The following is a 254,871-nucleotide window of genomic DNA, read 5'->3' as shown; positions in this document are numbered from 1 at the left end:
ACACAAAATGGTACAAGTAGACATATATAATATATTTTACAAACATTGTTTTGAACAAACTTCTAGGTCACCAAAAGTACAAAATCTTGAAACTCTTAAATGAGATATTATATTTATTCTTTAAAGTCAGTTTGTTTTTTTATACCATGTGCACATAAAGTTCCTAGGGGGTAATAATCCTCTTATAATAGGGTATGAAGGACCTAATATCAGTCCTCATTTAAACCATCAGGGGGGTGAGGTGTTGATGGGTGAAGATTCAACAAATCTCCTGTTGCAAGAGCTTCTTTTTGTGTAGATAGTCTATCAACTTCTTCGGTGTTCAGGTGTCTCAAAGATCTAATATTGTTAGCCTGAAATAATCATGTCACCTATTCTAATATAAGCTTCCCCCTGTGCGCACTAGTATTGTTGCTGCAGTTCTTTGAGTGTCCACAAAGTGACAGTGTTGCTCTCTCTCCTGTTAGAGATGCACCTTTAGGACGGAGGTGGATTCAGATCAGAGGGTGGCAGTTTCAAAACTGACGACTAAAAATTACATTTTAACCAAATAACTCATCTTTATTGCTTCCGTATACCCATGTTCATAAAATGCTGTCAAAGCCCCAATGAGCAATGCACGTAAACTGCTAACTGCTCCATATGACCACTAGCCAGCAATAAATGAATGATGTTGTACTGAGCAATCCTCAGTTGTGTGTGTTTTGGAGGAAGTGAATGCTCAGCAACACTGGGTCCTCTCTGGGAATAGCAAAAGGGTAATGAGAGAGAAAAATGCATTGATATAAAAATGGAGAGTAATACTTTCATCTGGTTTTGGTAATGACAGAAATCAAATTAATAAGCCGAATGTGACTTTAAAACCATCTGCTGTTAATGTAGTCTAATAGAAAGCAGCACATCCCGTTGTACAAACAGATTATTCATCATTGTTCGGTCATTAAACATTCATGAAAAAATATATCAGATCTCATGCGTACCCTGCGATCATCTTGTCAACTAAAATCTGTGGTATCAATCAAGATGTCAAAGAAGGCATCAGTGTTCCAGATGGTGGATATCTCACTGTGCAGCAGAACTGTTGTGCAGACAGATGTGAAGCAGACTTGGTCCATGGCCTTCAGATCAGCACCCCTCCTACGAGGCAGTGGATAATAAATGCAGACAGACCTAGCCTGTCCTTGCACCCTGCGGCTGAGTAGCTGAATCAGCTCGGTTAGTAGCACAATTATGAGCGTCCATGTGACGTTTGACAAACGTTAACCTTCTCTCCAACTACAAGGGTACTGTCAGCCTGGCCAAAGTTGTTATCATGGCAGTACCTCTGTGACAAAACCCAGTGAGTCACATCGACCCCCCTGCTGTGGTGACGAATCCCTACATGACACATAGGGGTGACTTGGCTTCTCCGCCTATAGGCCCTATTTTAGCTCTGGCACTAAGTTCATTTTACTATTACTACTGATGTCAAAAACTTTGAATATTAGAAGCCCTGTGCTGTGCAGCTCGGCCATTTTGTCCTCAAAAGACAACATTTTTTGTGTGTTAAAATAAAATAAATAAGTTAGACTTATCGTATCGTTAGCGTACCACAGTCTATGTGATAGATGACATTATGCTATTGGCAAGATTAAATAATATAACAGTAGAATTTTGGCCACTTAAGGGCAGTGAAGCAACACATAAACACAACATTGCCATATTATAACCTGGTAAAGTTGATTTTATGATCATATTAGCAAAGAGGTGCAGCCGAATTGGTGAACATTAGCATTACAACTCAAAGTCTAATACTCTACTTTTAGCTCTGTTTTTGGTCTTCACCAACTCCTGAGGGAAATAGCCTATCTGGTTCTTTATTTGTTAAATGCTTGACCAAGTTCACCAGCTAGTCTGCTGTTTGGTGCAGTATTGGTAGGGTAGTTGGTTTAAAGAGACATTAGCATTACAATTTCAATTCCAAGTCAAATATTCACTCTCCCTTTAGCACTGTTTTTGGTCTCCACCAACTTCTGAGGAAAACAACAGGCTCTTAAGCTTCTTAATGCGCCACTAAGTTCACCAGCTAGTCGCTAACTGTGTCTGTTAGCGACTAGCTGTTAGCGACGTCGTCTGTGTGGTGCAGAGATGGTAGTGTAGTTGGTTTATCACAGCTTTTTCGTTGAAATTGCAAGCAGTTTAATGCTACTTTGAGCATGCAAAGATGCTAATAGTGACAAGGTTAACATGCTGATGTTTAACATGTTTAGCAGTTTGTAAACATGCAAACATTTTTTTTGCCAATTAGCACTAAATACACATATTACATATTGAGATGTAAAGTTAAGTAATCACCAAACAAGCCTAACATTGGCTGATTTAATTTACATTTTGAAAATCACAAAGTAGTGTTCATCTGTGAAGATTATCTTACTGAACAAACGTGTATCATAAACTTGTGTTCGCCACAGAGCTTATTTTGGGGATAATCCAATATCCAATTAAAAAATCCCTTATAAATTTCTGGCTAGCCCACCAAAATACGACATCTCTACACCAGTCTTTGCAAAGGTGGTGCTAAAGTCGGGGAATTCATCTTCTGGGCACCATGAATGTCGTTAATACATTTTCTTCCAATTTTTCCCGCAGCCTAAATGTTGATGGACTGCATGTTACAGTTGTCAAAATATAACTTAGGCTACTTAAATCAACCTTCTTACAAATTGGACCTTTAAAGAAGCTTTAAGTTGTCTTATATTGTATATGATAAAAATAGTAACCAGCCTGGGAAAATAGCGTGAGTCAGTGGTCGGGAGGTTAACCACACAAACTTAATGGATCGTGATATTGCAAATTAATGGGGAAATTGAAATCACAGCAGCTCCAGTTCCATCAAGAGGCCCTGGTTCCTGTTTCTCCATATGCTACATAACAGTGTCCTCATAGTGTCTCTCTCTCTCTCTCTCTCTCTGTGTGTGTGTGTGTGTGTGTGTGTGTGTGTGTGTGTGTGTGTGTGTGTGTGTGTGTGTGTGTGTGTGCGCGTGTGTGTGTGGATGTGAGAGAAGGTGAGAGACAGAGAAAAGAGGGATGCTTTTAACAGGTAAGTGTTTAAAAGCTGCGTTTTTGTGAGCTCTCCTGAAGGTTTTGCCGGGAGAAGTACATCCCCAACGGCTTAATGTTTCATTTAGCACTGATATGCATAATTAAGGGATTCGTGTACCATTTTTGAAGGTTACCCTGCCTGTTCCCAGCAAGGAATAATTAATGTTTGCACTGCACAGTAGCACAGTGTCAGGATCTTAGTTTTGGGATACTGAAAATCTACAATTTGTCACACTTTTGCTGTATCTGGTGTTTCTGCAGGAAGACATCCCCCTAATCTCATTTACGAATCTGCACGCTCGAAAAACACTATGCAGCGCAAAAGCTCCTAAATGGCAAAGCCTTGATCTTCAAATCTCTTTTGACGCTTAGGCAAACCAAACAAACTATCTCTATCTCAGCTGAACCAGAATAAAAAATCCAACGCTGAACCAGATTTTCTGTGCACTCTTCGCCAAGACAGTAGAATAGCTGCTGTAATAATCCGTTAAAATATGCATTGCTCCCAATCACAGATACTTTCTTGTGTTGTCACGACACTCGTCTCCACATTTGATTGAGTTTTGTCTCACAGGAGTCCAGATAAATGTTGTAAACCACATCAGTAAGTGTGATGATTATTCTTGTCCAGTCATGCTTGCTCAGACATGGTTTCATCTCTGCTGTAGGTGTCAGTTTGAATGACTGTCAGTTTCATCGCAGCAGCCTCTTTTAGCATGTACGAAAAAAAAGAAATCCTTCCTCGCTCCTCTTCCCCCAACGTCCTTATCCTCTTCTACCTCATCTTATCTGTCATGTGTTCAGTATCTTTTTTCCTCACTCTGCCTTTTTCTATTCCTTCATTTCTCACCTGTTTGACCCCCCTTTCTTTCCTTTTCAACCCTCCCTCCTGATTTGTTCTTCCTCCAAAATCCTTAATTACCCAGCAAGTTTTTGCTTGGCTGCGCCTCCTCCGCTTCGCAGGCCTCCTCTCATTTGTCTCCACGCCTCCTCCTCCAGCTCTCCTGACCTCCTGTTCTTTGACCTCTATCATTCTCCATCACCCATCTTGCTATCTTGTCGTAATGGGCTCAGACTTTGCTGCTATTACAAAGTACTCCATTGAGTTTTTTAGGATAAGTTTCATAAAATGCACTCAAGCGAAGTCAGAGCGTATAAACAATCAGAGTTTCCACACTTCGCTGGGTTTTTGTCTGTCATGTTCTTTTGTTTTGTCGCTTGGTCAAATGCACACAAACACACTCACAGCCAGAAAATTAATTCCGGAGTTGCTTCCATTCTGTTTTCATCTCATGCAGCGGCAGATTACTTTGTGGTGTTACATTAAGGCTTACAGCACATTTAAAAGAACATTGTGGCATGAAGTTGCAGACCAACGCAAGATGACAAGGGTGTGACATCCTCTTTGTTCCATACTGTACATCTATCTGTTCCCTCAGACCACCTCTATCTCCTTCCTGTATCCCCCGTCTCCAACTTCTCAGCTCCCTCCACAGGCAACCAGCTGGGGACGGGTCCAACCAGCTGGCCAGGTCACTGTTTTGGAATCGCTCGGGTTCAACAGCTGCCGTGTGCTCCTTGTCTGTGTCAAGCCAAGGCCAGGATAACTGCCATGCCCTTGCATAAATACATAGATGCATAAATATATATATATATATATAGAGAGAGACATGTGAGCTGTCCCCGAGACCTTCTGCCGCATCAGTCACCAATTGCAGCCGTTTCCTGGAAATGCCCTTGGGCTGTCCCATCTGGACAATGTGTGTGTGCTGGTGAGTCCATGTATGTCTGCCTGCACGTGTGTGTGTATGCAAATTTTTGCTGTGCCTGTGTGCCTGTTTTATTTTGAACTTTAAGTGACCTTGACTTTTAATCGTCCTAAGATCACTTAAAGGAATAGTCTAAGATTTTGGGAAATGTGCTTGGGAATGTCCTCATCAGAAAAATGAGCATATAGGTTGACTAAACCTATTATGCGTTTTAATTTTTTTGCCCTTTCCTTCTGTGTGTTATATAGGTGCACGTAAAATACCTTGAAAGTTAAAAAGGTCAAAGTCCGCACCAACAGAAGCTCCTCTCTCTCACAGAAAACACTGCTCCTGAAATGCCTCGATAGTTGTCCTGCCTTTAATTCTGTGACTTCACGACATCACAATATGTCAAGGAGTCATACATTTGCATAATTAATGCCTAGTTTAGCACGTAAGAATTGACTTAGCACAGTTGCTCTGTTGTTATTAGCGGTGCTAATCAGGGAGGCACTTTTCCTGGCCACGAAATAGTCAGGCAGGTCCTCCATAACACTGCAACATGTTATCCTTACACATCAGTTCTTGTATTGATTAAACAAACAATATATAGCGCTAAATTATGCTAATTCATACTAAATTAAGCTAACCATCGTCTAGCGCTAGTTTAATGTTAAACACCATGATAGTAGTCTGGTATCAATCTTCCTGTCTAACTCTTGGCAAGAAAGGGAATAAGGTAACTCACTTAAATGTCAAATAATTCATCAACTATCTCTCTTGAGAATCAAACACAGCCATAAATAAACATTTGAGGTATTCAACTCAATCTTTTTTTAATCCAGTTTGTTGTTCTCAACTGAATAACATTTTCTTGCTGTGTGAAGTTGTTGAGCAAGATATATCAATTAGTGGTCAGCCATGTTGTTTCAATGTGAATCACGGAATGTGATTTTGAATGTAAACATTTAGAAACAAAGGAAAAGAAGAAATGGAACTGTACAGATCAAAGGCAAAAGATCAAAAGCAAAAGATTAAAAGCAAAAGATCAAAACCAAATGGAATGGAACCTTCAATCATCCATGATGCATATAGTTATATCAGCAGGCCGACAGATTCAGTCATTACAAACTTTCAACTGTCTCAACAAGTGACCCTACCGAGACAATGGAAAAGAAAAGCAAAGATCCAACAGGCAGACCACTGATACAGACGACATCCGTCCATCAGGTGAGATTTGTCCATCAGAAGACATCTGTCCATCAGAATCAAACTGAGGATCACCCAGCGAAAATGCGGTCTGTGAGGAACTTGAGAGGTATCCAGCAGCCCTCTAAACAGTGGCTCAGAGACAGTTCTCCGGAGAGGCTGTCCGACAGGTTTCATGCACTTCATCAAGAAAATAAAGAGCTGAGTAGCAAGCTGGTTGAAGAGAAGACCAAATCTGCCAGTCTGAAGAAACTGACAGAGCAACTTCGCAAAGAGTTGGCTGAGACAAGAGCCCAGTTGGAACAACACAAAAGCAGTGATCCAGTAACCCTGAGCAACACAAAGATTGCCACGCAGGTGAGAAATAATGCAAAGACAAAGAAGAAGACAGACCTTCAAGATGATTACATGGAAGTCCAAGTGCCCGAAATAACGAACAAAGGCAAGTCCACAGCTGAGCTCCAGGTGGACAAGGACAGGAACCAGCTCCTCCAAGACGAACTGGAGAGGATCAAAGCTTCACACAGCGAGGCCACCTTAAGGTACGAAACCAATGTCACCGAAGCCAGACACCAGGTTGACAACCTTCTGCGTGAGCTTGAAAATGGAGTCCAGCAGCACAAATGCCTTCAAAAAGATTACGAGGAGCTGCGTGTTGCACATATGTTCAGCCAGGGGAATTTCCCAGCTGAGCTCCATGCAGAGAGAGAAAAGAACCGGCTTCTCCGAGAAGAACTACAGAAGACATGTGTGTCACACCATGAGATCAGCCAAAGGTATGAAAATGACGTCACCACTGTCAGACAGCAGGCTTACACCGCTCAGCTCGAACTTGAGAAGATCAGCATTTCACACCATGAGATCAGCCAAAGATACGAAACTGATGTCATCGCTGTCAGATACCAGGTTGACAACCTTCTGCGTGAGTTTAAATATGAAGTCCAGCAGCACCAACGCCTTCAAAAAGATTACGAGGAGCTGCGTGTTGCTCATATGTTCAGCCAGGAGAATTTCTCAGCTGGGCTCCATGCAGAGATACAAAAGAACAGGCTTCTCCAAGAAGAACTACAGAAGACATGTGTGTCATACCATGAGATCAGCCAAAGGTATGTAAACGACGTCATCACTGTCAGACAGCAGGCTTACACCACTCAGCTCGAACTTGAGAAGATCAGTATTTCACACCATGAGATCAGTAAAAGATACGAAACTGATGTCATCGCTGTCAGACAGCAGGCCGACACTCTTCAGCGTGCGCTTGAAAACGAAGTCAAGTCTCATGCAGACACAGTGTCCGCAGGCTGGCATGTGATCAACAACTTGAGGGCTGAGCAGAACACCCTTCGTCAAAAGATGGCAGAGGATGTGCCAATGGAGTGCGAGGATGAGCCAATGAAGCAGCAAGAATAGCTCCCTTAAGTCCCCTCAAGTCCATGAGACGAATCTCCCAGAAACATCAGTAGTGACCCCTTCGATCTGGAAAAAAAACCTGTCACTTTCTGGGATCGAGAAAACCAAAGAAGTGGAAGGAGTAGGCTTCAAACAGCTCCAGCTTTTTGTCATCATCAACAACAACGCATAGCGACATTCACAACACAAATGTTAATATGCATTGTTGGCAGGCATGGTGGTACATGTCACACTGTATATGTGCTAACTAGTTGGTATCCTTCTGTGTGGAGTGTGTACGTACCGCCATGCCTGTGTGGGTTTCCCCCAGGTGCTCCAGTTTGTCCCACAATGACAATTAAAATTAAAATAAAACAGAAAATAATTAAAATAATTAGAATTACAACAATAATAACTGTTGTTGGGACTGTCCACATGGTTCTGACATTGAATTGGCCTGCGTGCAGCTCAGTGCTTAAACACGGCTTTCCTTGCACTATAAAAGGCTGGTAAACAAAGGAAAGTGCAACGACCCTTATGTCCTGTAGATATATGGATGTGTTGAAGTTGTGTTAACAGTTGCTTAGCAGTATTAAGGCATAATTCGTAGCTAGCGGCATTCGCTAATGTTAGCTGACTGTTAGCTAACACTAGCGACGCTCGCTAATGTTAGCTGACTGTTAGCTAACTGCTGCTGTCTTGCTGCTGCTGGGACATGGAAGTGGTTCTCCCTCATGGATGAGGCGATAAGAGCCAGGCCATCTATTCAGCCTCTATGTCTCATTGCCTCAGCATGGGGAGAGAACCCTTCTGTGTCTGATTCAGTGTCCCCTGATTCAGACACACCAGAGCCAGCAGAGCCACCAGAGTCTTTGTTAATCTCATCAGGGATCTTTGTTAAAAAAATGTTCTTTAAAAAACTGATTAACACTGACTGTGAACTCAGATCTATCATAACATATCAACATACCAACAATACCCTAACTCAATGGATTATCAATAACAAAAAACGATGTTTTGTATTTTAACATCAACATTTCCTTAACTAACATAAACAAATCAAAGATTATATTATTACACTTTTACCACGTTATAATATCATTTGAAACTTAAGAAGTACTACTAAGATGTATAACCTAACCAAAAAACTTGACTTTGTACTTCTTTTTTTAAATTTTTTTTTATAGTTTTTAACAATAATCATGTTCTTGAAGAGCTCGAGGAGTGTTGTCCGGTGCAGACAGAGCAGCAGCGATGAGCCCATGCAGCTGTTCCCCACAATGCTGGTCCTGCTGAAGCTGCTCACCTCCATCTTCTAGAACCTCTTCCACAGGCTCTAATATGTCCCCATCCCTGATGCAGAGGTTGTGCAAGATGGGACAACAGGCAATCACCTTCACGGCAAATGCAGGGTGCACCTCCAGAGCCTTGAAGAAGAATGATCTCCATCTGGTCTTCATGATGCCAAAGGCCCGTTCTATGACTGAACGGGCATGGTGCTGGTTAAAGCTCCCAGAGCCTGTGAGAGCTCTCTACAGAAAGCTCTCACAGGCTCTCTGTAGGGGCTTACAAGGGCAACTGGGTGGGACATGCAGGGGGTATCCACCATCCCCAAGAATGCAGAGCCCTCAGGTGGATAAAGAGGGCTATTTTCCAGGACTCTAGAGTCATGCACTGAGCCTGGATACCCAACAAATGTGTCCAAAAAAAAAAAAAAAATGTAAAAAAATAAAAATACAACTTCATAAAATGAAATGTGCAGTAATAATTATTTTTAATTTATTCATTTGTGTGTTTTTACAAGCTGTTGTTAACTTATTTATTCGTGTGTGCTTTTATGAGCTACTGGACACCTGAATTTCCCCTAAGGGATGAATAAAGTATATCTATTTATCCATCCATCTAATCTGATTTATGAACAAAGCTGTCTGTTTCCACAGGACGGGGTGTAGTCTGACAATACCAGTGAATTATTGACACTAACAATACATTAATGATTTAGATGTCTTGTATTAATGTAAAATACTTCATCTTTATACTTACAATCTGACGAAGATGGTGAGTATTTTGGGGAGCTCTGAGACTCCTATGTAATTGCGAAGTAAATGGGGTCTAATTATAGCTCTTTGATCGCACGGTACAAGATAAAAGACAAAGGATGTGGCGTGATTACATATACACATACATGTATATAGATTATATTTATATATATATATATATATATAAATATAAGTAATCGGGATGTACATTAAAATGCTTTTGACTCAATATTAACGGTATACTTTTTAAATACGGATAGTCCACAACCGGCGTTGATGTGTGACGTTTCAACTGTGCGACAGCAGTGACGTAATTAACGGCGCCTGAGTAGTGTCCGAAAGTGCTTTTTTCTTTCTGCTGATGAGCTCACTATATAGTCCACTATGTTGGACTCCCTATGTAGTGAGTAGGGAGTAGGGAATGAGTGAGGGATTTCAGACACAGCCTCCGTGACGTCACCCTCCAAGGGAGCGTGTCCACCATTTTGGCTCTCAGCCATTTTGTTTCTTTGACTACAACCGCCATTTTGGCTCCTCTTTCTTTGTCTCTGACACACACACACACACACACACACACACACACACCCATGCTTGTTTGTTATTTGTGCTTGAGTTTGTCTTAGTTTAGTTTCATAGTTTAGCTGCTTTGGTTGAGTGATTGATTTGTGTTTATTGAAAGTATTATTGATTTAATCAATTTGCTAACAATAATAAAGTCTACTATATTGTACATAGCAGTTTTCTGTGATTATTTTGTGCATATGTTTTGCAGCGTTTATTGGTTGTGATGGTCAGTGCTCGGATTCATTTCCTTCACTGTTCCTTTTAATTGTAAATATTTTACAAATATTTACATTTAAAGTGAACCCTTCTTTGAGACTAATTTTGGTCTAATTATTTTCAATAATTATTAATTCCTAATAACCACACCTGCCCTACCATCCATTCCCAACACTGTTCTGCATTAATAGCTGTATTTTGTAGCATGTAGTATTTTTACATTCACATTTTTAAAGGGGTTGTCTTTCTTGAGATGGGGACACATTTTGTCCCTCAAGTAGCAGTTCATAGGTCTGTTGAATATCCTGACCAACAGGAACATGACTACATTCACTAATAGAAACATATTGGCAAGATCTGAGTGCGATGCTAGCGGCTCTGTGAAGCTGTACTTAACAGCTGTATACTAAAGCTCTGGTCTATGATCTGAGAAAGATTTGAAAAAAAATCTTGTTTATGACAGATAAGACACGCACACATCGTAATGCCTATATGATAATCCATCATATTGATTTAGCAAAGGCTTCGTTGACAACAAATGGACAAGACTGGGAGGAGGGTTACCAAAACAGTTGAGTAGTGACCGGGCGAGAGGTTGTTATGGAGAAATAAATCTGGACAAATAAAATAAAAATCCAGAAATAAATCTGAAACCCCTTGGCTTCGCGTTGGGATTTCATTCATCCATTCATTCATCTTACTTGCATTACTTGCTGCTTCATTTAGCTGCCACGAGCAAATAGGCTGATGTGGTGTAAACATGATAGCAATGTTAGCTTGTTGTTAGCTTACAATGCTAGCATAGAGGCTCCGTCGAACAAATAAACAAGTGTTGACAATACTGCAGAGACAGAAATTGTCTGGACACTGTCTAATAACACAGAAACAAACTAACGGCAGCTTTCAGTCATGAGCCAACATCGGCATGAAAGTTATCTGTGTCACAACATCCACAATAAAGACGAAGATTACCTGCTCAACAGAAACTCCGCTGTATCAGCATCGGGTCCATATCTTCACGGACCTTTCGCCACCGTTCAAATGATGATGTTTACTCTGGTTTGAGACCTCTTTATTTCACATCTCCGGTTTTGTGTCTTTTCAGTGACAGACTTTCTGTCTTTGACTCTTTGTCGGTGGGGCAAGCAGAGGCAGCTGAACTGCTCAGGGCAAAACAAACCTCTTGTCCGCTTGTAGTTTCAAATGCGAAAGTGGGTCGGGACCAGACGTGACCAGAAGCAGGAGAGTGAGCGAAGGGATTGGATCGGAAAATTGATCCAATGGGAGCCATCTGGATCGGATGACTCCTATTGGTCAATTTCTTTCAGTTTTGCAGGCGCTAGAGAGAATGGATTTATTGGGTTACTTTTACTCTTCACATTGTGTAGGTCGTACTATTGGACCATAACCACCATCTAAATTATGTTAATAATAATGATAAATCTTTCAAATCGTAGACCATAGCTTTAAAGTAAATATCAGTGTCAGTGCACTAACTCACTCTTAATAAGAAGGCTAATATGCTGAAGGTTTTCATCAGTAATCATTATTGCCAAGGTAACGTAACCTGAGCTGTAGAGACAAGACTGTAACACACCTTCAAATCAATGTTACTTTTCAAATAAACAAGCATGCAGACATAGGAACACACACACACACACACACACACACACACACTAGAGCCCGGCTGATAGGGCCCTGAAATGGGCCCTATCAAAATACTGAACCACAGTAGCGATACAAAAATCAAAGAGAAATTCTAAGTAAACACAATCTGAGCAAGTCAACAAAATCAGGAAGGCCTGACACTCCATTTCTGAAATGCTCTCAGTCGTATATGAAGCTGCGCGGACGACGGTACAAAACAGTGTCGCACACGCCAGGTAACAGAGTCGGCTCAGTGGAATCAATGAGTTAGCGAGGTTGTGGGTCAGCTAGAGTTTGTCAGTATAGAACTAACATAGCAGATTGAAAGATGAGCTATGAGCATCAGAGCCTCTCTCTGCAGTTGCAGAAGATGGTGCGGTTGTGTTTCGAGTCTGTTGAGTGTTAATTTCAGGCTATGTGGTTACCTAATATTAATTTGGAAAGTGAATAAACAATGTCCCCATCTTTTACTCCCTGCCACAACCAACTTATCAGAGTCGGTAGACAGACAAGAGTCTTCCAAATTTTACCCAACAAAACCAAAAGCCATTCATCACTTCATCACATCACTTTGAAAATATCCTGTATAGGTCAAGCAATCCATGCAGTCCCTGTACAGGAAATTGCCCTTATGTATCTATCTACCCACCCAGAGACATACACACACGCTCTTTCACAACTAAATCGATCTACAGGCCTATCCACCGTAGAGCCAGTGGTGCAGTTGAATCGGGACTGCAAACCCTCATTAGGAGAAGTGTGTACTCGCAGAGCTGTGGTGTCTGAGTCTACAGGGACCTGATCTGGTGCCTGCGGACCTGTAAGGCGTAGATGGGGGGGCGGAAGACAGACAGAGAGAGAGTGGTGAGCAATGGAGAAAAGGAGGTTAAGAAAGAGAAAGAGCAGAAGGTAAGAGAGGGTAACACTAATTACCTGATCGCTGAGGGTTGAATGACGGTAAATGGACACATTGGCTGTTGAAATGTCTTGCTACGCTGTGGGCCACCCTCTGACGAAATACTATGTGCACATTTTCAAGAAGGAACTCCTAGACGTCATATCAAGACAGTTTCAGTCATGTTGGCATAGTAGTGCCTGTTTTGATTCAGACTGTGATATAACTTACCGAAATTAGAACAAGCCTTGAAGCTTTAAATTCCTCAGCGGCAGCAGTGCTGCTGTATAATTTTGCATTACTCACATTTTCCACTTGATGGCACCAGCTCAGAACACATCTTACACAAGATTAATATACAGCTGTTATGCTGGGAATTTCAGTCAAACACGATTGTATATTTCTGGAGAGTACAATATGATCCAAGGATTAAAAAAAATGCTTGGGTTTTCTGAATACGAAGCCCATTTTAAACTGTCACAGTCATGCTTATGAGACAAGACACCAACACTGCAAGATTTAGTTAATGCAGAGTTTTCTTAATATGCTATTTTCTCCTTGAGCGTATGCATCAAGCATTTGATTCTGGCCCTCTGCTGTTTGAATTCTCTGTCTCGGATCTGAAGTGTTTGTATTCATTCCTCCAGGCTAGCAGTTCCAGGCCCCTTGTTTCCACTCTTTATGCAAAGCTAAGTTAAGAGGCTGCTGGCTGTATAGATTCATATTTACCGTACAGGCATGAGAGTGGTGTCAATCTCATCATATAACTTTAAGCAAGAATAAGATTAATGCCCAGAATGTCAAACTATTCCTTAAGAAAAGATAATAAGAAATGCAGCTGGAGGCATTCAGCAGTCGCACCACTCTCTTAACTGGGTGCATTAGACAGGGAAGAGTCACGCAGCATTTTCATACACTATATCCTTATTACACTTTGATTTGGAAAAGGGGAAGGCTGCTCTGTTGTTCAAATCTTAAGAGGAAAACTGCACAAGTTTACTCAATACAGCTTACACACCATGTACTCACTGATGCGTAGGCTGTGAGAGAAACCTGTAGGGGTGTCACTACTCGTTTCGACCATGTGAAAAGATGTGACGCTGGAGCTTCCACTTCAGTGCATCAGATAAGTGCACACTGGAGTGTAAGCTGTGAAGATGCTTTATTTGTTGGGAGTAGAGGCACCCCGATGGTGGAAAGAATCTCGTGCTAAATGACGTGTGATGTGCAGAGGACCACTGAGTAATATTAGACCAAATCCAGTGAAAAAACGAGCTATTAAGATAATGTTGTTGCTACTAACGAATCACATTTGTATCATTATTATTCACACTATGTTTAGTATTGTAAGTCACACTTTTACAAACTAATGTAGTTGAATACAACAGCCTTGGTATTGATCCTGCCTCTGTGAAGCACAGTGTTTTTGTTTAAACTCAATGATTGTATTGAGGCAACTTAATGGTGTTGTATTCCTCTATGAAAGTGTCACATATGAATTGAATATTTGACATGTGAAATAAAATGTTGACATGTGGAAAGAAAATAGTGTCTCCCATGAACTTCTTTTATCACATATGAGTGAAATTTTCACATGTGAAATTTGCATAATTTATGTCTAGCGGCTAGTTTGGCATGTGAGAATTGATTTAGCACAGCTGCTCTGTTGTTGTTAGTGGTTCTGGCTCAGGTGTGTGTGAGCTGACCAATCAGAGGAGACTGGGTTTTTGGGAGGGGGGCCTTAAAGAGACAGGAGTGTTTTCAGATAAAGGAGGAATACAGTGCTGCAACACTGGACAGCAGGAGAAAAAAAAAATCAGTGTTTTCTGTGCACTAAAGCATTCAAATCTATTCTAGGAACCCACAGTTATCTTTGTGCATGACAACATTCAAAATAATGCAACTATTCTGGTGCAATAATATACATTCAAACACATAGTACATTGTATTTATTTATTTATGTATGTTTGTATTCTAGATTATGAGATTTATTCTACTGTTTTCTACCTGTTTTTTTGGCTCTAGATTTTTGTTTACTGAGACTGTTTTTGTTCCTGGGATTTGTTATATTTGTGTCTTCTTTTACTGCACTGATCAGGAGTATAGTGCTCCTAATTTCCTCATTTTCTGTTCAATGAAAATAAAGCCTTTCTATTCTATTCTACTTAAATGTTTTTGATTATATCATGTTATCTCACAGTCCTCAATGGTGCCAGCTGCATTGTAATGTTTTGAAAAATGTTCAAATGTGTTTATAAATGCAAAGTGTTCAAGGATGTTTCCTTGACGCAGACAGGCTGAGAGAAGCAGCTACCAGATCGCTGACAGGCAGGAGATACCAGAGGAAGAGAGAGTGGACCAATTCTGGGGCATGCGAGAGAAAGATGAGTGGTTCGGCCAACTGGCAGCCCTCATGAAAGCACTTCTCTGCATCCCCCAAATGTCTCCTCAGAGAAAACCCTCAGAATGATTAAAAAATTGTCAGTGAAAATGGAAAGAGTGTGGACAATGGCAGCCTCTATTCGGTTTCGTCCTGCAAAAGCCACTGTAGAAACAGTGGCTACGAATACGCTCCAACTCAGAGAGCTGCCAAGTCTGCTACCTGTAATTACAACTGTGTGAGTGAAAGGCACCTGCATGAGAAAATGTTGCAAACAACCTTTCAGATCCCCGTTTTTAAGGAATTAATTCTGTTTGTATTCTGATGGCCCAGTTGCCGATGCACCCATTTTGGTAAAAATGTTCAAAAAATAGTTTCCTGCCTTTGTAAAGATGTCTGTAGTAGCTATATAGGTCTAAGTCAAAATCAGGTCAGAATATCATGGATCTCAGAATACACAGTCAAACAAAGAGAGAGGCAGCACCTCTGAGAGCATTTACACCGTTTACTTTCAGATCTTTCTTTCACAGCCATTTCTCTGTGCACACATGCACTGAAGCTTCACATAAAAGCTGTGTATTACAGTAACTGTCCTTGTCATGAACAGCAGAAAGCGGGAAAGCAGCAAATAAAAACATTTCACGGTGACTGTCTTTCATATCCTGCTGTTGTTGAGTCATTATTACCAGCTCTTCGTTCCTCTGCAGAGGTAGTTTGAGTAGGAGTTTGAGCTGCTGCCTCGATAACAATAAATATTTCTGCCGAACTGTCAAAACTGTTGAACAATCACAGAAATGAACCTCCAGTTTTATATGGACACTTTTACAGATACTTACTGAATTGTTGTTACGCAGTGAAAACCGTCTTAGACCGTCTAGAAACTAGTTCATTTCACCAATATTTTGTCATGATACGGGGTCAAACTAGCAGTAGCAGCTACAGGTAAACAAGCCGGCTGTCGCGGGTGCGCGCGCAGCTCAGAGATGACATCTTCCAGGTCAGAGGTAGTAGGTCAACCTACAGACCCCGGATGTTGATAACAGACAAGCCCGGACTCAGAGGGGAATAGCACTAGCGTATCATAACAAAATATTGGTGAAATGAACTAGTTTCGTGGCAGATAATGCTCATAGAGGCTGCACTTCGGTGCCCGGATCACTCGCATTATATGGATATACGCGGCGCTCCACTGGATCTAATTTCGTCCGAACTACGCCAAATGACACCAAAGTTATCTGGGTGAGTAAATGATCGTATTTTATGCTAGAAATAAGGTCCAGGTTGTAAAAAACGGTAGTTATCCTTTAAATACAAAACTAATAATGTTTTAAGAAGAAATATGATGATTGCTATGATCACTATTTTCTGATTGTCTCCAGGGACTTTATAACTTAAATATGTTGGTAGGATAAGGGTAAATCAGTATAGGTTGTGTTATGTAATGTTATGATACGTCATGTTATGTTATGTACTGTAACGTTATGTCATGTTAGAGTAACGGCATGTCATTTTATGATACGCCATGTTATGTTATGTACTGTAACGTTATGTAATGTAATGTTATGTTATGTTATGTTAGAGTTACGGCATGTTATATTATGATACGTCCTGTTATGTTATGTACAGTAACGTAATGTTATGTTATGTTATGTAATGTTATGTTAGAGTAACGATATGTTATATTATGATACATCCTGTTATGTTATGGTCTGTAACGTTATGTAATGTTATGTAAGGGTAACAACATGTTATGACACATCATGTTATGTCATGTTGTGTACTGTTATGTGTTGTTATGTTATGTTATGTTATGTTATGTTAGAGAAACGGCATGTTATATTATGATACGTCATGTTATGTTATGGACTGTAACGTTATGTAATCTTATGTAATGTTATGTTAGAGTAACGGCATGTTATATTATGACACATCATGTTATGTCATGTTGTGTACTGTTATGTACTGTTATGTGTTGTTATGTTGTCATGTTATGTTCTGTAGAGTACGTTATGTTATATTATGGAAGGTCATGTTATGTTTCATGATGGTATGTTTTGTTGTACTGTGAATATGGAAAAAGAAATAAACAGAATAATAATTGCTGCCAATACCATTCGATACCACTGATACCTGACAATTTGGACTGGTGCATCCCTAAATAACTCATCTTAACCCACTTATACGTAGCTTTACTACTAAAGCTCGTATCCTCCATGCCTTCAGTCCAAAGATGTATAAATCCATACATTTAAATGCTTTGAAACAATAACATCATATGGGCCTGCATGACTCAAATATTTACAGAGGTCATACATTCTGCAACAGAAAAGTCACGAACACACAGACATAATGCAATCCCCAATCCCCAACCTTAACATCACAAATAAATTTCTATTATTAGGTACTTTGGAGGTGCTGGTAGCCAGATTTCGTTACTGTGGACAGGGTCAGGCTAGCTGTTTCTCTGTTTCCAGTCTTTATGCTAAGCTGAGTTAACTGGCTGCTGGTTGTTGCTTCATAATCACTGTAAACACACAACAGTAGCATTGATCTCTCTCAGCTCCATTTCCAAAAATGTTGAATAATTCCTTTAAACCTGAATCAAGCCCTTGAAGGTCCAGCTTAAGGTGAGTACTGGCCAAAAATATTCTCACTCCTTAGCTGTAAAATACACACCCACACACATAAACACACAGATTCAGGCAGGTTGAGCTGGGAGCAAAGGTAATGATTTGCATGGGCAGGTGGGCAGTGGAGCGTTCTGGAGTCCGTCCATCGGAGAGACGAGGGCACAACACGCAGCAACATCCCGACAGACGGCTTCACCAGGTCAGCAGAGAAGTAAAAGAAAGACTGCTGTAAACCCGGCTCAGACCGGAGTCAAGGTGAGACGCTGGTAAGTTGCTGATGACTTACAGCAGGTGTAGAGAAAGTTAGGGAAGCAGTATTTCACTGCCCCAGCATGTTGTGTTTTTCAACCTTTGAGAAGTGATTACAGGAGTTACTTTGGACGTCAAGCTGAGAAGGTGAGAGACTGTAGAGCAAAACCTGAAGTGATACCTGAGAGAGAGCAAAAAAGGAGAGAAGGCAGATTTTGAGGAAGACTGGATGCTGACTATGACAGTTCCCCCAAAAAGAAGCTGAAAGTGAGTCGAAGTCCATGAAGAAAAAACAAAGTTTAAAAATTTAAATGCATTCATATATTGGCAGATTTGTTAAAAGAGTGTTCCCAGATGACAGGAAACGAGGAAAAAGGGAGAAGCTCTAGCTGTTTGAGGCACAAGGAATAGTGAACAGACAAGTTGTAATGTTGAACAACTTTTCTGTCCCCTATGGATTTTCCACATTCTTTTGAGCTCTGAATTCCTTTAATGTAATCTAAGGACATTTTCCCCTCCAAAAGTATGGTTACATTGCAAAAGTTACACAAGTTGTTTTGAGTCTTTACCGTTGCCAAAAATATTTTCCTCCCGAGCAAGCAACAATCCTCCTGCCACAGTAAACCACACCATCATTTATCCAAAAAATATCTTTTGAAAAAGACTTCCAGCGATCATGAATGAGTGATGATCTCTCAGCCATTTTGACACTGACAAAAAAAATCACATGCCTGATCTTTTGGGAGATATTTTTCTTCACTTATGAAGGATATTTTTCCACACTCCCAAAGTTATAATGCCCTTTTAAAAAGACAACACCATTAAAAACTTTTTGTGATGCAGCCAAAACATATTCGCACTTCAATGTGCAATCAGGGAATTGACACCATACTAAGCCCTGCCCACTGCATTCTGCACTATACATGCAGTTTGCAATGGAGCCTGTTTTCATCAAATACAGACCATACAGGTAAAAAGAATCAAGCAGCTCATTAAGACGTACAGTATATTTACATTTGTTGTTGTGTGGTGACCTGTAGTGGCTATTATAGGTATTACAGCTGTAGGGAGGATGTGAGGAGAAGTAGTATTAGTAGGGAGGTTGATGGTCGTGTAGGATGGAAAAAAGGAGACTTTCATTCAGCAGAAGCTAATGGTGAGTTCTTTTAACTTACTAACGTAGTGAAGTATCTAATTAAACTAATGCTAGCTCCATGAGTTAGTTGAAGACAGTTTCTGGATTGGCTGGAGTCGTTCATGGTCAGTGGTTTAACCCCCAAGCCACGGCCTGAAAATTGTAAAAGGCTTTCAGGGTGAAAACTGAATTTGGCAAACAAAATGCTATCTGGAATAAATATGGCTGTGGTTGCTGGAGTGATAATGTGCTCAAAGACAGAGCCGCTAACGTTAGCCTAGGTTACAGCCTGATGTAGCATCCAGGACTGACTACCATGCAGTAAAACTACAACAGATGGGCTATTGTAACCTTACATAATGAAGTTAGCTAATTGTCCTTGACCAAAGAAGTAACGCTAGGTTAGGTAGTTAGCTATCCACCATATTCCTAGCCCCCCGATACCTTTTTGTGCTTCAGACTTCTGGTGTATCCTGTCACTTAACCAGATATATTTTCCAATATACTAGCATTTAGAGGAATCCAAAGCTTGCTGTCCCTAGTTGCGCTTGCGAAGATATGACTGAACAATTGCTGTTCAGGGAAGAGTTTTTCAGTTTAGTCCCATAAAGATGAAAAAAAAAAAAAAAAGTACGTTAAATCGGTCGAACTGTGGTTTGAGTCGATTGAATTAGCTGCTGGGTCCATAGAAACTTTGGATGTATTCTCAGATGCGAGCAAAGTCCCGGAGCCCTACAGGGAGCCGAGCCCTGCACTGTATAGTTGACTTTAGTGATGAGCTGAAACAAGGAGCCCTGAGCAACAAAGTGACAGCACAACGAGCAAAAGATATGAAGGCGCACAGAAAAATAACAGAGAGCTGGGTCAAGAGAATGAGAGGGGGAGGACACAAACAGAATTAGATAAGGACACACAAAGAAACAGACCTGAGGGGATGGATACATACATAAATAAACAAAGTCAGTATTGTACAGATTCTATGCTTTCCACGTGCTTTTCCATTATTCTGCACTTTTTCACTCTGGCAATTGCAGCATCTCCTGTTGCTGTGTGTCACACCGTTTTCATACATTTCTGATTATCACTGTTGTAATTTATGATTGTTCACATTACCCAAATTTGCTCCATTCTTATTTACACAACCTCTTTCTTTGCTCTGGCCTTTTGCTATTTGCTGCTGCAATCGTGTCATTCCCGCCTCACCAACCTAGATCATGAAAGATTGATCTTATCACAGAGAGACAGAGGGGAAGAAAACACAGAGAGAGAATCGGAGAGCCGGGAGTATACAGGGCACTGAGCTGCAGTATCTCTGACTGTGTTCTGCTGCTGTCAAGTGTTGTTGTTTTAATTGGAGCCAAACTCAGCTCAACGCGGCAGTCAGATCCTCTCAACCTGACCCCAAAACAACAGATACTCACCCACCCAGCCCACGCACACACACACACACACAGGGAGACAGAGGCACCCAGTGATAGACCAGGACAGCAGGGAAGTTTAGAAAGACAGAGAAATGCGATGCAAAATGAAGGACTGACTGGGAATTAAGGATAAAATCTTCTCTGGTAGATAGCTAGTATAATAATATGTTGACAATGTAAAGTTTATTTTGTTGACACTCCAGTCCCAATAAACCATATTCACACCATTTTCTTCCGACATCACAATCAGGGTGGGAACCTTAAATGTCCTACTGCTGTTTTCCAGGTTGCAAGTCCAATAAAAGTAGATTATCTGAGAAACTGTGATCATTTTACAGCTTCCTGATTGATCAGCGACCGAAGAGACAATGGAAAGTGAAAATCCAGAGAGACATTGGGCCGTACAACATATTTGATAATGTATTAGCCTAACATTAACATCAGCATTCAGCCACTTCCTAGCTAACATTACTGTTTGACAGTGTTGAGCGATAAGATAGGATGAGTGTAAATTAATCTTAAAATATCATCGTGCACCCTGGAAACATTTAAGCCTGGAAGTGAAATGCACAGGATGTTATCAAACACCAATGTTGGGTAAATGCTAACATTAGGGAATGGGTTATCCACGAAATGTGGCCGTTCCTCCAACTTTTTAGTTGTTAAACAATCAGGAAGCTGTAAAATAACAATTTGTACCTATAATATGATTCCCTGTGTTTATGCACTGCAGGAACACAGCAGCACCCTGAGCCTGACTTTAGAGGAAAATGGCCGCCGTGTGATTACGGTCTATTACTCTAAATGTCCAACAGCACTGACAATGAAAATCTAAAATTAACTTCACCATGTGATTTACGAGTCTTAAAGACTGGAGTGCGAAAGTGTCCGAATATTCAGCATGATTATGATCTTTAATCTCCAATCCTCCACTGGGAGAGGCAATGGGACTCATTTAGCCTCTAAAACAATGTTGATTATGTGCTTGAATGCCTTGGCATTATTGTTCCTCATTCAGCAATTACAAAAGACAGTCGGACTGAAGTGATTTAAACCCCAGCGAATAGGATCGAATTGTGCATTGTGGCACCGAAGGAGAGGCAGGCCAACTAACTGCAAAGCTCAGTGTTATAAATTAATTCGGCTGCTCACAGGTGCCAGATGTATTGCCAAGTGTGGCTGATTAAAAGGTGGGACCTGCATAGGGAATCAGGACAATGGCGCTTTGTAAATCTAAATGTAAATCTAATCCGACGTAGCGTTAAATAAAAGAGACCGCTTTGAATGGAAAAAATGTGTGGAAGAAATGTGGAAGGTGGTTTATTATGGGCAGGCGTGTCTACAGTTATCAAACTTACTTAATCTTACAGGAAAAGTTCCCCTTGATATGATGTTTAACTGTAGTTTTGGGTATTTTTGAGATGTGCAATGCTCCAAATTATTTTTTTGATGCAGGATTGATTTTGACATTTTCCCACTTATGTATTCAGCTGATGCTACAGTGTATTTCACTTTAAGATCCCGGTTCCTGACATTTCTCACAATAATGTTTGACATGCCTTACGCAAACTCAGTGGAACGAGCAGAAGTGAAAGCGACTGTACCTTCTTCCTGGCGATGAAAAAAAAGAAAATAAAGAAAACAATGTGCTTTCCCCCCCCCAGTTCTGAAGCTGAAGACAAATCTGGTAAGCAGTTTCTTTGAAGCTGCTGTTAGCGGACACATTAGTTTCTCTACCTCCTCTTGAGTACGTCTCTTCCAATATGAATATGTCGAAGGTTCAAAAAGTGAGTCTACAAAGATGCCCTTTTTCTTTGATTGTGACAGGCAGGCACCAAAGGCAGGTGTGTTTACAGTACAGTTAATGTTAATGATAGCAGAACTGTCTTCCAAAAAAGGAAAACAATCACAACAATCACCACAAATGCAGGCTGCATTGTATCAATTAGCACTCATTCCCTCACACAACCTTCCAGACGTCTTAGGGGGTTAAAAGATATATGGCAAAAATAAACATTTTGCCGGCATTATGTCACAATTCTGACAAGTTTGTGAAGAAATGTCTTGCAAGAATTTCCCCAATGCTTATGTTGACATCAGGGTTAAGCACAAAAACAGTATTTAAGCATTCCTGTGCAAAACATCAGTTCTGATAAACTGTTAATGTAAAATAATAAATTATCACAAAGTAATTTTTATATTTTAGTATATTATTATATATCATAGTACTCATGCGACTACTATAGACTCAAAAGGATGATGCATAGAAAGCCCAACATTCTGCATTCATGGTGTGCTGCAACACTTCAGTCTTGAATGCTGCAGTGTTCCTGTGATTAAAGTCATTATCTGTCATTAAAGCTGCATATGAACTCATAAAAATGATATTATATTCCCCGTTAAAAAGTAATTTAACGATAAATGTGTAAAGAAGCCTTTGTCGTGTGCTGTCATGTGTTGTTTGTGCTGCTGGAGTCGAGATGAGAGCCTGAGTTGAGCCTAAGAGGCTGCATTCTCTACAAAAGATGCAAACATGCACAGAAGGCTGAAATAAATTCTTGCTGGATTTAAAGCCTTTTCACACCAAGCACAGATTTTTGACCAAGTAATCTGCATGTACATTTTTAAAAACTGATTTTACGGCTTCTTATTAATGTATGCACACCGCTACGGGACGGTCATTCAGACGGACTTCCATGTCAGTGGATTTCAACTTTTAGTTTAGGATTTTGTATTGACAATCATTCTTCTTCTTCATGCTTAAAAGACAAAGACAACTGCCAGGGTGCATAACTATAAAAGTAAATATAATCTGCCTGTTCAACTGAAGACATTCAGAAGTTGAAAGTCTTTCAGAAATCGATGCAGGTTTGGAAAATGTTGGGCATGCAGAGCAGACTGAAATACGTACTGGGACGGACAATCACTTATGCTAGCATAACTTTTATGTTGCATATAAAAATTGTCTCCAACACTGGTGGGTTATCAATTTATAGGAGTTTATGGCCACCTGATGGGAAAAAAAGCCAACAGTCAGTCCACTTACTGTCTCTTTAGCTGCTAAATGCTCCAATTTATTCACCAAATAGTTGCTAACTTCGTTTGTTTGCTGTTGTTCAGGTCAGGGAATAATTCTCTGTCGGCCTCTATAATTTTGTGGCTGCATCCTACACAGTGTTTAGGTCTGGGCACTAAACTACAAAAAGAACACAATCAAGAACTTGACATTTTTTAAAAATCTATTTTTCAAATGCAAATTGAAATCTTTTAGTATAATTCAGCGACAGAAATCTGTTAAGCCAAACGATGCATTTACTGAATACATTCTGCACAGCAAAAGAAAGGGAAGGCAGAAGTGTTTTATTCTTTATGTTAATGGGAGTCGGCTGCTGGAAAAATAAATAATGTGTTCTCATTTTTCAGTCTGAAGCCAATTTATTTTCACCTTGAGTACAACTTAAATATGAAGAGTTGGGCGACCTCGCCGAGCTCCCATTGTAGCTCAACCCAGCAGTCAGCCTGAAAAAGACATCTAATCAGCAAGAGTAATAGATCTGTGGATGTGTGCGACCGTGAGCGTTTTCCCAATAATATGCGTCTTCACTTGATATGTTATGGATTTGACTTGTGACTTGTAAGAAACAAAATCATTCTGTACGTACCCCCGTTTGGCTTTTCTCGACACCGTGTGTTTGTTCTGTCGATTGTTTGGCTCTTTAAAATAAAAGAGCTGCTTGACTGATTTGCCGTGGGAGACAGGTTAGTTATTGTGGAGAGGGAACATAAAAGCTTCAGATGACGCAGATTAATGGTGGTAATTGAGTGGAAAAATTGCAGCTCCTGCAACGGTGAGAGATCTAGTGGTGCAGAGGTAGATTAGTTCAGAGCGACGCTGAGAGAGCAGTGATGGAGAGTGACGGGATCCAATCATAATCACTGACTGATTGTTCTCTAATGATTTACGTTGTATCTGTGGGTTGGACCAACATGAGAGCATCGTGTGTTTGCTCAAATTAAAAAAGAGAGAATGTGGGAAGAGTGTTTTCTTCGCAGAGGGATATACATTTAATATTTAACACACACTAGGTTTACCAGAAGAAAATGTGCAATTAAGTCTTTTCATATTTTTCTGTGTGTGTACTGACTCATATAAAAATCTGAATTGTTAAACCATTTTCGCAGAAGCAATTTAATATGAGCATCAAATTGAATTTGAGTCAATTTCAGCTAATGTTTCCATTACCAGCCCTCTGTTTGTGTCAGCATTAATCACAATAACCGTCGCAGTCAAGCAGTGGTGCGATTACATTCACATCACCCTGAACTTATTTAGCCTATTTCTTATTCTTTTCATTATTGTGAGGTTGTCTATCCGGCTAAATACACAAATGCAAGATGTTTAATTTCAACCCGGTGCCTCTGAGGCTGCAAGATTGACTTTTTCCTTGAGACAGCTGTTGTTTTTGAGAATTCAATCTGAACAATGTAATATTCTTCAACAAGGGCGACAATTCAGGCAAAAGATTTCCTTGTTCAGTTCATAAACAACTGTATACACATCCAAGCTACGAACTCTGTGAGGCTGTATTTAGAGACACCACAATGTGATCTCATGAGTGTGTATACTTATTACGCCACTTTTACATTTTGCTTGTATTCTAAGCTTTTCGTGTCATTTAATGCGATAGAAATTGGCATTTTGTGTAATTTGGCACCCCCTACAGTTTCTGAGTTGTATATACAAATCCTAGGTCTGTCACAATTTGCCAGACTTAATGTAGGTGCTAACTACAAACAAAACTCATTACGTCATAACAATGTTATGTGTTGAAAACTTGTAACGCTGTGATCCTACCCTCTCACTGAAGTTACAGTGCAGAAACAAGTGATGAGGGGATGGAGTGACTGAGACAGAGACACCATTCACCCTATTACAAGACACTGTACCATCAAAACACAGTTATTTTAAAGTAGATGTATGTAAAAAAAGTTACATAATGTAGTTTTAACTTCTGGATTAGCCATTTCCTTCCAGTGTGATGTGAAAATGCAGGATGGAAATCTGGAAATTCCCCCTGTGATTTTTTTGCGTTTCACCTTTACACACCAGGTCCGGTAGAAATGATCCACTGTGCCATGTTCCATTTTTGTTCCCATCCCTCCTGAAAACATTAATAAGTACACTTCAAGATCAGATTTGGTCATTAATGTTATGAATGAGGCCCAATAAGATCCCCCCTGACCAGCATATAAGGTAATCAATATCAGCTACCATCTTCATTGTATCCCAGCTGATGGGCAATCTCAAGGCATACTTTGCCCTTGACTTGGTTGTAGAGGTAGTCGTCGTGGTGTTTGTCATACAGTCCTGGATGCTGTGAGAACAAATTGATAAGATTTGATCCCATTTTGACCTGGACATCAGCTGAAACAAAGGATTCCATTGGTCGTATATTTATCTGTATATATTATGTATATTTCCGCAGGTGGACATCCACTGACATAAAATTTTGTGCAAATCTTTATGACGAAAATCCACGCTTGGTGTGAAAAGCCTTTTAGTCTCGGACCAGACTAGTGGGCCGACCAATAAGCCATTACTGAAGCTAAACTGCTAGCATTGCTAAAATGGAGGTCAAATGGAACTCATTCACTCAGGTCAACCACTCCAATCATCATGGAGGCTGGAAGGCCATGTCCTTCCATCTCTCAAAAAATTACGTCTATTGTTTCCTTAAGCAAAGCACAAAACCCCCGGCTGGACAGCGGGCAGCAGCAGGTAGCGGCACAATAAGAATGTGCTGCAGGAGTCTACTCAGCAAAGCTTTAATGGAGAAATAAAAGTTAACATATGGGGAGCGACGTTCCCAGCTGACACTCCCTGATTAATTGTGGCTGATTTCAGGTCAGGTCAGAGACAGAGTGAGCGGCCTGTTGTACCTGATGACTGACTGGTTTACTGACTGGGAATGAGGTACTTTACTTCCAAGGAGTTAATTTAAAAGAGCGCACACAAACATGCACTACATTTAATTTTCAGCTACACACAACCCCCCTCCGCTCTGCCTCCGTGATAAGACCTGCATTATTACACACACACACACACACACACACACACACCACACAATCAAGCCGGAGTAATTATGGATGTGTCCAATCACCATGAATTTTCTTAAGTTTAATTAATTTTGTGCAGTAGGTCCTGGCTCTATCTATCCATCAGGTTTTATGTGCTGTCTGCCTCCAGCCCACCTCTCCATCTACTATCATTTCCCCTTTAAAGCAGATATATTGATTGGGGCTTGTCGTGGTTTTATGAAGTAGTCTGGAGTGCTTGTCTCTATTTTTCTTTCTTTTATACCCCTGTTGTTCTGGCGCTGAAAGTAAGTGGTATTTGACTTGTCGCTGCGGTGATAAAAACAGATGCCCCTCGATATTATCTTTAAAATTTGGCCTTTAATGGCATTTCTTTTTTTGACAGAGAGCAAGCAAAGGCATTATTTAAGTATGAGATAAGTGCAGCAAGATCTGAATTGGTTTCTACGTCAAGTCATGATAAATGAGGTCCTGAAAAGGTGCTGAGTAGATGCTCTACAGACAGTAGTTATATTTTTAATTTCCTTTGTTATATTGCCCCTGACAGTAGAGGCAGGGTGTGCTGTTGAAGTGGGAACGAGCAGAGAATTAGTGGCACAAACCAGTAGATTTCCCGCCAGATTGGAGGGGGAGGGATGGAGAGTTAGACAGACAGATAGATAGATAGAGAGAGAGAGATCTTCCTCAGGAGGCCTCCAGTTTAATTGAGTTTATGAAGCAGTGGATGGAGCAGATTGATGGAGGACATCCATCTAATAGCACCATGATGTCTGTGGAACTCTTCCTTCTCGCTCTGCATCTTTCACCTGGTCTTTTTCTCCCTTTTCCCCCTTTATTCTTTCCCTATTCATCTCACTAACTGTCCTGCGTGCCTCTAAATTTTACCTACTCTACACTCTCCCACACTCTTTACAGTTATACTGTATGGCCATATTCATCACATCCATCCCCACTTTACAGACTCCACCATCTAAATCTATTCCTCATTTCCTCCTTCCCTCATGATTCTCTGTCATCTCTTTATATTCATCATCACCCCTCTCTTCTTTTGACACACCTATATCTGTGCTGTTGCCAGTATTAAATGTGTGTGTGTTTTTTACGGCCAGAAAAAGTTGTCGCTTTACATATCCATTGAAATAGTTGTATATTCTTCTACAAGGGACTTTTCTAACGAGACATTTTCCAGCCAGTTTTGTGGCAACAAATCTATTTATTTTAAGCCAAAACGTGATCTTTGAGATTTGAGGTACTTTACTTGAAAATGTCCAAAATGGCCCCTTGACATGTTTCAAATTAGTTTCATTTAAATAAGTGTTTAGAGGCTCAGAGAGGTCTAACTATTCAACATTTTACACAGCATAAATTTGAGAAAAATGTTCCAAAATTGCTCAGGTTTTGTGGTAGAATGCTGATTTTTCATCTGTCCTTTCCCATTCATCATCTCAAGATCTCCCAGATTTATCACGCGTCAGTGTAGGGCACTCTGATTAGGGAGCTCATCATCTTCTTCATCATCATTTGTCATTTGTCATTTTCATCACAGGGGCTCAGAGCTGCTAACCCTCTTTAGCTCACCGTTACAAATTAAGGATGAGAGTAGTTTAAAGCAGATCAAACTAAATCCACCTCAAGAAGCTCTAACACTAAAATACTACTTGATACATCTGTATTAATAATCTAATTCAAAATGCCAGTCAAGGCCCACTTTTCTGTAAAACCAGTACTTTTACTTTTGCTACTTTAAATACATTTTATTGATGATAATTTTGTACATTTACTTAAATGGAACTTCTAACTTGTGAAAAAGTCTCAATGAAACACACTCACATACCTCTAAATAACCTATAATCAAACAGGACTTTCAGAGAGAAGTTTGGCTGTAGCTGTATGATTATTATAGTTTTTGTTAATGCCTGTCACAGGGTTAGATTACAATTGATTCAGGTTGGATAAGTCATCAAATTAAAACTATTTTTTATGGTGCTGAGGATGAATTGAAGGGTCTCACAGCCTGGGGTAAGAAGCTGCTTTATAGTCTGCACTAAAACAAAGTTTACTTTGTCTCACCATCGTTATTTTATAGTTATTCCTCTTACAGCCAAAAATAGATACATTAGGACATCGCCCTGCATCCTGCAAACAGCTGTGTTCAAAAAAGAAAAACAGAATTCAAAGAACGTTGCGTCTTTCTTTCACTCTCTTCAAAAACAAATGCATGGGCGGGCCAGATCAAGACAATTACGACAAGCCGCGGTGGTTTCTTTTATCCACAGGGGCCGCCAGACTCAACATGAAAGAAAATTACTTGTAGCTTCTTTAACTAAGATTTTAAATGAATTACTTGTAATAGAGGATTTTTTCACATTGTGTTATAAGTACTTTTACCCAAGTCAATTATCACAATACTTTAAAGAGGAAGCCAAACTACAGTATGTGGGACTTTCACTGTTACATAAAAAATACAAATAACTGTTATACTGTTATAATATATAACTGTTTATACTTTGAAATCAGTTTCAATATTGATATGGATATATTTTGTTTTATGTTTCATATTGCACTGTGTAAATATAGGCTACCTGTGTAAATAATGCTACTTATTACACCCTGCCTACCAAATACTTCTGTATTAGATTAAAACATGTGAGAACATGGGACTGCTTTATTATACAGCCCGCACACCGAGGACTGAAATATGGAAGCTTTCGAACACATGTCGATGCCTTGTGATAGAAAAAAATCATGTCCATTACCTCAGCTGGAATGTCTTGTAGTTTGCTGAATTGAGCTGTATCAGCATTACCCAGTAATAACAATGAGTAGTAATACGAGTGTAATTTGCCACAGTGCCTCAAAGTTTTATACCCCTGAGTCAGTATATGTACCCACTACCCAGTATTTTACTGATAAACAGTGCACACTAAAGTGTAATTTGCAGGCTGTAATAAAAATTGTTACCCGATATTTATGTTCATACCCATGCACCAACAACTTAAACCCATTTTGTCAGCCGGTTACACTCCCGACTGTGTGTTGACAGCTGGTTGCAGACAGAGAGCTGACCAGATTGATGAAGCTGTCGCTGGCCAGGCCTGCAGAGTTGCAGATTTGCACGTGTGTGTGTGTGGCTGGCTGGGCTGTGTGTGTGTGTGTGTGCCTGCATGAGGGAGAATTTATTGATTGAAGATTAGAGAGGAAGAAAAGAAAGAGAGCGATGTCTTTGGGATGCAGAGCGATGCGAAAGAGGGAAAATGATATGCTAATGAATGCATATTGTATGAATAAAAGAGCAGAGAGTGAATATGTGTGTGAATATAGTGAAAATCCAGTTTCAGTGTGCACCAGTGTGCGTCTTTCCTTCCATGTGCACATGAGTGACAGTCTCCTTCTTTTCCCGATGATGTTCAGTGTCACTGTTACCCCTGTGATTATAATTCACAGACCGTAATGCCTCAGTACTTCTTATTGATTCTTATTTAACCATTCCAGTTCTATAGAGCTTCTTTTCAATGTTCAGCAGCTCATTAACTAATTAAGGCTGCTCATGCAGAGATGAACAGAGAACTCACAATCTTACAAAACACTGAAGACCAGGATTCAAACCCATTTATAAACATAATCACAGACAAAATAAAAGGGAAAAAGGGGTGAAACAAGGAAGAAACCAATCCTCATAATGAGGATACAAAATTATGTAAATGTGATATTACTAGGAGAAAAGAAGAACAAGAAGATGTTCTTATCTAGGTTGTTAGAGTTATCTAACCACAGAATTAGAAACAGTATCAAATGGCCTGATAGAAAATGAAAATTTGGCTCTGCTTTTAAGTTGCACACTACTGCCTGTACAATTTGTTGGAAGATAGAAATAGACATTGAGATAAAAACAACGACAGCAAAGCTTTAGAAAGGTCAAACTAAACATAGATCCAATAAGTAAGTGGAAAAGTAAGTGTATAGGAAAGTGGGGGCAAAAAAGAAAAGAGAGAACGGGAGTCTCTGGTGAGTGCCGACTTCAGTGAGAGGCTCAACTCAACTCAAACACAGCTAACAACTTTGTTGTACATTAGCTGTAAGCTAGCAAGCAAGAGCATGCCCCAAGTATGTGTCTGAATTGAGTTGAGCCTCTCACTGACTTCAGCACTCTCTCCGGTCCTCGCTCTTCTTTTTCCCCTCTCCTCTCTGTAATGTTACATTCATGAAGTAAAGTGCATTTCCCCTCCAGCTCCAGTCGGCTGTCAGCATTAAAGTACATTAACACACACAATGGAGGTCATCTCCTGGGATTGCTGCCGCAGTCAGGTTGATAAACAGGAGTGAAGATAAATCCGCCTTTAATTCCAAAGGTTAAAAAGTAATCTCTGAGCTCTCTTAGCGTCTGTAAATAGCTCTAGATCAGAGCCGAACCCAATGTGACTCGAGGTGTTGATAGAGGGATCCATTACTGTACATACAGGGCATTTTAATGCAAGATACAGCTGAAGCTTGGAATGTCATTAGTGCAAAGGTATTTGATCATAAATCCAAGTATATCCAAGAAATGTCATGGGATCACCGAGTCAGTATAGGAATTGTCCTCTGAGGACCATGAATGTCAACCAAATTCCTCAGTATTCCATCCAATATTTGTTGAGATATTTCAGTCCAAGGACCAAGCTGCTAGCATGACTGAAATATAAAAAGTAAGGCTTTGAGTGTGTATTAGAGCAGCTCAGTCGACTGGCCACTGGTTTGAAATGATAGCCTTTGAAACCTGCATGCTTTTGGCCCTCCGTGTCACTTAGCCCATCAAACCACCAGGCTCAGCACTTCTTTAGCTCTCCATGGCCCCGTTTCCAGCTGCTAACTCCCCAGTCAACCAGCGTATTAGCTGGATTAACCTCTATGCTCACTTTGGTTGTCTGTCTCTCTCCTGCAGCACCAGACTCAAAGCTGTCCTTTGGTTCTTCCTGCCTCTGCCAGTCTAGCTCTCTTTCTCTTTCCACAGCTTATGTTACATTCTGTTAGTTCTGCGGCAAACGAACGCTTCTCGCCTTCCTTCTGTCTGTGCTGCTGGAAATGTCATCTCCCTTTCTCTCAGATTTCTTTTGTCCTTGCTTTCTTCTCCTGGTATTATCTAGCTCAGTCTCATTCTTGCGATCATTCCCTTTTTGACAATATTTCTTCAGAGAGGGGATATTTCCTCCCTTTTTCCCTCCCTCTCCCATCCTCCTCTGCCTTTTTGGACTTTTCTTTCTTTTTTTCATTCATTTGGTTCTCTGTCCTGTCATTATCGACTGCAGTGAGTGGCTTTGTGTGGCAGCTCCTGTCTTATCTGGTTCTGTCAGGTGCCGGTTAAAATCCATTCATTGCTAGGATGCACAAAGGTGGGCTGGTAAAATGCCAGGGCTGCCTCCACACCGAAATGGGAGGAATATATATTTTTTTATCTGGACACGCTGTGTGGTTCAAAATGTGTCTTGATTCTCTCTTCTTCTCTCTCAGTTTATCTTAATTTTACTATCTACCTGCCTATCAACAGTGAAAGAAATTAATTGGGTTTGTTACTGTCGGCTACTCCTCATCAAGATTGCCTTTTCCTATGAAGTGGAACGACCTATGAACACAATATTGACATATTTTCATCTCAGAGAGTTACAGTTTTATGTTAAACTTGTTAGCAAACAGTTTAATTTATGCATTTCGCAGATATGAAGAAACATCATTCGTTTTGGAGGCGACAAGATAATTGCAAGTCCAATATTTACGCTCTTCTTTTTTGTTCTGTTTTGGTCTCCACCAACTCCTGAGAGAAGTATCTGACAAATTGGACCATAAATAAATTCGGAGCAGTGGTGGTCTCAGGATGTTTGAGGGGCAGGGGGCGAAAAAATAAAGAGGGCACCAGCTGTATGCGGTGGGGCACCAGCGTGCAGAAAGTCATGATACATATATAGTGAAATAGTTACAAACCCTGGTTATGATTAAAATTTGTTACTATGTAAACATTAACCAGTGATTCATAGCGCTGTTGGAATAAACGGTTTGGTTATTCAAATCCTTTCAGTCAGTCACATTGCCATCCTCCTCATGTCAACAAGCTCTTGCACAAGAGGCAATTCATAGAGTGTCAGCTTGGATTTACGAGCGCACCCTATTCGTCTGGTGTAAGTATGAGCTGATAGTAAAGTAACGGGTCATAACACCAAAACATGAGCTAAAAGGTGCTAAAATGCTCAATTGAACTGACAGGAACTGCAGAGCTAAGTGCTAATTTGGTTGGTTTGTGAATCCAAAAGACACCACACAGTCATTTGATGCTTTGCTAATATAGAAATATTAATTAGTGCAGCTTTAAAACCAATTAACTTTTAACAACTGCTCCACTGTGTTCTTGATAGTATCTAAAAAGCCATTTACCCAGCTAATTAATTTTAATAACCTTCTGTCATACCTTTTGAAGTAGCTAGTGTAGGATCAGTTTTGAGTTGGTGAGAAAGAAGAGATTCTTTAAACCACAGATGAAATGACTGTGATGGCTGGATCCCATTTAGCTGCTTCAGATTTAAGATCCTGGTATTGTTGTTCGTTTTGGGGAAGTTTTAATCAGAAGAGAAAGATCTTCATTGACTGATTTTTTTTTATGCCTAAACAAACTAAATAAACAAACTCTTTGTTTTCATGACTGAATACACTGAATAAACAACCTGAGCTTAAAGGACAACATACCATTTTACTTATATTTGGTGGACCCTGCCACCTTTCTGGCTTCAAACAGTGTTCTGGGGACCTTATTTTCTGCTTGTGTATTCAGTTATGGAAAAAGTGAGTTTGTATTATTACCTTATTAACATTATAAATATTAAAATTCTGAGTTAGAATTTCTTCTGTCCCTTTAATAGAAAGGAGAATTTGTTAATAGTATTAGTACCACCTGTGCTACTATTACTAAAATGAGTCATAGTGACTCATAACTCAAAACGTGTGCTCTAGATTCAGATACAGAATCTTGCTTTTTTGCATAATCATTTCCTAAATAATAATTGTACCGCTGTAATTCTTCCTTTTGTGAACTTTAAGGTCGCTGAAATGTTTCGTTTTGCTGCTTGAATGCGGAGTTCCTGCTTTAGTATTAGCGGGGCGTCTGAATAAGTAATGGTAATGCATTATTCCAGTATCCTCTGACCTGAATAAGAACATTTATACACTGGTACTGAGCCTCGGGATGGCCGCCATGGGCGAGAGAGAGAGAGAGAGAGAAAGAGAGAGAGAGAGAGAGAGAGAGAGAGAGAGAGAGAGAGAGAGAGAAAATTATTGCGGACATGGTTTGTGGCATTTGGCTTTTTGCTCTCTGTGATGGATTTGGTCCAAACCCTTGAGACACACAAATGAACTGTGACATCTATGACAGCTGGAAATGATGCCCACTGCCATACACACACACACACACACACACACACACATGGCCACATACACACCCACATGGCCACACATAGCCCAGTGCGTTGCATCCTTGGACAGCTGTTTTCAGTTTCTAAGACTAACTTTTGATGGATTATATATTAATTTGGTATCTGATACAGCTGTTATGTGTGTTATTGTCACTATTATGTTACAATTTCCCTGCAATAATAAATAAATGTGGACAGCAATTATGATTGGTTTAAATCATTGCATGACCATCAGTGTGGGGCAAGGATTTTAGCATAATGTGTGGAGGCTAAACCAGAGGTTTATTCAGTGCCACTTGCATCTTTTTGTGATTTTGGTGAGCACTTTGGATTAAAATATGCAGAAACGCTGTGAATTTGTCTTTCAAGCCTCTGGGAGTAACAGCAGGGAAGCAGTGTGAACATGAAGAGTGCTATGATAAAAAAAGAGTCTTTGCATTCTGTCTTTCTTTAAGGCTCATGTGCCTCCAGTGACATATATCCTGCTTCACCTCTCGGCTGCGTTGTGTGTAGGAGTTTACATGTTCCTGTGCATTTTGCAGTAAGCATGACGCTGTTTTCTACGTTCAGCTGCAATTCACGTGTCATTTAACTCACATCTGTTTACACATTACTTACTTTCTGCACATTAGCTATGCTTATTTTGCTCCATTTCTTTCAGCCATGTGCATAAAGGACAACATTTTTAATATTCATGCGTACACAATGTAAATACAACACAGAGCCTCATTTTGTCTCCTCTCTCTGTACCGTAACATTTCTCCTGGTCGCAACAATGAAGTGCCTAATTAACAATAGGTCTTTATTGCAGGATAAATGGGCAATCATATTAGTGGTGTCAAAACCAATTAACTAATTCATTTTAAAGGCTTTTAATTTAAGCTGCAGGTTGGAAATAAATGGAGTCAGATGACTGTGCAGACATTCCTAACTGGATCAGTGTATTGATCCAGTTGGACGGATGTTGCTGCACTACTAATTGTTGTTACATTATAATTAAATATGTTGGGCAGTCCTGATTATGATTTCTTTAAATGATAAAGTATTCACATTGACTCCTGCAGTCAATGTGTATCGTCTCTCTCACCACTTGCTGCTTAACTGAACAGGCTTTTTACTGCTCTTAATGCATTAAGATTGAGTTTTACTTCCATTGCGTGTGCGCGCGCGTGTGTGAGTGTGTTAGTGTGTGTGCGTGTGTGTGTATGTGTGTGTACGTGTGTGCACACGCAGAAGGGATTGGTCTTTTGACAGGCTGCAGGAAACAAGGCGGCGCAAAAGGTTTTACATGCTGTCGGATGACATCACACACTTGGGGGCTCTAAAACACACACTGCCAGCTTGCTCATAACCCACAGGACACACATCCAGTCAAATCCCAGATGATGTCAGAACAAATTAAGCGGCAACACGCCTCTTTGGGAGATCCAGACTTTAGGCTGTGTATGACAAAGACATAAGGGGAGGAATGAGGAGAGAGGTAGGAAGAGGAGAGACATGTTATTTTCCCACGATTGAGTGTGGCAAGCCCTTTAACATTTGATCAACGGCGGTGATAAAGAAGAATTCCAAGCAAGCATCCACCATGTCATTTTGACTTGTATTAATTCTAATAAATTATATCTACAACTCAGTTCTCACTAGTTAAAATGTTAACTTTTAACATCAACAGTTAGATTTGCACTAGTACAAATGTAAATTTGGTGATATCCACAATTCAGTTCTTCCTAGTGGCAATGTTCATTCTAGCTAGCAACAAGTGTCTACATAACAGATAGGAATTCAATTCTTAATATCTTAGTTTTAACTCTGACTCGCCATAAGTAAATTAATGTTATGTCGGCTTGCAGCTGTAACTAGTAAGAATGTATTTTCAGACATCTAGAAATGCATTACAGATATTTCAGATATCTGAAATACAAATGTAATAATAGAAACAATGATATCTGAGACATCTTCAAATACTTTGCTAACTTGTCAGAAACTCATTTTATACATAAAAATAATCCACTAGAGAAGTATAATTGTAGATATATTCAATAATGCATATACATATTTTGATTACTGTTAAATATTCATGGGGAAGACGTACCCAATTTAAAAGTCAGATAATGGCTTCACGGTACAATGCCCACATACCTGACATATCTGAAATGGTTTGTTGATATAACAGGCAAAAATTGGAAATGCAATTGCTGATACGTGAAATGAAATATTACATTTCCAATATAGTCATTTTTCCACATTTAGAAATTAAATTGTGCATAGAGGTAATAGTTTTTTATGTCTATGATTAAATCAAAGATATCTGTAAATCAGCTTTTATTAATTGAAATGCAAATTCTACACGTGCAAACATACATGTGATATGTCAACATATATGGATCTTATATTATGGATATAAATTAAAGGATAAGTTCACCCAAGAATGAAAATGTAGTCATTATCTTCCATAGAGTTGGATCATGCCAGACGACCTGTATGGAGCCATTTCATGTATTAAAACAAGACCCCATCTATTTCAGTCGTTTAGGAGAATTCTGCAATGCTGTTTAGCTGTGAAGCTCCTGAAATGTTTTGTGGACTACGAAGATTTCACCTGAATTTCCATCTGCATGGCGGAGAGAAGATAATGATGAACTTCTTCTAACATTCCTTGAATATTGTAAATGGTCAAAATCACATTTTGACATGTTGACATGTCATTTCCACCAGTGAAAACTGAAATCACTACTTGCCAGCCGTAGTTGAATGTGAAAAGGGCTTGTCATGTTTCCAGATGAATAGGTAGTGTGACAGGTTGAAGAAACTGGTGTTCTTTTTTTTCTATGTTGTCAGATGATGCTATCATGCCATCATATTCTAACCTGCTGGTACAATTTATCCAGCTATTTGCTGGATTTTTTCACTTTCTCTTCTTATGGTTTTGATGTGTGTTACTTACCCAGTAAACCTGAAAGCACAAAGTCTGGCACATCAGGCTTGGGAACTTCCTAACTGGGTCAAATAAAAGTTTGAAGCAGATCTTTTGGGCTGCAGCTTGTAGGAGATGGCTGTCTCCTTACTAACACGCTGCTGTGAACGTCCTCGTCACAACCGTTTAATTAAGATCATTTTAGGGGAAACGTTCATTCTTGGATAATCCTGTACTTGTTATGTAACATTAGTATATGACAGCCAATGGTTTTTCTTTTTTTACCCCCATATTACCCTGGTGTTGAACCCACTTTCCCTCCCTTCTCCTTTCAGTTACATTTTTTTTTGTAATTCCCTGGATGCTTCATGACAAGCACCAGCAAGCCTGAACTTAATGAATTTCAGATGAAGGTTTGGTTGGTATCTTTTCTGTTGGATTTTATCCTGCATGAAAAACACTAAGTCTAACACATGACACCAAATACAGATGTTTCCTATTGATTATTTCAAATATTTAGGATACATTTTCAGCTATCACATCTGTACTTATCAATATTCCTAAATTGTCTCGGCGTGACATCACAATATGTGCTGGACAGTTTAAACACACCATTCGATTTGTTGCAGTAAAAACGATAAGAAATGATTTTATGAGTGGATTTTGACAAAACGTTTTCAAATAGTGACAAAATGGCAAAAAAAAAGTGCGATCGCCGATGCTTTTTCATGCTTTTATCTGTCAAAAAGCTCCTCTCATTTCGCAGCAGATGGCATTATTCCTGTACGCCGGAGGTGGCAGCCAATTGAGCAGATAGGATCTTAGATGCCCGCCCTAGATCCTACAACAGCCAGTGAGTGATAATGTAGACAAGTGACCCACTCTTTTTTCTTTTTCCTCTCTCCTGAGCCACTTACACAGCAACCTTCAGATAACTGATGCATCATGTAGCCAATGAGATTTCAAACCCATTAGTGTTTGGTTTATATCAGCTTTAAAAGCCCTGAACTCTGTGTTTTGCTCTTTGAATCTGAATCTGAACTTTCCGTTGGTTGTTGTTGTCTCTACAGTAAATATGAAGCTACATACTAAATACTGAAGACGGGGAAACAGCTAGCAGTGGTCTGTCCAAAGGTGACAAAATCTGCCTACCACCGTCAGTAAAGTCTGACCTGCTGATTCTGATTTTGGCCAATTCTGATTTTCTTCCTAAGAAATATAAATGACAGCAAACACAAACATTTGTATGTTCATAATAAACCATTGGTCTAACTCTTACATTTCTCCAAAACTGCACCAGTTTACAGGACCCTCTCTCACTCTCACTTAAACAAATGTTAATAGTGCTCTGTAATTGGATAACACCCAGCTGAAAATGAACTTCAGCACACCCCACTTTCTCTAAAGGTATTTTATTAAGGGACATGATAGTGAAACGCTGACTTTAAGTTCTCCGTTAAGCATTTACTCAGTGTTTACTGTTATTCAGGACTCTGTTGTTATTTCACATTTTTGACCCTTGACTACAATGTTTTACTGTCCCAAAAGAAAACTGGTGCAACAGAACACACATTCATGTCAACTCGAATAACGTCTGTGTCTCTGCTCTGCTGTGTGTCTATGTGGACTGATGTTAGAAAGTGCGACTGTAGATGTTGGCAAAACGCAGAAAAGACTGGCTGGCTGAAATGAAAGGAGTGCACATAAATCAGGTAAATACCATAAAACATTTCATTTCTCTCCATCAGTCGGGCTGGCAGCCCTGTTGGCTGGATGGGCAACGCGTGTATAATCTGACGGCACAGATTAATCTGACCAATCCAGCCTTTTCCGGTCCATGGCCAGTCGATCGGTGTATCTCTAATATGTGTATTTGCCAAAATGTCGAACTATTCTTATAATAGTCTGTGTCCGATATTTGATCTTCATCTTCATCTGTACATTTCTTAATTGAAAAGAAACTGTCACCACACACACATGTACAGTCAACAAACAAATGCTATGTTTCTTGAAAGATTTATTCAAACAGGACACATGGGCCAACGTCGTATGAGTGCCTATAGACATTTCAGTCAGTTAGTCAGTCAAAACTTTATCTATATAGCATTTTGTATGCATGAAAATTCGGTTCATATCCCTTCATCCCTAAAAAAAACCTCTAGAGAAATTTTGACTTGAGTTACAGAGAGCGACGTCAGATTGCCCGGTCTGCTTTTATATCTATAAAAAGCCCTTATATAAGCTGAGTAGTCAACAAATTTCACAGCAGACAAGTGGTACAGCATACATATATACACAAGTAGTACATAGCAATCCAAGGCAGCCTATTGCTGCCTAATACAAATTATCATGAAACAACGCATGATTTTTTTTTTTTTTTTTTTCAAATTTTTTTTTGCAGATGCAAAAGCTGTACAGGAAATCACTGAATCTTCCTTTCCGTCTTTCAGCTAATGTGTTGGCAAAGCACTTGGATACAATGCAATATCTTTTTAACATTAAGTACGTGAGTGCATGTATACCATACAATGTAACTCAAGAGATCACGAGCATCGAACATTTGACATCCTCTGGTGGTTAGGGAGGGTGAGTCGGGGGGAGGGGAGGGAGGGTGCGCAGCCATGAGTCTAAAATCTGGAAGCACTTTCCATCAGTCAAATGAACTTTTTTTTTCTTTTTTTTTCTTGTTTTTGACAGCAGGAGCTTAATCCTTGAAAAAACACAGTACAAAAAACAAACTCGACAGAAAACAAAGAAACAATTGAACCATACACCATAATCTATATATTGCTAGGGATCATGGAGCCCAAGTATGTCTACCAGGTTGCATTCAGATAACCTGCGGTAGAATACTTGCATTGTTTCTTTTTATAGAGAGGAAGTTTTACAAACAACAGTCAGTTAGCTCTGACATGAGCAAGTGACGCCATAGTCTGTCATCAATCAGGAGAGATTGAGTAAACGCACTCTAAGCTGATGATCCAAAACAGTCTCAGCATTCTCACTGTTTTGGATGGTTCAGACATCAGTTAGGTGTACTCAGTTTCTCCTGATTCAAGGCTTTTGGTCCTGTTTCGTACCACAAATCGTGGACATTGTATGGAAGATATAATTAGTGTTACACCTCTGTGGCTCCTGTGTCTTGTTTTGTGTGTGTGTGCGTGTTTGTGCATGTGTTCAAGTATTTACATCGTCCACAGCAGAGGCAAAACTGTGGCTCGTCAGAGGCTTTTCAGTCTAATTTATTCAGCTTCACCAACTGTTTTTACAGGCAGTCCTCTGCCTGAAGGGAGTCAGTAGTCCATCCAGCATTGATGAAAAAAATCCTGGATTCCAACCGCAGGGAAATTAACTCTAAAAGGTTTTTACCAGCACATCCGCATGATTGTGTCTTGTGACTGTAGCGCCTCTGATGCGGATCTCCAGAAAGAGCAAACCGATATTCAAGAATCAGCTCCTCACAGAGCTCGTTTAAACCGCCAGCCAATCGCTGTGAGCCGTGCCAGCCGACAAAATTTGAGGAAAGCTGTGAAGAAGTCGTGAGTCTCTGCAGGTTTGCTGGTAGCCTGTCCTCAGGCTCTGTTTGTCCTGTACTGTAGGACGTACTGTAAATCCTGTGGCCAGTGTTGTGTCAAACCTCCGGCCCTGTTTGTATGAATGGGTCCTGCTCCTCACAAGACCCGACCACAACAACAACAGTGTTGAAATTGTGCGATTCAGAGCAAAGACCGACTCCCCCTTTCATCTGCAGCCTTTTGAAAGCTGGTCGTTTGAGCACATCAGAGAGATAAAACCCAGAATTAATGTCTTTAGACGACCCAGACAAATCTGAATGAAAAACAACCATGGCCGTATCAGCTTTGTCCACGCAACCCAATTTCTCTTTACTGTCTCATCTCCTTCATCTGCTCCCAAGCCCTCTGCCGAGCCAACTCTTTTGCTCGGCTCTCCCTTTGGTTTTAACACCCGCGCCCTCATTAGCACCCACCCCTAAACTCGGAGCAGGGCTCCACATAGTGAGACACACAGAGAGATAAGGATGGGGTGAGGACGGTTGGGCGCTTATTGCTTTACTGACGCATATTGCTTGTTTACTCGCTGTCATTCCTCGTTTGTTCTCAACCTCTAATGCATTCCGAGTGATTAAGGACAGACCCCACAGAATATTTTGGTAGGGCTTTTAGAGGCCAGAAAACTTTTTCGTATGAAGTGACCCACTTAAAGTGTGGCACCTCGTGGGAATAAAAGTCAAAGAGAGAGGGTAGAAGAAACCTGCTGTAACATGGTACATTACATACTGTGCAACGCTGGCAAGAGCATAAGCGCAGATGTGTTTGATGCATATTCACACCATGCATATCCCATTGATGCTTTTGTATTCATGATCCCCATTCTCTGCTGATCCCTTATTACAAAAGCATGCCAGCGGCTCCGAGCGCCGCTCCAACAGCTTGCCTTACAGGTTTTTCACATCTTGGAGAGGTAAAGCAGAGAAGCCATCGCAGCATTACAAACAAGCATAATATTGCTAATTTATTCTCTCTCGTTAAAGTTTTACTCTGTTGCCCATTTTGTTCTCCTGTGTGCACTCACAGCTCCATAAAATTGAGATGCAAATTGGGGGAATTTGGCTGAGTGACATTTCAGCTTGGGAGAAAATTGAATGGATTCAAAATTTAAAACAGCTTTTAAGTAAAATCCACTTGGTTAATTTTTAAGGTGGCGTGGAATCTCCAGATGTGAATAATATATCGCAAAGCATCTGGTCGATCATGCCTCAGCCCGTGTTAGTTTGTGTGCGATCGAAATCGCTTGCATGTGTGCGAGCGCGATGGCGTATCAGGGAGTGAACTCTGCCACGCTGTGACGGACTCTTTCATTAATTATAGTTCTCTCACGCACACACACGTGCAAAGACGACCCAGTGTGAATATCATGATATACAACAGCTTGGAGCACCGGGTACCGAACAACCAGAAGAGTGCTTGGGACCCATCACTCAGCCCTCCGTGGACGTGGATGCACAGAGGGATGTCGGGTGGGTGGAGGACAGTCTGCTAGGGAGCACAAAAAGAGAGGGAGAGCTAAAGAGGGAGAGAAAGTGCTAAATAGCGTGTGACTCTGGTAAGCGCTGCTGTTTGATTAGGCTCCACCACCTGTCTGATGTGCCCTAGCATGTGCCAGGCATATGCACTGCGGCAGAGCTGGTGTCCTCATGATAACAAATGAAGGTGAATTCAATCAGTGAGTCAGACTTGCTGTTCTGCGGGGGAGGAGAAGGTGACAATATGTGGTGTGGAGATTTTTTGGAGGAGGAGAGTATGTAGACTGAAGGCATCAATAACCAGCATTGGAGGAGTTATTTGAAAAATGCAGTATATTACTCGTCAGTAGAAGTAATAACCTGCGATACTTGTTACATTACTTTGTCACTCAGCCAAGCTGCACCCTTTAAAGGTGCATTTTGCAAAATAAGGCCAGAGGAGGCAGCATATGACAAGAGAAATCGTGTTACAATGTTAATGACAAACAAAGACTGTTTAGTTTATCTCAAGTTGGAATGAAATGTGTTTTACAATGATTTAGCGAGGCTTAGTTCAGTAAAAGAGTATTTATGTATTACATTAAAAGCTAAGAGAACTTGTGAAACATAGAAAACTCCCAGCTGAAACTACAAGGGCTAGCGGACCACTTCCTATTGCAGTACAAAGTGGTACTGCGGGACAGGACGGGCTGTGGCTAGCTAGTTAGCATGCTTATAAGTAGACATCTCAGCAGCACAGTACATAGACGTCTTTGACATCATGTCAACACTCTTGCATTCTCTTGAGAATGTATATAAAACAATAAAAGCATCTGGCCATATCTTACAAACTGCTTCTTTATAGAGGATTCCTGTATATGTCAACCTGGTGAATTTCCCATAAATGCAGATATTGTAACTCTATGAGTCAGGCTTACTTTGCACTCACCATCTTGGTTGTAGATAGTGAATCAGCCCCCAAATTGTCAAAGTAATGGAGAACTACTGGGATTACTAACTGTAATAAAACGATGCATTTTCAAATTGTAAAATTTGACCATTCTCATGCCAAAGAAACCGGATGTGTTGAATGTGTTAGAAAGCATTCAAAGCAGAAACGGCATGGCTGTTCAGGTGCCAGCAGTCATTCATAGTGGAGGTTAAAGTAGCTACTTCATTTACTGGGAGTGGAGTAAATTGCACAGCACTGGCAGGTGGCTTCGGCCTCACAGATTACGTTAGCATAGCAGCAGCAAACACATGCATCAAACAGCTGTGCTGAGGTAAAGCCATGCTGGGAAAAGGTGTTCCTGCAATGCATCAACGCTTTTTCTTCCCACATTGTAAAAACTCTCTGTGTTGTTAATAACTAGTGTTTGATTATGAAATAATGACATGCAAACTTATGGACCTGTCGCCTTAATGCAGTAAAGTGGATCTTTGTGTATATATTCATAAATTCATTTCACTTCCTGAGACAACCAGATGCCTGTGACAATATGCAGCACTGGCTGACATTTCTCTGACACAAACCCAGTCCCATCTGTAAAAGCCAGAGAGGAAGCAAGAATGCAATGACTTTGTGATGACCTTTCTGAATACATGGACACCTTCGCCCTCTTTTGAGGGACACATCCTGGGTTTTCTTCAGAGGTAAACATCCACAATGACACAAGAGACGGTGACTGAAACGAGCAGCTCAACAAACCGTTACAAATGCCAACAAGAGAGCTTGCGTATTCACTTCCCCAGTTTCTGAGGATCAGTGCGTGGAGAGTGGAGTCTGTGTCTGCTTGTGTGTCAGTGGGGGGTGCCTGTGGTCTCTGACACTGCTGGGAACCTTCTGTAGTTTTTGACAAGTGTGTAGTGTGTGTGTGTGTGTGTGTGTGCATGGTTCAGATCCTTCTCATCTCATTTGCCCCTGGAATGAGATGAATAACCAACCCCCTCCTCCTCCCACCCCTGCCTTCCTCTCTCTGGTATGAATTGCCAGGCTGATATCTCACTCTCCGGAGGGGCTGGAGGGCAACGAGAGCTGACAACACAATGGCATTGTCTCTGCTGATGGGGAGCCGAAGTCTTAGGGGAAACACTCCCCCACACCAGCCTTTCTGACGGACTCTGAAAAAGCGGGGCCGGGGGCGGGGCTGGTTTGTGGGGTAAAAAGCGTCTGCGTGTGGGATTTGAACATTTGTGCGTGGCGGAGCGGTGCTACAGAGCCAGTGCAGAGTGTCAGAGAGGTGAGAGGGGGCAGAGAGGAAGAGGAGAAGGAGAGAGGTGTGCCAACACGCTGAGAGGCCACTCAATTATTTAGAAGAGCCGCCGGGTTCAAAGAGTCACAGCCAACACCTGCCAATCCACCACCTTCACAGCTTATCTGCTGCTGCTGTTTTGATCCAGTGGTCTTAAAAAGTAGACAAACATCACTCACATTATTATTATTGTTGTCAACAACGATGAGGAAAATGCAGAGTTAAAAAAATTCAGATTATACACGATATTCGCTTGCTCCCCTCTCGCCATTACGGCTGTGGATATAAAAGATATCTGAGCATTTCTTTCCACTTCCTCTTCTTGTCTATTCACCCGTTCATCCCCATGTTCAGACAGTGACCTCTGTCTTGCTGTTGGTGGGCAGTCCCTTGTGCTTGGGGTGCATGTGCGGCGAGTGGCCGTAGCCCAGCGGCTGCGAGAAGAGCTCGGGAAGTGTCTCGATGCTGAACTGCCTCTTGTTGGAATAGGCCTGGCGCCGGCTGTTCTGCTGGTGCAGCGTCTGGTGCTGCTGCTGCTGGATGGGGTGGTGCTGCTGCTGCTGGAGGGTCATGTGGGAGGCCACCGGGTGCTGGACGTGGCTCTTACTGGGGTCCCATGCTTTGAACGCCGAGCTGGAGGTGAGCGGGTGGGTGTTGGTCTTGGAGATCTTCGGTTTGGGGATCTGGGAGGCGTTGATGGTGATGGCGAGTGGCGCGTGGATGTCGGGCGGTGGGAGGAAGGGCTTGTCCTTGGGGTGGAAGTTGATTGGCTGGAAAGTGGGAGGGGACTGGCGGTGGGTGTAATCTACCATCGGGTAGCTCTTGTAGTAGTCTCTCGCAGTCGTGTCTGGATGATGGGAGAGACAGTGGAGAAAGAGAAAGAAAGGAAGAGACATGGTTAAGTTATGATGGTGAAAAGTCAGCTATTGATAAAAGCAATCAGTGGTTTTTGTTGATGCGAAGCTGGCAAGGTGGCAGGGTCCGCCAAATATAAACAAAGTAAAACAGTATGGGATTGTGTTGTTCTTTAAGGTCAGTTTGTTTATTCAGTTTATTCAATCGTGAAAACAAAGAGTTTATTTAGTTTGTTTAGGGATACAAGAATCAGTCAATGAAGATATTTCTCTTCTTCCCCAAAACTACATAGTGCTCCTTTAAGAGTAAACCCATAAAAGGGTGAATAATGTCATGTTGCATTTAGAAACATGGGTAAACTGCAACGTTATACTTAAAAGAGCTACACAGTTACATTAGTTGTTGGGCTGACAAGATAGTTAACACTGACTCACAAATCACTTCTACATGTCGGCAACTACATTACTACTTTTAGATAATTCAAAGTTTGGCCTGAGTCAGTGGGCCAAGCAGGTTCATTCATACACTGGCATATGCTCTGTTGTCCGTGCATGATCACAGTTTAGCTAAATGTTATGATTATAAGTTGTATTTTTTAAAAAGACAAAATGTGGGGTTGCAAAACCATGACTCTGCACCTCCCGACTGAATAATGGGCACGCATTTGCTCCACTCGCTCCATTGCTCAGGCGTCAGTGTGTCTGTGTCCATGAGGATATGACTGTTCCATATTTATGTGTTTGAGCTTTGAACCGTCTTCACACTGACCATGGAGTCAAAAATACCAACGGCACCGGGGAGAAGCAAACAGAGGGAGAGAGACAGAGGAAGAGGAGAAATAACCAACAATTGTAGGGAAAAAGCCCTTTGAGTGAGTGTCGGGCAAAGTGGGAGATTTGTAGGGAATAAAAATAGAGCGGGTTCAGCGTGTCGAGTCAGATTAGAGCAGGCTGCCTCAGTGGAACTCGACTCTGCTGTTCGGTCATCACCACTATACCCCCGGCATCACACACACTCTGCCCTAAAGACACTAACAACCTTGTTTGCCTAGCCTCGTTTTATTGGCTCCTTCTTCCTGGAGAGAAATGAGATACTGAGATTAAAAAGCAAAAACATTCTTATGTTTTGTTGCTGGTATATTTCAATACGGTAACATCTGTCTTCCTCGTAAGACAACAAGAGGCAGCTTGTACTACATGTTCATGACTAGACACATTTGTCTGTGCTCTGTGCGCCTGATCTTATCATTATTACACTCCAAACAAGAGCATGATGATAAGATTACGTCAACAGTCTGGTCAGAGATTTATGAGCAGTTGTGTTGAATTTGTTGTAATGAATGTCGGTGAGTGATGCTGGTTTATTCGTGGGTGTTAATGCATGCATGCGTGACAGAGAGAACCGTACCCTGTGCTCTTCTGAAACATTCATCTGAAAGCATATTTTAGGTGCTTTATATTTGCACCATTGGGCCGCTCGAGCTCCAAGTTTTGTGCTTGTGTAACCCCGATTAGATTTACAGCACTCAGGAATACCGGTTTCCTTGAATGCATCGTAGTTCTTCGTATTGTTGTGTTCTCGTCTGGTAATTGAATTTCCGGAGCTTGTCCTGAATGCAGCACCTGCAGCTCTTGGTGTGTGTGAAAGTGCGCCACAGAGGCAGGAAAAACTCCATGCTGCCATGAAGAACGCTGTTTTCCAGTTAGCACATGAAAAGAGAGTTTCCATGAACATTGGTGAGAGAGTTGCTGTTAGCAGTGAACCACGAACGAGTACCTACCTCGAAGACGTCGGAGTCGGTTGTAGGAGAGGCTCTGTCGGAGTGATTTCCTGAACTTTCTAAACTATTCTGGTGAGTTAGCTTAACTCAATTAGCACTAGCATTGCGGTTCAATGCGTGGGAAAAAATTAATAACCAGTCAGAGTAGTCGGTAAATGTTGTTTAATGATGCTTGAGATAGGTTTTCATAGTATTTTGACGATGTGACGGTTTTATACTGATTGTTATGATGAGGGTTTAGCACTTTTTTTTTTCCTCCCGGCCTGCTAATTCAGTCACGGCTGGCTAAGTGGCTATGCGCAGCTCAAATACCGTAGCTGTTGCTGTAACTCCAACTGCGAGTAATGCAGAGTAATGTCATTTAATGTATTTACCTTCAATGTGTTACAACATGCTGTGTATTTCTCATGTTGAAGCTTATAATTCATATGTTTAAAGCAAAAATGTTACATCCTTCGTCATCATGAGCACAGGCCTCGTCGATGCACGCTTCTTTTTGTTTGGCTTAAAACACATGTTAATTCAATTCATTACATATTTTCATTTCATCTGTTAAAAAAGGGAATTATTTAATTCATGTATGGGCTAACTAGTTAAAATGCAAATTTATTTTTATTTTAAAACCAAGGACATTAGGGAAAATACATTTAAGAACTGTGGAAGTCTAACGGTTCTGCATACTTGTGTGCAGACTGGTTTTTTTTGAGGGACGATTCTGTCTGTGCCATTTGAGGAACTGCTCCATTGTGGTCCAGGACTTCGTTGCTGTTGTGGATGCCGTCTGCGTGTCAGGACGTCTACATGTGGATGTTTGCCGTACCAGGAGGGCGGTAGGAACAAAAAAAACCAAAGGAAAACCACCTAAGAGCTACCTTATTAATTATTTTGATACTTTTCTCCACCTGAGACTCAGGTTGTTTTTTGTTCTTGGGCCCAAGATACACAAATAACTGAACTGACATAAAAACTGGAGGTTGACAACCAAGATACACAAATAACTGAACTGACATAAAAACTGAAGGTTGACAACCAAGATAAACTGATAACTGAATAAAACTGACATTATAAGAAAACTGAGGGTTGACAACCAGTGACCAGTCAAGTGGTACCGCATATATTTTTTTTATTTTATTTTCCAATCTTTTGGGGTATTGAAATACTTCATTTTGTTGTTTACATCCATTTTGGGGTTGTTTAAATTATTTTTGTGGTATATTTGAGTTATTTATTTTACTTAAAGATATTCCTACTAAATGGAAGAAGGTAAATGAAACTGAACAAGATATTTACATAAAGGTAATTTTCTGTTCCATAACCTGTGGTCCTGTGTGTTATGTGGGTTGGAGGTCTTATTTACTCTCGTACAGAGCCTGCTACTGCCAATCTCCTTCCCAAACCTAGAAGATCAGTAAGCGTGAACCTGTGATAAACCTGAAAAGAAAGGTCCTGGGTCTAAGATTTTGATACAAACCTAGATTCAGATATTGTAGATGTTATACTTAGGATCAGCAGTATAGATCTCTTTTATAAGAGAGAGGGACACATGTTGCAGGTTACACTTGCAATTACAGGAAAATACAGGAAAGTCTTTGAACAGTTTTCAGATAAACACCACTAACAGAAGTCATCCATTAATGACTTTATCTACTGCAGTTTTTCCCTCTCTAGCTGTTGCTGTCGATTCATTTCCAATCATTTATTCTACTCAGGACGACTGAGAACGTTTTCTGATATTTTTGCTTTCGGGAAACACCTTGAGGAGTAGTCTCACATTCACACGTGTGAGGAGAACTGTCCAGCGCTATCACTGTCTGGTAATTGCTTATTGAACACTTCAAATTCGGGTCCAGTGTGTTAACTGCAGGGCACCGCAGCAGCAGCTGTGGAGGAAGGAGACATCGGCGGTAATCATTCACTCTCTCCGTAACCAAAGATTTAAGTGCAATCCTGATTTTCTCTACAACCACGGAAATTGTTGTGTAACTGGATATATTCCCCCATGACACGACAAAGCAGCCGAAATGTAATTTTTAAACAGAAAAACGGTTTATTGATGAAAGATGTTTAATGTTTTGAGCTACTTCCATCATCTATTTTTCTGGTCAAGGAGAGGACCTTTACCACCTAGATGGTGCAAGAGAGCAGCTGAAATGTTTAATACATCCCATGAATGAACATGTCACCAGAGAATACTGCAGAGGTCTTTAAAGTTATAATCCTTAAGGTTCTTATGAAATCAAAAAAATGACTATTTATAGTTGGCCTATTTCTGCTATTGCTATGAAATGTATTTATATTCAGTAATTTTCTCTCTTTACAGCAGTTTTTAATTGGTCGTCCTGGATTTGGATGCTGGATGCAAAGAGAGCATCCTTCTGCTGCTGCTTCACAATTAAGAGCTTTCAACCGGTGGAATATGGGGAGGCACAGGAGCTACAATATATCTGTCACGAGATAAGCGCTGACCATGATCAGTTATCAAAGTGCGGCTACAAAACTAGACAAGGTCATTTTCCGCATTTTTTGAACAGCGGACCAGGACAGCTACTGTAGGCGCCTCTCCATCAAAACAATGGAAACAAAACATGCAGTTTGATGATCTGTTGAGGTAGCGTGGGATCATGGGAGTTTTGGTTGAGACTCGGGACGAAATGTTCACAGACGAGATGTCTTCTTTCCTCACTTTCCTCACAGCATCATTTGATATTTTTACAGATTTCTCTTGGTTTGAACGTTGTCTCGGAATGTTAAGGATGATTTAAGCACACAAATCAGCAAAATACAGTGTATAACAAAGGTCTAGCTGTTTATTGGGATTGTAATGGTGAAATGTTACATATTATGTCTTTAAATTGAGAAGCACATTTGTGCTGCCCGAAGTAGTGCCCATGGGCCCGCCATAAGGTTTGATTTGGCCTGCCATGTTTCCATCGAAAAAAATTTAAATTAACTTGATAGAAAAAATAATATGAATCACTGTTTTTGCTGAGTTTTTGTCAGACAAAATGCTCTTTATGGATACCTAATTATTATCAATTATTTTTCAGAATGGTTTTGTGCAGAAGTCAGCCAATTAAGGCTTAACTTGGGATCTTTGTACGGAAGCCCAAAAAAGCTTTTACATGAATCACTTTAATTGTGCAAATTACAGAGATTTAACTCGTATTAACAAAGCAATAATCATTGTGCATTGTGTCACGATATCGATGACTAAGAATGAGGAGCATGAATACTGAAACTGCTTTGCTGTCATTTAAAATGTTGAAGATAGGGATGAACGTGACGAGGATTAGGGTGCAATATGAATGTGTGTGCATTTGTGTCTGTACATTCATATATTTACATGTGTGTGCGACTGCATGTGTGCCGGGCATCGTGCAACAAAGAACACATTTACATACGTTCTTTGCACATTGAATAGGGAGTAAGCGGCTTGATTTGTACGCATCTTTGCCGTGAAGTGCATCACAAGGTTCTGGCAGCTTTTCAGGCTCAGTTGACGTCAGCAGGATTGCTACAGATAGACAGACAGGATTCAGGTTTAATGTACAGAATGCTGTAAAAACCCCCGCGTTTTAGGAACGTGGTTATCACTTTTTATTGATTGTGGACACCGTATGTCTCTTTTTGGAGCAGCTCTCAAATTCGAGAGAAATTTGGTTCAAATCTCTGGACAGGGCCGGAGAATCTGGGACGGTGCAGAAACAATGAATTAAACACACTCTTCCTCCCCACAACAACTGCTGTTGCTGTCCATTTGAGTGTTTCCACACATGTTGCCAGCAGGAGCACCTGACAGCGGGGTCCGCTGTGACTGTATTATGCGCCTCCCTCTCCATTTCACAGACTCTCCATCTGCTCGTCCTTTCTCTGTGTGTCTCTCTTGTTTTCATTCTTTCCATCTGTATTTCATTTATTTCGTACACTTCAACAACATCAGCTCCTGCTCTCTTTCCAGCAGCAGCCTAAAGCGAGGCCCGCGGGCCCAATCTGGGCCACCCCATTATAACTGCATAAGCTGGGCTCTCCAAAGGCTAACAGAGTTTGACAACATACTGGATTCTATTTGGTCTATTTTTAAACCATTTTATTGTTTTAGAGCAGTTAGTCTGAGTGAACCTGCACAGTACAATGCATGTTAACACACATCACAATGGCATAAGACCTAAAACACAGTTATTATGCATATATGCAAGTAGCCCATCATTCGTGTTATATCCAGCAAGCACCTGCTGCACTTCATGACTTTTAGGTGCAGTTTTGCAACTCTCAACTCCCTCTTTCCGCATGTTTTCTATGACAGTTTGTTCTGTAACTGCCTGTTCAACAATTCATTGCAGCAGTATGATGTCTTACACTGAATGAAACATCTAAATCCCAGACAACATGTTCTTAGAGCTGCACCATTACCTCAAATAGAAATATTTAGAAAGAAATCCAGACTGAAGTATTGGGTGCTAAACTTTGGGAGCTCTGTGGGCTCTGAGCGACGCTTGACAGCACATTTTACATCTTTTAAGTATGGAGCCACAGGAAGGTCCAGCAGTGCACAGCACATTATATCCTGCAAGACAACCGATAAACTCACAAGTTACGGAACAAATCTTTACTCAAACCAGATGTTTCCATCCAGTTCGGAAAATGTCTTGAAAATGAACTTTCTCCTCATTAGTCTCCAGGTACTTCACTGAAAAAGAACCCTTGAACCAGCGGCGCTCCTTCATCTTCAAAGCAATCTTTTGGGGAATTTGAGATCACTTTAATTCATGTATTCATTGAAAAATACCCTAATTTATTCTACCCATTACCATCCTAAAAAATTATTTAAACTTTTTCCTATAACAAGTAAAAAACTTGTGAAATCAGTGAATTGATGGATACATTTGGTGGTTTAAATGGGAATTCCAAAAAGCAAATGACAACCAATCATTGTTGTTGTTATGATGTCGTTACTCTAAAATCAGGAGTGTTCTCTACTGCATCTTCAAATGCTGTCCAGGCTGTTGGATTATTAGACTGTAATTTAAAAAGACTTCAGGCAGTCTTGGCTCAGATTTGGAGTCCTGGTGTCCTGGCAAACAGAGTTTCACGCCTTTTTCGAGGACATCCGTCCACCTTCTGTCTCATCTTGTCTTTTCTGGAAACCTGACACTGGCTGGAGACTAACCTGCATCCAGCTCAGTATCAGTAACAGTGAAATCCACATGAAATTGAATCTGCAGGATTTGTGTACATGGGAACACATTTTCCATTTGTGACACTCAGCATGACTTTCAAATGGAAAATCTGTGTCCATGTACGTGAATCCATGTGGTACTTTTCCATAGAGCTATCTACTGAAGTTAGCATGCTAACCAACTAGCCATAGTTCGTCCCAGTCCAACGCTCCCATGCTACGTGTGTAAACACTCCCTTGGTCCATGAGCTCCCAGTCTGAACCTCTAACTGAGCTAGCTAGCAAAGGCGGCTACAGTTAGCAGCAGCTAGCGGTTACTCTTTGACAGGTGGCAAATTTTTACATATTGCCCATTTAACCAAAGTGAATCCTGTACATTTACCAGGCAATAGACAAGTTTTTGCGGCATACAAAATTGTGAACTAAATGTTGTAATGGCTTTTGAGTAATGACACCATCAGCGTTTAGATTGGTTTCCTTTCAACCTCACTTTCACTATGTAATTATGTCTGTCAAATCTCTCAGGAAAATGAAGGCTGGCTGGTGATCAAATCCATTTCTATGTGCTTTCATGTCTCCATTATAGACAAAATGAAATGTTTTGTCCTGCGTTGCTCCTCTAAAGAAAAAGAAAAAGATTGTCTGTGCGACATTGGCGCCAACAAATCCACCGGGAAATGCTTTGGAGGGTTGTCTGTTTCCACATTATACTCCCTGACTGTACGTCAAGTATTTAGTATTCCTAACTGTTTCCTCAAGACAAACCTAGACCATCTAAATTCAACCACATATCTTTATCTCTCTTTCCTCTCACTCTGACATCCTGCTTGTTCATTCTGTCTCTGTCTCTCTCACTTTTCTCACTTTCTAACCTTTAGCATCTTTATCCAACATTTTCTCACTGCCAGTCCACCTGTCCTCCTTTAATTAAGACAGATATATCAGAGGTGTTCGTGCCAGAGTCCTGCTGCTGCACCTGGCAGAGGTTTGCTGCCACAAAGTCCCGACCTCCCTGACCTGTTATGCTCTTGTCTTTTCTGTCTTATTTTTCGTTTTGTGCTCACTGCTTAATTTTCTCCATTTTTACCACTTGTATCTTGCTTTGTAGGAGATATTTTAGAAAACAAACATGCGCGGTCAACAGTTGCATTTAGTCCAAATGTGATTATAAAGACTTCAAAGCAGCTTGGTGCAAATACATGCTGTTTCACTTGGCAAACGGTCAACAATCCCGACCCAAACTGTTGTGTGTCCTAGCCATGACTTTGTCCGCACAGCCAGGATCTCCGGACCCGGTGGCGGGTTTATTGCTCAGCGAGAGAGCTGATAAGCATGTGTGAAAAGATGATGGGTTGTGTTTACGTTCATGTTTCCCACTTTGTGAGTGCATGCTAGGTACTAGGACACAATAAACAAACCAAAAAAATGACTTTAGGTGTGTTATAGGTGTGTTGTGTTAGCTGAAACATCAGAACTGCACTGGAACAGTAGAGTAAATACAGAGGAGTGTTTGTGTGTGTGTGTGTGTGTTAGGCAGAGACAAAAACAGCAGATACCAAACGGAGGCGGACAAAGAGGAGCACTTCATCGTCTATGTGTCATCACACAGAGACAGAACACCTAGATGTCGGGACGGGAGGGAGGAGAGAGCGGAGCATTGCACCTCAATGTGTGAGGGAATTTGTTATTTTGAGCGAGTCTTCATTGAGATGTGGCTGACTTCTGTCGCTCATGGTTGAGTGGTTGGGGGGTTGCTGCTGCTGCTGCTGCTGCTGCAATCGGCCTTTGTTTCTCACAGAGGATAATAATGAGGCAAGATTCTCTCTTTTCCTGCTCTTCTTCTATTCAGTCACTTTGCTGGCTTTTCTCATTTTAACTGCACATCCTATTCTATAACACTGTTTGTGATCAACTTACAAAAAATCTTTCAAAAAGGCAGCATAAAGGCTAGTGAGCTGAGGGCTATAATGTAAAGGGTCACTACACCTGAATATTCTGCACAAAACCTCTCCAACAGTTGAGTGTGGGGCAACAACCATAAGAAGTGTGGCCTCACAGCTAAAGTACATCGTGGAATTGAAGTGTATTATGATTATGGTACACTCATTAACACTTGATTTTAAAGTAATAACTGAAAAAAATGAATGAATGAATGTAATCACGAGTTCTAAAGCAGTCCTCAATGACATCACTATAAATGACACCACAACTGTTTTACTGCAGATCACAATGACGTCACTGGGGTTAGTTTTGCGTAACTTCCTGAGAGCTTGCTTGCCGATTTGAGATGTGTAACTGTCGTTACTTATGCCAACGATTAACTTATTTAAAAATATATAAGTTAGCAACGATCTGGGGGTGCTGAGAGGTCAGTCATAATGACATTATGGTACATGGTGCATGACATCGATGTTTTGTATACATTTTAAATTTGAACTGTCAGGATAACTTAACGCAAATTTGTATCGACAAAAATGTACAATTCGAGAAGTTTTGCACTACAGCAGATGGCAAACTTGAACACCGACATAGTAGTTCAGAGCAGCCACAGCAACTACAGTTAACAACAGTAAAGAGACTCCCTTATAAAATAAAACAAATGTTTTTGAGAAAGGAGAAATTTTACCGAAACTCAGACTGTGACTGTTCCATTAAACCCTGTCAACTTGAAAACATTAATATATCAGCTAGACACAGCCTTTCCCATCTATCCACTGAGTCAATAGCTTAATTATTATTAGTAACTAACTAGCTAGCCTATTGCTAGCGACAGTTTTCCTTTCAGCAAAATCGATAGTCTGGTTTAATCTACCACTGTCTGAAATCAAGGAGCCTTTGTTTCACAAAGCATTTAATTATGTAAATCTGCCATTGTTATTAATGTTCACTGCGTTATTTGCCGTATAAGAAGCTTGACAGACTTAACAAGCAGTCACTGTGGCGTTGTCCTTTAAAACTTTGGATGTCTCATGCTCTTTACATTCTGTGTCTGACACTCTGCAGCTATGATGGACAGTCCTGTCTCCCTTTGCATATTATGTCAATGAACAGTACATGTTCATGTGTCAAACTGTCGCTCCTCATCATCGTCACCATGTCCTTGTCTGTCTGCAGTGATCAGATGATAGATGGTGTGTGTGTGTGTGTGTGTCTACGTACATGTTTACGCCCGTGCCCTCTATGTGTGCATGTGCAGAAGGAAGAAGTATAATGTCTGTGTGTGTGTGTTGGCTGGGACATGTTTATGTCTGTGTTTCTGTGTGTGTGTGTGTGTGTGTGTGTGAGAGAGAGAGAGGCCTGAGGACGAGCTCGAGGCGAGAACCAGTCGCTTTAAACTGCTGCTGTCCAGACTACTGTCACTAACCATCCACCAATGCCTCACTGTGTTAATGTGTGTGTTTTATTCGTTCTTTTTAAATGTAAACCAGTTGAGGTACCAGTTATGTCATCATAATGGCATTATGGCAGCATGAATTTATGCCATACCTTTTTTCCAGAGCCGATTCATGGTTACTATTAGCAGAAAGGCAAGCTGTCAATAACTGTCAGCATAATGTTGCAGCGGAGCTGTAGGCAGATGACTATCCCGTCCACAACAAACGACTCACTGTGTTTTTTTTCATGGTTGTGAGGCAACGATGATCCTAATGTCTGCTTTGTTCAATACAGGACTTCCCCGTTTCCATGTTTCCTAAAGCTAATACACCATTAACGTTACGCAATGTTCTCATATTGTATCTATGATTCTAACTGATGGACCAAAAAACAACACAGTGGACATTATGTTAGTAAGGTGGGGGGACAGTGAAATCGTCTATCTTGTGAGTGTTTAATATGACACTCAGCACTCAAACATGACTTGTGTGATCGCCTGATAGTCCGATTCATAACAAAGTCATTATCCTTATGGATGATTGTACTACTTTAACTACTTCCCCATTCAGTGTGTGTATTTTTCATAATCCTCATTCAGGTATGTCTATACTGTAGTATTTGACCTCATAGTTCATTAAGCCTTTGTTCTGTAATCCATTAGTAAGTATTCAAACATGCAAACATGTTGTGTTTTCATGTAGTCGGTATGTGTGTGTGTGTGTCCGACTGTGTGTGAGTATGTGTGTGTGTGTAATCTTACTCACCCACGGCCTTGAGCGAGGTGTACTTGTTGAAACCAATTCCCAGGTTGTTGTGAGGATGAGACAAGGCCATGGCTGGACCCAGGGGAGACAAGGCTGCGTTGTTCAAATGGTTATGATCTGACAGAGCGAGCGAGAGACAGACAAAGAGAGAGAGAGTTTACATTTAAATATGGAGCACTTAATAAATACATTTCTGAGGTGTCAGCCAAGGAAGACGTATGTTTCTGCTAACAAGCGTTAGGAGAATAATCCCACGAGGAACTCACTGTATCACATAATTAAGTGCTCTGCAGCTTGTATACGTCGAGCCCCTTTAGGACCGATTCCAACTTAAGGAGACATTTATGTTTTTCCCTTTAGATGTGATGTTTGTACACTGTATCCAGAGTGTGATGTAAGATGCAAGTAAAGCTCGTTTAGTGAAAACGGATGTAATGATTAGCTAAGGGTTGGATAACCATGTGCGCATTTCTATCAGCCCCCATTACATAACGTTTCTGCTTAAAATAACAAATATATTCATAAAGCCTTCAGATGTGCAGGTTGAACGGGACAGAGGCGAACGTTATTTAATACAGGCCTCGCAGCTGACAGGCAAAGTAACAAACACGTTAACAAGTTTATGTTTTTATGTCTCTTTACATTCTGACAAACAGACACGCAATTAATGCTTTCTTTGTGAATAATTAGGACATAATGAGTCTCAGCGTTTCATTAAAACATAAAATGTTGGCGGTTAATGTTTCTGCAAGCCCTGGATGCATTTGTTACAACGTAACTGCAGTTCCAGCGTGTGTTTCAACATTCGTAAGCACAACACTGCTGGATATATTTAAGTAATCTTCAGGATCATTTCCAGCCATGTTTTGGAGATTGAAAAACTGGTGTTTAAAAAAAGTCGAGACAAAGCAAGACATTTCTTAACCCTAACCAAGTGTTTCTTTGTGCCTGAACATAACCAGACCTTAACTACGATGTGCCACAACATAAAATTGAATTTATTCTGGCAAAACAAGAAGTATGAGGTGGTTTGTCATGTCTTAAACTGATTCTGAGATCAAGTTTTAAGATAGATTCACCTGTCCTTGTTTGTGTTATTTCGGGATGAACATTGAAGTCATATGTCATATGTTTCACAATCATTGGCTAACTGACTGCTGATTTATAACCTCCAGTCATACTGATGCAGCCTGGCCATTACAGCCTGGCACTACTAACACACACATGCCACCACCACAATCTCCTCCTCAGGTGTTTTATTTTTTATATTAATGATTTCGATGATATGATTTGCTAATGATATCAAGGGAGGATTTCTTCTTCAAACAGAACCAATTGCTCCAATTCTTTGAGAGCTTCCTCATAGAGCAGAGCCTTATTCCATCAAAGGGAAGAAACCATATGCTTCAAGGTGTTGAATTTTGTTGCGCAACTGCAATTACAATAGTCGCAGTGATTGAAGTAAAAATGGGAATGCTTTGGTGCACTGTGGGTCTGGATTTGATAATCTGCCAATATCCTGTTAATTTTAGCAATTTTCCAATTGATCGTGTGCTCCCATGTGTGTTCATATGGCACTTGAGTTATATTGACAAGTTGATTATGGAAATCTAAGGAAGCTGAGTGCAAAAAGTCTCGGGAAGATGGTGGTGTTTATTTTTCCAAAGCTGCTATTGTCACCTGCCGCTGCTGTTCCTCTCATCTATATGCTATTTGATGCCTTTCAGCTCATTGTTTTGGTTTTACAACTGTACTGCTTATGTTCAGCCTCGCTGCTCTCATTAACCTTATTTCTAGCAGCAAAAAAGCTGTCAACACCCACTGTGCACCACCTGCCCTGCACCATACAACAGACAGAAAAAGTTAGCAACTAGCCGGTGAGCCCAGTGGAGCATTTTACAGCTAAAGGGCCAGGTAGTTTTCTCGTGAGTTGGTGGAGACCAAAGCAGAGCTAAAAGGAGAGTGAATATTGGAGCCAACTGTTGCGAAATGGATTAATGCAGGTTTATGTGGTAAAAAGTAGTGACAGAAGTTACAGTTTTACATAAGAAACATGAAAAAAAAAAAGAAGTTGTTATGAGTGGTTTGAAAATATTCCACATAGTATCTTTGACTGTAAAACCCTCCTGGCCCTTGAAAGAAACAAGGTCAGGCCAGGATTACCGCACTCCTCAGAAATGTCGACTCTCCAAAAGTCTAAAACTTAAACTGTTACCCACAGGGTTAGAACTACACACACACACACACACACACACACACACACACACACACACCGTCTCTCCAACACACATGCATAAACGAACACACAAACCTGACACCCGCGTCCACCAGCCCCACGATGCCTGAGACGCATCAGTGCGAATGAAGCGAGGGGTGAAGAGGAGAGCGAGGCGGAGGGAGCGGGAGAGGCAGGGAGAAAGCTGGAGAGCGAGGGATGTGACACCAGCACTGACTGATTGAATTAGAAATAGATCTTCACTTCCCCGTGTAATTGATATGCAGTGATGACACGCTGTGTGTGGCGGGGGGGTGGTGTTGTGACGTTGTGCGTGTGTAGCTGCGTGCGTGTTTGTAAAATAGTGGGTTGTTGTCGTCTAATGTGAAGCACCGGTGCCACCTGCTCTCCTCACTCACTCATCTAAGACTTCAGAAAACACAAGTTCAAAGGTGCACGAGCTTCCATCAGCCACCCAAAACAAACAAACCAAAACATCACGTTGAAAGACGCCCGCAAGCGCTGAATAAAGTGCTTTTTTAGGATCTTTCGAGCGATTACTTAATAACAACATTTGAAGAAATAGCTTTTGCTCTTTAAGTGTCCTACATTCAGATGCCATGTTCTCAAGCGTTCTTCCAGCGAGCCAACAACAGTGGAAATAATGAGACAGAGAGAGGGATGGAGTGAAGAACAGAAAGATAGAGAGTAGAAGGCAGAGATAGACAGGGGGGAAAAAATCAACTAATTGATGGAAAGATCTCTGGCCGGTCTCCAGTTTGACCACAGGGCTGTTCCTGGCCACCAGAGAGCACAGAGAGAGTGAGAGACAGAGAGAGAATACAGGAGTAACGTGCACACCATATATTTTTATTTTCTCTCTTTTTTCTTGTCTTATACAACCTGCTTTGGCAAAACTAATAACAACCATGCTAATAAGCCATGAAAGAGATCTTTTGGGTTATTTCTCATTTCTTTACTTAAAATAACTAAAAAAGTAAAGTAAATGAAAAAGTAATATGAACACGTCCACTGTGAAAAAGTGAAGTATTCATTTACCATTAACGCTACAGGAGGGTATGAAGGCTCTTTCAGACACAACACAGCAATGGCACCCCTTTGCGCTATAACCAATTATTTCCAATATGTTGTACTGCATCGCGACAGCTTTTTGTTGCGCCACTCAGCACACTACTCGCTTGGACCAATTTGAGCGCAGCGATGCGCTGAACACAGTGCTGCCAATTAGGTCTTAAAAACACCCACTGATTTTTTTGACACTGCGTTATATGGACAACAAAATTTAAAAGGATATTTTTCTAACCCCCAGATTCCACAGGGGGCTGTCTGCGCCGTGTTACGGCCACAACACAGCAGCCGGAGTTGATGGCAAGTCTATTTTTGATGGAAGCGCACGCCAGAGAATCTGGTCAGTTTTCTAAATAAAACATCTTGTGCGGACTCGGGATCTACAGCAGAGCAACACCGGAAATAACAATAAACAATTAAAACCAACTAAAAAAGAAACCATTTAATTATATAGCCTTGCATGACATAAGCACAAAAATCAAGGAAAAATTCAGAAATAATATTAATTTAGTTGGTTGAACAGATACAGATACAGATAATGTGTGCTCACCATACCAAGTTAGCATCATGGTTTAGTTCAGTACACAAAAACTTGGCATCCCCACTATAAAAATGTGTTTGAGATCATTCAAAACTTGACTAAATGATCAACATTTGATTGAAAAGTGAAGAGTTAAACAGAGAGTTAACAGTTTTGGTGTTATGACATCTTAGCATGCTAACCAGCTAGTCCCGTTCCAGTTCAAAGCCCTCGTCCTAGCAGGGGAAATACCAGCACTCCTCCGGTGCTCTGAGCTCCCAGTGCTCCATGTAGCTGGTGGTGAACGGTGAACTGGTCTAACATGCTAATGGCAGCTACAGTCGGCAGCAGTTGGCTGTTACTCTAGTGATATGCAGCCCCCTATTTGTTTTAAGTATGAATCAACAAGTGGCCAATTCTCACATATTGCACGTTTAAACCTCACTGGGAACACTAACAAATTATACTGAACCAAAACATTAAAGTAGTGGCCAGAAAATGTAAACAATAAGCTAAAAGAAGCTAAAATGGTACACAGAGTCTGGTAATAATCTTTCTCATTATTTATCCATTGTTACTAGGAGTTTTGCATCTATAATGTTCAGCGAAGGATTCAGATGTGATTAAGTGCAACATTTTCTATCATCACAATACCCTCACTCAATACTTTTGCTTATGAATTGGGAACTGAGCTGGAGATATCACAGTTGTAAGCTGTCTCATCTTTTTGCAAAAGAATTGAGTTTCTCTCTGTGAACAGAGTATATACAGCATTTCCATTTTGAGACATCATTTTCATTTTATGAAATGTCAGGTCACCAGCCTGTTTTTATGTGTAATTCAGTAGGCTTCCTGCCTTAGTCACTTTGCCGCTATTCATACGGCCGTATTGTATGAGCGAGAGTGAGAGCAGATTGAAAGGGAATAAATTCTTGCCTGTATTCTGTATTCTTGAATAAATTCTCTCTGAATGTCCTACATTTTCCCTGCGTGTGTGCATTCATGAGTGTGTGCGTGTTCTTTGATGTGCTATAGTATAGCGGCCTCAGAGGAGAAGCACTCATAAGAATTCAAATTTATGTTTATTAAAGAGAAGCGGAGAAGGAAATGAGGACTTAAAGTATATGATTGTAATTCACAATGTGTGTGCATGTGTGTGACATGGATACTATGTGGGTGAGAATAGGAAATGTATAATATTTAAGGTGTGTGTGCGCCCACCATGTATATTGTGCATGTTTTCTGGCCAGCATGCATTTGTTTTTGTTTGTATGTGTGTGTTTGCAAGCGTAGTGTGTGTGTGAGTGACTGGTGTGTGTGCAGGCAGGCAGCAGAGCACCACTGGGTGATGGCCTAATTCAGCAGGGCTCAACATCAAAGAGGCAGACTGCTGCAAGTGCTTCAGCCAGCCTTACTCTGACATGACTGCTGTCACACACAGAGAGGGATGGAGAGATGGAAAGAGGAAGAAAGGAAAATGATGCGAGGAGGAGAGAGTGTCGTGGGCTGCAGAAAGACAGGAGAGTCCTGTGTTGTTTAATGCATAGTGCATAAGAGTAGCGGGGATGAGTGTTGGAGTCCTGCTCGCCATGCAGACTAAAATGAGCGCACTGTAGAGCACAGTGCATGAAAAGCCAAGCGGCGTATATGTCACTTCGTTTCATGTGAGCGTTTGAGAGAAGGAGAGAAAAAGAAAACAACAAGGACTGAGAGGAGGTCAGAGGAGGAGAAGGAGAAGTTTACTTTATGGTATATAATGGAAAATTGTCTGATGATACAAAGACAATTGTAAAGTGTTTTTTTAATATGAGTCTGTGTAATAAAGAATACATGATCCAGCTGTTCAGGACACTGGCTGAGGTGCAAAAGAAATTATTAGAGCAGAAGTTACAAAATCATACATGTGTCCCCAGTCACTGCATGTAACCAGCGTCAACTCAGAACTTAAAGGGGCACTATGTAGTTTTGGAGATGAAATTCAAACTCTGAATTTTAATCATTACAATATTAATGAGGTAATAATAAAAACACTGAAATATTTATCTTTTTCCTAACTGAATAAACAAGCTGTTCTCAGAGGAAAATAAGGTCCCAAGAACACTGTTTGAAGCTAGAAAGGTGGCAGGGTCCGCCAAATATAAACAAAGTAAAAGAGTTTTTTTTCTATTTATTCAGTCGTGAAAACAAAGACAGTTTGTTTATTTAGTTTGTTTAGGCAAAACAAACAAACAAACAAGAAAAACATACATATTCTCATCTAACTCCCGGCAAGAAAGCAAATGTTTGTACAGTAAATACACAGAAGCAACCAGGCAAACAGCTAGCTTGGCTCTGTTGGATGATAATAAAATCTGTTTACTAGTCCCACCAAAGCTCATGGATTCATACATTATGTTGGTCTATAATTTGTAGTAAAAACCAATGTGTAAAAAAACGCTTTGACTTCTAAAGTTGCACTATGTAGGTTTTCATGACCAACTAAACTAAATAAACAAACTGACCTTAAAGGACAACTTTACTTTGGCGGACCCTGCCACCTTTCTAGCTTCAAACAGTGTTCTGGGGACCTTATTTTCCTCTGAGAACAGCTTGTTTGTTCTGTTATGGAAAAAAAATGATATTTCTGTTTATATAATTACCTCATTAATATTGTAAATATTTAACTTCTGAGTTTGAATTTCTTCTCCAAAACTACATAGTGCTCCTTTAAGGGTCGTTTTCATGCTAAGCTAACTGCTTGTTGGCTGTAGGTTCATATTTAGCATACAGTCATATGAGAGTAGTATCGATCTTCTTGTCCAGTTCTTCACAGAAATTGAATAAGCTGGACCACACTACATTCTGTCGCTGTGCCCCTGCTGGAGAAAGGAGCTCACTAGATCGGATCTCCTGTTTAGGCAGCGGAAGTTAGCTTTCAGTTGTGAGAGCTGTCCAGATGTCGCTTGTCAGAGCAAACGTTAGCGTGCCCGCTGGCTAGCTTTACTTTTAGCTCATCTCTCTTCTTCTGAAAGTGTCTTTCCAGCGTAGCTCTCAATGTCAGAACGTAGTAAGACTCAAGGTGATGTTGCCGAACCAACTCTTTGAGTCTCTTGCCCTTTACCAGTCTGATTGGCAGCATATCTCCTCGGACCAGCACATCACTCTTTCTCCCCCCAGGACATCCTCAGACACTGAAGACTTGCATCAGCAATTTTACAACTTACATCTGACTTTGTTGCCTTTCTGAAAAAGTTTCTGCATTGAACTTCTTGAAGGTCCAATTTCTAAGTATTCCTATCTCATCACATTATGTGTCAGTATTTGATGAGTTGGGATTATTTTTTATTTTTTAAATTTTACAGCTGGCCTTACTTTTAGTCATCGTATGATGTGGTATGAGAACACTTTTTTCACAAAGCTGTTGAAGGCCATAGCATCAATAGTAACACGGTTTACTATGTGCTTGCATGTTTCTTGATAATATTTGATAAGTTAATGATATTTAACTTTTTTGTTTTTGCTGCTGTCACTACAAAATGTAAAGAAGCAACCTGAATCAGGAGGGTGCTGGTGACTGCAAGCTATTTGCATGTTAAAGCTTTCAGTGTGTGACATATGGGCCTCCTTCATTAATGTCTGCACTGGAAAACATACACGCCACCACTTGTTTGAGGTGTTGTGTAGTGCATTGTATCGTGCTGCAGTCCCTCTAAATCATGCAAACACATCCATAGAGTATGAGCAGATGCTGCTCTGCTGAGTTCTCTTCCCGTCCTCTCACTGTTCTCCTTCCACGCGTCTTTCCATCTTTATCTCCTTCTCTTTTTCTCTGTATCGCCCAGTTTCCCTCCGCTACATTTCTTGTCATGTGCCTCCTCCCGCTCATGTAACTGTCTCCTCTCCGTCCTCCTTCCTGTCTCAGTCACCTGCTTCTTCCTGTAACTCTTTCCGTCTTACGCTTTCATTCTCTCAGTGAGTGTGAGACAGCCCATCTGTTGTTTTACCAAAAAAAAAGCAAAGTTTGGGGAGCACTCATCCACCCATAATTTTTTTATCTCACTTTTATTGCAGATGAGAATGAAAAATGCTGAATCTTGAATCTTGGTGTCACAAATCTTGTTTTGTTTGTTTGCACTGTAAGACAAAAGCACAGAAGTTTTCATATGTCTGGACTGCAATATTTTTCATACAGCAAAGTAATGCATTTTGCCTTGTTGTCTTGTTGGCTGTCTTTAGTGGTAAAATTGCTGAAATTTTGTAACGCGACCGGGCACAAAAAGCGAGTGATGAAATGACTAGAAAGAGTAGCAGCACCCACTCGTTCCATGCTTGCCTCCTACTTTATTTCTTTAGCCCCGCTCATGTTTGTGTGTGTTAAATGGAGTAGATGGAGTCATTTCAGTACACTGATTCCGATGAGGAAGTCTCTCTGTCATCCCCCCCATCTCTCATACACTCTATTTGCAGGGTAAACGAGGGCTTATCCCAGGATAACACCATTATTTTCTGCCTTAAGCCCACACATTGAACAATTGCACTGACTGCCGGCCTGCTCAGCACTTTACATAACGCAGTGGACCGCTATACATGCGCACACACAGCCACACACACACACACACACACTGGACTGGAAATAAGCATAGGGGGAGTGAGATAGACACACTGGACTGGTAACGAACATGGGGATGGACAGTGATTTTTACTTTTAAAACTCACACTAAAGGGATAGTTGGGGAAGGCCTGTTGAGCACAGTGTGGGAGGGAAACAGACTGATAAAGATGGCAGCGCAGTCAATGACGGAAGGATGGAAGGAAGAAAGGAATGAAGGCGAATGCAGATAAAGCAACCATGGACATGTTGAACTACCCAAAAAACGTTTCTTTAGGTTAAATTTTCAATTACCCGTACAAAATTGTAATACGCTCTTCATGAGTTAAATGTTCAGTTTGTAGGATTCATGGAGGACCTACTGGCAGAAATGGAATATAATATCCACATCTATGTTTTCATTAGTGTGTGTGTAGCTTTGTTGTGCTTTGAGTGGCTGCTGTAGGTTCGGGTGAGACGAGGTGTGTTCAGTTGGTTGCATTGAGAGATCATGAAGCCACCATGCAGCCATGACACTCAGACATTTGTAGTATCACAATTAAAGACAAAACTCATCTAAAACATTTAATGATGACCTTAAAACTAACAAGGTCACAACATTTATGTAATCCAACCCACACGAGCAGACACAGAGCAACATCAGCATTCATTTGTCTTTCTGGCCACCTGATGAATGTATATTATTCATTCTCCTTTAACTCTGCTACCAACTCCTGAAGAAAACATCTAACTCTTTAGCTCTTAAATGCTAACTTTGTCTGCCTGCAGTTTGCTGCTGAGCAGATAGTTTAAATTGGATTTATTGAAGTGTTTTGCAACTGCGACTCTCTAACAATGAGCTGAAAGATGCCACAGTGCATCCATTGTTAATATAAAAATATTGATTGGTGCAACAATAAGCACATTTATCACAGGCCGAAGGAAGAAAAACATCCAAAAACTCAGAATTCTGTGGTCTTGATCTGCGTCGATGAAGAGGAATGACAGGGGAGAGGTAGAGACAGATGAACAGATGGGAGACAGTTAAGAGAGAGAGAGGACAGAAGCAAGCTGAGATGGACCCTCTTGGTTTTCATCTCTCCCAGAATGCATTTCAGGTGTTGTCAGCACCACGGACAGAGCCATCAAGTGTCTGACTGAGATGACATGGTTGTGGACAGCATCACGAGCCACAACAACACACCACGTGTAACCCCTCATTCCTTTGACTTTATTGGACAAAGCCCAGTAAGATACTCTTGTTTTACTGTAACTGAGCCCCTTCATTATCTTTATTTGATTTCATGGTGTTTTTCTCTGTCCTGTCCCTCCAAACAATAAACGGTCCCACAACACCAAATCGGATCACTGTTCATCTAAATTTCATGTTTCCTGTTTGGCTGGTTAATCTGTCAGCCATTGTTTTAAAAAAATTGTGCAGCGATGGGTGAATACAAGAGCAAATGTTTTTGTTTGTTTACACACAAACAACAAGCAAACACGTGGAGACCTCTTGTAGCCGCAGCGGTAATGTGTGTTTGCGTGAGTGATAACTAGTGCCTGTCGGTGTGCGTGCGTGGACGAGGCCGCGCACGGGGGTGTCACGTAACATCGGAGCAAACAGCGCAAGTGCGTCTCTTTATTCCATTATTTCTTTTCCATTATCTACAAAGAGCGTCTTTAACTCTGACAGCCGTCTGAAATCCCGTTGGCCCCCCTCTCAAAGTCACCATGACTCACCCCCCATCTCTTTCCCTCCCTTTCTCCCCCATGTTCTCTCTCTAATTGTTCTTCAAGGAACAACAAAGCAAACCCCTGGCCACCGCTTCTTAACTTCTGAGGATTCAATTATTCAAAGGAGGTAATTGTACTGCACAGTCATCTAAAACTCGCTCGCTAACCCACAGACATTTACTGATGTTTGTTCCATGTCTGTGTTTGTGTGCAATCGTGCAGCCCTGTTTGATACATGTGCATATTGTGTGTGCGAAATCAAGTGTGTGTGTTGCATAATCATCTCCATCTCCCCCCTAACAGCTGCAGAAAAAATTAGAGAGGTAAAGAAAAACCCTCGTTACGCAACAGGACTCAATCTGGGTCTCATACATCGAGCTAATTTGCCAGAATTAATCTTTCATGAGGAAATTTCACAACATTCGCTTCGGGCTGCAGATCGGGGGTTCTGCGCACGACAGAGGTCAGGCGGGGGTCATCTGTATCTCTCGGCTGATTGACGACAGATATAAAACAATCGGCGACCTTTGTCTCCTGTGGGCCTGAAATCACATTTGTGATGAATTCTTGATGTGACCTTGTTCAACCTGGTCATTTATAACACGATCTGTTCATTTAGGCCCTTTGAAGAGGCACGATCAGTGGATTTGCTCATGAAGGTCCTTTGTTGAACTTGACTTACAAATTCACAATGTACTATTGGGGCTTTTCCATTCACATGTGCAGGCTTTGTTTGATTAGATGTCAGCCCAGTGTGTCAGGGAAGGTCTGTCTTTTACTAAAACAAGCTTATCTTGAGCCTACTCTTCAGTATTATCAAAGAATAGCTGCTAACGACGCTCCGCTAATTCTCAGTTTCATTTCCTTCTTCATAATAAAGGCCGTCGTTAATTTAGTCATTTAAAGGGACACTATGTCGTTTTGGAGAAGAAATTCAAACTCAGAATTTTAATGTTACAAGATTAATGAGGTAATAGTACAAACTAAAGAAACAAGCTGTTCTCAGAGGAAAATAAGGTCCCTAGAACACTGTTTGATGCTAAAAAGGTGGCAGGGTCCGCCGAATATAAACAAAGTGAAACAAATTGAGTTGTTCTTTGAGGTCAGCTTGTTTATTTAGTTTGTTTAGGCTTTCTCTTTGGATTTAAATTTCTTCCCCAAAACTACACAATGCACCTTTAAAAGTTTTTTATATATATTAAGCAGCAAAATGAGGAAATGTTGTGTTTTCGTCAGCAGTAACTTGCATGACTTCAAACTGAAAGTGAACATGATCAAACAGTAAAATGAAGCAGATATCTGAAAGAACAAACAGGGTCTCCGGAGAGAAACTGAACTCCAAACCTCAGAGATTCATTTGGAGGCTACAAAAGCACTGAGAGCTGAGCACACAAAGACTTTTAAAAATGCTTTTCTCTCCGGAGTCCTGCACAGACGGGTTGCCATGGCCAGGCTGAGCTTGCGATTCGCTACGGTCACGATGCGCCCTACTCTGGAGATGGAGGCATGACTCGGCTCAACTCGGTGAGGTTAAACTAATAATGGAAATGCAAACCATCTTGCTAAGGTTTGACTCAGCCAACTTTTTGTTTATTATTGAGGTTGTACTGGTTTGTACTTGAGTACAACAGTGTTTTTAATATTCCGCCCCCTCTCATATATGAAGAAATAGTAGATAATAGTAGAAATACCTCTCATCTCGACAGATACACATTTCCAAAAAATCCCTTCTCTCTACACAAGACCTTCTCTCCTTCTGCCATTTCTCCTTCTAACAGGTAGTTGCAGTCACACCTTTATAAATCTCAGTGAAGGCTAGAAATTTCCAGTCAGGCAGGCCTCCAATTCGCTCTACCTGCAGAACTAATGAATTAATAATAACCAGTCTGGTAGATCTGGGTTTGTGTGTGTTTTTGTTTGCATGAGTACGTATGTGTGTGTGTGTCGTTAACAGTAGGTGCATACAGGTACACTCCTTCCTCCTGTGCTTAGAGAACTGGTGAATTATTGAGCTATTCTGAGTGTTGAACATGCCCTTTCATCACAGAGGCCAAGCAGCCCCTGGGGCTTCACTTTACACTCACAAATCTCTGAAACTCGACTCAAAGGCTCGCTACAAGAGGGTCAGACCGTTCTCAGTCACACATGCTGGTCCTTATTCAAATGGCAGTAGATTTACTTCTCAGGAAAGTTGCTATAATTACATTTACAGCACGAGCCAGTGTTGACCAACACAATAATCTCACAATTAAATCTCATAGCATGGTATCACAACAGTTGTTTCACATGGTTTAAGTTCAAAAGCCTCATTAAAACCAATTTCGTTTAGAAATCAGTTGTTTTTACCAGGTTTGCAAATTATCTTTATCTTGTTTTTCGCTCATCTCACTAGAAATGTAAAGCTGATGTTGGTAAGATTGTAGAAACCTGTCAGTACTGGAGAAAGGTCTAGCAGAACACATTCTCATTCTGGTCTACGGGGCAAAAAATGCTTTGGCTTGTTTGCACGACTTTTAAACCAATCAGACTTGTCTTAGGCGCGCTTAACCCAGGATACAGCAGAGACCCTGCAGAATAGTGTCAGGGGAAACTTGGTTTGCATGAGGGGAGGTGAGCCCTGGCATTGAAAAGGAAAAGGTAACAGCTGCTAGCTTGTTTATGTTCGTGCCGTTAGCTAACATGCTAGTGTCAGAGTAACCCTGCCGATTTCAGTGTGCAGGTTGCAATAAGGATTTTGAAAATAGTAACATGCAGGTAGCGGAAGGAAGGCGGGAATCGGCGACCAATGACAGGCTTGATTCTAAGTAACCTGTGTCTTTGCTTCAAATTCCACATGAGTGTCTCCTTTTGAACAATATCTGTGAGTAATGATACTAAGATTTTAAGGTCATTGTCATTGTGTGTCTAAAAAAAGACTGTTGTGCTGTTGTCCCGTGATGTTTCGTACAGGAGTATAAATCAGGACCAATATTAGGCCTGGCACCAGAGATTTTCCCTTCATCCAAAAACCCATTTAAGTTGGAGCCAGGGGCTAACGCTGTACCCATAAAAGAGGCAAGGGAAAAAAATTAATTGATACATATTGTCCATTAAATCTAATTTCTTGCATGTTTCCGTCACCGTGGGGGCCTTGACGTTTGCACTGATTTAAGTGCTGTCAAAGGGCCATAAAAATAGTTAAACCCGTTTCATTAGCTGCAGGTAACTATCCAGCAGGTGAGGATGATAAAAAAGGAGTATCATTAGTGTCTATATTGGTATCGTTATACTGTACACACTAAACTTTGTTTTATGGTTGCCTATTTGTAAAAAGTAGAAGTTACGATCATGAATGTCAGCAGCGAAGAAAAAGAACTGGAAATTAATGAATCGGGATGTTTGATGTGCTGGTGAGTGTGCTGCACAGCCAGCATGCAGATATTTCTTCCAAATGAGGGTTAAAAAGCAGATGCACACAGTCAAGGTCAGTGAGAACACACACACACACACACACACACACGCCCACATATAATATGGCATATGGACACACTCCCTCACCTTCCAATCATTGCCAGGTTGAGTGAAAGAAGAGTATCAAGCATTGACTTAATTATTTATGTATGCATCCAGACAGGAAGAAAGGGCACAGGGTATGCATATTAGTTTCTCTATGAAATATTACTGAATAGACCTTTGATGCAGCCAAAGAAAGGCAATAAAGGATGAACGAGAGAAGAGATATAGAAGAAGAGAGAGACTTAGCGGGAGGGTGCTGGAGGTGGAGAAAGGAGAGAAGAAAAGCGACAGAGAGAACGGGATGTGATGAAGCCTCTTAATAAATTTGCTGTTCAGTCAGAGGAGGAAATAATTAGGACACAGAGCAGCGAGAGAGAGAATAAGTGAAAAAAGAAAGAAAATGAGAGGATGGGGAAAAAAAAGCACGGCCGACTTCAACAGTTGGTTATGAGGAATCGGAGCTGGGGAGTGATGTGCAAGTGATACACAGGGGAGATAAGGATGTTGTAGTCTATCATTACGCAAGAGCTGCGCTCCCTCGGTGTCACTTTAATAGTTTTGGTCGCTGAAGTGGCTCCAATCTCTTGCGATGTAATTTGATGTATATTGGTTGATGACAGTGATACAAAATAACGTGCGAGGGGCTGTGTGTAGCGTGTATCACGCTAAATTGGGAGGATAGTGTGTATCCTCCCCATTTGCTGGATTACCGTCGATATGCTATATGCTCTATCCCATCCATCCAGTCATGCTCAAAAATCTGATAAAAGGAAAGAAAGAAATAGAGCTCACTGTTCATTGGCTTGAAATGTACGTAGAAAGATCGGCCACATCACTAAAACCTCAAACAGGTGAAGTGAATGACATTGGTCATCTCCTTGCAATTCAGTGTTCTGATGGGAAACCTTGGGTCCTGGCAAGTGATACAAATCACCCTCCCAATTACTGTGTCAGACAAAACCAACAATTAGACTCAAGAAACTCAAGAATAATGGACAGATAAATCAATAACAAAAGTTATTTTTAGTCGTAACCATAATTGAAAGTCCTTCCCCGACAGCTCACATGTAGAAACTACCTTTAAATGTCATGCACCAGCCGTACACCCATTCGTCCTTCTTTGCAGTTGTGTGTACGTACATACAGTACGTACAGTTTGTACATGTGTGTTTGTGTGTCTTCGGTGTCTCCGGCTCCCCTCAGCTCTGTGCTGCGGCTCCCTGACTAATTGTTGCAGGCCCCTGATGTGATTGTAGAGGCGATATGGCTTTCTACTCCCTCTAACCACACAGGCACGTCCTTCATCGTGGTAATTCCCCTGTGTGTGTGTGTGTGTGTGTGTGTGCATTTTGGATGTGACCAAACTCCATTTATATACAGGTGCTTCTGAGTCCTTTTGTTTCAGTCAGTCTGCGTATGCATGTGTGGGAATGATCTCATCCATATTCTCCAGGCAGCGGCAGCGGCACTGCTCCGCTCGCTGACTTCACGCCGCACCATAAAAGCCAAGCAGCCAGCCGGCGCTGTCCTTCACTCAACAGCTCCCATTACAACACTTGGCAAGGGGCGACTGATCAGGAATATTAACTGTGAACCTATGGTGGAGAAAGAAGCTCATGCAGCCTCTCAGAGTTACACCCATGTAGGTAACAATGGGGGGAAAAAAAGGTGCGTGGTTTCCGTCTCGTCGTGTACGCCCTTAAGTGCTAAATCATGTGAATAGCTTTTTAAATCGTCCACAGAGGGAACCATCAGAGTAGAGCCACTTACCCAGCATTTATTCTGCATCTGTTCTGCATGGCTCTCCAGCATTTACCCTTGAAAGTGAAGGGGAAAAGCTGAGTGGAGCAAACACGTTGCCTTGACATGTTAAGGCTACTTAGTCAGACCACACAGTGATTTAGGGATTGTCGCACTTTTTGTGTGTGTAATACTTGCAACTGCGAAAGCTGAGGTTAAAGCCTGCAGTTTATCTTTGGTCGGCGTGTCTCATAAGAGACAGACGGGGATTGATTGAACTGAGAGTGAATAATGACACCCGCACAGACACAAAGACATAAAACACAAAAGGCAGGTTTTTTTGCTGTCTCGATTCATTTTAACTCTCAGAGTGACGCCGGCATCCAAGGTTGCGTTGAATGGGTGCAGCAGAGGAACAGGCTTTACATTCAACAGTGTGAGCCCACAACAGGGGAATGGTCAGACTGATATCAATGATTTTATATCAGCCAATCAATGCTGTTCACTTGGACTCAAGGATGAACTGATTAGATTTTGTTGGCCAAAGGTCAAAGGTCAAGGTCATAACATAATATTTATTTGAAAACCCATGAAGCTATTTTTTAATACCTCTATCACCTCGAATGCAACTCATTGTCTTGTGTCATTATTTGTATTGCAATTGTGTGATCTTTAGGGAAATTTAAGTCTATTTATGTGTGTCACATATTGTCCATCACTATATAAGTGTGCGATGACTGACCTCCCATAGGATCTGTGTGTGACTGAGGAGGTGCATAAGAAGTAAGGAGCTGCCAACAGAAGAAGAGCGTTAAAAGAAATGAGAACTTCCTCCGTTTACTATGTTATGAATAAAACAGAGAGCAAACAGCGAGTGTTGTGAGAACGGCTTTGCGCTCCAATGAGCTCTTTTTCCATGCAGTGGCTTTTACTCTTCTGCCACATCCTTCAGAAGCAACACACACAAACACCTCGGTCACGTGGACTTCCCATGAGGACTGCATACAAAAAAACTTGTAGTTGGTCACACACACACATACTGTATGGTCATTCACAAACACACACATGGACACACACACGTACTCAGCAAGTCCTTTGTCGTGTTGGATCAGGAGCCAGCTTCTCTCCATGCTTCCTAAAGCGTGAATCTCTTGCTGGTGTGCCCACCCACCATGTCTAACAGTGATTGATGCTCCACAGACACACTCTCAGACAGACTGAGTGTGTGTGTGCGCACGTGCATGCCTGTGTTTGACCTTCGAATCACCTTCCATCCCAACAACACCCCCCTCAACACCACCACCACCTCAAAACCTCCCCATTTGCGCTTCCATCTTTGTGACTGATACCTGATAAACATGGTGGACTGGGTCGGTGCCGCAAAGGCCACCTGCGAGGGAGGGAGTTGGATCGTAGAGTTGGGGGCTGGGTGAGGGGTGTTAGCCTGTCCTGCACGGACTGCTAATTGGCTGCTATATACCCCGAGGAGGGGGAGGAACAAAGGGAGGAGAGGACGGCGCAGGAAGAAGTGGGCGGATGTGATGGAGAGTAGCAAAGGGAAGGCTAAAGGGAGGAGAGAGGGAGAGAAAGTGCTGCAGAGGTGTGATGGCACAAGGGAGACAGGAAGATAAAGAGAGAGAGAGGTGCCTCATGAGGAGAAACAGAGGGAGCAGATGGCTTTGAGAGAGGAACGGATGACATGAGGGTGACAAAGGAGGAGAGAAGTACATCGCCGCATCCAGCAGCGGCCTCATCTCGCAGGGAAACAATCTGCCCTCTTTTTAAATGTTGTACGCAGGTTTTCAGGAAAATCGTCATGAACTGTTTCGCTCATCCTCGCAACACTTTGTAAAGTTTGAAATCCATGCACGACTTTTATCCCGGCCGTTCTGAGATCCAATTTTAGCCTGTGGGGGGGTATCGCTGCCATGCAAAGAGAAAACGGCATTATAGCATGAAAGGTTTTCAGTTGTAATAAGAGGTTTTCACGTTAAAACAAACTTATTGCGTTAAAACACTTCTATGTAAGAAATGTTCACGTCATGTTATCACATCAAAAAAAAACATGTCTCTTGTTATAAGCCATACATGTTATTACATTATAACGTGATAACTTTTTCTTAAATTCCTTAAAATGTTTCTCCCAACAAGGTATTGTCATGTCATATTATCACATTATAACGTGAAACATTTAGTGCTACAACAATGTAAGTTGTTATATAATAACATGAATATAAATTAGTATAAAAATGTTGATATAACACGTTATAATGTAACACTGATCTGTTTTTCTATTTCTGCTGTGGCAGCAATACGCTACTGCAACATTCCAATTTTCCTCTTTTAAAAAAAAAAAAAAACTCTCCCCCATTGTCCAGCAGTCTTCCCATTAAGCTTCATGTTGCCAATCGGTTTCTTAGCGTACCTCCTCCTCCTCCCCCCTCCTTCTCCCCCCTGCTGTCGCTACCCCACTTTTCGCTCCCCCTCGGCAGTGATTTGTGGATTCTGTCATAACGTGGCAGCTGGATCCTCTGTCTGTCCCCCTTAGAGAGAGAGGAAAAGGAGACAGAGACAGAGGGAGAGGGGAGAGGATGAGGGGACGTGGGGGTCTAGCCACCTCCGAATAATTACACGTCCCCCCTCTCCATGCGCTGTCATCCTTTAGGTAGTGTGAAATGTAGGCCAGCAGACTAAAAATAATCCAGACTGCTGAGATGGTTTGCTCTCACTTTCATGAATGACTTCCCCCCATTCTCAAAAAGACCTGCAGGTTCCTCTTGCACTTCCGAGTCCATTCATTTAAAGCTCCGACAGACAAACAGGTGTTTTCAGTCGCACTTGCTGATTGGATCTTCTCTTTTGAGCCTAAGTGAGTCAGTGGTCTTGACTTTTATATGATGTGATATGATCATCACATCTACGGTCCAAAGTTAAAACTTCTGTGGTATTTCTTCGTCATGCTTCGTTGTTTGTTATTGTAGGTTCACTCTGCCTGATCCAGCAGCTCATATATCTCATAAACAAATGCCGAGCGGCCTTTTTCAAGACATTTTGACCCGAAGCTAAAGTATAACCTGAAGATAATGGACCTAATGATGGCTGAATTCCATTGTGCTGCTTTAGTTTCATGGTTCTGATATGCATGCTTGCTCACAGTCAGTGTCGTGACTCAAGGCCTCTGTACGCCGCGTGATGTCCGGCCCCCTGAGACAAAAGTTGACGGTTGTGAGAAGAACGTGGTAAAATCAGAACAGTGGTCCTAGATTGTGCCGTGGGACATGCTCACCGACGGCTGATTTGGAGCTCGCACGCCAAAACGATGCGACTGCTGCTATGGAGACTACCTAAAAAGTCATTAATGTCATTAGCGCAGTAACACCTGTGCTTCTCCTGCTGTGATAAGTCAGAGCGACTGCTGTGACAAAAGGACAATTGTTTATGCGCCTTTTTGACACACAAACCATACAATAAGCACAGATGCGTCTAATTACATTAATGAGAGCTCGTTTCCCTTCAAGTGGCCAGTGTGCACGGTGTCAGGAGCCTGACATCCGCACACCATCCCCCCCGTCTAGTGTAATTAATTGCACCTGTGCTTTTCAGGCGTTTTCATCAGCTGAAATTGGACTTCTGTCTGTGTTCGTCGTTCAGAATAATTAACCTTCATAATTATTTTTTCTCTGGTCTTCATTCAAGTTGAAATTACATGAAGAAACAACACACGTCGTGCCGCAGTTTGTTCTCCGTTTCATTTTGTTAAGCTATACTTTTCAAACAACTGTAAGTTATTGCTGGCTGTCAGATGACAACATTTATCTCTTGGTGAATCCTTGCTTTTATGCCGAGGCATTGTAGTTGTTGATGTTCTCACTTCAAGTGAATCACAACAAACTGTGTGTGACGGGCTGAAATGTGCAGCATCAACCGATTGTTTGTTGGTTTTGACTAAACCAGTCCACATACACCTTGTGATAAAAGGCATTGATGGACCTTCTCCTGGCCCAGTAAGCCACTCCAAGGCTCTACAGGCAGCACATCTAAGTTGTTACCGTAGCTTGTTACACATGTAGCTTCAGTGTCTAACCACGTCGACACAATCCGACCCGCACATGACACAAATAGAGCTCAGTGACCTGTGCCTGACAGTATTGACCTTTTTGTAACCTTTATTTGCCCGGGGGCAGTTGTCACCATCTTGTCCAGCATTTTGCTCATTTTCATTCATAACATTTCGCACAGTCGCTCCTGAGAGAGCTGACCGGCATAAACAGTGTGGCCACAGATCAGCTCCTCTGGAACGAGTGGAGGTTAAGTGACTTCTAGTTTCTCCACTACAGCTACACTTTCACTGTCCTAACTTTAGCCCTCCACCCCCGCCCCCTGTTTTTTTTTTTTTCCAATTTCATTTTGGCTGGAAACAATGTCACTTCATACGCACCTTCCAAAATATCACAGCGAGTCGATAAGGAAGAGCTGTGACTTCATATGCCAAGGTCAGGACTTTGACATTTGTAACATATGATTCAGCCTGTTATTGATGGAGACGGGCCGGGTGAAGTGTACCACCTTGGGGCATGTTACAAAACACACTCACACTGGGGCCACATGGCTGCTGTAAACTCAGGAATACATACATGCCAACGCTCAGCGTCAACACAAAACCTGGGATTTGTATGTATGACAGTGGTGTTTCACTCAAAATATATAGGGGGCGCCAGAACGCAGAAGTAATGTTGCTTTAACTTAAATGTGCTACAAGGAGTTTTTAACTGGTTATGAAACAGTCTCAGTTTAATACTGATGCCTCTGTTTACGCCCGCCACAGGGTTGGATTCCCCACAAAATCATAACATTACTAGGAAATGTTGAAAACTTTACTATTACAGAGCAAACAAATCTGTTGTCTGTAGACTTACATAAATAGGTATACTAAAAGAAATGTTTGCTTTGTTTCACTATCATCATATCACAGTTATTAAACTTACATATAGATACGTCTCCTCATTGCTGTGCATCCTGCAAACATAATTTTTTAAAAGGAAATAATGAAAATAGAAATAAAAATATGTTCACTCTTGGTTAATGTTTACTCTCTAACAAAACAAATGCACCCACTAGCCAGATTGAGATATCTGGCTATCTCACTTATAACTACGCTAACTCTGAATCTTCAACATTAAAACAGCATTATATATTCAATCAATATCAAGTTTGGTTATTTTCATCAATTTCTCCTCAAGTTTTTGAACTAATCAGGCTTTTTGAATTGTAACAGACCTCCTGCTTTAGCTGGGCCTGCTGTGCGTTTACCCTCGTTCCTTTGTCTGTGTTGTCTTGCAACAAAGATTTAATTAATGCAACTGAAAGCACCTGGCCAGTCTCCAAAAGTGCCAATTTCTACATAATGTTGCTTTAATTTTTACTGCCTAAACAAACTAACTCTGTGTCTGTGTAACCCTGCCTGAACAGTGTTCTGGGGACCTTATTTTCCTCTGAGAACAGCTTGTTTATTCAGTTATACAAAAATAAATATTTCTGAGTTTGTATTATTACCTCATTAATATTGTAAATATTAAAGTTCTGAGTTTGAATTTCTTCTCTCTCTTCTCCTGCTGTAGCTACAATAAAGTGATTCAATTTCACTTGTCAACACAAAAATGCTACATTAATTTAATTAATTGTCTTATTTTCAGTCTTTTTATAATAACCTGCTTTTGTTTGTTTTATATATATAATTAAAAAGACAGTTGACAATTAACACTATCTGCCACTTGCAAGATATCCACAAGCAGTGTGCAACAGACAGTACAAATTAAATTGCACAATTAAAGATAACATGGAGGCCATATGTCACTGCAATAATACTATATGTTCATGCATGTTAACATGCATGAACATATAGTATGTTAACTAGCCTCGAGCCATGCAGCAACTGACTAATATAGCACACATACGCAGACGTAGTGAGATACGTCAGCGGTTTGACCATGCTTGACATTTCTCTCACTCTGCAGCCAGCACATGTAAGCTGTCCAGTGACATTTCACACACTGGGTGAAGCGATAGACAGAGACAGAGGACAAAAATAAAGACACAAAGCAGGATATAAATGAGAGCAGGAGAAGAGTGTTTTGGCGAGGTTTAACAGGTTTTACTGCCACGCATGCTGCAGTCTCTCCATCCTCTCCTCATCCTTCTCACTCTCTCTTTCAAGTTTCAACCCCCTGAGTCCCTCCATATTTCTCACCTCATCGTCACCCTATTGCCTCCATCTGTCATGACACACACACACACGAGGACACATACCGCTCTGAATGCCTTTATGCACACGCAAAAGCTGTCACACTGCACTTTCTCTCCGATATCTCTTTATTTTAGGCATCTCAGGCATCACCTCTTTACTTCCTCTCCCCTGCTCTAATTTTACTTCCCCTTTCTTGTTTTTCACCCTCTCCACCTCCAATCCTCCTCTTCCTCCGTCTCTCCTGTGCGATGGTGAACGATTGAGATGCCACAGCGAATGACAGGCCGTGATTGAAAATCCTGTTTAGCAGAGTGTGTTTCCTCCTCCTCCTCTGTTTTCTCCTCTCCCTCGCTTTCTCTCCTCCCCCCCTCTGGCGTCAGCTCCTGCATGGTGGCCAACTCTGGCCTCTCTTTGATCCCCCATAATGCATTGTGATGGCTGTGTCAGCGCTCAGCCTGATCTCGGAGAAACTATCTCTAAGCAACAAGCTGAGATCAATAGCGCAGTGTCACCAGGGAACAGTTTTCCCCTGTTGGTCTTTCTCCTCTCTCTGTCCGTCTGATTATCTCATTCTCTCACTATTCCTCACCATCTCTTTTCTTTTTCTCGACCCCCGTGTTATCTCGCCGTCACTTTTCGCAACCCCTTCCCGACCGGCACTGTGCCTTCACTTGCTATCTTGTCATCTGTCTTTTTGTGATTTATTTATCGCCTTTTTCTCCCCACGTCCTACCCTCTCCTGCCACACACGCACAAGCTGGAACGCCTCAATGCACATTAAATATGGTTGTGTTATGAAAAGTTAACAACTCTGTCAGTGTTCCAGCAGCAACAGTGCTGCTTTCTTCTGTGTGACTGCGGTGGGTCAGTGCGGCAATTACACAGTTCAATTTGCTGCTCAGAGCCTGCGTTCACAGGTGGCGTCTTTTCCCCCAAAATGTTTCTATCTTTTTTTATACCAAAAGAAACAGGGTTTGACCACGTGGTGCTCTGAAATAGAACAGAGTTCTTCCAGAAATTGATTTTGTGTCCACAAAAAAAAGCCAGTCTGACGTGAACCACTTTCTGCAACCAGCCGATGACCAAAGTGATGCTGGGTGTCCCATTTTTAGCAAACAAAGAGAAAGCAACAGTGAATGAGTTGGTCGTTGTAGCAGCTGGATGTTGTCAAATGATCCAGTGTTTGTAGGTATGCAGCTGGATGTCAGAGGTTACAACAGAGCAACAGGTGACCTAAATTAAGGTTTGCACAAAAAGTTTACAGCCAGTGGGTCTTTAAAGCTGGGCTTCAGAGTAAATGCCTACGCTAGCATGGCAACATGCTCACAATGACAATGCTAACACTTCCTTTCCTTTCCTGTTACTATCCCCAATAGCAACAGCATAAGCAATGGTGATACCCTTTGTGGTCCACTGCACATACAGTCATGCACACTTATACACATGACAGCCACATAAACACAACTAACCAGACAGCCCCTTTTATTTGTATTCATGGTGAAGGGATTAAATAATTTTACACTTCTTCTCACTCCTTTTTGAATATGTAAAAGTCATCAAGTGTTTGACAATTTATTTTTTTTTATGCTTTTTATTGTCTCGAAATATTTTTCTTTCTGTCCGTTAAGCTTTTTATTTATTTTTTGTTATTTGTTTTTGAACTATTATTCTTGTCTGTCGTCTTTTGTTCCTCACATATTCGAAAATAAACATTTCAATCAATCAATTAAATCAATAAAAAAAGTAAGAGAATAACCTTCATAAAATATCTTTGGTAATATTGTCCCCAGTGTATTTCTGGAAAAAATAGTGAAGCATATGGGTGGAAAGAGCTAATGTTTATATAATGTTTACCATAGCCACCATCTTGGTTTAATGTGTTACAGTGGAAACAGACAACTTCTGCTTTTCCAAGAGGTATCATTGTTGGCAACACTGTTGCATAGCCACTAAATCGCTTTCCATTTGGCTCAGAGTAACACCTGCCAGCAACACAGAACAAAACTTAAGTTCATTCATTCATTTGGTGTGTAATGGAGACATGAAAGCAGAGAGAAATGGTGCCAGGCTGCCAAAGCACCAGGCTTCATCCGCTGGGAACAATGAGTACAAATTTTTATGGCAATCAATTTGATGGTTGTTGAGATATTTCAATCTGGACTGAAGTGGTGCACCAACCAACAGAGAGACAGACATTGCCAATTAACAATACTGCTAGCATGATTAAAAACAAAACAAAAACCTTGCCCTATATAAAGAAAAGTTAGCGATATGCTTATTTACATTGATGCAGTTTGAGTAAACCAACTACAAAGATCTTTTTGATACAGTATATTTCTACCTTATGGTGCACCCATAGTAAACCGTAGCCATGTAGCTGTTTTAAAGTTGACCTAGAGTACATCTAAGTCCAGATACTCTGTATGAAGCATGCACACACAAAATGTGAACGTCCATCTAAACGTCTATATATTCTTTGATGAATCACTTTGACAGAAAAGAAAATCAAAATAGAATTTGCATTATATTTACTCAGGAAATGTGGCGTTTCTTATGAAATGTCTGTGTAAATATTGTCCATCTCTTTTAATATTTTATGAAATGTCATCACTGAGGGTGGAAACATCACAATCACAGTCTGCTCAGGACTCAATAGAATATTTCTTGTCACTGGAGCCAAAAAGAAGCCACATGATTGACGGCAGTGTGTGGGATAAGAGTGACAGTCAGACAGTATTATAGACAAAGACCATTATACTGTGTTTCTGAGCAGATGGTGGAGCTGCAATAGGCGAGAAGATAAAGCAATGACATCACCTCTACCATATTAGCTCGTATTTAAAAAGGCCGCCCACTTCCCCACTCAGCTTTCTGCTTCAGATTAATTATAAAGAATAAGAATCAAGCACAACAACAATAGCAGGGTGACATTACAATACATATGTGTGTACCTTCCAGGTGTGACTACAAGGACGCTGTCAAACTGCTAATTATCCAGATAGCATCCAGATGCAGATCGCAGTTTAATGCGAGGTATAAATGATGTGTTGATTCGCCCTTGTGTTGCAGATTGGTAATTGGCAGGCTGGGATTGCAGCAGTGTGTTTCAACATATGGCGAGAGTGTTGGGACGAGAATGAGCACTGCGAAAAAGTGACAGTGTGTAGGGGGAAGTTTGAGTGGAATCCAATGTGGTATTAAATTAATACGTGCGGATTAATGAATCAATTAAGAGAGATATTTGTTTATAGTGATGACAAAAAAATGGATTGTGTGTGTGTGTGTGTGTGTGTGTCAGGGAGAGCGAGAGATAGCACTTCTCTCCTTCTGCTGCTGTTAGATAAATGATATCTGTCACTTGCTCAGCAGTATACTGGCAGTGGTATATGGCTTCACTTTGTTATACGACAATCTCACCTTGTCACACACATAAACACACACACACACACACACACACACACACACACACACACACACACACACACACTAAAGGTCTGTTTCTGTGATTGATGTAACTATTGTAGTATCTGTGACATGACTGAACCCGGCTGTTCAATACTGACTTATAAAGCAGAGTGTAACCATGGATATAGTGAAGACAGGAAAAAGGCTTACTGTAACAGACACAATATATGCATCGTATAAAAACCTTAACTGTACGACTTTTCATTCTGATTATTAACCGCAGCTAACTGAGCTGACTAGCTAACAGCAGTGCAGCTAGCAGGACGGACTAGGAGCTCAGAGAAATGGGGAAGGGAATGGTATTTACACCATTTGCACAGGAGCTTTGGACTGGAATGGGCCGAGGCTAGCTGGTTAGCATGCTAACTTCAGTAGAAACCCCTGCAACACAATATATGGTAGATCTAATAACGTCAAAACTGTTATTTCTTTACAATAAGTTGCTTACATGTTGTACATTTATCACTTATATTAAAACCAAAAATAACACAGCAGCTTTAATTTAACGCGGCTTTACGCTCCTGTCAGAATCGGTTTTCAACTATTTTCAGAGATAACCATTTTCATTCTCAACATGGCTCATGTGACTCGCCCATTCCTGCATTAGCTTCCAGTCTCACCAGGATTGTTTCCCCACAGGTAAACGCTGAATCAAAGAAACCCCTGGAAGTACAAACAAAACATTTCCTTGTGCAGTTTCATAGGCCAAATCTGATTGGACGCGGGAGTCGCAGCCTGATGTGTGTCTGCTCACAGGTTTGCGATATGGAAATGACCCATACAATTAGTCACCCAATCTGCCTGGCAGCCTTGTCTGGTTGGCTTCATTCCTTGTCTGTCCACGATTTCGCCTGTCCTGTTGCCCCGCACAGGTCTTTGTCATGTGTGTTTCAAGCCACAGTGTGTGTGTGTGTGTATTAAAAGTAGGCTGCTGGTCGGTGCTCTCGAAACCCCGTGGCCGTCACACAGCACATCGACTGTCATAACAGACCTGACTCCCCCTCTGAGGATCACGCATGGTTGAGTGTGATTAGGTTAAACACGCTCTCTGAAATGACGTGATGTGATGTGGCATTGTGTGTGTGTGTGTGTGTGTGTGTGTGTGTGTGTGTGTGTGCTTGACAGAGAGGAAAAACCAGAGAGATTGTGTGTGTGTGTCATTTAAGTGTGTGTGATGTGCAGTGCTCACATGTGGGCATGTGGGAGTTTGTGAGGTTTTCAATTCTTAAGGTGTGTATAGCTTGTCGTGGTTCTATGTTCTTCTGTGTGTGTGTGTGTGTGTGTGTGTGTGTGTGTGTGTGTGTGTGTGTGTGTGTGTGTGTGTGTGACTCTCATGATGCTTTCCAAGAGCTCTGGCTTTCCGACGTGAGACTGATTTCAATCAGATATGTTACAACGTTGTTTGGTTAGACACACACACACACACACACACACACACACACACACGGAGCTGCCATGCAGAGCCCAGCTAAGCCACTGTTTCTTTAGTGATAACTACATCAATTTAAGCCCACAGCAGGAACAACCTTCACAGACAGAAGAAGACATCGTTATCAAAAGCACATTCTCCCTCTGTTACTTCTTATTGGTCTAATTTTTTAAACTGTATTTATGTCCTTTGAAAACCTGGCACCTTGAGTCAGTTTCTCATCCATTCACTGACAAAACCTTCATGTCTGCAGGACCAAGATAAATGATGCATTATGTAGCAGAACTGGCCAAATCGATGGGAAGGGGAATGAAAAATAAGCAATGTTTTGCCCTTTTCGAGGAGATACGAGGTTTCCAGAAGACACTTGCCTTTTATCTGATATCCCCTTTAAGCTTGTAATTGCGGGATTGAGCGTGTATGAGATTGCTGGTTTGATTATGGAAAATGACTCTGGTTGAACATGACAGAACACATGTACAGATTCTCGGAGCGGAGTGGAGCAAAGAAAATTACCCAGCTGAATGGCACATGGGAAGATCAGACAGAAAAAACCCAGAAAGCCGCATCTCCATCCCATAATCATTAGAAAGCACGCTTTTATCTTTGACAGTGTGTACAATGCACCTGACAGCTTTTATCTGCAATGAAGCACAGAAGCAATAAAGGCAATAAAATGTTAATTAACTTTCCCGTCATTCTGCGTTCTGTCGGGTTCTTTAACCACACAAAATATACATGTACAGTTATAAAGGCTTTAAACATATCAAACAGATATCACGCCAAACCATGTCAATAGACCCGCCAGTCCACAGGGTCACTTTCTAGAACTGGATACTGATGGCAAAGTGGCGCCAATTCATTCGAATGAGAATTGCTCGCCCGGCACGTATGCCAAAAGTGGATTGTAGCTTCCAGGTTTACTTCCTGGTAATGTGGCCCACTGAATGAATTAAAATTTCTCGGCTTGATGAAACTTTTAACCTCAAAATTGCTCTTTGGGCCACAGGGGAATTTTTTTTTGCTGCAATACCGCAAGTGGCCACTGGGCAAATTTGGAAGCAAGGCTGAGCAGTGCCAATGTATCCAGGTCTATTCAATATATTCTTAGTCTGGCCTCGCCTATACATGAAAACAACACCGTGTCTTCCGTAGTCAAGTAACCAATAAAAAAAATACATCTGGTTACAATTTCAAAATAAAGGCACCAAAACTACGTTGCTAGGTTAACAATCAATCTTCCACAAAACAATCAGCACAGGGTGGGACTTTCTGGCTCTTTGAATTGCGTACTACCATTTTTCACGCCATATCGCCCCCTGCTGGTGCTGCACCTTCATCCACGTGTGTACTTTACATGCTTAGTTTACTGCTTACTTTGTCTGTTACACATTTTGCCATGAGACTGGGCTGCAACATTCAGTATATGCAGAAACACGTAAACACTCAGGAAATCATTCTGTCGTACATTTTTTAATTTTGCGTCTGGCTGTATGTAAACACTGCAACAAGATGGGACAACTAACTCTGCATAAGGTAAAACTTGAGCATGTTGAGTCTAACACTGGGTCAAAATAACCATTTTAATTTGGTAAAATTACATTCTAGTCTGTTTTGTCCTGGATTTTTAGGAGGCAGATTTTCCGTCCTCCGTGCTCTCATTCTAACACATTCCCCCCCTCCGTCATCTCCTAGTCAGCACAAGTGCTACCCTTGGCCTGATACATTAACCAGAAAACCATTGAGTCCTCCATGAGAGGGGTTATGCCTCATTATGACAGAATAACAGAGCCAAAATGGAGCCCGATCCCTCCCAGTCGCTCCATAACAGTAATACTATCAGTGAGCCCGCAGCAGTCGAGGCTAATCCTGGCCATTTAATGTATAGCCACGCACTGCACCTCACTCAGGGGCTCAGCGGCGGCTCATATCAGTATCCAACAGACACAAACACTCACATACACACACACATTCACACGCTCTTCACATCCATGGAAATCCACATTCTTCCTTTGAACTTCCTCACCACTCATGGCTCACATGAAACTGCCATCCTCTGCCTGCACATACAGGCCTGCTAAGTGCTTTTGCATGCATGCCCCTATTCTCACCGTCTCTTTAAGTTTTAAAATCCTCTTCAATGCATAAAGCGTCCTCACAAGAATTCATGGAAAAGCTTGGCGATAATATATCTTATGGATACAGACATCTACAGGGAAAAAACTAAATGCATCACATGGCAGCACATACTTCCACTCGTTCTCCTATTTTTTTTTTTTTTTTCTAAGGTCAAATGTGTGAAAATGTGTCAATCCATAAGGGCTGACCCGAGGGATGACTGGAGGCAGACGAGGTGACAGACACAACAAAGCCTCCCTCATCCCCTCTTGATCTCCCCCATACACACATATAAACACGCAACCACCACACATTTAGTCAGTACACGATGACAACGTCCCACCAATGTGTGCCGTCATTTGTCTCCATTTGAGCTGCAATTTATGAATCGTCTGTGCACGCTCTCCTTGATGGCTGTCTTTGCTGTGTGTGTGTGTGTGTGTGTGTGTGTGTGTGTAGGGGGGCTGTCATGACTGCTTGGCGCGAGGGGCTGCAAAGCGAGGTCTGGTGTCCTTCAAATGACTGAGAGAAAATCTCCCCCGCACCGCAACGGATCAATGCACGCACACACGAGCATGCAAACACACTCACATACGAGCTCCTTCACGCACACGTGTAAATAACAGCACAGATGCGCCTCGAGATACTCTACTGTACCTTATGCATGCCGTATACATTATGAACACATGTTCTCTGCCGCAGCTGCAGGCGTCTAAGTGTGTTAACCTCTCCCTAACAAGAGCACAGAGATCCACGTGAGATTTTCGTATATCTGTTCTGCTGCCTGGGTTGGAATCTTCAAGATATAAAATAAATGAATACAAGCAGAGATTTCCTTAGCACTTTGCAGGACACAGTAGGATAGTGAACAAGCCGGATTAAGGCCATAGCCAGGATTTTTAGAAATGCTCAGGTTGTGAGCCCAGCACAGCCTTCTCCTCACTTCCAGGAATAGAAATAGATACCGATTCTAGATACTTAATCCTTTCTGATTTTTCTCCAAAAGTAACCACATTTTCAATAGTCTATGTCAACGAATACTGAAATCAGCCAGTAAAATACCCACCATGTATAAGTTGTTAACCTTGTTAGAAGGGTGGCTGCATGGATGACAATGTTCTATTCGTCAGTTCCCCACTTTGGTCCAGACTTAAAATATTTCAACAACAGCTGGGTGGATCGCCATGATATTTTGTGCAATTATTCACAAAACATTCACATTGTTTCTACTTGATCACTAACAAAACCTGCCTACTTATTAAAAGATCTTAAAGCCAGGTAAAAATAAAAAAAAATCAAGGACATTGTGCAGAAATAGCAGAACACAATGAATAAATGAATAAATCAATCAATAGACAGCAAAACACAAACTACATAAAAGTCAGTCAGATTTCTTATCATTACATATTATGTCAATGAATGGCAGTGGTGGCCTAAAAAGTTGGAGAAACGAGCTTGTTGTTGATCCGGTTCAAATCCCCGGACCGGCAAGATAAAATCTTGGGTGGGGAAAGTAAGGGAGCGCCTTGAGCAAGGCGCTTAACCCCAGCCGCTCTAGTAGAGCCGGTCAGTGGCCGCAGATAAGACTGCGGTTGTACTGAGCAGCTTCCAGGCGCTCCTGGAGAAGAGAGCATCGCTCTCAGTGAACTCGCCCTGAATAAATAAAGGACAAAGATGGAATGAGTATCCACGGGGATCCTGCACCCCAAAGCATCGAAGGAGAGGGGCTAAACGAGGCTGGCTTACCCAAAGAGCCGGGTCAACTCCATGCGACCTGCTTGGACTCCAGGCAATGATTTGTTTCGCTATCAGAATGTGACCCATTTGTTCAGATAACATTTGGAAAATCTAGAAAAAGCTGTACAATTAAATCATTATATCAATACTGGTGCCATCAGTTCAGTCAGGTCTCGGGAACACTGTAGGTGAGATCAAAATGATCCCACTCAGTCAATCAATTAATGGGCCAAACATGGTCATTACAAATAGATTATTGCATGTTGCATATATTTCCAATGAAACGACACGTCTAATAAACTCAATTTACAAGCAAACCTGGCCAAATAGATGCTTACTGGCATTTATTTTACATGAATTATTGCTGGGGATTCATTTCTTGTTTGTGCAGCCCATTTCTGAACTAGATTAATAACAGAGTGTTTTACTCTGAGTGTTTCATCGCACTGAGAATGGGCTTTCTGGGTCATATTGGGATCCTAACAGTTGTATTTTGCTATGGACAGTAGCCTGGCTGCTAGTTGTAGCCTTGTTGCTAGCACTGTATTTGCGACAGTAATAGACCGAATTGTGTTCAAAGATTGGTTATGAAATGAATTTGAACATACACCGTTCAGCTCCCTCAGTCAATGTGCCGGTTCATATTCCTATATGCTGAACTGGAAGTTTGTATTTGTGTGATTACTGTTGATCAGGGAATATTTCCAATCTAACCACTGACCCCTCTGCCTTTGGTCTCTGTCTGTCTGACTCTCTGTTTGTCTGTCTCCGTCATTGTTTTGGCGGCTCACTAAAGCTGTAATCTGCCGCTGCCCTGGCTTATTAATAAGCCTATTCTGGATATTCCTCCTCTGTGAGTTGGTGACTTTCAGCAGCGGCGACAGATCTTCACAGACGTACGATATATAGAGCGGCAACCTCCACGTCCATGTGCTCGCTTCTGGAATTCTTTTATTTTCTGCGTTTGCTGCTTTGAAAATGTATTTTTCTTTTTCCACTTTTTCTTTATTTTCATTCTACTTACATCATCCAATTTAGATGTCTTAGTTTTCTTTATTTCTTTCGGACTTGAGGGGAAATATAAGCTTTTGTTTTCAACTAACTCTTTACTTTTTTCTCTTTGTTTTTCTCTGGATCTGAACACTGTATTCTCTTCACGCTGCCTCTCGGTTTTGTCCCTGTAACCCCAAAAGTTTGCTGTGCAATTCAACTCTTGAACTCCTACAAACACCAAAAGGAACATCAGGTCTATTTATTGTAGCTCTGTGATCATTTCGGGGGTGACTTTAGAGTTCAGTCAGAAAATGAGGGATCAGACGGCTCAGTCTGCAGACACTCGGGCGATGATTTAGAGAGCGAAAGAAAGGGAGAAAGAAAGAGAGGATGGGAGATAGATGGTGAGGGGACAGAGAGAGAGAGAGAGAGAGAGAGAGAGACCTCAAGGGAAGCAGGGCTGTGAGCAGAGAGAGGGCAGAGGATGAGAGAAGATTGGTGGCTAATGAGAGGGAACTGGAAAGGGGAAGACTAAGATGTGAGAAGAGATAGTTGGAGGGTAAAGCAAGCGATGCCAGAGGATTTTCAGGCTGACTTACACCTGATATACCCTGCCGAAACATCAGTGGGGGTATCTGAATCTGGCAGTGTGAAGGCCTCATGAATTAAATTCTAACCCCTCAAAAAATATAACTGAAACCTTTAAGTAAAAAGTACTTTATTATGGTTGTTTTGGGCTTTTCAGTGGTTTTGGCTGTGTCAGTTTAGTTTGGGCGGAGGGTGAGATACAGATATTTTTGCCCGAGGGTGGAGAAAAAAGAAGGAGAGAGAGAGAAGTTAGAAGCAGACGTGGGGAAGGAAAATGCAGAGTCACATTTCTCTTTTCCAAGTCAGACATTAATAGATTATTGCGAAGCTCATTTGAAGGTCGAGAGAAAGAAAGAAGAAACTCCAGAAGAAGCCATAAGAAGAAACTCAAGAGTCAGACAGGAAAAACAAGGACAGAAGATACAAACATCTACAACGTCCAAAATGACTTGAAGGTCCGATATCATGATCATTTTCCGGTTCATACTTTTATTTTGGTCATCTTCTCAAAGAACTTTACATCCTTCTGTGTTCAAAAAACATTTTTCTCATACTGTCCGTTGCTGCAGCACCTCTATTCACCCTGTGTACCTGTCTCTTTAAGGCCGCCATAATGAAAAGCCCAGTCAGCTCTAATTGGCCAGCTCTCACAAGCCTGAGCAGGCAGCACCCACCCTGTTTCTGCATCATCTCTGTCTGTGTTTTTGCTACCACAGCTGTGCCGAGGTAACACTTCGGGCGACTGTACAGCTGCGACATCACAAACTAACAGAAGTCCTGTTGGCTCATTTAAAGGCACAGTTTCTGAATACGGGCTGTGTGCATTTCTTCATGGATTTAGCTTTTTGATACATTCACATTACAGATATAGCACCTAGATCTGCTTTATGATAAAACAAGACATGGAAATCTCACTTTCAACAATATGGACCTTTAATAAGGGGTAAGATGGAAGGAGGTAAACCGAGATTGAGAGATGTAGATTAGGAAAACAGCATATGCTGATGCTTTTTTCTTTACTTAAGGGAAGTTTTTCCAGATATAAAACCTCTGTGGATCAAAACTTTCATAATTGACCCAGTTTCAAAGATGTCTCTGTTATGGGGAAAATGCTTTTTGGACTGCAGGGGAATTGTTGGCTGCAATACAGTGAGTGGTCAAACTTTTAGTTTAGCATAGTAGCTTGCTCACATTAGCTATTTACTGCTATTCATAAAGTGCTGCCATCAGCTATAAACCAAAGAATTGGACTAATTATGATTTTTGACCTGATGATGCACCAGAGGAAATGTCAGGCAAAGTTGCTACATTTCATCCTTCAGCTGTTATAAATCTATGCATCATAATTCATGCCAATATATTTAATAGCTGTTTAGACATTTCACTCAAAGGGGCTGTCACAATTCCAGATTTTCACGACACAAGTATCAGTAACTATTGAAAATTTTGGGGGTAAATGCGATCAAATGTATCTTTTACTTTATTATCTCTGTGTGTTTTCTCCATTATTGGCAAATAAACTGCTCTCAAAATATGAGTGTATGGAGGTGGAGGGTCTGTATCAGTGCGTGTGCAGCAAATATAGAAAATTCTCTTATGCCCGTACTCCAAAACTGAGACATGGTGGTGTTGTTTACTGTTACATTAAGGCGTACACTCACTGTGGCATCTGTGCTGATGTATTGCAGCTGCCATGTCTGGTTAAACTCCTCCCGGTGATGCCATAAAATGTGTTCTCTTCTCCAATATTAAATCAGCTTGTATGAGGCCAGCGGCTGCGGGTCGTTCAGGGGCTACAATCGCCATCACAAGGCCAGTGAGGTCAGGCTCAGTCGTCCTGTCAGACACTAATTAGGATAAAAACTCCCATAACGCAGACCTGTCAGTCATTCAGAGATAATTGTAAGAACCTAACCGGATTAGAAGACAAGTTGGCCACCTGATGTATAAACTGTACTGTACGCTCAATGCATGACTGCATGTTTTCATGCTCGTATGAACATATTCACATATTCTTAACCCGTGTTTGCTCTGTCTCACTCTCCCTCTCTCCGGTGGCATGTCGTTGACGAGCTCGGTGCAGATATAATTGGCACCGGCCCCATGTGGCACTGTAGTGACGATCCACAGAAATGAAGGGCGCGCAGATGTAAACAAACACTTTCTCTCTCTCTCTCGCACAGATGCTAACACACTCCTTCACAAACACACACACACACACCAACCCCCTGCCTACAGTACGTCTTTTCACTTAACACCCGTCCTGCAGGCTCCCATGATACTCATTTCCTTGTTTTGATTTCAATGTCACACTGATCCTATCTCCCTCCTCCGCCGTCCCTCGCTCTCCCCCTCTCTCTGCGCTCCTTCCCTCTTCGTTTCCCTCCTTCCATCTCAACCTCCTTTCCTTCTCTTCTCGCTCTGATGTTTATGTTTCACTCTCCCCCCCTTGCAGGCCAGGAACATGCAAATTATGCCCCACAAATGCAAATCCCTTCCTATCTCAGAAGAGACCTCCAGTAGAGAAGAAGAGTCCGCCCAGCTCAGAAACACCCCACTGAAGTCTTTTCCTTCCGTAACACGGGGGCGTCGTTTGTTTGAAGGTTACCTCGGAGAACTGCTGAATAAAGCATTACATGTGTGTGCATGTGTATTATTGTGACTGCGCAACGCATCATTATTCAAAGTGTTTGTAAATGGAGGTTGCAGTCACAGCTAGGGTGTGAGTTCCAGTTGTTTATAGGGTCAATTTAATCGCTGGTGCAACAATTGGAACTCGTGTAAGATATTATAATGGTGTAATCGTTTTACAATATAGTCATGTAGCTCACAAATAAATCAGCTTATGGATCATTACAAGGAGTCAATGACATCTCTCCATGGTAGTGCTTAAGACACTGACAAGGACAGCAAGGCTGTTGATAGGTTTTACATGAAGAGTCTACAGCCGCGCTAGCAGCTAGCAGTTGGCGTCTGTGCTGCCATGCTTATGTTCATGTTGCCGTTTAACACAGTACAGCTGTACTCTAATTAGACACTATACACCTTAATTATGCTGTAATTAGAAACTGTATATGATGCCGCATAAGACTGAAAATGTATTAAACTATTATACCAAATTACTCTCTAATTAGAAACCAAATAGGAGATCCTAATACATTATTTGACACTATTTTATAAGATCATCGTGTAATTAGAAATCAAATACTATGCCATTTCAGACACAAAATATAATAGTTAGAAACTATTTTACCCTCACTAACAAATAATACTGTGATGAGACAACACATTTATGCTAGCAGCATGGTCCTGTGATAGTTCAATGAGACAACACAGGCTGTAATTCAAAGAATGTAATGTCATATTTATAAAAGTCAGACAAAACACTGAGAGCTCAGAGGACAGTACATTTATTTGGGCTTTATCTAATAAAGGTTCACTTACTCTTACAGGGTAGTGTGTTGTTCATTGGAATAAAACTGTACTGAAAAATAAAGTCAAACCACATCAGTCCACATCCGGTCGCAACTTCACACTTCCATCATAGCCTGGGTTTTCTACATAGTCACGTGGAGTTTTTAGTCTATAGCCACATTCATTGACATTTGCTCCCACATTAGTTACATAATACATCACATCTGACCCTTTAATGTCATTTCATGACCCAGCGACAGAAACATTAGGCTATGGAGGTGTGCCAGGACAGGCAATTTTATTTTCCACTGTCAGCAGTATAGTGGTATAATCTAGATGTATACTGTCTATGAGGGTATCACTGTTTTTGTTTACTTTCTAATAAAGCACATATTATTTCAAGTTTTTGACTAACTTGATACAAAATATGGCTTATTATGTCTTATTAGTGCACTGAAAAATAAAGTGTGACGCACAACAAGCCCAGCTGAGGCTGATGGGAATTTCATTAGCTTTGTATATTTGATATAAACCCAAAACAGTTTAAACATTTTGAATTTTAATATAAGAAAATGAATACAATTCATCCTGACTGTGAATACATATATTCACAGTCAGTATACTGTTACAGCACAAACTAAGTATTACACAATAGCTGCTTCCCCTGAAGTTTGTTCTTGAGGTTAACAGCAAAGTTTCCAACTCTATTATTGTATTCGCGGGAAGTTCTTGCAAAGCCAGTTGGGTAAATACGTCCCAAACGGAGTCCCGGCTGATCTCAGTGCTGCTGTCCATGGTGCTGAACTCACTGACGAAACAAAGAGGAGAATTGCTGCTCTCCTCTCTGCCGCAGTCGGCGCCACAATTAGAGGCAATGTTTGCATGCCTGACATCAGCCATAAGTGATCTGGGAGCGCTCTCGCATTCCCAGCTTTCCATCTTCCTTCCCTCCTTCCCGCTCTCCTTCCCTGCCATCTGTTCTGCTCTCGCTGCTCCTCCCCTGCCACACATTCTTATTTACATCCCATCGCCTGATACCCTCTCACTCACATTTATATAATCGCTCACTGTCTCACTTATTTGCACCTTATGTTTTGTTTTATTACCCCCGCTCTCTCTCTGATTGCCGTGGTCTGTGGAGAGTTTTCCTCCTCCTCGTTCCCTCTATCTGCTCTTTCTTCTATTATTCTTTCAAATCTTCATCTCACACATAATTCATCACTTTCTCGCACACTTCCTCTGACATCCTATACCATGCCTTTAGTGAAACGGAACAAAATGTTTCTTTTGTGCGATTTGTTTGTATGCACGCAACCTTGCGCATGTGTGTACTGTATGTGGCTGCGTATGTACATGTATTAGCAGGTTTCTGTGTGTGTGTGCAGAGCGGGGTGACTGTCCTCAGGGCAGTTCTCCACACCAGAGCAGAGCGGAGCAGCAGCTGACCAGCTGTCCCCCTCGCAGCTAGCAGCATGTTGTCTCTTCTATCTGTTCTCTAACCCTTTCTCTCACTCTTTTACTCTTCCTCTCCCTCACTTGCTCTCTCACACATTGCACTTGCTCTCGCCCATGCCTCTCTTTTGATCTAATTCCTCCCTCTTCCCTTCATCGCACAATGGACACAGTGTTACACCCACCGCTCATTGCCATCATCAGCTCCCTTTCATCTCCCTTCTTCTTCTTTTTTTTTACCTCCTCCGTCCCTCCCCCTCTCGTGCCCTCCTTCGCTCGCTCCTCCAATTCCACGCCTCAGTGATGTCACCGTTAACTTATGTCTCTTTTAACCTCATCTAAGTTTCATCTCCTCCCTCCACTCCCCGTTACCTTGTTCTCCAACTTTGTTCCCCAACACTTTTCCCTCCATCACGTCAGCTTTCTCTTGTAGCCACGCAAAACATCTTGTTGTTTCAGTGTTACCGTCGCATGACCTCAATATTTTTCCTCCTTGGGTTTTTCTCTTTCCCTCTCCCTCCATCTTCCCTGTCAAATATGGCAGCCTCGCGCTCAACATCTCGCCACTTTTATCCCTTCAGTTCATCTCTTACATTGTGTTAAATATACATCCGCCTTGGAAGCGAATGCATGAGAGCAGGAGAGGATTTGAAGAGGAAACATGGGGATTTGGCTGCTGTCTTCATTAGGGAAAAGGGCTCAGAACTTTTTTGGTGTATTTTCATCCCAATCAGCTGCATTCATGCTCCTCTTGCACGCCACAGCACACCGATGCACACGGTAGTTTTTGTCCTCGCAGCAAATATGAAAATTATGTTTGTCCTCTTGATGGAAACTGCCTTGTTTGTGATACATTCAGCTCCTACACTGAAGGCAAAGGAGTGATCATAATCTGGTGAGCAAGTTCTGCATTCTGTACGTTTAAACCTACACTGAAGGTAAATCAGCAAGTGAAGGTGGATAAAGAAGAAAAGCTGAGGACTACTATCACGCCTGGCTTAAGTCTCCCACTATCTCTTTTCCCGTCTCAGCTTTATTTACCGCAGTGCAGCCGTCAAAATACGCCTAAATCGTTCATTAAGGCGTATTCTGTCTGATACAAAACACTAACAAGGCATAAATCTACTTTTTCTTTTATATTTATTCAGTGTATAATGTTTCTGAAGTGCGTCTAAGAACCTCTAGGAAGAAATGACAACTTCAGTTCGTCAAAATAAGCCTAAACTTGACAAATATAAAATATAGAAACAAATATAAATCCATGTTCTCCTTCATATTCATTGAGTTGTTAATGTTTCCGAAGCAGAAATGTGTTTTGAAGAGCTTCTGGGAAGAAATGACAGCTTCACTTACTGCAAAATAAGCCTAAATTAGTAAATGTGGCCTCAAGAAGCTCTCCACTAACACACTCCTACTTCAGAAACATTACAAACCAAACGAATGTAAAGAAAATATGAATATTGGGTTTCTTGTCAATCTTTTTTTAACAGGCAACACGTGAATAACTGTTGTATGAACCTACAAGTTCAGAATATGCCATGCTAGCGGTTTTATGAAGCGTTATCATGGATCCCACTGCTTTTCTTGCCACACCTGCCCCACTCTGCCTCTGATTGGTTGCCTTGATGATGTTATCTTTTACATGTGTAATCTTCATCACGATCACCAACTTAGTTAAGCCTGGTTTCAGGCTAATATTGCATAGGAGCATGAATGTTTGGCATACATTTCACGATTGTCAACCGCTGGTGGCGTTGAAAGAAAAGATCTCTAAAGCCAGTACAAGACTCCAGCTTCACCTGGCAGTGACGGAAACATGACACCCGGGTGGACACGCCAATTCCCTCTCCCTTTTCCAGCACGGTGCTATGACGAGTGCTGAAGTTCTGGATGTTGACGCCTGAATACTTTTCCATCTGCCTGTGTTCGAGCAGTAATCGAGCACTTTTCAGTGAGCGTTAGGTTTGAAAGAGAGACTGAAGGAAAAAGTACAAAAAAGGAACCACCGTAACATCGTCACTGGCCTTCATGTTGCCTTCTACTGTTCCCTGTTCTCTGGTGTGTTTGTGGGGTCAGGTGTAACACACCAGGAAAAAGGGAAATGAGTAAATCACAGATCGTGGTAATAACAAACAGCTGCCACACATGAATCCCAAGATAATAATAATGGATCGGGTGGTGTAACACGACCGTCAGCCTCCTCTGAAAAGTTCTTTCACTCCAACCTGTGAAGTGCTATTTGTCCACATTTCTACCCATCTCTCCCCCGTCCTCTCTCGTTTCCTCTGTCTCCTTCACTCGCCCCAAATCTCTCTGGTTTGTCTCCCTCTCTCCGTCTAAGTGGCCTGGAGGATTAAAAGTGTTTAATTAAGAGGTGATTATGTGTCGACGGCTGACACAGCAGGATCAGGATGGCTTCATCCTATCACCCCGTACCCCCATTCATGCACACACACACACACACACACACACACAAACACACACCCTCTCCCCTCCGTATGTCCGTCCTGTTTATCCCTCCGTTCACGCCTCTCACACCTTTCCTTCTGTAATTTCCTCTTTTTTATTATCTTTTTAACTACAGGATTCATTATCCCTCTTTCTTCTCCTGCTTCTCTCGCTCCCCTGAGTGGTGTAATGCTCACAAATAATTCTTCTGCCTTCTTCTATAGCTTAAGTGCTGGAATTTTACAGCCTGTATACGTCGTTACACCTAATCACATGGTTAAAGTCGGCAGAAAGAAGAGAGAGAAAAAGCTTTATTTAACAAATGGAAATTAAGAAATTGTTCAATAAACAAAACTTGTAATGCTCATGCTGTATAAGCTACAGTCAATAGTATCCTCAGGTATAAGATGGAGCCGTAACGTCACAATCACACAAAATAAATGCTAAAGACGAACTAAAATGCTTCAAATACTATCATCCTATCTATGTGCATGTTAAAGACTACAGAAAATTCCAGGACAGAGCGATGTGAGAAAGCCGAGGAGGTAATAAGGGGATTTTAATAGCAGGGGAATAAAGAGATGGAAGGTCCAAGGGAACAGCAGTAAGAATGAAGAAAGCAGAGTGCTAATAAGCGCAGTACGGGGTGAAAAAGAGGCCAAAAACTTGTTTATCGCTATTGTGGGAAGATGAAAGTAAAGGAAGAAGCCTCTGCTTATTCCCTTTTTGATTGTATGTGTGGATAAATACTGCATGTGTAAGTGCGTGCATTTGTGACAGTGTGAAATGAGAAAACTTAACTTAAACTTAACACCATAATGATTTATATATGAGCCAGATCATATGAAACATCTGTTTGGATCTGTGCTCTCTTTACTGATTCGTGCTTATTAATATGTTAAAGCTTTATGCCTGCTTTAGGGGGAAAACCAGATATTACTTTAACTGGATTTCGATAAAAAGACACGCGACACCACACAGAAATACAAATCGGTCTGGATACTAGAAAACATCTGGACCAAAGGCTGGCTCACGTTTTCCCTGCCGCGCCTGATGAGAGGGACCAAATCGCGAGGCAACATGGACCTTTGTCCTTTAAAGCATCCCATCACTCTTGTCACAAATGAGCCCTCAGGAAATATTCCCACTAATTTGAGTCTCAATCCACTGAAGAAGCACAGGGTTATATTGAGCATGTATATATGTGTGTGTGTGTGTGTGTGTGTGTGTGCACTGTGTGTGTGTGTGTGTGTGTGTGTGTGTGTGTGTGTGTGTGTGTGTGTGTGTGGTCAAAGCGACTAGAGAAAGAGGGAGACAGATGGGTCACACAGTGCTCCCTCTGTGGGTTTGGAGCTGGAACACAGCTAATTACATCTTAATTAAATATGACCTGTGTGTCCCCGTGCCCACTTTTCCATGGATGACACATGTGTGCTTGTGTTATGTGTTACACAGAGAGACAGAAACAGAGAGTGAGACCTGTGTATGTAAAGTGTTTTGCTGTAAGTGGGCACAAGGGGAGACGTTCTGGTGCAGGACTTAAAACATGTGCTGTATGTGTATCTAATGGGTTTGTAATGTGTGTGTGTGTGTGTGTGTGTGTGTGTGTGTGAACATTTCTCAGAGGAACTAAATCTTCATTGTCCCATGAGTTTAGTGCTGATAGTACTGAGTGTTGTGTATGTGTTTGGGAGGTTATTAGAGGACATGAAGGTGTGTCACAGAGGATATTAAAACCTTGTCCCAGTGCTCCTAATTAAGCCACCCCCCAGTGTCTTGAGTTGCTCTAGATTTAGAGGGTAGCTCATCAAAAGGATGGGGTTTTGTTGCCTCAAACATGGCTTAAGATGTCCAAACCTCCCATCAAAAATATGTTTCCATAAACACGACTAGAGACGTCCTGAGTTCCTGTCAAAAATATCTAGTGGCGTCACGCATACAAATGTTGAAATGCCGTGGCCTGCCACAATATCCAGTGGTTTCACTGCTACAAATGTTGAATCACAGTCTTAAACTGCGGACAGACAGGGAATCTGAAGTGGGTGTACCCTATTGGACAATACTACAGTAGACAATGAGCTTGTGGAAAGATTGTGCAGCAGCCTAGCTCAACAAATTTGATAACATAGAAATTACAATTAGAAAATAATAGTAATAATTGTGTTACTGACACTTAACATCAAGAGTATGTGAAAGCCAGTAAGTGAGCAAGCAGAAAATGTAGCTAAAAGTTTAGCTTAATTTGCTGGATAAATGGTTGGCATAGCCCAGTTAGGCTCGCTAAAAGTAACTGATAAACAGTTCCAGCTTAATGTGATGGATAAATAATTGTTAAATTAGATAGCTAAAGGTTATAAATATATTATTATTTATAAGCTAAAATTATGGGATAAAGATTAAAGGTTGATAGGTAGCTAACAGTTTAAATAGTTAGCTAAAATCTATAGATTAACTGTTGAAATGGAGGCTTAGTTAGCTAAAAGTAATGGATAAATGGCTAATAGATAAAATTAACTTTATAGCTTCAGTTGAAATTGCTAAAATTAATCGATAAACTGTTAAATCTAGATAACTAACAGTTAGTGATACATGATACACTAGCTAAAATTATATAGTTGAAATAGTTAGCTAAAAGTTTTGGATAGCCTAAACAATTGATTTATAGTTTGTTAATTTATGGAGAACAGGTAAGCTAAATGGCGGTGTTGATGAAGACTGATCTGAACTGCACACAATGAGTATACAGTGTATAAATAGGAGGACATCTTGGACTGCACAAGCTACAGTTGCAATGCAACTGCAAAAATTCTTATTTTACATCAACACAGTGTGCATGCATGTAAACTCGTACAGATACACTGACTCACTCATGAAGGACTGACCATTGTTGGAGCGGAGTGCTCTTGCCGAGATGCCGTTGGTCCCTATAGGATGATGGACCCCAGTTCCATCCACTACTCCTGCCTCCCCAGGCTGCTTCAGAAGCTCTGTGAGAGTCCTGGAGGGAGGAAGAAAACAATGATTTTTCAAACTTTATAAAAGGATCTCGCATAAACACTGAAAAGCAGACAAAACCAAACAAAATGTCTTACAAACTCGGCTCTGCTAATCCCAAGTGTCAACACAAAGTAAACAAAGAGGGCTGAAGGGAGTGAAGTGAAGTGCTGTAGGAAGACTTTGGACGGATTGAGAAAGTTGATAAAAGATAGAAAAAATGCCCAAGATCATGTGGACATAATACTGAAATCCATTATAAAAAAAAAAAACAGCCTTCATCTTAACAGCTATACCTGCGGAAAAAGTTTGAAACAGATTGTTCACGTCTATCAAAACAGAAAACGCTCAGAATTAACTTCAACGCAGTGGAAATGAGGATGAAAAGGACGAGTCTCTGGATGTTTGCCAGCTGGGAGCATCAATCATTTATAAAATATAAAGCAACTTCCCCTCTTGCCATCTTTTATTGTTTGATGCCTTTGAACGAGTTCTGATGCCTCCTCAAAACTGGAACACAGGCAGGAAAAGGCCCGGCAACATGCAGATTTAAGCACACAGAACCGGCAGCTGTAAACAAGGACACGGGCTGTGTTTGGTACAAGACAGAGGGTTTGTCGGTTTCATTCTGCTCAAATAGCCTACAGCAGGCGAGTATACACAGCTAGCTTAAATACATTTGTCGAAAACAGTTACGTGATGGTAGGCTACAACCTCAACAAACGGAAAGTTGCACAAGTTTGAAGAAATGTACTTAGTTAACATTAATTCTGCTGACTGGGTTGCAAAACTCAATCAAAAAAGTTTGTTTTTCTAATGTGAGATGTTTTAAACAGTTTGTTGAAAGGATCTAACAGTCTATTTTATATTTTATCTTATGTTTGATAACTGGTTTATTTATTGGAGGACGAAATGATGAAGTCTAATCTGTATTCTCAGATCATAAAAGCAACACTGGACTTTTTCCTTTCTTTCATTTAAAATGGATTGATTCTTTCTGTGCAAGACGGTAGAGGAAAATTATGTTTTGTACCTGAGATGTTGTTCCAGTCAAATAAACTACTGTGTCAAATTGTGTCTCATACGACGCTGCATCACTGCCATATGTGTGATTGCAGTTTGATTGCTACGGGAAACAACACTGGTGGAAGCTACAGGATATTACTTGCCCTTTTAGAGTGTCAGCTCCCAAATTTGCTCTCGCCGCCATTGAAACACTGTTTTCAATAAAATAAATGAAAAAAAATGTCTGAACCTAAATTACCAACACCTGTTGGACATTTTTCTGCTCATATGAAAAGTTTTAACTTCATTTCCACTGTTGAACTCAAACACTTTAACTGGTTTTACAAACTTTCCAGTATTTCCTCACATTAACAAGGACTAGAAACAAGCAGATTCAAACCATCAACATGTTCCCATTGACAAGGAAATTACAGCAGCACAGCAAACAAATCAGCTGAGACCCGAGAGCTTCTATCAAGGGACCCATAAATATTTCCTCACTGTTGATCTCACTGTTGAAACCTTCTCAAAAGCAGTCGAGCAATTGACTTTTTATTAGCCCGCTGTGAAATGATAGCCTGTGGTCATGGGAGCAGTGAGAATAAAAACATGAACACCTGTCCTATATAATGCAATTCAACACAGTGGACCTTCATTAGTACTTTTGTAAGGATATAATGTTCGTTTATTTTATTTGGTTTTCGGATGTTGGTGTAAATTGTTCCAAACTGAAGGGACAAAATAACATGAACACTAAATGGGAAGTGGTCTGGTCCAGGTCATGACATACGATAACATATTGACATCTCTATGATTGCTTTGGTACTTTGCCTCATGCCGAGTGTGTGACTCCATCATAGCAATGCCAATATATCATAGTACAACATCTAATTACTTAAAGGGGCACTCCAACAATTTTATATATGAAATCTGTTTGCTCAGCATGAGGAAAACAATTGTATCAGGTCCTTCCTTTAAGGGAAATAGAGGTCAAAGCGTTTTTGGGGGGTTCAGGTAGACGCTCGCAAACGGGCCAAAGATTCAATCAGTTTTTGTCTTTATAGGCGTAAAATCAATTCATGACTTCCTGAAATATCCAGCTCAGACAAAAGCAAACAAATTAACTGACTAGGCAGGAACATGCTTTCCTTTATGCGTTATACAGTACAATCACGTTTCTACTCAATGAAATGCTCATTGATGCTGTTTAGAGGAAAGAGCAGTGTTGGTCTTTCTAAAGCAGACTGTGGCTGCACAGATACATCATAAATATCAGGTAGGAAAAATCAGAAATGAAATTGGTATTTCTTTCCTCTCCCTTGACACTCTTCGTACTGCTGCAGTGCTATTAAGCAATCTTCAGCTGCTTCGGTGGAGCTGCACAACGACCAGCAGTCGTCTGTGGTTGTGCTGGGAGGCTCCCTGGTGTGAATGTGGAAAACATCCAGCTCAGCAAAACCTCTCATGGATAAGGTTAACATCGGGACAACGCTTGTTTGAAATTAGGCCCATGCTGAGAAGCAAAACGACACTTTAATGATTTCCAAGGGGAAATTGGTGCATTGACGGGCACGCAAGGACAATAAACACCCATAAATGTGTCCTCGAACTGGACGGTATGGACAGTATCTGCTACAGGAACATATGTGCTCCACCAACACATGCATTCCAGTCGCTCTTTACATTTTCTGCTTGCTCGCCGATCCATTCCTCCCTCTCATCTCATCAATATCTGTCCGCTTCCATTCCATTACTTCATTTGTCTTGCACTCTTCTCCCCTCCCTCTCATTCTCAGTGGTAATAAAGCGAGCTGAGGCTGTCTCTCCCCGTCACTCTCTCGCCTCCCCTCCCACTTGCTCTGTCTCTTCCCCTCCAGAATGTTTAGGAGCGCTATTGTTGAGTACTTGTTGTTCTCGACACCCTCTATCTCCCTGCAAACATGGTCTCTTTCTTTCTTTCCTCTTCTAATCCCGTCTGTCTTATCTTCTCAACTTTCTGCGTTTGACTGCGTCCACCCTCCTGTTATCTCCCCCCACTTCTTTGTCCTGTTTCGTGGCCACGAGCCTTTCATCGCCGCTTGTATCGCATCCTCGCCCCTCAGTCTTTCTTTTCCCTCTCAGTCCTCTGGTTCTGCCTCGATTGCACTCTCTTGTCTGGTCTCTCTCAACCATCTCAGCCTCTCACCCTTTGGCCCAATTTATACGTTCTCCCTCTTCTGTCTTTCTTTCTTTCCCCCTTCAGTATTCTCAGCCCGTCCTCCGCCAAGTTTCTCTTCCCCTCCCTGAGGAAACTGTCACATAAACTACTTCAACTTACAATATTAGCACTCTTACAAATGATAAGAAGACAGCAGAGCTTGCTTTAAGCACACACATACAAAACACACACACAAACCATAAATGTTTGTAAAAATTTGCAATCAAGCAATCTACTATGCTGCGTAAGATAAAGACCCAGCTAAATGCCTAAAATGTGGAAAATAAAAAGCAGATCTGCACCACTTAAGTATTGATTCAAACGCTGTGTAGATCCAGGATCAGAATAGCATCCACCCAGTCTATACGCCGAGGGACATCTGGCTCTTTCATGATAAGGGTGGGAGCTCTAAGTGTTGACATCAAGCAACTTCAAACAGCAAACACACTTCTGACGCAGATATGAAGCAGGATATGATGCAGCATGCTGTAGGCCCACACACAACAATGCACACAGCACATACCACTCTCCTTGTTTGGTACTTCTCCCTCATCTCACTATGTTTACTGTTATGCACCAAAGTTTAAAATACAACGTAACAAAAAAACCTGATTCTGCTCTGCCGTCTTCATGATGAAGAAATATGTTTTCAAATGCCGTCCCCTGCGAAAGCGTCGGGCGTGTTATGAGATGACAGGTTAAACAAATGTTCTCTCTGAAATGAGTTGTTTCATGAAGCTGCAAACACTCGGTGGATTTGGAACTAGGCTGTTTAAGATGAGGTGATGTTCCTGAGCTTCATCCTCATCACACATATTATACTTTTTATCTAATAATTGTGACTTTTATCTCATAATTTTGACTTTTTGTCTTATGATTATGATTTACCATGCGGGGATTACTTTTAAAACTCAAGGTTAAGTTTTCAGCAATTCTTTTTCTTTGACTGGTGGCTTCCATACAGATATGTTCAAACACCATGGTAGCAAGTGGAAAAACTGGCATTATGCTACAGTTAAAGGGGAATTTCGCAAATAACACTTTCCAATAACCATCATTAATAAAATGTTAATTAAACTTTAGTTAAACTTTAGTTAGGTAACAATAATATTCCATTTATTTACCATTTATTAAGCAAATGTTTAGTTGCAACTGATGTTTATAATACTTGAAATGAATAAAAAACTTGTTTGTTGAAAGTAAGCTAACTATTGACTAAAATTAAGTTATCTATAAATGCACCATTTATTCCTGATGGTGATCATAAAGTTTTTGTATACTAAAAATCACACTATTGGTTGCATTATGGGAAATGTAGGATCTATGTATCACTGATGAGTTCTCTAACTTTACGGTTGGTGTAGAAGGGATTGTGATGATGTACAGCACAATGGCTATGCCAGTGGTTTAAGCGTACTATTTTACAAAAAGGTTACTTTTTCTACCAGCCACACTTTATTATCTGTTATTGTTTGAAAGTCATTGTGTCTTAATGACCTAGATTAAGTAGAACAACAGCTGGCTTCCGAGCAGCTACTGTCCAGGGTGTACCTCGCCTCTTGCACAGTGCATGCTGGGATACTTCACCATGTAGTTTGACACTGCAAAGTCACTACTTTGATCTTTGTATGAGTCATTTATGTCAAATTCCATCGTGACTTTTAAAGCAATGTCCGTTTCTCATTCTTTCTGTCCATGTCGTTACACTTTTTTCACCTCAACACCGTTTTTTATCTCATTTTTTGTCCCTGTCACACTCTCTCTCTCTCTCTCTCTCTCTCTCTCTCTCTCCCAGTATATATAAACAAATGCTTGTTGTTACATTTTATGAAGTGTTGTTCTTTAAACTGTATATTTATTGTTGATCAATTTCATGCGGCCTGCATCCACACAACGCCCGATGAGCCTCATTTCCAATTAAATGACTAAAAAATGGATTTTCCCTGTAATGCAAGACAGGATATGAGTTGAATAATGAATAAAAAGCTGATGCACAGAGACTTTACAAAGCTCATAAACACAAATGATTCAGCAGAAGCCAGTAAATATCCGCCACAGAGGGTTTTAATCCCGTGAGGTTTTGTGGAACTTCTGGAAAACTCCAAAGAAGCATCACCAGGCAGTCTGGCAGGCTTTGAGCGCCACATGCTCAGCTTTGTCTCGACTGAGACTGGCTTCAATATTGCAGTGGAAGAAAACAAAAAACACTACAAGCTACTCCTGGTATCCCCCAAAATTTGATTTTTAGAAAACATATCAACATAAAAAACAAAACAGCAGCCATGAAGCTGTTCACACTGAGCCCGCTGACTGAGGATGAGGATGAATATGTGTGGTAATTGCTTCCAGTGGAGCCAGACATCTACCATGGATGAATCTGTTCAGTCGGGCGCAATTAGGGATCATTCAGACGTTTATAGGAGAAACGATTAGCTTCTGAAAACTGCGCTGATATTCACGCAGTATGAACCTTCTTAGGGCTGAAACATGTGGCACTTGATCAGACTGTGACAACTCAATACTGTCTTTATTAAGCTCAGCCCTCTAATTCTAAACAGACTACGGCAGAAGAGAAAGATAAAGCTGCTAAAACGACATTATTAAATACATTTTCTTTACTGTATGATGGGAGAAAGGACGGCAAGAGAGGGACTGCTCCTCTGACATTTAAGAGTATTTACGATACATTGTTCTAGGCCCTCGTACAATCTATCTTAAATACTCGGGTATCAAAAGCACCAGAGGAAATCAGACAGTAGTGTTTGTCTGTGTCTGTGTGTGTATGAATGAATGCATGTGAGTTTTCTCCATACGATTAATGGTGGAAAGGCAAACACAGCGGTATCTTGTAGGTCTGCGTGTAAGACATATGAAAAAAATGGCATTTAATAGTCGTGCTACCAGCTCTGTAAGGCTGCGCATAGGCACAGCAATGCGTTGAGCTAAATGCTAACATCAGAATGCTAACAATGACAATTCTAATATGGATGTAACTTGTCTTGTCTTGCCTTGTCTCAGTGCCTCTCTCCACTACGCTTAGAGAGAGCGACAGTAGCTAACGTTAGTTTAAAGTCCGCTAACATCAACGAATGACACTGAAGTCACACAGAGCCCCTTTAAACTGCTTCATTAGAAACTTGCACTTATGAGAGCAAATGCAAGCAAGAAAACATCCTGTTTTCCTGGAATAATTAATCGGAAACATTTCAAATTATCTCAAAGCGCAGGGAAATGTAATCCATTCCCTCTAATGTTGCTGCAAATGTGCCCTTGAACACTGTTCTGCCACAGCAAACACTGCAGTGGAGCAGCTCAGCTAAAGGCTCACTTTATGAGCCCATGTAAGCACTTATTGTTTTGTTGTTACGACATGACAGAAAACTCAAAAGGGAGATTAAGAGTCCGGCGTTATTAAGTCATTCTCTCACTTGCTCGCTTGTTTGCTCACTCGGCTGCGTAAAAAATCTGCAACTGTAATGTCAATCGAGCGAGTGGGTTGTGTGATGGAATTTAATTTGCAAGTATTGAGGAAACACACGTCTTTTTGTGTGTGTTGTTCGGCAAAAACACTTCATGTCACGCAACTCTGGAGGAGAGGAGAAGGCACATTTTTACTTTGAGGTCAAATTGCCTCAAACACCGTGAAACCAAATCGCTGCTCTCATACTGTACAATTTGTGTTCGTTAGTGTATCACAACCTTGCAGTGGCCTGGTCCTGATTGTGTAACAAAATGTGCACTATTGTTTTCAATTGTCAGAGAGTGTTTCGTGCTAAAAATAAAGTGAGAAAAACACCCCACGGTCGTGTAATAAGACATTCAGTATTGTTCCGCACAACAACAAACAAACACACACTGCTGCGCACAAACACATTTACTCCCCTGGGTCTATAACACAGCATTTTGTGGCTGAATCACTCTTCACTGTCACAGCAGGTTAGTTTATATTACACGACCCCCCACGGATGATTCCAGGGCCCTGTAACCTCGCATGGGACCCAGCGTGGAGATACAAGCCTGCTGTTTTCAAACAGTGCTGCTGTATAATTGTGTGTGAAGCCGCTTGCCACCTACAGTTGCGCCACCCGACCAACCTACACAAACAGAAAAACACGGATCATGCTCGCACACGCACGAGGCTGCTTGCTTAGACACACGCGCACACACACAGCCAGTGTCCTACCTACAGAGTGTGCCTAGAGGGAGTTAATTGATGCCACACAGGAGTGACTCACCCTTTAATTCTCATGGGTGGTAATTTAGAGAGGTTACAGTGGGTGGGAATTGTGTGTGTGTGGTTACCGATGATTTCACAAAAAAATCCTCCGGGGCAGGCAAAGGGAAATTTAAAATGAGTGCATGTGAGTTTATGACCATGCGGGGGCTTTTTTTCTCTCGGTGTTTCACTATTAATTAGAAATGTGAGACCCCGAATCACCAAAGCAAAAACAAACAGCCTTCTTCATTACGGCCTTTTGACCAAATGATCTGATTTTCCAGCGACTTATTCAAAATTACAGGCTGTGCTTGAGTGATTTGTTTTCATGTTTACGATTTAGTCAGGTTTTCATACAGCGACGAGCCGCTCTGCTGCTTTTTAAAGAGTCCGATTGTTATGTAAATTAGGTTGAAGTTCATATTTATTGTTGCCTCTCTTTTTTTGAACCAGAATTTTAAAATGAAGCCTTTGTCAGTGAGAGGAGAAGGCAGGAGGATATGTAGCATGGTGTGTGTTTATCTGTCTCTTCATCACTCCCTCCTTCTCTTTGTCTCGCCGTGTTATGAAATGACAGAGCCAACACTTGAAGTCTCTCTTCATCAGTAATTCACTGCACTTCATCAGAGGGAGGCAACACACACACTCAGACAAACACACGCACGAGGCCAGATAGATAGTAGGCTAAACGGACACTGTAGTGGCACAAGTGGTAGCATGCATTATCTCAGAGGGGGTCTGATACACCAGCCCCTCTGACACAACAACATTGGCGTACTCGTCGGTGCGTGTGCACATGCACGCGGCGGACACGCAGATATGCAGTAGCTGCCAGATAGTGCACCCTTGTAGGCTTGGTACAGAGCCTGGATCTGTCTCCCACCCTGCTGTACTCCTATTAGAGCTGACAGCTGCCAAATAATGTCCCTTGGCATGGCTGAGTGCCTGCAATGCCAGGGCCTGTTTGTGTTCATGCATAGCTTCTCATCCACTTGCATGTGTGTGTTAGCATGTTTGTAACCTTATAGGAAGAGTTTCATTCCAAAACACTGTATTAAAATGGTACCAGTCACCTCCTAAAAAAAATAAGGTCATTGAACATTAAGGGTAAATAATTATTTCAATGTTGTTTCAAAAATAAACTTCTTCTTCTCCTGTCCTTCTGCCATTGTTGATTGTTTTGACAGGTTATTCCAATATCCATTTTGTCTGCTGCGAAGTGTTTATTTCAGTCAAAAGCATGGCACATAAAAGCCTGCAATCCCAGTGGACCTGTCAATGAAAACCATGATAAAAACTTAATAACAATAAAAATGGACTAATGAACAAATGTATTTTTACTGTTGTTCATGAAAAGTCTTATTAAACGACCTTCATGCATCTGTAGACCCACACGTGTAGCGTCCTCTGCTGCCCAGAGCAATCTCCTTTTCAGAGGTAGATTGTATGAGCTTGACCCATTGCATTAACATTTTGTCTCTGCCAGTAAGTTAGAAAATATTATGTTTATCAGAAGGAAAAATAACAGAATTAATCCAAAATGTACTTATAATTGCACTTAAACTTTGACAAGCTGCAACCAAACAACTGAGGCAAACTATGACAACAGTTTTAAAAAGGTAAGCTAACGTGAAGGTAACATTGTGTTGGGGTTAGGGTGGATGTTAACGTTACTAATTAACGCTATCCTTTGTGTTGTTTTCAGAAATGAGTGCAGTATTAGCACCAGCTAAATCTTCCTCTGGGTGGAGTTACCATGTCTGCAAAGTGAAGCCAGGTGCCTTGAGCCTGCAGACTTTCTAATGGCCAGCAGGGGCGTCTTCACTGGCTTTGAAACCAAGTCAAATTGCATGTAAGCGTATGAGAAAATGAGCCCGCTTCTCACTTGAACTATTACGTCTGTAAACAGTGTTCAGATGAGTTTATTGTCTCAATCGTTAGTTTCACTTCAACACAGCGTGTCAGGGCTAGCTGGTTAGCATGCAACTATATGCGAGCAGTATATGTCTTTGCAACACAATACACAATTGTTATTCACATTCTGTTGATGATTTTAGCTGATTTTTGAGTGTTTTCAACTAATATTCTTACGTATTACACCAAAATAGATGATAAATCAGGGTATGCTTTAGTATATTGCTACCACAGTTGCTACCACAGTGCATCATCAGTTTCTAAATCAGGATATTTTCCCCAGCTTTACCCTTGCATCCCAATATGCTCACTTCTGGCACCAGAAAAACCAAGACGATGGATAAAATGTCTTTCATTTTCTTTGACGAAAATGAATAATATGTGATTAAAACAAGTTCGATCAAAATGAATCAATATTATGTCCTCAGGGACTCAAAACTTTCTATAAAAAGGCTGTTTTTTACTTCAAAGTCCATCATGTCTGATAAACGGAAGCCTAAATTATCCTCACTTTATGTTGTCACTCATTAGTGCAGCTCTCGTCTCCATTTCAACACCTCTGAAAATGTGACAGAGATGACGATGAAGATTCTTGGTGGGTTTGATTCACAAGTTCTTGCTCCATTGATTCAATGCATCAGCGTGCCCGCCCGGGTAGAGCAGTAAAATAGTCATAAAACGAGCAAATTCAAAGGCAGCATGCTGGGAACCGCGTGAACCAGTCACTGGCAGGATCTCAGTGCTGAGGCTGTGGCGCTGCTAACGATGATGTCACAGAAAATACCATATGTCAACCTCTGAGTCACCGCCTGCACTCATTATTTTTGGGCTGTCTTTATTTTAGAAACAACAAAACACACGCGCACACACACACACACAGATTAATTCTCCTCAAGGGATTTGTTCATCAGTGTGACGCACACATAACCCACGCATGAATACACACACAGACACACATGCACACACATTGTCAGCGGTATATTTATTATTCTGTGTGGCCTTTGACATTATTGATAACATACAGGTACTCAGCACGCTTTGATCTTCCCATCATCCATCATTACATTGAGATAGACAGGATAATATTGATCTGTTTTATCAGATATCTATCAGTGTCTAAACGGCGACTCATTGAGAAAACCTGTAGAAGAAGTCATTATAGATCTACATCAAATAGAACATATACAGTAGATGTTTTGCAACTTATTAACAACTCTAATCATCAACTTTAATTGATGTTTAGACAGGTATGTGCTGCAGCTTCTTTTTTTTTTTCTTTAGTTGAGACTTTTGTAGTTTTTGCCGTTTGCTTCGGCCAGTGGGGTCAACAGCCCACCCATCCATCCATTAGTCGTGGACATCGAGATCAATTCACTGTTTTGTGCCTTTTATAGATGCCCCCCGAACACACAACCTGTAAATGTCATGTACTGTAAATATGTCATGGTCAGGGCAGCATTGATGAATTAGCAATACCTCGGCACTCTATCTTCTGTGCACAGCGACAGGCTGTTCGCGGTGTGTGAACTGTGGAGTTAAGTGACCTTGGATTACAACCGCAGGCGCGGACACATGGCGCTGGCATGGCCAGTATGATGGTCATTCGCCCTGGGAGTGCTTTGCTCAGTTCAGGAAGGTGAGACACACACACACACACACAGATGCACACAACTGAAGAAAAACAAAAACAGGATGCATGGATGAGCGGCAAATTTTAACTCTGCTCATTTTGGGTGCCGTTTACGTGAGCAGTGGGATGTGGCAGCTCTGCGTCGCCCCAGATGGGTGCTATTTGTGGCTAAGGGGATACAGCTGGTCAGCCAGCAATGTGAACTATCAAGTGACACGCAAACAGCTTGATTAGACACTCAGGAACGGCTGATGCAGAAGAACACATCTACAGATCCTCGTTTCAGGTTTTTGCATCGTTATAGTGTCACATCAAGTCAGATTTATGATTCAATAACCATTTATGGGCTTTTTGTTGTTTGTGTTGTTGTTGAACAGAACCACTCTCTTTAAGTATATTGTTCCTAATCAATATTGAGCAGAAAACTACGTAAAGAAAATACTGACATATTACTACTTTTGACCTTGATCTTGATATTGAAAACTTGCTAGCGGACAGACAGCTGCCACCATCCGATCAGAGTAGTCCATGCAACGCTTCCATCATCTTGTATAGTTATGTAGGTCTACAGCAACAACTCAAGGACAAACCACACGCAGAACTGCATTAAAACAGGAAATGTTGTTGTTGGAGAATGTAAGTTAATGATACTGATTCAATTTGCTAACGATTTGATTTGATTTTGATTCGTTGAGGAATTTGGACCGCGGTGTGTTGTTCCTGTCATGGTATAATTTTCAGTGTTCCATCTCGCACCATCAGGCATGAACTTCAGCAAATGTAATCATACTCATAAACTAATTTTACAATTTTCCAGCTTTTACTGGAGTTCTTTGTGTGTTTGTTCAAGTAGTGTTGCCGCACCTGACAGCCCACGATGGTAGACGCTCTTGTGAATGCGCTACTCCGTGTTGCATTTCACATTTGGCTGTAACAGTAGCAACATTAGAATTCATTAGGAGTCATGTTTCTAGGACCACCTGTTGATATAAGTTCAATTTAATGTACAGTACATCTTCCTTTAAAGCAACATTATGTAACATTTGTTTAACCTTTAAATAACAGCTTTAAGGTCATATTGATGTTACATTGTCTTGTGATAGGGTGAACACTAGAGCATGACATTTTTCGGGAATTCCCGCGGGTCACGTGATTCCCGTGGGATTCCCGCGGGATGGGAGTCAAAGTTTTATTAATCCCGTGATTGGGACGGGATGGGAATAAAAATCAACGGGAGCGGGCAGGAGCGGGAACGCCATTAATAGTCATCTTTCAGTGAGCCAAAACTATTTTGACTTGCGTTAGAACTACACATCCAACAGTGCTTTGACTTCCGGCCGGGCCGGCCACTAAAAAACGGAGTGGGATGGGAGTGGGAGTAATTCTACGGGAATGGGACGGGATGGGATTTTTTTTTTTTACTCCGGCCCGGGATTGGGATGGGATGGGATTTTTTCTCTGGGAGTGGGATGGGACGGGAGTGAAAATCCACTCCCGTGTCATGCTCTAGTGAACACCGTATAACATTGTTATGACGTAATGAGTTTTGTTTGTAGTTAGCACCTACATTACATCTGACAAAGTGTTACAGATCTGTGATTTGTATTTATGACAGTGGCGTTGCACAAAAAGTTAGCTTCTTTATATTGTTGCTTTAAGCTCTGTTTTGGTCTCCACCAACTCCTGAGGGAACTATCTGGCTTTTTAGCAGTAAAGTGACCCACTGTGTTCACAAGCTAGTTTCTAATTTTGTGTGTCTGGGGTCATCACTTTGAGCAACTTTTAAATCACACATAATGGTGAATTATAAAAAATATTATTTTAGCTGCTTAACAGCTGCTTTACTCTAACTTCAGACCAGGGACCATTTACCCAGACAACATTCAACAACAGTCTTTCTGCAGTTTCTGGTGCCACCCTGCTGCATATTAGTGGCCCTAGCACCTCAGAGTGATACTTTTTCTCTCTTGTTGCCTTTAATCTCCTTGTCTGATCACTGTGGCTGTGTTGCTTGCGCAGTTTAAACAAAACAGCTCGCTGCTAATCTGTTTGACGCAGTACAATAAATTTGATGCAATGCAATGTAATGCAACAGAAAGCAACAGTATAAAAAGCCTCGCAATGCGGCGCAACAGAAGTGGGAGCCAGGAGTCAACCTGTGTTTAGCTCATAACACACGTTCACTCATGCACAGATAGTCCCTTCACACTGCATCCAACTCAAAGTTCAGCCTTGTACACACACATCAAAGCCGTGCGCAATATGGAGTTTGTCACAGGGTTTACAGGCGCACACACACACACACGCACACGTACACTGAGTGCAAGGACACCCTGACAATGCGGCATAATATACTAATGGAGAAGCAAGTCTCACAGCCAATTCTTGTTCCTCATTTGTCATGAAATCAAACACACACACACACACATACACACGTGTACAATAAGTCTGATCTTGGCCTCACATGAGTGAGTGTGTAGCTACAGGGTGGGTCACATCAATGACTCTAATCTATCAACCTGTCCAACTTGACTTCTAATTCCATCCACACAGTCTCTCTCTCTTCGTTTCTCTCTGTACCGCCAGTCTGTTCGTGCTCTGAACCTCTGTCTTTGTCGTCAGCATCATCTTTTATACATCAATTATTCCTCAGAAGTCTTCAAGTGGTCCATCTCACTGGTGTCATTTCACTTTTGATCTCCGCATGCACTCAACCTCTCAAACCTTTTTTCTCTCTCTTTATACTGCAGGTTTCTTTTGTATATTTCCCGCCACCCCTGACTCAGGCAGATATTATTTTCAATAATTTAACAAAACTTTCATTTTATCTCACAGAACTGTTTGAAACATTTTAGTCCAAAGGGCACAAAGGAAACTAAAATGTACTTTGAAGAGATGTTTGCGGAACATTTTGTGGGCTCATTTTCATTTCTACACTTTTTCTTCCTATGTCCACAGCTCGAGACTAACAGCGTCCCGTTATCCTGAGGATGGTAGAAAATTAAATGATATAAATAAAACAGCTATCCCATTTGAATTAAATTCAAAGCTGTGGTTAAACCATTTGGAGTATGGGGATGGTTGTGGGCTCTTTTGAAAGGTTACAGTCTGATTTTTTCAGACTCAAACAGTCAGAAGCTCTGTAAAAGTTTCTGGAATTAATCTATACGAGTTTAAACACACTAAAACATTTATTATTTTTCTCGCATGAATTCTTTATTGCAAAAATAAGCCTGCAGATGACCGACAACTGCCCCCGATAGCTAGAAAATATTCACTGAACATTTTGTTTTTCTAAGAAAATATATCCAGGCGCCTGTCAAAATACCCCTGCTTGACATTGAAAGAAGCTTAAACTCATTAAAACAAATAGAGAGTGGATGTTCTGTGTGTGCAATCACTCGTTGGCTGTTGCAGGCTCCAGGGTGTGAGCATAGAAGGACATATCTGGTTAAATGAGTCTCTGGCCACAGTTTGACACTATTTTGTCAGCATTTATGCATGGGATACTGTGTTTTGGACTAGTTTGGTTCATGAGTGAAAGACCAAGATGCATTATTGGCGAGCTGCTGAAACTTGGTAAAAGTTGGTTTGTTTGTCTGTTTGTTGGTTAGCTTGTTTGTTGATTGTTCCTGCCTGATGTGGTTGTATCTTAAAATGGTTTGCATGACTTAATGCTAGCAATATATGACACGAACACCCACTTAGACTGAGGAGTTGTGTACATCACCTAGCCGTGGTTGCATTTTCACGCAAATGAGTTGGACGGAAAGGTAACAGATGAACAGCCGAACTGTGGATTTCCTTGTCAAAGGCTCGGGAGGAATTTTCCGCAAAACAGTCCGAAGGATGTGATGTTATGCACGTTCTCAGGTGCCTCGGATCAGTGCCTCTCTCCGCTCTGCTAAAAGAGAGCAAAAGTGGCTAATGTAAGTTTAAAAATGGAGTCTGGTAACATAAACTAATGACCGGCTTCCAGCACAACAAAGAAGCTCCACAGAGCCCCTTTAAAATATGCAGACAATTCAGCAGACAGTTACACTTTAACTTTAATGCTCTTAAAAGATGTGTCGCATAATAAACTTTTGAGAACAAAAACATCATGTCAAAAATTCAATACAATTCCCACGTCCACATACTGACAAACAGCCATTCCAGGGGGAAGTGGAGAGGGAAGGAGACATGTGAAGAGGGAGGGGAGGGAGGGATAGATTAATGGAGTGATGGTATGAAAAATTAACTCGCTCAGTTCACTCTTTTGATAAAATGCCAATTAACCAATCTCTTTCACCAGTTAATCTCAATTCCTTCCCTTCCCAAGCTTTCTCTTTTGCTCAAATTCACCCTCTCTCTCACTACCTCTGCCTGCTTTCCTCTCTCGTCTGCCTGTTTCTCTTTTTAATGGCTCCGTAACTCTGACAACTATCCCCCCCGTCCCTCTATTTCTCACACTCCTTTTATGTCCATCCCTCTTTCTTCATCTCCCACACTCCTCCATTCTCTTCATTTTTTCCCTTTTTTTGTCCATTGGTCGCCCCTTATCTCCACTGCCTCCTGACTGCCTCTCTCTCTCCCCCTCTCTCTCTGTTACGTGTGCTGTTTAGCTGCGCTTAGCTTCACCTGTCAGCTTGGATCAGGGCTGTGGAGCAGCAACATGACAAACTGCCCTCTGATTCACTTACACGCACGCAGACACACACGTAGAAGCGCACACACTTGTAGCTTCGTCTTCTCAGAAAGCCCCCCCATGCAACACTCCTCTGTCTCTTTCTCGTCCTCTCTGTCTTTCACTGGCTTATTGTTTTGTGTTGATGCCTAAGCTTGTTGTTACACACAGGCCTGTCTCTGTGCAAACATCTTTAAACAATACAGTGTACCGCGTGTGCTTTTTGCCAGCGGGTCGACTAATCTTTGATAAGATGTGTGTTCTTGGATCGTGTGTGCACAGGTGACAGTAGGTCACTGGAAACAACATTTAACACATTTATAGCTTCACATTGAGTGAGGATATCTATCGCCATGACAAACATTTTAATAATCATACCAAAACAAGTTGCTGCCTGAATACAGTGGAAAATCTAAAAGCTGTATAAACTGTATGTAGACATTAGAGCATGGTTACCCAACCCAAGTCAATCAGGACCCGTTGGGACCCGATGTGCCAGATTGGACAAAATATTGAAATGATGGGTCAGGTTTGGTCACATCAAGTGACACTGTGCTTCCTTTAGGGAAAGTAAAGTGTACAAATAAATACATTTAGTATAAAAATAAATAAGTATAGTGTATAAATAAATACGTAATCCAGTTGCATTATGGGAAATGCAGTGTGCTTTTTTGTTAAAAGTTGAAAGTTGCCACAATCTCTCTTGCAAGTCTCCTTATACAATGGAAGTGCAATACTTAACCACCAGAGTACTGCTTTAATGTAATGTTCATGTAAATAAATATCTGTTAAGTCACTATCTATCGCCGAATGAGGTAACACAATGATGATTGAGTCTATGGCCCAATGATGAGAGCGTTTGCATTTGCTGTAATACCAAAGATGTACACTGGGTGTCGGTGGCGACTCTCCCGGGAAATATCACAAGCGGCGCTCAGTTAGTGACGCGTTCACTCGAAAGTGGTTGGTCAACAGTTTTGTTTGTCCTGGTCTCTGCTAGCGTAAACGGTTAACGTTACTGTTAATGTTCATGGCCGAACCAACAAAGCAAGGACAGATAACAGCTGACGATAAAACTTTCATGTGATGTTGTTATGGACGCTAACAAAGCAGCCAACTGACCAAAATACACCTGCAATTGCCGCTTCCTGAAGTCTTCAAGATTGCCATTTTAAATCTTAAGCACAGTGAATGAATACATGGTGGCAAGTCTGTTAATATACAGACCATAAAGAAGACCATTAACAGCAAGTGTTGCCCTGTTAATATGTGCAATGAGAAGCTGTGTGTGGTGTTTTGATGTAAACACATGCATGGTGTCCTAAGGCCTCAGAGGCATGGAGGTCATCCTCTGCTGTGGGCTGATCTGTGAAGCTTGCTGTTTATAGTCATATACATAGACATAGTGAAAAAAATCCAAGTATGAGCAGCAGTATGTATGTGAGTTTTTTGAAAATACAAACATTAGTGAGCTAAAAAGAAGTGTTTGCTTTCCGTGCACGTGCAGTGGAGCTGCTTTGTGTGATTTAAAGTCGGCCGCACAGATGCCTTTAAAAGAAATTGTTAATTAAAGAATCACTCATTTTCTTCTTTCCCCTGCCTCCCTCGTTATCTCATCTGTTCCTTTCCTGCAGTCCACATTATAGTCTACAACATTTTTTCTCAAGTCTTTAAAATCCAATCCAAATTCAATTATTAACTTTGGGTTTATTTTTCTCAATATTCAAATGACTACGTGCGAAACCTCCCTGGCATAAACAAACCTCTCACGAAAACGCAGACGCACATGTAGGGAGAAAGAGCATTGATTGGGAGGCAGAAAGGAAGAAAAGCAGGTCCATAAATCCACTTAATGGCTGCAGATATTAGCATGAGCTGAGCTGCTGGGGTAGACATCACTTAGAGGAAAGAGAGAGGTGGAGATGGATGGAGGCAAACAGACTGACAGACTTGAAAGGAACAGTGGAAAGTGGTTTGTTGTATGTTGAGTGGTGCGCCTGTGTGTATGTGTAGATTAATGCCTGTACACATAATCCATGATGGTATGGGAAACGCACACAGGCAGCAGACTCTGCATACAAACGAGAACAGACCGCGCTGACTGACTGCACTATTATTCTCCTGTAAGTTTATAAGGTTTGCTAGTGCTGTTGTACACAGGAGAAACATACAAAATCTGCGTCCAGGTCCTAATCTTTAATAATGTAATAGTATGTTTATTAATATAGCCTAATAAAAATGGCAAAATGGGAAAAACATGAATGCATGTGGTCCTGATTAAACGTACCCTGTGGAGTTCTTTGTAAATAAACAATGCTTACGTTTCATCACCGAAACACGTTGTGTGTTTCCTTGAGGCCTGATGAACAGTAGAACTATTTGTTTCTTTGCTAGCGTGAAACTAAAGGCAGCACAACACATCACATCGCCGCCGTGCAGGTGCATGTGTTAGTATTTCACTCCCAGCACATTCTCACTCCCAACTCATCAGATGAGGCAGCTCGGTCAGCTGTCCATTGCTCTCTAAGTCTGACACTCTGCCTCACCCTGTAGTGTCAGATTTGCATTTGAGCGGCTCTGTGGTCAAGTTAGCAATAATATGTAATATGCAACGTCTGGGTAAACTTTCAAAATAAACAGTTTATGACACGAGATGAGATGAGATGTATGCATCTTGGTACCTGTGATACACATGTAATCTTGCACTGAAGACCACAATACTAATGCACAGTTAATGTGATGGTAAACTACAAATGTCAGCGTCATCATGCCGTAACAACACTTTCTTCATTTGTAGTGTGATGCAGGCTGCTGGCTGCTCTGCTCTGCTTCCTAGAGAGCCCTCAGAAGTGTTGGAGGGCTGTCAACAGGGTGGAGGTGCCTTTTGAAAATATATATTTTTTTCTTAAAGCACCTTCCACTGCCGGAGATGGAAGAAAGAAGAGGGTTAGCAAAAGAGACAAGTGAGCGAGCAAAAGACATGGGAGGGAGCTGACAGCTCATAGCACTGTAGCTATAAAAGCCATTTCAGTTTGCACAGAAGGATGTAAAAAAAAATTGGTGATAATGTTCAGCAAGAGACCGGCCATCTGATAATGGCTTTAAAGGAGCACTATGTAGTTTTGGGGAAGATATCAAAAGAGAAATATCTTCATTGACTGATTTTCTTCATGCCTAAACAAACTAAATAAACAAACTCTCTTTGTTTTCATGACTGAATAAACAAACTGACCTTAAAGGACAACACAGTTTCATACTGTTTCACTTTGTTTATATGTGGCGGACCCTGTCACCTTTCTAGCTTCAAACAGTGTTCTGGGGACCTTATTTTCCTCTGAGAACAGCTTGTTTATTCACTTATGGAATTAATATTGTAAATATTAAAATTCTGAGTTTGAATTTCTTCTCCAAAACTACACAATGCCCCTTTAACATGCATTCTTTTTTCCCCTATGCTTCATTTGAAGATAATTTAATAATTTCTGCTGTAGCTGATTCTTTTTTTAGTCAGACTGCTAGATTTTCCCGTGCTCTGCCTTTTCTACTTTTACTTCAGTTAGTCATTGCTGACATTTCCCCTGATGCTTTTCGACGATATTACATTCAAAATGTACATACATTCATCAATTATCAACCCTGGATTTTACATGGAGGTAGCAAGGGATTGTTTTTTAAGAAAAGTTGTGGCCCATAAACAAAACGCATATCTTGTCAATGTGAGGCATTACCAACAGCTGAAACAACTGTTGTTGGAGAACCTGTGTGGCTCTCCTCCAAAAACTTGTTATTGATTGCTGGCAGAGATAACCCGGCAACAAGTGTTTGTCTTTACGTGCAGCAATTTTGCTTCACTTAGTAAGGGAAAAAAAGACTTTAAAGGGGCACTATGTAGTTTTGTAGAAGTAATTCAAGCTAAAAAAAATTAATATTTGCAATATTAATGAGGTAATAATACAAACTCTATAACTGAATAAACAAGGTATTCTCAGAGGAAAATAAGGTCCCAGAAGACTGTTTTAATCTAGAGAGGTGGCAGGGTCCGGCACAGTTTGAAACTGTGTTGTCCATTAAGGTCAGTTTGTTTATTTACTTTGTTTAGGCATTAAAAAAATCAGTCAATGTAGATCTTTCTTTCTCTTCTGATTAAAATGTCTTCCCCATAACTACATACTGCACCTTTAAACCTCAGTTGCATGTCATTCCCTTCTATCTCTCCAATTGTCCTGCCTCTCTCCACAGTCAGTTGCCAAATAAGTCAAAATTGCTACAGGGTTGCTTAATATTTAAACGTCCACATGCCACACGTTGTGGCTGTATAAGGTGTTTACCATTCGTTTTCCACCTGAGAACAGCGAACATCTGGTTTGCTGTCAACTGCCTTTCTGCCAAGATACGTATGCAGCATATAGAGCGATCCCCCGCTCTCCAAAGATTTATCGCACTCATTTGTACAAAAGTAGGGAGGAAAGGAAGCATGTGGCTGGAATGTCAATGTCCCTGTACATTCCACAGCGGTTCACACTGATAAACACACCGAATGGAGGAGAGAAGAAACGATTGATAATTGAATGAACAAGGGGATGTGTAGAGGAGTAGTGAAGTAGAAGGAGAAAAGAAGGTTAAAGAGGAGGAAGTGAGAGGAAAAGAAGTATGAAGAAGTTATATGTATACAATGATACAACTTTGTGGGTGCAGAAATTAGGTACAGTGAAACAAAACAACGTGCCACATGTTATCGAGACACCTATAAATTCTTTCCCTCATAAAATGCAGGTTCCGGCGCTCTGTTTTCCTGTTTCAGCTGCAGCTCTGTGAAGAGTACACACTGTGAACCGACAGCGTTGTGTTTGTTATGAGTACAAAATGCTGGGATGAGTGCATCTTTCATCATTTTCATCTTGCAATGTGTTTGCATCTGCACAGAAAGAAAATTAGAGTGAGATTCCATAAAGAAAACAATGATCCGGCTGGCTGCAAAACACTGCGGAGAATATGCTGCTCGAGTGCAGACTCAGGTAATTGCCCCCTCTGCATTGTCATCCACTGTTTGATAGTCTGCATGAAATCTGTCAGGGCAGACGTTTGCAATTAAGAATTGGAACGACCTGTTAATTGGCTCAAGTTCACCCCAAAATGAAATTTCAGTCATTGTCTACCCACTCCCATGCTGATGGAACGTCAGGTGAAGTTTCATAGTCCACGAAACATTTCAGGAGCGTTGCAGCATTCTCCTAACCATCAAAGTAGATAAGGACAACCAAAAATGGCTCTATACAGCTCGTCCAGAATAAATCAAGTCTCCGGAAGCCCTCAAAACCCCCGATCAATTTGAAAAGACATTATTTCCACCCATTTTAAAGCTGAAATAATCCCTGTAGCTGCCGAGCTAAAAGCATTGGCGCTAACCCATCGGTCGTGGGTGCATAAGCTCGACTATGCGTTGAGTGTTTAAATAATATATTTTTTAATTAATATGGTATCTCTGGGCTTCCAGAGACTTGGATTATGTTGGACAAGATGTATGGAGCCATTTTATGTTTTTTATTCAGTAGATTTTCTTGCGTTTTAAAACAAGTCCCTATCTACTGTGAAGCTCCTGAAATGTTTCACCTGACTTTCCATTGGCCGGTAATACAGTCCGCCTCAAGTAATCTGTCCATACTGTATATGGTGCCTATTTCAGATCAATACCTGAGGAAAATGATGTTACTACATTGACTTTTTAGATATCAACATGGTCAGGACTGTTGTCTTGGATCCTCAGGTAATTGCCCCCTCTGCATTGTCATCCACTGTTTGATAGTCTGCATGATCTGTCAGGGCAGACGTTTGCAATCTCACGCAGAAAAACAATAACAATGATTTTGTTTTAACGTTCTGTGTTGAAGTCTGTGAAGATTCTTTATCATCCTGGTCTTGGTGGTAAGAAAACACTCACTTTAAAAAGCAGTTGATCTATTTTGTCATTTAGACCAGAAGATTTCTTAGCAAGTGTCATCAAATGTGCATTTCCTCATCAGTTTCCATTCTCATGCATTAACTGAATTAATAATGTTGTCAGCTCACAACTTGCCAGAAGGAAAATATACTTTAAAAACAACACTAATTTAGCCACATCCTGGTAATAAAGCACTTTCACCTTCTATCTTCAATCTAGATAAAGGTGCAGCCAGAACGGTTGCAGTCTGACAACCACAGCCTGCAGTTCAATTAGAGAAAATGTCTTTATCAACATTTATTCAACAACTAAATCAACCAGAAACAGAACCCATCTACGTATTTTTTTCTTTATCTTTGTTCTCCTTGTTCTCCCTCTGAAGCTTCTGTTTCTGTTTTCCCCCCAACTCTCTCACTCTCCTCTCTTGTTATGTAACCACGTTTCTGTGCCTTCATGCTCCACTTTCGTAGGGAGTCTAAGGACTCTGTATGGTTTAACATTGCAGCTGAGCACTTGGAGACAGAGATGGGCGTATTGGTTATGAGGACTCGCAGTAACGGATGTTTTTGTTCCTTCACTGAGGACAAAGCAGGAATGAGCAGTGTACACAGAGTGACTTTGTTTCCTGGAGCAATAGCTGAACTCCGGAGTGCTTGTTTCACATCGGCCACTGAACAGTCTCAACATTAAGGGCTCTTTTGTAGCCATTGTACCTGAGTGGATATTCTTCAGCATGGTCACGACTGCCAGCCTCCCCCTAATCACAGTAGAGACTGTCCTTGGTTGTATAATGGTTTAATGGTTACATTACACACATTGTTGCTTTGTATTTTACCTGCAGTAAATGGAAATGTATTGGCATATTGTGAATAACTTCTTGGTAATCACAACAGTTGGCACTGCGGACAATAAGAAAATTATGGTTGTTATATCACTTAAAGTGAATTCATTGATTTTTGGCCACTTGGGGGCAGCACAACAAGCTGTAAACTATAACAAGGAGTAAAATTAGCGTATTATCATCACTGACATATTATTATCTTACATAGTTCATATGGTGAACGTCTAAACAGTCACCTTTTTAGACATCCAGCAAACATGGAGCAACATTAGCATTAGCTACTGTAGTTGCTAACTTTGTTCTTCCACTTGTGCTTACCAGGCTGCATTCTATGTGACCAGGCTACAGTCTGTGTGACCAGTCTGAAGTCTGTGTGACCAGGCTGTAGTCCATGTGACCAGGCTGCAGTCTGTGTGACCAGGCTGAAGTCTATGTGACCAGGCTGTAGTCTATGTGACCAGGCTGAAGTCTCTGTGACCAGGCTGCAGTCTATGTGACCAGGCTGTAGTCCATGTGACCAGGCTGCAGTCTGTGTGACCAGGCTGAAGTCTATGTGACCAGGCTGAAGTCTCTGTGACCAGGCTGCAGTCTGTGTGACCAGGCTGATGTCTATGTGACCAGGCTGAAGTCTCTGTGACCAGGCTGAAGTCTATGTGACCAGGCTGAAGTCTATGTGACCAGGCTGTAGTCCATGTGACCAGGCTGCAGTCTGTGTGACCAGGCTGAAGTCTATGTGACCAGGCTGTAGTCTATGTGACCAGGCTGAAGTCTCTGTGACCAGGCTGCAGTCTATGTGACCAGGCTGCAGTCTATGTGACCAGGGGTAAGACGGTTCTGTAAGCCCACCCAGCAAGGCAGTTAGCCGGCTTTCAGCTCGCTATCCCAACATGCACGTGTCTATATGCCTATATTTGAAATCTACAGTTGATGTTGCTTAAAATATTCTCAGAAGTGAAGGTTGTGATGAAAAATTGTGAATAAAACTTGAACTGTCTGCCTCGCAGTCTGCCATCAGACAGTCTGATGAGACGCAATGCATTCAGGAGCAGCTGACACCGTGCAGCATCTCATCTTACAGTAATCTCACAGCACATACTCAGAAATTACTTGTTAATGCAGTGTAAATTTCTTGCATACATAAATTCATATACTATGCAGCTGAAACGCACTACATACTCAATTTGACATCATAATAAGTATGCATTTGCTTAAAATATCTTTGACCTGCCACATCATTTGAGCTTGACTCAGCCAATGCTGACGGTGTTGGTGATCAGGGCAGAGGGCAGGGTTAGCAGTATAGTCAAGTGTTTACAATTTGCCCATAAATAAACACTGCAGCTCCTCAGTTGCAGTTCCTGTGTCTAGCTTCTCAGCTTCTGGGCTAAAGTGAAGGGAGAATTACAAACAGAAGCACGCTCTGCTCCACCTAGGTTGCAAATTGTAGATAAATATATTTATTCAGTGCCTTTTTATCAGGCATCGACCTTGCATTTAATGCGTGTTGTCAGAAAAATAGACTTGAAGCGTGATAAATGCTTCGGGTCGTGCTTTCACCCGTGAGACGCAGCAGAGACGCGAGCCTACGTGGAGCTGGTGCATACGGCTGCATAGATTGAAATGAGAAAGCATCTCTGAGTGAAAAATACACATATTATACACATGAGGTCTAGACACGAGGTACTTATAAATTAATATTACCTTTTTTGTTTTGCACTTTAAATATTTTATGATATAATTGAGACTCTTTGATGCACTTAACTGCTGATATTCGAAATAGCCTCCTCCAGACTGAAAAACATTCAACTTTTTTTTCAAATTGCTGAGCACACTGCAGTCTGTGTCAGTATGTCCCAGACGTGCTCCCGGATTATGTTCATCCCTTCTGTCCTTCAATGTTGGCCTTTTGGATTTTAGCAAGCTGGGATCTGCTGTACAAATGGCATTAATGTCTCTGTTTGCAACCCTCAGAGCAGCCTGAGGGCACGTTGGTGATCTGTTAAAGGGTGGTCTCTCTAATCAGTTGATTTTGCTGTAGCCTGTACTGCGGGTTAAAGCATTTCATTTTGGCATCTAGACAGACACATGGACACATTATGGTCCCAGACACAGAGTGTGTCCACATTCGCAGCTATTACTGAACAAAATCACAGGTTTCCATCCTTGACATATTAATGAATAATGTGCGGTTAGAAGCCAGAGGGGGCGGAGAGGCTGTGGAGTTTATGAGGAAGATAACAGGGGAGGGGAAAGGGAAGCAGGGGATGGGGGGGAAGCGTAAAATGAGGATGAAGGTGATGGATTGAAAAAGTGATGACTGGAGAGAGGGAGGAGCGGACGGATAAGGTGAGTTGTAGTTTGACCATCATGGCTGTCATGTAGAGATGAGAAATCTCAGTTCACCTGTCATTTTCCATTGACTCTGTGTTATTTCACAGCAGCCTGCAGGGACTATTATATTGTTTTCAGTCCAGCTCAAGGGTAAGACATCAGAATCTCTTTTCCTCTCTCACTCTTGTCTTGCTCACTTGTCCATTCATTGCCTTACTTTTATTTCTTTCTTTCTTTCAAATAAGCTTTATTGGTATGAATGTTAAAATCACATTAATGCCAAAGCATGATTACATATTTTACATGATTATATTTTACGTAAGATAACTAAACAGATGATCACAAGGGAGAAAATACATTTTATACACACAAGCTTATTCACTGAGAATCTCAGCCAGCGTCAGTGTTGCGTCACGCTGATATTTATAACTTTGATACAGCATTGGTATAATTAGAACGCACATATCGACTGTTTGACTGCTGCCAAATGTGAGTGTGCATATGTGTGAGTGCTTTTGCATGTACGCAGTAGGATTTCACATTAAGACCGATGGCACGTTTTGACCCTGACAGCGACCATGACACCAACGTTTTAACCTCTGAAACTGTTTTTCTTTTTAATTACTTGGTTAAACGTTAAATCTGTTGCAATGTTTCCATTCACATTTTGTTTTTAAAATTGAGACCCGAGTGTCTCAACATTTGGTGCAATTCTTGTAATGATGACACACCTAGAGTGCATGAATCACCTGGTTATGAAAGCAGAAACTGAAGGATTTGACTCAGCGTTGGCACCGCTGCGACCAGCTGAAAAACGATACAAATAAAAAGTTGAAAGAATATTAGAAAGCCGGGCACGTCTCCAGTGATGATGGGAGGCTCCAAGTACTTAGAAAGACGCAGGTAACATATTGAATCGAACGCTTGCTGTTGGCTCTACAGACAGTACGACGGATCCTGCAGCAGAGTACCTCTTGTGTATTATGATAGTGTCATCATGTGTTGTAACTGCAGGCCTGAATCCTGATTGATTTTCATTACAGCTCAGACACTGTTACTAATCCTGAGTGCAAAGCACAAACACAATCCTCTTCAGTACACAGATAGTACAGATACACTCTGCCGCTGCTCCTGCTGTAATGCATTTGAGCTTTTTGTGAAGTGTTTTCACACGTCACCCCGGTCTTTGATGAAAAATGCAAAATAAGGTAACCAAGGTACCAAACAAGTGTGCTGCCACTGTAGTCAGTACAATAGGATGAGTTTGGGAGCTGGCGAACTGCAGATGGAGACAACGTGACTAGTTACAGATTTTATCTTAAAGGACAAGTTCACCCACAAATGAAAATTCAGTCATTTTCTGCTCACCCCCATACCAGTTGAAAGTCTGGTGAAGTTTCATGGTCCACAAAACATTTCAGGAGCTTCACAACAAAACTGTGAAATAGATGGGGACCTCACTCCCATCTAGATCCCATAAAATTTGAAAAGACGTTAACTACGGCCTCAACGTGCGGCCATGCACCCACTTAGCGTGTTAGTGCGCTAACACTTTTAGCTTAGCAGCTACAGTACAGATTTCGGCATTAAAAGGGGTGTAACAAACATCTTTTCAAATCAATTTGGGCTTCCCTAGACTTGGATAATGCCGGAGGGGCTGTATGGAGCCTTTATGTTTTTCTTTTTGGTTGCTGTTTTCTGTTTTAAAACAAGTTCCCATCTACTTCAGCTGTTTAAGAGACCGCTGCAACACTATTTTGCTGTGAAGCTCCAGGAGAGTTTTGTGGACAACCTGTGAAAACACAAGTTTCCATCAGTGGAGGTGAGATGATGACTATGTTTTCATTTTCTGGTTGAACTTTTGAAAATGTAAGTGTGTGAGTAGAAGTAGAAGTGGACGTACTTGCTTTTTTATTACAGTGAAAAACAAAACCTAGTATAAAAAAACAAATTAATTATACTAAAGGCTATTTTTCTATTATTGTGAGAGGGAAAGCAAAAAGAGAGCGAGTGTGTGTTAATCAGATACACCTTTGTTATTCTGCATCTTTTCCCTCAACACATATTGTAGTCTCGTCTGATTTGAACTAACTACAACAAAAAACTGCAAATGTTAAGCACAGTTCTGTGTTGTTGTTGTTATTGTTACTATATTAAATGCGGTATGTGTATTGTGTGTGAGTATAGAGTGTGTTTGTGTGTGTGTTTGGATGGGGTTGGTAGGGGGTTAAAGGGAGGCGAGCTGGAGACAAAATGATGTAGTGGTGCTATCGACTGTAGACCCTGAACCCCTGCAGTCTCATCAATCATGTGACATGTTACACACTAACATACCGAGTAACCCCCCAATTAGCTGCCAGGGAACACCAGAAACATCCTGTGTGAAGAAAATCCAGCGCAAAACCTGAACCACGTGGTAAACAATCCACATTTCAACAATCTATTTAAGCCCTGTATCACTGAATTGTTAATGAGGAGAACGCTGACCTCTGTTAATATTATTTCGGATAAACAGCATGTTGTCTGTTTATTAACTGGGAGTGAGATGAGAAATCTTGTATCAGTTTCATCCCATTAAAAAGCTTAGGTCGAGATAAGATCAACCTTATGAATCTGAGCACAAACACTGGGAAAAAGAGGAGAAACAAATCTTTTGTTTCCGTCATGTAAACAAGATTAAAATGCAGGCTGAAGTAGTCATTAAGCTGTGTGGGACAGTGCTACTGCAACACACTCAGCAGTTTGAGTTTATTCAGTTTTGCATTCTGGATGATTTCAGCAGATTCGGTTCAGTGTTTTGTTTCTGATTCCGACAACAAAGTAATTTGATTGGTATTGAACAAAAAAAACTGAGAGATGAACAACAAATATTTCTCTGAAACGAAGTTACAGTATTTATAATGAACAGTGGTGGAAGAAGGACTCGGAACTTGCAGTTATAGTACAGCGTGTACATGTTGCAGCTGGCAAATGTGGGGATAATTTAAATGTATTAATGTATTTCATTGACATTATCCCTTCATATACAGCTGGGTATAGCTTGTGAATTTCCAAACACAGCATTGTAGACCTAGACCACTGAATAGATCAGATTCCAGTCACTCTCAAAATGACATACTGCAGGCGTACTGCACTAGGTTAGAATTGGGAAAATATAATGGTTTGGGTTGTAATAACTACTACAAACATACCTACAGTTTGTGACGTAATGTATGTAACTTAACTTCAGTGCATTAGTAAGTTAAAATAACTCACTGTTTATTTTTGCTTTCACACTGGACACAAACAGCAGTCTTCCACTTGTAGATCTGACCTCAGTGGCGGACTCAGGACGTTTGAGGTTCAGGGGCGAAAAGAGACAAAGGGCACCAGCTGTATATGCGGTGGGGCACCAACGCACAGAAAGTCGTTATACATTCAGAGTGAACTGGACGGGTACCATTAGAGGGCACTTTTTTCAAATGGAAGGGCGACCTAGAAGGCACCGTACCATGTCGAAGTATCCAAGAGAGCACTTTGTGGCATTTTGTCAAACATGGGGCCACCAGAGGGGGCAATTACCGCACAGTGAATTCTTTACCAAGTCTTTGTGATAAGGTAAATAAAACTGACAGACGAGAAAAACAAGGAAACTTTCTTCTTTCAACTTTTTCATTAATCTCCCTCCCTTTCTCCCTCTCTCTCTGTCTCTCGGCCGGTATGAGAGCAAGATGAATAACCCAGCTTTCCGACCCGAAAGGTGAGAAACTGCTGGCGAGATTGCTCTCAACATATATTGGCACTGCGCTCTGCAGCCCTGTCGCAACAAGTTTGTGTGTGTTATTGTGTGTTTCGGTGAATATATGTGTGTGCGGGCAAGTGTTTGCCACTGGTGGTGAGAAAAGCGGAGCGTGATAGGTGAGAGGTTTTGAGAACCAGCCCATGAAGGGTATGAAACTGTTATACCCTGCATTATGAATGATGTAGTACTGATTTGATTATCAGATAACGGCTGCATTGATGACTTTATTCGCCTCACCAAATTTACAGTATATGTTCTCCTATCATGCAGCAAAAACCTGCTTGGAAAAGAAATGGGGCTGAGAGCAGCGAGACAGAATAAAAGGATCGAGAGTGAGAAGGAAGGAGATAGAGACAAAGAGAGACCAACCGGGAATGAGATGAGCACAAGCATGCGAAAAGCAAACAGAACATGAACAAGGATGACTGTAAGGGATGAAAGTAAAGAGCAAAGTAAAGAAGTGAATTCCTCCTCGCTGTGCCATCCTGTTCTCTCTTCTGAGTTTCCCCTCATCCACACTCTTGTTTCATCTCTGCTCCCGCATAATGCGAAAGACATGAGACTGTTTGGGCGAAGCGAGCTAGCAGGTAATTATTTCCCCGACTATAAGGAAAGGGAATGGGTGGAGATGTAGGTATATACGGTGGGATTGTGGAGGCTGGAGGGAGGAGAAGGTGGAGAGATGAATGGCAAAGGGGACGGATCTCTTTCTCTTGTTTAATCTGCGCGTTATGTTTTAAGCTTCTGCGATGGTGTTTAGCGATAAGAGGCGAGAGGTGATTACTGAGGAGGCAAAGTGCCGCGATGGGCAGAGGATGAGAGGGGAAGGAGGAAAAAAACATGAAGCAAAAGGAAGGGAGAGGGGGAGGGGGAGGAAAACACACCGACCCAGATACAACAAAACATACCGGATGAGCTCTGTTATTAAAAACCACCTGTTAGGAGTTATTGTGACCACTGTGATTAAGAGCCGTGCTTCTCATTGTGACTCATTAGCAACAGTGTTTACATGATCTGCAGATCAGTGATGAGAAGCATTTAATAATTAATGTGCAGAGCAGTTAGCGAGGGATGATAAAGAGACAGAATAAGATCAGCTATGAAGGCCTGGTCACATGAATATATTAAAATCAGTTCATTGTAATAGATCGTGAACAGCGCTGTGGGTAACGCACTAAAAAAATAATATGCTTAGCAGTAAAATATCACTTTAAGTAGTAGCAATATATGACACACAGTGATATAATATGTTTCTATAATACGTGATACGTGATGTTTTATCCACACCACGCCACTTCTGCCATTAAAATATCCCCCGCAGAAGAATCGTGTTGCCGAAGTGCGGAAATGTCGGCGGAGTCGGACCCCAAGTTTTAAAATGGGTACTCCCATAGCGAGCAACAGCGGACACTCTGTGTGTGGCCAGCTTTGCCTGTTTGTGGTCAACACCAACCAGAGAGCAGTTTTTGGCACTTCAGCGTTGGCTTCATTTTTCAGCCTCAGAGGCTGCAGCTGGCCTGGTTGACCGGGCTGTTTTTTATTCATAACTATTCATAAATTCTATAGTAACCAATAGTTACAATGAAATAAAGCTTTTAATGTTTGTAGTCTTTTATGCAATTACAGTAGAAATACAGAAATTATGAATAAACAGTTTGTAAATGATTACAGATATAGTATAGTTACGAGCTAATTCCACGTGTGATATGTTCATTATGAATACACATGAACTTTCTAACACCTGCACTTTACTTTCTCGGGGTATCAGCAATTCTACCTGAGTAAAATGTTTCAGTATTCTTCCCGTCTCTGACAGAAGGATATTAAAAGATGAGAAGGAAACACAAGGTGGAAGGGCAGACTGCAAAGAAATGAGGATATGCATAATAGCTGAGAATGGTGAGATGGAGATGAATAAAAACGAGATAGACAGACAGAAAGACAGGACGCGATAGCTGGAGAGACGTGAAAGTTGAGTCCGTGGTGAGTTAGAGGAGCAGGAGAAAGAGATACGACCAGCTACAGTACACAGAGAGTGATAATGCTTGCTACTGTGCGCGCTCCAGCAAACAGCTACATGTAAGCAGTTGATTTTCTGTCAGGGCGACTTGGAGCCAGCGTCAATCTACCGGGACAAGACCATTACCAGGATCAGTGGAGTGAAAATGGAGCCCACGTTGGATGGCCTGTTCCCGAAACTCCATGTAGACTACTCACAACAAACACCGTCACACAAGAGGCTCGGAGACACACAACGTAACACACACAGTCAACACAGTCTCCGGTTATGAGGAGTTAGCGAAACATTGTTCGACTGAATGCAGAGGGGAATATATTTACACACTTAAACAATGGATCCTCCCACAAAACCTCCCACAGTGGCTCCAAATTCACAAAGTCAAAAGTGACACAGATTGTTCACAGCCCACAGCCGTGCTCAAAAATAAACCTCTCATTATGAAGTAATCACTCTTAATTAATCTATAGTTCATCTTCTTTTCGAGCGTAAAGTGGGATGTGGTGTGTGAGGTACACATCCTGTAAATATCTAATTTGGGTGTGTGGGCTTTAATGAGGAACTGATATAAATATTTACAGGAGAAGTAGGACGATGAAGAGGAGGCATGACTTTACTGCTAAAATTAAGTCAAAGCAGAGATGAGAGGAGAGGAGGCAACTGTAAGATGGGCTGTTGCCGTGTTGACACTTAACTCAAGTAGAGAGATGAGTGAAGAGGTTAAAAATTCTGTTCTGTGGCTTTTTTGGGAAAAATATTTTTACTTTGAGCTTTGAAAATGGTGCATTCACTATCCTACAGGTTTCTCTATGCAGGATTTTGCTTCTAACAAACCTGCTGCATGAATTTGATGCAAATGTTTGAAATCAAATCTATAAAAACGTTTCAATAATTCATAAAATGCTACATATATGATATTCATGTTTTAATTATCTTCTGTATTTATTTACTTGTATATTAATTCCTGTATTTATTTATTTTCCCATCTAATTTTCCATTTTATATTTATGTTTATATCTATATTTTACTTTTAAAATGATTTATTTATGTTTATATTTCAGAGCTATTTTCCCTCTATTTATTGTCAAAAACTGTATCTTGTTTTAACTTTTTACTTTTCCTCAATACAAAAATTGATAATAGAGAGAAGACAATTAAAACAGATTTCAATTTATGTCACACAGTATGAATGCATTTATGCCTACATTTATATTTAATGCCATATTAATTATTTAATTTGTTTTATTGAGCAATTTCTCTCATAATTTATCTATAATCCATAATATTATTGTGCATGTAACCATATATGTGTGTGTGTATATATATATATATATATATATATATATATATATACAGTATATATATATATATACCTGAGGGCCCAGAGGAGCGTCAGAGCAAGAAAAAGAGGATGAGGTGAAGAGACAGTAGGATCCTGGTCGTGCCTGGGGCTCCCCAGTGTGCTGTACGTGCTGGATGTTCCCCTGCCCCGGCACACATGATTAAAACGAACAGGCCGCTATCAGGCTTCTGCGGAGCTTAATGCAAGCTGATCATTTGAATCAGGTTTGTGAAATATCGAAATCATGCAGGGCTGGAGGTCCAACAGTAAAACAGTGGTTTACTGTATTTAAAACTGGGTGAGTTAGAGTAATGCTAAGAAAAAGGAGAAAGAATAGACGGAGGAAGTAGGGTGTTGTTGAGCCACTGCAGCAACAGTTGAGCTGAGGAAGTTCGGTGCTCTGCAGCAATCTGTCTCACTGAGCTGTGCTGCACTGAGGTGTGGTGTGGAGTTACAATCATAACACAACTGATACAGCTGCTTCTGTGGGACACACGCTTAAAAGACACTGTACACAAAGAAAGTAGCAGTATATAGTGACGGAAGAAGTATTGAAATATTTTAAATCAGTAAGAGCAGCACCGCTTCATGATAAAAAATACTCAATTACAGGTAGAAGTCTTGCATTCATAGTAATATATTAGTAGAGGTAACAAAAGTATGAAAATGAATCCTGACACCTAGTTGTACTTAAGTGTAGTACTTGAGTAAATGTAATTAGTTACATTTCACCACTGCCTACATGACATTTCACATTTCTTAAAGCAACATTATGTAACTGTTTTACGTTGAACTAACACTCGGCCCCTCTCTGCTTGGTTCTGCGCTACATAACTTGTAACATCATGTTAACCTTGTTACTTGTAAAGCTTCACGGCAGTACCACGCCCACACACAGCACCGACTATCACAGCTTTTTGTGAAACTGGATCATATTTTATGGAGAAAATGTTTTCTGTCCTCTCTGATGTCCTCAGGCTGTTTTGCCTCAACTTTCTCTGATTTACATTTTCCCAAAAGCAACCTGTAACTGCTGCGTGGTGTGGCTACAAATTAGCTCTGCTAGTTTACATAGTTACCCAGTTTGTGATGTTTCCAGTCAGAGGCACTAATGCCTGAGCATGCACGTTTACTTCAAGCCACAAGGTTTCCAGACATGACATTGTTGTGCAATTACGACTGTTGTGATGCACTCAGAAGAATACTAATTACTACATAATGTGGCTTTAATCTCTGTAGATATTCAACGATATCAAGTCAACTCGCAAAACATTGACTGACAAGGCTTTTTATTTGTTTTTCCTTCAATATCTGCTCCTGACAACTAAAACATGATCCGATTTTCTCAAATATCGATTATGATCTGTAATATCAATCATATTTCTTTAACAGCACATGACTAGCTTCATAGGGGTTCGACCAAAGAAAAGAAAAAAGCAAAACTTCAGGCTGGTGCCTGAAAGCCAGCAATCAGCTAAGAACAAAGCCGTGTGTTTTACAGTTGAAAATATGTGTTTTAATCACTTTAAGAGTCCAACTGACATGGATCACTTTGGCCTTGTGTGTGTCTGGAGTGTGTTTTTAAGACCACAGATAAAATCTGACCTCTGTGGTGAAATATTTATCACATCGTGACGGCACAAAAGTAAAAAAAAAAGTCCCGGGTTGAAAATATTCAGTTCAGTTCAGAAGCTAATAAAGGGCATAGACAATAACTCTGTTGATTTCAGTAAACTGTGCACTTTTTTCATTCTGCTGCGGCATCAAAGAGTTTTATTTTGGGTCCAGATTAAGCACGGAGGAGGAGGAGGAGGAGGAGGAGGAGGACGTTAGCTTAACAAGCCGCACTGCTTTTCTAAAAACAAACACACAGGCTCTTGTTATTAATGCAAGGTGAGAGCAGCTTCTAACAAAGGAGGTGAAATCAGCACCGAAGCCCGAAGACACATTTTACATCAATGATGAGTTTCTCTGTGATGCACAAAGTCCATTTGAAGAATTGTTTGATCTACTTTTATGTCGTTTCCTCCGTTTAATATTTGATATTTTAATTGATTTTTTTTCTCTCATTTTACCTCACCTGGAAAGTTCTACATGAAAGAGCAACTAAACTTCCCATCATCAGTTTGTTTCGCCCCACAGGCCTCCACACACGCACAAAAGTTAATTTGGACCAACACACCTCGCTATCTAATGTTAGATTCATCTGTCCACTGCTGCAACAGTTTCCGGAGAGCGGAGTCGTGTGTGCACATGTTTGTCTGTGGCCTCTAAACACCTGTCACAGGCGGTGATGAAAAGCACCGCTGTGGCTGGACAATAAAGGAAATAGAAAGCGCTGTTGATGAAACACAATACAGTAAAGGAGCAGAACGGCCGATGGAAGTGGTTGTTTGGATCCCCAGTGGGTCATTCAATTGCCTATGCCCTTGAACACATGGCTCTTCAGTGGAATAACTTATGATAAGTGGTATAATGCTGTTAAAGGGAATGAGAGGGACTTGATGCTTGAGTGTGTGTGTGTGTGTGTGTGTGTGTGTGTGTGTGTGTGTGTGTGTGTGTGTGTGTGTTGTGTGTGTGTGTGTGTGTGTGTGTGTGTGTGTGTGTGTGTGTGTGTGTGTGTGTGTGTATCCGGATATCTACAGATTTAGGTGTGGAGTGGACACTTATTCCACAAAATCTTCCATCTGTTCTAAACATGGTCAGTTGAGGTGATTAGTTTAGAGTTTCCCTCATCAAAATGCAGTTTTCTAGTCATTTCTGGATTTATTTTGTTGGCTATAATAACAGCCAGACACCGCCACGGTCACAGAAAGCCCTAAGTGCTAAAGGAACAGTTTACTCAGAAATGAGGATTCAGTCACCATCTACTGAAAGTCAGGGAAAGTTGCATAATCCACAAAACATTTCTGGAGCTTCACAGCAACACAGCGTTGCTGCATAGATGGGGACTTGATGTAGACATTAAAAAAACAACCAAAAAGAAAACTTACAATGGCTCCATACAGCTCGGTAAAATCCAAGAGTACGGAAGTCCCGTAGGTGTTCAAACTTGTGCACCCACTTCAGACAGGGTGTGCGCTAACACTTTTAGCTTAGCAGCTACGGTGAAGATTTTGGTTTAAAGGTGCATTGTGTAGTTTTGGGGAAGAAATTTTAACAAGAAGAGAAAGATCTTCATTGACATTTTTTTTAAAATTAAAACTAAATAAACTCTCTTTGTTTTAAATGACTGAATAAACAAACGGACCTTAAAGGACAACACAGTTTCAAACTGTTTCACTTTGTTTACATGTGGCGGACCCTGCCACCTTTCTAGCTTCAAACAGTGTTCTGTTGACCTTATTTTCCTCTGAAAACTGCTTGTTTATTCAGTTGAGGAAAAGATAAATATTCCTGAGTCTGTATTATTACCTCATTAAAATTGTAAATATTTGACTTATGAGTTTGAATTTCTTCTCCAAACCCCAAAGTGCCTCTTTAGAAAAGCCCGTAAAAAACGTCTTTTCAAATCAATTTGTGATCTCAGGGCTTCCGGAGACTTGGATTTTAATGTATTTAAACAAGTCCCCATCTACTTCAGTTGTTAAGGAATATGCTACAACGCTGTTTTGCTGTGAAGCTCCTGAAATGTTTTGAATACAAACCCAACTTTCAATCAGCATGGGGGTGAGTGGATAATGACTGAATTCACTTATCCTTTACGCAGAGGCTGGTGTGTGTTGTTGATACTCTACCTGATTATTCATGCTGTGCTTGTTTGATGCTAACCCTGGCACTAAATCATGCCTGGCACTGAGATTATTTATGCCGTTGGCTGATAAGTATCATTTTATTGAATTTAAATTGCTAAATGCAACAGTAGCTGTGCTTTGATTAATGCTGCACAAACATATTTTTATAGATATATCTTATATGGTAGGTAGGTTGATGTGCCAAATATTTATTGGCCAACACCTTAATTGCACTAGCACCGATCATTACAGCCACAGTGTGCATGGTGGTCTTAAAACAGGGCTTTTAGGCACCTTGTCAACATGTTAGCTGCGCTGGTGTCCACAAAGTCGGTGACCGCAATGATGCAAAATGTCAGCTTTAAACTTTCAGCTTAAAAGTCTGTTTACTCCACCGTACAAGTACTTTAAAGGCCCTTCTGTACTTTCACGTCTTTTTCTCTCCCTCTGAATCCCCTCTTCACCTTCAGTCCATAAAGTTATGAGTGGAGCTGAGCTGTCGTTAATTGAAAATTGGCATATTTATTCCCACCGCTGAATTGCGTATCAAAGGAAATAATTCATTTTTAATTTTGCTTCGCAGCACTTTCCACATGACAGACGCAGCAGCAGACAGACCGAGAGCAAAACAAAAACACAAACAGCCGCTTGGGAGGAGAGAAGCGATGTAATGGGGGGCCACTGTACGGTTATAATGAGCACAGGTTTGTGTGTGTGTGTGTGTCTGTGTGTGTATGCACATGTGTGCATGCGTGTTTTGCGCCATACATCATTGCACCGCTGCCAGTTGTGATTGCCTGACCCAAGGTTTCAGCGCATTACCACCTTAACAGCTTTGTGGTTAGATTTATTTGTTGAGTGCACACACATAAACACACACACACACACACGCACGCATACATAGACCCACCACACTTTCTCGCTTCATCTGGGTCAAAGTGTTTCTCTGTCAAATGTTTGCAGATTGAGAATGAATTTTGAAATGTGATGCTCATGAATAGCTGTGATAAACAATTTTCAGCAGGCGTCATCAATTCGGCACAGAAACACGAAGAAGCCTCACACTGTTTTTTTTCTTCCACAGCCAAAACCATTACTTCATATTTGATTATCAGGCTCTCAAACTCAGTGCAGTTCTTTGGTCATAATGATTTTTCTTTAAATTTTAGGCAATTAGCATAGGCATTGTAGGCATTTGGTGTTTTTTTCATCCATGCCAATGTGCAACAGCCTTTAGCTCAGACTGATTTTGTGAGATAAGCATAAATATCGTTCTTAATTTGAACCATTTTCAACTTGTTTTGTCTGTTTGCTTCCTTCTTGTGTCTCTTTGCTGACGTTGTGCTCAAAGTGCTACCTCTGAAAACATTTACCTTAAAGGTGACTGTGCTGAGAGAGGTTTATTTTTCTTGAAAGTTTGTTGGCTTGAATGGAAGAGGCCAATTGTAAAAAGCACTGATTGTCTGTAGTGACCAGGATGGACATTTCAAATAACTGGAAGCACCTTTGGGTAACACGACAGCAGTCACTGTTTTAAAGTTCGGCACAACCTCTTTGTCAAGAGAGGTGGTGAGAATGAAAGGATGTATCAACCCTGCCACCACAGCAGTTTAACAACAGGGTAAAACTTTACAATAAGGTACAGTGGGAGTAATTACTACTGGGAATAAGGAAAGAATCAGCAACACCTTGATAGTTAATGAATCATTAATGAGTATTTACTTAATAACTGTGATTTGAGGACTATATAGTAGATAATCATGAGTTACTAAAGAACAGACTAAGAGATCATAACTCATTAGGTAATGATTACTTCATGAATATTTGTAAGTCGAGATAATGAACACTATGAACAAGCTGCTGAGAGGCACAGACTAGTAATAACTCATTAGTTAGTAATTACTTAATCATTAGTTACTCGTTTTGTGGAGTGAAACGTAAAACTGAGCAGTTGCCAAATGACTCATTAATTACTAATTACCTAATTATCATACATGCTCTTTTAGTGCCCCATTAACAATTAATTAATTAATTATCATGTCATTCCTGATTCATTCCTTACTCGACTGACTTCATTTCTAAACTAATCACATTTTTGTGTACCTTATTGTACAGTTTTGCATATTTTAGTTTTTTTTTTTAGTAGTTTAGTTTTGCAGGTATAAAAACATAAACTACATTGTCAAAATGTGTTAAAAGAAGAGTTAAAATGTCTTTTAGCAGGTTTTCAAAGGCGATCATTGTCCATGCAGCCTGGCCACAAAGCCAACCAGTCATCCACAGCTAACGATGGCAAATCTGCAGAATTACAACAGCATAGTCCTTCACTCATCAGCACCTCCTTCTCTCTTCCTCCATCCATCCCTCGCTCCCTCATGCTCCAGCGGACTGTCCTTTCACATGGCCCTTTATCACTGGGCTCTGGACTCATCACTACTCTGGTGTCATGGGCTCTGTCTTCACATACACCAGCTTCAGCAGGTACGAAGTGACCAACTCTGATAGACGAGAGGGCAGTAAAACACCCTCTGCATCAGTATTCACTGTTTCACCAACATCTTCCTTCCTTCTGTTCTCTTTTATTCTTACATTCTCTTTTTTATTTATCTTCTTTGTTCTGCTGTATGGTTGTCACTGACCTGTTCTTTCCTGTGAGATCAGAGACACTTTCTTAGTGGGACTCTGCTATGGTAAGTTCAAAGAAGGGCACATTCACAGTGATTCAGCCTTTGTCACAGTACCTGTGCCTCTCTTGTATCATTGCTAAATGTGAATTGCTGCAAGGCAGACGGAGGGGTGCACTGGATAACGCAAAAAACGCACTTCTTCTGACAACACTTTCGTCTTACAGGCAACAAGTCAGCATGACAAAATGCAGTGGTGCAGGACATATTTGAATCCTTGAAGCTTCGACAAGGAACTTGATTCTGGCAGCCCCTACGAACAATACTCGCTGATATCTCACTGATGGTCTCGTTTGCTTAAGGAAGTCATGTATAGGCATCAGTATTAAATGTACTGCTTCATAACCAGTAAAAGATATAATATTGAAGAATTGCATATTTACATGATCCCAAATGGTTCCAATGATCACACTCAGAGAAATCCACAAATTTATTCAAGGTCAGTTAACTTGTGAGTAAACTTGTGACTTTGGGTGTTTATTCCTCCAACAGATCTGGCTCTGTCTTAATTCAGCACATAAAATGTAATTTTAGAGCGAAAATATTAGTCCTGGAAGAACAATTTAATTTAAGACTACAAAAATCAAAAGCGAACAAAAGTAAATGTTTTCTTATGTCCACATAAACCTACAATTATAACCTCTCCAACTCTGTTTTATTCATTTGCTTTCTGAGAATCTCACTCCCAGGTTCGCCTGGACAATCACTCAACCTGAAAGTTGTGTGTGCCAGTGTTGGGCATGTAGTACTTCTGTGAAGTATTTTTTTTTTTGAAGTACGCAGTATTGAATAGCTACATTTCCTCTATAAAAGCTTGAGTACTGCCCTTTAGATAGATATGCCAGAAGCCCTGAAACATTGGACGTTTGCCCCCAGAGGCTCAATTGTCATCATGTGATAGCTGATAGGTTCCAGTATCGATAACTCTTACGTGCATTCATTCATTTGAAATGAATTTGCAGTGAGTTGTTTATTTGGTTTTAAAGAGGACTGATGATACTCATGTCATGGTTTCTACTTCCATCTGGGGGCTGGGGTAAAAAACTGTTTTCTTCCAGGAAGGTCAAAGTAAACGATCTTGTATCAGTGTCTTGCTCCGGGCCAATTCAGCAGGACAGATGGCTATCAACATCTGTCCTGCTGATTGTGAGGTACATACATGTCAACTCTGAGAAACCTCAAGACAGATGTTGAACATTTCTCTTGACAGTATGACCTGCATGTGAAGACAGCCAACCAGAATTCAGGGAAATCTCCAAAACAATCCCTTGATATTAAAATTCACAGATAAATGTTTGGCTGAGGGGATAAAATGTGCAGCCAGCTTTCATTGTGTAATGGGCGGCTCAGTGCAGTATAACATTAATAAGCAGTGGTGTCCACTGTCGTCCTCCTCTTCCTCTTCCTCCTCTTCAAATCCTCCCGTGGGAGAGGAGATCCGGTAATGACAGGGTTGTAAAGGAGCCCCCGTGGCCCGACTCTTAACACCCGATAGGCTGGCCGGTCACACCCAGCACACACGCTGTCTCTCTCTTCCTCCCCCCCTCACAAACACACACACCCACACACACACACTCAAACTCACACCCCTGTCCTCCGTACTAGAATTAGCCGTTGGCTGCACTCCAGTCAGATCCGCTCAATATTCCACCCTTCCAAAAACCACCCCTCTCTCTTCTCATTGTTCACTGGAGGCCGCACATTGCCACAGTCATAGCTGTGTCACAGCAATCAATCAGCCGTCAATGTGAAACGGCTACACCAATACAGAGAAAACACAATGCGACCGCACTGTAATTTCCCCCAGACTCCTCCCTCGCTTTCACCTGACATCCGTCCTCAAACTCCATCCTCCTGCTTGACCTCCATCCGCTCCTCTTTCCCCTCATCATCGCACCACTTATCACCTCGCTGTGATTCAGTCTCTTGATTCATTATCCAGCTGGTGACCCTCTCACACATATGCAGAGATACGCACAGACAAACACACACTCGCGCTTGCATTTACTCCCACACAGACATGTACTGTGCTGTACAAGTGAATACGCAGACCAATTTATATCTCAGTCCATTCTGTCTGTGACTGACTGTGTTACATTCACAGATTTCTCAGTAACACAAGACAGTAATGTGATTTCTCTCCAAAGTAAAAGGGATTGCCATTTGAAATTTAGTGATATGATTACAGTTGCTAATCTCAGTGACACATTAGTTTGACGTGGCTTGTTGGTTGTCTTACTGGGAGTTTAATGAAAGGCTGACATCTGTTTTGTCTCTGTAGTCAGAGAAGAAATTGCTGTGGGGTGTGTTGACTTAGCACGTCCAGACGAGCATTTCAACATTCAACTTATGAAAAACAGTGAGTACTGTAGGTCTACATCATATTCTCACTTCACTTATTATTTCCCACTTCTTTTCAGCTTTCTGTTGCTGTTTAGTGAAGTTTAGGCAACAAAATTCTTGGTTGTGTTAAATAGACCCTTTCACAACGTTAAACATGTGTTTGGGTTGACTTCCCCCATGTGCGAGTTGCAAAGCTGTGACATTACTAAAACACTATTGGTTAGTTTCAGTGATGGCCCAGGAGCAACACCAACACGGCAATATTAGATCTTGCACAGGAACCCATTGTGAGGACCTGGAGACTTCTGGAGTGCTGCATACACTCATCGTGGCTAATGTTACGATAGCTGCTAGTCAGTCACTACCTCCTGCTCATACCCCTCAAGCAGTCTTTCATCTTTTGTACAACCGGGTGTTTTCAAGCTGTAAAAGAACTCCAACCGTGAGTCGCGTTAACCTTGTCTGGGGGGAAATATGAATGGGCCATGGTATACTGGAACCAGAATGGGCGCCAGGGATAGCTGCTCCCAGTTTGTAGCTCTTTATTTTGTCTTCTTGCCCCTCCCCCCAAAAATATTTTTATCCTGAACTCAGTCAGCAATCATCCAGCCAGCAATTCAAGCAAATATGAATGTAAATGTATAATGCCATGATAGTTGTGGGAAACATCATCATCATCATCAAACTGCTAATCATATCAATCTATCATCTATCCATTATTCATTAATCATTGCCTTCACCCAATATCATCCATCCATCCATCCATCTTCCTCAGCTCATACCTGGAGTTGGTCATGTCAGTCTGTCCTCCTTGACTTTTCTCCAGCCCGAGCTTCGTGAAAATCCCGACCAACACCATGATGGCCACCACTCCACAGATAATATACACGATCATGTGGGTCCGATCCCGGTCTGGTTCCTGGTGGACCTCCGTGACGGGTGCCGCCGGTTTCCCGGTGTTTGCCCACACGGGTGTGTCGTAGTTGGAACAGGAAGTCTGGTCCAAACTGTGGACTTTGAACTGGCAGCAGAAGCGGTAGAAGCAGGAACCACAGCAGAACAGGTAGATGCCCGCGTTACAGTTGAAGGGCGGGTCCCACTGGCCCATGACATCATAGTAACCCCAGCAACGGTTGCCAGCAATTGGAATCTCTTTGTCCTCCGCCTCTGGCGTCGGCGTTGCCAGCGCGGCCTCTGGCACCACAGTGGGATCTGCTGTCTGGTTGGAAACTTGGGCCAAAGCTTGACCTGATCGCCAAGAGTTCAGTCCACCCAGAGAGGTCAAACCCAGGAGGATGGCCAGCGAGAAGCTCACCAAGAGCGGGTGAATGGAGGCGGCCATCTTGGACTTATTCCAATGTCTTGTGATGGCTCAGTGCTGATGTGTATTTGTCAGTGATGGGCCCAAACTAAAGCTCCTAGGTTAAAAGAAAAACAAAGAAAGAGAAAGTTAGATATCCTTCTGGTCCAGATTACTGAATGAATCTCTGAGTCTTTCAGGTATTCATTGAGAGGGTTTAGACTATATTCAATAGAGAGCTTTCAATTAGTGTTGTGGGAGTTATTACTGCACACAGTTACAGAAAGCTAAATTGTTGTCAAGGGACAGAGGAACAAGTGAGTGAGAGAAATCAATCTCCCATCTCAACATGCTCCTAACAGGAGTGAACGAGTCCCTTGTGAGCAGGCACTCACATGCGCAGACACATCACACTCCCTTGCAGTTTACTGTACAGTGTGTGTGTGTAGGCGTGCGTGTGTGTGTCTTTATCAAAGCAAATAAATATTCCAAAAATTCAGGAAATGTCACCTTTCACAAAGCCATATGTCATCAGCAGACAGCAGAGGCGGTTGTAGACAAATCCAAAGCTTGGAGGGAGTCCAGTTTAAGAGGGCGTGTTACGTACGAATGAACTCGCCTCTGGCATTTCCAGCAATACGCTCCCCCCGCTGAGTGGATGAATAATCTGTGAAAAGTGAGAACTCTGAGGTTCCTGGGCGCTGGCAGAGAAAGAAGGCAGATTCCTCCAAAATTCACAGATAGTCACGGGCTCCCCACATGAAAGGCTTTTCACTCCGGAGACGGACTCATATTCCTGAGTGGATAACAACTCTACACTGGAGTCAAGTCAGTTCTGATGTCCTGGAAAAACTCCTGACCGGAGTGAAGTGTTTTCCACTGGAGTTTGTCTGTCTCCTCCACTTCTCCCTCTCAGAGTTTAACTTGCATCAATCATCCTCCTACTCTCAGTGTCACCGCTCAAAAGAAGCTTTTTTATTTTAGCGGTGGGCATCTTTTCGCTGCCACCTTGGTCCACTTTGGGGAGACGTGTAGCTCCAGTCTTTCAGCCTCTGGTGATATTAGATATCGAGCTTTTATTTTGTAAAGATCGCTTTAAGTATCTCCTTCCTATCTCCAGACCCAACAGGTCACCACAGCTGCTCAAAAGTCTTTAAAGCATCACTCCGGGCTGTTGCAAAGCTGAAATCCTGTGATGATTACAGTCCAGAAGCGTCCCCCTTGCACCTGAGGCGCGTTCTTTGTCGCTCACACACACTCACTCAAACACACACACACACTCTCTCTCTCACACACACACGCACACACACTCACACACACAGCTCGAATCCCCCCCGGTGACAGAGCTCAGTCAGAGTCAGTGTCACTCTGTAGCTTTTAAGAGCGACACACAAGCAGTCCAATGGCTTTTTGTTCCTCGACGCGTGCGGGGGCTCCTGTTGCTGCCGCCGCTGACACCCCTCCTTTCTGCGGATCTCGGGGTCTTGTAACAGACCCGGGACACCAGCTGGGCGCTCTGTCTGTCAGCCCGCTCAGTCCTGCCCTACAAGTGCTAAGACTGAGGGGAGAGGAGAGAGGAGGAGAGAGGGAGAGGGGAGGGCTGATGTTGTGATACCCTGATCTTAATGTCTTGGCGTTGGCTGCACCCGAGACTCAAGAGAAGCTTTAAAAAAGAGATGCTGGAATGACTTGGAGGATCTCAGCTTATTCTGTCATGGGTTTGGTTCCTTCTTCCTCTGGTTTTAGATGATGTCTCTTTGTTTACACTCTGATCCTGATCTGCCCTTATCCTCTCTTTGTTTTTTTTCTCTCCCCCACAACTTACCTCACCTTTTCCCCTCTCAGCCCGAGCTGGGGCTGCTGCTGTTTTTTTTTTGTGTCGATCGCTGAGGAAAATATCAGCGTGAGGTCAGGGAGCCTGTGGACTGCCCTCTGCACTCTCAGCGGCGCGCTCGCACGAGCCTCGCTGGAACAACGCTCCCCCAGCCCATACGGACGACAGAGACAAGTGGAGATGCGACAGCACAACGACAAAAAATATCCTGTTTTCAAAAGAAGCCCCCTTGGAGGTATAGGACTGTCTGCAGCAGAAGCTCTCAACAACTCAGTTTTCCAAATTTCCCATTTGCATCAAGGTATTTTTTTTTTTTGGTGGTTTTTTGTCTTTTTTCTCCCCAATGAGCAAAAAAAATGACAAAAAAATCTCAATATGCAACAGTTTTGGGCTGCATACCATCTCCCAATTTTTCATGCAATGGATTTTGCTGTCAGTTCAGTCCTTGTCCGGCTGCAGCTTCTTTGAAAACAGGCATAATTTGATATATATGTATAGGAGTTTTATATATATATCATATGTATGTGTTTTCACTGGTGCTCTGCTTGTGGGATGCTCCAAACAGAAGTGGGAAGAGAAAGGAGAAGCAATAAATGCTTTTTCTTTTTTTATTCCATCCTCCCCCTTTGTTGTTGCTTCTTCATCAGTGCGTATTCCCTTATTTCCCGTCGCCTCGGTGCGTCTGCGTCCCGTCCGCTGGTGATGCTCGCGCTGCCGCTCTCTGGCAGGACTGGATGACAATGTCTCACGCACTCTCTCTCTCTCTCTCTCACACACACACTCCTCCCTCTCCAACTCACTCCTCCCTCTCTCTCTCACTCACTCCTCCCATCCCTCTCTCTCTCTCTCTCTCTCTCTCTCTCTCTCACACACACACTCACTTATATCTTTTGTGGCGCAAATGAGCGAAGCTCCTGCCTGCTGACTCTCCTCCTCCTCTCCCTCTCATTATGTGTCACTGACACTCTCCCCTCCCAGTTTTGTCCCGCGTTTTTTTGTTTTCTTTCTGGCTCCCGACTATCAAAACTCACTCATTGTGTCTTTTTGTTCCTTCATGTTCCTGCCCTCCTGTTCTTTTCTACATCCATCCATCTGTGTTTACCTCCTGTCCCTCTAACCTTTTCAGTTTGCTTTGGCTGCCCCATTTTCCATTATTATCCCCTCATTCTGCTATGGGAGCACTGGTGCTGACTGAGTGGCATGTTGTAATGTGCAGGCATGTGTGTGTGTGTGTGTGTGTGTGTGTGTGTGTGTGTGTGTGTGTGTGTGTTTGTGCCAACACCTCTGCACATCCTCGTCTTTGTGCGAGCACATCTGGAGCATGTGTGCCGCTGCAGCCTATAGGGGCTGATTTAGGGAAAGAGAGGGAGAGAAAGAAGGGAGGAGGAGGGGGGCGAGAGTGAGATAAACAGAGAAGAAGAGAGAGGCGAGAAGAGTGGGAGGGGAGGAGAGGAGAGGACAGAGGAGCGGTTGCCAAAGAGAGAGAGGAGAGAAGGGGCTTGACAGAGAAGAGCAAGGGAGGGAAAGAGGAGAGGAATTATCGCGGGGAAGGGAGGGGGATTAAGAAACACGGGGAGAGCAACTGGAATAGGAACTGACAGAGGGATAGTGGAAGGGAGTGGGGGGGGGTATAGATAGGACGGGAGGTGCAGACAGGTAGGAGGGAGGAAAAAGAAAAGCTAGCTGACATATTAGAGGTAAAAGGAATAGCAGAGCCCGAGAACGTTCCCAGGAAACAGACTGTGGCGAGAGATGGAGAGGCAAAACGTTATGAATTTTAAATAATCTCAAGCATAATGCTGAATGTGAACTAGATTTTTGAAGAAGAAGAAGGAGAAGTAGTGCCTTTGGGTCTGACCATGAACCGCGCATCATAAGGAAAAAAAAAAACACAAGGAGGAAAGAAAAAGAGCAAAGGAAATGCTGCTTAATATTTTATTCTGTTTGTAAGTGGCTAACATTATATTCATCTTAAATATTCATTTTTGAAAACTTTTTTCCATAACAGCTTAAAAGCTTTTCGTTAATTTCCCAGGCACCCTCTCTTTTCTTTTCTCCTCTCTCTCACACACACACACACACACACACACACACACACACACACACACACACACTCACCACAGGCTCTTGTGCGTTTGAGCCACACTCTCTTGTTTGGTTGTTGTTGTTTTTTTACTGGAAGGACCCGCAGCTCGTCTCTGCTCGCTGTTTGTACTCTGTCCAAACCTCTCGGCCTAAATTCGCTTAAGATCTTTGGCAAAGTGCATCAGGAGTTAAGTCGAGAACACACACACACACACGAAGGCACACTTAGAGAATGCACGCAAACACACATGGCTTCACACCACGGCTACGTGACGCGCCACAAATCAGCTAATCCTCCTTCCTTCCTGCGGTCTGACATTAAAGTGTCCTCAGCACTTTTCCTCTAATGGAAGGCAGGTCGTTAATTTAGGGGGAGAAATCAAAGTTGGGCTGAATTAAGATTGGTTTACTACCGTCAGACGGGCAGGACGCTGTGATCAGAGAGGCAGCGAGACGTGGGAGAGCGGAGGGTGTTGGCTGAAAAAGCGAGATGGGAAGGAAAGAGGGATGAGAGGCAAAAAGATGGAATGGGAGGAGGAGGAGGAGTCCTAGGGGAGAGATGGAGGGCAGAGAGTACAGATTGAATGGGAGATCTGTCTTAAATCATTTCGCTCTCTCTCTCTGCTTGGCTGTGGTCTCACACACATTTCCCACTCTATGTTTCTGTCGTGTTCTTCATGCTCTCTTTCTCCTGCTAGAGTCGTTACCTCAAACTGCTATCTGCATCTTCTGTATCTCAAAAGTATCTGTGCTTGGATTCACCTGAATCCAGAAACAAATCGGAATATGTCATAGGCCTTCTAGATGACTTAATTTTCTGCATCTAAGTTTACGATAAGCTGCCAAAAAACATAACATTTTCAATAAACGATAAGATCTGACAACATTTTAGACACACATGTACACTGAGGAGTCCATATGGCCACTATCTGCTCCATCTCCAGGTCTGATTCACAAAAGAAACTGCGCTAATGATACTACGGCTCAAACACGCCCATAAAGTGGAGTGCAGTTATCTGTGTGGCAGAGTATAACACGCACAATGAAATGACAGCTGACCGCAACAGAGAGGAGAACGGCAAAGATAAGATTGGCTGATAGAGATCGTGACAAAAGAGTTAAACGCCTCTAATCAGTTGATACGACGAGGCAGAAGAGGAGAGGAAGAGAGAGATGGATGAGTAACGTGAGGATATTGTGCCATGAATGTAAAGTTGGTCTGAAATATATAAGAAAAAAAAAAACAACAGGAAAGCTATTGTCTGATTTCGCACGCACTTGTGAGACGGTCCCTGACTTCAGCTCGTCAGCTCCTCGTCTGCCGTCAGATCACCAAGGTCACCTGTGCAACATGAGTCAAGACTCATCCTGCACTGACCAGCAAATCTGATGAAACCTGATGAAACGTCATCAGCCCGGTCGCTTCAATCAGCTTACAAGTAACACGACCTTAGACTTTCAAATTGAGTGCAATACATACTCTGATCTGCTCTGTGGAAAACAGATGCATCCGACGCTTAAAAAAATGTCGGGTGACGCGGTACAGAGAGGGTGAAAGTCGAAGCAGGGGGGCGGTTGGAGTCGATGCATGGCTCAAACTTTCAACCAGGAGACCAGTGGTGATGTCACGTTTTTCTTCCTGTCATACTGAGAGCAACAACAACAAAGACCGAACTGATGAGGGGATGAGGTGCAGGTGGAGCGGTAGGTGGAGGACAGGAGAAGAGGAAAGGAGCTGATTGGCTGGAAAAACAACCGGGAACAGGGCAGGGCTCACTACACTGATGCAGGGTGTGATGGGAAAATCCGGCTGGGGAGGAGCACAGGAAGAGGGAAACATAGTGAACGCTGCAAAGACACCACAAACACCCAGAAAACACATGAACACACTTAACGTTTGTAAGTTTACATACAGGTAGGTAATGTATTTAACTTACTTGTCAAGGTTTACAAAAAAGGACCCAAAGACAAGACGAGGATAACAGCTACAAAACAAAACAGGAAATAACTGAACATTGACGACGAAGGTCACCTGACAATTGATGATCATCTGTAGGCAGAGTGATGAGCCCGGACTGACTTCACTCAGCACGATCTTTGCAGTATTTGCAAATATTAAACTTAAAACTGTCCAGTATTCAGAGCTGTTGGCTGTAGCTGCTGACATGGAAATAAGCGATCGTGACACCAGTGTACAGAGTGATCTGCTGGTTGTAACATTGCATGTATGATGTCTTTGGTGTCATCCATTTACACCTTTAACTGTATTCTATCTAACAGCAGGTGACTGTATTTTAGTGGATTTTTATGAGCTCTTTCTGTCAGAAAGCCAATAAAAGGATATTCTCTCCTCTTTCTCCTGCTCTACATTACCTCTCTCTACCTTTGCTTCCATCCTCTCCTCCTCTTCTTCCTTTTGTTCCATGTCCTTCTTTTCTCCTCTACTTTCCTCTCATCTTCAGCCTCCCGTCTTCACTTCCCCCCTTCATTAAACTTTATAGAAAACTGAAGGGCAACAAACATGCTAAGTTTCCTCAAAGCCAACCTCGTTCTTTCTCTTCATCTCCATCACCTGCCGCCTCCACTGCCACTTCAAACCACATCCCCTCTTTACTTCCGCTTTGTCCTCTCCTCATCCTGTCTCCGTCTCTCACCTCTTCTTCCCGTCCTCCCGTCGAACTGTCTCCCGCATCTCTCAAATTCCAGTGCGTGTGCCCCGCCAAGCCACCCCTGTCACTCCCACTCCTTCTTTTTCCTGCTCTGTGTCGCTCTTTCACACGCTATAGCTGCTCGTCATTCGTGTACTCTCCGACTGTAACTCAGCATAGATTAGTTCAGGGTGGAGATGAACACGGAGATGAGGGTGAGAGAGACAGAGGGAGGTGAAGGAATCCAAAATAATGGAGAGGCCTTGTAAACCCCGACACAAAAGAACAAAAAAGAGAGGAGATGAATAGTTCGAAACGCAAAAGGGACAAGGATCAAGTGATTCATTTATATTGAAATAAAAGAGGTTAATGGCATCTGCAGGGCTGATGGATGTCTGCGGTTGTAGGAGTGTTTTAAAAAACATTCACTGTCCTGTTCTGCCCCGTCTCGAGCTGGTGCCCTCCCACAACCTTGTCCTTGACTGCAGGGGCCAGACATCGTATACCTGCCATTGATTCAGAGCCAGCACACACACACACACACACACACACACACCTGCAAATGAATACTTTCACACAAGCACACACGCTCGTACAGACACAGAAACAGAAGATTGTGTGTGTGTTTTATTGCTGTTATCTCTCAAACCATGACACTGGTATATTTCCCTGCAAAGAGCGAAGCAGCTCATTAAAATGAAACTATCTGAAACTGTGACGACATTTTTAGAAGCAAGCTGAATGGCTGCCAAATTGATTCTCGGTTGGTTTTTAGTGGCATGTCACAAATTTTCTTAATTTTCTCTTAATGCTTCACTCTCTCTGTTTCACTCTCTGTGGTCAGTTGATCCATAAAGTGTGAGCATAAAATGCACAGATTCTGGGCAGAGAGACTGATTAAAAGTTGTGGTTTGAGACAGCGCACGTTTTAAAAAAGTAGCACAACTACAAAATCCGGCACCCCTAAAGCTAATTATAATCATGTTATATCTTTCTGGTTTAAGAGCACATAAAACAAAATCCCTGTCTTCGATACAAGCCAGGCTAGCTGTTGCCGGTCTTTATGCTAAGCTAAGCTAACTTGCTGCTAGCTTCATATTTAGTGGACAGTTAAGTGAGTGGTGTTGATCCATGGTTTCCAAAGTTGCTAAACTATTCCTTTAAAACAGTGCCACTGAAACTTTTTAATTTTTCAGCGATCTCTATACATCCTGGGTAGAAATCAGCTGTCAGCGTCTGGCAGTGTAGAATTCCAGCCGGTATAGTTAGCGAGACGTCTCTAATATTATCGGCAGATAAAAATAAAAAGTTCTTGAAAGTAACACTGTCTCACTGGAGGTTTAAAGATGTTCCCTGGCTGTCATCATTAAATAAAAGTTCCTCCTCCCTCCCACCACCAGCCACCCATCCATGCAGGCCAGCCGGGTCTTATTCCCGGGCTGGGGCACTTTTTGTACTGTGATCCCTCTCTGTCTGTAACCCTCTCATCTTTCCCTCTTCGTCAATCAAAAGAAAGTACACAAAGAGCTCACCCTGTCTGTTCCTCGTGTCAAACAAAAACGGAGAAGGCCTGTTGTGAAAGAGGAGGCCTGCTCTAACCTCTCTGTAAGACAATGTGGGTCAGCTTGATATAAAAAGAAAGAACACTATCGGGTGTCTTGAATTTCCTGTCATAGATTTTTCAGTTTATTATTGGAATACATAACTTTAGATTGCTGTTGTACTCTGTTTCTAGTGTGTAGTGGATACACCATCCTCCATTTCCGTATTATTTCTCCCTCTTCCTTACCAAGAAAATGTCTACCCCAGTTGCCCTCCCATGGACAGATCGATGGCTACTGCTAATGCATTTAGGTATTGAGCCATTTGTTTACCAGCCCATCCAGTCTTGTCAGTCAGCTGTCCAAACAGCCTTTTAGTTTCAAAACAATCAACAAAACAATCCATCAGTCAAAATTTCAACTACACCCTGTAAAGAAATTTCCTTATTTTAAGTCTTTTAGGTTCGTAGTCGGAAATTCATGTCCGTCAGATAGATTTTCATCAGCGGTGGTGGTTGTTTTATGGTGTACGCCACGAGCGAAGCAGGTTTCAGCATGGGACCATTTGTGTTTACTGGCCCCAAAAAGCTTTGCTGTACATTAGCCGTAAGCTAGCAAACAAGGAAACGCAGAGGTTGTGAGTCTGTGTGTTTGCATTCAGGTCAATCACTAAACTCAGCACTCACCAGAGAGTCCGGTTCTCTCTCTCTAAGTCAGCGTTACAGTAAATAAACACCTAACGATGGAGCTCACCTCCGTAGATTGCTGCTGCAGTCAGGTTGATAAACAGGCGTGAAGACAAAGCTACTTTTTAATCCGAAGAGTCAATAAGTAATCTCCAAACTCTCCTGTGAGAGAGCACAATCTGATGTGACTGCGGGTGTTTATTCCTCTGGAAGGTCTGACTTTGCACCCGAATCTCCTACAGATTTGGATGGTTCTGATCAGCTGAGCAGCGGCTATGCCCCCCTTCATCCAGCCCTCTCCACACAACACTGGAACACTGTCTTTTTGTCCTTTTTGTTTTTGATAGAGACCTCAAGCTGCAGGAATGACGTATTTTGTGCGTTTAACAATTAGATATAGCGTCCATATTTCTCCTCTACTCTCTTCTTTAATGGTGCCTTCATATAATCAGCCACAGACCACAACGTGGCCAGTTTGAATCCTGGCTGAGGAAAGAGGAAGTGTCACTAACCCAACAGGAGAGAACCAAAAAGTCACATATAACTGAGATATGGACTAGCATAATGAACAACACATGCTATCGCCAAGTTTGGAGAAAAGAAAATATCCTAAAGAACATTGAAAGTTGGCTGTTTGATGGGAAAATCGATTATTTTTTTATATTAACAATGCACAATGTTGAATGAACTTGCAGCTAACAATCTGCAGATGCATATCGCTGCCTGAATGCTTTGTTAGCATTTTCGCATTGAGAAGAGGTGACAAATAAAAAAAAGCTAGGTTAATGCTATTTGAGCAACAAACAGAAACACTAGTTGCAGGTGGCAAATATGGCTGGAGGTTAAATCATGACTGGTCACACGGCTTGTAGTGTCTCCTCACAGCAAGGAGACGGCCCTGAGTTTGAATCTTCATGCTGGCCGGTGCCTTTCTGTGTTGAGTTTGCAAGTCCTGTGGTTTTCCTTTAGTGCATGGTGTGCTAGGCTCCATCCCCGTGCAACTCAGCAGGTGACGGGTTGACAAATTGATGAAAATCTGTTGAAAAAGTCAGCGGAGAGCTACCAATCAGCTAGCCGGAGCACCAAACGCCCAAGGAGCCACCGCGCTAGATAACTAGTCATGCAGGCAGCCGGTCGTCGTCGATAGAGGATCATCCGACCGCGTCTCCGTGGGAGGTCTGTGTCATTATTTATTAGCTGTCTGTCTCGGTTTCATCCTAATGCGGTCTCGGTCCCCTGCAAAGCCATCAACTGTGTGTATCTGTGTGTTTGTGTGTGTGTCAACAGGGACAGCCGCAGTAACTCAATCAGCCAGTCAGAGATGAGATCTGTCCTCACCTGTTCCTCAGGAAGAGCGAGAGTGAAGAGAGATGTGGAAGGAGAGAGTGTGTGAGAGGGAGAGATAGACAGAAAGGTCACGCAAAGGTGAGCAAGGAAAGGTGGAGGTGGTGCGGGTGATACGGGGAAACAATAAGACAGGAAAGGACCTGAGGAGAAAAGGAAATAAAGAACAAGGTGCAGAGATGTCAAGCATGGACAGACAGCGAGACAACGGGCCCCTGGGCACAGACATGTAGAGTAGAAGACCCTCAACCTCTTCTGCATAAGACTGAGAGAGACTGTGGGTAATCAGTGTTTCTCTGTCGTCGTTTTGTGTTCCTTTGTCACAGTTTGTGTCTGTTTATTGTCTCTGTCATCAATGTGTATCTCTTCATAATCATTTTGAGTCTTATTTTGTAACTTTTTGTAGTCATTTTGTGTCTCCTTTTAGTTGTTTTGCGTCTCTTTGTAGTCATTTTGTGTCTCCTTCTAGTTGTTTTGTGTCTCTTTGTAGTCGTTTTGTGTCTCCTTTTAGTTGTTTTGCGTCTCTTTGTAGTCATTTTGTGTCCCTCTCATCATTTTGCATGTTTGTGAGTCTTGTTTTTGAACATTTTGCGGTCGTTTTGCATGTGTGTAGTTACTTTGTTTGTTCCATCTCTTTGTTGTTGTTTTGCTGCTCTTTCTAGTCAGTACTTTGTTGATGATTGACTGACTGGCCAACAAGAAATGTTAACACTGTCACTTCAAACAGTCTGGATCCTTGAGCCCCTCAGCCTGTCCTTGCTAGGCCCACTCTGTAATCCATCCAGGGTGTCAAGACATGCTGTAGAGAAAGAAATGGAAAGAATGATAAAAGACAAAAGCGAAGGAAGAATTTGATAGAGTTGCAGTCAGGGGACCTTGCTGATGCGGAGTCACTCATCATCTTGCCCTTGCTCGCTCCTTCTCTCTCCTTCTGCTAAGTTTTGTGACACAAAGCGGATTTGTAAAATCCCGTCGACTGTTATTGCAGCTCAGTGATCTGTGCGTGCACACGCATGCATGAAGGTGTAAAGCCCTTATATTAACATGTCTGATAAGTTATACACTGCAAGGTCTATAATTCACACACTGTAGCAGATTTAGTAGTCCATAATTAATCTCTTGTTCATTTTAAATGATCTATGCAGGCACCACTTTGGTTTAAGTATGAGTCTGCGCAGTGTGTGTGTGTGTGTGTGTGTGTGTGTGTGTGTGTGTGTGTGTGTGTGTGTGTGTGTGAGTGTGTGCGCGCAGTTTGAATTTATGGATTTCAGTGGATTAGCCTACTTTAAGGCTGATGTTTTCATCACCGAGGCTCCTAAACTTGTGGATGACTCATATTTGGTCCAGTACCACTGATGACATCACTGCACATCTCACAGTGCTTCTCCCTGGAGCTGTTTATCCAACGACTCTATATTTATCATCTTATCACACTTACAGAAACACTTTCCAACCCGTGCTGTCGATTACCTTCATGCCATGAAGAGCCCGGGAGCACCTTCAAGCCTTCACGAAGGGCTGTAAACTGGAGAAAAAATCCTATATATTTTATAGCATGTAAATATGTGACATATATTGGAAAGCAAATTGCCTCTGGGAGGATATTTTTCCTGATGTAATCTAAAATGTTCATGCTGAGATGGCAGTATCAAAGTCCAGGCTTCCTCTTTAATTTGATTCTTTAAACTTCTTCAAAGGGAGAGAAGAGTCGGAGGCGTACGGCAAAGCCTGAGTTCTTCTTGAGAGGAGAGAAACCAGGAGAATGTTTAATGTTTGATTTCATAAATTGAACACTGAAATAGTCTAAATTAGCTAAAATAATTCATTGTATCTATTCAAATATTCATTCAGAGAGGCCTGTCATTCATAATTCAGTCAGACGGTCCTGATTCAGTCACCATGTGTGTGTAATTAACAATTTTGCACACAGACTTTAAATTCATCTGGTGTCAGTGAGCAGCCGGAGCTGAACCATGTCTGTTTCTTATTCTTCAGCAACTATACAGACCCCTTGGAGTCTACAACAGAGTGCCCAACTATAACTCTCCCAGACTCACAAATTCAGCTACTCAACCAAGAGATTTCTCCTTTTATTAGCTTAAAAGGAGCACTTACCCAGGATACTCCGAAGATAACCGTCCAGGGTGGCGGCACATTGTACGCATCAGAGATTTATTGGAACCACAAGTGATTTGTGGACCCGGTAAATCCCTGATGTTGACAGCAAACTGCACCTTTTTCCTTCTCTTCCCACAGATAGCAAGCTTTGAAGTCTTTTTACAGTATAACCACCTTGGGTCTAACTAAATTAAACTTCGACAAGGCGAAGTCCTCTTTTCTCTTTTATATTCCGAAGTTGTAAGCCATCAGAGTTCACTTTCACACAAGCTCGGAACAACGACAGACATGTTTTCTTCGCCATCATCAAAGCCTGCCGCAGTGACCTCATTATCCCTTCCAGATTTCAAAGCTCTTCTGAAATTGGTTCATCGCAAAATCCATCTCCACCAATCACAAACAATCTAAATCAAAATGAGATTCTCCAGTGTAGCTACAGAGGATATCCTTGTTCCTGGAAGAGGGAAGTGCATGTTCGCTATTAGGTTTGATTTGCAGTCAATTATCCTGCACACAGCGCTATCCATCAGTTTGTTACTGCTGCAACATGAATGCAAAACAATTAAAATTACAATATTGCATTTTAAGCATGATCTTTTTCAATTAGAACACTTAAATTTTAAGACGTGTGTCCTGTGACTGTTTGGGCATTGTGTGTGTCACCATGACACTGAAACTCTACCGAGTGTCCTCAGATTTCTACTGTTGATGTCATCGTATCAACACTAGATGGATGTAAAATATGTAATCAGGCCGTATTATCCTTTAATTACACTAACATGCTTGTTTATTACTCACACCTAGCTAAACTAATACAGTCCAACCCAATAGGATGTGTTTGTCCACTCAATTAATTTCAATAAGAATCACCTACATAACAGAAGACCTCTTACAACACAAGCAGTCCATACTGACCAATCACAGTATGACGTGCAGCTACGTGTTTATATGAAGCGTACCCCAGAGTCCATACACATAGCCACAGTTAGTATGGTGTAACCCCGTCATTCAGAGGTACAAGTTAAGCTTAAAATCTCTCATTTATTTAATCCTCTCAGTCCTTTGCAAGACATAAGGCCACGACGAGCTCCGTCTATCACTCCCTTTCCTTGGCAACATGTCGAGCCTGCCCCCAAGTTGAGTTAATCTTGGCTAGCTTGTCCATCTCAGTTCTGCAACAGGTTATTTTTGAGTTGACTTTACCTTGAGGAGCGGAAATTGCTAAGAATATCTGTAAAGGGTTAGCCCGCGAACCAGATGACTTCTATGTATGACTCTAAATTACATGTTACATTTTGGCTGTGGTTATCATGGACGGAAGCTAGCTTGCTGTTGCGTGTAGTGATGCGCTAACAACATAAGGCAAATACAAACGAGGCAGCAGGTCGCAATCCACGCTGCCCTTTGTATTAACATTCGTAGTAGCTAGCTAGCTTGACAAAAGTACAATTAAGTGGGAGCTAACAAGCGCGCATTTCATCTGTGTTTCTAGCTGTGCTGTTCTGCTGTCACATTAGCTAGCTCAGCGCTACGTCACACGTTTCGTTGCTTCGTTGAAGGCGCTTCCACTTACGTCCACAGATGTGCCATTTGTGTGGATTACTCCCGTGTCCATTGATAATGACATTTCATAATTTTGCCAGGAAAATAAAGGGTTACCTATGGAGGATATTTTGTGTGATTACCATTGAGGCCTCCCTAAAGGATTATATCATCTTTTGAAAATGAGGACAGTGACTAACAATAGTCCACAGGCCACATCTGTCCCTTGTAGTGGTCCTAAAGCAGATGTTTCACGGGCTCTCTGTCCTCACATCTCCCAGCGGACTTCAGCGCAGACACATCACAGAGAGAGCAAACACTGAAATGTCATCTCTATCAGACCAGTCATCAGAAATTCATTGCATTCAAGATGAAGACGTGTCTTGCTTGATGCACTCTCTGGGACTCATACAGGATCGCAAGAGAAAAAGTGCAGAAGTGGCTTCTTTTCATTGTTTCTCATTGTTTCTCAGCGCAGACACGCAGATAAAACCTGAAAAGGATCACAACAGTAAAGTAGAATTACAACGCGACAACTCAAAGTCTTTACAATAAAACAATAAAAATGTAAAACTGAAAAAGACCTTTGCTTGACGAGATGTACTCGACACATCTTAAAATACCAGATCTCATTATCTGATCACACATACCGTCTGTCAGCGTTCACACTCGCACACAGACAGTCACACCTTTTGACAGTCCTGTATAGAGTATATGAAGGTGTTTTGATGCTGCGGATGTTTATATACTGTATGGTGTGAGTCTGCTTTAAATGGGTATTGATTACAGGAAATTCAAAGGCAAACGGTCACGGTGAACACAAACACTCTTTGGTCAGTCTTTGCATCCAGTTAACCCCTCAAGCCATAGCATCATCAGTGACCCTTACAAGGTCATTGTACAGCCTATAATGATACTTGACACACACTGAAACACACACTGAAACACACACACACACACACACACACACACACACACTATCTATCTTTGAGAGTGAGGCTTTTAATTTTACACCCCCACTGTAAAGGTTTATCTCAGCCGTAATCAATAGTGTATGACTTTCATTATCTTTGTCGTTGGAAATATAATCACATCATAGCCCGAGAGAACTGTAGCACAATCCTTTATCATCATAATCATCATGGTAATTGTTATTGATGTAAGTGGATAGATATTTAAAGCACAGGGAAGCGCTGCGTTCATCCTCTGGAAGATCTGTTTGCCAAAACTGTGACACGGTTCCAATTTCATGGGTGAACAACAAGCAATGTTGTATGTTATGTGAGTATTTCCTGGGTCAAAGGGTCAGGTCAAACATGTCTGAGCAGCACTGTCTCGTCAGGATATTTATCACTTTGTGCTTATGGTGAGTCTTTTTTATGTTAAATTATTGGACCTATCCAATTTTACTTGCGCTCAGTGTTCCTCTACATTGATAATGGACTGTAACGGTATGATCACCTGGATATAACTTAGTTAGGTGTAAGCTGAGTGTGTCAGTTGGTCCCAGCAATGTTGTAGCAATACCTCAGGTTTGATTATAAAACAAGTGGTAGAATAAGTATTAAGGTGCTTCACTTCAGTAAAAGTAACAATATTCTGTTATAAGTTAAAGACTTGACTTCATTCTATTACTTAAAGGGGCACTATGTAGTTTTGGAGAATAAATTCAAACTCTATTCAATTGAAACACATTTTCTTTATGTTTATAATATCAATAAGGTAATAATACAAACTCAGAAATATTCATTGTTTCCATAACTGAATAAACAAGCTGTTCTCAGAAGAAAATAAAGTCCCCAGAACACTGTTTGAAGCTAGAAAGGTGGCAGGGTCCGCCACATATAAACAAAGTAAAACAGTATGAAACTGTGTTGTCCTTTAAGGTCAGTTTGTTTGTTTGTTTAGTCAGAAAAACATCAGTCAATGAAGATCTTTCTCTTCTGATTAGTTTTTATGTTTTTGTGTTTTTTCCACAAACTGGCAACTACCAAGACTCTTGATCACTGAGGAGACGCAGATACCACATGATGCCAGCGGCGTTATACTTTTTATACTCACACACCTTGTTAGAAGCTGGAGGCAACTGTCAGAATCCTTACACAGAGATAAACATGATTAATGTGATGATGATGATGATGATGATGATGATGATGACGACTAATCCACATTCATCATAATGTTTTTAGAGAGAAGTGATACTGTTATTCTGCACCTTTCTACAAGCTCTGTAAATGTATTTTTTATTTACTACTTCTAGTACTTCCACTACTGTATATAAGTGTGTCTGTTGTGCACAGCAGTGTCTCTACAGCCTCTGGACTCTTAGAAAAAAAGTCATTTTCTTTCGAATGTACCTCTGCTGCCCCTCAGCTCAAGATGATGAGGTATTTGGGCTACAAAACATTCAGGAAACAATCATCTGTTTGCTGTGTGGGGGAGATTAAAGGACACTTTGCTGAACAAAAAATCCATTTGGACCATATGAATTATGTCCTGAGATGACGTTTGGCGATGGGTTAACAACTGTGTGTAAAAAACCCTTGATCACCCATAAAGACTCTACTGTATGTGTGTGCAGTGTGATAAACGTCCTGGCTGCTCATTACGTATCAATAAGGAGTCTAAACTGCAGATATGATGAGGTCATTTCAATTATTATAAATGAGTCTAACTCATTTGGCCACCGTGAAATCCACGTTAGACTGCATGACTTATTACCACTGACTTGGAAAGCTGTCCATTCAGTTGGTGTGAGTTCATATGAGTCCATATGTGATTGAACTGCCATGCACCCTTATGCACATTAGTTCCCGTACGGATGTGTGGGATGTAAGGCCTTGGTCAAATTGACACGCAATGCATTGCCATGACCGAGTTATTGCGGAGGGGTCATGAGGCCGGGCGTGTGCACACGGGGCAGCCCAACTCATATTGAGCTCGTCTGCATCAGTCAACGTATGGCAGCCGCGCATCAAGGTTCGTGAGTTGGTTTCCTCAGAGGACTTTCTTTCTGTCTGCATTTCTTTCTTCCTGCGGTTCACCCAGAGTGCACTGCCTCTGATACTTTTCATAGCAACACATCGAGAGAAGATGCCCGACAAAATAATTACAGGCATGAAAGTGAAGCACATTACGGATTGCCTTGAAAGTCATGAGTCATCGGAAGACATTTCCTCACACAACAGCTGTGCTTTTAAGGAAAGAGATTAGCGGCATTGTTCGTCATTAAGGAAAAATAACAACTATTGCATAATTGTGGGAGCCGGGTTGCCGCGCACATCGCCGCTGATTGTCTGTGTGGGAGACATGAGGTTGAATCCTATCAGCTGAGTGCGGTGTTGGGATTTAGAGAGTGATTATATTTGACATCCTGCTAACAATCCCCCTGTCGGTGAAACCATTTAAAGGTACAAATAGCAAGATGTTTCACTTTTAGCTGGGGGCATATAACACAATAATAGCATCAGCTGTCAGCCGTGAAGACACTGTGGGGGGAAAGCGAGCGTTCGGCTCGTTGGATGAGCTGTTGAATCAGGGGAGGCTGAGACACAAAGATGGAGAAACTGTGGAGACGAGAGGAGCTGAGGGACAGAGAGGACTGGGTGAAAAGAAGGTGCCTTTCAGTTTAATTAGCGTGGCAAATTAATTAGCAGCAGGATGTGAATTAATTAGTGTTCCAAAGGCAGTTTAAAGGCAGCGCCATAAGGAGCCACTGTAGAGGTCCCATAAGGCTTTACAGTTTGTTGCAGCCCAAACATTATCCTATTAATTAGCAATTAAATGCTTCTTGAATCCAACTTTCTATCAATCTCTTTCTCTGTTTTTTCTGACTCTATTGTTATTTTCCCTGTGCCGGCATTACACATTTGTGCGATCCACTAATTTTGTTTCTGTTTATCCACACAGCACAGCAGACTGTTGCCCTGAGGGGCTTTTTTACACCAATAAAAAGCACACTTTAGGAGATTCAAGGTTTGTTTTTTCTTCCAATATTCCCTTCTAAAGATTTGAGGCGAAGTGCCGAACGGAGCACTGTTTGATATTCTCATTGATTTTTAAAAGCCATCTCATTTCCCATGCTCTCACTCCGGTACTTTCTGCCGACTGCTTTACAGCCAACATAACCAGGTTGGTGTGTGCGAGCGGGTCAGCGCACAGGAGATTGGCTGGTTTAAAGAGCGGGCCCCCGCTTCGGTTTTCACACAAACAAATGATTAAGGACCCCGCTGCTGCAGGTATCGATGCGGAGGACTCAATTCAATCACTTCAATTTATGTGATTCAAAGCGGAGCCCTGAAGGAGCATCGTGAGGCTTCCTCACGCTGATGGGCGTGTCACATGGAAACACTGTGGGTAAAGTTTGTGCTGTTTGTATCCGATATCCTCCTTTATCTCTTTCTTCTGCAATATGAGGCAACGTGGAATTGATTGGACATGTAAAACTTTATCAATAAGGAGATATCGGATGGAATGTGAAGCTTTTTGGTGAACAACACAACAGTGAGAGTGACTGAATCGCTATACTTGAAGGCTCCACATCCATAGAGTGTGTTTTTTCTGGCAGGGCCCTGGGGAGCACTGGGAGGAAGTGTTTGTGACGTAAGAGGAAAAAGGACCATTCAGCTGGGTTTTGATTAACATTAGCTATTTGGCTAAATTAACACTATGTAAACAGGGTTGACTACACAGCTAATAGCAACCTCACAACATGTACTGTAGGGGTTTAAAAGCACTGAGCAGGAACATTCTCTGTCTCTTTTATGATTTCTGTCTCATATCATAAAGTACCAAAAATACAGCCAGAGCAAGTTTTTCTTCCACTGTCTTGGTTACCAGGGTGACGACGGCACCATCAAGTATCTGATTGGTTGCCTGACAAAGAGCGACATTGACAAAGTCAGTGCCTTTAGAGCAGCACAAAAAAGTCAGAGCACTCTGAAAAAAGACGCTTGGTGCAGCCCTGTCTCTTTAGGCGACCGCAGGCTGCTGCATGGTGCTCAGAAGAAAACGCTATAATAGAAATAAGAAGTTACAGCCATGCTCGCGGCTCTGTGAGGCTGTACTAAAGCACAACGAGACTTTGAGCTTAACGCTAACGTCAGCTTGGTAACATGCTCAGGATGTCAACGCTCGCATGCCGATGTTCAGCAGGTGTAATGATTCCTGACCTGAAGATTAGAAGTCAAGGGATCACCAAAGTGATTAGGAATTCATCCTGAGGGGAGCATGAATGTGTTAACCACAAACCCTTTTGATATTCGTTGAGATATTTCACCAAAACAATCATGTTGGTGGAGCCGGAGGAACAGTCAACGGACCACCAAAGTCATGTGAGTTCATCATCTGGGGATCATGAATTGAGGAATTTCATGGTAATACATCCAATAGCTATTAAGACATGGAAGAAACATCACTGGATTCATTTGGTAAAATCAGAATTGTGAACGTGGAGACTTTGATGGAGGGGATATAGATTTTGTGTTAATATGGGAGTCACACCTACTTTTCTTTCTGTACTGAGATTCTTCTGAAAGAGGCCTTTTCATTGTACATTTTCTGAGAAAAACCCTTCAAATCTAGTCCAACTCATTTCTACAAGCTCAGCGATACTGCCACAATTAAAATCATTTCTCTTTTTTCAGTGAAGAAATACCGGCTTTCATATTCTACGGGCGGGGATTGATTTTCTGCCTTCAGTCAGAAACTGCTGCTGGGGGAAGCGCAAGAGTCTGAGAAACTTAGAGAAGATTGGAAGTTCACGTCTCAGGCTGACACAATGCCGTATCGATTTGCTCTCCAATGTAATTACGTTAATAAAGTGTGGTTCTTCTGTTTGTCATAACAAATATAGCGGGGGAAAAACCCTCATGACAGCCTCTAACGTGTGTTTATAGCAGCAGTAGTGACATCTGTCACAGTGTGGACATTGTTTCCAGCATTTATAGGTAATTCCAAGATCCACTTACTGTACATTTCAAGACCTTTCCCTCTTTAGCCTTGAGCTCTCCTTGTTGTCTCCGCCACGCTAACATTTTATTTTTTTGCTTCCACCTTGACGATTATTCTCTCTGGCCCCGCTCGGCTCTGCAGAGGGAAGAGCGACTGAAGCATCATCCACGTCGGGGTCGGAGAGTTGAGTCTGTCGTCACGTTCTGTTTTATTCTTCTCTTCCTGACTCAACCTGAAGAAGCGCTGCACCCTCTGCCCTTCATGCCGAGACGTGATTGGTGGCCCTCAAGTATCGGTACAGTTGTCTCCATGGAAACCAAGACAATGCAAAAGGGAAGAGGACGGAGTATTAAGCTTCCTGAGATTAATTAGAAGATGAATAAGAGACATCTGGGTTTCCTTTGTCATCCCTGATCCTTATATAGTTTGACTGACATTTTTATAAAACGTAAGGTTTATTTTATTTTACTTAAATGTTTTCTCTCCTTTTTTATGTTATAATATACAAAAAAAATCTAAATCTTTAATGAAGACAAAATCAATAAAAAACAGAGTTAGCAGACGAGCCACTTGTTAATGCCCTGATCAAATTATAATTGTTTTTTTCACCAACAGCTTCTCCACACGCAGCTTACCTCAGCCTCAGGCTACATGTTGTTTCGATGCAGACAGCTCATCAAGATGAGAGACGAGTTTTGGGTTGTGAACTAACCAAACTGAGCGTCAGGACTAACAATACGCTTCCCGCCCCGAGGCATAAAGTTGCAGTATTGTATCTTTTAATTCCTCGTGTGGCAACTCTCTGCTGACTTTTGGAGGAAAATGAAAAGCAAGCAGTTTCTGTTTACTTTTCCTACCTCGATCACAGTCAATTTGCAAATACTCAACAGGCTTCCTGCCATACATTCACACAGCTGTCAGAAAAGGCAGTGCGATGGCTGACAGCGCTCTCTCCTGGGTTCTCAATTTTCTAAGAAATACAACAGAGTTAATGAGGTTCAGTTGTCACTCACGGCCTCATCCGCCATCTCAGGAGTGCTACTTAAAGACACGACACTGATACAGTAAAAACCCTCCTCTGGCAACACTGAGGACTTGCTCCTGGTCATCCCTCTCTCTTTTGTGATGTAACATCGAGCTGGGGTTAACCATCGATTCTTCCAGCTGACTGTGTGGAGTCATGGGTGGTGCCTGTCCTCACCCAGCTGCTACCCAGCCATCGACTACGGCAGTCTCTGGTCAATGCTAATGACACTGCATGTGCAGCATGTCTGCAACTTTTACACTACTTCCAGATTTTGCTCATTTAGCACTAACACATGTCAGGGGGAAACTCCAGGGTAATCGATCTTAGATGTTTCCAGGGATGCTGCTAAACTGTGTGCAGTTACAGCACTTCTAGCTCTGAGACAGCATGTGGGCTAACATTTACATTTACATTTACATTCACATATAGGGCATTTAGCAGACGCTTTTGTCCAAAGCGACTTACAGTAATTCGTACATGCGATCACAAATCCTACTAGTGTCAGGATGCACTATATTCAGTAGCAACCATAACTTAATCTGGCTCTTCTATTGGTCCTGACAGCAACAATTTCTTCTCTTCTAAGAATTTGCCTTCTGTACATCCAGCAGATGTTTTTTGAGAGAGAGAGAGAGAAATGCAATGTGTAATTGAGCTTGAACAGTATTAAAGTTTAGCTCGTAGCTTTTCTAGCAATGTATTTCAGCAGTTTAGGTAATTCAGCTCCAATTCTGACAGTTTTACATTTCAGCTTCCAGCATTTCTAATATACTTGAGCTTTAAGATTGTTTGGGCAATTCATTTATGGATTTTCAGCAATGCTTTGCAATTCATTTCAGCTTCCAGCATTCACACTGTATTTTCTGACCGTCATGCATTTTCCCTTCCCGCTCGTTGCACTAAAGCGTGATTGATATATTTAAGGTTGTGTGTAGGCAACTCAATGCACAAATTTGTGTTTCTTGTTAAATATTGAAAAAGTCTAAACTGACTTAAAGTGTTTCAATAGGCTAGACCCACAATCCACCACAACAACAAAATGTACATTGCAGACAACGTTTTCCCAACTTACATCAAGTATTTATTTTAAAGTAACTGATGAAGACTTACATCTTTCTGATGAGATCAGAGTAGAAAACAATTATGTGTCATTCTAGAGGACAAATCAAAAACAATGTATTTGACCATTTAAATCAGAGGCGAGATGTTGACCTGTACAACACTGCTGATGACTGCAGTGTCGGTTGGTCCACCACTTTGGTACAGACTGAAATATCTCAGTAACTATTAGATTGTCATGAAATTGCGCACTGACATTCATGATCGCCAGATGATGAATCCTAATGACTTGGGCGGTCTCTCAGCTCTCGATCCAGCTCCACCGGTAGGTTGACATTCATGGTTTTGAATGAGATTTCTCGACAACTACTGAATGCATTGAATTGAGATTTGGTCAAAACATTCATATTCCCCTCACGACAGGTTCAAAAAGACACACAGGCCTGTTTCTGAGATGCAGAAATTGTTTGTTTACAATAAAAATCATACACACCTCTCTCTATGTGCATATGTGTTTATGTATGAATGTGACAAACACACACACACACACACACACACACCTGCTGCAATCCTCCTCAGTAAGTTGTTTATATGCAGCCTCAGAATCCTCATTAAATAAGGCTGAAAAGATACCGAGGTGCCAGGCCACCAAATCTGAGGATCGGAGGGAATGATAATAACACTGTACTGGAGTCAGCAATAAATCACAAACTGATAAGGTCAGCTCCTGAATAATGATCATGATAATGTGATGAGTTCCAGCCATGAGCTGGCGGACATTTCTGGGGAATAAAATGGTGAGAGAGGAGCTCACACACACACACACACTGTAGAATATATACATTATATACTGTACATGTTCGTGTGTGTATGGGGGGTCTGGTGCATCTGTGTGGGGATTTGCATTTGCATGACTGAGCAATTGTGCACTTTGGATAGGTTTACTCAGAAAGCTCAGTTTGGCAAGCCATCCGCCTTTCCCATTTCCCCCCAGCCAGGAAACAATAGCTCCTCTGCTAAATATAGAGCATCTGCGTTTTACCTCAGCCTTCTTCTCACTCTGTCCCACCTCGCTCTCACACTAAACACACTCTCCTGTCTCTCTAACCAATTAGGAAATCCTTCCTCACTGTGCCTGTGTTTCTCCTGTAATCTCCCATCTTCTTGGCCATGATAGAGTGGTGGGTTCACCGCTTTGATGCTTTAGCCTTTGCATTGGCATGAGCTGCAGCTTTATGTAAGCCTGGGAACCACACGAAACTGCGAGCTCATTTTTAATTTGCGCATGCAGATGCATCGGCCCCCACTTCCATTCAGACACATTTCACTTCATCCTGGTTTGCTTTGGGCCAATCGCAACCATTTATGTAATATGGGGGGGTCGGGATTTGATTCATTGACTGTATTTACACTCTGTGGTGCGACTTTATGTGAGCCAATGGGGTTTGAGCATAAATATGAAGTCGGCTTGCTGTTAGGTTAACTTTTTTGCAGGTCTATCCAATAGAGTGGTGTAGGGATGATGTAGTTTTGTAGGCTAACCAGGAAGTTAGCATCGCTCCTGTTCCCTCGACAAAAAGCCTATTCAGTGTTTGGCTTGATTTTGGATTATTGCCGAAAATAAACTCTGTGGCAAACAGAAGTTTATGATACTTACACGTTAATGATGTATTTTATGTTGTAGAACAAAATGTACAAATATCTTAAGCCCTAAACAGACCTAATTGTAATGGTCATGCAATGTTATAGTTTGTTCAGAAGGAGGCGCTCTTGAGTTTTTATGGTTAGTTAAGCCTGCAGAAGACGAAAAACGGGTTCAAAGGTAAACAGATAGCAAGAGAAAATGTAACATGAGTTTTTGAGAAGCTGACTAAAAGCATCTAAACGTTACAAATTGTCTTTTTTCCAAAACTTTACACTTATGTCAAGCATTTAGCTGAAAACCCATTCATAAACCCCACTGGCTTTTAGATGAGGGAACCAGATGTGCAAAATTACTAACTGATTCCAGGTTGTAGGACTCATTATTATTATTATTCATTATCTATTGCATCCAAAGGCATTTAGGTCTGCACCCACTGAGACCACCCCATAGAAATGGATAATGAACTGAACAGTTCCAGACTAATTCGCATTTGCTACCTCTATGGTCACCAAAGGATAAATCCCAATGAGTTGGGTGATTCAATGATTCATCTTCTCACGTATCTATTGTTTTAGTTCAAGGTGTTAATTGTAAGATGTTTGATGGTCAAGTCTTAAATGACAATATGCTCAAAAACACTCCTTAGGAAACAGTTATGGTTATTTATTGGTGCTGAAACAGCTGAAAGGAATATTTGTCACTTTTCAAGAAAAGATGCCAAGCATTCAATGGATCCTTCGTCCTAAACGTGAGGCTGGAGTTTGCATGTTGCACTTCTTAACTAAATACCTTTGACTGGTGGATTGGTGGCAAAAGAAATCAAGCATATTACAGAAATCATCTTTAAACAGCCTGATTTATTCGACCAATCACTTTTTCTTTTTTAATGGGATTGAATGGATTTTTAAAGAGCTAATAAATGACCTCATGTCACATAACTCTCCCTGCTAAACTGACCTAGCATGTACTGCACACTAACATGAGCTTCTTGATGTCAGGATCACACTGTAGCCTACATTACATGATGTTGCATGTTAACTGTCCTCTGGTTGTTATCACACACTGCTGCTTCCTCCTGCCCTTCATCCATGCTGTTGCAGAGCTGTGATCGTTGCAAGCCCAGCGTGTCGTCATAGCAGCCAATGGGGTCATGCTGATGCTAATAGCTTTGATGAGTGTTTTCTCGTCGCTCTACACTCGGCCCCACTGCCCCATTATCACGCCCCCCCCACCACCGCACACTGTGTCAGCGTTTTCTCAGCCTGTGTGCCGCATTGGCATACTGTATGCCGGAAAATGTGTGTGTGTGTGTGTGTGTCTGTGCACACATGGGCGGGGACGTGTGTTCAGTGTTACTGCATGGGTGTCTGTCGATGTGCATTGATTTTGCCGCATGCCATTTGCGTGTTGCTGTACGTCTGTTGTGTGTAGTCTCAGTTTTGGCTGTGTGACATGAAACATGTGAAAATGAAGGGCAGCCAATTAAAAACAGTTGTAAGTAGGACAATCTCTCTCATCACTGCATGAGCTCGGGTATATGCTGATGGGACGGATCGCCAGTTTTTTCTTGAATTCCTTCCTGTTGCAGTCTTGTCTTGTTCCAGTTAAGGGTTAGAAAAAGAGATGACGTTAACAAGCAACCAATTTAGCGCCCTTTTCTCTTCACCATTCACAAGACGATCTCAATGCATTCAAACAAAGGCTCGTCATGCAGTCACTGAGCATCTCCTCTTATAGAGATTAGACAGTAATGTGGACCTAAATGGAGACATGCGTGTCATGATGACGAAATATGAAAGTCGCAGCAATCTGGAATTGTTAACGCTCATCTTTTGTCTTCCAAAATACTTTCAGCGGTTCCAGAAATGATTTCAAAGTAAGTCTCCTGCTGCTGATATCTTCCTGCACGATTCCTGTATCAGACTTTGTGTGATGTTGTTCGTACCAGTGAGCATTAGCAGTTTGCACACACTGGCCAGACAATTCTGCCATAAAACTTTGATGATTTTTGATATTCTGCCCTCCTCATGTATGTACATGTAGGGACAAAAAAATGTAAACACCTCTAAATATGACAATGGAAAAGGAGGAGGGGGTCTTTGAGATAACTGAACGTGTCAGAGCAAGAGGCAATCAAAAGATGATGAAAGAAGAAAAACATGAAACACACCAGTCAACCTCTGCATAGCCTGAGGCTTGGTCCATCCATCCATTATCTGTAACCGCTTATCCTGTGCAGGGTCACATGCAAGGGGTCGAGCGGTCACTTCATCACAGGACTGACATATAGAGACAAACAATAGGGTTCAGCGATGTCTGGCATATGACAGAGACCTTGAACTGTTTCACCCCGTCGAGATAACTGTCTCCTGTCAAGAGTGGGCAGATCAACTCTCACATCCCTGCCGGGTGAGTACCGGCATAAGTCTCTGTCCAGATGTTAAAAGTGTCTTTGTCTCTACACTTGAACCTCTGAAGCTTGACACAAAGTTAGCTGGCTGGCTAACACTGAGGACGTTAGTATCTGAGGTGAAGTTGAAAGAAACACAATAAAGCAGGGGCCCGCAGAAAAGCAACAGCGCCACCACCAACGTAACCGATGTTATTTGAGACATCTTTTAACTTCAGTCACAGACGTCTAAAGAACTTCTTATTGTTCAAAATTAAGGTTTTATGACAGCCAAATTTTACTCCGTGCAGCAAAAGCTACAGGGAGAATTTGAACCCTGAGTCCCAACCTCAGTAGCCTGCATGAGGCATAGACTTTACCAGGAGAGCCATTATCAGCTTTATTATAAATTCATGTTTAGTCATCCAACCTTGGATGAAGGTTGGATCACCAAAACATGATATTTAATAAAGCTGATAAATAGCTCACCCAGTACAGCGCATGTAGGATACTGAAAAGATGTCTTTTGGACGTTTTCGCTCAGTGGGCTTGTGCGTGAACATTTTTATAATATCATTATTCACTTTTTCAACATGAGTACGGTGGATTTCATCATTCAGAGATTCGTCGGGAATGACGGCATCCCTGTCTACAAGCCAATTACCCACGTGTCAGTAAAAACATAGTGTTTTATCAACATAAATAAACACCGTGGACAGTCTGCTGATATGAAACGAGGAGAAAATGTTTGACAGGCTCCATTTAAATGTGATATTTGGCTCGGAACTCGTACGCAAGTAGAGAGGGTGGTCCTTCACTCTCCTGTCAGGAGATTTTAAATGCGATCCACGTCATCAGCGGAGCAGAACAGAAATTGGGAATATTCTGAGAAACATTCAGCCATCTGTCAATAACAAGTGCCTCCTGTAAACACAACGTAGCTCTTCATTCAGCAACGTCTCAGCGGTAGCAAACTGAGACAAGAGGCTCAACACGGAAACATATCTTGTCATGCATTCATGGCAATCTGTCCCATGTATTTTCATATTAACCGGAGAGTGTGTAATACTTTGTCTTGCTGACTGATCCTGTTTATTCATCCGGTTTCGTCTCTCTCCTCGTAGGCACAAAACTCCCTAATTTGTGACATGACAGCAGCAGTTTTCAGGCCAGTGTCTGCAGCGTTTTTGATGCTGTGGTGGTAATCAGGATAACAAGCAGGAGGATGGAGTGGAGGGAAGAGAGGGCGAGGGAGGGAAATGCATCTGAGGTAAAACTGTTGGTTAATTCAAACGACGAGGCGCCACGGAAGCAGGAAATAGACTCTTAGGAAATATCTGTCACACTCTAACAACAACTGACGATAACCCGAGCCGGCGATTGGAGAATAACCTGCAAAAAAAAAAAATCTTCATATTGTAATTCATAATGATTCCCCGAAATCCTCTACGCACTCACATGGGATGTGCATTTCTCCACGGAGATCAAAACACTCTTGCGTGCTAATTTGCAGCATCACTGCCAGCGCTGTACTCACACGCTCTCCTGTAGGTATCTGTGGTAGGCCCGACACTGTGCTTGCACAAATCCCCCTCTCTGCTGACACATGTATTGGAAATCAATTGTGTGCAGGCAAACTATACACACACAGCTCAGCACCGGGGCTTCCCAATGTTCCTACTCTGTCGTATGTGCTGAAGAGGTAAACACCGCTCCTATACCACAGAATCCAATTATAAGAATCACTACTGTGATTAAAAATGTCTCTATTAATCAACAAGGGCAAAGCAACACAGCATAGTCTTCCAGGAAATTAAAGGTAAGTGAGCGCGTTGAGGTTGTGGAAGGTATTTCTTTCTCACCTCATTATCAAACCGAAGCTTATAAAATTTGATGGATACACTAATTGCTTTTTTCGACCTGCCTTCACAGTTGTAATATGCAGTTAAAGCTATTAAACAGACACATCTGTGATAACATCAGCGACCCAGAATTTGGCTTTTCGGTAATGAAGCCATCAGGATGATGCCAGAATGGCGTAACACAGATTGGGGCTAAAGCATGTGAACGTTGCACTGTGAGAAAAGTTATTGTAGTCATTTTGTTCTTATGGTCAGTTTTACAGCTTTCTATGACACGTTTTGTGTTAAAGGATAAGGCAGCAGATATTTCATAGTTTTGTTACAAATCCCTTGAAAAGACTCATTGTTTCCTACTGAATACATAAATCTACATTGTTTCATGTTTTAAGGCTTAAAGGTGCACTATGTAGTTTTGGGGAAGACATTTTAATCAGAAGAGAAAGATCTTCATTGACTGATTTTTTAAATTTTTAAACAAACTAATTTTACAAAACAAATGTCACACTGTTTCACTTTGTTTATATGTGGCGGACCCTGCCACCTTTCTAGCTTCAAACAGTGTTCTGGGGACCTTATTTTCCTCTGAGAACAGCTTGTTTGTTCAGTTATTAAAAATATATATTTATAACCTCATTAATGTTGTAAATATTAAAACTCTGTGACTACATAGTGCCCCTTTAATAATTAACTCTTAAACAGAAGTAAATGGTCTTTGTTGGAGACTATTTTCAGCCACTCTGGTGCACTAGTTAGTATTTACAGCAGCAGGACAGTTCATGTGTGGTCGACTCATATGAAACTATCAAGCCCATTTTCATCGTAATAAGGGGACATGTCACATAGTGCAAAGGTGTGGCTCACTGATGTGTTTTTAGCCGAATTGGTTGGTCAATCCAGCACTTTTGTCGAGACTTGCAAGCCGAAACTTGCTTGCAAAATCTGCAGCCTCCTATGTTTTCCCTTTTATAATGAGGTTTAGGCCACAAAAGCACTTTGGTCAAGGTTTAGAGATTGAGGTTTGGGTTAAATGTTAAGGAACACTTTGTGCCTCGTCACTTTAAGTCACTGTCACTTTTTCTATTAACGCTAGAAAACTAGAAGTCATTTTGATCATTTTCAAATTTATACACAATAAAAATGTTTGGTTGCAGCGCTGCGCACTGCTGGAGGAACATAAAGTAGGGGAGACTGGGGACAGTTGTAACACTTACCCCTCTCAGCACCCATAACTAGCTGACATTTTGTGTTGTAGCTCTCAAGATGTTACTGATGCTTACATACTTGAGACATACTTGAATACTAGAAAAACATGATAAACTTTCCTTCAAAACATATTTTTCTGTTGCAAATGAGTTTAATATAAACCTAATTTCAAGAGGACAGGGTTGAAACAGAGGTGAACACGGTGCTGCAGCGTCCTCATGTGCATTTTAACTTGTTAACTAGTTTTTCTCACATTAGAAGGGCCTGTGATTGAAAATAACAGACAACAGAAATAAATTAAGCATTAACTAAAACTTCAATAAATGAAAACTCATGCACTCTGCTGTATCTGTGCACGTTTCCATTCTCTGTGTCCTATAATTACATGACGGTGATACATGCAGCCCTCACTAACCCTCATTATTCATTATTAGGACTAAATTGCAGACATGCATCATGTTAAAGAAATGCTGACGAAGCAAAAAGTGTTTCCTTAAATTTCCCCAGTCTTTAATTAGATGATTCTCCCTCTCTCAACAATAACCCCATTTCCTGATAAGTGATTTCACGGCGCTCCTTCCACAATGTAAATTGACTGTTCTCTCCCATCGCTGGCACTATCCCGCCTTATCTCCGACCAAAGGATTCAAACACGCCACGCTGACCGAGGCTTCTGACGACGCCGCGTTTGTTAACATCAGATGTGATTGTTCGCAGTTGTGCAGAAAGAAAATGAGCCGTGGAAAGGACATGAATAAGTTGTAGTCTGACAGTTTTATAAGTGGCGCAGACATTAAAGATGATTTGTGAGCCGTCTTCCAGATCCTGTGTAATGACAACAAGTGCATCGATTGTTTTGAGCGTCGACAAAATGTAATCTTCTCGTGCAAAATGAAACTACCTGTGGTTTTTGCTTTGATCTGCATACTGTATATCTTCAACATTGTCTCGGGAAAAGATGCTTTGCACGATAATGTCTTCTCATCTTTCCTATCAATGCAACTTGAGCCCATTTCTTTATTTCCATATTATTTCACCTCTTTATAAAGTCCTCTCAGTGTGTGTTGTTGTGGAAATGTTCGACTCTGCAGGTGTTCGCTGTTAGAAAAAAGGTGTTGTTAAGGAAAAGAGGTAGAAATTGGATGCTGTTCGCAGAGGGCAGAGTGGAAGAAGAGAAATGAGACGGCAGAGGCTGTGATCAAGAAATAAAAGAGAGAGAAAGAGAATATGAGATAAAGGGATGAATAATGACTGAGATATAAATGAAGGTGAGAGAGGCAGAAATGCATTTTTAAAATGGTCCAGTGGTGAAGTGTTTTGGTGCTGTGGGTGGAAATACTGCAGCTTCTGGGGAGGGAAATATTGAACTTATTATTCTACATTCATTTGACAGCCATTGTTAGTTTACTTTGATGACGATGATGATGATGAAGAATGCAGGCGAACCAACAAAGAGTGAAGGAAAAACACAGCGGCTAATAAACCAATGATACACAGGTGTAAACAGAAACAGGGCAGGAAAGAGACAAAGACAGGAAGTGGAAAGTAAAACATGAAACACAGGGAGAGGCTTTCAACATAAATCAGAAATTGCAAGACCAACACTCAGGACCATGACAGATGATGATATATAATGATGGATTGTTAGAAATTCAATTTCCCAACCGTGGCTTATCATATTAACTCCACTTCCAGCAACAACAGGACCATGTTGCTAATGCTTCAGTAAATCCATAACACAATACATACTATATAAGGCATTTCATTGATTGTTAACAGTGAACTATCTATCAAAGGAGACCTATTATGCTTGTTTCCCCCCCTTACCTTCAGTGTGTTGTATGCTGTATGTTCTTGTGCATGAAATAGGTCCTGAAAGTTAAAAGGCCTTAAAGAGAAAGGAGCTGAAACAGAGGGTGAATAGAGGTGCTGCAGCGCTGGACAATGTGAGAAAACTGGTGTGTTTTTTGAGCATCAAAGCATATAAACTTATTCTAGTAGTAATAGAGTATGAACCTGAATATGACCATGAAATGTTAACTAAAGTTTAATTAATGCACAAACTTTTATTTCCACCACTGATCAACACATTCCCCTGTAGTGTTTCGCTCTCCTCGACAGTTCAGTAATGAAGTTCGGTGTGTTAATTTCACATTGATAGTTGTGTGTTAACGATTAACGAATGTGTTTTAATAATATGAATCCATTACATGCTCCTCTATGAGGGTTGTTGGTTTTGGAACAGCAGCAGGAGGAGAGACTCTTGTTCTTTGAGGTTATCCTCTACAATACAGTACTTCCACCCAGGCTTGGTGTTGCTCTGGTCTCCTGGGAGGAAGCTCTTTTATACATGAAAGTTACTGGAACAAAAGTTTTATAAAGCCTTTTGTGGCTCCAGAGGGAGCTGTGTGAAATCTGATAGATTGTCTCGGGTGATGTCACTTGAGTCAGAGTCAGTTTGGGCTGTGGCTGGGGGAGTTAGAAAGAAGTGAGACTACCAGACCTCTTTAGCCCGCTCCTCATCTCTGCTTGAGGCACACTGTAATCTCTGACTGAACTCTTGGCCCAGTTGCGTTGTGGGTAATGTAGGTGCCGACAAGGATGCATGGAATAAAAATGTGATGCCTCTGGTTCTGCTACATTGATTTTGATCATATTACAAAAGAAACGCCTTTGTGAGTCTGACAGTGATGAGAAAATCTCTATCAAAGGGAAAAATCAGGGAACAAAAGTCTCACTGCAGATTACGATTGCAAGATTTCAACATGAATGCCCGCAGTCCCACTTTGCATGATGGATAGTGACTCAAATCTCTGTAATAGGTGGATATAAACCATATACCTGCACACATTCACAGTATGTACCACTACAGCACCATATTCATCCACTTCATTGCAAAACCGCGTTTGCTCATAACTACTAATGTTAGTCACAGCCACACACCACGAAATCTGACAGATAATTACATCAGACAGCTAATGTCGTACTTGGTTCTGTCTTCACAGCAAATTAAGCGAGAGCAGAGTTTGAGAAGAAGCAGCGGTGAGGGCTGCATTGTGTGGTTCTGATTGTCTCAGTCGCAGCCTCTAATCTTTAAGCGGCACCTCCCGCAGCAGAATCTATTGAGGTTTCACGAGCATTTATTGAACCGAAACACGGAGCATACATAGCACCACAAGGTGGCAGTATTTCACATCCTGACCTGCATTAACCTGCATTGTCAAATTACTGTATTACAACACTCCCACTTAATTTAACAATAAACTTAAGTCTTACTTTCTTTAACTTAAATCACTTAGGAGATGTATTTAACTTAGACTCTTCTCTTAGACTATAAGTCCCCTTTTTAACAAACGTAAAAGAGTACTAGAATACTAGCAAGCCATTTTAATTCCCCTTATTTCCCTTTTACCTTACTTACCAGTAGTCTTAACTTGGGCTCTAACAATACTAAACATTGGCCTACGACTTGTACTTATCTGAGTTACACAGCACAAAGTCCAATTTCTCTCCTAAGATACTCAAATTTCTGCTTTGGTAAGGGCTTGGTCAAGATATCTGCCCTCATATCATCTGTAGGACAGTATTGCAGTTGAATTTGTCCATTCTGCACACATTCACGAATGTAGTGGTACCGAATGTCTATGTGCTTTGTTCTTGAATGGTCAACTGGATTCTTAGCTATGGCAATAGCTCCTTGGTTGTCCTCCAGAATCACTGTTGGTGTAACGTCCATTCCTAGATCACTGAGAAGTCGTGTAAGCCAGGTACATTCTTGTGCTGCCTGGCTGAGAGCAACGTATTCTGCTTCAGCAGTTGACAGTGCGACTGTGTTCTGTTTCTTGCTGAGCCAGCTTACTGCTCCTCCACTCAGTAGGAAGACGTTCCCGGTTGTAGAACGACGATCATCCTGATCTCCTGCCCAGTCAGCGTCTGAGAAGCCGACTAAAGTTCCAGACTCTGACCGCTGGTACTTGAGAGCGAGGTTTGCGGTACCTTTCAGGTAGCGAAGAATCCTCTTCACAGCAGTCATGTGTGCAGTGTTTGGTTCGGCGTTGAACTTTGACACAGCACTCACTGCTTGTGCGATGTCTGGCCTGGTGGCCATTGCTGCGTACAACAGGCTTCCTACAATTGACTGGTAGGTACCTGGGTTCACTGGCTTACTGACACCATCATTTTTCTGTAACTTCACATTTGCATCAGCTGGGGTTGTGACCGGATTGGCTTTATCCATGCCGTATTTCTGAAGAACGGCTTCAATGTAATGCTTTTGGTGAAGGTACACACAGTTGTTTGTCTTGTCTTGAATCACTGAGATGCCCAGTATGTAAGACAACTCACCCATGTCTTTCATCTTGTATCTGTTTTTCAGAGCAACTTTCAACTCACTCATGCTCTGCAGTGACTCTGTGATCAGAATCAGATCATCGACATAAACAGCTAAGATCTCTAGCTCCTGTCGAGCTCTCACGAACACACAGGGATCTGATGTGCTCTGGTTGAATCCAAGATTTTTCATGAACTCTGTGAAAGTCTTACTCCAGCAGCGAGGTGACTGCTTAAGACCGTAGATTGCCTTTTTCAACTTGCACACCAAGTGCTCTTGGCCTGGCTTGACGTACCCGTCTGGTTGCTCCATGTAGATTTCCTCCTCTAGATGTCCATTTAGAAATGCAGTAACGACATCCATCTGGTGTACATGCATGTTATTCTGAACAGCAAAGGACAGCAATGCACGAATTGAGCTGAATCGTACAACAGGTGAGAACGTTTCATCATAGTCAGCGCCATACTTCTGTGAGTAACCCTTGGCAACAAGTCTGCACTTGTATCTCTCCACTTCTCCATCACTATGGTGCTTGACTTTGAACACCCATCTCGAACCTATCGGCTTTCTGTCTTTTGGCAATTTCACTAAGTCCCAAGTATCATTTTCAAGCAGGGACTCGTACTCCAAATCAGCTGCTTCCTTCCATTCCTTAGCATTAGAGCTCATCATTGCTTCCTTCAGTGTACTTGGCTCATTTACACTACAGACATTTGCATAATGTTCAACAGTCACTGTGTCTGCATATTCATCATAGCCATACCTTGTTGGGGGCTTTCTGACTCTGCCGCACTCTCTCGGAGCTTCATTGACTGGTGTGTCATCGTTGACTGATGCTCCTCTCTCATCAGGACCACTGCCAGCATCACTGTCTGAACAAGACACTTCCACTTCCTGTTTCCAGTCGAAGTCGGTCTCATTGAAGATGACGTCCCGGCGAATCAGAATTCTCCTTTTCTCCTCATCCCACAGACGATAGCCCTTTGCATTGTTGGCATATCCCACGAAGCGAAGCTTCACCGCTTTCTTGTCCAGCTTTCTCCTCTCTACTTCTGGAACATGTGCATATGCCACACAGCCAAAAACTCTCATGTGACTGATGTTCGGCTTTTTGCCACTCCATCTCTGGTACGGGGTCTGTTGCTTTAGAAGTGATGTGGGCAACCTGTTCTGCACGTAGGCTGCTGTTGCCACAGCCTCTGCCCAATACATGTTTGGCAGCTTTGCATGAGACAGCATACTCCTTGCTGCTTCAACTAAAGTCCGATTTTTTCTTTCAGCTACACCGTTTTGCTGTGGTGTATGGGGTACAGACATTTCATGGTGGATGCCTTGAGCTTTCAGGTATTCCTGGAATTCTTTCGACGTGTATTCCCCACCGTTGTCTGTTCTCAGTCTTGCAACTCTTTGTCCACACTCATTGGAGAAGGTTCTCTCGAACTCCTTGAACTTGCTGAGCACTTCACTTTTCTGCCTCATGAAGTGTACTTTGCAGCATCTTGAGTAATCATCAATGAATGTCACGAAATACTTTGACCCTCCTATGGATTCAGTCTGCATGGGACCACAGACGTCACTATGAATCAGCTGCAGTTTTCGCTTTGAGCGTATTGCTCCCACTGACTTGAATGGCTTCCTAGCCAGCTTGCCCTCCACACACGCTTCACAGAAGGAGTTCTCTTTTTCGGCAGAAAAGTCCATTCCACTCACCAGAGGTTTCAGCTCCTTCAGCATGGTAGTGTGGCCCAGTCTTTGATGCCATAGGCTGGCTGCAACTGATGCACTTCCTGCTGTATGAGGGACAGGCGTACTCCCTTCCACATCCAACTGGTATAGTCCATCGGATCGTTGTGTTCCCATCCCGTGAAGATCTCCATCTTTTCCACGAATGTAGCACCGGGCCTTCTTGAACTGCACAGTATTCCCTTTTTTCACAGCAGCTCCCACTGAGAAAAGATTCCCTGACAACTTGGGAACATACAGCACATCGTACATTGTGACATCTTTGACATCACTCACTTTGAAAATCATTTTCATTTTTACAGTGCCGAGTCCTTGTGCATCGACTACTCTGCCATCGCCCAGTTTCACTGACTGTGGCTTTGTGAATTCCTGGTAATCCTGCAGTATTTCTTTTGAGCATGTCATGTGTTTTGACGCTCCAGAGTCGATTAGCCATTCGACCTGTTTCACTTTTTCATTCTGATTTTCTCTGACAACAAATGCACTTTCGTTTGCACTCTCAGAATTTTCATTATCCTCATATGTCATTTGTTTAGCCTTGTGGGTTTGATTTTTATTTTTTAACTTTGGACAATTTCGTTTCAGATGTCCCTCTTTCCCACATTTAAAACATTTCCACTTGGATCTGTCGATTCCCTCAGGCTGTGGATCCCCACGCACTTGAGTTTGCATCGCAGAGGCGGCACCTGGTGGCGCAACACTGGTACTGCCGTTTGCCTGCACTCGCTTTTGTTCCTCATTTACTAATGACTGCTGCACGAATTGAAGAGTCAAACTGTCCATCTTTGTCTCCAGGGCAGTGACAATTGTTGCATAGCTGGGTGGAAGACTACCTAGCAATGTCACAATCTGATCCTCCTCCTCAATTACAGCACCAATAGCACTGAGCTGATCTGTTAATTCTTTCATGCGCTTCAAATGCTCGGTTATCGTTTCTCCTTCCTTCATTTCACACCTGAAGTACTTCTTCTTTAGAAACAATTTATTTGCTAGAGTGTCTCTCTCAAAATGTCCCTTCAGCGTATCCCACGCTTCTTTAGGTGACTGGCAACTTGTAATCAGGTACAGTTGAGATGTACTTACATTAAGCACCAACATTGAAAACGCTTTTTCTTTCTTCCTAGCGAATTCGGCTCGTGCAGCTGCGTTAGCATCCTGTGCTAATGTTTCCGTCTCCATTACCATGCCCCATAGACTTTTAGCTTTCAGCAGGTGCTCGATCTGGAATTTCCACGTAGCCCAGTTGTCTGGTCCACTTAGCTTGTCGATAAACAGTCTGTCCTCCATTGTGAATCACACAACACCGAGTACTCCACACAGAATCCGTGTAAAACAACTGTTTTTAAGCTTATTACTAGAACTGACTGGGACCGACTGGGCCCATAACCTATTGAGGTTTCACGAGCATTTATTGAACCGAAACACGGAGCATACATAGCACCACAAGGTGGCAGTATTTCACATCCTGACCTGCATTAACCTGCATTGTCAAATTACTGTATTACAACAGAATCCTCTTGGGCCAGTGTGTGGAAACAGGTTTAAATGAGGAGTCAGGATGGGAACGAGTGAGACAGGCGGAGGAAATTGAAGAGATGTATGAAAAGTGACAGAGACAAAGTGAAGGCAAAGAAAAAAAAAATCACATCGCAATTATTTTTGACAGATATTATATTGTGATATGATTTCCACTGAGAAAACAATTAAAATGACGTTCATGTGACATTTGTTGGTGTACCAAACACATTTTACAACGCAGCTCTTTTTGCAAGAAAGAGAGAAAAAAAAACATCTTTCTTATCAGTGACAGCTACAAACTGCTTTACGAGCTGCAACCACAATAGTTTAACAGTCAACTGTACGCTCGGTAGGACACGTAACTTTGGCCTGTAGGAGAAAGAAGAGATCAGAGAGAGAATAATAAGATTTAAACTCTACCTTCTACCAGTTGTCATGGGAAATGTGTGGTTGCTGAACAGGAGGTGGATAAGCTCCCTGCCTTGATCTTCACTCCTTGGGAATATCACAAATGCCTCCTAATAAGCTTGACAGAGGATACAGGGGGAAAAATAACTGACTCATTGATCGCGCTGGCGGCTTTTCAGAAAGTGTGGGCAGAGTGAGGGTAAAACAGAAACTCTTGTCGTGCGGTGGTTCGGCTTGTGCGTTAATTTAAGATGGTGTACTCTGTGGAGACAGCCGACGTGTTTGATGTATGAGAGGAAGAACACGGGAAACAAGATGGCAGATTACAACATTATGTTTCTTCATGTTTCAACTTTACGTTGCTTTATTTTGCAACTTTTCAACGTTTCTTCAGGTTAAATATTCTATTGTATTTTGTGACTACGCTGTGTTTATGATCCGGTTACATTCAGCCATAAAAAACACTTGGTTAGGGTTAGGAAAAGATCAAAATACCTGTTTTGGTCGCCTCAAACACGACTAAAGATGTCCCAAAGTGTCATCAATTACACCTGGCAAGCATGGCTTGAAATGGTCTATGACATCTGCTAATGTGAACTAATCAGTGGTTTGCAGAAACGTTAATTGCCAAAGTTTTATCCTGGCGACTGGGCTGCACACTGTCCATTGGAGTGATCTGATGCTATATACAGTACCAGTCTATCCTCCTCCTGCAACTTGTAATTTTGGGAGCCACATGTTCCACTTAAATGGAGGCAGGTCAGGCAACACCTGCATTAGAGTCATAGATCTTACAGCTCTAACCAGCCATCACATGACAGATAGGCTGGAAATAATACAGTGGCTCTAAATGGAGCGAGGGAGCAGGAAGAATACACTTGTTCCATTTGCATTTTTTTTTACTTATTACAAGCAATTCATTCATCGTTTTCATTTTTTTTCACATGTTATGGAAATCTAAATCATCTAATAAAGCTTTGAGTCTCAAAATGTTGAATTAAAACTGCCCTCGGTATAAAGAAAGAAAAAGAATGACTGACAAATGTTCACATTGTAGATCTGATGTTTCTTTTTTGAACACTAGCCACTATAGGGTTCACATAGTATGTGACAATGGCAGGGTAGTTGCTATATTCTGACCCTCTGTCAAAGCTTTCACAGCGAAAGTGCAAGTTCACCATCGCACAGAGAACGGCATTTATTTCCACAGGAGAGAGCGTCTGTGCTCTCTCCGGCAGCTGCTCGAGTCATTGTGTCAAGCAATACTCTGATTTTCTGCAAAGTTTTGCAGCCAAAGTTCAACTAAATGGAAGTTACAAAAGAAAAAAGTACAATAACTTCTAAAAAAGCCTGGAGCACTTTCCGAATGATGGTTATGCAGCATAGAGTTTATTCCATACAGTAGCTTCATACTCTGAGGAAGACACATTGTTAAAAGTTTACACTTTTTTTAGTTCTGTTTGTTTCTTTCTTTCTTTTACTTGAAGTTTGTCAAGACGTCTTGAGCAGTAGAACAGGAATAGGCTTCAAAAGATACAAACAGTACGACAAAAATGTATCTTTGACCCCAAATAGGTGGAGTGCAACAACACAACAATCACTGGTGGAGGTGAAATAATTTCAATAACGCTAATAAAGAGGGAGGTGAAAAGTGCATCTCTAAAGTCACAGTTGTGTAACTCTGTTCTCCAATCCAGCCGGGACTTCTCTTAAAGGACATCTCAAGACTGACACACTGATATTGTATAATTGGCTGATTTGTGGGATTGTGTGCTGCTCTTCATTTCATTATCTACTTTGCATTAACTGTGTGCTCTAGCAAATTTATCTGAAAGTACCATGTGGACAGCATGAGACAGGCTCTTTGGCATCTACAGTGAGTCATGACATCATATCTATTTAAACTGCACTGGTTATACAGTGCTTTAAAGGTTCTTTAAAGGACCACTCAAGTGCTCTCTCTGCAAATTATGATTCTCAAAGTGTAGTTTTCATTAGGATGTTTAGAAATTGCATCTACTGATGAAAATGAGAAGAAATGAGAAGCCTGATTTTGATTTGCAAAGCAGGGACATCGTTTATCACACCTGAGGAGAAGCAAGACAATTTGGAAATTTGATTGGCCATCGAGAAGACTGCCAGAAAGTTCAGCTGTGTTTCAGCTTGTTGATTCACACACGTGTCTGTGGCTTTACAGGACAAGAATGGAATTATATGAAAGCCAAGCTGTTAAAAAACAACAACAACAACAACAGCACGCAAACAACAAATCAAAGTGTTGACAACGAGTTAACAGACAATTGACGACTCCTTGTTAACATGGTGTCAACTTGTTAACATAACGCTTGTTCACAGTGTTCTGTTAGCTTGTTGTAAACATGTTGTTAATGCACGGTCAATGTGTAGTTAATATATTGTCAACAGGTTGTTAATATGTTGTTAATGACTTGTCAATGTTTTGTTAATATTGTCAACGGATTGTTATAATGTAGTCAAACGTGTTAACCTGTTGTCAACACGTTGATAACATGTTGTCAGCGTATTGTTAGCACGTTGTTAATGTGTTGTCAACGGTTGTTTATTGCTGTCAATGGGTTGATAAGATGGTTTCAGCATGTTGTTTATGTGCAATGTGTTCATAACATGTGTCACTATGCTGTTAACATGATTTCAGTATGTTGTTGATGTATTATCAATGTGTCGCTAACATGTTGTCAACAGGTTGTTAACTTGTTGTCAACGGGTTAATAACATGATTTCCTCATGTTTCAACGTGATGTTCATGTGTTGACAGCGTGTTGGTAACGTGTTTTCAAGGGCTTAATTACATGTTGTCAACATGTTGTTAGTGTGTTGTGTTGTCACTGTGTTATTAAACTGTTCAAAAATCACATATATTTGAACTGCCTGTCTTGTCAGAGGATTGCTTACTGTTGTGTTGTTGTGCTGCACACGTTTGCAGCACCTGGATCATTAGGAACAGGTTGAAGATGTCAAATGACGAGATTTGTGATACTGTAACTGAATTGAAATTCAAACAGTTACACCTTTCTTCTTTTTAATAACAGACATGAGTGGCTAATACAGCATTATAGTGGAGGGGACTTACATCAGGGGTCATGCATCAGAAGTAAATCCTACTATACTGTATATAGACAGTTATTTTCTCCACAGAGAGAGACACATGGCTGAAGTCACTGTCTCCACAGCCAAAGGACAGATGGACATAAACACAGACAGATGGACATAAACACTAATGAGATCAGACGTATAAATCTGACAGAGACCCTGACAAGAAGAACTGCATCACCATAAACAGATGGGAGCCCTGGATGCAGAGCTGTCTGTCTCTGTCTCTCTGTCTGTGCCTGCGTGTGTCTCTCTCCTCTCCTCTCTCTCTCTGGCACGGGTTCAGCTGTTTTGTTGAGAAAGTATGGGAGCTGTCAGGGGCCATATGATGCTGCCTCTGCAGTTTACACATGGAGACGGAGGGAGAGATTGATGGCAAGGACATGGAGGCTCCCAGAGGACACTCAATCTCATACATATATACGGTTGGAGGTAAACGTTAAAAAAAAACGCAGCCCCATGTGAAACTCGCGATCATCTTTTCACCCTGGTGTGTTTCTTCGTCATACCTGTAGTTTTCGTCACGCCACGTATGTTGTGTGCAGTAAAGGTCAGTACTGTCTCTGCCACTTGGCTGACCTAGATTCAAAAGGCCCTTTTATGTGTTCGTGTGATGGTGTGCACATTTATGTGTGTGTATATATATGTGTGTGTGTGTGTGGGAGGAGGGGGGGCTGCCACTGTCTCTGTATAATCCCCCTGGTAGCATTTGGTTTCAAGCATAAGTCAGAGAACAGTCAGGGACTCGGTTTGCAATACGCCTGACCTACATCGCTTGCTCACAGTGTGCTTAAGACGACACATGAAGTCACACTTACTCTATCTTCCTGCAAAATGTCTGCTTTCAGTGCCGTGTATGTGTGTGTGCTCAGAAACACACTAACACACCGAGGCTCAACAGTTTAGTAATGACGGTAGTTTCGCAGAAAATGCTGCTGTCACATTAAGGCGAGGATTAAATTCTCCTTAAGCCTCTCTCACCAGGCTGCCTCTCTCCAGGTGGTTAACAGGAGAGGTATAATCTCCACACACACACACACACATACACAGACACGCACACGGTGACAAGAACACATAAAGAATTACAGGCGCGGAAACATCGCGACTCGAGGTGCAGAAACTGTCTTGTAAAGGCACAAAAAAATGTGGGGGAATGATATCCTGAACATGAATATACACACAAATGCATCCACACAGGGATAGACACATGCACATGCACATGCACACACATCCCTCATTGTGTGCTATTTGGAGCAATGTGGCAGCAGTAATTAGAGGTGCGACAGCCAGACAGGTAGAGGTGATGATAATGGGCCGCAGCTATTTCTGTTCTCCACTCTCTTCACCCCTCTGTCTTCTTTCTCTCAGTGTCTCCTGCTCTCATATTTTCTCATCCTCAAACACCAGACTCTGGCCCAGGCGGGACTGGAATGTTCCTACATGCACGCACCGACACGTGCCTCTCTCTTCCCTCACTCCCCCTTTATTACCTATCCCAGAATCCTCTCGCGCCTCACCTCCGACGGCTTCATTAAACCGCGTCTTCTTTGTTGCCTTTTGTGCGTTGAATTGACGTGATGTCAGCGTATCCAACAGCAACGTTTCGTTCTTCAGTCGGTTCCCCGGTGCTGCAGAGAGGGAAGGTAAACACGAGTTGAGGTGCTAAAAAGAGGAGGAGGAGGTTACACCATAGGTTTTATTGTTTCTGCATCTGTCTTCGTTGGAGCTGATGTCACCACACTGGTGGGCAGAGAACAAGCTGTTCTCTGTCCTGCTTGTGTTAATACTGACTGCTGAAGTAGCCGGTTTAACATGAGGTGATCTTATCAAAGAGAACAATCTTCCGTGCCAGACATGTATGTTGTGTAGAGACATGCATAGAAGATGTAGCAAACCCACGGCTTATTTTCACCACCATCTTTTTAAAGGCCCCATATGCTCATTTTTTATGCTTCAATGTTTACAAAACAAATTATTTTTTCTCATACTGTCCATTACTGCTGCACCCCTATTTATCTCTGTCTTTAGCTCCTGTCTCTTTAAGCACCCCTCCCGAAAAGCCCCGTCTGCTCTGATTGGCCAGCTCACACACGCCTGAGCAGGAACCGCCCACTGTGCTTCACATCGGCTATGTCCATTTCTTTTTTTACAGCAGGCTGTGTGCATTTCTCTACAGATCGAGCACATTTATAGAGCACCAGCTTTATCACAATAAAGTCATGAAATTCTCGCTTGCGATAATATTGGACCTTTAATAATCATCACTAAAATATGTAGATTAAAAATTTAAAGGGTTGTGGTGGTGAAAAAAAGTTTGCCACTTGGCGCGGTCATAAGGCTGTAAAATTTATACTTTGCAAAGTTACAGAGTAACATTTACTCTTCTTCCAGCTCTGCTTTGGTCTCCACCAGCTCCTGAGGAAAGCTGAGTTAGCTGAGGTTTATGTGCATGCTGTAAATTTTAGGCATGTATCCAAATGTGCATTAAATTCTCATATGCTATTGATTCCATATGCGACGCCGCTGCAGGAGCTCGACTGACACTTTGTCAGCCTCCTTATCGACGTCAGCGACCATGCTTGTGTCTTGTAGTTTGTCTCTGTGTGTCTCCGTGTGCTTGCAGCCATGTTTTACTCATTTGCATGTGTATCTGACAGCTACTGTCAGCATTTTTTGTCTGTACATACAGCTGGAGCTGAAAGCTGAAAGTGTGTGTGTGTGTGTTGGTATGAACATTTCATCACAGCAGGTTTCCATTGGAGCGGTCCAGATTTAGCATATTATCTGTCATCCGGAGTGAGCCTGCTCTGACCTTGAGGATCTTACGAAGAATACATGTTGTACTGTATTCTCCTCAGCGCTCCTCTCCTCACTCCGTCCTGCCATTTCTCTGTCACTCCCTCTTTTCTTCTTCTTCCTCTGTGTTTCTTCTTCCAGCTTGAAAGGAGTCTGCCTCAGTGGGCAGATATTCCTCACTCCCTCCCCCCACCACTCTCCCATGCTAACCACGAATTAATTTCACTCTCTCATCCGTGGTGGAGGTGTCATGATGTTTGGTCTGAAATAACCTGAGCTTTCAAAGGACTGTCCCTTCTAATCAAGGACTGCAGCAGCTCTACCAGGACTCATAGCTGTGTGCTTTGTTACTGTGGGGGCTTTAACATCAGCAGTTTGGTCGACTTAGTCATCACAAAAGACAGGAAAAGATACTGTGTTTTCAGCTCTCCCATTAGTCACTGATCAGGTAGATACGTTTTAACAGGTAAAGTGCAATATTCCCCTCAGAGTGTGTGTAGTTAAAGGATAAGTTCACAGAAAAAAATGAAAATTCAGTCATTATCTACTTACCTCCCATGCTGATTAAAAGACAGGTGAATTCTGAAGCTTTAACAGTGAAACGGTGTTGCAGCATTCTCCTAAACAACTAAAGTAGATGGGGACTTGTTTTAGAAAAGTAACAAAAAACATACAGTGGCTCCAATTGGCTCATCCAGTATAATCCAAGTCTGTGCAACATTGTAAATTGATTTGAAAAGAGATTATTCATACTCTATGCATGGTCAAGCTCATGCACCCACTTCACATACTAAGCAGCTACAGTGAATATTATGGGTTAAAAACGATGTAAATAATGTCTAAAAGCAGAATGAAGGTGCAATTTATTTAACTTCTTAACCTTGAAGAAACAAGTTCAGAAACAATCTCAGTTCAGCAAACCCCCCAAAACAACATATGCCCTCTCGAAGCTGTAGGAAATGTGACTCCTGTCCATCAGGGGCAAAGGAGGTAGTCAGGAGAGATAAAGAGAGAAAAGGTGTTTTTAACCATGGGTACCCAAACTTTTTGCCTTGAAGGGCCAAAACTAAAAACTTAATTGTGGCACGTGCCAAAACCAAACTCCTATAGTATTGTTGATTAGCTGCAAAATGGTATGAAAATCCCCAAATCCCTTAATTGACTGATTTTCTGTGCAGAATCTCACTCTGCCGCAGTGCTCAGATTATGAAAAATATTTCATAATAAGGGATCCTACACATTCAAAGACATTTTAACATCTTAACCTCACTGAAAATGAAAACAGCACAATGGCATTTTTTGTTATATATTTTTTAAATTGTTTAATTTTTCACTAGAAACATCTGGCGGGCCATATCGAACCTCTGACCCACAGGATGCACTTTGGGTAGCCATGCTTGTATCTAAACTGTGACCAACTGGTTATTTTTGTTAAAGCAACATTATGTAGAACTCACTACATCATAACAAGATATTTACTGAAGATAGCATGCTAACCAGCTAGCACAGTCCGAAAGTAGCGGTGTAAAAACCAGCACTCCCCTGATGCTCTGAGCTCCCAGTCCATGGCTAACTGAGCTAACTAGTGTGGAGACATATTACATTGAAGATATTACTGTCGGAGTTTTGTAAATACATGTGTGTGTGTTTGTGCACTCCTGTGTTTTAGAGTAAACCTGTGTACTTTTTGTGTGGATTTGTGCGTCCACAAGTGTGTGTGTGTGTGTTTGTTTGCAAACACTAACATACTTCCACATCACAAGCAGACCCCCCACTGTTGTGCTGAGATGCATCAAAGCATCTGCAGAATCACTTCAGGCGGCCTGATGGCAAAAGTCCCTCTAAGCCCAGACTAACATTATAGTGTTGGATTTAGGGGTGTGTGTGTGTGTGTGTGTTAACGAATGTGTGCGCAGCCCTAATCTCACACTTCTTGAAGCTGCACATGCCGGAGAAGGAGGGATAACAGGATGCAGAAGACAGAAGGTTGTATTTTGTTTGGCTCTGAATTCAAAAAGAAATTCTTCTCCTAACATCTGCGGAGGAGCAGTTTGTTTTCCTGACCCGGTGGGCAGAAAAAAACAAGCTGCTCAATTTCACTGATGTCAATCAAACTGGATGAAAACTTGAACTGAGACTTAACACCACTTTGCCTGAAGTGCATTTCAAAGCAGCTAATTAAGAGAAGGAAGTCTCTCTGCACTAAAGTTACAGTAAATGATATCTCACCAACTGCTGTGTGGAGTGACGTTAAGACACATTAAGAGCACTCATTAACAAGTGAACTGTACACATTATTTGTTAAAAAATACCGTTCTATATTCTGCAAGAGTCTCCCTTTTTCAAAGGCTTCAGTGGGAGGCCCACTGTGGATTTGATGTTAGCCTGGCATCCTCTGCTCCCCTCCATTAGTAGCTAGAGAGGTGTTATCAGCCAATCATCCGCCTCCCTCACATGCCCACCCATATCCTGGTCTGGCAAGGGTGCATGTGTGTGTTACATTTGGTGTGTGTGTGCGTGTCCGCCCCCCTTTTGACTGGCTTTTTACAACACTACGGTCCTGTCATCCTCCTGCTCACACATTTTAACCACTCAGAGTGTGTGTATCATCCTGCAGCTGCAGAGTGTTGCACTGCCTGCGCTGTCTTTGGTGTGAGCTCGCTTGTTTCTGTGTCTGTGATGCATCTTCGCATATAGGCAGCAAGGTTGTCGGTGTGAATATAAACAAAGTAATTGCACATAAAAGCATGTAATTATCTTACCCGCAGATATTTAGGTCAATGTCATTAGCTCTCCTTGTATCACAGAATGTTGGCAACATCAAAAGAGCAAAAGGCTTCATGGAAAAAAAATATGTTGTTCTAGTTTTCTTAAATCAAAGCTTGTCGTATGTGTCTGACAGTTTCAAGATGTCAACGCAGAGTTTATCTTAACCCTTTAAGACCAGATACAAACTGGCTGTAGCTCGTTATTTACCAGACACGAGTGGTATCACCTCAGTCTGATTAAGCATATCAGCGAAAATGTGTGACAATTTCTTTGAAGTCATTGCGTAGCAAGTATATAATGGGATACAGCCTGACACGAAGAATCTGGAAAAAGAGATCAAGGTTTGTGTTTCCACTTTGTAGATAAAGCGAAGGTTGGCAAAATCCATGTACAGTAGCAGCGCCTCTACCACTCATGTTGATCTCATTAATATCTCATAATCTCATTATTAAAATAATCAGAACCGACCAAACACGACTTCATGATCTCTTTTTTTTAATCAATAATTCCCCTTTTGTTTTTAGAAAAAGAAATACTTACAATTAAAGCTCAATTTCCCAAAATCCCAACACTTTCATTTACATACGCGACTCAGCACTGAGAGAAATAATACAGCAGAAAACACTTTCCTCTTATTTGAAAATGACGGAAGCCCCGAGGGGCAAGTGGAGAAATTGTACTTTCTGGTGATTTATTTTCTAAGTCTTATCTAAATTGTTTTCTCGCCTGTGTTTATGACTTGAAAACTGGTGGGGATTTCTATATTTATTTTTATGAGGATAATCTTTCTATGTTTTTGTGAAACCAAGTGAATTTAAAAAAAGGGTTAGGGATAGGGAAAATTCTCCTGATTTTTTTCCCCCACTCTGTTTCACACATACAAATATTGTTCCCCTGTATTTTTTTTTTACAGGGTAACGATTATATTATATTAAATGCAAAATAAATTAAGGAACTTACAAACATTATCCTTGCGAAGATTCCCCCCCCCCCCACCAGTTCTCAAGTGATAAACACAGGAGAGAAAACAATTCAGATCAGACTTTCTTCACTTGCCCTTCAGGGCCTCCGTAGAAAATTAAGTTTGACAGAGTTAAAGTGTGTTTGGTACATCATGACAGGCACTTAAATTCATACAAATTTCAACAAAAACACACATAAAAGGTGAGTGAATCACACACATGTGATTGTAACTATGCAGTATTCAACCCAGGTCTGGCATACAACACCGGACTATATACTGGATACTCCCATAAAACATTATCTTAACTATTAAAACCAAAATAATACATCAGCGTTTGTACCAGATAACTGCAAAGAGTAAAGAAGAATAAAATGCTTTACATTTTTTCACAGAACAAGGATTGTTCTCAGCACATTATGAAGGGATCTGTACAGTGTGTGAACAGAGGGACTGATTATAACAAGCAAACCCTGTTTCAGTATTTCAGCGGGCGCCTGACGTGACCCGTGTTTTAAGACAGTCTTGGAAAAATGTGAACAAAGGCAGGAAGTCTAGAAGGCTGTACTGGACTAATAATAAAACCTGAAGTAAGCATACTCCACACCACAGAGACTGTACAGAACAGCAATGCAAAATTTTTGGGCTCACACCATTTTGCATCCCCACCAAATCAGGAAATCACCAGTAAAAACCTGCAAATAGCGGACACAGTGTGTCGACCACATGTAAATCTTAGTAGCTGACTCAACTTAATGCGTAAAGTAAAATATGTGATTACAAATGTACAGTATGTTGCAGTACGTTTGTGGTGACAAATGCATAGAAGTGTATAATGACGAGAATCAAAAATAAACTGTGTATGTTTGTCGCAACAGTGAGTAAGTCTCGAGGTTTTTGAATTCATAATACAGAAATTTAGTCAGAAACAGAGTAAGTCACAGTTTATGCAAACTGTGTATGTGTTAAAATACATTTTCAGTGTCTAAACTGGTATTTGACAGCATATAAAATCTAAAGGAAAAAAGGACTTAAATCAAATGTTTAACCACACTGGCAAAAGTACTGATACAGTACAGGACAGCCATCACCATTAAAATCTCTAAAGAAGAAGAAGGTATTTTATCCGACTGAAACCTGTGAAAATTCCTAGAGCTGCAGTTTCCTTTTCTGTTTATATGACGTGTAAACTTATTCTTTAGAACAAGTGCGAACAGAGAGGGAGTCAGCATGGCACTTCTCAAGACAAAGTGTCCGAATAAAACCATGAAAATAAACCTGCTGCTACCGAACTGTATGTAAACATAAAGCAGTGAGCGTGTCTGTGGAGCTGTGTCGTTCACGTACGACGCACCAACTCCACGTTTACATTCAAAAGATTTCACACCGAAGGCATTCGCGTGAGATCAGAATACAAAATGTGCATAACATTTACTATAAAGTAGCATCGTGTCACATAAAAATAAGACACACGTGGCACATTCAGAGGGCGATTCTTTACAGAAACAGCCACATTCTGAATATGCAAAAGTATTAAATATCAATTTAATATTACTCTTTGAAACTGTTCCAAACTAATTGGACCATTCAAGTTTATTTTGTTATCATAATCTGCAGGAATCACTATCGAACAACGACTGAAAGGTCAGGGCTGCAACAGAGTGTTTCAGACAGTGTGCTGCGGCACTGGACAGTATGAGAAAACTGATTCATTTTCTGAGCACTGAAGCATTTAGATTTATTCTAGTGGTAACCCAGAATTAAATTATGAACCTCAAAATGAGCATATGTCTCCTTATTAATGCACTCACTGTTTTTGTTTGTGTAGAGATTATTTCAAGGACTCTTTTAAAGCACGTCCTTACACATCTCACGTTCTTTTATATTACTGAATTACCTGAAGGTTATCAAATTATGAAGCTCTTACACATTCTTCTACACTAGAATTATTGTTACCACAGCCGTGGCCTGAATACATACAGTAGTATGTACTCAACATTCAATATTCACTGCTGCAAAGTGCTCAATATTTTTCGTTTGGCCTAAAGAAAGACTGTGGGGACGCTTCTTGCAACTCTCTGCGGGAATTAAGCTAAAGCCTGAATTCTGAGGAGGTTTTGTAACTGTGCTGTAACGCCTGATGAAAAAAAAAGTGCAACTTTTTACTCTAATAAATAACACTGCAAGTCAAGATTTTGATTCAGCATTTCATAATTTTGAGTGAGAATCTCTTAATGTCAATAAGGAGGTAAAAACGTTGATGCTCCTGAAGAAATGTCACGTTTTTCTAATTTGTTGACGATAAATGTATTTATGTTGTATTTCTTGAGCAATTAACTAACTGAACTCACAGAAGAGAATATAAATTGATCACATGTTTGGACCTGCTGTATGTTTGTGATGTCAGTTTCATCATCAGACACAGTAGAGTGTCTCCAGATTAGAACATATTTCCAAATTGCGTCTAGACAGCATCTGTAGTCCACCCTGTAATATATTAAGTTGTTAGAAAATCATTCAGTCTTTCAGGCTTAAACTTGGTTATTGATCAGCTTCACTGGTAAACTATTGATTATCTTTACTACAAAAGGCAAATAAGGTCTTGCAGTCTAATTAGGAGAAGGTCAAATAAACCGATACATTTCTCTACTGTAACCTGGTGTCTGTGACAGAGAGAGATGACATTAATTTATACGAAAGCGACCGGTTAAAAGTGTGTCATTAATGATCGGGTCCAAATCCACAAAAGTCCCTCTAATGTGTTGACTAAACTGTTGCTAAAGGAGCGAGAGCAGACGTAGGACCTGCCTAATAAGAGTCTGCTCAAAGATCAATGTTACAGCGTGTAAATAAAATAAATAAAAGGTCAAAGTGCTTGAAGATTCAATAAAACAGTGTGTGAGAAGACACAGACGGAGTGCTCTAATTAGATACTGAAGCCTCAGCAATCAATGACATGGTTCTGTGCATGTGTGCGACTGTTTGTGTCCTGGCTGCTGCAGGCTAGAGGCAGGAGTCCCAGTGTATCTGCAGGTCATAACTGTCCAGGAAGTCAACGGAAAAGACACTAGGAGGCGTCTGGGGGGCGAGTGGGGCCAGCGTGGGGGTTTCCTCTCCCCTCACTCCTCCAATGGTGAGGTCCAACCAATCCATGCTGTCCAGTCCGGGCTCCCCCCCCACTACCATGTCGGAGGTATCCATGGGAGACGAGGGATGGTCCAGGATGCTGGGGGTGCACAGCATTTGACTGTGCAGGTCGTCAATCAAAGTCAACGCGCCCCCAGGCTCCACCCCCAGGAGAGGCTTGCCGGTGGTGCTTTCGAGAAAGTCCTCCAGGCGTCCGCTCCCGGCGTCACCGAGGTGTCGTCTCTCTTCTGTGGCGTCGGTGAGATTCTGGAGGCCGGACCGCACCGAGGCGGGCGAATGTGGGGTGTCACAGCTGGTCGGGATGGGGGGAGATAGCAAGAGCTGGAGAGGGGAGGGAGGAGGGGAGTTTGGATCCAGAGAAGGGTCTGGTGCTGGTGTGAAGGTGGGCGACATTTCTGAGGGGAAAAACGCAGAGTTAAAGTCACTCCCAGTTAGGCATCGGGACGATATGACAACTTCACGTCACGATTGTAAACATGAATGTGATTCTAAGCATTATCCCAATAACCATCAAAATATTCTTAAAATTGCTCTTTAACGTTACATGTATTAGGAAACTAATATTTTCATTGCATCAGGGGTAGGACGCATCTTTTTTTCCCTCCTGCACAAATAAAGTATAAATATATGGTGAGACCTCATCTCCGTGTTGTTTTGTAGAAGTAGCATCCGTAGCATTTCCACACATCTGATTTAACTTGCTTTTTTTGTGGGGGATACAATATGCGAGCCGAGCCTTCAGTCGCGGTGACGGGCTTAGGCAATTCAAAATAAATCAGGAAACCAATACAGGATCTGTGATAACATCTTTTACCCCTCATCCCCCATCCCAATACAAGAAATCATCAATTTTCTTGTATTGGTTGCTGAGTAAATATGTGTTTGATATGATACAATCTCCATTAATTCTACCTTTGATAGTGTCAAAAGTACAAAAGCTATTAAAAAACATGAAACATGAGTTTTACAATCAGATTTTCAACACTGCACAGAAATGCACTTTGTCTGTAACCACCGCTGTGTGCCAGGTGATAATAAAAAACAACAATAACAAAAATCCTTTGTTATTGATGTCGAAAACCCCTTTATGTTATCACAAGAGGTATCAAATATAGTTGTTCTGTTAAATTCTGAGCAAATAAGAAAATGTTACTTCACAATGAACTGAGCAGACAGTGTTAGTGCGTCTTACCTCCTGTCTGCAAGATGATGTCAATGAAATCATCTTCATGCTCTGTATCCTGAGGACAGACACACAGAAGGAACGTGATTCCCTTTAAAATTGTACGTAAAATTCACACAACACATAACATGAGCACTTGATGTGAGATGGCATGACGCAAAAAAAACCCATCGCGTTTGCACACGCGATGTGTACGAGCGTGACTACGTAGCAGGCCGAAACAAAAAATGCTCCGGGGGGGAAAACACATCTTAAAATACATTTCAGTTTAAGTGTTCAAATTAAATTAATTAATTAATTCTGCAGGATTTTGACAGTATGAACTGTGTGTTTTTTTCTGGGACTCCTCCGTGAGAGATTGTGTATCTTACTCGTACTACAGTTTGAATGGTGGTGTTTGAGAAAAGCAAAGAAAGAAGAAAGCCAGATGCTCCACCTATAGAAAAAAGGTATGATATTATTTCTGATATCTTTGTAATGGAAAGTTTCACCTTCTCCATGAGGGTTGAAAAAATTGAATAACATTGGGAGTCGTGGAAAATGTGCTGTTATTTTGTTAAACATGGTTATTGAGATTTTTTTCCTCTTTCGTTTTCCTCAAATACATTTTTTTTTTTTACTGTATTTAAGCCTCACTGCAAAGGTTTCTAACTAGAGATGGTATGAACTATTGCTATGACATGATTCCAAATAAAGGGAAACTGTAAAGTAAGAAAATTATAGTATGGGTTAGAAAACCCTGAGAAACACCCCTGAAGGCAGTAAAAATCACTCATTTGATATAGTAAACAAGCTATTAATTTTGCACAATGACACAATCAGACATGCAGCGCGTCATACTTTATTATCAGGCGATGAGGCGGTGGTCTTGATGGAAGCCGGAGACAGAGGACTAAACAAGGCATCCAGACCGGGACACAGCTCCTAGAGGAGAGGAAGGAACGAAGTGAGGAAACATTCACTTTCCAAAGCCAGACATGGGGTAAAGTTATATACTTGTTATCAGAAAATGCTTCGACAACGTGACAGGATGATACAAGTCACCTTGAAAGATTATCCATGTCTTGTGGAGATTACTTACAATTTGAGAGGAAGGTGATGAGGTGTCTTTCCCTGAGGGAGCAGTCTGCTGGTCCTGGAAGAAAGGCTGCAGACTGGGAGGTGCTGACAAACACTGAGAGAGGACCTGCTGCGGCTGCTCTGCAGATACCTGAAGTCCTCCATTCTGTGGCTGCAAATCATTAAATAGAGTTACAGGGGAACGATGCTCGGCATTTCAGTAATAAATTCCCTTCCTTTGACTTTATTCTTGCTGAACAACACATTTATTAGCACGTGTAACTCGACAAGGATTGTAAACTTCCACTTAAAAGCCTCCTTCGCCAACCTTTAGCTGACTGCCACCCCTTTATTAAGGGAGTCATAGGAGGGGTAAAAAAAAAACCAGGAAGGATTGCTGACCACAGCGATCAGCACACAGCGTTCCACTAAATCCTGATATTTTTCGACTGCTGCGACACACCTGCACTCACTGAGTGATGCCGTACAACTCAATTAGCCGAGATGCGCCGGAGTCTTTGTTCCTCCTCCGTTAACAACATAAATCATAGTAATGGAGGATGTCGTTAGAGTAATTAGCAAAGCAATAATAATCAGCATGGCGATAGTGTCAGACAGTCTTATCAAGGAGCGCTGTCAGTGTCTCAAACAGCATACATCATTAACTCCCACGGCTGCTGGACTCACTGCAGCAGCTCTCTTTCACCCTCGTGTTTCTCGCCCTCTTTATGGGGCATTAACAGACTGTTCTTCAGTGACGGGAGGAGAGTCTCTGGGGCTCTTGGTCAGCTCTGAAGAGTGAATGTTTCATGATGGGGATCCATGAATTGTGTAAAAGAGATGTGTTAACATTTATAATGTTTCTGCGTGCCTCTGCGAGCAGGTAGTTCTGGTTCTTTCTGCTCAGGTTTTGAGATGTTGAGCTATTAGACTCTACCAGCCTAATACAATGGAGGTTAATGAACTTTGCTTAAAGATGGAATATGTAACAGATGGGGAGCAGCATATCACCAGAGAAACCGCTAAATGCTGTTAACTGTAGTTTTGTCCACAGTCACTCCAAATGGTCTTTTTCCTGTTGTGCAACACTTATCCAGTTACTCTGAATCTGGCTGCATAGACAGATCATCTCTGTCTTGACTTAATCCTCACCTTTGTCTTTTGTTGTTTCAGAAATCCCACATGCTCGCTCTGTTTGGTTTGATTCTCAGCTTTAGGCAGGTGATCGGGGTGGTGGTCAGAGAGCTTGACTGGAGCGGACTGCACTCGCTGGAGACAAAGGAACAGTTGGAGCAGTGTAGTTAGTATATTGTTTGTTAGTTTGAATATAATAATAAGAACAGTACATCAGAATCAGGCTTTTCATTCACACACTAATGATGACAGTGAGTCTGGTACCTGCAGTGTGATTTGATTGGTTGCTTTGGTCTGAGGCGCATAACTTCTTTGGTGTTCAGGGATGTGATTGGTCAGTGCGATCAGGAAGTGGTTACCGTTGCTGTCGGTGACCAGAGTCGGGGTGGAGTTACCCTTAAGGAGATCCAGTGGGAGGGAGGGGGCGGAGCCTGACTGCTGGTTGCTGTGCGTTTGAGAGACCTGAACAAAACAGACAACAACTTTTAAAGAAGGAATCTCGACGGCGAGGTCTGCGTCCTGCGAATGAAACTGTAAAAACCACTCCTGACCTGCGGCGCCTGCTGTTGCACCGCTTGTTGCTTCAGATGTATCTGGATTTGTTGCAGTTGTTTCGTCTGCTGATGCTGCTTCTTATTTTGCTGCTGTAGAAACGACTTCTGTTGCTTCAGTAGGATCTGTTGCTTCAGCTGCATCTGCTGTTGGTGTTGTTTGGACTGTTGTTGTTGCTGTAGCTGTTTCAGCTGCTGTTTGTGAGATTTCTTCTTTCTCTGCTGAGAGAGTTTCTGCTGATTCTCCAGCGTCTGACTGCAGTTCTGAATCATCCTCTGCTGGTTCTGAATGTTGTGCTGCTGCTGTAGCAAAAGTTTCTGTATGGCTTGTTGCTGGGCAAACTGCAGAGTGGTTTGCTGGAGACATATATGTGGCTGTTTTTTCTGCTCCGGCTTCATTTGCGCCTCCTGAGTTTGGGTGGAAGACTGTGGTAATCCATGACTGTCTGGTAATTGCATAGCTACCTCAGACACTTCTTCTGCCTCGATGGCCTCCTGTTTGACGGTTACCTTGGTGACATCCATCTCAGATGAAACAGATGATGATGGACGGGGTAATGATGGATTCCCAAATGTGAGAGGGACACTGGGCTTATCAGGAGGCTCTTGTTTAACTCTTACGAGAACCAGCGGCTCTGGGACCCGTCCTCCGTTTTTCCCTTGCTCCAGCTGCATCCTCAACACCTCCACCAGCCTCTGCTTCTGCCTCAGCATCCTGGTCAACTCCTCAATCTGCTTGTCTTTCTCCTGCAGCATTTTGTCTTTGTCCACAGTCACTCCTGGGGCTGTGGTTGTAGTGGTGAAGGCAGTTGTTGAGACAAGACAATGTTTCTGCAGAGAGGCTGCCTTTAAAGCAAACTGACAGGGTGCTGGGGTGGAGCACTTCGGCTCCTCTTTAATGTTAATTGGAAGCTGAGCAGCTGAACGCGGCTGAAGGCTCAGCTGGGTGAGAGGTGAACTCATCTGGACAGAAAGAGAAAATAAAAATAGGTTAGCATAGGGAGCCTTGAAATGAACATAAGTGCAACAGCTGGAGACTAAAATCACATTTTACTAGTGTGTAAACAAGAGTCTATAGCCAGGCTCAAGCTAAATGCTAGCATCTGTATGCGAGTATGTTCAACGAAAAAGTTGACGTGCTGATGTTTGACATTTTTACCATCATAGTTTAGCTTGTTAGCATGCTAACATCTGCTAATTAGAACTAAAAACAAAGTACAGCTGAGGATGACGTAATTAATTTTGAAGATGTGTGGCACTGGAAGCAACCTCATGGTGGCACTAGAGAAAAGTCAGGAGATCACCAAAGTCAAGTAGGATTCGTCCTCTGGGGACCACGGATGTCTGTCCAATATTTCATGCTGATCCGTCTGATAACTGCTGCGATATTTCAGTCTGGACCAGAGCAGTGGACACAGTGACGCTACCATCTCCACCTCCATGCTGCTAACGTGTCTAAAAACGTGTTTTGACTGCACTCTAAAGTGTGCGATGATTTCTGTACTTAAACTTTGCTATTAATGAAACACTGATGTTGTACTTCATGCATTAATGATATATAAGTAGCACATCATAAAATATTCTTCGCAACACTTAAGTGCACTTGACGGTGCTATTTTGAGACGCCATTAAATCATAACTGTAATATATTTAAATTTAAATGTACTCAAATGCATTTACTGTGGGCAACAGTTAATGGAATTACTATTTCAGGTATGACCTTGAAGTACATTGACGAGTATATGCAATATATTAAATGTATGTTAAAGATATTGGGTAATATAACTGAAGTCCATGGTATAAAAATAGTTATTTAAACAAATACACCTCGTAATGTAGTTAAATGTAGTACAAGGAGTTCTCAACTGGTTATGAAACAGCCTCGACTTCATACTGATGCTTCTATATGACCTACATAAGCAAACAAGACCATCAGCGACAACATCGGCTATTTCTTTAAAGTTATTATAGTTACTTTTAATGCAAGATTCTTAATAAGTCTCACAGCCAGAGGAAAGAAGCTGCTCTGTAGTCTGGTGGTACGGCACTAAAACAAAGTTGTTTTGTTTTCAACAAAAAACTAATTATCCTCACAGTTGTTTTAAGTATGTCACGTTGTATTAATTATATATTACTACTAATACATGTGTATAATACTAGTGTGTCAAGTAATTTTATTAGTGTAAATCAAAGTTTACTTTATATACAAAGAATGACTACAAGTTGCAAGGGTACATTTGAAATGCCAAATTCCCGTGTTTCAGCTGAATGATCGTTCACTGTGCTCGACCTGTAAATCAATAACCACACTTATAAGATGAGTGACACGTTTCAACACAGTTCTCAGATTAAGTCAGTCTGTTACAAGAGCAACAAAATAATTCAGACCATTTCCCCCAAGGCGTTGCTGTTAAAGCTGGTATCTTCTGGGCTCAGGGCGCCTGGTGAGCGGTCAGAGCGGGTGAGCGAGGTGTTTCGGGGGGAGACGGTTCCACCGCAGAGCTGCTGAGACGTGGCTACAGCTGGGGTGGCACTGTTACCTGCATCAGCTGTAAAGAAAGGGTGACGTGACATGAGGCAGACAGTACAAAGATAAAACATTATCCACACTGTTTGCTTCATTACATTCTAACACTTGAATACATGATTTGAGTAAGGAGTCGTGACACACTGGAAGAAGAACAGGTATATTTTCAGTTCACCTGACTGAGCGGTCAGAGAAATCTGATGGCACTGAAACCGAAACTGTTGCTGCAGTGTGTTGTTGGTGGAGGTTGCAGCAGTTGTGGAGGGCTCTCCTGCGCCTTCAGCCCCTGGCCCTGTGGTACCCCCTGCTGCCAGAGAGGAGGTAGTGTCACTGCCTCCATTCAGTTCCAGGTAGGTCCTCAGCCTCTCAATGAGGTCGTTTTTGGTGCCAGAGACCGGCAAGCTACGCAGCTTCAGCTCGGACTTCAGTTCCGCGACCTGACAGGAGACGCAGTGAAAGAGAAATTGAGTTTGAAGGGAAGGAGTGAGGGAAAGTGAAGAGATGAGGATTAAGATCAGACGGAAATTAAAAGGGACGAAAGGAAAAAAGAAGAGAGGAAACAAAAAGACAGAGTGATCAATCACTGTCCTGTTCTTTGTCAGCTCTTGCGTTGGCAAGCCACTTCTCAGTGACAAAGTTTTGTTAGCAGAGAATCTTTTACATGTGCCAACTTCTATCCGCCAATTACTCCATCGGCTCGTCGAGAGCTGTTAGTCAAGCTCCTCTTTGATTTGTATGCAGCTAACCTTCATTTCATCCAGGTTCGGAGGTAGAGACGCTGGTTTTGGAGCAGAACTCTGACAGCTGTGACTGCCCTGGTTAGACGCTGCTATTGTAGGGGTGGCGACAGCTCGAGGCGGGGAGGAGGTGATCATGGGATTGGAAGAGGAAGAGGAAGATGGCTGCTGATCCGTCTGAGGTCTGTTTGAGGAAAAAGTCAGAGAGGGGAGAAGATTAGTGATCGCAGCAGTTGAAGACGACTGAATTAAACTTTTACAGAGTTTTAAGCACCACGCTGAGTTCCGACTCATCTTGCTGTAGATACATATGTTTGATACATGCTCCAAGACGAGGCTCCCCTATCTCACGCAGCAAAACATCTCCTTAAAACTCACTCCAAAACGTACTTGGGTGGTGCAGGCAGGATGGCGTGGTAGTTGTAGTGCTGCTGCTGCTGATTGAGGATCTGGAGCTGCAAGAAGAGCTGCTGCTGCTGGAGGATTTTGGCATAAGATGAGTCCAGATGGGGAGGAGGCTCTTTATCTCCCTTCTGGTCAGGAGGGATGTACTGATGGTACTTTAACTTTTTAATCTAGAAGGAACACATCGACAATACAACAGGTGATCGTTTCAGAACCATCTCGCTGCTTCTATGGTTCATTTGTTTCCTCTTTGGTTGAGTTGGACTGGTTCATTGAAATGCTACTACTAGCTTTTACTACCTTGTCTGGTATTAGCAACAATATTATCTGCATGTCTAAAAACGGGGACAAATATGTACCTTTGGCTTGTTGTCCTTAGGTTTCTTGTGTTTCTGGGCGGAGCGGTCACAGTTCGGTTTAGGCTGGTACTGAAAAAAAGGAGGGATGCTCGTGAGTGCTCACTGTCAACTTTTACACCGGCGTTATTTTTTTGACCACTTGAGGGCAGCACAACAAGCCGTACACGCACATCAACATAATACCACCTTACAAAAAAGCTGCTAAGACAAATGTGTTGGTGAACAGTTGCCCATTCACACAGCCAGCAGAGTCAGAGCAGCGTTACTGCTCACTTTCTGTCCACCTGATGAATGTAAGTCCAGTATTTTTTTTTACCATTAAACCAAAACAATGAGCCGAAAGACACTAAAACGATATAGTTCACACATTCCCTTTATAAACCTTTACTGCTTGGTTGGCCTTGACATATGTCACCTACCTTTATCTGTGAGATCGTCCTCTGGACGGGTGGTCCTGCTGTCCCATTGGTCAGCTTTAATGAGGTGGAGGACCCAGAGATTGGTGGGAGAGGAGGAACAGGAGGAGGCGCCTGATTGATGAGATGACAACATACTTGAATTTGATATAACAGCAGAAATCCAAAATTTGTTTCTGCCGTTGTACTGGAATTCATTTGTACTCGTGTTTTACAATCTTGCATCCATGACACACAAAATGTTGAGGTGCACTGTGTCTCCCTCTTTCTCGAGTGATCCTACCTGAGTAGGAGACGGGAAGCTGCTCCGGGTCAGTGTCTCTGGTGGAGAGGGCAGAGGCAGCAGGCCCAGAGGACTCTCCTGGCTCACCGGCAGTTCTGGAGACAGACTGTAGTTGCTGTCTTCATCACACGACGAGTTTTCACCTGCAGCCTTTGGAAACTGTGTCCCTGAGAGGGAGCAGAGGAGGTAGAGAGGAAAGGACTGATAAAAACATAATGCAAATTCAGTAGGAGCACTTTTTTTTAACCAACGACGATGTGCTACTGCATACTATATATGCCTCCTTGTCTCCGTGTGTGTGTGCCTGTCTGGCTTGTGTACATCCCTCCAATGACAGCCAAGCTTTTATCACTTGCATTTACAGGTGTTGAGCCAGTGGATTCCTCCCAACCATCCAAACATACTGCAATGTGCCAAAAAGCTGACAAACTAAAGTCAGCCAAAATTATCACCAATGTCCATCAACCAGTGCCTTTATGCACTAGCTGCTGCAGGGTCGCCTAAATATTCATCTTCTCTGCCTGCACATCATGTCCATTAAAGCCACTTTTACATGATTTCTTTACAGATATATTTAGTTCATGGTGTGGCGAGGACAAGACAAGCTTTATCCCAGTGATAGTTTTCATTCATCTAAGTTCACTCACAGTGCAGCCAAGTAAGGCTGGCCACCTCATTCACACTGTTCTTATGTGACAGATGGCATCTCTCGAAGGAAAGATGTTACACTCAGAGTTCTGGAGGATCACTTGCATATGTAATTTATGCTCTGAATGCATTAGCTGTTTAGTGAAGGCTCCTCCTGTTTATGCCAGCCTTCTGCGCTGCTGCTAATGATCTTCATTTACAAAATGTTTTCCAGGCAACAAACAAACATGGCCGGATCATATATAAATGTGCAGAGAACGTGAAAAAACAACTGTAGAGCTGCAACGACTGATCAAACAGTCGCCAACAATTAAATGAATCGTGATTTGTGATGGCCCCGACACATCAAACTGACATTAAAGAAGTAGCCGTAACAAAGGCTGACTGTCGCGTCGTCTCCTGTCCCGTGTCTCGGCCAAAAAGATGCACTTGAACACACCGCAAAGACTTCAGCTGACGGCCAACAAGCTTCTACGTCCCGCGCCTGCGTGACAGGAAATACCTCTCAGCAGTCTTTGACACCACTCTCGCTAATATAGCCTCTCCTGATCGAGAATACGTCTGATAAAAAAGTGGCACATAGCACTGGGGAAGAGGCTGTGGCTAAGACAATAATTGAAAGATTATTCCACAGTGAAAATAATTGTTAGTTGGAGCCAAATAAAACAAATGTCGCAAATAAAGCCAAATAAAACAAATGTTCAGATGTCCTCCAGCACGGGACTGAATCCAGGCGGTGGTCCTCCTGCTAATTCTCCCCTCAGGGATATCATATAATCATGTAATTATTATGCAGACTTCTGAGTCCTTACAGGGATTTAGGGACTAAAGTTACCTGCTGCACGAGGATAGAGACTTTTCCTTTTACTGCTGGATGTGTGTTATTTGATTAAAGGAGCTGCTATGGGCTGCAGCAGACAGCTATGCAAAACAAACCGCTGGCCATTAATTCACCATCAGCAGGCAATGATGAAAAGACAACATGGGGCTGATTTAATACCCTGTGATCCAATAACGCGATGACTTACCTACCGCTGCGCCGCGCTAGTGTGAGTCTAGGTGTCGTGCTTTGTGCTGTGTGTTTGGATCTTAGCATGTCGAGCCTGTGTTACTCTCGTGTTCCCAGTGCCTCTGCAGCAAGTGGTGGTAATGCAATTGTGTTTATTGTGCAGCGGTGACAGAGATGGATAATCCACTGACTGTGTACGTTATTGAATTTCAGCCTCCTTCCCTCCGCACATCGTTCAACCAGCTGGACCCACTGTCTCTGATCTCATCATGTAGTGTCTGGCAGAGAAGGCACTGGACTTCAGATACACAATAAATGTTCGATAGCGCCACTCCTTCGTTTCTTTTATTGTGGATGTTGTAATGGGAAAGGGTGAAATTGGGGTCGTTATATCCGACACAATGCACAAATTGCAACTGAGTGAAATCATATTCATTAACGTAGAGTGCTCAAGTTTCAATTAGTATTTAATTATACTAATAAAAGATAAAGTGCTTCATGAACAGACACTGTGCCCATTTAAACAGCGGGGAAGGAAGACATATCTCCACTTCTCGTCTGTCAAGATTTACCGTAACCTAGTTTCATCTTTGAAGGATGAATACAAGGATGAATGTGTATTTGTTTTTGTTTGGAGCACAGCTGAGGCATCTGAGCAGGAGCATCAGTATGTTCATGATAACAAGAGGAGGGGGGCCAGGAGAGACTTCCTGTCAGGAGCCTTATACTGTGTGGGTGTGTTGTGATATATCACACTTTATATTTTTCTATTTCATTTATATTACACCTCTCTTCTCCACATACATGCAGGGTATTGTTTACTTAAAAAAGGCATTGATATATTCTATGAAGTAGCAAGGTTATGTTTTCACCCATGACGTTTGTGAGTTGGTTGGTTTGTCAGCAGCATTACACAAAAACTGTTCTCCTGTAGCTTGTTCCTGTCACGTTCATGGTGTTCTTGGTGTTCAAGGTAAAGGAACCCGCTGTCGGCTTAATCGAATGTAAATAATTCAACCATTAAGTCGAGCTTATAATTGGCTCCGCTAGTCAGAAGCAATTGTGAGAGGAGTTAATTGTAGTCCAGCTGAAGAGGGCAACAGTCCAAGAAACAGAAATAAGTGTAGAAACACTGTTTGTCTTGGATGGATTCCATTAGTCATTCAGAGACCCTGCGGGAGTGTGAAATCCATCGAAGAGTTGGCTTGGCTTACCTATGATGGCCTGTTTAATGCTGGAGTGAACGGGCAGGATGTTTTTATGGATCAGCTCCATGGGCCCCGGCCGGTGGGAGATCTTATCGTTCAAATCATCAGCGAGCCGAGCTCTCTTCAGCTGCAGCTGCTTGGCCTGAAGTGACGGCTCCGCTGACGTCTCTGGAAGCAGGCGAAACCAAACAATGGACATTTTTTTCGCCAGTTTTGCGAGGATGCGCTGAAGTTATTTGTCACACTCCAGACAGACGGGGAAGCTTTTTGTGGCACTCACCCTCGAGGATATGCATTCTGATCAGTTCAGATCGCTCGGGCCGACTCCTGATCTTCCTCTTGAGATAGTCCTCAGTCTGGAGAAAGAGAGTGGCATGTTTATCATTTCTCCATAAGTCATTCTGTCTCAAACATTTCATCTGCAAAGGACGTCTCAAGTTCACAGTCTCTCTCTTCTGCAGTCATCACTATCTGTGCTGCATGATGGACCATTTAGTGCGTTGGTTCGCAAGTTATCCATTACTTTTAGCATTAGATTTTTAAGATTTTAGCATTATTTTTCCATTTATTTATTACTGTTAGCTTGTTGTTAAATATTGTGTCTACCATTTATTACTTTCAGCTTGAACTATTTCACATGTTAAACATATCCAGTATTTTTAGCTTTCTATTTCTACCATATCCATTACTAGTAGCCATCACTGTTTATCCTGTACTCTAAGCTAACCATTTTAAATTAAGCTAACTATTTATCCATTAGCCTACTTCAGCTTTTTTAGCTAGGCTATTTGATGTGTTTATCAATTATGTATAGTTAATCAAGGCGTACAGGGTTTAGACCTGCTCAATTTGGAAAGTGTCACAAGATGACTTTTGTTGTGAATTGGTGCTATACGAATAAAGATTGATTGATTGATACCTTATACCATGTATCAATTTTTTGGATCCAGCCTACTTTTCTGCTTGATTTTTTAATGACTTCTCACAAACTCTTAACATGTTCAGGTGTTACAGATTCAATATGCGGAAATCCTGTTGTTGTTTTTTTTTATACTTGACATGTTGACGAAGATATTATTACATGTATTTATTTTTATTACATTTTTTTCTTTCAATTTAGTTAACCTACACCACAATGTTTCCATGGACCTCCTGAAGTACTCCACCTCTGGTTGGGAATCACTGATTTAGTGGATACTTTAGATACATTGCACCTTACAGTCCAATAAAATTCATTTTCTGAGCAGATGGCCTCATCTCAGCTCTCAGCCTCTCTGTATTACATAATTATTCAAGGGTTGCTGTAATGTCGTCAGATGTTACAGAGCTTAGAGAGAAAGTGAATGTGTGCTTGAAACAGGCCAGTTTTGACTTGAGTGACTGATTCGAGGATGGCATACTCACCCGTGCTCGTTCCAAGCTCCGTCGCTGTTCGTGGAAGGAAGCTGAACTTTTCAGTGCTTGAGGAATAAAAGAGAGAGAGAACATTAACATGGCAGTGTGTACATTCACACATCTGAAGGGAAATGGAGAGCTAAATGGCTTTGAATGGCTCTTGGCTTCTTCAGTTCACTTCCAGTTCAGTCTGAATATGTTTACTGATGGTGAGGATTATTGCTCTTATATTTCTAAAGCTTTTCCATTCTCACATTTTGAGCTCCATGTCAGCGTTGTAAACGCCTGCTCTCACTGTACAGGCCTGCATGTTTATAAGCCATGGCAGAACAAAATGCATATTAGCCTGAGCAGTCGTCCCTTTAAGAGGCTGTTTAAAAGGCCAAATCTCAAGGTAAAGAGAGAAATGTGATGGGATGGACTGCAAGGGGTTCCAGTCCAATGAGCCTTTTTACAGCAGTGGAATTTATGAAATCAGTTCAGCATCACAAATGACTCAAGTAAGACTTCCTGTAGGGCTGTGATTATGCAAAAACCAAGGGATTAGTGGTGCTATAAACCTAAGAGCCTAAAGGGTTGTGATGACACCAAAATGCTGAGTTAAATACAGCATATCAGTACAGGCATTATGATTTTGCTTCTAAAACAAGAATCTAAAGCCCAAACTATCAAATAATGTTGTATGACATATAAGAATGTATAGAATGACGTCAAATTGTTGAGATCATATACATTTTCATTTGAAGGGGAAGGTACAAACCAGTGTAATTTCCAAAACATGCATTTTATCAACACAATTTACTGCACTGCAGATTTGTAATATGAACTTTTTGTACCTGGCAAATGTTTATTTGTTGACCAATCACAAGGCCCTATGAATGAGAAAGAGGCTGTGAGATAAGACAGATAAGAGGCAGTGTTTAATAGATCAATTATTGGTGTAAACCTAGATTTGGACATTTTAACAGCTTTTGGTGGTTAGATTAAAGCAGTGGTTCCCAAAACTGGGGGGCACGCCCCCTAGGGAGGGCCCATAGGTAAAACAAGGGAGGCACAGCGAGGCTAAATGAATGAAGCATGGTTTTGCACTATTAGTGAAGCATAGAAGTTTGTGACAGGACTGACAGGTGAGGGTAAACATGACAACAACCAAAACAATGACGAGGCATATCTCGTCTACAACGGTGGCTGATGAAGAGAGAAAAGAGATTTTGAACGTTCAAATTCGATTGTAAATTCGACAGGAGTTTGCAGGCAAAAGACGTAGATGTATGTGTGGGTGAGTCGAGGGTGGGGGTGGCTTGAAAATATTCCTCTCTACAGTTTCAGTCTAAAGTTTGAGAACTACTAGATTAAAGAGTGAACTGTTCAGGTGAAAGGCTGCAAGCCTCCACTTCAAACTTCAAATCAAACTAATCATCTCAAAGTGATTAGAATTGACTTCAGCTGCCTTGTTTGTGTTCTTTCTTTGAATGCCGTCCGTGTCTTCGACAGGCCTGATCATTCCTTACAGCAAAAGCACAACACTGCAGCTCAATCTACCAAACACTCACAAAAGTAGCACTTGTGAAGCCTGCTATGCAATCATATGTCTTCCTCTCTATGAGCCACTCCAGGGCTCATAGTTAGCAAGCTAACTGTTTCAGATTCCTACACAGACACACATGCAGGATGCGCACACTGCCACAGGAAGGGAAACATTTTAAGTTTGGGCGGAGATTGAAATGACCCAATGACGAAGAGGTTAATGTAGCCCGTTGTCAACACAGTTCCACTATTTTAGGACAATAGAGTTGCTTTGTTTGTATCTTATCTCAGACAGACAAGGCAACAAAGAAGCTTTCAATGGCCAAACAATGGGGACATTCACGACTGGCCAAGTCAGTCACTGGTTGTCAAAACCAGACAATCAACTAAGCTGTGAAGACGGCTGCAGTACACACCTGACCAGGACGTGTATGCAAGTAAACACCCTCAAATTAAGTCAGCATGCTAATTCACAAGTTGCAATTTTATTTCAAATCTGATGTGTTTGGAGGTAACACAACAGAAAATGTGTCGCTGTCTTAATACCTTCTGACTGCACTGCATACACACATACACACACACACAAGTGGTGTGACTGGATTAGCAACCCCGGGGTAAGACTGCTGGTACCTGCTCAAGCCTCAGTTCACGTCGCTGAGCACTGTCACACTGCTGCTACACACTCACTCGTGCACACCCCGGGGACTTCACCCCTCTCAGACCTCTCACCCATCCACAAGGGGGTTATGGCGGTCTCCTTGAGGGCGTATGAACCTGCCTGTCAGTCTGCTCCATGGAAAATGTGTGGTGGGACGGATGGATGGATGGATGAGCAGAAAATAAGGCGTTGGACGTGGGGATGAAAAGTGAAAGAGATGGAAATAGATAGGAAGAAGATGGAGAATCAGAAAAAAAACGGATGGTGGGAAGACGGGTAGAAGAGATAAATGAAGAGAGGCAGCTGGAAGAAAAATGCAACAACAGACCGAGGGGCAAATGAAGAGGAGGAAATAGAGAGTCGTAGGAAGAGGTCAGAGAGAAAAGACTCCATTATGTGCATGAGTGGCTGCATCATGGCTTCTTGCCACCCTGCTAAAGCTAACCAGCATTCCCGCTCTTTGAGAACATCAAGCAGCCTCACTTCCTCTGGCGGTGGCTGTCTTTTTATGTTCAGTCTGCCGCTGACTGCTGCTCGGTTTTGTCATCCGAGTTCAATGACTGAAGAAACTCTTTCTGTATGTTAGCACATTTCAGATGGTTAAACTTTGTGATATGTTTATCAACCTCATGAATCAGCTTGAATAGTAGCAGAATTACTAAAATATCAGAGTGGCCTTAAACAAACATGTCACGCATTGTTCTTGTCGGACAGTCACAGACCACAAGCTATTGAGCTATTTCAGATGTGAGAACTTTGTGAGAGCCGCTCCACCTTCACCAGGAAGTGTAAATCTGTACATGTACAGAGCTCATATATGGTTCAATATGTCCATCTAATCACAGTTACTGGGGCAGGTTTATCTATCATCTACAACTACCTATGTAAACCTAATCTTACTATAAGAGCTGCAACAATTAGACGTTTAATCGATTAGTCAATCGAAAGCAAATAAGCTGCCAGCCATGGTTCAGGCTTCTTGAATGTAAAGATGTGCTGTTTTTATTAATTTATGACAGTAAATGGAAAGTCTTTCAGTTTTGGACTGTGGGTTGGAGAAATGAAAGTAATTTGAAAGATCTCACTTTGAGCTCTGGCAAATTTTTTTGATTTTTCACAGACGAAACTATTGATTTATCTTTAGATTATTGGCAATTTTTAAGACAGTTGATTGTTAAGTAAGTGTCATTACGAGGCCATCAAATCGGCCGTATTCACATGGCAGCCATTTTCCTCAAACTCAGGGTGGGAAGCTCAAATGCTGAGATGATGTTGCGTTATGTTTTCTAGGTTGAAAGTCAAATAAAAGTGGCTGAAAATCTGACAAATTATCACATCTTCACATTGCACAGCTTCCCAATTGATCAGCCACCGAAAAGATCACGGATAGTGAAACTCTAGAGGGACGTCGGGCCACGCAGTAGTTCAAGGTAAACCAACATTTGATAACCCGCAATCAGCCACTTCCTTACTTACATTACTGTTTGATTATATCTAGTGCATTTCACTTCCATGCTTACATAAATGTGTGCATGATGTGTTGATATTTTAGAATGAATGTACACCTTTCCTGTCGTATTGTGTAGCAATATCAAACAGTAATGTTAGCTAGGAAGTGGTTAAATGCTAATGTTAGCTGCTGTGTAAAGGAAGCTAATGTTTTGGAATAAGACTCAAGAATCAACTGTCTTTCTGCAGAATTGCTTTCCGCACCTTTAATCGGAAATGAAAATAATCGTTGCTAACTTTAGTGAAGTTTATCCTCATACCATTCAGAAACAGCAGTAGATTTGCCTTTATCACTGACTAAACCTATGAACACATATGAAACTAAAGCTTCAGACTTTTACCCTAACTGCATGTATACATTTTATACTTTAAATTCAGTGTACTGCATGTACAACTACCAGCTCTGTCTCTTTCTGCTCTTGGTCACAAACCTTTGGAGGAGGCACCACCTGTGCATTCAGGTTTAGCTTAGCTAACCTGATAACCACCGGTAGATGAGCTTGAACTGAAAAAAATGTTTTAACACATCTGAGAGGTGTATAAATAAAGTGCTAGGTAGGGTATCACACTCTGGGCTTATAATAGCACTGTGTTAAAAGAACACACCCTAACACACCGCAGCCAACCAACCAAACACGCAGCTACAGACACACACACACGCACACAAACTAGGGCTGCTGCTTCTTCATAAAGTCAAGTTCAAACAAATGTAAAGTTACGCGTAGCTCGTTTAAATTAACGATAATCTCACCCTTCAGTCCGTATATTTTTCTGTGCGGAGTCTTGAGACTGTCGTGCATCTCTGTATTTCATATTGCGCCCTCCACTTGTGTCATTAGATCTGAACCAGTGCAAAAGAGCCACATATCCTTTCATAGCGCACTGTCAGCATTGCTCTTCTTGTTTTTGATGACTCCGCTGCCTCGCTTGAGTAGCAAACTAGCAGGTGGATCCTTAGATTTGTTGTTGTTGTCGCTTCTATTTTCTCACAGACCGCCATATCTTTGTTGGCAGTGGTGGACTTTGAGGGGCAGGGGCAAAAAAAATATAAAGGGCACCAGCTGTATGCAGTTGGGCACCAGCACGCAGAAAGTTATGTGTTATTTATAGTGAAGAGAGGGCACTACAACACGTTTTCTCAACTGGAAGGGCACCCTAGAGGGATTTATCACGTTTTATATGCTGGAAGGTCCAACCAGAGGGCATTTTCATGTTTTATTTACCATAGGGGCATCCAAGAGGTCACTTTATACTCTATATAATGCTTGGAATCATTTTCATTATTATTTCCATGGTGCGGTCAGACAAGATGTATCTTTGGGCTCAAGTGAAAAGCTAACCAGCATGCATGGAGCTAACAGAAGGAAAATATGTTTTCTGTACACAAAGCAGGCATTTGAAAGATTATTACTTGATGGTGGGATAGTGAGAGGGAAAAAACAAGACAGTGAGTGATAAAGAGTCATCAAGCAGGAGAGGTGCGGTGACTGTGAGACGACTGACCTGAAGGTAGAGAACTTCCACTGAAGTCTAATCTGAGGATTTTTAAAAATGGACCAAAGTATTTTTGGTAGCATTCTGTTTCAGAAAGGTCAGTGGAAAAAAGGAGGCGGCGGTGAGAGTCGTAGAGATGCTGCTACTGTGTGTGTTGTCGCTCCTCCACCTGCCTTCTGTCTCCATGAGAGACTACAGGGGCAATTACGATAAAGGTCACGCAGCAGAGCAGCAGAGGAGGCTAGCCGAAATGTCAGTGGCTAATTGTCCCGCCATGTCCTTACGGTGACATTAACCACATTTAAACCCATACCTGAACTTAACCAGGTCTAACCTACGACCTGAAGATAATCAAGTGACATTCAAACCTGTCGTCAACGACAGCCATAGCATCACAGGGTCGCACGGTTCCTTTCTTAATCAAACAAAGCCTCCACCTGACAGAGCGAACTTTCAGCCGCTCACGTGACCATCATTATATTCGACCCCTGTAGCATCTCCACTGTCTCCACATAAGTATCTCTGTTCTGCTCAGATGATAAACGCTCCCCAGGCTAAAAGGGACAAGCTATAATTCCCCTTAACACTGCAGGAGACACGACGCACGGACGAAACAAGCACCTCATCAAGCTACAATCCTGAGGTCAAGGAGAACAGAGGCTTGGGATAATTGGATGAAACCGTGTGAACAAAACATTTTGATCTTGGTCTCAGCCAGCTGTCATTACATTAACTCCTCTGGTCACACTTGGCTGACTGTGTCTCTCACTCTCTCTGACACCGAAATGTAAATGATCACAGGGCCATTTCTCCACCCATTGTTAACAAAGGTCTGAGTTTATTTGCATCTTTCCATTCAAAAGTACAGTAGCTCGCCACTAGATGAGGCCTGAGCCGTGCTCATTATCAATGCTGTCTGTCTAGAAAGATAAGAACTGATCTTATTGCGACTAAGGGGAAATAGTGCGTCTCTATTTGTGATGCGGAACAGAATAGACTCCTGCAACAGCAAAATAGTCTATACAGATAGTTTTCAGGTAGCTAATTCAAGCATTTAGCAGATGAACAGATAGACAATAAGTAGATAAGACGCACAGCACAACACACTTCCTGTGACAACGTGTCAAACTATTATGATATCAGCTGTCAGAGGCAGAGTATGAAGTTCAATACTTGTGGAATAAAAGTTTTACTAAATGAGCATCAGACAAAAACTGATTATGAGCATTGATGTGTAGATTATTAAGGTCATTCCCTTGAACAGAAATGTACGTTCCTGGAGATTATTAACACCAGAACATACTGTGCTGCTGTCAATAAATGTGCTGAACAGCAGCATTAACGTATTCTGTTTGATATGCTGTCTAATGAAATAACAGTTTTTAAGCGTGTGCTATTAAATGGATCTGAACAAGAGCCAAAAGCATATAAGCAGCGCAAATCATCTGGAACTGAAAGCTTCCAAACTTTTTGAGTCTGATGGTGCACGGGGAAGTCTCTTAATCAGATAAAAAGCAGATAAAAAGCAGCAAACGGATGTTCATGATGGCAGTTGAGGTATGACCTCGAATCACCCCACTTTGACGACTGAAACTGCCGTCTGTCAGGAGATGAGTCCTGACCACAATCCAAATCACTTCAGAGGAACAGTTGTCTAGCAAGTAATGAAGCTAAAAAACACATAGTGATGAATGAATGAATGAAAAACTCAGCATGAATCCAAGTCAGTCAGTCGCCGTCTTTGAGGTACAGCTAGCTAAAACTAATTGAGTCCCACCCTCATGAAGGTTATAATGTTAAATTTTTGTTCAAACTGGTTATAGAGATGTTGATTTAACTAAACTGTCACTTTGGAGAACAGTTAATTGTGTTTTTATGATAATGAGAGGTGCCTCTAGTCATTAGCTCAAGCATGTTAGCTAAGGGAACTTAGCTAGTGAGGTTAGAACAGGAATTTATTACTGAAACTCAAAAATCTGATTTGTTTTGTTGTTGTTTTTATTGTTTTATGCTTTGTTTTTTGTATTTTATCTGAGTTTTTAGCTGTAGAGTTAACTTGGGGCTAACAAAAGAAAAAGTCAAAATCTTTGAGCATTTTCAACTAAAATTCTTGTATATTGCCCCTTTAATGTGCTGAACAAGTGTAATTTCTATGTAGTGTTTAAACTTGTGGCGGCGTGACGCAAAAAAAGAACATTTTAAAAAGGGGTCGACCACTTTAACCAGGAGCTACATGTTCTCAGCCTTAGTTATGGTAATGCTCACTGCCTTTAAACTGACTTTAAACCGTATGTTCTGTTTTCTGTCCATTTTCACTTCATTATCACACTGATCTGTCGACATGAAGCATGAACGCATTGGTTGGGCTTTACACTAGAAAGTTATTTAAAAGGGTTACATCAGCCATTGTAAACATGTTATAGTCTGAATTGTTTAAATATAAAATGGAAACAATAACATTTTCTATGTATGGACCAAACACATTGTTCTCTACTTACGTGGCATGATCCCCTGTTTGACCAGCTCCTCTCTGGACCTTCTCTGTTGTAGCTTCAGCTGGAGAACTGAACACCGACAGAGAAAAAGAAGCAGGATGAATGAAGAGCCGAGTCAAACCGGCAATACATAACCTCTATCTCATTTCCAGCCACAGAAAGCCACAAAGGTAGTGACATTACTCATAACTACGCTGCAAGTTCGCAACAACATGAAACAAACGACTTTGTGTCTGTGAATACAAGTAACAAAGGTGTAGAGTTACATCTAAGATGCTCTACAGAGGTTTTTATCTACCCGGGTTGCTGCCGGTGATCAACATTTGTTCTCTGTAGTTGTCTGTGACAAGACATACCGAAGTTGTGTGACACACTACAAAGAGATGGGAAACGCTCACACACAGAAACAGACGCAGCAACAGTTTCCTGTTTCAAGCGTTTCATTAAATAGCAGCGCACACAGTTCTGCGCTGCATACGTCAAATCTCAACACCACAGAGATGTGTGACAAAGAGGTAAAGGAAGGCGATCAGCATGCATGTTTCATGTAACGTCGCTCGTCCTGATGTTTATTCTTTTAAACTGTTTTAACATGTATAATTCAATTCGGGAGTTTTGGAGTCTCAGATACAAACATGGTTCGAAACAGAACTATCATTAAATTCCCGGAGCTAACGGCTATTTGCAGGTCGTGCCTCCATGTTCTCCTGCTCAGAAATTGCTATCGAAGTCGCTCTGACTCACCACGTCCTGAGCCGACCTCGCATTTTCTCTGATGAAAACTTGTATCTGCAAAAAGTTTGAGGACCGAACTTCCAAAATGAGAAATATGATTTGCCAGGAAATGATCTTGTGCAGATCAGCAGCCACTCTACAGTATATCTGGGTCATGAAATCAGTGTTGAAGTGTAAAAAATTGGACATCTTGAAAGATTTTTTGGTAGATGGCTCTTTTTCAATCACCCTGACCAGCTAGCATGGTCTAACCTCAGTCCTCACTTTAGCACTGCAGAGCCGAGGTGTTGCACAGTGTGTCATATGCTGAGGCAACTACCAGTAATAAGAGATAGCTGGAGCTCAATCTGATGACCTTTCCTTCTAGAGTGTAAACTGTTTGTTGTATGCGTACAGTTAATGTCTTTGTTTTTACCTGGTAATATTAAAGGTGCAATATGTAGGAATTTTAGTTTAAAACATAAAAAAAAAAAAACAGTAGTATACACAACCAGACTTGAGTCCGCTAAGAGGACCGCTAGCTGCACTGCTAACTGAGTTAACTGGCTAACGGCAGCTACAGTTATCAGTAGTTTGCAGTTACTCTGGTGAAATGCTGCCCCCTGTTTGTTTGGAGTATGAATGCTCAATCAATCGATTAGTTGTTTGGTCCATAAAATGTCAAAAAATGGTGAAAAGATTGACCATTTTTTTGCAAAACCCAAGATGACAACGGAAAATACTCACATTCGAGAAGCTGAAATCAAAGAATTTGGATATTTTTTCTCAAAAAATGGCTCAAAACAGTCAGTTGTCAAGATACTTGGTGATACAAATCGATTAATGGACAAATCATCGCAGCTCTATATTCACAGGTCATATTTCCTCAACATGCACAGGTTACTATATAATTCTCTTTGGCTACTCTGATGTAAAGAACAGACAGTTTTAAAGTCTCACACTGCGTGAGGCACAACAAAAATGTGTTGCCAGGTCAATCTGTCTGATCAGAACTGATGTGAAAGGACAAATCCATAAAGTGAAAATTTACTGCTGCCCCATATGAGCTGAAGTCAATCACCCCGATGACATTCAAACTGTAGCTCAACTTTCCTCAGCGCAGCGTTCCTACGACACGGGCTGACACCACACATGGGGTTACTTGATCGCAAGTCAGGCTCAGTTCATAAAACCAACAAATTAAATCTAATATGATTTGTAAACGGAGGGTCGCAGGTGCCTCGATAACAAATACTTCACAAAACAAATTATTAAAAATACTACAAATCAGCCTGACAAAGAACTTGATACAAATACAACTCAAAGTATGTTTTTGATTCAAAATGTTGAAAATAAAAGTAGATGAAGCCACAATATGACATCAGTTAATGAGTAACAAATGCTCCATACCTGTATTTTTATAAGACAAAACAAACATATAGCACCTTCAATAACTTATAATCTTTTTAATCAGTGCTTCAATGTGATCTCACATACTGTGCGAGCTGTAAAGTAACTGGACACTTGAGTATAACGTTAATGTGGTGAACTTAATAGCAGACGGTTACACATCCAGATGACACGGAGCAATATCAGCATTCATCTGGAGCTGTGTTTCTGGCCGCCTGCCCAAAATTCATCCATTCAATTATTCTATCTCAGTTTTCATCTCCACCACCCCGCTCCTGAGGGAAATGTCCGTCTCTTTAGCTGCTAAACACTCGATTATGTTCAGCGTTCAGTCACTCGATTTGCCTGCTGTTCTGTGCTGGGCGGGTACTGATCCAATGGGTTTTTCATTCAAACAGCTGTCTGTATGTATGTTATAATTCCTTTATTATAGTTTTCTTAATTATAATCTCTTTTTCACATTAAGGATGAAGGCACGCTGATTGCCCAGTGAGTCAGAGAGTTGAACGACTTTAAATTGCTATATAACTAATAGTGTGTGTTAAAACTATGGCGGATAACAGAAAGAAATCGCAACTTCGCCACGTACGTAAGCTCCTTTCTTACCGTTTTGTCAGGTACAGTGCTGTCTGCAACAGACAAACCTCTTCTCTTATTTTGCCCAGAGCCTTCCTGAAGCTGTATCCAAAACTCCTGAACCTACTATCCACTTCTTACATCCTCTGGCCCTTTAATTTCGACAAAAAGAGACATTACTCTTCATATACCGAGACTTTGGTCTCTGTCAAGTCAACAAAAAGGAAGCTAGCCTCCTCTACCACTGATCTCTCCCTACATGCCCCTTAAATATCACTTACTCAGAGAACAGCGGTGAGAGCACTTATCTCTGTCATACATCTGCCCTTCTTGTTCCTCTTTTTAGTGAAACTCTTCCTTCTTTTTTTAAAGTGTTTTTGCACACACCAGAATAGATCTGTGTGTGCTGGTGTTTCAGCACTGCCTACATATCTTTTTATCCCACGTTGGTTATAATGACAGCAGGCTCTGTCGCTGTGGCACACACAAACAGCAGACAGTCCCTCTGTGTGTCCTACAGTAGACGGAGATAAAAACATTCCTATTCCTTTGATTTCTGCGACGAGGACGTGGCTGATGCAGGATGGTGCAGTTTCTCCCCTTGGCAGCGGGAAAGATTTAACAGGCTCCTGCAGGCAAACATGGGCAGACTAACAAAACAAACACAGACACTCATTACAGGCCTGCATATTTGCAAACACACACAAACACAGGAGTACAAAAATAAACACATATTTTAATACCTCCACTTATGGCCGCATGGTGTGAATATAAAGACACGGTCGTGAGACATTCCCACGCACACACACACACACACACACACACACAGACACAGACGAGTAACTCAAAACACTTGTTTTTTTAGAGGCAAATGATTTGTGCCAAGAGATGACAGGCAACTGATGCAATGTGCTGATACAGAATCTATTCTGGGAAAGTGCGCTCATTGCTCGAATGTCACCACATAACATCAAGTGTGCCTTCACTCAACAACAGTTCAATGCAGATAAGAGCAATTATTATAATTAAAGAAGAGCAGAAGTGTTCTTTTTAGAGGAGTCTTGGATTGAAACACGGTTTCTTAGGCCAGATTATCTGTGGCCAAACTACAGGTTCTATTCCCCTGAAAAAGCTGTTGTCCAATCAGAGCTTGGCGACCACAACTAGACAAAACAGGCCTGTCCGGAGATGATCGTTTTGTGATGTTTAAATTAATAGTTGGTTTTAGCCCATTCTGTGTTGTTTTAATGCATTTGCTGACATAAGTAGGATGGCAAAATATGGATCCTACGTCTCACGTAACTTCCTTTCAACCAATCACGCTTGGTGTCGGCTACGATGATAAATGTGAACAACACACATTAAAAGCTTCTTGTAGGTGGGATTTGAACTTTCTCACTAGGGTATGCTTATGCTTATATGATAATTTTAAGCCTCTGGTGCAACAGTTTAACACTTCCCATCAGGCCACAACAAAATACGAGAGAAAAGGCTTCAGGAGTGAATTCATTGTGTGTTTCTATCTGTTCGTATATTACCTACGCTGCAAACATTAGCATGTACAGCTAACTAGCTTACTTCCTACAGTAGTTAGCAAGTGTTACTACCAAGGCCCAAGGGCATTTCTCATTACGTTAGTGTGGTTAAGCGTTACATTTCCAAGAAAAAGTAAATAACCCCTGTTAACAGCTAGCACATCCACTGTACTCCCATTGTAAGGACCCAGTCTTGGATGCTAGTTAGAGCGTAGGCTAACATCAGCAGCTCTGTCCTGCTATGTCCTGTAATGCAATCTCGTTATCCCAAATAGCCTGATGTTTGCCAAACACGTTTGTCTTCAACCTAAAAGCATTTTCTCATTTACCACTTCGAGTGAAACATAAATAAAATCAATGAAGAATAAATCTTACATTAGCATGTAGGCTAAGCTAAGCAGCTAAATGGGTTTTGTTAGAATTAAACAGTCTAATTTGACATTTCCTTATCATACCTGCAACACTAAAAATTAATAGCTTTATAGTTTAGTTTTGCTGTTTCTCTACTTCAAAATGCTAACTTTTTGCATGGGACATGCAGCTTTAGCCTCAGTCTTTTAACATATGATGTACAGTAGCATAGCCATCAGAGGCATATATACATATTATTGTTTCACAATGTGTAAGCTATAAACATTAAAGAGTCATCCTGAGACAAAGTTTTCAATAATAATCTCATAAAGTTTACGTTAGCGTAATTAGCTTTGGTAGCTACAGCTGATAAAATACAGCAGCAGTTTGCGGTTGCTTTTGTTTACCCTTGTCTGGACACACCAAATAGTCTACACACCAAATAGTCCATGGCAGAAGGCGACTTGTCTTGTCCAAAGCAATTTTTTCTTACAGGCTGCAAAAGAGAAACCTTCGCAAATTGCATTAAACAAGGTCACAGAGGGATATGATGGGTATATAATGTACAGTATGTATGGCGTCAGCAGACTTGGCTGACTGCGATGCAGCGTAACATGACACACCTGTTGCACCAGGGTTTGCACACTAATTTAGACGACTCAACTCGAGACTTCTTTCATGAATTGCTCAACACATTTTGCCTCCCCTTGAAGCAGTATTTCGACTGCACTCCATACTAGTATCACTATCTTTACAATCCTTAACTCTGTCCTCCTCATTGGTGACTTCTGTCTCTCAGCTTCATCTCTCTGTGCCTGCTGCTTCTCTTTATTTTCATTCCCCTCCCCTCCTGGGACAGACGTGAAGAACTAAGCCCGGCAATATCAGTGTCATCTTTCAAAACACTGCTTCAAATGGATTTTAAAGCACATTTCTATAGACTGCATTAAATCCCTTCAGACCAGTGTGGATTTACTGAATCTGTTAGTTTAAATTTTAATTTTCCCATTGTCCCATTATGTATCCAAGTAAAATTTACTTCCTTATCTGCCAGTTTGTCTTACGATTTCTACCAGTGTTTCTTTTCTCTTTTTCATACTGTAGTACAGCACTTACTGTACATTTGCTGTCTGTTTCAATCCCTAACCTGTGGGGTCTCTCCCTCGTGCTCTCTCACACAGTTTTCTATTTGTGTCCATGTTGTAACCGCTTGAAACCAAATCCCTCACGGCAGTTAAGATGAACATTACTGTAAAATGCCGACACATGCACGGGATTCACTGGTTTAACTGAAGAAGAAGGTGGACAGATGGAGACTTGTTGCACTGTAGACAGATGACATAAGTCCTGGTTCAATATACTCAAACTTATACACATCTAAACAAAACCAACAGCTGTCGAAGAGTTTCAAGTAGAATAATGAAAAGATCTTTAAAGGTGCAATATGTTTGACAGGTTGCTAAGAATTAGCAACCTGTCAAATTCCTACTCAAAACACATTCAACCACTAACTGCTGCTAACTGTAGCCGCCCATTGCTAATTAGCTTAGTTAGCCATGCAGCTACCAGTTCGGACTGGGAGCTCTGGGACCAGGGAAGTGTTGGTGTTTACACCGCTAGCACAGAAGCTTTGGACTGCACAGGGCTAGCTGGTTAGCATGGTAACTTCAGAAGGTATCTCTGCAACACAATACACAGACACTGTAACGTCAAAGCTGCTATTTAATCACATTCTGTTGATAATTGTACTTAATTTTGCAACGCATTCAACTACAATTCTAGCACATTGCCCCTTTAAGCTTAATCGTAGGGGTTGTCTCACCCATGTAATTTCACTTTAGATTTCTCTGGAAGTCTCTTGGAGTTCGCAGAGTTTGTCCTTTCCTAAATCGGTCCAAGCTGCTCTAAGTACAGCTACTTTGGTCCGAGGCCCATGCCGCTGCAGTCCACAGGTTGCGGAGTTCATGCGCTCAAGGCAAAGTGTGCTGTGCCCAGGCTGGACGGGTCCCAACTGTAACCCAGCCACTTGTAGAGTATTTGATCCACTTAACACCTGAGCCCAGAAAATACAGCTGGATGACACTGAGGAAGGCCTGCACACTTGAAACAGTTGATTTTTGCATTGAATGAAACCTGAATACATCGCCTGAATGGACACACATTTTTTTTCTGCTACCAATGAAATCAAGGCATTGATCCGACAAGCTACACACATTTTAAAAGCAAAGTCGTGCTGCACTGTTTACACCTTGGATGCATGACCCACAACAGGTATCCCACCTTGTCTGAGACTCTGACAGGCCTGGCGCTCTAACTCAAACCGTATGGCTCTCTCATCCATGTTCCTGCTGATTGGGGCAGGGTCAATGCGCACACAAGTCAGGTGTTCCAGCATGGCGAGTCCGATCAAACCAGGAATTAACTCTGAATGAGACTCAGGGAAACCAGGAAAGCAAACGGGGAGCAGGAGGTCGGCTGTTGTTTAGTCACAAGTCTGCACGTCCACCAGACTGAACGAGGTATTCCTCTTCGACAAGTTGCTGGACAGTGTTTATGAGCGAAAAGAAAGAATGTTCTTTAAAGCAAAGTCGCATCTATGAAAATATATCAAAACAGGCCTTTCCCATCACTACTTTGGATGGGACTCCTTGATTGGATCCAATGAAAATACTGTCTGCATCCTCAACAACAAAGTCCTCCTTGATGTCTCAAAGCAGTGACATAAAAAAAGCACGTATAAACACAAAGCTACTGTATCAGAGCTCCAGCACAGAGCTACAGAGGAGCTTCTGTTGTATTCGCTGCAGCTACAGGACTGAGGAGGACATGCTCGTGTGCGTGTCGAATGTCAGTGAATCCGTGATCAAGCAGTCTGTCACAGCTGTTGCTGCACTCAGTCATTCAGAGGTTGACAGACACAAACAGGCGCACGCAAGGACACACACACGTTCTTAGCGGAGCCCCTTTGCTACTCACCACATTCTTCTCACTTAGCACCTCTGATCTGAGCTCAGTGTGGGGTCAATGATACGCACCTGTGTGAGCACGTCTCTGCCGCCGTGCCCTCAGCCCTAAAATCATTACGCGCGCGCACACGCACACGCACACACACACACACACACACACACACACACACACACACACACACACCACACCTGCTGCAACTCTGCATGCCCCAAATCTTTTTTTTTTCCCACACCTGTCTGACTTTTGTCTTCACCACTTCCTGTTTATGTTCAAAGGAGTCTTTTCAAACTCAGGAACACAACTTGTCTAGCACAGGTTGGTGGATGTGAGGACACTGATGTTACAACTTGGGCAGCAGTAAAGATTTTCAGAGCATCTGAAAGGCAGATCTTAAAAAAAGAAAAGAAAAAAATCTCAGGAAGCTGCAGCTGTTTTTGATAATGGTAAAGTTTCAGTACTGTAGTGCTGCGGAGGCGCCCTGACCTCCAAATCCTGTTCCACGGCTGTATGAAAACGTGTTCAGCACAGACTCCAACAAACGACACATCATCACGCTTTTAATAGTTTGTTCAAAGAAAATAAAAATTGTGATGCAAAAATGATCACTCCCACTGACCGTGAAACGTATCACAATCATAGTGTCTGTCAAAATAATGATTTTTTGACTATATCATGCAGCCCTAATGCAAAGAGAGTAGCAGTAATTGTGCGAAGGTTCTTGATGTTGAGAAACAGAAAAGCAGCTTGACATCAGCAAAGCTGCAGCAGCTTCAGCTCAAGTCTTAACTTGGCCCACGAGTATGGAGGCCTGAAAGAGCCAAATTTAAAATGCATAAAGAAAACATTATAGGCTTTACTTTTGTGTTAACTAATTGATTTACTTTCCCAATCAATTTTCCATTTTACTTATTAACTTATACATTTTTAAATGTATTTATTTATGTTTTTCTTTCCATTTGCATTTTGCAAAATAAAAGAAAAAGATAAAATACATCCTCAAATAAATGAATACATTTAAAAATGAGTACATTAATAACAAACAGGAAAACAAATAGGAATACATAAATACAGGTAAATAGGGGAGTTAATATATACAGAAGCAAATTAAGACTGACTGCGTTTATTCTTCATATTATTTTTGTTGCATTTTATGTCGTACTTATTTATTGAGCAATTGTATTTATTAATTTATTTTTTCTTTTGGCAGTTCCAGTCCTCCATACTGTCCATGTACACAAGCTCATTAACCGAGGAGTAACTAAACCACATTTGGCATTGTTTTACTTACGTTCAACTTGTGACAATCAGATTAATACAATAAATCTAAATTTCAACCCTATCATATACAACTTTCTATCACCTGTTGGTTCCTAACAGTACACTGTTAATGTGTTCTTGCTGATGAGAGCCAGGATATCAGAAAAAAACAGTCCAAACAGTCAATCAAGCAAAGTACCCCTCATTAAGCCTTCACACCTTTTTAATAGTACAATGATTTTCAATGTAGGACACACGTTACGAGAAAAGAAATTCAATATCAAGAGCCTTATCTTGTTTGAGCAAAGTTATTCTTTGAAGCCAGCATCTCACAGCGGCTCCAACATTTAGCCTTTGTGCTTTTTACTTGAAATAAAAAAGAGAAACGGCACCCACAGTCCAACTATCAGCTGATCTGTTCTCTTTCAGCAGGTCAATAAACCTGCCTGCATGCCTCTAAACTGCCTTTATCTCCCTCCTTCAGCTCGACTGCCTTCTCCTCTCCCTGCCTGCCTGCGTGTCGGTATAAAACACCTGTTCCCATCCATTGACAGTTTCATTCATCTCCATTATTAAGGCTCTGTCCCGGGTGGCATCAGATAATTTGACATGACATTAAAAGGTGAGAGAGGGCCCTCTCAAGGTGAAAAAATACTAAGCGCTTTCTTCTCAGCTGTCGCTTTGCATTACATTGAACCGATGTCGCTTGTCATGTTCACATAATGTTAAAAAAAAAGAACGATGCGGTGCTTCAAAAACAAAGAAATGGTGAGCGGACGGTAAAGTGTGTGCGTTTGTTCACGGTTTGGTTATCGGAGGCTCATTTACAGACATGAGGGATTGTTAAGTTAAGCTGATGCACACAAACAACAGTCTGTGTATTTGTGTGCACATGTTAAATATGCAGGACGCTGCGTCTGTGGGTGCATTTCTGTATCAGAGGGTGTTAATATGCAAGATGTGGTGTCCCCAGGCAAAGAACTCCTCAGTCTGACAAGAGAGGGGAAAACGAATCAGGACTCTGATCCGCCATTACTTCTGATAAGGCCCCGACCAAAACGCTGGCGGGGATAATCCTGCTTTGCTGGGTTGTGTTTGTGTGCATGTGTGTAGGTGTGTGCAATTGTTTCCCTCTCAGAGTGAGTGTATCTACGTGTGACAATGTGTTCAGCTATATGCATCACTAATATATGTGGATAATTTATGTAACAGTGAGAGCGTAAATGGATGTAAAGATGTGTCGGCACGTCTTTGTTTGAATGTGTCTGGCTCGGTTAAGTGTCTGTAGAGTGTGTGTTCATATCAGTCCTAAATGCTGAGATAAAAGCCCACAAATTGCTAAGGGCTCCGATTGGACTGTAAATCTCTGTCGCTCCATCTTCTCTCCCGCACACACAGCTCGGTCCGGCTGTATCAGTGGAGGCAGATGTTAATCTCTGTTGATTAATAAACAGAAAAAGGATCTCAAAGTGGAGAGGAGAGGTAATGCTTCCACAACCATCAAAAGCTTTGGATTAGTCAAGGTCAGTGTTGTAGTCTGAGTGCTGAACTTTCACATCATCTGTTTTCAGGTGGGGTTGACTATGAATGTAGTTGTTGAGATATTTTAGTCTGGATCAAACTGATTGACGGACTGACCAAGAGATCGACACTTCCCTAAAGCCTACCTGATAAAGGTTTGATGACCAAAACTTGGTATTCAATAAAGCTAACTGTAAATGAAGACAGGATGAGACTTTTTAATTCAGTTATTACACTTAGGGAAATATAGCTGAAAGGTGCACTGGAAGCTCGCCTGCTAGAGTGTGTGCCCGATGTACTGAAGCCGAGGTTGACGGTTTGATTCCTCCCTGTGGCTTTTGCTGCATGCAGAAAGGTTAGGGTGCAACGGGTTGACATCTGAAGTGAGTGCAAGCAAGCAAGACGTCAGAAAAACTTTGATTTTGAACCACAAGAAGTTGCCCTTTGGACTTCTGTAACTGATGTTGAAAGGATGTAGGAAGCCTGTAAGGATGTCACCTAGACGTCAATAGTTATTGTTAAAAGTATGTTTTTAAAAGGGGCAATATGTAAGAATTTGAGTTGAAAACTTTCAAAGATTGACTAAAATTATCAACCAGTTCTTACATATTGCACCTTTAACAAGACGTAGCAATTAACTTTCATTCTGGTTCCTGAGCGGACGACTTTTGAAAGATCGACAAAGACGTTAAATTGACGTCTTTGCTCAGTGGGGAGTGATGATAAAGTACCAGCGTGTCAAAAATAAATATATGTACAGTATATTAATGTTATTTTTCTCACATCTTTATACTACTCACCCTTTATGGAGCGGATATGATTGCTTTAATGGTTGTATGGCCTGGCCCAGGTTAAATACTTTGCAGTACATACAGCATACACAGAATGTATACCATAAAACTTATTTTATCATCTAGTTCTGCAGTCAGTCATAACTGAAAAGGAACATGAATAAATAAATAATCTAGGAATAAATTATTGAAAACTAAAGCCTGCATGTAGTACCTGTCACTGGTTTACTGGTGGGATTTTCCAGAATAAGTGATTGCCAAACTGTTGACATTTTGCCAGCTCTGACTAACATTACACCAAATTACCAGGAACTGATTCTTTGAGGCAGCTCTACAACAGTAGTTGCAACTTGCTGTGGAGGCTACTGTTTCCAAGCAGCAAAGAAGAACTGATTTCTAGGAAAACAAGTGTTTTAACTGAATCATAACAACCCTCATGAGCCCAGGTCCTACGCAAAAGTTTAATTTCAGAAGTGCTTTCTTCTTGACCTTTGGGCTTGACGTCATTAGCCTTCAGAAAGCCTGGCTATGTGTGCATCAATGTCTCACTGTTATCTCTGGGGAGGTGGTCCACGGATCTATTAAAAGGATTCCCTCGTATGTCAAGGGGAGGAAATTATGAGACGACAGGTCAAAAGTCATTGCCAAAATAGCCACTGTAAACTAATGTGCCAGTGTGTGTTCATAAAAAAACTTGACTCAATACTTGAGAAAGACCCTCTGCTCCACAATACAGAAAATGAAAGTATTGCTCCGAGGCTACAGAGGAATAGTTATCACGGTTTTCAAGACATTGAGTTGATTTCCTTGTTTGTTGGTGCAGCTTTTTTTAGGAACATGGGTCAAAAAAAAGCTGCATCACAGATTATAAACTATCACCTATAACTTTTTAAATATAGAGAACTAAATTTAGGCCAGGTATATTTTGATTTCTAACAACTAAACTATGGCTATAAATGTTATTTATTGCTACATCTCAGCCTCGTCTTTGGTTTCACCACCTTTGCTCTTCCTATAACAAGACAAAGCTGTAAACAAGCATCAAATTAACTCCAACCCCGACTCCTCCACCCCCTGGTGGAGCATGCATGTATTCTGCACTCTCAATAATTATATTTCTGCCTTCATTATCTCTGCTTTCCATACAAACATTAATTTTTCAATCTGTCTCGGAAAGTTTATTCAACCTTGAAAAGTCCATCACCAATTTTAACAGCCATCGGGACCATAGCATTCACTTTGTTAAGGTTCCAAACACAGTACATCATTTTTTAATTAGCTGTTGATTCAGTCATATCCATTTTCCAACCCACTCTATTTACCACCATCCCTTTCATATATTTTCTGTCTTTATTTCCTTTCAGTTCATTTTTTCAAAGAGGCCACTGAGGACTGAGTCCCTCCAAAATGAAAATGTAGTTATTAACTATTGATCCACTTGTCAGTCAAACTGAGGTCTGTGTGAAAACACAGACAGAATGATTTAGCTTCATCAAACTTTTCCTGCAAACTATTAAAAATAATGGGACCATACTGTACTTTGACGGCTCCGAAAGCTGCAATGATTGTCTGGTGGGTGAAGCTATAATCTGTGTTGTGGGGCCATAAATCTGCACTGCAGGTCCAAAAAGACAAAGTTTGCAAAGTTTTTTTCCATATTTTCTTCACACTTAAGGTCCCATATTTTTGAAAATGAGCTTTACATGTCTTTTGGGTTATAAAGCAGGTCTAAGTGCTGTTTAAATGCTGTGAAAGTATCAAAATCCACGGAGAAATGCACACAGCCCGTCAAGATTTACATAAGGTATAAATACATAATGACTAACTGCACACTGGTGCCGCACAGCGCGCAGATGGTGCTCTCTTTATTTCTTTCGCCCCTGCCCCTCAAACATCCCGAGTCTGCCACTGCTCTGGCGTAAGTATCTACGTGCACACCGAGCCCCCTAAGACTCACCTATACACTGAGAGATGTAAACGGAGCTGCTTGTATAGAAAAAACTTGTTATCAATTTAGGGCAAACGCTTCCTGTCACTTTATATTCTATTCTGATTTCTTGAGTGCTCCTGCCCCCACAGTTTCCCCATTTCCTCAGCCAATACATTTTCTTCAGTTCAACATCAACCCCCAACCCTCCTCTGATATTACATCTCTCTTTCCTCTTAACCTCTGTACTCTCTCCAACTGGTTTAAATAGCAGGACCAGCTGGCCACATCGCTATATCCAGAACCTCTTTATCTGTGCACACTGAGGATGCACACACCTCACACACACACACACACATCCACATACAGAGGGCTTACTCAGAGCTGATTAAGGGGATTTGAAGGGGACCAAAACTGATCTTGAGTCCATCTGATGGTATTCTGTTCATGAACTGTTAAACCAAAAATTGTGGATTGACTTTTATTCGTCTGGTTGTAGTACTGGTACTGTCCAGAAGGTGGGGACACGCACCGTCTTAAAATAGAGAGCTCCACAGAGCATTCCCGTCTAGCTCGTACAGTCGTTTGCCCACATGTTTCAGATTACCGTGTCAGCTGTTTTCTTACAGTAGCAGGTATATTCTATTGCACTTCTTTAACATAAACACAAAACAGACGCTCACGTTGTGCTCCTCTGAGGAAAAGACAATGAAAGATGTGGATAAAACTTTATTCATTCAGTGGAAAGTGGTTTACACTTAAGACTCAATGTCCTTTTCAGTATGATTTATCTGGATCCCTCCACCTAATATGATATGTATTTCTATATATTTTGATGACAGTCATGTCTTATCTGTATCTCAGTTACACATAAAATCCCCACCCAGTTTTACACCTATAATGCCTCGTTATCAATTCCAGGCACCCACAACAAGACACCAGATAACTGCTCACAGCTTCGTAAGTCTACATTTCAACTGTGACAAAAGCACGACAACCATAGCTATTATTTTAGGATACAAACATTTATGTTGCGTTATGGAAATCATGCCAAATAAAAGTGCAAATACTACATGTGCCATTCAAGACAATGTAGTTCTTCTAGTTTGCAGAGAGCCAGTCAGTCAAAAAGAAAGAAAACCTCCCCAATGCAATGAAATCTGTTTCTAAATATAGGGAGATTAAAGACCTTCAATGACCAACACTGTCATGAACACCAGATCTGCTCTACTGTTTGCAACAGTCTCCCAACATCAATTTAGCAACTTGATGTTCATTGACATTTGTGGACAGCTAGGGCACAAATACCTACGTATTGGCTCTGTCTTTATTGTACTGATTGAACGTACTTAGGAGCTAGTTGGTTGCAAGTGCTTCTGGAGGTGTGGTTGAGATTCCCGGAGGAAGAAAGGCTGAGAGATCTCAATGTGTATATATAAGGAATAAACATGTTTATGGTGTGTAAATGCACTCAGAATGCCTGTGATCAGAATGCGATTGGATGAGCCACACATCTGTAGGTGGTCTTGCTCTCATAGAGTTAAGACCCGAGCCAGGTGTAAAGGCAATTTGTACAGCGTGACCGCAATAGTAAGAAAAAGATCTGCCCAACAAGTAGAAAGTTCATCAAACTCCGTTTCTTCCTGCTAAGTTAAGGAATAAAAAAGAAAACGGGTCCCACACATGAAGACATATGCTGCATAGTGTTGCTGATAGCCAAAATTCCTCAAGGAGCCTTTTATACCGGGTGTTAATTAGTCCGTCCACATCTGAACGCTCTGCAGCTTTCCTCGGAAAGAGGAGACAGAAAAAGTATCACCCTATGACGTGAACCTTCAGGAACGACCCCTCATAAGCTGTGTATTCACCTAGCCAACAACTCACTGACAAGTCTTAGTGTTTGGGTCAAGTTTAAGGTCAACTTAAAATAGTGAAATGGTGAAAGATGGTGCTTAAACAATATCTCTCCACTGCTTTGAGAGTCTGTGTATGGTGTCTGTGCGTAAGCCAGCTCAGATGTGAGTGTGTGTGCATTTGGAAGACGGCACTAGCTGTTTATAATGAGGTAATGCGAGGGGAGACCTAGTATGTCTGAAATGTAAACACGAGCAGCGGCTAGCAGCTCTACAGATGCTGGAAAAGCGTGGCACACAAACAGCCTCTCTGCCTCGAGGAACATTTGCTTCTTTGCATCTTTGAACGGTTAAAATAGACCACAATCATGTTCACCAGACAAATTTAATCAAATGGGAACATACTGCGGCTTTATTTGCATGATTGTCCAGCTCCTCTGTTTTAGTTCCTCTGCGTGCCCCTGACAACCATTTGATGGACACTTTCACAAAGTCATGTGTTTGCATGAGTAAAAGGCAGTTTGCGTGTACAAACCGCCACTCACCGTTCTTCCTCTCCGTGACTGGCGGCAGGTTGGGGGCAGGCTGCAGGGACAACTCTTGCAGATCACTGGCCACAGCTTCACTCTGAAGGCTCGGGATGGAGGCGTCTGCATTTGGTCTCTCTCCAGACTTGGTCTCCATGGTTACCAGGGGTTCAGAGTGAGGCTCGTAGACAGACCCTGGAAGTTAGGTAACACATAAACACACACTTTTAATGGTGTAAACCGATGTTTCACGGCCAAATATACCTCATGGCATGAAGCATTTAGTCCTGCCTCTCTTATCGCTCTGCCTCATGAGCCTCTGGCTACTCAGGGAAGAAATGTAACCCACAGACACACACACATCAGGCATTTACTTATGGGGACATATAAGATAATTGAGTATCACAATGAAAATGATTCAAATAACCAGATTACATTTATAGATATTTTTTTCTTGGAACTAAAAAAGTCTGAGAGGCCTCAAATAACATTTCAACTATGAATGTGTTGCAGCCCAGATTGTTTTTACTCTCTGCGAACCAAAACCACATTCCAACCTCTAAATATAGTTTAGTACCAGCCGATACTGAGTACAGCTCCAATTTTATTAAAGGAAGAAAGTATTAAAAGCAGTAACCTAATTGAAAAACAGACATACACACACCCTCTCCAAGATATCCAGCGTTTTCTATGCCAACCCAGTTACCTTTAATATTTCAACACTTCACAGATCTAGTTAGAGCTACAGAGTCATTATCAGAAATACTGGTTTGTTGCAGCGGCTCTGTCTAGAATAGAAATATCACGCTGTAGAGGGGCCTGAATAAAATATAAATAGAGAAGACAATAAGAAATAACAGAAGGTAAAAGTTAAAATATAGAAATTATAAAATATCTGTTGTAAAATGTTGCTATAAACTAAATGAGACAACTATATACTGTATTTCCAATTATAAATTGAATTGCTTCTAGAAACAGAGGTGCAAGATGTGTGCCTAGTACCAAACTACAGTGAAGATGATATTAGTAGTTAAGTAGTTAGACAGTAGTTAACAGTATAGATAAATGCTACCAATATCAGTAGACTACTGCATGGAAAGATTTGATAGAAAACTGGTGAGTTGAAATATTGAGCAGTTGACAATATAACCAGTATAACTTAATGCTGCAGACAATAGAGGAATGTTGTGCATTATATTGCACAGAACAAATTGAACAATACACAGTGGAATAGTTATATTGTTAGAAATGTAAATGAATTATGGAGTTGTGGCTGCTAACAGGGTGTAATAAGTACAGGGATCAGTCTATTTACTCAGAGAGTGTGGCAGTCTTAGGGAGTCGATGGAAAAATCTGGCAAGGCTGATATATTTGATAAAAGCTAACTGGAGATATAGTGGAATTAGCAAATATGGTATGGTATGGCTGGTAAGTAGAAGAAGAAATCGTAGTACAGATACGTTGTTAGAAACAGCGCCTACATTTGTCCACCAAAGGTCACAAACAAGTTTATTTTATAAAGTCGGGCACATGACTCGAACAACAGTAGAGTTGTGACGTGAATGCAATGGTACGGGGGAGACGGAGAAATGGAAATACAGTGTGAATGCTGACAGCTGAAGTGATTTCGGAAAAACTGCTGAATATACTGGAAAATACTTTCCTGATATGCATAAAACTACAGCATTCACACTACTGTTCTTCTGGAACAACAACATCAATAAAAGGGAGGTGGAGGAAGTAGTTTTGTTTGTTTACTTTTATTAGCTATTACTATAATTAGCACCATATCGGCATTACAACTCAATGTAACTTGCAATTGTCTGTGTTCACCATTCAGTGTCGTACTGTTTACCCAGCTTGTGTAAGTGTTCACTCATCAACTCTCTTAATCTCTATTTATCTAGGGAAAGAAAAAGTATTGCGTGTCTTTTGTCAAATAAACGCTGTGTAACATTTGCACAGCCTGTTGCACACACAGGATCTGTCCTGTGAGATCGACTGCTGTTCTGAACAGGGTTTACATCCTGAAACTCTGAGGCAGCCAAAACAAAGATAAGCTAATTGTACAGCTAAAACAGTATATCAAGACAGAAGACTGTATCAGCGTGATGCAACATGTCATTAATGTAAAATCAATCACACGTGTGGTAGCAACGAGCTACAGCTACAGTAGCTCCAGCTCGTTTATAGGAACAGTGTTATGAGTGCCTCATCTCATTTCCATGGATATTATATTTCCTCCACCTTTACCACCTCGCCTATGCATCTAACAACGCATGCTTTGTACCTTTTCTATATGAGGATGGAAAGCAAACCCGAACCCACAAATACATCCCGCAGCCATGGTTGGACAGGCACTGCAGCTTTACCAAAACATATGAGACAAGCAGTTGCAGGAGCAGTAATAGCAACAGTCTTGGCTTTGATACAACTGCAATAATACCAAGCCTAGACCACAGAACAACATTCCCATTACGGTTGGAACAAGTTGGAACAGATATTCTTTTTTGGTGTTTTAGAGAAACACTGACCTTCTGATAATGTCTGAAAGCCCTGTTAAGTGACAGACTATTACTTCTCCCATCTGCTGATCCTCCTCTCCCTCTGCTGCTCTCTTTGCTCTTCTTGCCTCGAAAAAGCTCTCAGAAAGTTTTGAAATCGGGAACTCAGGCTAGCGAGACATGGTGTGCATGTTTCTGCCAGGTCCCACCCCGTTAAATACCGTAAGCGTTCTCTTTTCCGAAAAGATTCTCATTTTTGTCTGTCGGCTGAAATGACGACTATCAAAAGCGGATTTATTTTGCTGTAGATAGCTAGCTAGCTAGATCAAAGCTACATGTCCCAGGCATTAAAGGGACAGTTCACCCTAAAATCAAAAATACAGTTTTAGAATATTTTCCTCTTACTTGTAGTGCTGTTTATGCATCAAGAGTTGTGCGAGTTGTCGAGTTTTGGAGTCATCGGCCATAAAAATGTCTGCCTTCTCTTGAATATAATGGACCTAGATGGCACTCAGCCTGTGGCGCTCAAAGTGCCAAAAAATACTGCTGTGAGCGGTTTTCATGTAGGAACTGATTCCTTTCAACCGAATCACCGCACAGAAGGAATCACAAAACTACTCATGACAACCTGACATAGCCTAATACTATACTTAATTGCATGTGTCCAATACCTTTGTAAATAACTCTAAGTTAGTTAGCTGGGCATGCTAACTTGTGCAGTTTAATTTGGAGTAGATATACACTTTTGTTCTTGTGGTTTTGCTTTTGGGAAGGTGATAAAAAGTCCTCTGCAAACCCTTTTGGCATGTGGAGAAATCCAAGGCTTCTTTTTATTATCGTTGTCGTTGCTCAGCTGTGATTGGATGATCATAGATCACTGTTCGGGGGGGGTTCAGACGGGTCTGGATTGGTCAGCTGCCGAGTTCATACATTTTTGTAGGACTAAGAGGAAGGTTACGTCACGATTGGTTTCAATTTTCGATGTAAACTTTCCTTTTTCAGCAATGACGGCTATGCCATTTTAAAAATATCGTGTCTTGATTTGTAAAGATCAACAGATTTGTTTTTACATTTTTAAATTCTTCTTTAAAAAGATAGGCTGCCATTAGTGCCCCTTTAAAACAACACAGCTGTTATTTTCATCAGGTGTTTCATGTCCTTACTCGTCCGTAAACGCGGCCAGAGAACAGCCTCATGTGTCTGATTATATAGTAGATGACCTCACTGACATAGACAGGGACTCATCACAGACTCGCCCATCACGCTCTCAGTACTAACACTTTATGAAGACAGAAGAAGCGACACTGGCTTACTTTAGTTCTAGAGTATCGCTGTGTGTTTGTGTTGGGAAGTAAACATGTATCGAGTGCAGGCTATTCAAATGATGCGTCAGCCCTAAGAGGAAATCTTAACCTGCTTTCAACAACCTCGCGTCAGTAAATTCTGTATGAGTGGTTGTCAGATTAATAAAGCAGATATGAAGATTGGCGAGCAGAAAGCTGAGGTACATACCTGATCTTTATTTCCTGTTATATGAGCACCGGGGGATTTCCATCTCAGTGGATCCACTTACTCTAAAAACAAAGTGAGAGGAAGAGAATGGGATGGATGACGTTAGAAACAGAAACTCTCGTCTTTTTTAACCTCTCAAAACACATGGTTCAGTGTACAATGGAGAAACAAAGGATTTTACATGTCAGCTTGGTTTTCAATAAGATGTACCGCGACACTGACATGACTTTAAGAGAGCCCTGGAGTCCAACATGTAGCTGACTCACTGTGAGACAGAAGACAAGGCTCTAAGTTCTCAGGCTCTACCTCCTGAAAGCTCATTTTTAAAGTTCAGAGTTGCAAAATGTCTAGAAGAAGTCTGTTTGGAAACAGGTGGAGTGTTTAAGGCTACTATAAGGAACTTTTAAAGGTGCAATATTTAACAATTTTAGTTTAAAACATTCAAAAAATAACCAAAATCATCAACAAAATTTGCGGAAATAACATTTTTGACATTATGTGAAAGACGGGCTGCAGATGTATCTACATTAGTTTGCATGCTAACCAGCTAGCCCCAGCCCATCGTGTCACCTAATGCAACGTTGCTGTTACGACCCCCTACAGGAGGTACACCAAAAGAGGTCTCACATAAAACAATCAAGCACGTTGCAGTTTAAAGGAAGATACATTTATTAACTGAACAACAACCAAACAAAGGGAAAAACCCCTAAACAATCAAACAAACAAACAAACTGATGGGCCAGCCAAAATAAACAAAGAAGGGCAGCCTCCCAGACCAACCCGCCGGGGCCGTCAGAGTCGGGGGCTAACCCTCTACCCTAACACAAAGAAACAACTTAACCTAGCTGAAACAAAGCCATGAAAACTAGACTACCGCACCCAACAGATAAACATAAAACAAAACATAATACCACAGCCAGCCTCCAGGCTGACTGACTGTCCGTGCTCTACCCCCTCTTGTTGGTTATTCATAATCAGCCAGACCGCTATCACCTGGAAAGGCAGGAGGCCAAGCATCAGCCACTTAGTATAGGTCAGGCCTCCAGACGTGGCCACTGACTGACAAACAATCCCCCAGTACTCCGAGCTCCTAGTCCATGCAAAGGAAGCCAATTCTAACATATTGCTCCTTTAACTTGTTATGAAACAGTCTCAATTTAATACTGATCCTTCTCTATGATGATGAAGCAAAAGAGGCCATCAGCGAGAAGATTGGCTATTGATATATAACTAAAATAGTTATTCTTAGTGTCTGTCACAGGGATTCTGACTTAAACCAGTTGGATAAGTAACAACATTAAAACTGGAGTGCTGCGGATGAACTGAGGAGTCTCAATGCCTGAGGACAGAAGCTGCTCTGTAGTCTGGTAGTACGGTACGACACTATAATAAAGTTTACTTTGTTCACCTTCATCATCTTTTGTCCTAAGAGGCCACCAGAATTAACAACAAAAATGAAGGTTCCTTATAGCTGCTTTAACAAACAAGCTCCAGAAAGAGAGAAACTGAAGCTCAGTGATACGCTGCCATCAGCATCATGCTGCTGATAGGGTGAATGAGGATGAGGGGCTGAAGGTGGCACTTCAGGAACAGACCTCAACCGACCACGCTAAGACAGAGGTACGCCGGGCCAGAGAAACAGAAGAGGAGCTCAGGGTCTAAAGCAGACCTGATCAACTGGTGGCCCGTGGGGTCAAATGTGGCCCTTAAATAACCTCATTCTGGCCCTTTGCTCATTTTGTTAGTAGGCTAATCAGCCCATTCATTAGTTATGTCTGTCAATAAGCACATAAATATGGAAGCCCCATGCAGTCATGGGTCAAACATATTACTTCCTCCGTTTTTAAATTAAAATTGTATTTGTTTTTTTCTCCAAATGTTCAAATCACAGAACAACTAATGTTGTGCATTGTTTTTGTCTTTTCGTTTGTATACTATAACATATTATTACTATGATGTACTGTTTTGACACATGTAAAGTCCAAGCTTTTCAGGTCAGACATCAGGAAAGTAAAAGTCTTGGCCCTTTGCTTTATTTCACATCTAAAACTAACAGCAGTTGATCAGGCCTGGTGCAGAGGAACCTGCCACTTCCATGTTTTGAGGAGGAAACAGAAACACATGTCAAAATAAAACTTCAGTCCATATGGTTGTAATGTGTAGCTGCTGCTGCACAGTTGGACTGTTACAACCAAGCTGTGAGCTGGCAGTGTTTAATGGCAGCTGGGATATGTTTGAAAGACTGCTTCAACTAAACTCAAAACTTCAGCCAGAGTTTTGCCACTGACGGCCATGTTTACTTAGAAAAGTGCTCCTACTGATATTTACTTCTTGTTGACTCAAACCAAACAAACTGATAGTAAAGACATTAGTCAAGAGCTAACTTCAGTAAGTTTAACAGCTAAAAGAGTCTGCAGTGTCAGTACAGCCTGTATTTACTGGGTCAGTACCAGTGACAGGGGGAACATGACGGGTTGTTTATAACCGCTCAGACCTGCTGAGGAGCTGTCAGTGTGGGTCTGGCGGTCTACCTGGAGTCGGTGTCCACACAGTGCAGTGAAGTCAGCTCAAATATGTGCTGCGAATACGTACCTCCGTGCTAACTTTGTCCCCGCATGGTGTCCATGTGACTGTTTCTGTCAAACGGCTATATCCAACAGACGAGCGGAGTCTCAAACAGTCCGCGGAGGCTGACGAGTTTGTGCGTGACACATCGTGAAGTCATCCAGGATGAGGAAAGAAGAGCCTCCTGTTAAAACTTTTCAAAATAAAACTGTTATTGTTGGCGGTAGTAGCAGTGACGCTTCAGAACAGGGCGTGCTGGTATTGTTTTGAAAGGGAGCTAGCTTCCTGTCGGTGTGTGACGCAGCATCTTCACACAGCTCCGCGGCACAGAAAGTCCCGTTGACGGGGGACCGACCGAGACAGTCTGACCTGAAGCGGCCACTTTTTAATTATTATATTTTACATATTAAATTAATATGATATATTTCTGTAGGAGTGGATCCCCTGTGTTTTTTTATTTTATGTTTTACTTTACAGTCAATGGTGGCTCCCCCCCTGCTGCCTCACCTGTCCTGAAAGGAGGATGATGCACCTTTCCGACATTGTGTGGGCTACTAAAATAAAATTATTGTCCTCTGAGAGCAGCTTGTTTATTCAGTAAATATCTCTGAGTTTGTATTATTACCTCATTAATATTGTAAATATTACAATTCCAGGTTTGAATTTCTTCTCCAAAACTATTTAGTGCCCCTTTAAGTTTAGCACCACCATAAAATACAGTACATTAGAAAGAGATAAAAGAGTCCGAATAAAAGTAGGCTCATAAATAGAAATACAAATTAGAGATGAAAATAACAGCTGGTTCAACAAAGATAAGGAGAGGTGGACCTAAACCCTCATTTCTCCAACTCTGTAGAATACAGTTTTAGTGCTAGGTGTTCTCACTGGTTATTTTAATATTTACAATATTAATGAGGTAATAATACAAACTCAGGAATATTTATCTTTTCCATGACTAAATAAACAAGCTGTTCTCAGAGGAAAATAAGGTCCCCAGAACAGTTAGAAGCTAGAAAGGTGGCAGGGTCTGCCACATATAAACAAAGTGAAACAGTTTGAAACTATGTTGTCCTTTAAAGGCAGTTTGTTTATTCAGTTTATTCAGTCATGAATTAGTTTGTTTAGGCATCAAAAAACTCAGTCAATGATGATCTTTCTCTTCTGATTAAAATTTCTTCCCCAAAGCTACACAGTTCACCTTTAATCCTTGCATAAATGGTTCGTATGTATGTACTGCAGCAGCTATAAGTCCTCATTCATAATACGCAGCCTGAAGTGCTTTTCTATGAAGCCATCTCATAACTCCAGGTCACATTTTGGAGGCTGCACTCACTCGTAAATTGATTTACAAGATTAAAATTACAACATGAATCTAATCAATCGATTACTTTTTATCTAATGTGTTATAATTTTCAGTCATTAAAGTCATATGGTGCTGTCACAGGTTTCACTCCTCCGAATAAAAAAACAGTATAAACTCCACAATACGTTTATTTGAAACGATACAATGTACTGAAGTACAATTTGTGCAGCACTGCTTAACTATTGTATCCATTTTCTTCTGTTCCAGTTGCTTCCACCAGAGGGCGACAAATCAACAGCTCAGACGAGTCAGCGACCAGGCGGAACCATTCTTTCGGTCGGAGGAAAGTAGACCGATATTAATGTCGGACCAACATGGCGGCAAAACATAAAGCAAAACAAGTGAAGGGAAACGCATGTGTATAATTAACCCGTAATTAATTTACAATTTTAATGTGGGAATGTTTCAGCTCTTTCTGTGTCCGTGACAACATACTCACTACAGGAGGTGCAGGTAAAGATAATCTGACAACGGACGTACAGCTAACGGTTAGCTAGCTGTATGGTAACTGAAAACTAACCGTAGCTGTCAATTAAGAGCGACTGGAAACACACTAGGTAGTGTTGGTAAAAAAATAAATAAAAAACAATTATGTGGGGTGAAATCGACCCTCCCGTTAAAACACAACCGAGTTTGTGTGAACGTGTAAACGAGGATGACGTTAAATTACCAGAGCCGATGATACTGCCCCGGAGATGTGACTTGACGTTGCCCCCCGCAGACTCCCCGCAGCCTCGGCCAGACAGCCAGGTAACATCACCAGCACCTGTAAGTTTACATATAATGTAAATATCTGCCCACGACGCTCTGTTAATATTCTGCTTCATCTGTTGTGTCTCTGTTTATCATACAGTACGTGAGCCCGGCTGAGTCCGCCTGTGTAAATGACATGGTGGAGGCCATAGCCAAGAGTGGAAGTCCAGTGAAGAGCCAGCAGATCGGAGAGGCTGAGCTGAGCCCGAAGGAGCGCAGAGAGGAGCTGCTGCAGCAGTACAGGAGCAGGCCGCTGGTGTTCCTGGAGAGGTACCATGTATGTGCACACAGCTCCTATACAGGCTGGTTACATGGGTGCATCACTACACACAATCAAAAAGTACAATTAATAAATTCATGAAAATGAAGACTGGTTGTGGACTATAAAGACACACTAAGACTAGGCTTAATCCCTGCACAGAGAGCTGCTCCATAATGCTTTTCTGCACTTTCAGAAAGTTTGATAACCCTCTCCAAACAGGTCAACTTGATGCATGACCATCATCTTCATCTTTTCTAGGCCTTACTCAAGCCAGAGGACCTGTCAGCGTTCGCCCACGTCTGCTCAGATCCACGGGTTCAGCACTACAGCAAAGTGATACAGAGACGAGCTGCGGCGTGCACCAACAGGACCAGGGTTCGAAACCAGCGCTACGCCGCCCTCAGGGCCCTGCAGAGGGGTAGGAGCCTTTTTTCTCAACTACAAAGAATATATCAATTAATACCAGTTAAGACTTCCTCAGCCACTCCTTTGACTCCTTTTACTTCAGCTGTGTTTAAATGTCTGTGAATGCCCTCCCTCCTCTTCCAGAGGGTCAGTATTTCAGTGAGGAACAAATGCGGATGAGGGAGCCGCTGCTGTATGAACAATATATTGGCCAGTACCTGACTGATGAGGAGGTGAGAACGCGATGCAGGGTTGTCATACTTAAGAGATTTTTTTTAATTATTAGTCAGTAATTAATAACCAATGTTGCAGGTGCTGGAACGCTCCCAGGAGGCCATGCAGGGCGATGCACAGGGGGAACCAGGGGGCGCCGCAGGAGGACTCGCGCACCTCCTCCTCGACTCCTACCAGGAGCGTCTCATCCAGAATCGCCTGCAGGAGGAGCAGGAGAGAGAGGATGGAGCACAGGAGGAAGAGGAGGATGAAGAAGACGATGGTAAGCGAAGGTGATGGGTCATCTAAAGTGAAAAGACCCCGCCACCATCTTCCTCTGTCTGCTTCAGTCTCTGTTCTGTCATCACCTCTGTCTCTGTGTTCCTACTGTAGGTGACGCTGTTCAGCAGGAGGGAGGGGAGCCCACAAGAGAGGAGAAGGCTCTGCTCAGGGAGGAGTTCATCAGTCAGATGCACCAGCGCTTCCTCGATGGCAAAGACAAGGATTTCAACTACAGGTCTGTCACGCCACCCACTTAACAGGCTCTCAAAGGCTGCATGAGTGTTCCCCAGTCATTTAACAGCATATTAGTCAGCTTAAAAATGCCTGCTGCCTCAAGTGCTGGCTAAGCTTGTGTTGCCACCTTGTAGCTTCATTTGTAGATTATACCATGGTCTGGGTGAACACTCGATTCTGATTGGCTTTAGGGAGTCAATTAACTTTTGCTATACGGACGCCTCTGGAACCCCTCCACGTCGGCCATTTATTCTTGGTAATGGACACCTAGTTGGGCATTATCCCTTAGATAATAGAATAAAAAATGCTTTGTCTATCTTTTGTGAGTAAAAGGCAGAAATTTGTCTTTGCTTGCAGAAAAAGTGCTTTTAAAAAACACAACCTATCCCATTCAAACACATTTTCAGTCACAGCTACATTAGCTACATTAAAAAGAACACCAGGAAAAGTTACTACATGTTTGTGTGTGTGTCCAATACAGTGAAGTGGACGAGAACCCAGACTATGACAACTTGGACATAGTCAGCAGAGATGCGGAAGATAAATACTTCGATGAAGACGACGACGACGAAGAGGAGGAAGATGAGGTGGAACATGATGAAGAGGAAGACAATATGACAGAATAATCAGGTTTTCCTTTTCAACTGAACTGTAAATTCAAATGTACAGAATAAGTGTTTGTATTTTATTTTTCAATGTCACACTTGAATGCAAAAGTAGTTCAAAATAAATGTTTTTTGGTCTTTTGCAGTTTGTATTAGCCTCAGCCTCTTTCTTCTGTCACCTTACAGTTACCAGACACTGATTCATTTAATTAATTTTTTTACTTGGCTTTACTCTCATTGTTAAGAGTATAACACACCCCAAGTTATTACCCACCTAGTTATACCATATTAGCCTGGAGACAGATTATGACATGTGGTGTAAATTACAAACATACCTGAAAATACCTAAACATTGCTACATTTCCAGAATGTTCCTTTACACCATCGTATCTAGACGAGTGAAGAAATGGAGGTTTCTCAGATAAAAGTTTGAAAAAGTGTTTTGAGTACAATATACACATAAAAAAGGTATCAATAATAATTCATCTTTACAAGCAATAAATAACATGTTCCAAACTGAGCAGCCCAATCACAGTGGGTAGAGTATCAACATTAACATTGATTATAAAGGGAAAATGCTCGGCCATTTCCTCTTACTCGTTTCATTACTCGGCCACACTCGGCTTCAGGCCCAACATTTAAAATACCACAGTAACATAAGGTCAGTGGCGAGATGCAGTTGCCCGTTTGGCAGCCTTGTTGCTTGTAATAACGTCACCATCATACCCTCCACATCCTGACGTGAGAGTCAGCTAATAAGCATTCAATGTGAATGTGCCATGTTTGGCAAAAATGTCAACCTTGGATGTATCTGTGGTCTGCAGAAAGTTTAACTGCTAACATATCACAAACTACACTTTTGTAGTCTGATGCACATCTCTGCTCATGTTGATACTATCTTACAAGGTTGTTTTTGTTGTTTCAAGTTTATAGTTCGTAAATCCGTCTGCCTTCCACTGAAGGAGACAGACGGAGATGATGAAGTTGATAACTGACAGGAGTGTCTGGTAGATCAACAAACACCCTCAGTGATCCCTGAGTGACCGTATTCTCCTGTTGAAACCATCAGCTCCAATGAAACAATTTCATGTTTTATGTCCCTTAACTATCAGAGCGTAGTGTTCCTCTTGTAATCTCAAGACTTTTATCTGCATCTTTATTTTCTCTCTCCTCAGCTGATCAAAGTCCATTGTATCAAGATCACAGCTAGTGGAGGGCCGATAGGATGGAGCCTCCACCATGTTGAAGGACTGAGTGATGTTTGAGGCTTGGGTTGTTTGGGGAATCCTGTGGAAAGAAACAACATCTCTTCATGGATGTTCATGACAGCATCTTTATTTATCTTTATTCAGTAATATGATAGTTAGACCTTACCTTGTGTCGAGCTGCATCGCTTGTAATTCTGCTGCATCATAACTACAGGTGGTGGCATCGCTGCTCCTATATTTACACTCATCCATAACACTCTGGGATTTAGTGTGAGGACCACCATCTGTACAGTTACAACACATATATCTCAATTTAAAATCTATTTTTGGTCTTGCACAAACAAAACATGAAATTACTTCTCTCATGGTTTCTGAACAACTTGCACAAAATGTCAAATAAATACAAAATATTAAAACAAATTCTTGAAATCTTACCACCAACATAACCTGTGTCTGTCACAGTGACTAGCAGCACAGGTGAGGGCATGAGGTCGGCAGTGTGATTGCTGGTTGTCTCGATGTCCTCAGGTTCGGTTTTGATGTCGAGGGACGAGGTAGCTGGTGCGTACAGAGGTGTGGGAGAATTTCCTGCTTCGGTTTTGATTTCTCTCAGTCCGCCTTGCATAATAATACAAATACAAAAAAATGTATTTATAACAGAGACTGGCCTTTATCCGTCAAAACATATAACCACGACTTGACAATTTCCTTTATTCAGCACCCTGCTTTTGACTAAGGATCAGGGATGTCGAAGGCAGCACACGGTGAGAACTTGAAACATAAATTATACATCATTGGTGACTTATTCATTTAAAGATAATCAGGCTCTGCTGTTAGGCTGATTCCAAGGAATTATGGAGTCGACTTTCTTAAGTTTTGTGTTAGTAAATGTTTTTTTAATCTATATCTTTGTAATAATAATGTGTTCGATTCATGTTGGTGTATTTTTCAGGCACATTTACATTTCTGAAAAAAATAAAAATGTTAAAAACATTATCCCCCTGCAGTAATTTAACCAATATCCAATCCAATAATATGTTATTTAATTCCATTTCTGCCATCCCCTTTCCATATGGTTTGAAATTTACAGTTAAAGAGTATTGTTATGTGGGGCTCACAACTTACTGCCACTACTCTTCATATAGCTCCTTTTCTGCTTACCTTTTTCAAGAAAAACTTGGGAGGCCTCTGGATGTCCTTTCCTCAGGCTGTGAGGCTGCTGCTCTGGGGTTTCATGGTGTGCTAAGGGTCCTAACAGAGCTGCTGGATGTCCAGTTGCGGACCTCAGTTGTCCAAACAGAGCTGCTGGGAGGTCAACTGGGGCTGCTGGTGGTTGACTCAGGGCCGTCGGTGGTCCAATTGAGGCTGCTGGGGGATCAAGCAGGGCCAGTGCTGCCTGGAGATCTGCTGAGGCCACATGTGGTCCAGTTGGGAGTTCAACTGGAGCTGAGAAGGATTCGTCCAGCTGTCCTGGGGCACCTTGTGGGGTCCAGCCTCCATTGGAGAAGTACTGAATTATTTAGAGTAATAATACTTCAATCCCCATCAGAGTTCAGTTGGTGAATTAATTAATTTATCTGTCTAATGTACAGTACAGACCAAAAGTTTGGACACACCTTCTCATTCAGAGTTTTCTTTATTTTCATGACTATGAAAATTGTAGATTCACACTGAAGGCATCAAAACTATGAATTAACACATGTGGAATTATATACTTAACAAAAAAGTGTGAAACAACTGAAAATATGTCTTATATTCTAGGTTCTTCAAAGTAGCCACCTTTTGCTTTGATTACTGCTTCGCACACTCTTGGCATTCTCCTGATGAGCTTCAAGAGGTAGTCACCTGAAATGGTCTTCCAACAGTCTTGAAGGAGTTCCCAGAGATGCTTAGCACTTGTTGGCCCTTTTGCCTTCACTCTGCGGTCCAGCTCACCCCAAACCATCTCGATTGGGTTCAGGTCCGGTGACTGTGGAGGCCAGGTCATCTGGCGCAGCACCCCATCACTCTCCTTCTTGGTCAAATAGCCCTTACACAGCCTGGAGGTGTGTTTGGGGTCATTGTCCTGTTGAAAAATAAATGATGGTCCAACTAAACGCAAACCGGATGGAATAGCATGCCGCTGCAAGATGCTGTGGTAGCCATGCTGTTTCAGTATGCCTTCAATTTTGAATAAATCCCCAACAGTGTCACCAGCAAAGCACCCCCACACCATCACACCTCCTCCTCCATGCTTCACGGTGGGAACCAGGCATGTAGAGTCCATCCGTTCACCTTTTCTGCGTCGCACAAAGACACGGTGGTTGGAACCAAAGATCTCAAATTTGGACTCATCAGACCAAAGCACAGATTTCCACTGGTCTAATGTCCATTCCTTGTGTTCTTTAGCCCAAACAAGTCTCTTCTGCTTGTTGCCTGTCCTTAGCAGTGGTTTCCTAGCAGCTATTCTACCATGAAGGCCTGATTCACACAGTCTCCTCTTAACAGTTGTTCTAGAGATGTGTCTGCTGCTAGAACTCTGTGTGGCATTGACCTGGTCTCTAATCTGAGCTGCTGTTAACCTGCGATTTCTGAGGCTGGTGACTCGGATGAACTTATCCTCCGCAGCAGAGGTGACTCTTGGTCTTCCTTTCCTGGGGCGGTCCTCATGTGAGCCAGTTTCTTTGTAGCGCTTGATGGTTTTTGCGACTGCACTTGGGGACACTTTCAAAGTTTTCCCAATTTTTCGGACTGACTGACCTTCATTTCTTAAAGTAATGATGGCCACTCGTTTTTCTTTACTTAGCTGCTTTTTTCTTGCCATAATACAAATTCTAACAGTCTATTCAGTAGGACTATCAGCTGCGTATCCACCTGACTTCTGCACAACACAACTGATGGTCCCAACCCCCATTTATAAGGCAAGAAATCCCACTTATTAAACCTGACAGGGCACACCTGTGAAGTGAAAACCATTTCAGGTGACTACCTCTTGAAGCTCATCAAGAGAATGCAGAGTGTGTGCAAAGCAGTAATCAGAGCAAAAGGTGGCACTTTTTTGTTAAGTACATATTTCCACATGTGTTAATTCATAGTTTTGATGCCTTCAGTGTGAATCTACAATGTCAATAGTCATGAAAAGAAAGGAAACTCATTGAATGAGAAGGTGTGTCCAAACTTTTGGTCTGTACTGTATCTGTGACAGGGACGCAAGGAATCAAATACAAGACTATTCTAAAAAATAAATAACAGAACATTCTTACCTTTAACAACAATATCATAGACGTCCTTCATCCTTTGCAGAAATGTACTTGATGTCTCAGTCAGCTCACAGCGGGGTGTCAAGACCTCAGACTGCCAAGCATTTGTCTTTCTGACTGGCCTTGCCATAAGCAAAACAGCCCTGATTCCCAGGGCTTGCAGTTTTTCCAGCTGAAAAACAAGAACACACACACACAAATGATAGTAAAATATATTAATATAAAAACAAATATAGGAACATTTGGGAATTGAACTGCATGATGAGGATAAAAACAATCGCACACCAACATGTACGCTTCATCCCGGATATGAGAGACGGTACGATTTTTTTGATGGGAGTGGACCCAGCTGTCGCGCTTCTGATCAAACCTGTCAATTTTCTTTTTGAGCCTCAGCTTACGTGGCTGCTCTGCCTTGCACGCCTTGCAGGTTTTGCAGGCCACACCTAGCTGCGTGTGGCAGAACACACACCTTTTGGTGGTTGAACCATTGCTTGGCATTTCTATCGGAGATAAAGTAAAGGAGAGAGATGAACAAACACACAGAAAAAAGATCAGTTATCAGTAGAATAAATCTTTTATTTAAACATACCATGTGCCGGATGAGTTTAGGTTAGATATATTTAAATGTTTAATATATTTTTTTAAATACTTACCTGAGCTGTTGGTTTTCTATATAGAAGGTATGGGTGGGATAACAGTGGCGGGTAACAACAGGAGCTGTTGGAGAAAAGGGAAAATAAAAACATGGTTAAATAAACTGTAGCGAGCCTTCTTGGATTCCTCATATTATTAACAAATAACTGTCACAAAATAAAGAAGATAACTGTTACACTGTTGTTGCATGATGCAAACAACTTGTTAAGGTTCTGTATTTAGTCATATTCAACAGGTTAACTGCATGAATGTTAGCTAAATAACAGGCAGTGCACTGACCTGTCTAATACATTGTCTTATAGCTACAACACTGGTAAGACTTCTTATCAACCCAGGCTTAGCCTCCTCAATTTTAGCAAACATTTAAGCTAGCAGCTTTTAGCTAGCTGTAGAGCTAAAAGCTTACCTGTTAATTTTTACTCCTTCAATTTTATCTAAGTCGCTATAAAAACAATTGAAACATGTAGTTCCCCCCTGCTGTTACTGTACCTTCACACAAAACGTGACACTGACACGGTATCCTCTAGTTGCTCGGCGGGTCTATTGCACGCTTTGACGTAGTACCGGGTTGCTAATTGGAGGAGACAGACAGAGAGAGTCTGTTGGAGGCATTCAAGTGACAGAGTGTTTGAAAACAGCACATCTCATTCAAAGTCTTGACTCTACATGTCCAGTTAGTTCTGTGTCACGGACTAAAGCCACGTTTTCCACAAGAAGCAGCGACATGGCTGAACTGTACACTTACATGTGTATTTATATTTTTCTGGTGATGGCCCGCCCTAGTCTGCCTATGATTGGCTCATCGTGATATTCTCACCCCAATATTAACCAATCATTCCTCCTCACGCCTAAACCAAGCCAACCCCGCGAATGAAGGGAATAAGTACTAGCCAATCAGAGGCAGAGTTGGCCGGATCATGATTTAAAGAGGAAAAAAAAAAACTTTATTGACACAATTACACAGCAGGTTTACAACTCCCTGTGAATACAACTGAGTCTAGTCTACAATTTAAGCCAGCTGGAATAAAAAAGATACAAATAAAAATAATACAAAAAAATAATTAAAAAGTTTAATAAATATCTTGTAATACTTTGTGTGGTTCCACTATTTAAAAGCTTTTTTTGTCTATACATGCAAACAGAGAATTAATGTAAGCCTACAAGACATTCACACGCATTTCAGAGAAGAGTGTGTTGGGATTGCTCGACAACAACAAATGGAAATACTGTCAGCTGTCAACATACTTTAAAGCTTGCCACAGAATTTGATTTAAGTGGTTGTTTTGATTGATTTGTTGTTTGATTTTATTTATAAATTGTCAGACAGAAAAAACTAAAATCCCAAGGATAACATGTAAAGGGAAACACTTTTTTCCTGCATGGTCCAGAGATGTTAGAAGACACTAGCGACGCACTAAAGACGCACAAGACATTCAACATAAAAAACGAATCAACACAATCTTAAAATCCAAAAACACATCGACATAATTTAAACTAGCTACATTATTCACTTAAGGCACTTTAAATGATCGTATTATAGTTGTGTGGAGTATGGGACCACTGTTATCTGAGAACACAAGTATTGAGGCACATAACCATTAAAAATGTTGTACATGTGATGCAGCTTCTGTACTACCACAAGTTTCAAGAATGTGATTAAATAAATACTGAATCTTGTTATTTTGCATCACCTGTACCTGTTTTTGCTGTTTCAAGTTTGTAGGAAGTAAATCAGGCTTCCTTTCACAGATGGAATTAAAGTTGATGATGAAGTTGATAACTGACAGGAGTGTTCTGGTAGACCAGCAAACACCCTCAGTGATCCCTGAGTGACCGTATTGTCCTGTTGAAACCATCAGCTTTACAACCAGGCTTCAGTGAAAAAAATTCATCTTTTTATGTCCCTTTATTTTCAGAGCGTAGTGTTCCTCTTGTAACCTTAACACTTTTATCTGCATCTTTATTTTCTCTCTCCTCAGCTGATCAAAGTCCATTGTATCCAGATCACAGCTAGTGGAGGGCCGATAGGATGGAGCCTCCACCATGTTGAAGGACTGAGTGATGTTTGAGGCTTGGGTTGTTTGGGGAATCCTGTGCAAAGAAACAAAATCTCTTCATGGATGTTCATGACAGCATCTTTATTTATCTTTATTCAGTAATATGATAGTTAGACCTTACCTTGTGTCGAGCTGCATCGCTTGTAATTCTGCTGCATCATAACTACAGGTGGTGGCATCTCTGTTCCGATATTTACACTCATCCATAACACTCTGGGATTTAGTGTGAGGACCACCATCTGTACAGTTACAACACATATATCTCAATTTAAAATCTATTTTTGGTCTTGCACAAACAAAACATGAAATTACTTCTCTCATGGTTTCTGAACAACTTGCACAAAATGTCAAATAAATACAAAATATTAAAACAAATTCTTGAAATCTTACCACCAACATAACCTGTGTCTGTCACAGTGACTAGCAGCACAGGTGAGGGCATGAGGTCGGCAGTGTGATTGCTGGTTGTTTCGATGTCCTCAGGTTCGGTTTTGATGTCGAGGGACGAGGTAGCTGGTGCGTACAGAGGTGTGGGAGAATTTCCTGCTTCGGTTTTGATTTCTCTCAGTCCGCCTTGAATGATGTAACACATACAAAAAATTTGTTTATGATGGAGACTGTTTGGCTGTTCAGCATAACAGAAAATGAAAGGAAAAGCCACTGTATTAATGATTGTAATGATTTCACCCATTCAGAGCATTTGGGTTTTTTTTGCCTCCACCACTTCCCCAGTGCCATTTGCAACTTTTCATCAGACATATTCTCGATTAGAAGCGGCTTTATTAGTGAGAGTTGTGTGAAAAAACGCTGCTTTATCATAACAGATTTGTTTTTCAACATTCCTTAGTTTCTCCCTTTTTGAGTGACCAATACAGACTACGTCTACTTGGTTGTATGAAGAGAGATTTCCGCTAAAGCATGTGCAGAACATACAAGCTAGTTGTATGTCTGCTGTAGTCTTTGGGGTGTGTTCAAGTGCAGCTTTTTGGCCAAACAAAGTCAGCGTTCATTGCTGCTAGTTCTCTGATGTCAGTTCAGTGGCTTGGTGTTACTTATCAGAGATGATTTTCTAATTGTGCAACAAAGCTTTGCTTAATTTTTAAATCTGGATTTACTCATTTTAAGCCAAGTTTTAATGAAATCTGATTAGAACTAATCTTTGATTAATTTTATCCTTGTTGGTACAACCCAGCCTAAGCCTACTGCCACTACTCTTCATATTGCTCCTTCTCTGCTTACCTTTTTCAAGAAAAACTTGGGAGGCTTCTGGATGTCCTTTCCTCTGGAGGTCCAGAGATTGCTGCTCTAGAGTTTCGTGGTGTGCTAAGGGTCCTAACAGAGCTGCTGGATGTCCAATTGCGGACCTCAGTTGTCCAAACAGAGCTGCTGGGAGGTCAACTGGGGCTGCTGGTGGTTGACTCAGGGCCGTCGGTGGTCCAATTGAGGCTGCTGGGGGTTCAAGCAGGGCCAGTGCTGCCTGGAGATCTGCTGAGGCCACGTGTGGTCTAGTTGGGAGTTCAACTGGAGCTGAGAAGGATTCGTCCAGCTGTCCTGGAGCACCTTGTGGGGTCCAGCCTCCATTGGAGAAGTACTGAATTATTTAGAGTAATAATACTTCAATCCCCATCAGAGTTCAGTTGGTGAATTAATTAATTTATCTGTCTAATGTATCTGTGACAGGGACGCAAGGAATCAAATACAAGACTATTCTAAAAAATAAATAACAGAACATTCTTACCTTTAACAACAATATCATAGACGTCCTTCATCCTTTGCAGAAATGTACTTGATGTCTCAGTCAGCTCGCAGCGGGGTGTCAAGACCTCAGACAGCCAGGCATTTGTCTTTCTGACTGGCCTTGCCATAAGCAAAACAGCCCTGATTCCCAGGGCTTGCAGTTTTTCCAGCTAAAAACAAGGACACACACACACACAAATAGTAGACAGTAAAAGATATCAATATAAAAAAATGTTGAGGAACATTTGGGAATTGAACTGCATGATGAAAATAAAAGCAATCGCATACCAACATGTACGCTTCGTCCCGGATATGAGAGACGGTATGATATTTTTGATGGGAGTGGACCCAGCTGTCACGCTTCTGATCAAACCTGTCCATTTTCCTTTTGAGCCTCAGCTTACGTGGCTGCTCTGCCTTGCACGCCTTGCAGGTTTTGCAGGCCACACCTAGCTGTGTGTGGCAGAACACACACCTTTTGGTGGTTGAGCCGTTGCTTGGCATTTCTATCGGAGATAAAGTAAAGGAGAGAGACAAACAAAGACACAGAAAAAGATTAGGGGGACGTAATTCTTACATTCTAACAAGCAGTGAGAGGATAAGAAGCAACACTGACTTGAGCTGTTGGTTTTTTAATATAGGAGGTATGGATGGATGTCACAGGGTTAACAGTGGCGGGTATCAACAGGAGCTGTTGGAGAAAGGACGACAAAAACATGGTTATGTCAACTGCAGCAGGCCTTCCTGGAATCCTCATATTATCAACTCACAAAATGAAGATAACTGATGTGTGCATCACACAACCTCTTAAAGGTTCTGTATTTAGTCATCAGGTTATCGGCATGAATGTCAGCAAAAAACAAAGGAAGTAGATATTTGTGGTCAACTTATGTGTACTGATTTGATTTGGATTAATTGGAATTAATTCAATGAATCATCAAGACAACAGGATCATTCTCTCGTTACTGCAAACATGTGACAATGTTAGTAACTTCTTGCAGGACTGTGTAAAACCAGGAGGAGAGTGGAGAGCAGACAGTGCAGTCCACACAGGGAAGAGCTCCACTGCCACTGTATCGTCAACAGCTCTCGCGAGAGCAAACGCAGCAAAGGTTTATCAACCTTTCACCATCAATATGCTGTCATTACCGACTGCTGTGATCAATTAATTAGCCAATTATTCACCAGTCCTCCACATCTGCACCTGTAAGGTGCTGAAGTGATAACAATACCACCCGACGGGACCCGACACACGCACTCACATGTCTGACATGTTGTTGTTACATGGCTACAACACTGGTCTTCAACTTTAGCAACATTTAAGCTAGCATTTTTAAGCTAGATGTAAAGCTAACACAGCTAACTTGTTAACGTCAGTCCTTCACTCTCACCTCAGGCTCTCTACCGCCAAATGATAATGTAAATAACATTACATTCGCAATAAAAGCCATGCATTTCCATCTTACCTGGCAGGAAAGGAGCTTGGATAAAGTGTACACTTCTCTTTGGTCTGTGGGGAGTCGTTGGTGTTGACAAAGATGCTCTATCACAACTGAACTGTCTGTATTATGAAATGATCACCTGCTGTTACTGTAGCTACCTTTATACAAAGAGAGGCAAAACGTGATACTAGCACAGTATCCTCTAGCGGGTCGACGGCTCTATTACACGCTTTGACGTGATGCTGGGTTGGAGACACACAAGCCAGGAGGAGAGAGGGAGCCTGTTGCAGACATTAAACTAAGACAAAGTTTGAAAACAGCGGCTCTTAATCGGTGATGCGGGGTTCAGTCTCAGTCTGTGCTGCTGAAGTCATGAGCCCTGTATGTCCAGTTACTTCTGAGCCACAGACAACAGCCACGTTTCTCATAAGGAGCAGAGATATGGCTGCAGTGTACATTATATTCACTGTCTATTTTTCTCCTAGGATGGTAAAGGCATGACCCGCCCACCTCTGCCTCTCTAAACCAATCATTTCCCCTCATGCCTAAACCTGACCAGCCCAGAGAGCGAAGGCAACCAGTGCTAGCCAATCAGAGACGGAGGAGGGCGGGTCATGACTTCATCACCCTAAAAATAAAAATAATAACTCCTGTCAGCTGAAGAGGCGCAGGGAGGCTGCGCGGCTCTCAGACAGATTTTTTTTAAACAACTTTATTGAAACAAAAATACAGCAAGTTTACAACTCCTCCGCCAGCATTTGTTTAAAACATAACAAATAAAAATATAATAATAATATAATATCCTCCTGACACGTGGTGTAAAATCAGAAAAACATTCGTCAATATAAAAATATTTGGAGCAAAATACAGAAAATTACTTTAGTTTAAAAAGTTTAAAAATAATTTTTAATTATTAACATAAATCCTACAATATTGTCAGCAATCAGTGTAGCTGAATTAAAGATATTGTGTATAGATATAATGTAATTCTCTTCATATTGTTATCTAAGTGCATCCACCATCTTCATATACAGTCTATGGCTGGTCCAAAAAAATTGAATCCAGTGGCTGCTTTGATTAATGTATCGATTGGTTTTATTTATGAAATGTCAGACGTGGGAAAAACAGAAATCCCAAGGAAAATGTGTAAAAGGGAAACACTGCCATCCAACATGGTCCCAAGATCTTAAAAGACGATGAACACACAGAGAAGCACAAAACATTCAACATAAAAACTAAACACATCGACATGATTTTAAATATTAAAACAAAACTTCGCAGCTAAAGCAACAATGATTGATGATTGATGTGTAGCAGGAAGTGGTTCTCCAACATGGCACCAGTGTAAATTCATTTCAATAATTATTTACTCAAGGTACTTATATATATATATACTTATGTACTAAATATTGAGTAGTTAAGTTGATAAGTGACAGGAGTGTTCTGGTAGACCGCAAACACCCTCAGTGATCCCTGAGTGACCGTATTGTCCTGTTGAAACCATCAGCTTTACAACCAGGCTTCAGTGAATCAATTAAAATTTTTTACATCCCTTTATTTTCAGAGCGTAGTATTCTTCTTGTAACCTCAAGACTTTTATCTGCATCTTTATTTTCTCTCTCCTCAGCTGATCAAGGTCCATTGTATCCAGATCACAGCTAGTGGAGGGCCGATAGGATGGAGCCTCCACCATATTGGAGGACGGAGTGATGTTTGAGGCTTGGGTTGTTTGGGGAATCCTGTGGAGAGAAAATGTCTTTGTGGCTTTGCATGCAAATTAGGCATTTTTATTCATCCAAGTAGTATGGCACTTAGACCTTACCTTGTTTTCAGCTGCATCACTTGTAAGTCTGCTGCGCCACGGCGAGAGGTGGTGGCATCTCTGTTCTGATATTTACACTCATCCAGCACCCTCTTGGATTTAGTGGCAGGGCTGACATCTATACAGTTATCACAGAGTACATATATTTATATTTCAAAAGATATTGTCTCTTCTTAGCACTTCTGTAACGGTTTCTGAACAACTTACACACTGCCTCTATGCTTTCTTCCTTAACACTTCTATGTATGGGTGATATGTTCGAAGCAGCATCGCTAATATGTCCAGTTGCGAATGGTTGATCATTGGCTTCAGGTCTTGACTTGTCAAGATGCTCGTTATTAGCATTTTCATAGTCTTCAAAACCTTTAATCCATCGTCTCTGCATTTCAGCACTCTCTCTTCTCTTCTCTTTCTTTCTTTCTTTCTTTCTTTCTTTCTTTCTTTCTCCTTCTTTTCACAGTGCCCTGTTTCTTCTCCCTTCTCATGATCATCGTTGCATGGGACCAAATGTCAAATAAATACAATTATTCAATCAAGTCCTTGAAATCTTAAACAGTATTACCACAAAAGGAACTGTTGAAATGGGCAACCCTTTCTACACAGAGATTGTGCAATTCTAGCTGCAGTAAGGGACAGCATATCTACAAATCTACATAACATGTTTTGAAGTCAGAAAGGAAAAACAGTGAAACATTTGATGCTCACCTTTAATGTCGCCAAGAAAACCTGTGTCTGTAGAGGAGGAACTGAGGATGGCAGTGCGATTGCCAGTTGATTCGATGTCCTCAGTTTCAGGTTTGATGGCTGGCGATGAGGTAGCTGGTGCAGACACAGGTGATGGAGAATTTCTTGTCTGAGTTTTGATTTCTCTGTGTCCATCTTCTTTTCTTTCATTACTTTGTGTGAACTCCTCTCCATTTTCTTCCTCAGCACCTTCAGCGAGGGGTGGGTCTGACATCTGTGAAGGATCAGTGTCTGTGGCTGCTGTTTCATCTATTCCTGAACCATTATGCTCCCCGTCCTCCAATGGCTCACACCAACTGCCTGCTCGCACATAAAACCGAGGTTACAGAAGAGAAACACTTAAATCACAAGCTAAAATAATGTTGTGGAATTAGCTTTTTTAAATGTATTATATTATTACTTATTTCTTTGTGAAATGATTTAATTACAACTCTCATACACTAATAACTTCTTTTTGTTTAACTAGGACAATAATTACCTTCTAGTGGAGGCTCCATGCGGTTGGACTGACAATCAGTTGTTGCCTGAAACTAAAGTGGACAACATGTTATGTCTCTCATAGATGTCGGACTCTTTGTTGTACTTAATTCATCTTATTTTGTCCATGAATTTATCAGTATTTATTCTAGTAAATCTGGGCTAGAGTCCTAGATGCCTAGCTAGGTATGGTCTCTCAATTTAGGCTATGATGTCTGGAGGTTGGCAAGTATTGATAAACGGTACCATTGATTGTGATTATTGACTTTCATCTATAAATTCATCATTCTTCATTCCATCCAATAGTTGTTGAATCCTCTTAAAACTAAAGGAACTGTTAAATCTTTGGCAATTTTCACACACAGATTGCACAATACCACCGCAACAAGGAACCATGATGCCAGCTTTGAGACATATTACAGAGGAAGATGCACATACACACAAAAAAGGAAATTATGCCACAGTTTCTCCCCATCTTACCTCTGGAAGCTTTTCAATGACAACTTTTACTTTCATCCGCAATGCACTTTTCACAGGTGTTGAAAAGATACCTTTCGGCTCCCTTTCTGAAAGAAGAGTGACATTCATACATCTGCAAAGAAAAGCATAGCAACCTAACATTCTGACATTAATTTAAGTAATGGGGTTTTTAAGGTTATTCTTTGTTGTTCTCAGTTTTTCTTTTATGTTGTTATCCTCTGTGAGGCACTTTGTGTTGCTATATGTATGAAAAGTGCCATACAAATAAAAAATAAAGTTACAAGTTAAATGGTATTTCTAAAGATGATGATCAGGTAACGTCACCTTCGGAAACACTGCTGTCATTATCACCACCAGAAGGCACATCCTCGTCTTCCATTTCTCCCTCTCCCATTTCATCCTCCTCTTTACTCGTGTCAACATCTGAGTCTACAACCTCTCCTCCATTTTCAGCCTCGACCCTTTCTTCTTCTGCCTCCAGTACCAAATCTTCACTGCTTGGCAGCCAGTCTTCATCTTTAACAATCTCTTCATCAGTTTCTTCTGCAGTGTGTATCTCTGAGTCTTTGACAGGGATAAAATAATAAAATAGTACACTTTAAGTAATCCTTAATGGTGTAATTTGTAAGAAATGTTCAGAATTCAAAGCTCCCAAACTATAGAGGGCAGTATAACACATATAGCCTACTGCTGCTAGGTATACTCATTCCTGCAGCTATCTTTGGCTAGCAACTAGCTGCCATTAGCAAGTAGCTCAGATAGCCGTGATGCTAAGTGGCCCTTTTAGCTGGCGGAAGTCTGCCTGCACCTCAGATGATTTACAGCGGCTCTGACCCGCAATATGACTTCAATGAAGAGAAGACATGCCGGCGGGGCCAGTAGGGCATCAGCAGCGGGAAAAACAGCACATATAGCCGGAATATTTTCACACCTTACCCTGTGAATCGAGGATTTCTTTCTACCAAACCTAAGACTGTGTTGGCGAGTTTCAATGAAGCGTGTTTAACGATGAGTTAACAAGGCAGTTAAACTAATCTTAGTTTTCGAGCCATGATTAGCTTAATTGCTAAAGCTAGAGAGAAACTTGAATTCAGACAGTGGACAGTTGTATTTTTTGAAAATAGGTGTTGAAATACCTCCTTTCTTGACATTTTGTGAATTTATTTTAATTACTTATTAGACTAAGAAGCAGGGCCGCCCCTGGCCAAATTGGGGCCCTAAGCAGAATTTTATTTTGAGGCCCCCCCTCCCCATTACAAAATGACTCTTTCAACAATGGAACAAGCCTTTTACAGATGCACACGTCTGCATTTTCTGGATGCAAAGTCATCAATGAGGTCATCATATGACAGCTGCTGTGCCACTTCTGAGTTGATCTCTATGATAGCCAGGCCACTCAAGCGTTCTAGCGCCATTGATGAGCTTCAGTTTTTGCTCAGCAAAGGCAACTGTAACAGGGAGAGTTACTGCAATGGGACTAGCCTCCTCACAAAGATTAAAATGCAATTAATGCAAATATGACTACAACTAATAATAATCATTATGATTTGATTTGATGATATTTCTATATTTAAATATTTTTAGATACTTATTTTTACATTTAGTACTTAGGTTCTATATTCCTACACTGCTGTTTGCTGCTGCAACGCTTTGAATTTCTCCATTGTGGGTCAAATAAAGGATTATCTTAATTTATCTTATTTTATCTAATCTTATACTGTTATGAATTAAATTCACCAAGAGATGGCGACATTTTACCTCCATAAAAATAGCCCAAAACTTCTATTGATAGCATAGATTGATAGGCTATAAACCTGAGCCAACATAAGACCACCAACTGGTCAGTTAACCGCTCCTTTTTCAACAGAGGTGAATGTATAGCAGTTAACAAGACATTCAATAAATGATAATCAGGGCCGCTGGAAAATGTTATCTCCAGTCCACATCTAGACAGAATTATCCTCTCTTATGTCTCATGATTAACAGGCTAGCAGCTGGGCTGTTTATGCCACAAAGTTTTCTTTTTTATTTCAACAACATACCCACCTTCAAGTGAAGCACGAGCCTCCTCTTGTTTAGACTTTTTCTTTCTTGTGCTTGCTCCCGATTCATATTGCCGTTTGGAGGCCATCTCTCCACCTGCATACAACTGCCTGTCGGCGCATCTGACCGCTGATTGGTCAGATGCTGCGTGCTGTCAATCATTGCGGCAACGTGTGCGGTGTCAGATTACTTGTCTCTTTTTTTTTTCTCTCCTGCCTCGGGCTGACTCGGTGCTCTACGCGCGCCTCACGGCAGCGATGCGCATCCTTTGCGCATTTGCAGAGAATGCGTCCCCTTGCGCAAAATGGGGGCCCCCACGGATCATGGGGCCCTACGCACAGCGCGTGTTCTGCGTTTAGGGAGGGGTGGCGCTGCTAAGAAGCAAACCTCTTGTGATACAGTACCATGTGGTACTACTACACAGTACAGGCCGGGGCTAGCTGATTAGCATGCTAACTTAAGTAGACATCTCTTATTCACACTCTGTTGATATTGTTAGTTCATTGTTGGAATGATTTAAACTAAAATTCTGGCCATATCTTACAAATTGCAACTTTACCAAATGAATAATATCAACTTTGTATGCACTCTGCTGTTCTTCGTTCCCATACAGTGCTGTAGTAATGATTCCTACAATCCAGAAATCAGTTTGCATTTTTGCACATACGGTTCTCTCGTCTCAAAGTAAATGGGTTTTTGAATTTGGTCTTTGGTTAAAGGCCTGAAAGAACATCTGTGGCTAACACAGGCTTAAGACAGTTACTAACTTTGTTCTACGACATAAAAGAAGTACAACTTATCGCATTATCAATTTACAGAAAACGTGTATAGTTATTTTGTTGTGTCGCTTAGCGCTGGTGACGTTTAGGTCAAAAGTCTGATTTTTGTTGAGGTAGCCAGGGGTTATCCCTACACCACTCTCTTCTGATTTAACTTGAAGTTACAGTTAAGCACAGACAAACCTTCAGAGGAGCTGTCCAAAGTTTGGATTAGATTTGGTGATGGGATTTTCTTTTGCTGGGAGAAATGAGAAAAAGACATACAAGACTCATCATCACTGTCAAAGGTGCATTGTTTTACAAAAGCAGAATCACATTATATTCTGCTGTTCAGCTACCTTTTTAGGCTCAGCTCCTCTCCTTTCAAATCCCTTGGTGGTTAAGTCACCCCTCTGTGATAATAGTGACAAGTTAGTTAAGCAGTTTATTTACTGTCTGTTCTGGTTGTATTGAATAAAGAGTCTTTAAAGAGAGAATCTTACCTCAAACAAACACTGTAGAGGCTCATTTTTATACAAAATACTTGCTTTCCATTTTCTATGATTGCTTTTTCCTCCAAAGTCCTCGAACGCAGGGGGAGAATACCAGCGGTCGTTGCATTTAATACACTCCTCACCTAAACGGAGCATCCCCATACAGCAACACAGATTAGAAACAAAACAGACAAAGGATGAAGGAATAAGGAAATAAGAAAAATAATACCTCTTTTCAGCTTTTCGTTATCCAGGACGCCTTTTTTGCTTCCACAGGTTACGGTTATATTTATTAACAGTACTCGAGAAAAACATATTAATAAAAGATCAGTGGATGTTTAATTTATCACATGGCTCTAAAAACTCACTATTTTCTTGTGTAGTCTGGTTGTGGGTGTTCTGGGTGGATGGGCCTGGCTGCTCAGTGTCTTCCTCGTCGTCTTCTTCTTCCTCGTCCTCATCCTCTTCCTCAACGTCATCATCACCATTGCCATACTCATGATATTGGATGCTTTTCTTTTTTCTTGGGCTTATTCTCCTGTACTCTTCCTCTTCATCATACAAGATCCCCGACCGAGATCTTTTCCTCTCCATTCAGTCCTCTTTCATATAAAAAAACAAAAACATAAGCAAACAGTTGAATTATTAGACTGCTGGCGCTGCGTTCAATGAAGTTCTTTCTATGATAACTTTATTCTGTGCATGCTTACTTTTGGAAAAGCCCTTTCTGTGTTGGCCGAGAGAGCTGCAAATTGCAAGTGCAACTTAAGCAAACAATACGAAACAGGGGCGTCGCACCC

General features: G+C 41.6%; 6 protein-coding genes across 20 annotated transcripts; 1 reads left to right on the top strand and 5 right to left on the bottom strand.

The window, feature by feature from the left end:
- Positions 1 to 39,046: 39,046 nt before the first annotated feature.
- On the bottom strand, positions 39,047 to 142,997 carry LOC311267293 (protein shisa-8). 5 transcript variants are annotated; one of them, XM_084370275.1, is made up of 6 exons: positions 140,963 to 142,997; positions 139,935 to 140,570; positions 113,206 to 113,379; positions 98,387 to 98,517; positions 56,272 to 56,388; positions 39,047 to 45,168 (listed from the first exon to the last, which is right to left on the bottom strand). In XM_084370275.1, exons 2-6 carry the CDS (start codon positions 140,492 to 140,494, stop codon positions 44,672 to 44,674), a joined length of 1,479 nt encoding a protein of 492 aa, XP_084226401.1. In that variant the 5' UTR covers positions 140,495 to 140,570; positions 140,963 to 142,997; the 3' UTR covers positions 39,047 to 44,671. The 5 variants fall into 5 exon arrangements, with proteins under 5 accessions (XP_084226401.1, XP_084226403.1, XP_084226402.1 ...); XM_084370277.1 differs by having other exon boundaries at positions 98,402 to 98,517; XM_084370276.1 differs by having other exon boundaries at positions 142,686 to 142,997.
- Positions 142,998 to 186,564: 43,567 nt separating this feature from the next.
- Positions 186,565 to 234,415, bottom strand: LOC311267290 (myocardin-related transcription factor A-like). 6 transcript variants are annotated; one of them, XM_084370267.1, is made up of 23 exons: positions 234,340 to 234,415; positions 232,824 to 232,989; positions 230,232 to 230,293; positions 226,233 to 226,409; positions 210,789 to 210,854; positions 203,939 to 203,974; positions 203,112 to 203,167; positions 201,988 to 202,063; positions 201,714 to 201,875; positions 198,843 to 199,009; positions 198,563 to 198,673; positions 198,144 to 198,212; positions 197,758 to 197,954; positions 197,389 to 197,563; positions 196,818 to 197,079; positions 196,504 to 196,664; positions 194,116 to 195,078; positions 193,829 to 194,026; positions 193,583 to 193,699; positions 192,453 to 192,602; positions 192,212 to 192,295; positions 191,381 to 191,429; positions 186,565 to 190,583 (listed from the first exon to the last, which is right to left on the bottom strand). In XM_084370267.1, exons 4-23 carry the CDS (start codon positions 226,369 to 226,371, stop codon positions 190,045 to 190,047), a joined length of 3,777 nt encoding a protein of 1,258 aa, XP_084226393.1. In that variant the 5' UTR covers positions 226,372 to 226,409; positions 230,232 to 230,293; positions 232,824 to 232,989; positions 234,340 to 234,415; the 3' UTR covers positions 186,565 to 190,044. The 6 variants fall into 6 exon arrangements, with proteins under 6 accessions (XP_084226393.1, XP_084226395.1, XP_084226394.1 ...); XM_084370269.1 differs by lacking the exon at positions 203,939 to 203,974; XM_084370268.1 differs by lacking the exons at positions 226,233 to 226,409; positions 230,232 to 230,293; positions 232,824 to 232,989; positions 234,340 to 234,415 and adding an exon at positions 217,652 to 218,191.
- Positions 234,416 to 234,474: 59 nt separating this feature from the next.
- On the top strand, positions 234,475 to 237,063 carry ccdc97 (coiled-coil domain containing 97). Of its 2 annotated transcripts, none has more exons than XM_084370287.1 (7): positions 234,475 to 234,909; positions 235,013 to 235,189; positions 235,433 to 235,592; positions 235,724 to 235,812; positions 235,892 to 236,075; positions 236,186 to 236,309; positions 236,790 to 237,063. In XM_084370287.1, exons 1-7 carry the CDS (start codon positions 234,751 to 234,753, stop codon positions 236,932 to 236,934), a joined length of 1,038 nt encoding a protein of 345 aa, XP_084226413.1. In that variant the 5' UTR covers positions 234,475 to 234,750; the 3' UTR covers positions 236,935 to 237,063. The 2 variants fall into 2 exon arrangements, with proteins under 2 accessions (XP_084226413.1, XP_084226412.1); XM_084370286.1 differs by having other exon boundaries at positions 234,478 to 234,927.
- On the bottom strand, positions 236,973 to 242,826 carry LOC311267295 (uncharacterized protein). 5 transcript variants are annotated; one of them, XM_084370282.1, is made up of 9 exons: positions 242,763 to 242,826; positions 242,507 to 242,588; positions 242,017 to 242,080; positions 241,646 to 241,863; positions 241,364 to 241,532; positions 239,283 to 239,615; positions 238,557 to 238,739; positions 238,288 to 238,405; positions 236,973 to 238,200 (listed from the first exon to the last, which is right to left on the bottom strand). In XM_084370282.1, exons 4-9 carry the CDS (start codon positions 241,859 to 241,861, stop codon positions 237,999 to 238,001), a joined length of 1,221 nt encoding a protein of 406 aa, XP_084226408.1. In that variant the 5' UTR covers positions 241,862 to 241,863; positions 242,017 to 242,080; positions 242,507 to 242,588; positions 242,763 to 242,826; the 3' UTR covers positions 236,973 to 237,998. The 5 variants fall into 5 exon arrangements, with proteins under 5 accessions (XP_084226408.1, XP_084226407.1, XP_084226410.1 ...); XM_084370281.1 differs by lacking the exon at positions 242,763 to 242,826 and having other exon boundaries at positions 242,507 to 242,732; XM_084370284.1 differs by lacking the exon at positions 242,763 to 242,826 and having other exon boundaries at positions 241,731 to 241,863; positions 242,507 to 242,732.
- Positions 242,827 to 242,952: 126 nt separating this feature from the next.
- Positions 242,953 to 247,808, bottom strand: LOC311267294 (uncharacterized protein). Its single transcript, XM_084370280.1, has 8 exons — positions 247,278 to 247,808; positions 246,428 to 246,502; positions 246,100 to 246,317; positions 245,813 to 245,981; positions 245,314 to 245,649; positions 244,465 to 244,647; positions 244,196 to 244,313; positions 242,953 to 244,108 (listed from the first exon to the last, which is right to left on the bottom strand). Exons 3-8 carry the CDS (start codon positions 246,313 to 246,315, stop codon positions 243,892 to 243,894), a joined length of 1,239 nt encoding a protein of 412 aa, XP_084226406.1. The 5' UTR covers positions 246,316 to 246,317; positions 246,428 to 246,502; positions 247,278 to 247,808; the 3' UTR covers positions 242,953 to 243,891.
- LOC311268471 (uncharacterized protein) lies at positions 246,477 to 254,667 on the bottom strand (the record flags this gene model as incomplete). The annotated part of the gene is made up of 12 exons (XM_084372146.1): positions 254,440 to 254,667; positions 254,081 to 254,214; positions 253,937 to 253,990; positions 253,782 to 253,836; positions 252,823 to 252,948; positions 251,101 to 251,340; positions 250,777 to 250,862; positions 250,298 to 250,349; positions 249,781 to 250,119; positions 249,076 to 249,193; positions 248,802 to 248,992; positions 246,477 to 246,502 (listed from the first exon to the last, which is right to left on the bottom strand). The coding sequence occupies exons 1-12, from the start codon at positions 254,663 to 254,665 to the stop codon at positions 246,477 to 246,479; spliced, it is 1,647 nt and encodes a 548-aa protein (XP_084228272.1). The 5' UTR covers positions 254,666 to 254,667.
- Positions 254,668 to 254,871: the final 204 nt, after the last annotated feature.

Source organism: Pagrus pagrus, assembly GCF_965226575.1.
Source record: "Pagrus pagrus genome assembly, chromosome: 13".
Lineage (NCBI taxonomy): Eukaryota > Metazoa > Chordata > Actinopteri > Spariformes > Sparidae > Pagrus > Pagrus pagrus.
The sequence above is the reverse complement of the archived record's forward strand: the minus strand, read 5'-3'. Positions and strand labels throughout refer to the sequence as shown.

Excerpts from the sequence above, each read along its gene's own strand:
- LOC311267293 (XM_084370275.1), bottom strand. The coding sequence starts at position 140,494 with ATGGCCGCCTCCATTCACCCGCTCTTGGTGAGCTTCTCGCTGGCCATC. Across the intron at positions 113,380-139,934 it reads ACTGACATGACCAACTCCAG|CAGAGCGGAGAGAGGCACTG; the intron begins GTATGAGCTGAG and ends GCTCTCTTTTAG. Across the intron at positions 56,389-98,386 it reads CAATGGTCAGTCCTTCATGA|ATCATAACCATTTGAACAAC; the intron begins GTGAGTCAGTGT and ends TCGCTCTGTCAG.
- LOC311267290 (XM_084370267.1), bottom strand. The coding sequence starts at position 226,371 with ATGGAGACCAAGTCTGGAGAGAGACCAAATGCAGACGCCTCCATCCCG. Across the intron at positions 210,855-226,232 it reads AGTCACGGAGAGGAAGAACG|TTCTCCAGCTGAAGCTACAA; the intron begins GTGAGTGGCGGT and ends GTCGGTGTTCAG. Across the intron at positions 197,955-198,143 it reads CTAAGGACAACAAGCCAAAG|ATTAAAAAGTTAAAGTACCA; the intron begins GTACATATTTGT and ends TGTTCCTTCTAG.
- LOC311267294 (XM_084370280.1), bottom strand. The coding sequence starts at position 246,315 with ATGCCAAGCAACGGCTCAACCACCAAAAGGTGTGTGTTCTGCCACACA. Across the intron at positions 244,314-244,464 it reads AGACACAGGTTATGTTGGTG|ATGGTGGTCCTCACACTAAA; the intron begins GTAAGATTTCAA and ends GTAACTGTACAG. Across the intron at positions 244,109-244,195 it reads GCGATGCAGCTCGACACAAG|GATTCCCCAAACAACCCAAG; the intron begins GTAAGGTCTAAC and ends TTCTTTGCACAG.
- ccdc97 (XM_084370286.1), top strand. The coding sequence starts at position 234,751 with ATGTGGGGTGAAATCGACCCTCCCGTTAAAACACAACCGAGTTTGTGT. Across the intron at positions 234,928-235,012 it reads AGGTAACATCACCAGCACCT|TACGTGAGCCCGGCTGAGTC; the intron begins GTAAGTTTACAT and ends TTTATCATACAG. Across the intron at positions 235,813-235,891 it reads AGTACCTGACTGATGAGGAG|GTGCTGGAACGCTCCCAGGA; the intron begins GTGAGAACGCGA and ends CCAATGTTGCAG.
- LOC311267295 (XM_084370282.1), bottom strand. The coding sequence starts at position 241,861 with ATGCCAAGCAATGGTTCAACCACCAAAAGGTGTGTGTTCTGCCACACG. Across the intron at positions 241,533-241,645 it reads GGGATGAAGCGTACATGTTG|CTGGAAAAACTGCAAGCCCT; the intron begins GTGTGCGATTGT and ends CTTGTTTTTCAG. Across the intron at positions 238,201-238,287 it reads GCGATGCAGCTCGACACAAG|GATTCCCCAAACAACCCAAG; the intron begins GTAAGGTCTAAC and ends TTCTTTCCACAG.